At 46.6% G+C, this 288,358-nt stretch overlaps 1 protein-coding gene and 1 long non-coding RNA gene across 11 annotated transcripts; both read left to right on the forward strand.

Annotated features, from left to right (window-relative positions):
• The first annotated feature begins 84,882 nt into the window (after positions 1–84,882).
• Positions 84,883–200,247, forward strand: SLC4A11 (solute carrier family 4 member 11). Of its 10 annotated transcripts, none has more exons than XM_073586761.1 (21): positions 84,883–85,034; positions 119,736–119,804; positions 139,737–139,898; positions 144,496–144,539; positions 146,032–146,263; positions 150,130–150,211; positions 152,901–153,024; positions 153,152–153,355; positions 155,020–155,088; positions 160,863–160,947; positions 162,861–162,986; positions 166,938–167,051; positions 167,326–167,458; positions 168,461–168,534; positions 178,336–178,543; positions 178,815–178,921; positions 185,521–185,689; positions 192,214–192,387; positions 194,929–195,124; positions 195,557–195,726; positions 198,111–200,247. In XM_073586761.1, exons 1-21 carry the CDS (start codon positions 84,995–84,997, stop codon positions 198,172–198,174), a joined length of 2,646 nt encoding a protein of 881 aa, XP_073442862.1. In that variant the 5' UTR covers positions 84,883–84,994; the 3' UTR covers positions 198,175–200,247. The 10 variants fall into 10 exon arrangements, with proteins under 10 accessions (XP_073442862.1, XP_073442864.1, XP_073442868.1 ...); XM_073586763.1 differs by having other exon boundaries at positions 139,740–139,898; XM_073586767.1 differs by lacking the exon at positions 84,883–85,034 and adding an exon at positions 104,024–104,994.
• A 50,179-nt stretch (positions 200,248–250,426) lies between these two features.
• Positions 250,427–262,776, forward strand: LOC141098780 (uncharacterized). The gene is made up of 2 exons (XR_012234354.1): positions 250,427–250,594; positions 262,103–262,776. It is a non-coding gene; the product is annotated as an uncharacterized lncRNA (long non-coding RNA).
• The last annotated feature ends 25,582 nt before the right edge of the window (positions 262,777–288,358 follow it).

Raw genomic sequence — 288,358 nt, forward strand, 5'->3', positions numbered from 1 at the left:
CTAACCTGCTACATGTTCTCCCTCTATGACATCATCACCAATCTCTCACTAACCTGCTACATGTCCTCCCTCTATGACATCATCAGCATTCTCTCACTAACCTGCTACATGTCCTCTCTCTATGACATCATCACCAATCCCTCACTAACCTGCTACATGTCCTCCCTCTATGACATCATCACCAATCTCTCACTAACCTGCTACTTGTTCTCCCTCTATAACATCATCACCAATCTCTCACTAACCTGCTACATATCCTCCCTCTATGACATCATCACCAACCTCTCACTAACCTGCTACTTGTTCTCCCTCTATAACATCATCACCAATCTCTCACTAACCTGCTACATATCCTCCCTCTATGACATCATCACCAATCCCTCACTAACCTGCTACATGTCCTCCCTCTATGACATCATCACCATTCTCTCAATAACCTGCTACATGTCCTCTCTCTATGACATCATCACCAATCTCTCACTAACTTGCTACATGTCCTCCCTCTATGACATCATCACCAATCTCTCACTAACCTGCTACATGTTCTCCCTCTATGACATCATCACCAATCTCTCACTAACCTGCTACGTCCTCCCTCTATGACATCATCAGCATTCTCTCACTAACCTGCTACATGTCCTCCCTCTATGACATCATCAGCATTCTCTCACTAACCTGCTACATGTCCTCTCTCTATGACATCATCACCAATCCCTCACTAACCTGCTACATGTCCTCCCTCTATGACATCATCACCAATCTCTCACTAACCTGCTACTTGTTCTCCCTCTATAACATCATCACCAATCTCTCACTAACCTGCTACATATCCTCCCTCTATGACATCATCACCAACCTCTCACTAACCTGCTACTTGTTCTCCCTCTATAACATCATCACCAATCTCTCACTAACCTGCTACATGTCCTCCCTCTATGACATCATCACCAATCCCTCACTAACCTGCTACATGTCCTCCCTCTATGACATCATCACCATTCTCTCAATAACCTGCTACATGTCCTCCCTCTATGACATCATCACCAATCTCTCACTAACCTGCTACATGTCCTCCCTCTATGACATCATCACCAATCTCTCACTAACTTGCTACATGTCCTCCCTCTATGACATCATCACCAATCTCTCACTAACCTGCTACATGTTCTCCCTCTATGACATCATCACCAATCTCTCACTAACCTGCTACATGTCCTCCCTCTATGACATCATCAGCATTCTCTCACTAACCTGCTACATGTCCTCTCTCTATGACATCATCACCAATCCCTCACTAACCTGCTACATGTCCTCCCTCTATGACATCATCACCAATCTCTCACTAACCTGCTACTTGTTCTCCCTCTATAACATCATCACCAATCTCTCACTAACCTGCTACATATCCTCCCTCTATGACATCATCACCAACCTCTCACTAACCTGCTACTTGTTCTCCCTCTATAACATCATCACCAATCTCTCACTAACCTGCTACATATCCTCCCTCTATGACATCATCACCAATCCCTCACTAACCTGCTACATGTCCTCCCTCTATGACATCATCACCATTCTCTCAATAACCTGCTACATGTCCTCTCTCTATGACATCATCACCAATCTCTCACTAACTTGCTACATGTCCTCCCTCTATGACATCATCACCAATCTCTCACTAACCTGCTACATGTTCTCCCTCTATGACATCATCACCAATCTCTCACTAACCTGCTACGTCCTCCCTCTATGACATCATCAGCATTCTCTCACTAACCTGCTACATGTCCTCCCTCTATGACATCATCAGCATTCTCTCACTAACCTGCTACATGTCCTCTCTCTATGACATCATCACCAATCCCTCACTAACCTGCTACATGTCCTCCCTCTATGACATCATCACCAATCTCTCACTAACCTGCTACTTGTTCTCCCTCTATAACATCATCACCAATCTCTCACTAACCTGCTACATATCCTCCCTCTATGACATCATCACCAACCTCTCACTAACCTGCTACTTGTTCTCCCTCTATAACATCATCACCAATCTCTCACTAACCTGCTACATGTCCTCCCTCTATGACATCATCACCAATCCCTCACTAACCTGCTACATGTCCTCCCTCTATGACATCATCACCATTCTCTCAATAACCTGCTACATGTCCTCCCTCTATGACATCATCACCAATCTCTCACTAACCTGCTACATGTCCTCCCTCTATGACATCATCACCAATCTCTCACTAACCTGCTACATGTCCTCCCTCTATGACATCATCACCAATCTCTCACTAACTTGCTACATGTCCTCCCTCTATGACATCATCACCAATCTCTCACTAACCTGCTACATGTCCTCTCTCTATGACATCATCACCAATCCCTCACTAACCTGCTACATGTCCTCCCTCTATGACATCATCACCAATCCCTCACTAACCTGCTACATGTCCTCCCTCTATGACATCATCACCAATCTCTCACTAACCTGCTACATGTCCTCCCTCTATGACATCATCACCAATCTCTCACTAACTTGCTACATGTCCTCCCTCTATGACATCATCACCAATCTCTCACTAACCTGCTACATGTTCTCCCTCTATGACATCATCACCAATCTCTCACTAACCTGCTACATGTTCTCCCTCTATGACATCATCACCAATCTCTCACTAACCTGCTACATGTTCTCCCTCTATGACATCATCACCAATCTCTCACTAACCTGCTACATGTTCTCCCTCTATGACATCATCACCAATCTCTCACTAACCTGCTACATGTCCTCTCTCTATGACATCATCACCAATCCCTCACTAACCTGCTACATGTCCTCCCTCTATGACATCATCACCAATCCCTCACTAACCTGCTACATGTCCTCCCTCTATGACATCATCACCAATCTCTCACTAACCTGCTACTTGTTCTCCCTCTATGACATCATCACCAATCTCTCACTAACTTGCTACATGTCCTCCCTCTATGACATCATCACCAATCTCTCACTAACCTGCTACATGTTCACCCTCTATGACATCATCACCAATCTCTCACTAACCTGCTACATGTTCTCCCTCTATGACATCATCACCAATCTCTCACTAACCTGCTACGTCCTCTCTCTATGACATCATCACCAATCCCTCACTAACCTGCTACATGTCCTCCCTCTATGACATCATCACCAATCCCTCACTAACCTGCTACATATCCTCCCTCTATGACATCATCACCAATCTCTCACTAACCTGCTACTTGTTCTCCCTCTATAACATCATCACCAATCTCTCACTAACCTGCTACATATCCTCCCTCTATGACATCATCACCAATCTCTCACTAACCTGCTACATGTCCTCCCTCTATGACCATCACCAATCTCTCACTAACCTGCTACATGTCCTCCCTCTATGTCATCATCACCATTCTCTCACTAACCTGCTACATGTCCTCCATCTATGGCATAATCACCATTCTCTCACTAACCTGCTACATGTCCTCTCTCTATGACATCATCACCAATCCCTCACTAACCTGCTACATGTCCTCCCTCTATGACATCATCACCAATCCCTCACTAACCTGCTACATGTCCTCCCTCTATGACATCATCACCAATCTCTCACTAACCTGCTACATGTCCTCCCTCTATGACATCATCAGCATTCTCTCACTAACCTGCTACATGTCCTCTCTCTATGACATCATCACCAATCCCTCACTAACCTGCTAAATGTCCTCCCTCTATGACATCATCACCAATCTCTCACTAACCTGCTACTTGTTCTCCCTCTATAACATCATCACCAATCTCTCACTAACCTGCTACATATCCTCCCTCTATGACATCATCACCAACCTCTCACTAACCTGCTACTTGTTCTCCCTCTATAACATCATCACCAATCTCTCACTAACCTGCTACATATCCTCCCTCTATGACATCATCACCAATCCCTCACTAACCTGCTACATGTCCTCCCTCTATGACATCATCACCATTCTCTCAATAACCTGCTACATGTCCTCCCTCTATGACATCATCACCAATCTCTCACTAACCTGCTACATGTCCTCCCTCTATGACATCATCACCAATCTCTCACTAACCTGCTACATGTCCTCCCTCTATGACATCATCACCAATCTCTCACTAACTTGCTACATGTCCTCCCTCTATGACATCATCACCAATCTCTCACTAACCTGCTACATGTCCTCTCTCTATGACATCATCACCAATCCCTCACTAACCTGCTACATGTCCTCCCTCTATGACATCATCACCAATCCCTCACTAACCTGCTACATGTCCTCCCTCTATGACATCATCACCAATCTCTCACTAACCTGCTACTTGTTCTCCCTCTATAACATCATCACCAATCCCTCACTAACCTGCTACATATCCTCCCTCTATGACATCATCACCAACCTCTCACTAACCTGCTACTTGTTCTCCCTCTATTACATCATCACCAATCTCTCACTAACCTGCTACATATCCTCCCTCTATGACATCATCACCAATCCCTCACTAACCTGCTACATGTCCTCCCTCTATGACATCATCACCATTCTCTCAATAACCTGCTACATGTCCTCCCTCTATGACACCATCACCAATCTCTCACTAACCTGCTACATGTCCTCCCTCTATGACATCATCACCAATCTCTCACTAACCTGCTACATGTCCTCCCTCTATGACATCATCACCAATCTCTCACTAACTTGCTACATGTCCTCCCTCTATGACATCATCACCAATCTCTCACTAACCTGCTACATGTTCTCCCTCTATGACATCATCACCAATCTCTCACTAACCTGCTACATGTTCTCCCTCTATGACATCATCACCAATCTCTCACTAACCTGCTACATGTTCTCCCTCTATGACATCATCACCAATCTCTCACTAACCTGCTACATGTTCTCCCTCTATGACATCATCACCAATCTCTCACTAACCTGCTACATGTCCTCTCTCTATGACATCATCACCAATCCCTCACTAACCTGCTACATGTCCTCCCTCTATGACATCATCACCAATCCCTCACTAACCTGCTACATGTCCTCCCTCTATGACATCATCACCAATCTCTCACTAACCTGCTACTTGTTCTCCCTCTATGACATCATCACCAATCTCTCACTAACTTGCTACATGTCCTCCCTCTATGACATCATCACCAATCTCTCACTAACCTGCTACATGTTCTCCCTCTATGACATCATCACCAATCTCTCACTAACCTGCTACATGTTCACCCTCTATGACATCATCACCAATCTCTCACTAACCTGCTACATGTTCTCCCTCTATGACATCATCACCAATCTCTCACTAACCTGCTACGTCCTCTCTCTATGACATCATCACCAATCCCTCACTAACCTGCTACATGTCCTCCCTCTATGACATCATCACCAATCCCTCACTAACCTGCTACATATCCTCCCTCTATGACATCATCACCAATCTTTCACTAACCTGCTACTTGTTCTCCCTCTATAACATCATCACCAATCTCTCACTAACCTGCTACATATCCTCCCTCAATGACATCATCACCAATCTCTCACTAACCTGCTACATGTCCTCCCTCTATGACCATCACCAATCTCTCACTAACCTGCTACATGTCCTCCCTCTATGTCATCATCACCATTCTCTCACTAACCTGCTACATGTCCTCCATCTATGGCATAATCACCATTCTCTCACTAACCTGCTACATGTCCTCTCTCTATGACATCATCACCAATCCCTCACTAACCTGCTACATGTCCTCCCTCTATGACATCATCACCAATCCCTCACTAACCTGCTACATGTCCTCCCTCTATGACATCATCACCAATCTCTCACTAACCTGCTACATGTCCTCCCTCTATGACATCATCAGCATTCTCTCACTAACCTGCTACATGTCCTCTCTCTATGACATCATCACCAATCCCTCACTAACCTGCTACATGTCCTCCCTCTATGACATCATCACCAATCTCTCACTAACCTGCTACTTGTTCTCCCTCTATAACATCATCACCAATCTCTCACTAACCTGCTACATATCCTCCCTCTATGACATCATCACCAACCTCTCACTAACCTGCTACTTGTTCTCCCTCTATAACATCATCACCAATCTCTCACTAACCTGCTACATATCCTCCCTCTATGACATCATCACCAATCCCTCACTAACCTGCTACATGTCCTCCCTCTATGACATCATCACCATTCTCTCAATAACCTGCTACATGTCCTCCCTCTATGACATCATCACCAATCTCTCACTAACCTGCTACATGTCCTCCCTCTATGACATCATCACCAATCTCTCACTAACCTGCTACATGTCCTCCCTCTATGACATCATCACCAATCTCTCACTAACTTGCTACATGTCCTCCCTCTATGACATCATCACCAATCTCTCACTAACCTGCTACATGTCCTCTCTCTATGACATCATCACCAATCCCTCACTAACCTGCTACATGTCCTCCCTCTATGACATCATCACCAATCCCTCACTAACCTGCTACATGTCCTCCCTCTATGACATCATCACTAATCTCTCACTAACCTGCTACTTGTTCTCCCTCTATAACATCATCACCAATCCCTCACTAACCTGCTACATATCCTCCCTCTATGACATCATCACCAACCTCTCACTAACCTGCTACTTGTTCTCCCTCTATAACATCATCACCAATCTCTCACTAACCTGCTACATATCCTCCCTCTATGACATCATCACCAGTCCCTCACTAACCTGCTACATGTCCTCCCTCTATGACATCATCACCATTCTCTCAATAACCTGCTACATGTCCTCCCTCTATGACACCATCACCAATCTCTCACTAACCTGCTACATGTCCTCCCTCTATGACATCATCACCAATCTCTCACTAACCTGCTACATGTCCTCCCTCTATGACATCATCACCAATCTCTCACTAACTTGCTACATGTCCTCCCTCTATGACATCATCACCAATCTCTCACTAACCTGCTACATGTTCTCCCTCTATGACATCATCACCAATCTCTCACTAACCTGCTACATGTTCTCCCTCTATGACATCATCACCAATCTCTCACTAACCTGCTACATGTTCTCCCTCTATGACATCATCACCAATCTCTCACTAACCTGCTACATGTTCTCCCTCTATGACATCATCACCAATCTCTCACTAACCTGCTACATGTCCTCTCTCTATGACATCATCACCAATCCCTCACTAACCTGCTACATGTCCTCCCTCTATGACATCATCACCAATCCCTCACTAACCTGCTACATGTCCTCCCTCTATGACATCATCACCAATCTCTCACTAACCTGCTACTTGTTCTCCCTCTATGACATCATCACCAATCTCTCACTAACTTGCTACATGTCCTCCCTCTATGACATCATCACCAATCTCTCACTAACCTGCTACATGTTCTCCCTCTATGACATCATCACCAATCTCTCACTAACCTGCTACATGTTCACCCTCTATGACATCATCACCAATCTCTCACTAACCTGCTACATGTTCTCCCTCTATGACATCATCACCAATCTCTCACTAACCTGCTACGTCCTCTCTCTATGACATCATCACCAATCCCTCACTAACCTGCTACATATCCTCCCTCTATGACATCATCACCAATCTCTCACTAACCTGCTACTTGTTCTCCCTCTATAACATCATCACCAATCTCTCACTAACCTGCTACATATCCTCCCTCTATGACATCATCACCAATCTCTCACTAACCTGCTACATGTCCTCCCTCTATGACCATCACCAATCTCTCACTAACCTGCTACATGTCCTCCCTCTATGTCATCATCACCATTCTCTCACTAACCTGCTACATGTCCTCCATCTATGGCATGATCACCATTCTCTCACTAACCTGCTACATGTCCTCTCTCTATGACATCATCACCAATCCCTCACTAACCTGCTACATGTCCTCCCTCTATGACATCATCACCAATCCCTCACTAACCTGCTACATGTCCTCCCTCTATGACATCATCACCAATCTCTCACTAACCTGCTACATGTCCTCCCTCTATGACATCATCACCATTCTCTCAATAACCTGCTACATGTCCTCCCTCTATGACATCATCACCAATCTCTCACTAACCTGCTACATGTCCTCCCTCTATGACATCATCACCAATCTCTCACTAACCTGCTACATGTCCTCCCTCTATGACATCATCACCAATCTCTCACTAACTTGCTACATGTCCTCTATGACATCATCACCAATCTCTCACTAACCTGCTACATGTTCTCCCTCTATGACATCATCACCATTCTCTAACTAACCTGCTACATGTCCTCTCTCTATGACATCATCACCAATCCCTCACTAACCTGCTACATGTCTTCCCTCTATGACATCATCACCAATCCCTCACTAACCAGCTACATGTCCTCCCTCTGACATCATCACCAATCTCTCACTAACCTGCTATTTGTTCTCCCTCTATAACATCACCAATCTCTCACTAACCTGCTACATATCCTCCCTCTATGACATCATCACCAACCTCTCATTAACCTGCTACTTGTTCTCCCTCTATAACATCATCACCATTCTCTCACTAACCTGCTACATATCCTCCCTCTATGACATCATCACCAATCCCTCACTAACCTGCTACGTCCTCCCTCTATGACATCATCACCATTCTCTCAATAACCTGCTACATGTCCTCCCTCTATGACACCATCACCAATCTCTCACTAACCTGCTACATGTCCTCCCTCTATGACATCATCACCAATCTCTCACTAACCTGCTACATGTCCTCCCTCTATGACATCATCACCAATCTCTCACTAACTTGCTACATGTCCTCCCTCTATGACATCATCACCAATCTCTCACTAACCTGCTACATGTTCTCCCTCTATGACATCATCACCAATCTCTCACTAACCTGCTACATGTTCTCCCTCTATGACATCATCACCAATCTCTCACTAACCTGCTACATGTTCTCCCTCTATGACATCATCACCAATCTCTCACTAACCTGCTACTTGTTCTCCCTCTATGACATCATCACCAATCTCTCACTAACCTGCTACATGTCCTCTCTCTATGACATCATCACCAATCCCTCACTAACCTGCTACATGTCCTCCCTCTATGACATCACCAATCCCTCACTAACCTGCTACATGTCCTCCCTCTATGACATCATCACCAATCTCTCACTAACCTGCTACTTGTTCTCCCTCTATGACATCATCACCAATCTCTCACTAACTTGCTACATGTCCTCCCTCTATGACATCATCACCAATCTCTCACTAACCTGCTACATGTTCTCCCTCTATGACATCATCACCAATCTCTCACTAACCAGCTACATGTCCTCTCTCTATGACATCATCACCAATCCCTCACTAACCTGCTACATGTCCTCCCTCTATGACATCACCAATCCCTCACTAACCTGCTACATGTCCTCCCTCTATGACATCATCACCAATCTCTCACTAACCTGCTACTTGTTCTCCCTCTATGACATCATCACCAATCTCTCACTAACTTGCTACATGTCCTCCCTCTATGACATCATCACCAATCTCTCACTAACCTGCTACATGTTCTCCCTCTATGACATCACCAATCTCTCACTAACCTGCTACATGTTCTCCCTCTATGACATCATCACCAATCTCTCACTAACCTGCTACATGTCCTCTCTCTATGACATCATCACCAATCCCTCACTAACCTGCTACATGTCCTCCCTCTATGACATCATCACCAATCCCTCACTAACCTGCTACATGTCCTCCCTCTATGACATCATCACCAATCTCTCACTAACCTGCTACTTGTTCTCCCTCTATAACATCATCACCAATCTCTCACTAACCTGCTACATATCCTCCCTCTATGACATCATCACCAATCTCTCACTAACCTGCTACATGTCCTCCCTCTATGACATCATCACCATTCTCTCACTATCCTGCTACATGTCCTCCATCTACGGTATGGCATAATCACCATTCTCTCACTAACCTGCTACATGTCCTCTCTCTATGACATCATCACCAATCCCTCACTAACCTGCTACATGTCCTCCCTCTATGACATCATCACCAATCCCTCACTAACCTGCTACATGTCCTCCCTCTATGACATCATCACCAATCTCTCACTAACCTGCTACATGTCCTCCCTCTATGACATCATCACCAATCTCTCACTAACCTGCTACATGTTCTCCCTCTATGACATTATCACCAATCTCTCAATAACCTGCTACATGTCCTCCCTCTATGACATCATCACCAATCTCTCACTAACCTGCTACATGTCCTCCCTCTATGACATCATCACCATTCTCTCACTAACCTGCTACATGTCCTCCATCTATGGCATAATCACCATTCTCTCACTAACCTGCTACATATCCTCCCTCTATGACATTATTACCAATCTCTCACTAACCTGATATATGTTCTCCCTCTATGACATCATCACCAATCATTCACTAACCTGCTACTTGTTCTCCCTCTATGACATCATCACCAATCACTCACTAACCTGCTACATATCCTCCCTCTATGACATCATTACCAATCTCACTAACCTGCTACATGTTCTCCCTCTATGACATCATCACCAATCTCTCACTAACCTGCTACATTTCCTCCCTCTATGACATCATCACCAATCTCTCACTAACCTGCTACATGTCCTCTCTCAATGACATCATCACCAATCTCTCATTAACCTGCTACATGTCCTCTCTCAATGACATCATCAACAATCTCTCACTAACCTGCTACATGTCCTCTCTCAATGACATCATCACCAATCTCTCAATAACCTGCTACATGTCCTCCCTCTATGACATCATCACCAATCTCTCACTAACCTGCTACATGTCCTCTCTCAATGACATCATCACCAATCTCTCACTAACCTGCTACATGTCCTCCCTCTATGACATTATTACCAATCTCTCGCTAACCTGATATATTTTCTCCCTCTATGACATCATCACCAATCATTCACTAACCTGCTACTTGTTCTCCCTCTATGACATCATCACCAATCACTCACTAACCTGCTACATATCCTCCCTCTATGACATCATCAACAATCATTCACTAACCTGCTACATGTTCTCCCTCTATGACATCATCACCAATCATTCACTAACCTGCTATATATCCTCCCTCTATGACATCATCACCAATCTCTCACTAACCTGATACATGTTCTTTCTCTATGACATCATCACCAATCATTCACTAACCTGCTACTTGTTCTCCCTCTATGACATCATCACCAATCACTCACTAACCTGCTACATATCCTCCCTCTATGACATCATCACCAATCATTCACTAACCTGCTACATGTCCTCCCTCTATGACATCATCACCAATCTCTCACTAACCTGCTACATATCCTCCCTCTATGACATCATCACCAATCTCTCACTAACCTGATACATATCCTCCCTCTATGACATCATCACCAATCATTCACTAACCTGCTACATGTTCTCCCTCTATGACATCATCACCAATCATTCACTAACCTGCTACATGTCCTCCCTCTATGACATCATCACCAATCTCTCACTAACCTGCTACATATCCTCCCTCTATGACATCATCACCAATCTCTCACTAACCTGATACATGTTCTTTCTCTATGACATCATCACCAATCACTCACTAACCTGCTACATGTTCTCCCTCTATGACATCATCACCAATCACTCACTAACCTGCTACATGTTCTCCCTCTATGACATCATCACCAATCTCTCACTAACCTGCTACATGTTCTCCCTCTATGACATCATCACCAATCTCTCACTAACCTGCTACATATCCTCCCTCTATGACATCATCACCAATCACTTACTAACCTGCAACATGTCCTCCCTCTATGACATCATCACCAATCTCTCACTAACCTGCTACATGTTCTCCCTCTATGACATCATCACCAATCTCTCACTAACCTGCTACATGTTCTCCCTCTATGACATCATCACCAATCACTCACTAACCTGCTACATGTCCTCCCTCTATGACATCATCACCAATCACTCACTAACCTGCTACATGTTCTCCCTCTATGACATCATCACCAATCTCTCACTAACCTGATACATGTTCTTTCTCTATGACATCATCACCAATCTCTCACTAACCTGCTACATGTCCTTGTCATGATCCATGCTGGATCATGGCAGATATAAAGCACAGGTACCCTTTTTTTTCCCTAAGCTGTGCTTAGGTGGTTTTTGCCCCCGGTGCCCATTAGGATTATTGCACTGTGGTGTCGTTTGTTCTAAGTTCCCCCTGGTGGTGGTGAGCGTCATTGCACTCTGTTTCTTTAGTTTCAGTGCACATGATTAGAATGCAGGTGTGATTGCTGGCTCTGCTATAAAAGAGTCAAAGGTTTTGCAATCAGGGTTGGTGATAGTGTTCATTTCAACCATCCTTGGTGGAGGAAGGAGCTGGAGAGCAGCTCTGACAGAGCCTGGTGTGAAAGAAGTCATAGGGGATTTCCTTAGCTCTAACAGAGCTTGGTGGCAGCGATTCTGAGGAGAGCTGCATGCTGGTGGTGGACTCTGTTGCCAGGAGCAAGTGCAACAGAGTAAAGCTAAGTGGTGTTTCCCTGTTTGTGTTTTTCCTTAGTGTGTATTAGCGCAGCGGTGAGGCCAGTGCCTATGCCACCAGCTCCCTAGCAAGGGATAGGTGTAGGGTGTGCTAGGGTGACAGGTTTGTGATCGGCGCCCAGTGCGGAACCGGCATAGGGAACGCTAGGAGCATTAGGGACACTGACTCAGGGGAGTGCAGGAGGTCTCCATGTCCCCTGTCCCTATCGCAGGGCCCACCGTTGTAACTGTTTCCCTACCCCCTTGTCTTGTTGTTTTAGTTACCGGCCTGCTGGTCGTGTCACACAGGACGGGTCCACGTGAGTCCTCCCTCTATGACATCATCACTACTAGGACTCTAGTTATCATCACTTGAAGCACTCTTGGTGATTGCTTACCTTTTCTAAGCCCGTTTGGTATGTATGGATGTGGTTAGACTGGAATCTCCTGTGTTTCTGTCACATACTTAAATCTATGGTGACACATTACATTTTCCCTGGAGCTACAGTGTCTTTCTCACTTATTTATTAGGACATATGGAAAAGGCTGGTCTTCATGTGCTAATAGAGACCTCCCTCCCCACTTACCTATGACATCCATATGCCCTAATAGGGGAAAACTACACGAGTCAACCCGTTCATTGTTCCTGAAAGAAAACTTCATGCTGTTCCCTATCTGTATTGACCGTGAGGGCACTAGAGAAGATGTCCAAGTGTGAAATGGCAGCACCCAAAGTATCCACAGATCATCTTCAATGGTAAATCGAGAGGAGTAATGGAATCAGTTTCTTCTGATTATGGGCGATGTATGTTTTATCAACTGCTTCTTCCAAGGGCTCCATGGTGTGTGCAGCAGCTACACAGATGAGCATGTGAAAAAGTAATTGCCTACACATATAGCCACAGCCCTTGGGTATGGTATGCTGCAACCCAGGGATGGACATGTCACACTGCATGTATCTCAGTCATGATGCCGCTATGTCCACTCTGTTCTTTCCACCATATAGATTCTTCTCTTCCATCTCAGGACTGCTTGTGCTACCTTTATTGACAGTAATTTATTTGCTTTTCTTGAAGATTGCTCTTTTCTTGGGATTCAAACTTGTAACCTGTATCATGAGAGACAGAAACTTTGGCAGTGCGCAACAGGCTGCACTGCTAAGTATAGGAAGATTTTCTCTGCCTATACATCTAAATAGTGTTCTTCTTCTTTGCAGGCATATTGTACTGGTACATAGAGATGCATCTCAATACACCAGTACATTTCCATATACCAGTGTATTAGGGGTAGAAAGAAAGTCAAAGGTGTTTATTTTTCTATGAAATTACTAAACGTAATGTTTCTTATTTTTCTAGTAAAACTATACAAAAAAGCATACATACATGACTGACAAAATGGCACTTAAAAATACTATTCAAAATTAAAAACTATCAAGTAGTGAAGCATATAAGAATGTTGCTGTGTGTCTGCCTGTGTTATGTTTTTGTGCGTATTGCATATATGCCAGTCTGCCTATTTGTTTTATATATGTGTGTAATATGTATGTCCATGTGCAATGCAGCTATTATACATGTGTGTCTAATGTGAAATGCATGGATGGGGGGGCATACACAAGACCGGCACAAGGACTCGTCACTCTCAGTTTCTTCCTCTGCAGAAATCAGTGCACATAACGCTCTGAAATGTGGACCCCACGATACAGCGCCAGATCCGTCATATTCCGCCAAAGAGTAAATAGTGCTGCATGCAAGTGATGCAGCCACTGGTCCGATCAAAGCCTGGGACATATACAGTATCACCCCGCAGATCTGTAGACATTGCTACAGAAAAAGTCAGGTAGGAGGTGATGAGTGAATGCAGGGTTTATCTGAGAAGTCACGAACAAGTCTTGAGTCATGAGCCACCATTACGTCAACGAGCAGCAGATCCTTCTCCATAGAATGTGGTGACCAGCAGATATCAGTGACTTATCGCTCTATAGCTCAGCTTGTGGTACACACTACATGTCAGTCATGTGTTATTAATAGACTGAGGAGGTGAAGAATGACAGGAGCCGGCTGAGGCACAAGTCATGAGGCACTACCAGGAGATCTGCACCTTACAACCCATGGAATTTGATGCAAAGTATCACATCATATATGTAATGTAAACCACCACTGAATACGTTGGTCATTTTGACAAATGTGAAATGCTTTCTCCTTAACATGACAGTATCAGGTGTTAGCCTTCTAATTTCAATGAGTTTCATTGGATGCCATCGTTTGCCATCAAGGCACTGCCTCCTGGTGCCCATCATGAACGGACAGCAAATGATGCTCAAACCTTTGAGGGTCAACTCCCACTTTCACTACACTGTTGATAGTAAAGTGATCACATTTGGATCATATAAAGCTTTTTGGTGGGTAAATAATGCTTGAGGTTGTTGGCAGAGTAGAATTAAAGGTATAAAAAATTTGATGGGCACAAAATTTGATGAGGTGGCTTCCATTTCACCTCCAGTACCCAACTGAGCCAGCAACTATGAAACTTCAACAAACTCAGTCTTAGATAGGTTGTTGAAAAGCCATCAGAGGAATCCAACTTTTCTGCATTTGGGGGTTTCTATGATGACGGCCTGAGCAAAATTTTCAAAATACTTAGTGACATAGATTGCATGGACAGGCAGGGAGTTTGGTGGACAAACATTAGGTCCTCAAGGTGGTGAAGGGAACCTAGATCCTCAAGTTGGTGGAGGCCTCTTAGGTCTTTAAGGTCATGGCGGCTCCCTATTTCTTCACTTTAGTGAATGCCACTTAGGCCATCAAGGTAGTGGAGTCTCCCTAGATCCTCAAGTTAGTTGATGCCCCGTAGGTCCTCAAGATGGTGGAGGCCCCCTATTTCTTCAAGCTAGTGAAGGCCCCCTAGGCCATCAATATGGTGGCATCTCCTTAGAACCTGAATGTGATGAATGCCTCTAGGTCCTCAAGATGGTTTAGGCACCCAAAGCACACAAGGTGGTGGAGGCCACTTATGCCATCATGGTATTCAAGGCTTCCTTGGTCTTCAAGATGGTAGAGGTTCTCTCGGTTCTCCAAGTGATGAAGGTCTTGGGTCATGTACCACCTACCAAATCGCACTAGTAAATATTGATGAAATGTTAGGAGATATTTGAACCCTATGGATTCCCATAACGGTCGGCAATATGGCAGCAGATGATTCAGGGTTAAAGAGCAGTATTTCTACTGTCTCCAAATCAGGGCACTCAAAAGTGTTGGTTGTGAAGATTAAAACAAGGCGCAGAACCTTAATATGCACAGACGGTCTATGGACAACAATCGTCCCCAAGGCTATGGAGTGGTTTAAGGTTCTTTTTAATCTAGGGTAATGCTTGTAGCCCCAGAAAATGTGGCTTAGAACGTGTTCAGGGTGATAACCTTTAAGGCCAGTACTGTGTACAGATATAGGATGGGCATTAATAGTAATTTTCCCTGGAGGGCCCAAAGAATCCCAGAAAGGAGAAGTCATGGAGATGAAAATGTAAGTTTTTTTCAGAGGTTATGTGAGGGACGTATATGGTGAGTGAAGGGTAACCAGTAAAATGACTGGCCCAGGGAATGAGTGGGAGACACAGTAGACGGGCACCATACTTAAGGGCTGACTAGGGGTGCAAGCTTACTTGAGGATACAGAGAGGAGGATTGTGCAGGACTCCAGGTGGGCAGTAAGGACAAGTATTTTCTTTGACTCCTGAGTAAGCAAAGTGAAGATTCTGGAAATGTTTTTGAGTTGGGACACAAGTCCCAGCTGCTACAGAACCACTTAAGCATTTAGAGTTTCGCAGATTATTAATCTGAAGTTTCTCCTATCTTTATTGAAGCCACCATGCATTGATGCAGCTGCTGCAGAGCCTCCTTATTGGTGGGACAGGTGACAGGAGAGGGTGGTGATGGCCCCAGTTCTGTATAATCAGGGAGCTCAGGATCGAGGATCAGTATAGGACATGCAGCCATACTGGGATAACGTGAGGAGCTGCGGGTGAGACATTGTATCCCTGCAGACTTCACACAAAGCCCAGGCATGAAGTAAACAAGGTCATGAGGAAAGGCCACCGGCTGGAGATGACAGTATTGTGGCTAGGATGGGTGCACAGATACCAGGGCAGGAATGTTGTCTACACAATGCTCTATGGGGGCTTTTATTTACTACCGGATGGAAGAGTCGGAAGCTTCATGATTTACTGATACATGAACTGAAACAATGTAACACTGCGGCCAGATTCCACATAAATAGCCACAAATGTGTTATTATTCTTGGATCTACCCAAGGGCGGACAATGACAGCTTGGGGCACTGTGCAAGAAATATGTCTGGGTCCCCCTCCCTGCCCAGCATGCCGCTTATGATGAGGACAATCTGGCCATGGGACCCCATGCTCCTCAGGCTGCACCGGCGGTATGTCCGCCCCATAACCCCGGCACTTCCCGGAGCCTTTCTACAGTAACTCCCTTGGGTTATTGTCCAGTTTTGGGTGTAGGGACCCTAGACTTCCAAAGGGCCGACTCTTTGCAGACTCTGAACAAGCAGGGGGTCCCGATAAATATTTACAGAACTGTAGATGTAAGTCAGTGCTGGTGTCTTTGTATATTCGGCCGGATCCGCTCTATGTCACGGTTCCCGCTCATGACCCCATTAGGGGCTTTATTCACGATACCCGAAATATAGGATTTGTGTGTGCCCCAATGGAATCCACGATGAGAGGAAACCTTAGACTCCGTTTAACCTCTTTCCTTATATTGTGTATCACTAAAAAGATGAGCTCCGTCAGAGAGAAGGTCTGCAGGGGGTAACGGGATGTCCTGACGTTTCCCAGATGGCAGATGCTGGGAGGAATGTAGGATCTGATATATTGGAATTTAACATTTTTCTCATCCCAGAGGCGTCTGACAAGGTGTCTCCATATTGAGAATACATGTATACTCGGCTGGGCTCAGTGGGCTCGAGGATGAAACCTTTTTTGGGATGCGTCTGCCATGCTCCATACAGTTGGAAAAAGCTATCCTGATGCGTACCCCCCAACGGAGGCTGAAAAGACCCTCTTATGCCCTTTTTCAGGTGAATGTGGGTTTATAGATACATCTATTTTGTACACCTGAAGTCTTTCCTAGAGTATACACTAAACTCTGATAGGAAAATGAGGAATATGGCCGCCGTGCTCAAGGGCCGCTCCAGATAGGACATTGTTGTGAACACGTTTGACCTGGCTTCTGAGTTTGGGCTCCCTCTGGTGGTTGCAGCAGGTAATGAAGTTGGTCTAGCTGACTGATGTCAATCACCTGAAGATGATTGGAGGTCAGGTGTTACAGACAGGGAAGATTTAAGTGAGCAACCTTCCCTCAATTGTTGCTGGTGATTTCATTTCTTCCTGTACACTTTGGAAGTCTGTTTGTCCCCTGCTTGGTCCTGCATCTTTCAGATAAGTCGTTTGTCTGTTTTTGCCTTACTCTGATTTCTGCTTTGCTGTTGTGTGTTCAGCCTTGTTCCTTGCGGGGACCTGCGCTGGACCCCGTTCCATATGCTTCAGCTCATGTCAGTTTGTTCAGTATTTCTAATCCCCTGCTATATCAGTATCTTTTGTTTTGCTTTCAGTTCACACCGGAGTTCTGATCTAGTGGGGGAGAGGTCGTGTGGCCTCAGTATTTTTGCATATCAGGCGTGTTGGATTTTTCTTAGGGTTTTTTGCTTGATTGCAGACAGTATTCTTTCCTGCCCTGTTCTATCTAGACAGTTTGGGCCCCATCATTTGCTTACTCTGTTTTCTGCCTGTGTTTGGGCCTCATCTTGTCTCACCGGCAATATATGTTTGGGGGCTATCTATTCCTTTGGGGTTCTACTCCGGGGCAGTTTAGCTTTCCCCTGTCTTTCTTTAGGCTTAGTTAATTCTTTGGCTGTGCCGAGGCGTCTAGGGCATCGTAGGTACATCCCACGGCTAATTCTAGTTGTGTTGTTAGTTCAGGGGTCTGCAGTCCGCTTAGTTACCAATCTTTCTGGTTGCCTAGCCTACGCCCCGGCTATCCTCCTCGGTCAGCGAATCATAACAGGATATAGCCCGGCTATAGGACATGCAGTTTCCTGGCCTCTTCTGACTGATTTTCCCCTAGTTGTCACAATACTTGCACCCATTACCGTCCCCCATAGATCCCTTCAGTGTCCGCTCGTTCCCATTTCCTAATATCTCTGTTGTGTCTATCAATAATTCATTGTCGTTCCACAGAGCCAAGGCTGTCTGACAGCTCCAGATCCAAGGTCTCGTGGACTATGGCTGCTGTCTGGGCTCTCGGCTTCTCTACACGTCACCAGTTTATCTGATATTGGGGACTGTTTGTCCTTCCGGCATCACAGCTTTGGCTATTGTGCACTTGGCCAGCCATGAGAACAGGGTCGGGATGGAAAGGAAAGTTACGCAGAATGCTACTCTTTGTGGTTGCTGATCCGTGATCAGCTCCTATGAATACATTGTATCAGACACTTGGGAATAACGTTACTTATTTTGTACTTATTCTCAAGTCAAGTCCAGAGCTGCATTCATAATTCTCCCAGTCCCATGGACAATGAATGGAGCTGTGTCACACTGCACCATCCCACCTGGGAATTTCAGAGCCTTGTGGGGGGTCCGGGACCCCTGCAATTAGTAAGTTCTCTATTAACTTGTGTTTAGGAGCCCATATGAGAGGATTCAACTGCAGGGGGCAATGTTTATACGTATATTATTCACAGGGTCGGGGAACAGATATGTATGTATTGTAGATCTCTATGGATCTAACACTTAATTACGCCTGCGGATTCTTATAATGGAATGGGTGTAAAAACGCTGCGGAATCAGCACAAAGAATTGACATGCTGCTGAAAAAAAAATGCTGTGTTTCCGCTGGGATTTTTCGGCAGCATGTCAACAGCAATTTTTTTTCCCCATAGAATAACATTGTACTGTAAATCACTTGCGCATCTGCAGGATCCGCAAAAAATCCGCAATGTGTGCACATACCCTTAGATGGCATCTTAAATAATTATAATTGAAAAAAGAAGAGACTTTGTAATTTACTTGTTCTGAAAAATCCTCTCCGTTCTCAAGAATAGAGGGTTTTTTTAGTTTTATTGTTTATTTCAGAGGTGGTCGGTGTCCGAGGCAAAGAGCATCAATGTCCCTGCGCTCCTTCCATGCTGTGGAGGCGAAGTCTCCTACAAGCCCTGGACAGCGCACAGGTCCGGGCCGCGGATGAGCAGCGTCAGGGAGGAATCGCAAAGCTTTGTAGTAAAATCAGAAAAAGTCTGCATAGTTGTGTAATAAGTCACAGATGGGGCTGTAAGTATGTGAACCCGTGCACTTTATAGAAGACACAGATATAGCTGAAAGATCTTCACCAACATATAAAATATCATTATAACTTATGTTATTTATGGGCCTCAGAACAATAGAGACTGTGCACAGGGCGCGGGGACACACAGATAACATCTCTCTTCTCTCTTCCTGTTTTTATATTTTTGGTATGCACGATCAGCAACACTTGTGTGAGAAGCGACCACGTGCCGATCCGTAATAATCCAGAGAATCACATCATACAAAACACCCAGCGGAGTCCTCCTGCTCATACTACACTGCTCTGTCACAGCCACCTCATCCATCACCTATAGATCTATGCTCTGTCATCTATCTATCTATCTATCTATCTATCTATCTATCTATCATCTATCTATTATCTATTAGCTTGAGAAAGGCAGAGAAATCTGCCAAAACGTTGCTGCTAATGGATCAGTACAGCCACGGTTTTTCACTTTGATTTTTGGAGTCCTGCCTGCTTTTTTTCTGATTTTCTATTTTGGAGGTTTGTACATCACCTTAACAAGTTTTATTGCACCCGCCTTCTTTTGGTAGTGGAGCGTGGTCAGGAGCCTCCAACCTACCTGGATGGTGGGGTACCACACCTCAGGAGGAGGTGCAGTACCTCTGTGGCAACTGAATCCTCAGGGGCCTCCGTGCCGAATGTTCTTTAAATACAGTATCTATCTATCTATCTATCGTCTATCTGTTATCTATCCTGGGGCGTAACTACCACAGTCGCAGCAGTTTCCACTGCGACCGGACCCGGGGGGAGTCAGGGGCCCGGCAGGTCAGAGTCTCCAAACAGTCCCGATTCTCGCGGGACAGTCCCATTTTTGACCCACCCGCGTCCCAACTGGGAGTCTATTTTTCCCGCACTGCACCACGCCACCCCATGCACCTCATCCTCGCCTTCCTGCAGAGACCTACCACAGCCCCCCACAGCCTGCAATGACGTCGCTAGGCTGTTCTCTAATGTGCGCACAGGACCTGTGATGAGGTCACAGGAGGGGAGGGGTCAGGGGTCACATGATCAGGGGCCTGTGTGTGTGCAGGACTCTGCTGTGCTGATTGTCATGTGCTGGATGAGGGTAAGTTTATGTGTGGGGTCAGGAGTGGTTTACAGGGTGGATGTAGCAGAGCCGTGTGTGTACAATTTTGGATGGAGCGGAGCTGTGTGTGCACAAGGTGTACAGAGCGGAGCCGTGTGTGTACAAGGTGTACAGAGCGGAGCTGTTTGTGTACGAGTTGTACGAAGCGGAGCTGTGTGTGTATGAGGTGTACGGAGCGGAGATTTGCATGTATTTTGGCATGCGGGGCCCCATTTGAAAGTTTGCACCGGGGCCCATAACTTTGTAGTTACGCCACTGTATCTGTCTATTATCTATTCTCTATTATCTATCTATCTATCTATTATCTATCAATTATCTATCTATCTATTATCTATCTATTTATTATCTATCTATTATCTATCATTTATCTCTTATCTACTGTATCTATCTGTTATCAGTCTATCTATCTATACAGTTGTGGCCAAAAGTATTGACACCCCTGCAATTCGGTCAGATAATACACAGTTTCTTCCTGAAAACACAAATTCTTTGGTATTATTATCTTCATTTAATTAGTCTTAAATGAAAAAACACAAAGGAGAATGAAGCAAAAAGCAAAACATTGGTCATTTGACACAAAACTCCAAAAATGGGCCAGACAAAAGTATTGGCACCCTCAACCTAATACTTGGTTGCACAACCTTTAGCCAAAATAACTGTGACCAACCGCTTCCGGTAACCATCAATGAGTTTCTTACAATGCTCTGCTGGAATTTTAGACCATTCTTCTTTGGCAAACTGCTCCAGGTCCCTGATATTTGAAGGGTGCCTTCTCCAAACTGCCATTTTTAGATCTCTCCATAGCTGTTCTATGGGATTCAGGTCTGGACTCATTGCTGGCCACCTTAGAAGTCTCCAGTGCTTTCTCTCAAACCATTTTCTAGTGCTTTTTGAAGTGTGTTTTGGGTCATTGTCCTGCTGGAAGACCCATGACCTCTGAGGGAGACCCAGCTTTCTCACACTGGGCCCTATATTATGCTGCAAAATTTGTTGGTAGTCTTCAGACTTCATAATGCCATGCACACGGTCAAGCAGTCCAGTGCCAGAGGCAGCAAAGCAACCCCAAACATCAGGGAACCTCCGCCATGTTTGACTGTAGGGACCGTGATCTTTTCTTTGAATGCCTCTTTTTTTCTCCTGTAAACTCTATGTTGATGCCTTTGCCCAAAAAGCTCTACTTTTGTCTCATCTGACCAGAGAACATTCTTCCAAAACGTTTTAGGCTTTTTCAGGTAAGTTTTGGCAAACTCCAGCCTGGCTTTTTTATGTCTCGGGGTAAGAAGTGGGGTCTTCCTGGGTCTCCTGCCATACAGTCCCTTTTCATTCAGACGCCGACGGATAGTACGGGTTGACACTGTTGTACTCTCGGACTGCAGGGCAGCTTGAACTTGTTTAGATGTTAGTCGAGGTTCTTTATCCAACATCCGCACAATCTTGCGTTGAAATCTCTTGTCAATTTTTCTTTTCCGTCCACATCTAGGGAGGTTAGTCACAGTGCCATGGGCTTTAAACTTCTTGATGACACTGCGCACGGTAGACACAGGAACATTCAGGTCTTTGGAGATGGACTTGTAGCCTTGAGATTGCTCATGCTTCCTCACAATTTGGTTTCTCAAGTCCTCAGACAGTTCTTTGGTCTTCTTTCTTTTCTCCATGCTCAATGTGGTACACACAAGGACACAGGACAGAGGTTGAGTCAACTTTAATCCATGTCAACTGGCTGCAAGTGTGATTTAGTTATTGCCTGTTAGTTGCCACAGGTAAGTTACAGGTGCTGTTAATTACACAAATTAGAGAAGCATCACATGATTTTTCGAACAGTGCCAATACTTTTGTCCACCCTCTTTTTTATGTTTGGTGTGGAATTATATCCAATTTGGCTTTAGGACAATTCTTTTTCTGTTTTTTCATTTAAGACAAATTAAATGAAGATAATAATACCAAAGAATTTGTGTTTGCAATCATTTTCAGGAAGAAACTCAGTATTATCTGACAGAATTGCAGGGGTGTCAATACTTTTGGCCACAACTATATGTTATCTTTCTATTATCTATCTTGAGAAAGGCTCATGTGAGCCGAAACTTCGCCATGCCATGTGGGTCTATTTAAACCACCTTATATTTTTGAAAACAACTTGGGAGTGCGCTTGTCCATTTTTTTCTTCTATCTATCTATCTATCTATCTATCTATCTATCTATCTATCTATCTTTCTATCTATTATCTATCTATCTATCTCTCTAGCTATGACTACTGTAGCTTCCTTGCCCCTGCTCATGAAAAGTCTCCCCACAGCATTAAATTGCCACCACCATGTTTGAGAGTGGGGATGTTGTTTTCAGGGTGATGTGCAGTGTTAGTTTTCTGCCACATATAGTGTTGTGCATTTAACCCAAAAAGTTCTCCTTTGGTTTCATCTGAGCGGAGCACCTCCTTTCACATGCTCGCTAGGTCCCCTACATGGATTTTTTTTTCAAACTGCAAACAGGACTTCTTATGGCTTATGACTTTCTTCTTGCCATTCTCCAATAAAAGCCAAATTTGTGGTGTGTACGACTAATAGCTGTGCCCTGGTCAGATTCTCCCACCTGAGCAGTGGATCTCTGCAGCTCCTCCGCAGTGACCATGGGCCTTTCGGGCTGCTTCCCTAAATAGTACTCTCCTTGCTTGGAATGTCAGTTTAGGTGGACGGCCATGTTTTGGTAGGTTTGAAGTTTTGCCATACTCCAGTTTTTGGATGATGGATTGAACTGTACTCCTTGGGATGTTCAGAGCTTTTTTTTTATAACCTAACCCAGCTTCACTCTTCTACACAACTTTATCCCTGACCTGTCTGATGCATTTCTTGGTTTTTATAAAGCTGTTTGATCCCAAATATTCTCATACAACCTTCTGAGGTCTTCACAGAACAGCTGTAGGTATTTTAGAAAGAAATTACACACAGGTGGATGCATTTTACTGATTATGTGACTCCTGAAAGCGATTGGTCACTAAGGAGTTTATTTCGGGGTATCAGACTACAGGGGGCTGAATACAACTGCACCTCATAATTTTCAGTTTTATACTTTTAAAATAATTAGAAAACCCAGTATTATTTCCTTTACACTTCACAAAATACTAGCGAAGAACTTATAACTCTGCTCTTCATCTGGCTAAATGAGTCTGCTTTACCACCCTCATCACAACTCTAGCCAACAGTCCAAGATGACTCTTTGATAACTGCCACTTCCTCCTGAAGTCTAAAGGACAGACCTTACCAGTTACCACTTATTTCCTACAAAAAAAAATCGATCATATCCGTCAAGACATTTTTGCACGATTCCCTCAGAGCTTGGATCCCCTACCCTCCTGCACCTCAAGTTTACTTCTCATGTTCGAGCCTGTCACAGAAGAAAAAGTGACCAGACTCTTTGCTTCTCCTAACACTAAAACCTGCAATAGTGACCCTATTCCCTCACATCTCCTTCATTCCCTTTCCCCAACTTTCACTACCACCTAACTAAAATATTTAACCTCTCTCTTCCTTCGGGTATCTTTCCCTCTTCATTTAAACACGCCATCATAACCCCTTTACTTAAAAAGCCATTCCTGGACCAGAACTGTGCTGCTAACAACAGACTTGTCTCTAATGATGAAACTGAATGGGAGGAGACACAGATTAGATATTAGAAAAAACTTTTTGACAGTTAGAGTGATCAATGAGTGGAACAGGCTGCCACGAGAGGTGGTGAGTTCTCCTTCAATAGAAGTCTTCAAACAGAGGCTGGACATCTGTCTGGGATGATTTAGCGAATCCTGCTTTGAGCAGGGGGTTGGACCAGATGGCCCAGGAGGTCCCTTTAACTCTACCATTCTATGATTCTATGATTCTAATCTTCCTTTGTACATATGGGCAATATTAAATTTTAAAATTTCATATTTTCGTATTATTATATAGTAATTATATATATTTATACATTCGTTTCTCTATAAAACCAAAAACAAGACTGTATTTTCTGCTTTCCTCATGGTTCTGCATATTACGGCAGTCTTATCTCGGCTGAACTGTCCTCTTTGTAGAATGTGACTGGCTGTAATTTCATTTTACTTGTAAATTCAGAATATGAATGCGGTACAGTCAGGTTGCACAATCACCATCTCTATTTAGCAATTTCTTATTTTTTTCTGCAACTGCTTCCCAGTTTCAAAAATAGATTTTTCTTTTTGTTCTCTGAATACTGTAAGGAAAATGAAATGAAACTTCTATGTCTTCTGTGTCTTTCTCAGCACACAAAAATATGGGCTTCTTTTGATCTGAAAAACTAGTCTCCATCTTTAAGGCGGCGCGGGGCGGTAGCCACTGTGGGTGAGGTACTCGTCTCCTGAAGGTGGCTGGGTGTGTGGACTTGTGTAACCAATGTTGTTGGTTTGCCAGGACCAGATGTTGGACAATTCGAAGATGGCGACCACCAGTCAAAAATAAACTCTTTACTGAACGGGAACTTGAATAGATATATCAGAGCATAAACTATCACACAATGGTGACTAAAGGCTTCAAGTCCATTGGTACGGCCCCCTGAGGAAGCCCACGCGAAACACGCGTTGGGGCTGCATTGTCTGACAGCTCACAGGGATCCACATGGGTAAGAACCATTCGTGTTGCACTGTGCCACTTTATATACATATATCACATGTTCCTCTATATATACAGTATGTGGATGAACTAATGGCACTTTGCATGTATATATAATCTTATATGATGCTACACATATACAGTGGGGAAAAAAAGTATTTAGTCAGTCAGCAATAGTGCAAGTTCCACCACTTAAAAAGATGAGAGGCGTCTGTAATTTACATCATAGGTAGACCTCAACTATGGGAGACAAACTGAGAAAAAAAAATCCAGAAAATCACATTGTCTGTTTTTTTTTCATTTTATTTGCATATTATGATGGAAAATAAGTATTTGGTCAGAAACAAGCAATCAAGATTTCTGGCTCTCACAGACCTGTAACTTCTTCTTTAAGAGTCTCCTCTTTCCTCCACTCATTACCTGTAGTAATGGCACCTGTTTAAACTTGTTATCAGTATAAAAAGACACCTGTGCACACCCTCAAACAGTCTGACTCCAAACTCCACTATGGTGAAGACCAAAGAGCTGTCAAAGGACACCAGAAACAAAATTGTAGCCCTGCACCAGGCTGGGAAGACTGAATCTGCAATAGCCAACCAGCTTGGAGTGAAGAAATCAACTGTGGGAGCAATAATTAGAAAATGGAAGACATACAAGACCACTGATAATCTCCCTCGATCTGGTGCTCCACGCAAAATCCCACCCCGTGGGGTTAGAATGATCACAAGAACGGTGAGCAAAAATCCCAGAACCACGCGGGGGAACCTAGTGAATGAACTGCAGAGAGCTGGGACCAATGTAACAAGGCCTACCATAAGTAACACACTACGCCACCATGGACTCAGATCCTGCAGTGCCAGACGTGTCCCACTGCTTAAGCCTGTACATGTCCGGGCCCGTCTGAAGTTTGCTAGAGAGCATTTGGATGATCCAGAGGAGTTTTGGGAGAATGTCCTATGGTCTGATGAAGCCAAACTGGAACTGTTTGGTAGAAACACAACTTGTCGTGTTTGGAGGAAAAAGAATACTGAGTTGCATCCATCAAACACCATACCTACTGTAAAGCATGGTGGTGGAAACATCATGCTTTGGGGCTGTTTCTCTGCAAAGGGGCCAGGACGACTGATCCGGGTACATGAAAGAATGAATGGGGCCATGTATCGTGAGATTTTGAGTGCAAACCTCCTTCCATCAGCAAGGGCATTGAAGATGAAACGTGGCTGGGTCTTTCAACATGACAATGATCCAAAGCACACCGCCAGGGCAACGAAGGAGTGGCTTCGTAAGAAGCATTTCAAGGCCCTGGAGTGGCCTAGCCAGTCTCCAGATCTCAACCCTATAGAAAACCTTTGGAGGGAGTTGAAAGTCCGTGTTGCCAAGCGAAAAGCCAAAAACATCACTGCTCTAGAGGAGATCTGCATGGAGGAATGGGCCAACAAACCAACAACAGTGTGTGGCAACCTTGTGAAGACTTACAGAAAACGTTTGACCTCTGTCATTGCCAACAAAGGATATATCACAAAGTATTGAGATGAAATTTTGTTTCTGACCAAATACTTATTTTCCACCATAATATGCAAATAAAATGAAAAAAAAACAGACAATATGATTTTCTGGATTTTTTTTTCTCAGTTTGTCTCCCATAGTTGAGGTCTACCTATGATGTAAATTACAGACGCCTCTCATCTTTTTAAGTGGTGGAACTTGCACTATTGCTGACTGACTAAATACTTTTTTTTACCACTGTATATTTATTTAGGGATTGTTATAACATGAACTTTTCTAATTATGCAAATTCTCTCTTCAGAGAGGAAGAGGACTAGAACTCTAGTGCCACCTATTGGTAGTAGCAATCCTAAAAGTCAATGTCGACCCTTTAACGAGCCTTGTTACATGACTTAGGATAAAAGCCAAAGCCAGAATCTCAATTTGCAGACACTGTGTTTCGGGGTACTGCCCCTCGTCAGTGCAAAGCGTGAGATCTGCTTTGGCTGTGAGAGAGGCGTCTGACCGATATCCAAGAAGCTTTAACTCTCCTCATCTCGACATGCTTAAGCATGGAGAAATGATACTTCTTGAACATGAACTTTGAGACACAATGTCTTTAGGAATGTGACTTCCCGGTCCATATTACTCTTTACTGTTTAGCAAGGGTCCTTTACTCGACTTGTGTTTCCGCGTCTTCCCTCCCCTTAGGGAAGCTATGGTGCTAGTATGGCAAGTACTTATCTCCTCTGATGCTGACGTTGTGGAACTCCCGCCCGGGACAATCTACTCTTCTCGTGTACTCAGTCCTGTCCAGGCCTATTACCTTTAGGAGTTTTAAACTCTGGGTCTTTCTGCTAGAAGTCCTCTCCCAGGACCCATCTCCGGAAAATCACTGTTTCTCAGTCGCGTCTGCTCCTGATCTCCCTTTCTCTTCCTCTGGTCTCCTCTCACTTATGGACACTGAAGGATTTGGGACTGGGCACTTTTTGACCTTAGGTCCTTATTCTACGCACGGTTAGGCTGGTTTCACACTTGCGTTTTTTTGTGCTGCTTTTTAGCGCAAAAAAAGCATGCGTTTTTTTCCTATATTTTACATAGGGTGCGCTTATGTGCGCATACACATGCGTTTGTATGCGCATGCGTTTTTTTGTAGTGTGCGCTCGGGCGCACAAAATGCATCCTGTTGCATTTTTTGTGCGACCGACTTGCCCCCAAAAAACGATGCACACGCAATGCGTTTTTTTTACAGCAAAACCCCCATTGTACTCTATGGGTGCGCATACGTGTCACAGAAGTAGGGGAGGAGTGGTGTTTAAACAAATAATGTCAAGCATCCCAATACATATATTGGTGGTTATGTAATGTATTGTGGCAATAAGTGATCTAAAAGATCTCATAGCACTAACCACTGAGCCACCATGCTGCCTTACAGTTGTGGTAGCTTCATGCCCCCTCTACCTATCAGAAGACTGGAGGTTCCATGACTTCCATTGCTTCAAAATTCAAACCATAGATACTTATCCTATCTTTTAGCCTTTCTCCCGATTTGAAGTTTGGTGGATCCATTACCACCATCCGTTGCTTCAAAACAACTGACCATAAACTTTTACAGTCTCTACTAGACCCTCTACCTATCAGAAGATTGGGGGTCCAATTTACACCATTGGTTCAAAAGAATTGACCATAGACATTTATGGTATCTACCAAAACCTTGATCTAGCTGGACCCCTAAAACAACTGATTGTAGACTGACTATAGTCTCACCCCCATTGTGCTAATCAAAAAAGTCTAAAAAATTGAGTCAGCTGACTGAGCTTGGCTATTTCCATATCGCCTATAGACTCGCCCATAGACTTCAGGGTAGAACAGAGCGCATGCGCCATCTCCTCTCCTGACTGCAGGGTAGAGCAGAGCGCATGCGCCATCTCCTCTACTTCCTTTCCTCCACTTTCAGTCATGTTGACTCCCGACACCTTGATGTTTTCCTGACATCATTTGACTACCCCTTTAAATAAACTAGTAGATTTTTTTCCCCTAATATAATTCTACATTGGAATATGCTCGTTTAGATATTTCCACAAATCCATTACTTTTACACAATGTTTTTATTCATTTTCTGCCTCATGCACCAGAAGATGTTAAAAGCATTTTATAATTATCTTTCGTTGGTCTACAAATTTCTGATTAATTGTAAACCTTTAGACGTGTCCACGAAACATCCGGGAAAAAAAATAAATAAAATCGCACAGTGGTGCACGGTCAGGAGACTGGACAAGGGTTTCCATGGAAACACGAGAACCTTGCTTTTATTTGGTAGAATATATTGAAGAAGCCTGAATGAGCAAAAATCCTTCACATGTCAAGATGTTCTGCAAATGGCACCGAGACATCTCATCTTTTTCTATTTCTTGGGTGGCTGCGTGGGCAGTGTCGTGGTTATTTTTTTACTCAATGCTATAATATAAAAAGTCAAAGAAGTTCTTTTACCAGGTGGTATGTTTGCCAATACGAGCCAGCATAGTCTACTGAGCTACCTCTAATCATGGAACCCAGTTTTTAAGATGTGACATCAGTGAAATTCTGAAAAGTAAGGTGTAAAGTGGCACCGAGTAAGTTATTCTACAGTACAGTCATGGCCAAAAGTTTTGAGAATGACACAAATATTATATTTTCACATGATCTGCTGGCCTCTGGTTTTTATGTGTGTTTGTTGTCAGATGTTTTTATCACATACAGAAATATAATTGCAATCATATTATGAGTAGCAAAAGGTTATATTGACAGTTAGAATGAGTTAATGCAGCAAGTCAATATTTGCAGTGTTGACCCTTCTTCAGGACCTCAGCAATTCTCCCTGCCATTCTTTATTCATGGCTGTGTTTTTAGGCAAGACTGAGAGAGAGCCCATTCCCTTGGCTGAGAAGCAACCCCACACATGAATGGTTTCAGGATGCTTGACAGTTGGCATGAGACAAGACTGGTGGTAGCGCTCACCTGGTCTTCTCCGAATAAGCCGTTTTCCAGATGTCCCAAACAATCGAAAAGGGGATTCATCAGAGAAAATGACTATACCCCAGTCCTCAGCAGTCCACTCCCTGTACCTCTTGCAGAATATCAGTCTGTCCATGATGTTTTTCCTGGAGAGAAGTGGCTTCTTTGCTGCCCTCCTTGAGACCAGGCATTGCTCCAAGAGTCTCCGCCTCACAGTGCGTGCAGATGCACTCACACCTGCCTGCTGCCATTCCTGAGCAAGCTCTGCACTGCTGGTAGCCCGATCCCGCAGCTGAAACACTTTTAAGAGACGGTCCTGGCGCTTGCTGGTCTTTCTTGGGCGCCCTGGAGCCTTTTTGGCAAGAGGGGAACCTCTCTCCTTGAAGTTCTTGATGATGCGATAGATTGTTGACTGAGGTGCAATCTTTCTAGCTGCGATACTCTTCCCTGTTAGGCTATTTTTGTGCAGTGCAATGATGACTGCACGTGTTTCTTTAGAGATAACCATGGTTAACAGAAGAGAAACAATGATGCCAAGCACCAGCCTCCTTTTAAAGTGTCCAGTGGTGTCATTCTTACTTAATCATGACAGATTGATCTCCAGCCCTGTCCTCATCAACACCCACACCTGTGTTAATGGAGCAATCACTGAAACGATGTTAGCTGGTCCTTTTAAGGCAGGGCTGCAATGATGTTGAAATGTGTTTTGGGGGATAAAGTTCATCTTCTAGGCAAATATTGACTTTGCAAGTAATTGCTGTTAAGCTGATCACTCTTTATAACATTCTGGAGTATATGCAAATTGCCATTAGAAAAAATGAAGCAGTAGACTTTGTAAAAATTAATATTTGTGTCATTCTCAAAACTTTTGGCCATGACTGTATAGCTCACCCATTTATATCAGATACAACCCCACCGTATGACCCACCCATTTATATCAGATACAACCCCACTATATGACCCACCCATTATATCAGATACAACCCCACCGTATGGCCCACCCATTTATATCAGATACAACCCCACCATATGACCCACCCATTATATCAGATACAACCCCACCGTATGGCCCACCCATTTATATCAGATACAACCCCACCATATGGCCCACCAATTATATCAGATACAATCCCACCGTATGGCCCACCCATTTATATCAGATACAACCGCACCGTATGGCCACCCATTTATATCAGATACAACCCCACCGTATGGCCCACCTGTTTATATCAGATACAACCCCACTGTATGGCCCACCTGTTTATATGAGATACAAACCCACAGTATGTCCCACCCATTTATATCAGATACAACCCCATAGTATGGCCCACCCATTTACTGTATATCAGATACAACCCCACCGTATGGCCCACCCATGTATATCAGACACAAACCCACCGTATGACCCACATGTTTATATCATATACAACCTTACTATATGGCCCACCCATTTATATCAGATACAAACCCACCATATTTCCCACCCATTTATATCAGATATAACCCCACCGTCTGGCCCACCTGTTTTTATCAGATACAACCCCACCGTATGGCGCACCTATGTATATCAGATACAACCCCACAGTATGGCCCACCCATTTACTGTATATCAGATACAACCCCACCGTATGGCGCACCTATGTATATCAGATACAACCCCACAGTATGGCCCACCCATTTACTGTATATCAGATACAACCCCACTGTGTGGCCCACCTGTTTCTATCAGATACAACCCCACCGTATGGCGCACCTATGTATATCAGATACAACCCCACAGTATGGCCCACCCATTTACTGTATATCAGATACAACCCCACCGTATGGCCCACCCATGTATATCAGATACAACCCCACCGTATGGCCCACATGTTTATATCAGATACAACCTTACTTTATGGCCCACCTGTTTATATCAGATACAAACCCACAGTATGGCTCACCCATTTATATCAGATACAAACCCACAGTATGGCCCACCCATGTATATCAGATACAACCCCACCGTATGGCCCACGTGTTTATATCAGATACAACTTTACTATATGGCCCACCTGTTTATATCAGATACAAACCCACCGTATGGCCCACCCATTTATATCAGATACAACCCCACCGTATGGCCCACGTGTTTATATCAGATACAACTTTACTATATGGCCCACCTGTTTATATCAGATACAAACCCACAGTATGGCTCACCCATTTATATCAGATACAAACCCACAGTATGGCTCACCCATTTATATCAGATACAAACCCACAGTATGGCTCACCCATTTATATCAGATACAAACCCACAGTATGGCCCACCTGTTTATATCAGATACAACCCCACCATCTGGCCCACCCATTTATATCAGAAACAACCCCACAGTATGGCCCACCCATTTATATCAGCTATAACCCCAACGTATGGCCCACCCATGTATATCAGATACAACCCCACAGTATGGCCCACCTGTTTATATCAGATACAACCCCACCGTATGGCCCACCTGTTTATATCAGAAACATCCCCACTGTATGACCCACCCATTTATATCAGAGATGACCCCATAGTATGGCCCGCCTGTTTCTGTCAGACACAACCCCATTGTATCGCCCACCTGTTTCTATCAGATACAACCCCACCGAATGGCCCACCCATTTACAGTTAGGTCCATATATATTTGGCAACATTTTTCTAATTTTGGTTCTAGACATTACCACAATGAATTTTAAACAAAACAATTCAGATGCAGTTGAAGTTCAGACTTTCAGCTTTCATTTGAGGGTATCCACATTAACACTGGATGAAGGGTTTAGGAGTTTCAGCTCCTTAACATGTGCCATCCTGTTTTTAAAGGGACCAAAAGTAATTGGACAATTGACTCCAAGGCTATTTCATGGACAGGTGTGGGCAATCCCTTCGTTATGTCACTCTCAATTAAGCAGATAAAAGGCCTGGAGTTGATTTGAGGTGTGGTGCTTGCATTTGGAAGGTTTTGCTGTGAAGGAAACAGGTGTTCAAAGGAGCTCTCCATGCAGGTGAAACAAGCCATCCTTAAGCTGCAAAAACAGAAAAAACCCATCCGAGAAATTGCTACAGCATTAGGAGTGGCAAAATCTACATTTTGGTACATCCTGAGAAAGAAAGAAAGCACTGGTGAACTCATCAATGCAAAAAGACCTGGGCGCCCACGGAAGACAACAGTGGTGGATGATCGCAGAATAGTCTCCATGGTGAAGAGAAACCCCTTCACAACAGCCAACCAAGTGACCAACACTCTCCAGGAGGTAGGCGTATCAATATCCAAATCTACCATAAAGAGAAGACTGCATGAAAGTAAATACGGAGGGTTCACTGCACGGTGCAAGCCACTCATAAGCATCAAGAATCAAAAGGCTAGACTGTACTTTGCTAAAAACATCTAAAAAAGCCAGCACAGTTCTGGAAGAACATTCTTTGGACAGATGAAACCAAGATCAACCTCTACCAGAATGATGGAAAGAGAAAAGTATGGCGAAGGCGTGGTACAGCTCATGATCCAAAGCATACCACATCTGTAAAACATGGCGGAGGCAGTGTGATGGCTTGGGCATGCATGGCTACCAGTGGCACTGGGTCACTAGTGTTTATTGATGGTGTGACACAGGACAGAAGCAGCCGAATGAATTCTGAGGTATTCAGAGCCATGCTGTGTGCTCAGATCCAGCCAAATGCAGCCAAACTGATTGGTCGTCATTTCATACTACAGATGGACAATGACCCAAAACATAAAGCCAAAGCAACCCAGGAGTTTATTAAAGCAAAGAAGTGGAATATTCTTGAATGGCCAAGTCAGTCACCTGATCTCCACCCAATTGAGCATGCATTTCACTTGTTAAAGACTAAACTTCAGACAGAAAGTCCCACAAACAAACAGCAACTGAAAACCACCGCAGTGAAGGCCTGAAAACCACCGCAGTGAAGGCCTGGCAAAGCATCAAAAAGGAGGAAACACAGCGTCTGGTGATGTCCATGAGTTCAAGACTTCAGGCAGTCATTGCCAACAAAGAGTTTTCAACCAAGTACTATAAATGAACATTTTATTTACAATTATTTAATCTGTCTAATTACTTTTGGTCCTTTTAAAAACAGGGTGGCACTTGTTAAGGGGCTGAAACTCCTAAACCCTTCATCCAATTTTAATGTGGATACCCTCAAATGAAAGCTGAAAGTCTGAACTTCAACTGCATCTGAATTGTTTTGTTTAAAATTCATTGTGGTAATGTCTAGAACCAAAATTAGAAAAATGTTGTCTCTGTCCAAATATATATGGACCTAACTGTATATCAGATACAACCCCACCGTATGGCCCACCTGTTTCTATCAGATACAACCCCACTGTATGGCCCGTCTGTTTATACACCTCAACATTGAAATTACAACAAGAATGAAAAGTCATGGAATTCTAGAAATCGCAGGATGGAGACACGTTAATGATCTGCAAATTATGAGAAAGTGGAAATAAAACTTTCAAAACATCTGGATTTATTCAGTCTGGAGTCTCAGCCACATGCAGAAATCCTGGCACTTCCAGCCTTGGCTTTAAATAGTGAGGTTATTAATGGTTGTCTGAGGAAGGTTATGCCACTGAATGCACTTGTGCAAATCATCAAGATCCACTACTGGCAGCTTCTGTGTAATCACCAATCAATTATGTCCCAAATGTGCTCGATGGGAGACAAGTCCAGAGATGCTGGTGGCACGTGTAGGCCTCACAGGCTGCTCACAGTAGTATGGGCAACATGTGGCCTGGCCTTGACCAGTTGAAAAGTGGCTCCTGGGACACATTGTAGAAATGGCTGCACCACTGGTTCAACCATCAGTATAATGCTGAACTGTTAATGTACCTGGAATGAACGCTAGACAGGTCTGGCTACAATACATTATGCCCCCAACCCCATAATCCACCGGTGTGATGTTCTCTTACGAAAGACTCTTCATGGTGTTGTCCAAATGGTCTCCAGATCAATTTCTGACTATCATTGAGTCCAAGATTCATCATTAAAGAGGATAGACCTCCATCGTTCCACTCCAGATACTGAATAAATCCAGAGGTTTGGATAATTTTGTTACCTTTTTTCATCATTTGTATTCTTCATAAGTAATATGTCTCCATCCTGTTATTTCCATCGTTCAACAAATTTTCTTCTTGGAGTTGCAATTTCAGTGTTGAGGAGTGAATATATATCACCCCAACCATACGGCCCAGACATTTATAACAGATGGCTTCCTTCATCAAATCCAAACAAATAGTTATATAGACCCCAGATGGGCAGCACGATGGCTCAGTGATTAGCACTGCAGCCTTGCAGCACTGGGTCCTGGGTTTAAATCCCACCAAGGACAACATCTGCAAGGAGTCTGTATGTTCTCCCCGTGTTTGCGTGGGTTTCCTCCAGGTTCTCCGGTTTCCACCCACACGTGAAAGACATACTGATTGGGAATCTAGATTGTGAGCCCCAATAGGGACAGTGCCGATAATGTCTGTAAAGTGCTGTGGAATTAATGGCGCTGAGGCCATGATCCAGGTGAGCAGTTCTATGTGAGACGGATAGGTGGCATTGGTGCCGCAGAGTGATAAGTAGGCAAAGATGGATAAGTAGGGTGATAAGTAGATAAGATGGCTGATTATTCAGGTCTGGAACCAGGGCAAATGCAGTAGCAATGTGGACACCAACTTCCTATATATTCAGGCAGCGTCCCTCTGCCTGAGTCTCCTTGTACGGATAGAGAGTAACCTGATGCACCAAAGACCTGAAATTGCCGGCTGAAGGAGGAGGACACAACACCCGGTGCTGGAGCCAGGACAGGGATGTAACTTTAGATGATCAAAATTTCAATTTATAAATTCACAACAGAAAAAGCTACAATTTGGTTGGTTTTTGAAAAATGGAACTGTAAAACATTGAAGGATCTTTTACCAAACAATTAGCCCGAACATTGTGTCATATTAAATCCCTGACTGCTTCCAATGATTAATAGAAGAAAGGATTCTCCCGAGTTAATTGTCTCTGGTATTAACCTTTCCTTCTCTTATGGTAATGAGTCAGTTTAAGACGTGACACGGAACATTAGTCAGACGATTTATTACACACGTGCAGTGGTGAGTTCTCCCCGAGGTAATCATTGCTTTACCGAGAAGTCAATTATTGGCCATGAGGTCATTGGATGAAGTCTGTTAACGTAGGGCCAGGCTAAGAAATTCTCACGATGGAAACATCTAGAACTAATTTCAGCGACAATGCACAAAAATGCAAAAAACAACATCTTTACTCGTTATACAATCTATCAAATCAATGGAACCAAGAAAAAGCCAAGCTACGTAGTGAAACCCCAAGATGGGGAAGGTTGGCCGATACTATCATGGCTGGAGATGACAGAACAAAGTAGGATATCAATGCATAGACAAGGAGTACAGTTGTGGCCAAAAGTATTGACACCCCTGCAATTCTATCAGATAATACTCAGTTTCTTCCTGAAAATGATTGAAAACACAAATTCTTTGGTATTATTATCTTCATTTAATTTGTCTTAAATGAAAAAACACAAAGAATTGTCCTAAAGCCAAATTGGATATAATTCCACACCAAACATAAAAAAGAGGGTGGACAAAAGTATTGGCACTGTTCGAAAAATCATGTGATGCTTCTCTAATTTGTGTAATTAACAGCACCTGTAACTTACCTGTGGCACCTAACAGGTGTTGGCAATAACTAAATCACACTTGCGTCCAGTTGACATGGATTAAAGTTGACTCAACCTCTGTCCTGTGTCCTTGTGTGTACCACATTGAGCATGGAGAAAAGAAAGAAGACCAAAGAACTGCCTGAGGACTTGAGAAACCAAATTGTGAGGAAGCATGAGCAATCTCAAGGCTACAAGTCCATCTCCAAAGACCTGAATGTTCCTGTGTCTACCGTGCGCAGTGTCATCAAGAAGTTTAAAGCCCATGGCACTGTGGCTAACCTCCCTAGATGTGGACGGAAAAGAAAAATTGACAAGAGATTTCAATGCAAGATTGTGCGGATGTTGGATAAAGAACCTCGACTAACATCCAAGCAAGTTCAAGCTGCCCTGCAGTCCGAGGGTACAACAGTGTCAACCCCTACTATCCGTCGGCGTCTGAATGAAAAGGGACTGTATGGTAGGAGACCCAGGAAGACCCCACTTCTTACACCGAGACATAAAAAAGCCAGGCTGGAGTTTGCCAAAACTTAGCTGAAAAAGCCTAAAACGTTTTGGAAGAATGTTCTCTGGTCAGATGAGACAAAAGTAGAGCTTTTTGGGCAAAGGCAGCAACATAGAGTTTACAGGAGAAAAAAAGAGGCCTTCAAAGAAAAGAACACGGTCCCTACAGTCAAACATGGCAAAGGTTCCCTGATGTTTTGGGGTTGCTTTGCTGCCTCTGGCACTGGACTGCTTGACCGTGTGCATGGCGTTATGAAGTCTGAAGACTACCAACAAATTTTGCAGCATAATGTAGGGCCCAGTGTGAGAAAGCTGGGTCTCCCTCATAGGTCATGGGTCTTCCAGCAGGACAATGACCCAAAACACACTTCCAAAAGCACTAGAAAATGGTTTGACAGAAAGCACTGGAGACTTCTAAGGTGGCCAGCAATGAGTCCAGACCTGAATCCCATAGAACTCCTGTGGAGAGATCTAAAAATGGCAGTTTGGAGAAGGCACCCTTCAAATATCAGGGACCTGGAGCAGTTTGCCAAAGAAGAATGGTCTAAAATTCCAGCAGAGCATTGTAAGAAACTCATTGATGGTTACCGGAAACGGTTGGTCGCAGTTATTTTGGCTAAAGGTTGTGCAACCAAGTATTAGGCTGAGGGTGCCAATACTTTTGTCTGGCCCATTTTTGGAGTTTTGTGTGAAATGATAAATGTTTTGCTTTTTGCTTCATTCTCTTTTGTATTTTTTCATTTAAGACAAATTAAATGAAGATAATAATACCAAAGAATTTGTGTTTGCAATCATTTTCAGGAAGAAACTGAGTATTATCTGACAGAATTGCGGGGTGTCAATACTTTTGGCCACAGTTGTATAAGTTTACAATTTTTGTTCAAAGTCCTTGGGGCCCGATTGATTATTAGTGCTTGTTTTTATTGTGGCCACTTTTCTGTTTTGTCTTGTGATATTCTTTGGAATTTTTTTTTTTTAACCAAATTCTTCAAAATTGTGGACGCGGTCATACCTTTCACACACAGTTAACATTATCTTTATATTCTTTTTATGTCTTTGAGGTGCTTTGCAACTTTTTTTAGCTAAAAAAGTCGTGGAGAGGGGGTTGCGGTTGAAGTACATTTGAGCACTGTTAGCTCCGCACAAGGCAAGGCGGAATTCCCTGGAGTGGACCCTCAGGACCGTGGCACCACGGGGCCCCGGACGAGCAACCAGGTGTGGCCGACCCCTATACAGGGACCGTTAGGCGCAGGTCCAGGGGTTCGAGTGCCACGGTAGCCGGGACCAAGAGGGGCGGCTCGGAATGGATCACTGAGCTGCAGACGGGAAGAAGAACTGCGTAAGGACGGCGGGAATAGACACCGGTGGACTAAACTAGAACAGGACAGCAGGTTGAAACCCGGGTAGGCAAGGCTTGAGACAGACAGCAGGTACGGACTCGGGAAGGCAGGGCTGGAGCAGGTACGGAGACAGGACTGGAACAGGCACGGACACAGGACTGGAGCAGGTACGGACACAGGACTGGAGCAGGTACGGACACAGGACTGGAACTGGTACGGAGACAGGACTGGAGCAGGTACGGACACAGGACTGGAGCAGGTACGGACACCGGTAACAGGACTGGAGCAGGTACGGACACAGATAGCAGGACTGGAGCAGGTACGGAGGCAGGTAGGCAGGACTGGAACAGGTACGGAGACAGGTAGCAGGACTGGAGCAAGTACGGAAACAGGACTGGAGCAGGTACGGACACAGGACTGGAGCAGGTACGGACACAGGACTGGAGCAGGTACGGACACAGGTAGCAGGACTGGAGCAGGTACGGAGGCTGGTAGGCAGGACTGGAACAGGTACGGAGACAGGTAGCAGTACTGGAGCAGGCACGGACACAGGACTGGAGCTGGTACGGAGACAGGACTGGAGCAGGTACGGACACAGGACTGGAGCAGGTACGGACACAGGACTGGAGCTGGTACGGAGACAGGACTGGAGCAGGTACGGACACAGGACTGGAGCAGGTACGGACACAGGACTGGAGCAGGTACGGACACAGGAAGCAGAGCTGGAAGGAAACACTAAGGAGCCTGATGCCAGGCGAGAGCACGGAGCCTAAAGCGCTGCGTGAGAGCAACAACGGTAAGGCGCCTCCACTAAGGGAGGGCGGCCTGATATAGCTGCTGCTGTGCCCCCATTGGTCCGGCGGCGCTATCGGGGCAGGGCACTGCCGGAGACCAGATCAGATCAGATGTGGAGAGCCGGCCGTGGCCTACGGCGCATGTGCGAGGCCTGCGGTGACGTCACCAGCCGCGGGCCGGACAGAGAGGGACGCCGACGCCGGGGCTGGAGGGAGCGCGGCTGCCGAGTGAGGTGAGTATGGCCGCGCGCGCTGGGACGCCTGGCGGGGAGCGTGACTGGGGGCCCGGGGGCCGTGACAGCAAGGCCAGGGACCGTGACAAGCACAATAAGGAAGAGAGAAAAGACCAATCCATATGGAATGTGAACACCTAATAGCCAATAAAAACACAATTTTATGGAACACCAATAAGGCACACAACCGTAATAAAAATATTTCAAAACCACATAGAAAGCGCAAAATGACGACACCCCTGAATTAATAGGAGGCAATATAAACATAAAGCACAAGGAAAAAGTAGGATATACTGTCGTGTACACTCACTTAATACCGTATATAGTTTCAAGTAATAGAAACTCAATAGTACATGAGGAACCGCTGCAATAAAGGGTGTATACAACAACATGAAATCATCTGAGAAAATCAAACCTCCTGTCTCAGACATGTGTAGATGCCTATAACTCAGTTCGTACGGAAAGCTGGTAACAAATGTGACATGCCTGACATGATATAAAGTCACCCATCTAGAGGTAGACCCAAAAGCAGAGAAATAGATCACCAATTTATGGTAGTGTCTCCTGAGGGAACAAGAGAAAGGCGCCTGGTATATGTATGAGAGGAAGGTATAAGCAGAATAGGATCACCAATAAAGCAAGAAGGCTTATATAGCGGTATATACAGAGTCCCCAGCTGCTAGAAGTGAAAATCTACTGATAATGCTCCAATGACCAAGACGAAGAAAGTGCTGGTCAGTGCTTGCCCAGGCTAAAAGGGGTGTGATGATGAGCCCCACGCGTTTCGCTGCAAGCGCAGCTTCATCAGGGGCGGTCTGCTCACTGGCGTCAAAAACACCCGTACTCTGTAGATAATTGGTCACCGGTGTTTCCTGCGGCGTCCCTGTGTATTGAAGGTGATCTGGAATGAGTCACGCGATCTACATCCGTGCGGAGAGCCGGAGAATCAGTTAGTACGCAGAATAAGTTAGCGCATCACCCAGCACAATGCTGAGCGTCCATAGTCAGGGCGTGCAAAACACTACGCTTTGCAAACCTCGCCCAAGGGGGCTATCACAAAGATACTCACAGTCTGAGCTTAATGCACGTAAAGCAGCGATACTATGAACGCAAAATAATAAGACAAGGAGTAGGAACTATATGAACAATCATTTTTCACTTTCTATGTGGTTTTGCATGTTTTTATTATGGTTGTATGTCTCATTGGTGCTCAATAATATTATGTTTGTTATTGCATACTAGGTGTGCACATTCCGATGCATTGGTGCTTCTTTCTTCCTTATTGTGGTCACTTCCATGTGGCACCCTCATCGCTTTTTTTTCAATTAATGGGTCGCACCCTGTTTTTTTTTAAATGACAGAAATACATTTGAGCAACACAATTGTAAACCACAAACTCTGCCCTCAATAGCAAACACAAAAGAAAAACCCCACAGGCGATCACATATAAAACAGACTTTAAAAAAAAGTGTAAATTAAAAGAAAAATAAGGCACAAATGAAAAACTGGCGAAAAACACCAAAAACTGGACAATAAATAACAGACGAAGGTGCAACAAAGAATCGAGCGCCGGTGTCAATTAATTACCGCAGTAATCATGGCACAAACAAGGTCAAAAAGAGAAAAGTCAGGACTAAGAGCGTTCTGTTCGAAAGGTGTTGACATTGTCTTTCGTTTCCCCCACACCCACCTTCCCTACCACCCCCTTATTTTTTTATCTCTCACCATGAATCTTCTATTTAAAATGTATTATTAAAAGTCATGCTTTAATCCTATCATACAAGGCGGATGCTGGAACCCACCTTCCTTCGACAAACAAGGTTAACCAGGTCCACCACAATACCAAAGGATCCATCGGTAAGTCCAGGGGCTGACGCAATAATTGTCCCTTCTTGGAGATGATTTTGGAACCATCAGCTTGTTCCAAAGGTTTGTTTTTGTTTTAGTGATGATTTACAATGATCCCTACTAATGGACGTATCTAAGGGTGCACATTCCAAAATTTGTCACAAAGACAGTAATGTAAAAATCTGTGTTCCTTTTTCTTACTTTCTAGACATTAAATCAAATTGTTATTGCTCCATGGGGTGAGGGGTTGAGATGTGCAGGAAGTCCCCGTACCAAGCCTCTAGTCTCACTTTCACTATGTACTGCTGTCTCGCGTGAGAACTATGTGACACTTACACGACCATCACTCTCCACAAACAAGGATAAGCACACAAAGCCCAGAATGGTAAATGCAGCGACTGATAGGGTCAGCGATGTCTGAGCTAGAAAACATTATCACATATGTGAGATTTATTTACACAACTGCTGGGTCGGTTTTCCATAAAATGCACTTTTGATTACGTAACGTGAAGTGGCGCCGTCTGTTTTGGAAGAAGCTTCACCGCACATCTAACCACCTATTACAGAAGGACTTGATGCCACGGACAGTCACTCAACCTCCTTCACGCAAAGCTCTGGTCATGTACCGACACTTGAAATGTCGTCTAATGTTGGACCAAAGACCGACCGGAACTTGGGACTGGATGTTCCTTACTCCTGTTTGCATATTAAATGTTGTTTGTGCAGGGGGATCTCTATAAAAGTTCTCACCACCAATTAAAAGGCAGTCAACCTGGTCTGGAAATCCTTTGTCCAATGGTCCAATTGTGAGCAGGTTGCGGGATGCAGTGACAGGCAGAAGGCAGAGCAAGAGTTAATAACTTTACTTTAACAGGGGAATACTCCAGGCAAGGAGGTAAAGAGTGAAATGGGGAAATAAAACAGATGAATGGTAGAATGTGCGGTTCAAAGACAAAGGCTATGCAGTGTTGAAGAACAATGGATACAGTAAAGCAGTTTGTTTAAGTTAACTTAACCTGTCAGCCGTCTCTCGGGCCGTGGGTGTCGCTGAACGGGCGATGGCGCCAACAATGGCTGGCGCAAAGCTTGTCTGATGAGATCCTGTGTGTCACGATGATCCGTCTTCTGGCGGCAGCGGTCGGTCTCTGGTACCTTCCACTGAGCCCTTAGTCCATTAATTGATGCAGCCGAGATTGGGCAGGCCACATCAGTATCCGTGTCCAACGTAGCCCAGCAAATATATATTGGCAAGTCCGGGCGCAAACGTCTGTCCCGCAACCGGTCTCTTTTAGGCGGCACGTATGCTGTACTCACGAGCTCACAGCGTATGTCACCTTTTTTACTAGTCACCACTGGACACACTGCACGACCCTCTCTCCTGTCTCCGCTAGTGGTGTTGGAGGTACACGGACGCAGGCCTGTGTGGTAGCAATATTCCACACAGGACACAATCTTCTCTCCCTGCCGCATGCTGCTTGTTCCCGTCATGACTGACTGCTTCCGTGCGCGCTGTGGCTGTTGCCGCCTAGCCACACCGCCTACTGCCGCGTGCAAAGGATTGTCCGGTCCCTTATGGTTTCCCCCGGACAACAGAGGAGACAACCCCGACAGTTCCGGACCTGGCACAGAACAGGTACCCGCGGCCTTGTCTTCCTCCTTACACTCCCTCTCTCCTTTAGCCTGCTATTCCACAGGCAAGAATTCCTGCAGCAAACGTTGACACTCCTCCATCTCTTGGATGATTCGCTGCCAAATACATTGGTCTTTTTCGTATCGGTTGGGTGGTATTCCAGCTGTTGTCCATTCTGTGCGGCGTTAAGTTAGGTTGGGTAGTGGAGTCAGGTTGAGTGGTCGAGGACGGGGACGCGCCAAGATTCAATAGAGCTGCCATCTCGGGAGCTTCAGGCTCCTGTTCCTCTTCTGGGTCGACAAGTGACGGGTCGGAGAATTCTTCTTCCTCATAGTCAAAAGCTGTAGAAGGGAGTGTTTCAGGGACTATGCGCACTCTCTCTGTTTGATCTGGATCTCGCGACAAATAAGGACGCAGCATGTTTCGATGGACTACTTGAGTGGGAGCGTCTTCTTCCCCTTCTGTTGAACCTCATAGACAGGACCATCAGATCTGATCCTGCATTTCACCCGATACGGGTTTTTTTCCCACCGACGCTCCAACTTGCCTCGAGGACGTTTGTCCTGGACCAACACATGGTCCCCAGCCTTGAGAGCTATCCCTCGCAGGAGAGTCGTTTCATGGTGTTCAAGCTCCTGAAACTTGGTCTGCATGAGTCGATGGAGGGTCTGCAAACGATACCGATGTTCACGGACCCAGGTGGACACCCCCATCTGTGGGTAGTCCTCTGGATCCAATTCCAGCTCAGTGATTTCTCGCCGTTTTCGGCCAAACAGCAGGGTGTAGGGCGTGTATCCAGTTGGGCTGTGCACCCGGTTGTTGTACACCCAGACTAATTCAGCTACATACTCAGGCCAGCGAAATTTCCTGTCTTCCTTCAACGTCCTCAGCATCTGAATCAGCGTCCGATTGAAGTGCTCGCAGGCTCCATTCCCTTGTGGATGGTAGGGTGCTGTCCTGGATTTCTCAATCTGATACAGGCAATGTAGCTCTTCCATCACTCATCCTTGAAAACAAGCGCCTTGGTCAGAGTGAATTCTCTTCGGACAACCATACACTCGGATGAAGTCTCTGTCTCAGACTCGGCAGTCTGATTCCAGGTCGGAGTCACCACAGCAAATTTGGTTAAATGATCGGTCATCACCATTCAGTGTTCATATCCCATAGCCCCAGCTCATGAGAGAGGAGCACACTTTGGCCCAGAAGAGACGTTTCAGTGGCTACAGAAGTTGGTCTACCATCCTCAAATGAAAGATGCAGTAGATGAAGCTTGTTGGCAATGCAGGAACTGTGAGTTAGCGAAGCCTCCCGAACAGAAGGCCCCTATGCAAACCATCATGACTTCCGCTCCCCTAGAGGTGTTGATGATTGACTACCTGACTGTAGGCCCAGCCCACCTTGGATATGAACACTGTCTGGTAATGACCGATCACTTCACCAAATTCGCGGTGGTGACTCCAACCCAGGATCAGACTGCTGAGTCGGTGGCACAGGCCATTTGCAGAGAGTGTATGGTTGTCTGAAGAGGATTCACTCTGACCAAGGCGCTTGTTTTCAAGGATGAGTGATGGAAGAGCTACATCGCCTGTATCAGATTGAGAAATCCAGGACAGCACCCTACCATCCACAAGGGAATGAAGCCTGCAAGCATTTCAATCGGACGCTGATTCAGATGCTGAGAACGTTGGAGGAAAACAGGAAATTTCGCTGGCCTGAGTATGTAGCTGAATTAGCCTGGGTGTACAACAACCAGGTGCACAGCACAACTGGATACACGCCCTACACCCTGCTGTTTGGCCGAAAATGGCGAGAAATCACTGAGCTGGAATTGGATCCAGAGGACTACCCACAGATGGGGGTGTCCACCTGGGTCCGTGAACATCGGTATGGTTTGCAGACCCTCCATCGACTCATGCAGACCAAGTTTCAGGAGCTTGAACACCATGAAACTACTCCCCTGCGAGGGACAGCTCTTAAGGCCGGAGACCGCGTGTTGGTCCAAGACAAACGTCCTCGTGGCAAGTTGGAGTGTCGGTGGGAAAAAAACCCATATCGGGTGAAATGCAGGATCAGATCTGATGGTCCTGTCTATGAGGTTCAACCTGAGGGGGAAGAAGGCGCACCCACTAGATTAGTTCATCGGAACATGTAATGTTCTTGCTTGTCATGAGATCCCGATCAAACAGAGAGAACACAAGTTGTTCCTGAAACGCTCCCCTCCACGGCTTTCGACTATGACAAGGAAGAATTGTACGACCCGCTACCCATCGACCCAGAAGAGGAACAGGAACTTGAAGCTCCCGAATAGCTGCTCTATTGAACCTGGGTGCGTCTCCATCCTCGCCCGCTCAACCTGACTCCACTGCTCGAACTGATTTACGCCACACAGAACGGACAATAGCAGGAATACCATCCAACCGATATGAACAAGACCAATATATTTGGCAGCGAATCATCCAGGAGATGGAGGAATGTCAACGTTTACTGCAATAACTCTCGCCCGTGGAATGGTGAGCGAAAGGAGAAGGGGGATCGTGCCGCGGGTACCTGTTCTGTGCCGGGTGCGAAACTATTGGGGCTGTCTCCTCTGTTGTCCAGGGGGAAAGGGACTGGACCAATCCTTGCAGGCGGAAGCAGGGGGTATGGCTAAGCATTTACAGCCTCAGCGTGCGCGGAAACAAGCAGACATGGCGGGAACAGAGCGTGCAGCAGGGAGAAGTGAGTGCTCTTTAAGCTTTGCCCCTTTTTTGTAGTTTCAGTGCCCCTGTGCCCATATATATTTGCGTATATGCTTTTTCGTATCTTTATCCACATACTTTAGTATATACTCCTTACGCTATACAATATATATAGTTTATAGTGTATATCATCATATATTGTGTATTTATTCCTGGCTCATTTCCTTGTCTTTGCGTCTGCATTTCCTGTATTTCTCATTTTAACCTGGCAGCTTTTCACGCTGCCGGGTTCTCCTCCTCCTCCCGTCCCTGGTAAGCACCTTTGGTGGCACTCTGGACCATGATTGGTCATGCACTATGGATTTTCACTATATGCTAATCTGTTCATTTTTATCGGTCCCTGACCCCAGTAACATAGCCTGTGGGCACTACTATTGAACAGTCACATGGGTAATTGGGACATGGCCACTTCATACCGGGATTATCCTCCATCTTGGTGGGAGGAGTTGGTGATATTTTGGGCAATACTGTGCATTTTTTCTACTGACACTCTGTTACTATGAAGATTTTTTATCTGTTGTTATTCAATAATAAAATTTGATATTTTTTACATGCAATGTATCGCGTGCTCGTGTTTGTTCTCCTGTTTTTCTCAGTTCATTTTTGAGCTTGTGCGTTTGGTGTTGGAGTGGGTTGCTCTCCCCCATCTCCATTTCACCATATTATGCTATTGGGGATCTTGTTGCCACTATTCTTTAGCCCTGCATGCTATACATTTTGAACTGTTTACTCCCTTGTTAACCATCTACCTCCCTGCGTGGAGTATTCCAGTGTTAATTAAAATTGTTAACCCTTGCTCTGTCTCCTGTCCGTCACTGCATCCCGCAACCTGCTCACACCGGTAGAGAACAGGTACCCGCGGCCCGGCCTTCCTCCTTACACTATATCAACATGTTTTAGATGTTTGGGTATATAACGAAAAAACAAAAAAACAGGTCTTTCTTGTTGGGCCTGGTAGTACTAGATAATCCAAAGCATCTTCAGTCCAGTGACTTTTTCCATTTATTTAGTCTGGCAATGTTAAGGAACCTGCTCAGAAGTTCACACTACCCATAAGCCTGGAAGATAAAGTCAAACATAAAATATAGGTGATATCTTATTAATTGGTAGTGGTGGGACAGCTGGGACCTTCACCGATTAACAAAAAAGAGGCACTTTTATCCCGATAAAATGGTTCCGCAGGTAGGATGCCCACTCATACCGTAAGGGGCTGTTGGAAAAACCCAAGCTGACCGCAGGCAGTCCCATAATGAATAAATAAAGCGGCGGTCCAGCATGTGCACTTTGGGTAAAAGTTCCCCCTACGGTGGGTCTCAGTGGTTGATTTATCAATTAATCCGGTTTTCTTCCATTGTCCTCATCCATTTTTTGTGGATCTAATCCTCAACTTCAACTAAAACTCAAGTCACGGTGTTTGCTATCGGCAGTGATTTGAGTGTCAGACCAGGAGAGTGGTCTTTGGTCTTGAAAAATGGAACTTGGGCACCAGGACCCTTTTCTCGTAGGAGGTTAGCGTCAATCAGCCCCTGGAGGCATCTTTATTTTTATCTTCGCTATAGATTCATTGCCAACTGGAACCAGTATTAGAAGTTAAAAAAAGAATCACCTCCATGACTTAATTAATAGTTTGTGGTATAATCCTCGTCCCTGGAAGCCCCAGATCTAAAGCCACAATTTCATCCACACATCTTTTTTTTTTCTTTACTCGTTTTGTTTGGAAATGCCTTGAGTATTATTTCAGGAAATCCATCTATTCCTTATCAGACGGCATTTCCTCGCGACTTCATTGTCCTCTCCCTTCGTAACAATGGACTCAATTGAAAAAGTATCTTTTAAAACTCCTTACATAATGCGGCCTTGTTTCCCAGCTTTTATAGCCAGGATCTTTAAAGTGGTTTGTGTAAGAATCTTCTTGACTTTCCCAGCGAGAGGTTTTGTAAGCAATGTTTCGCTTGAATTATGAGTGAAGCAATCAGCATCTTCTACGGTTCTCAACTTATCTTTTAACATTTTATTTGATAATCGTTTTCTTGCGTTCTTATTTTTTTTTTCCTTCTTTCATTAGGCGGCTCCGGCAGCATCATTCTGTCTTGTTATTCGTGTATGTGCTCATGGATTTGGCAGGCACGGAGTATTTTGCACTCTTCGGGTTAATCAATTACTGGAAATTGCCGTTCACAGCTCCTTTTTGGTGAACATCAAGAAACTGGGCTTTTATTGCCAAAGGAATTTGCCGTCTTTTTTTTTTGCAAATTGAAAAGATAAAAAAGGACAAAATCAGATTTCTATTTTCTAATCAGTCACAAATTCATATATTGTAATTGTACTCTGTGGCCTAAAATTGCTGACCCCTGACCATCACCCATGTATGGGATTGCTTCGCATCCCATTCCATAACCAAAGGAGTTATTACAGGGTTGAGTCCCCTTTTTATCCCTATAACAGCTTCCATTTTTCTTGGAGGACGTTCCACAAGATTTCCGACGTGTCCGTGGTGGGAATTGGTGCCCTTCCAACAAAAAGAGCATTGGTAAAGTCATACATTGATAATGCTCTAAATCTGCATACCGGTTGACCACATAATGTAGGTACTGGATGTGGTTCAGGACTAATTTTAGTGCAGCCACTCTGGTTTCTCCATACCAAGCTCATCACCCCATTTTTGGGGGGCATAGTAATGCTGGAACCATCCCCAAACTGTTCCCACAAATTGACAATGATGTATAAAGTTCTTGTATTCTCTATTATTATCATTACTCTTCAGGAGCCAAAAAAAAACAGCCTCACACCATGATCCTACACTATCGGTAGGGTCCTTTGGATATCCTCCAAGCACAGATTAATCCATTAAACTCCATATAGTGATAGCTGTTTCTAGAGAACACGTTTCCTTCAAAGTCCAGTGTTGGCGGCTTTACACCACTCATTCTGACGCTTGTGCTTAGTGATATACGGCTGTATGCGGCAGATTGGCCATGAAGCTACAAGGGTGTAGTGTTTGTGCTGATTTAATAATATCAGAGGACGTCTGGACTCTGCAGTAATGGAGTCAGCAGAGCGGTGGTGACTATTATGCCCTCTGCTCCTCGGTATTTGGTGACCCTTGGCCTCCACTTCGTGGTTGAGTCAGTTTGGATTCTAGATTCAACAGATGATTTTTAGGCAGTTTTTAGCCATTTTTTTAAACGATCTACCGAGTATCGCTCCTTGGACGTTGAATTATTACCTTCTTTAATTATCTGTACTTCCTGAGAGTACACTAGAGAAGAGAGACAATGTTTGTTTTTTTCTGGAGAACCTGTCCAGTTATAATTCATTCTAAATGGTGGCGTCCATCATATTTTCCTGAGAATACCAATGAGCATTCTATTTATTGAGGCTGAAGACAAAAATGGAAGATGACAGGTATTTGATTGGTCAGTCATAGGTCACCGTGGTGTTTGCTTTATTCTTGACCATAGGTATTGGAAAGTGAAGAAAGAAGGTTTTAACTACCAAGCAATCCTGGAGGAAATTTTTGGTTTTGTTGCTCAGGTTCCCAAAGTTTATGACACTTTTAAATGATTGGATAACAGAAGGGTTTTTTACAAGAGGTTTTTGGAGGATATGTTTTATGGTTGTATATATAGTGAAAGCCATTACTTACCGTATACGTCGTGAAGGCCATTGTACGTCGTGAAGGTCATGGTACGTCGTGAAGGCCATGGTACGTCATGAAGGCCATGATACTTCGTGAAGGCCATGATACGTCATGAAGGCCATGGTACGTCGTGAAGGCCATGGTATGTCGTGAAGGCCATTGTACGTCGTGAAGGCCATGGTATGTCGTGAAGGCCATTGTACGTCGTGAAGGCCATGGTACGTCATGAAGGCCATGGTACGTCGTGAAGGCCATTGTACGTCGTGAAAGCCATGGTATGTCGTGAAGGCCATGGTACATCGTGAAGGCCATTGTACATCGTGAAGGCCATGATACGTCTTGAAGGCCATGGTATGTTGTGAAGGCCATAGTACGTCGTGAAGTCCATGGTATGTCGTGAACGCCATGGTACATCATGAATGCCATGGTATGTTGTGAAGGCCATAGTACGTCGTGAAGGCCATGGTACGTCGTGAAGGCCATGGTACGTGAGTTTTATGGTTGGGTACATCGTGAAAGCCTGATCAGTGGAGGTCTGACATAGGGGCCCGAACCCCTGACAAACTAGAAGTGGCAAAGTAATAGGAATAAGTCCTAAAATAAGGACTAAGTGCCCCTTTCATAGACTAAAATTTCACAACACAGTGGAATGTTTTTTTGGAATGTATGGCTTTCTTGGAATCGCTGCCAAGGTCCCTGGAAAAATCCCAAATTTTCACTTTTATTGCTATGGGGGGGGGGGGCGAGATAGCGGTCACCACTGGGACTTGGTTTCCGAGGGGCCCAATGCCCCGTTTCCACATAAAAGGATTCCGGTATTATTAATGGTGCACGCTAGTTAGGGGCTTGAGTACAGATTAGTCCCCAAAAAGCTGAACCTGTACAGGATGATGACTGCTCAAAGTCAAAATGGCCATCCACTATCACATCCGGTAGTCAATTACAAAACGCCCCACGCCTCTGTTTATTGCCCTCCTTTACCCCTTACACGCATGACTTGGCTTCATCTGAGGTGATTTCAGTACACGGCGCCATGTTGTTCTGCTGATTCTCCTGGGACCATCTTCTGCTGGACGTCTGTGTGAGCGACGGGTAGACATTTCCTTGGATCCCAGGTTATGCGGCTTCCGCCCCAAACCATATATACTGCTCCCTGTTGGAGCAGGAAGGCGCAGACATTACCCAGCAGTGTACATCCGGCGTGTACATCGCTCTCCACTATCACGATACGCCATGTTGTACTCACGCACATCAGGGGAACACCCGACCGGCAGGAAGGAGGCGAAGAGCCTCATCTCTTATCACTGCTGAGGTAAAATGAAAGCTGAACTCTGATTGGTTTCTGTGGTAAACAGCAGAGCTATGATTGGTTGCTGTCATAAAAAGCTGAGCGCTGATTGGCTGCCCCGGGTTAGTTTTGCTGAGCACAGATTGCTGAGGATTTCCGGCTGCAGTTACTCTGTGGTTCGCGCACTGTGTGAACAGGTCCCAAGGAGTCAGACTTCTCCTAGGTATTAAGGAGGTGTATGCGGGAGGGCGCCTCACTGACACAGACCATCCTAGGACCCCCATATAGAAGGTTAAGGCCTGATGGAAATTTCAGCCTTGACCATGGACTGTGTCCATTATAAGAATCTCTCGTTGACTAAAGGCCCTGCCTGACACGAAGACCCTCCGCGATGTGCGGACGATCGCACAACGTAATGGCCGTATACAGCGTTATATATTAACCCTCGCGTGACTCTGCACATTGCCCCCATATACAGTAACAGCCTTGCTAGCCTTCTGACCTCGCCGTCATGTGATCCTCATGGTCATATGATTGTGACATCAGGTTACAAGGAACACATATATATATTTTTTTAAGCAAAGTCAGAATATTCAACTTGCAAAATACAGCAACAAAATGGGGGAAGAAAAACACTTCTGACCTTTATAACGCTATAAACTGCTGCATTGGATCTGAGTTAAGGGGTAGTCCCATCTCCAAGATCCTATCCCCATAATTAGTAGGTGCAATAATAACAATATTAGCAAATATTTCCAATTAGAAGTGTAGTATAGTTCTTCTGATTAGCTATGTTGCTTACTACGTATGCAGGGCATTGCAGTAGCTCAGGCATCCATGGTTACGACCACTCAAAAAGTGACAGTTAGTTGTTATTGGTCGTAACTATGGATACCTAACCTACTGCAATGCTCTATACATGGGATAAACAACATGGCTTGTCAGAAGAACTATACTGCATTTCTAATTGTAGGTATTTACTAATATTATTATTATTATTACACCTGCTTCATGCTGAGATAGGATCTTGGAGCTGGGAATACCCCTCTAACACTGACGGCTGTAATAGAGGGGCTTTCGGGGAGTATGTATCCACAGGGGATACTTATCACTGCCGAGTACAGCGGGGGGCTCAGCCACGGCACCACGAGGTGAGGGAGGTAAGCACCGCGTTCAGGGTCTGGGCGGTTGAGGGTGACCTCTATGAGGGGAGGGTTGTATTTTCCATTTTCCTTGAGGCGAACGAAGGTCGCACAGATCCCACCAACAGCTAAACATTGAACCAGTTAGCCTAAAAACTTAGGGAAATGATGGAGATCGCCCACATGTGGCCATGTCTGGAGCGTTACGGCCAGCATGGAGGTCCTTGTTGGCCACTAATGGTATGAAGGCTGGGTCCTGGACTGTTAAACTGACTTTTTACCAAATGTTTTACCTAATTGATGATACTCGAGGCTAGACCACTCTGCCGTCGGTCTACGCCAGCCAAAGTCCACCGTTTACAAGACCATGATAAACCTTTTGGTACCACTTTATATGTGGTGAAATTTACTTAAAGGGAGCTTTTAAAGACTTTATACTAATATGTGTTTTTTAACTGGTGTGGATGCCGCTGTTCTCCTGAATCCGGCGATGTTTTTCTTTTGTTCCTACTCCTCTCCGTTCTTGAGGTATGGCTCCTTGTTCTTGTATGCAAATCTAGTGTTTTTAGATGAGTGGGTGTGGTCCTCAGCTCTTCTCAGTGACCACGCCCCCTTAGCTAGCAGGATTAGATTTACATACAAGGAAGAAGCGGCCTTATCTCAGGAACAGAGGTGTGCAGGAACCAAAGAAAAATATCGCCAGATTCAGGGTAACAGCGGCACTTACACCAGATAAAAAAATTACATTTTAATGACAACTGATAAGTGCCCTTTAAGGATCCTCAACAGAACTCACAATGTGCGCTAATCTCCTCTATCACATAGACAGACTCCCCCCTATAACCTGTGCCATATTCTGACATAGCAACAGGTTGGATTCCCTTTAAAGTCCTATCTTTGTGGTTTACAAATGGCACAAAATACTTTACTAACAAGTCTATTGATGTGGAGATCTATGTTTCCTATTCATGTCTTTGCTGTCCACGCAGCGACGCTGGTGATAGAGCAGTCCGATCAAGAGACCAACAGATACGGCATCCGCGTCGCCCCGATGGCTTTATCTCATTATTTTCAGCTGAAATTACTTGAAACATGCGAAAATGGAAAATATCGAAGCTAGAGGTGGTGCGAATCAATTCTCAGGATTGGGTCCATCGGACACGTCGGTAATCTGTGGCTGCTGGACGGGAGATCCATGAAGCACCCGTCACCTGCCGGCATCGCCAGCTTCTCCTCTGATTATCTGGCATTGCGCAAAATCATGCGATAACCAAAAAAACAGCTACGGGTGCTGTCAGGGAGGACAGAGGTTCTCATGTCAGTCAGCTACAGATCACTGACGTGGCCGATGGACCGGTTACTGAAAAAAACATACACCGGCAGAATAGAGAGTGCAGCTCTGGAGTATAATACAGGAGGTAACTCAGGATCAGTAATGTAATGTATGTACACAGTGACTGCACCAGCAGAATAGTGAGTGCAGCTCTGGGGTATAACACAGGATGTAACTCAGGATCTGTAATGTAATGTATGTACACAGTGACTGCACCAGCAGAATAGAGAGTGCAGCTCTGGAGTATAATACAGGAGGTAACTCAGGATCAGTAATGTAATGTATGTACACACTGACTGCACCAGCAGAATAGTGAGTGCAGCTCTGGAGTATAATACAGGATGTAACTCAGGATCAGTAATGTAATGTATGTACACAGTGACTGCACCAGCAGAATAGTGAGTGCAGCTCTGGGGTATAATACAGGAGATAACTCAGGATCAGTAATGTAATGTATGTACACAGTGACTGCACCAGCAGAATAGTGAATGCAGCTCTGGAGTATAATACAGGATGTAACTCAGGATCTGTAATGTAATGTATGTACACAGTGACTGCACCAGCAGAATAGAGAGTGCAGCTCTGGAGTATAATACAGGAGGTAACTCAGGATCAGTAATGTAATGTATGTACACAGTGACTGCACCAGCAGAATAGTGAGTGCAGCTCTGGAGTATAATACAGGATGTAACTCAGGATCAGTAATGTATGTACACAGTGATTGCACCAGCAGAATAGTGAGTGCAACTCTGGGGTATAATACAGGATGTAACTCAGGATCAGTAATGTATGTCCACAGTGACTGCACCAGCAGAATAGTGAGTGCAGCTCTGGAGTATAATGCAGGATGTAACTCAGGATTAGTAATGTAATGTATGTACACAGTGACTGCATCAGCAGAATAGTGAGTGCAGCTCTGGAGTATAATACAGGATGTAACTCAGGATCAGTAATGTAATGTATGTGCACAGTGACTGCACCAGCAGAATAGTGAGTGCAGCTCTGGAGTATAATACAGGATGTAACTCAGGATCAGTAATGTAATGTATGTACACAGTGACTGCACCAGCAGAATAGTGAGTGCAGCTCTGGAGTATAATACAGGATGTAACTCAGGATCAGTAATGTAATGTATGTACACAGTGACTGCACCAGCAGAATAGTGAGTGCAGCTCTGGGGTATAATACAGGATGTAACTCAGGAGCAGTAATGTAATGTATGTACACAGTGACTCCACCAGCAGAATAGTGAGTGCAGCTCTGGAGTATAATACAGGAGGTAACTCAGGATCAGTAATGTAATGTATGTACACAGTGACTGCACCAGCAGAATAGTGAGTGCAGCTCTGGAGTATAATACAGGATGTTACTCAGGATCAGTAATGTAATGTATGTACACAGTGACTGCACCAGCAGAATAGTGAGTGCAGCTCTGGAGTATAATACAGGATGTTACTCAGGATCAGTAATGTAATGTATGTACACAGTGACTGCACCAGCAGAATAGTGAGTGCAGCTCTGGAGTATAATACAGGATGTAACTCAGGATCAGTAATGTAATGTATGTGCACAGTGACTGCACCAGCAGAATAGTGAGTGCAGCTCTGGAGTATAATACAGGATGTAACTCAGGATCAGTAATGTAATGTATGTACACAGTGACTGCACCAGCAGAATAGTGAGTGCAGCTCTGGAGTATAATACAGGATGTAACTCAGGATCAGTAATGTAATGTATGTACACAGTGACTGCACCAGCAGAATAGTGAGTGCAGCTCTGGGGTATAATACAGGATGTAACTCAGGAGCAGTAATATAATGTATGTACACAGTGACTCCACCAGCAGAATAGTGAGTGCAGCTCTGGAGTATAATACAGGATGTTACTCAGGATCAGTAATGTAATGTATGTACACTGTGACTGCACCAGCAGAATAGTGAGTGCAGCTCTGGAGTATAATACAGGATGTAACTCAGGATCAGTAATGTAATGTACGTACACATTGACTGCACCAGCAGAATAGTGAGTGCAGCTCTGGAATATAATACAGGATGTAACTCAGGATCAGTAATGTAATGTACGTACACAGTGACTGCACCAGCAGAATAGTGAGTGCAGCTCTGGAGTATAATACAGGATGTTACTCAGGATCAGTAATGTAATGTATGTACACTGTGACTGCACCAGCAGAATAGTGAGTGCAGCTCTGGAGTATAATACAGGATGTAACTCAGGATCAGTAATGTAATGTACGTACACATTGACTGCACCAGCAGAATAGTGAGTGCAGCTCTGGAATATAATACAGGATGTAACTCAGGATCAGTAATGTAATGTACGTACACAGTGACTGCACCAGCAGAATAGTGAGTGCAGCTCTGGAGTATAATACAGGATGTAACTCAGGATCAGTAATGTAATGTATGTACACAGTGACTGCACCAGCAGAATAGTGAGTGCAGCTCTGGAGTATAATACAGGATGTAACTCAGGATCAGTAATGTAGTGTATGTACACAGTGACTGCACCAGCAGAATAGTGAGTGCAGCTCTGGAGTATAATACAGGATGTAACTCAGGATCAGTAATGTAATGTATGTACACAGTGACTGCACCAGCAGAATAGTGAGTGCAGCTCTGGGGTATAATACAGGATGTAACTCAGGATCAGTAATGTAATGTATGTACACAGTGACTGCACCAGCAGAATAGTGAGCGCAGCTCTGGAGTATAATACAGGATGTAACTCAGGATCAGTAATGTAATGTATGTACACAGTGACTGCACCAGCAGAATAGTGAGCGCAGCTCTGGAGTATAATACAGGATGTAACTCAGGATCAGTAATGTAGTGTATGTACACAGTGACTGCACCAGCAGAATAGTGAGTGCAGCTCTGGAGTATAATACAGGATGTAACTCAGGATCAGTAATGTAATGTATGTACACAGTGACTGCACCAGCAGAATAGTGAGTGCAGCTCTAGGGTATAATACAGGATGTAACTCAGGATCAGTAATGTAATGTATGTACACAGTGACTGCACCAGCAGAATAGTGAGCGCAGCTCTGGAGTGTAGTCTCTGCCTTTGGCTATGAGGGCATGCTGGGAGTTGTAGTTTTTGCACTCTTAGATACTGGATATTGCTATTCCTCTTTGCAGTCTCATTATCTGAGCTGCTGATTTGACTTTAGTATGCTGGGCATCATGTTGGGACTTGTAGTTCCACACCCCGATGACAACCGCAGGCCGCCTGTTTCATTATCAGCCAGTGGGTGACATCTGATGGGAAAATGTGTTGAAATGCAATTAGAGTGGAGGTTTTCTCCCTCCTCAGCACTTTTCCCAGAGGGGATTCAGCCCCCACAACACAGATAAATATTTAGGCCTTTTGTTTCCTCCTCTATGGGATGATCTTCGCCTCCAGGAAGAACTCGCTGCTAAAGTGTCAGGACTCGTTATATAGGAATGTGGAGCAGAATAGCAGAGAGCTTGTACTCCAGGGGTTAATGATAGACGTGCTTTATTTGCCCGCAGGCGAGATGTATGCCGGGCGAGGCTGCGCCCCCCAAAAATAGTGTAATAATAATAATAATAATCTTTATATAGCACCAACATATTCCGCAGCGCTCTACACTGCAAGTTCTCCTGAAATCCTCTGTGCTGCTGGGGACTGTTTCCATGGTGTGTGATATGTCATCTACCACTGCTAGCTTGCTGTCACCATGGGGACCCTGGTCCTGCGCGTGCCGCGCTGCGCTGGCTGTTACGATGACTTTGTACATTCCAGAAGATTCTATGTCGCGTTCACAACAGCTGATTACATTCAGTACGCCTCATCCCGGGACAGCTGCCCGCCGCTCTGGAGTGACAGTGTGTGACTGACAGCCCGGGCTGCAGTGTCAGTGTGCGCGCACACCGGCAGGCGCTCCACGGGGTCAGGAATCGCCCCGTCCTATCCTCCGCACTGCAAAATAAAGCATCAGGTTCATACACATGGAAATACCCAGAAGGTGGCCACCACCCTACACTGAACCGAGGGGGGCTGAGTGGCCGGCAAACAGTCCGAGACCCTCAGGAGCCGATAAAGCCGCCTGCATCTCCCTGTAACCGACGCACAGTTCTTTTAAGAAGGGTAGATTTCCATTTAAAAAGTGTGCGTTTCCCTTTAAGATAAGAAGATTTTCATCAAAGCAAGAGTCAATTTTCCTGTTAATTTAGTGAAAATTCTCCTTTAAGGTGAAACACATTTCTTCATTATGAGAGTGTGCATTTCTTATTATGAGAGTGTGCATTTCTCATTATGAGAGTGTGCATTTCTTATTATGAGAGTGTGCATTTCTTATTATGAGAATGTGCATTTCTTATTATGAGAGTGTGCATTTCTTATTATGAGAGTGTGCATTTCTTATTATGAGAGTGTGCATTTCTCATTATGAGAGTGTGCATTTCTTATTATGAGAGTGTGCATTTCTTATTATGAGAGTGTGCATTTCTTATTATGAGAGTGTGCATTTCTTATTATGAGAGTGTGCATTTCTAATTAAGAGAGTGTGCATTTCTTATTATGAGAATGTGCATTTCTTATTATGAGAGTGTGCATTTCTTATTATGAGAGTGTGCATTTCTTATTATGAGAGTGTGCATTTCTTATTATGAGAGTGTGCATTTCTCATTATGAGAGTGTGCATTTCTTATTATGAGAGTGTGCATTTCTTATTAAGAGAGTGTGCATTTCTTATTATGAGAGTGTGCATTTCTCATTATGAGAGTGTGCATTTCTTATTAAGAGAGTGTGCATTTCTTATTATGAGAGTGTGCATTTCTTATTATGAGAGTGTGCATTTCTTATTAAGAGAGTGTGCATTTCTTATTATGAGAGTGTGCATTTCTCATTATGAGAGTGTGCATTTCTTATTATGAGAGTGTGCATTTCTTATTATGAGAGTATGCATTTCTTATTATGAGAGTGTGCATTTCTTATTATGAGAGTGTGCATTTCTTATTATGAGAGTGTGCATTTCTCATTATGAGAGTGTGCATTTCTTATTATGAGAGTGTGCATTTCTTATTAAGAGAGTGTGCATTTCTTATTATGAGAGTGTGCATTTCTCATTATGAGAGTGTGCATTTCTTATTATGAGAGTGTGCATTTCTTATTATGAGAGTGTGCATTTCTTATTATGAGAGTGTGCATTTCTTATTAAGAGAGTGTGCATTTCTTATTATGAGAGTGTGCATTTCTTATTATGAGAGTGTGCATTTCTCATTATGAGAGTGTGCATTTCTTATTATGAGAGTGTGCATTTCTTATTATGAGAGTGTGCATTTCTTATTAAGAGAGTGTGCATTTCTTATTATGAGAGTGTGCATTTCTCATTATGAGAGTGTGCATTTCTTATTATGAGAGTGTGCATTTCTCATTATGAGAGTGTGCATTTCTTATTATGAGAGTGTGCATTTCTTATTATGAGAGTATGCATTTCTTATTATGAGAGTGTGCATTTCTTATTATGAGAGTGTGCATTTCTTATTATGAGAGTATGCATTTCTCATTATGAGAGTGTGCATTTCTTATTATGAGAGTGTGCATTTCTTATTATGAGAGTATGCATTTCTTATTATGAGAGTGTGCATTTCTTATTATGAGAGTGTGCATTTCTTATTATGAGAGTGTGCATTTCTCATTATGAGAGTGTGCATTTCTTATTATGAGAGTGTGCATTTCTTATTATGAGAGTATGCATTTCTTATTATGAGAGTGTGCATTTCTTATTATGAGAGTATGCATTTCTTATTATGAGAGTGTGCATTTCTCATTATGAGAGTGTGCATTTCTTATTATGAGAGTGTGCATTTCTCATTATGAGAGTGTGCATTTCTTATTATGAGAGTGTGCATTTCTTATTATGAGAGTATGCATTTCTCATTATGAGAGTGTGCATTTCTTATTATGAGAGTGTGCATTTCTTATTATGAGAGTATGCATTTCTTATTATGAGAGTGTGCATTTCTTATTATGAGAGTGTGCATTTCTTATTATGAGAGTGTGCATTTCTCATTATGAGAGTGTGCATTTCTTATTATGAGAGTGTGCATTTCTTATTATGAGAGTGTGCATTTCTCATTATGAGAGTGTGCATTTCTTCATTATTAGAGTGTGCATTTCTTATTATGAGAGTGTGCATTTCTCATTATGAGAGTGTGCATTTCTTATTATGAGAGTGTGCATTTCTTATTATGAGAGTGTGCATTTCTTATTATGAGAGTATGCATTTCTTATTATGAGAGTGTGCATTTCTTATTATGAGAGTGTGCATTTCTCATTATGAGAGTGTGCATTTCTTATTATGAGAGTGTGCATTTCTTATTATGAGAGTGTGCATTTCTCATTATGAGAGTGTGCATTTCTTCATTATGAGAGTGTGCATTTCTTCATTATGAGAGTGTGCATTTCTTATTATGAGAGTGTGCATTTCTTATTATGAGAGTGTGCATTTCTTATTATGAGAGTGTGCATTTCTCATTATGAGAGTGTGCATTTCTTATTATAAGAGTGTGCATTTCTTGTTATGAGAGTGCATTTCTTGTTATGAGAGTGTGCATTTCTCATTATGAGAGTGTGCATTTCTCATTAAGAGAGTGTGCATTTCTTATTATGAGAGTGTGCATTTCTTATTATGAGAGTGTGCATTTCTCATTATGAGAGTGTGCATTTCTTATTAAGAGAGTGTGCATTTCTCATTATGAGAGTGTGCATTTCTTATTAAGAGAGTGTGCATTTCTTATTATGAGAGTGTGCATTTCTTGTTATGAGAGTGTGCATTTCTCATTATGAGAGTGTGCATTTCTCATTAAGAGAGTGTGCATTTCTTATTATGAGAGTGTGCATTTCTTATTAAGAGAGTGTGCATTTCTTGTTATGAGAGTGTGCATTTCTCATTATGAGAGTGTGCATTTCTCATTATGAGAGTGTGCATTTCTTATTATGAGAGTGTGCATTTCTTATTATGAGAGTGCATTTCTTATTATGAGAGTGTGCATTTCTTATTATGAGAGTGTGCATTTCTCATTATGAGAGTGTGCATTTCTTATTATGAGAGTGTGCATTTCTTATTATGAGAGTGTGCATTTCTTATTATGAGAGTGTGCATTTCTCATTATGAGAGTGTGCATTTCTTATTATGAGAGTGTGCATTTCTTATTATGAGAGTGTGCATTTCTTATTAAGAGAGTGTGCATTTCTTATTATGAGACTGTGCATTTCTCATTATGAGAGTGTGCATTTCTTATTATGAGAGTGTGCATTTCTCATTATGAGAGTGTGCATTTCTCATTATGAGAGTGTGCATTTCTCATTAAGAGAGTGTGCATTTCTCATTATGAGAGTGTGCATTTCTCATTAAGAGAGTGTGCATTTCTCATTATGAGAGTGTGCATTTCTCATTATGAGAGTGTGCATTTCTTATTATGAGAGTGTGCATTTCTTATTATGAGAGTGTGCATTTCTCATTATGAGAGTGTGCATTTCTCATTATGAGAGTGTGCATTTCTCATTATGAGAGTGTGCATTTCTTATTATGAGAGTGCATTTCTTCATTATGAGAGTGTGCATTTCTTATTAAGAGAGTGTGCATTTCTTATTATGAGAGTGTGCATTTCTTATTAAGAGAGTGTGCATTTCTTATTATGAGAGTGTGCATTTCTTATTATGAGAGTGTGCATTTCTTATTAAGAGAGTGTGCATTTCTTATTATGAGAGTGTGCATTTCTCATTATGAGAGTGTGCATTTCTTATTATGAGAGTGTGCATTTCTCATTAAGAGAGTGTGCATTTCTTATTATGAGAGTGTGCATTTCTCATTATGAGAGTGTGCATTTCTCATTATGAGAGTGTGCATTTCTCATTATGAGAGTGTGCATTTCTTCATTATGAGAGTGTGCATTTCTTATTATGAGAGTGTGCATTTCTTATTATGAGAGTGTGCATTTCTCATTATGAGAGTGTGCATTTCTTCATTATGAGAGTGTGCATTTCTTCATTATGAGAGTGTGCATTTCTTATTATGAGAGTGTGCATTTCTTATTATGAGAGTGTGCATTTCTCATTATGAGAGTGTGCATTTCTTATTAAGAGAGTGTGCATTTCTCATTATGAGAGTGTGCATTTCTCATGAGAGTGTGCATTTCTCATTATGAGAGTGTGCATTTCTTATTATGAGAGTGTGCATTTCTTATTATGAGAGTGTGCATTTCTTATTATGAGAGTGTGCATTTCTTATTATGAGAGTGTTCATTTCTTATTATGAGAGTGCATTTCTTATTATGAGAGTGTGCATTTCTCATTATGAGAGTGTGCATTTCTTATTATGAGAGTGTGCATTTCTTATTAAGAGAGTGTGCATTTCTTATTATGAGAGTGTGCATTTCTCATTATGAGAGTGTGCATTTCTCATTATGAGAGTGTGCATTTCTCATTATGAGAGTGTGCATTTCTTCATTATGAGAGTGTGCATTTCTTATTATGAGAGTGTGCATTTCTTATTATGAGAGTGTGCATTTCTCATTATGAGAGTGTGCATTTCTTCATTATGAGAGTGTGCATTTCTTATTATGAGAGTGTGCATTTCTTATTATGAGAGTGTGCATTTCTCATTATGAGAGTGTGCATTTCTTATTAAGAGAGTGTGCATTTCTCATTATGAGAGTGTGCATTTCTCATGAGAGTGTGCATTTCTCATTATGAGAGTGTGCATTTCTTATTATGAGAGTGTGCATTTCTTATTATGAGAGTGCATTTCTTATTATGAGAGTGTGCATTTCTTATGAGAGTGTGCATTTCTTATGAGAGTATGCATTTCTTATTATGAGAGTGTGCATTTCTTATTATGAGAGTGTGCATTTCTTATTATGAGAGTGTGCATTTCTTATTATGAGAGTGTGCATTTCTTATTATGAGAGTGTGCATTTCTCATTATGAGAGTATGCATTTCTTATTATGAGAGTGTGCATTTCTTATTATGAGAGTGTGCATTTCTTATTATGAGAGTGTGCATTTCTTATTATGAGAGTGTGCATTTCTTATTATGAGAGTATGCATTTCTTATTATGAGAGTGTGCATTTCTTATTATGAGAGTGTGCATTTCTTATTATGAGAGTATGCATTTCTTATTATGAGAGTGTGCATTTCTTATTATGAGAGTGTGCATTTATTATTATGAGAGTATGCATTTCTTATTATGAGAGTGTGCATTTCTTATTATGAGAGTGTGCATTTCTCATTATGAGAGTGTGCATTTCTCATTATGAGAGTGTGCATTTCTTATTATGAGAGTGTGCATTTCTCATTAAGAGAGTGTGCATTTCTTATTATGAGAGTGTGCATTTCTCATTATGAGAGTGTGCATTTCTCATTATGAGAGTGTGCATTTCTCATTATGAGAGTGTGCATTTCTCATTATGAGAGTGTGCATTTCTTCATTATGAGAGTGTGCATTTCTTATTATGAGAGTGTGCATTTCTTATTATGAGAGTGTGCATTTCTCATTATGAGAGTGTGCATTTCTTCATTATGAGAGTGTGCATTTCTTCATTATGAGAGTGTGCATTTCTTATTATGAGAGTGTGCATTTCTTATTATGAGAGTGTGCATTTCTCATTATGAGAGTGTGCATTTCTTATTAAGAGAGTGTGCATTTCTCATTATGAGAGTGTGCATTTCTCATGAGAGTGTGCATTTCTCATTATGAGAGTGTGCATTTCTTATTATGAGAGTGTGCATTTCTTATTATGAGAGTGTGCATTTCTTATTATGAGAGTGTGCATTTCTTATTATGAGAGTGTGCATTTCTTATTATGAGAGTGCATTTCTTATTATGAGAGTGTGCATTTCTTATTATGAGAGTGTGCATTTCTCATTATGAGAGTGTGCATTTCTTATTATGAGAGTGTGCATTTCTTATTAAGAGAGTGTGCATTTCTTATTATGAGAGTGTGCATTTCTTATTATGAGAGTGTGCATTTCTCATTATGAGAGTGTGCATTTCTTATTATGAGAGTGCATTTCTTATTATGAGAGTGTGCATTTCTTATGAGAGTATGCATTTCTTATTATGAGAGTGTGCATTTCTTATTATGAGAGTGTGCATTTCTTATTATGAGAGTGTGCATTTCTTATTATGAGAGTGTGCATTTCTTATTATGAGAGTGTGCATTTCTTATTATGAGAGTGTGCATTTCTTATTATGAGAGTGCATTTCTTATTATGAGAGTGTGCATTTCTTATTATGAGAGTGTGCATTTCTTATTATGAGAGTGCATTTTTCATTATGAGAGTGTGCATTTCCTTTTATGCGAGTGTGCATTTCCTGCAAATAGCGTGTGCCTGTACTCAGTGTCGGACTGAGGTGCCAAGGGCCCACCAGTAACATTGACTTTGGGGCCCACTTTTCGCCTGCAGACAAATATTACTTGACCCTGGTTCCCAGATGTATCTATACCTCTATATAATAACAAGCTGGATAGTTTAGCTGATGAATGAGATGCTGCTTTTCTCTGTACAGAGTGACTTGTGACTAGTACTGCCCATACAGTCAGGTTGGGGCTCCATATTTGCACAGGGGCCCACCGGGGGATTACCCAGTTCCCCTATGGGCCAGTCCGAGCCTGCCTGTACTGCTCAGAGAGTGTGCATTTCCTATTACGAGAGTGTATATTTCTCACTAAGAACATGTATGCACTTCCCACTATGAGAGTGTGCATTTATCTCTGAGGCCGGCGTCACACTAGAAATACGGACGAACGCGATGCGATAAAAGCAACGCACAGCACTCGGACCAATGTTAATCTATGGGGCAGCGCCCATCATGCGTTTTGCTCTCACCTGTATTATACGTGCGGAGGAAATTGCAGCAGTCTGCGACTCACCAATGCAAGTCTATGGGTGCGAGAAAAAAACGGATTACACACGGAGCATGCGCGGTACGTGCAAGAAATACGCACCGGCGTCCTTTAGAAAAGCCGGCAATTCATGTGCAGTAAAATCTCACTAACAGGTTCGAAAAAAAAGATTTTTATTTGAAATAATAATTTTCTCCTTCAGACTTTGCTTTCGGCACAGAATGCTCCTTTGCAGCAATTCCAGCATTGCAGACCTTTGGCATTCTAGCAGTTAATTTGCGGAGGTAATCTGGAGAAATTTTCCCCCAGGCTTCCAGAAGCCCCTCCCACAAGTCGGTTTGGCTTGATGGGCACTTTTTGCGCACCATACGGTCAAGCTGCTCCCACAACAGCTCAATGGGGTTGAGATCTGGTGACTGCGCTGGCCACTCCATTACAGATAGAATACCAGCTGCCTGCTCCTTCCCTAAATAGTTCTTGCATAATTTGGGGTGTGCGTTGGGTCATTGTCCTGTTGTAGGATGAAATTGGCTCCAATCAAGCGCTGTCCACAGGGTTTGGCATGGCGGTGCAAAATGGAGTGATAGCCTTCCTTATTCAAAATCCCTTTTACCTTGTACAAATCTCCCACTTTACCAGCACCAAAGCAACCCCAGACCATCACATTACCTCCACCATGCTTGACAGATGGCGTTGCAAAATGAAATTCGGTATTTCTCTCTAGTGTGACTCCGACCTAGAGTGTTGGGTTTCCCTTGTGCAGTTCCCTGAGCTCCACTTTCTGCTTCTTTTTGTTGCTGACTGCTCAGGAGATCCCCGCAGTGATACCTAGTGAGCAGGAAGGTTTGGGATGTGATGGCCGCCCTGCCTATTGCAATAAGGATCTTTTTATTTCTGTCTTCCTGTCATTGTCACATGGTGGTGGTGGGATCTCGTGGTGGGGGGCTCGCATTCCACAGCCAAAAAAATAAAAAGTATGGTGTAGTGCGGAATTCCAGGCATTTACTCATTGTAAATGTGACAAAGTGGCAGAGTTGCAGGATACTGCCGGGGGGGGGGCGAGTGTATGAGGGGTCCCATCTACATTACATCTAGAGACCACCGCTAACAATACTGAGCTCTGAGATGTCTTCGAGGTAGAAATATTATGGGAGGATTATAGTGGAGCTAAACAATGATCAGTGGTAAAACTGTAATAAAGGCCAGATATCAGTGCATGCATAATACTAGAATGCACACAGCAGGGCCACAAAATAATACTGCGCCTATGTGACACTACCAAGTAGTACTAGAATAATAATGGCCGATAACAGCACCGCTCCGTGCATGCATAATACTAGAACGCACACAGCAGGGCCACAACTACCCAGGGTTCTGTCTGAATCACATTTGTGAAGGGTTTAGCTGGAGATCCCGCTGTAAGTGATCAGTGAAAAAAACTATAAATGTGAACTGAGATGAATGAGCGTTTGGGTGATTGGTCCACGAATCCCTTATCACAACCTGTATAAATGGTGATTTATTTTGTATAAATGGTGATTTATTTTTTTAAGCCAAGGTAAAAGATACTGTCAGCAATGCTCGGCCAAGTTTACTGGGGGCAGGGATCTGGAATGAAGTGCTCGCTGAATGATCATTCAGGAAATCATTGCCTTATGTATGAGGCCATTAGCGGGGGCTCAAAGACCACCACGTAGTAGACATCATCGGGTGTCCATGTAACAGTGCCATCACAAAGGCAAAGAGGAATCTTAGGCTGGTTGGCCGCGAGAGCTATGCTATCAGCTGCTACAGACAGATTCTTTTCTGTCTGAGCAGTGAGACTATGGGTTCTTTACTGTGCGAGCAATGAGACTATGGATTCTTTACTATACGAGCAGTGAGACTATGGATTCTTTACTGTGCGAGCAGTGAGACTATGGATTCTTTACTATACGAGCAGTGAGACTATTTATTCTTTACTGTGCGAGCAGTGAGACTATGGATTCTTTACTATACGAGCAGTGAGACTATGGATTCTTTACTATATGAGCAGTGAGACTATGGATTCTTTACTGTGCGAGCAATGAGACTATGGATTCTTTACTATGCGAGCAGTGAGACTATGGATTCTTTACTATACGAGCAGTGAGACTATGGATTCTTTACTATACGAGCAGTGAGACTATGGGTTCTCTACTGTATGAGCAGTGACACTATAACAACCCTGCTGGCACCACTGCATGGTCTCCCATCTTCCACACACCAACTTACTCACTGCTCCAGGCCATGCTGTGACTTCTGTCTGCTGCCAGCTCCATGCTCTGTGCCTCTTGTCTCCTGTCTGCTCTATGCATGTTTTATGGCTGTGTGAATAGGGGGGGCGGCGCCAGAACTCTCTGGTTTTTATGGAATCAGGGTGCAACTGTCTAATGTGTCCCTGACCAATTACGAAGAGTCCTCTAGTATTTAGGGCAGCTCCACCCAGTGGATCTTGCCTGTGCAATGTGTTAACTCAGTTAGTTTCTTGCTGCTGAGTAAGCCAGGTCCTGTCCTATGTTTCGCCTTCTCTGGAGGCTTTACTCCTAGTCTCTGTGTCTCTGTACCTTGCCTAGTATCTCTGTCTGCCCTCCAGGAGGCAGAATATCCTGGTCCCTGTGCTATTACTCCTTGCCTTTTCTTATCCTGGTCTCTGTGTCTTTGTTCTAGCCTTGTTTTGTACCTATCCTCTCTGCCCACCAGGAGGCAGTACATCCTGGTCCCTGTGTCCTTGGTCCTGTACCTTGTCTCGCACCGTTACCTTGTCTGAACTCTGTCTTACCTCTATCTGTCAGTCTCCTTGTCTGTGGTTCCTTTCCCTGCTGTGTCTATCCTTGTATCCTCCCTGTCTGCTTGTACTCCGCACTCTTGCGGATCTGCCTGTGCTCCATACTCTTGCGGTTCTGCTTTCTTCTGCTTCTGCAGAACCTCTTGCTGCTCTCTAGCTCTTGTCCGCAGCCTTGTGGTTCTCCTCCAAGTGTGAACAGGTCCAAACCTGTTCCTTCTTACTCCACTCCTTCCGGCCTGTTTCCGTACCCGCACCTCCTGTGTGAACAGGTCCAAACCTGTTCCGTCATACTCCACTCCTTCCTGTCAGTACCCGCATCTGCTCCTCCTGTGTGAACAGGTCCAAACCTGTTCCGTCATACTCCACTCCTTCCTATCAGTACCCCTACCTGCACCTCCTGTGTGAACAGGTCCCAACCTGTTCCGTCATACTCCACTCCTTCCTATCAGTACCCCTACCTGCACCTCCTGTGTGAACAGGTCCAAACCTGTTCCGTCATAATCCACTCCTTCCTGCCTGTTCCAGTACCTGCACCTGCTGTGTGAACAGGTCCAAACCTGTTCCGTCATAATCCACTCCTTCCTGCCTGTTCCAGTACCTGCACCTGCTGTGTGAACAGGCCTCTACCTGCCCCTTCAAACACTGTTCCTTCCTGCCTGTACCAGTGCCTGCACCTGCTGTGTGAACAGGTCTCTACCTGTTCCCTCATATACCACTCCTGCCTGCCCTGTGTCTAAACTGTGCCTGCCTACCCTGTGTCTAAACTGTGCCTGCCTGCCCTGTGTCTCAACCTTGCCTGCCTGCCCTGTGTCTCAACCTTGCCTGCCTGCCCTGTGTCTCAGCCTTGCCTGCCTGCCTTGTCTCAGCCTTGCCTGCCCTGTGTCTCAGCCCTGCCCGCATGCCAGTGTCTCGGTCGTGCCCGCATGCCAGTGTCTCGGCCGTGCCTGCCTGCCAGTGTCTCACCTGTATCCGTCTGCTACTCGTGCCTGTTGCCCGTACCGTCTCCCCAAGTGGGATCAGCAGCCACAGCCAAACACCACCCTGGAGTGGCACCTGGTATCACGATGACCCGTCCTGTGTGATGCGACCCGCAGGCCGGTAACTAAAACAAAAAGACGCGGCCCGTGATACTGTCCTGTGTGACACGGTCTGCAGGCCGGTAACCTAAACAACAAGACACGGGGAAAGGGGAAACAGTTACAACAGTGGGCCCTGCGATAGGGACAGGGGACGTGGAGACCTCCTGCACTCTCCTGAGTCAGTGTCCCTAACGCTCCTAACGTTCCCTATGCCGGTTCCGCTCCAGGCGCCGATCAGGAACCTGTCACCCTAGCACACCCTACACCTTTCCCTTGCTAGGGAGCTGGGTGGAGCAGGCACTGGCCCCACCGCTGTACTAATACACACTAAGGAAAAACACAAACAGGGAAACACCACTTAGCTTTACTCTGTTGCACTTGCTCCTGGCAACAGAGTCCACCACCAGAATGCAGCTCTCCTCCTGAATCGCTGCCACCAAGCTCTGTCAGAGCTACAAGGAAATCCCCTATGACTCCTTCCACACCAGGGCTAAGACAGTGCTGCAAGCAACGCTCTCCAGCTCCTTCCTCCACCAAGGATAGTTGAAATGAACACTATCACCAACACTGATTGCAACACCTGTGACTCTTTTATAGCAGAGCCAGAGCAATCACACCTGCATTATAATTATGTGCACTTAACTAAAGAAACCAGAGTGCAATGACGCTCACCACCACCGGGGGCAAACTTAGAACAAAAGACACCACAGTACAATAATCCTAATGGCCACCGGGGGCAAAAACCAAACATAAGCACAGCTTAAGAAAAAAAAAGGTTACCTGTGCTTTTTATCAGTCCTGATCCAGCATGGATCATGACACCTGGCAGCTGCCTGCTGCACAAGCCTGACCTCACCATCAGAGGCTCCAGTGAACACCAAGGCAGCTGTCTTAGTTACGCCCCTTACAGTGAAGTCTGGTTTGTGGCACAGTGGGGACACAACCCCCTGGCTCATGCCCACCAGTCAGGGCGTGAGCGTGACAGACACTATGAAACAGTTTACCACATGATGTTGTAATGGTTGATTCACTAAGCCAGCACGAGGAAGCATGGATGATTATGTTCAAAAATATAATATTACAGGTTACGGTACTGGATTCTGTGACACCGTGTTACGTTCTAGGCTGAACACGATGGACTTGAACTATGAAACTATGGTCTTCAGAGACATCTCTGACCACAGTGATCTGAGTAATTAGGGGGTAAACAACCCCCCGAGCCGACCTATGACGAATGAATCTATCACAGCTATGCTGCTCCACAGCCGTCCATACATATGAGATCAGTATCAGGACCTGCTGACTATCTTCTATCTCATCGTTCCTTTGGTGGGCTTCATAGTCAGACCACATTCTTACATCTTCAGGTTTTTCCTGAGATTTTGCAGACTGGTCTGACCACCTGACTGCCACCCGTTGGCTGCGGGTAAGAATGATCTCCAGAGTCAGCGCCCCGAGGCCCATAGACCAATTAGTGAGGATAGTGTAAATACAACATTTGACTTATGAGGGTCAAAAGGGAACGAACAGAAGACCTGAGCAACATTTTGTGGTGCCAGGAGGGCGATGGAGAAGGAGGAAGACCCAAGCTACACATCTCCTAACACTCAGCACATACTCAGAAAAAGGAACTCTTCCAAGATCTCTGAAAAAGTGAGGCTGTTGTGTGCCGCTGCCCAGCACCTGTCCCTAGAGTGTCCTCCACTATCGGCGTCCCTCCATGACTTCCATCACTGGTCTGCTGCAATCTCTTGTATTCCTCGTTGTCATCATCTTACAAATCCCAAGTGTCTTGTATCTCAGGAATGTCCCTAGGAGAAGCCCGTTATCCCGTCATGATGCCATTTATAATCTTACTCTCTCCCTAATCGTCTTCATGGCTTTTCCATCAGTGGTGCAACTGTAGGATGACCACCTAGTCCTAGATGATCAGGAGGCCCCTAATATATGACATTATGATGGGAGGCTTCAAGTTACGCCTCTTTCCCATTCTCTCTGAATGGCTTCATTAATACATGATGTGCATTACGGGAACATCTCTTGTGAGGGACAGAGATGGGCAGTGCACGGGGGGCGCCAACTGTGTCTTCCCTGCGTTATCTTCAAGACTTTATACAATTTTTTACAGATTTCTGTTTGTCGTTCATTAGCTTCCTACATGCAGATTAGGCAACTTTCTAACTAGCCTATCCAAAATGTTCTTTCTGTAAGTCCTTTATGTGACTGAGTGATCTGCAAAAACATTACAAGTGCAGAGCTTCTGGTTCTGACGGCTCTCCCTGCTCTATGACATGATGCCGGCAGATGGGACTACATCTTCGTGGTGACAGATACCAGAGATGAGAGGATCAGCACCAATCCTCCTACTTATACGTCTTTTCCCTGGGAAATTGGATTAGCGAAGAGGAATTTAACATCCCTTATTATGCTCTGCCATCTCTTTCTTTAACATTTTGATGGTCTTTTGTAGTTCAGAAAAATGGTGGCCACATTTTGCCGAGTACAGATTTTTATATATTTCGAGCAGAAATCAAATTTCATTGCTCATCCCTAAAGACACAGTGTAACCCTCTGTTATAGAGCGCTTGGTGGATTTCCTCAAGAACCTTTTTTCTCTCCTCTTTCAGAGGCCACCTGGCTCTTTTCACTTTGACATCGGTGTCACCCCCTTCCATCTTCGAATTCTTGACTTGACTCTAATGTGAGAAATATTACATACTGGCTTCCTCTGCCTCATTTTTTATCGTATTGCGTGCATAATGCAAAAAAAAAGATTGTATTTTTCACTGTTTTGCTTCTACAGCTTGCATGTGATATAACACATTACAAGCTGATTGATGACTTTCACGGTCAATCCTGACGGGGGGGCTCTTTTTTTTGCTCAGTCTCTAGTCCCTCTTGTTTAAAGTGAATCTAAGCTCAATTCTATTGAAATTGAATCTGATCAAAATTGAGGTAAGATTCACTCAGATTAAATTTAGGGAAGCCGGGAATCGAGATTGACATTGAAAAGCTTTGAGCAGCTTGCGCTGTAATGTAATACATGCAGGCTGCAGAAGCAAAACACTTAAATCTTCAATGGTGTCGTTCAAAAGCACAAAACATTGATGGAAAAATAAAAAAAAGTTATGGCTCTGGGAAGAAGGGGAGCAAAAAATGAAAACGAAAGAAAAAAAGCCCCAGGTGAAGGGGTTTATTTCCTTTGATCTGGAAAAAAAAGCTCAGAAACAGCCGGAGTTTTCAGATACACGGGCAATTCTGACTTTCTGACGAAAGCTCTGGGTTAATATTATTAAACATTGCCGCCCCGGTGTTTTCTTTAGCCTCACACACAGATTTAGGACTTCGGTAAAAGATGTCTCACACGCTGTAATGAGTGACCCGCGCCAAGCACGACCTCTCGCTTGGGAACTGTGTCATGGCCCGTGTAAATGAATAGCTGGTCGTGTCCTGTCTCTTGGGGGACGTCTCCCCCCAATAGTCAGGAGGATTACTGTCTCACAGTCTGGCACAAGAACACACAGCCGACACCTCTGGGAATCGCCATCTCTATATCAGATTACTGCATATGTCACAACCCCCTTGTATTAGAAGCTGATATTGATACATGCTTACATTTAAGGGGGCACACCTACTTTTGTTAAATTGGTGTTGATTACACACAGGTGGATTATATTTATCATCATTAGTCATTTAGGACAACATTGGATCATTCAGAGAACCACAATGAACTTCTGGAGTGAGTTTGCTGCACTGAAAGTAAAGGGGCCAAATAAAGCCTCTTTCACACTTCCGTTTTTTACAATCAGTCACAATCCGCCAGGTTTTGAAAAAAACGGATCCTCGAAATTTTCTTTTGAGGATCCGTTTTTTTCCCCCATTGACTTGCATTAATGGCGGATTGTGACGCATTGCCGTCCGTTGCATCCGTTTTTTTTGAGGATCCGCCAAAAATTGCCGTCCTTCACCATCCTCAAAGATTTCAAAACGGAGCTTGCAACGTTTTTTTCTCTGGCGGATCCTCCAGACACTGATTTAACCCGAAATTCTTTGCGGTTGCCGGACCAAAAAATCTCTCTCTGCTGCGATTCCGTTAAAATTCTTCATTTTAGCGGATTTTGACTGATGCAAGAAACTGAAATGTGAAAGAGGCCTAATAATAATATTGCACGCCCCACTTATCAGTTTTTGAATTTCCACAAAAATTTAAAATAACCAATAAATTTCATTCAACTTCACAATTGTGTCTCACTTGTTGTTGATTCTTCACCAAAAATTTATATTTGGTATTTTTGTGTTAGAAGCATGATATGTGGGAAAAGGGGGAAAAGTTCCAGCGGGCCGAATAATTTCACAAAGCACTGTATGTACAGCTGGTATAACCTGGGCATCTACTATGTATCATTATATATGTACAGCTGGTACAACCTGGGCACGTGCTGTATATAATTATTATATGTACAGCTGGTATAACCTGGGCATCTCCAGTATATAATTATTATATGTACAGCTGGTATAACCTGGGCATCGCCTGTATATAATTATTATATGTACAGCTGGTATAACCTGGGCATCTCCAGTATATAATTATTATATGTACAGCTGGTATAACCTGGGCATCGCCTGTATATAATTATATATGTACAGCTGGTATAACCTGGACATCTCCTGTACACAATTATATATGTACAGCTGGTATAGCCTGGGCACCTACTGTATATAATTATATATGTACAGCCGGTATAACCTGGGCATCTCCTGTATATAATTATATATTTACAGCCAGTATAACCTGGGCACCTCTTGTATATAATTATATATGTACGGCTGGTACAACCTGGGCACGTGCTGTATATAATTATATATGTACAGCTGGTATAACCTGGGCATCCCCTGTATATACTGCAATTATATATGTACAGCTGGTATAACCTGGGCCTCTCCTGTATATAATTATATATGTACAGCTGGTGTAACCTGGGCATCTTCTATGTATCATTATATATGTACAGCCGGTATAACCTGGGCATCTCCTGTATATAATTATTATATGTACAGCTGGTATAACCTGGGCATCTCCAGTATATAATTATTATATGTACAGCTGGTATAACCTGGGCATCGCCTGTATATAATTATATATGTACAGCTGGTATAACCTGGGCATCTCCTGTATGTAATTATATATGTACAGCTGGTATAACCTGGGCATCTCCTGTATATAATTATTATATGTACAGCTGGTATAACCTGGACATCTCCTGTACACAATTATATATGTACAGCTGGTATAGCCTGGGCACCTACTGTATATAATTATATATGTACAGCTGGTATAACCTGGGCACCTACTGTATATAATTATATATGTACAGCTGGTATAGCCTGGGCACCTACTGTATATAATTATATATGTACAGCTGGTATAACCTGGGCATCTCCTGTATATAATTATATATTTACAGCCAGTATAACCTGGGCACCTCTTGTATATAATTATATATGTACGGCTGGTACAACCTGGGCACGTGCTGTATATAATTATATATGTACAGCTGGTATAACCTGGGCATCCCCTGTATATACTGCAATTATATATGTACAGCTGGTATAACCTGGGCCTCTCCTGTATATAATCATATGTACAGCTGGTATAACCTGGGCATCTCCTGTGTATAATCATATATGTACAGCTGGTATAACCTGGGTATCTCCTGTATATAATTATATATGTACAGCTGGTATAACCTGGGCATCTCCTCTATATAATTATATATGTACAGCTGGTAGAACCTGGGCACCTACTGTATATAATTATGTATAGATGGTATAACCTGGGCAGCTACTGTGTTTAATTATGTACAGATTATATAATCTGGGTATCTCCTGTATATAATTACTGTATATGTACAGCTGATATAACCTGGGCATATATTGTATATAATTATACAGTATATGTACAGCTGCTATAACCTGGGTATCTCCTGTATATATTTATATATGTACAGCTGGTATAACCTGGGTATCTCCTGTGTATGATTATATATGTACGGCTGGTATAACCTGGGCATTTCCTGTATATAGTTATATATGTACAGCCGGTATAACCTGAACACCTACTGTATATAATTATATATGTACAGCTGGAATAACCTGGGCATCTCCTGTGTATGATTATATATGAACAGCTGGTATAACCTGGGCATCTCCTGTATATAATTATATATATACAGCCGGTATAACCTGGGCATCTCCTGTATATAATTATATATGTACAGCCGGTATAACCTGGGCATCTCCTGTATATAATTATATATGTACAGCAGGTATAACCTGGGCATCTCCTTATATAATTATATATGTACAGCTGGTAATACCTGGGCACCTACTGAATATAATTATATATGTACAGCTGGTATAACTTGGGTATCTCCTGTGTATAATTATATGTACAGCTGGTAATACCTGGGCATCTCCTGTGTATAATTATATGTACAGCTGGTATAACCTGGGCATCTCCTGTGTATAATTATATATGTACAGCTGGTATAACCTGGGCATCTCCTGTGTATAATTATATATGTACAGCTGGTATAACCTGGGCATCTCCTGTATATAATTATATATGTACAGCTGGTATAACTTGGGCACCTACTGTATATAATTATATATGTACAGCTGGTATAACCTGGGCATCTCCTGTATATAATTATATGTACAGCTGGTATAACCTGGGCACCTACTGTATATGATTATATATGTACAGCCGGTATAACCTGGGCATCTCCTGTATATAATTATATATGTACAGCTGGTATAACCTGGACACCTACTGTATATGATTATATATGTACAGCTGGTATAACCTGGGCAACTACTGTATATAATTATATATGTACAGCTGGTATAACCTGGTCATCTCCTGTATATAATTATATATGTACAGCTGGTATAACCTGGGCATCTCCTGCATATAATGATATATGTACAGCTGGTATAACCTGGGCATCTCCTGCATATAATTATATATGTACAGCTGGTATAACCTGGGCATCTCCTGCATATCATTATATATGTACAGCTGGTATAACCTGGGCATCTCCTGTATATAATTATATATGTACAGTGGGTATAACCTGGGCAACTCCTGTATATAATTATATATGTACAGCCGGTATAACCTGAGCATATCCTGTATATAATTATATATGTACAGCTGGTATAACCTGAGCATATCCTGTATATAATTATATATGTACAGCTGATCTGGGCCTTCTAGACGTGACTGGTCACTCCGGATGTTATTCAGGGGTTTTACACTACAGGGGCTGAATACATATGCACGCAGAAACTTTCAGATTTGTATTTTTGTAATGATTAGAAGACCCTGCATCGTTTCCTTTAACTTCTCACACACTGGCTACTTGGTCTTGATGTGACATAAAATCCCAACAGACATTTACCGTTGTGGGTGTAACGTGAACAATGTGAAAAAGTTCACGGGGTCTGAATACTTTTTCAAGGCACTGTATGTACAGCTGGTACAAGTTCTTCATCTGTATATAGTGATCTGGAGAATGCGAGGTGAAACGCAGCCGGAGCCGCTCTGTACACAAAGCTGCAGGTGAAAGAATGAAGGATGGAATCTGCTGAGTTATAAAAACCCATCAGCCAAGAAGAGAAGAATCCTCAGAAATTCTGTCCTGATGATGACTCATCCGAGACATCTGCTCAGCCAACCAAGGTGGAGAGATCTGTGCAGACCGTGAGGAGGCCACCGCTGTGTGTAACCTCATCAGGACACATGGAAGTCACAGAGGCACAGCCGCCAAGGCCTGACCAATTACCATTGTGGACTATTCCGACTATTCCTAACAACAACTAGCAGAATAGTGAGTGCAGCTCTGGAGTATAATACAGGATGTAACTCAGGCTCAGTAATGTAATGTATATGTACACAGTGAGTGCACCAGCAGAATAGTGAGTGCAGCTCTAGTGTATAATACAGGATGTAACTCAGGATCAGTAATGTAATGTATGTACACAGTGACTGCACCAGCAGAATAGTGAGTGCAGCTCTAGTGTATAATACAGGATGTAACTCAGGATCAGTAATGTAATGTATGTACACAGTGACTACACCAGCAGAATAGTGAGTGCAGCTCTGGGGTATAATACAGGATGTAACTCAGGATCAGTAATGTAATGTATGTACACAGTGAGTGCACCAGCAGAATAGTGAGTGCAGCTCTGGAGTATAATACAGGATGTAACTCTGGATCAGTAATGTAATGTATGTACACAGTGACTACACCAGCAGAATAGTGAGTGCAGCTCTGGAGTATAATACAGGGTGTAACTCAGGATCAGTAATGTATGTACACAGTGACTGCACCAGCAGAATAGTGAGTGCAGCTCTGGAGTATAATACAGGATGTAAATCAGGATCAGTAATGTACAGTATGTACACCGTGAGTGCACCAGCAGAATAGTGAGTGCAGCTCTGGGGTATAATACAGGATGTAAGTCAGGATCAGTAATGTAATGTATGTACACAGTGACTGCACCAGCAGAATAGTGAGTGCAGCTCTGGAGTATAATACAGGATGTAACTCTGGATCAGTAATGTAATGTATGTACACAGTGACTACACCAGCAGAATAGTGAGTGCAGCTCTGGAGTATAATACAGGGTGTAACTCAGGATCAGTAATGTAATGTATGTACACAGTGACTGCACCAGCAGAATAGTGAGTGCAGTTCTGTAGTATAATACATGATGTAACTCAGGATCAGTAATGTAATGTATGTACACAGTGACTGCACCAGCAGAATAGTGAGTGCAGCTCTGGAGTATAATACAGGATGTAAGTCAGGATCAGTAATGTAATGTATGTACACAGTGACTGCACCAGCAGAATAGTGAGTGCAGCTCTGGAGTATAATACAGGATGTAACTCTGGATCAGTAATGTAATGTATGTACACAGTGACTACACCAGCAGAATAGTGAGTGCAGCTCTGGAGTATAATACAGGGTGTAACTCAGGATCAGTAATGTAATGTATGTACACAGTGACTGCACCAGCAGAATAGTGAGTGCAGTTCTGTAGTATAATACATGATGTAACTCAGGATCAGTAATGTAATGTATGTACACAGTGACTGCACCAGCAGAATAGTGAGTGCAGCTCTGGAGTATAATACAGGATGTAAGTCAGGATCAGTAATGTAATGTATGTACACAGTGACTACACCAGCAGAATAGTGAGTGCAGCTCTGGAGTATAATAGGCCGGTTTCACATTAGCGCTTTTTCAGCGCATGCACGGCCGGGGGTAGCTCCGCCCCCGAGCCGGCTCTCTGCCCGGCGTGCCCGCCCCTTGCTTGTAGCGCCGCCTACTAGCGGACAGCGGCGCCTGCGATCGGCGCACCCTATCTTTAGCATAGGGTGCGCAGATCGTGCGCAGGCCGTGCGCTAGTTGCGCTTTGACCTGCGCTGCGCACTTTTGACGGTGCGCCGTGCGCGCCAAAATCCGAAGTTTGATTTTGGCGCGCCCGGCGCACCGTCAAAGGTGCGCAGCGCAGGTCAAAGAGCAACTAGCGCACGGCCTGCGCACCCTATGCTAAAGATAGGGTGCGCCGATGTCCGCTAGTAGGCGGCGCTACAAGCAAGGGGCGGGCACGCCGGGCAGAGAGCCGGCTCGGGGGCGGAGCTACCCCCGGCCGTGCGTGCGCTGAAAAAGCGCTAATGTGAAACCGGCCATACAGGGTGTAACTCAGGATCAGTAATGTAATGTATGTACACAGTGACTGCACCAGCAGAATAGTGAGTGCAGCTCTGGGGTATAATACAGGATGTAACTCAGGATCAGTAATGTAACGTATGTACACAGTGACTGCACCAGCAGAATAGTGAGTGCAGCTCTGGAGTATAATACAGGATGTAACTCAGGATCAGTAATGTAATGTATGTACACACACAGTGACTGCACCAGCAGAATAGTGAGTGCAGCTCTGGAGTATAATACATGATGTAACTCAGGATCAGTAATGTAATGTATGTACACAGTGACAGCACCAGCAGAATAGTGAGTGCAGCTCTGGAGTATAATACAGGATGTAAGTCAGGATCAGTAATGTAACGTATGTACACAGTGACTGCACCAGCAGAATAGTGAGTGCAGCTCTGGGGTATAATACATGATGTAACTCAGGATCAGTAATGTAATGTATGTACACAGTGACAGCACCAGCAGAATAGTGAGTGCAGCTCTGGAGTATAATACAGGATGTAAGTCAGGATCAGTAATGTATGTACACAGTGACTGCACCAGCAGAATAGTGAGTGCAGCTCTGGGGTATAATACAGGATGTAAGTCAGGATCAGTAATGTAACGTATGTACACAGTGACTGCACCAGCAGAATAGTGAGTGCAGCTCTGGAGTATAATACCAAGTTGAGTTTTAATTATAGACTCTATTTTTCAAAGTTTCCTCACATCATTAGGAAAAAATACATGGCCTAACTGTGAAAATGTCAGATAAGTTACCTAAATCTGCCCCCCCCTCCTGTATACACATAACTTGACTCCTGGTGGCAGAATTCACATCAGTTGATTGATGAGGAAATGATATGTTTGCTGTGGTGAGATGTAATGGCCTCGCGTTATCCCTGGGGGGTCCTGTAATCCCCATATTAGTGTCATGCATTATTGAAGCGGAGTCTCCCTGGAGATCAGGCGACGTCTGGGAGAATCAAACATTGGTGAAAGTGAAGAGCTGGAGCGCTGGCACAATGCACACAGGGTCCATAGTGGCGGAGATTATGGGATTTCATTGCGGTAATCCCAGATAATTCCCCTAATTGACCAGGCTTACATGTGTGGTGTGTATCACTATGTCTGGGATTACGCCATTAACTCCACAAGGGTTAAACAAACAGCAGATCCCTGGGTGGAAGCACCTGGGGTCACCAGAGAGCACAGCGACCAGCAGGGGGCACGCATGTTATTGGAGTGCCATCATAAGGGTAGCTTGCTTAGTTATGGTGGTGTAATCCGGGTTCTGGCCACAGGAACCAGATCACATGCATAGGACCCACAGCGCACACCACAGGGCCCAGACCACAGGGCCCAGAGCCCAGAACCACAGGACCACAGGGCCCAGAACCACAGGGCCCAGAACCACAGGACCACAGGGCCCAGGACCACAGGGCCCAGAACCACAGGACCACAGGGCCCAGAACCACAGGACCCAGAACCACAGGACCCAGAACCACAGGGCCCAGAACCACAGGACCACAGGGCCCAGAACCACAGGGCCCAGAACCACAGGACCACAGGGCCCAGAACCACAGGACCACAGGGCCCAGAACCACAGGACCACAGGGCCCAGAACCACAGAACCACAGGGCCCAGAACCACAGAACCACAGGGCCCAGAACCACAGGACCACAGGGCCCAGAACCACAGGACCACAGGGCCCAGGACCACAGGGCCCAGAACCACAGGGCCCAGAACCACAGGACCACAGGGCCCAGAACCACAGGGCCCAGAGCACAGGACCCAGAGCACAGGACCCAGAGCACAGCGCACACCACAGGGCACAGACCACAGGGTCCAGAGCACAGACCACAGGGCCCACAGCACAGACCACAGGGACCGCAGCACAGACCACAGGGACCGCAGCACAGACCACAGGGACCGCAGCACAGACCACAGGGACCGCAGCACAGACCACAGGGACCGCAGCACAGGGCCCAGATCACATCTATAGGGTCCACAGTGCATACCCTGGACCCACAGTGCAGACCACAGGACCAAGATCATATTTATAGAACGTCAATGATATCTAATAACCGCCAGGATGCCTGCTCCACATGGCTAATAACATACAGCCTCCGTCACACCCACTTGGCTAATATCATACCCCCTCTATGGTTTTGTTTCGGAAGTAATGACGATCCAGTGCTGCGTCCTCGGCAGGCTCAGGCCCGCGCTCCGCGCGTTTACTGTACACAGCGCATCTAGTGCACAGTTATGTTGGTACAACAGTGTGCAGAGCGGTGACAAAGTGCTGCAGTATTTGTGCGAGTGGATAAGACCGCAGCCTGGAGGCAGCATTATCACTCTCTGACTATTATAGGACCATTACTGGCACATTATCACCCAGGGAGCCGCAATAAGGGAGCTGTCAATCACTGGCGGGATGCTCTGCGGAGCAGGAGCCGCTCGCTCTGTATGTGCCGTGTGCACACGAAGGTCCGAGAACTCTGCACATTCCATCCACATTCCTTATGTCTCATCAAATTCAGTTATGTATACTATTATGGGGGCACTGTGGATGTCAGTCATTATAGGGGCACTGGGGTACATAGCACAGGACAGCTGCGGAGCAGCGCACACAGGCGGGGTGGGGGGTACACAGGACGGCCGCGGAGCAGAGCACACAGGCGGGGTGGGGGGTACACAGGGGGCTGCGGAGCAGTGCACAGGCGGGGTGGGGGTACACAGGGGGCTGCGGAGCAGCGCACACAGGCGGGGTGGGGGGTACACAGGACGGCCGCGGAGCAGAGCACACAGGCGGGGTGGGGGGTACACAGGGGGCTGCGGAGCAGCGCACACAGGCGGGGTGGGGGGTACACAGGGGGCTGCGGAGCTGCGCACACAGGCGGGGTGGGGGGTACACAGGACGGCCGCGGAGCAGAGCACACAGGCGGGGTGGGGGTACACGGAGCAGCGCACTCAGGCGGGGTGGGGATACACAGGACGGCCGCGGAGCAGCGCACACAGGCGGGGTGGGGGTACACAGGACGGCCGCGGAGCAGCGCACACAGGCGGGGTGGGGGTACACAGGACGGCCGCGGAGCAGCGCACACAGGCGGGGTGGGGGGTACACAGGGGGCCGCGGAGCAGCGCACACAGGCGGGGTGGGGGGGTACACAGGACGGCCGCGGAGCAGAGCACACAGGTGGGGTGGGGGTACACAGGACGGCTGTGGAGCAGCGCACACAGTCGGGGTGGGGGTACACAGGGGGCCGCAGAGCACACAGGCGGGGTGGGGGTACACAGGGGGCCGCAGAGCACACAGGCGGGGTGGGGGTACACAGGGGGCCGCAGAGCACACAGGCGGGGTGGGGGTACACAGGGGGCCGCGGAGCAGAGCACACAGGCGGGGTGGGGGTACACAGCACACAGGCGGGGTGGGGGTACACAGGATGGCTGCGGAGCAGTGCACACAAGCGGGGTGGGGGTACACAGGGGGCCGCGGAGCAGAGCACACAGGCGGGGTGGGGGTACACAGGGGGCCGCGAAGCAGTGCACACAGGCGGGGTGGGGGTACACAGGGGGCCGTGGAGCAGAGCACACAGGCGGGGTGGGGGTACACAGGGGGCCACGGAGCAGCGCACACAGGCGGGGTGGGGGTACACAGGGGGCCGCGGAGCAGCGCACACAGGCGGGGTGGGGGTACACAGGACGGCCGCGGAGCACACAGGCGGGGTGGGGGTACACAGGGGGCCGCGGAGCAGAGCTCACAAGCGGGGTGGGGGTACACAGGACGGCCGCGGAGCAGCGCACACAAGCGGGGTGGGGGTACACAGGACGGCTGCGGAGCAGCGCACACAGGCGGGGTGGGGGGGTACACAGGACGGCCGCGGAGCAGAGCACACAGGCGGGGTGGGGGTACACAGGGGGCCGCGGAGCAGCGCACACAGGTGGGGTGGGGTACACAGGACGGCTGCGGAGCAGCGCACACAGGCGGGGTGGGGGTACACAGGACGGCCGCGGAGCAGCGCACACAGGCGGGGTGGGGGTACACAGGGGGCCGCGGAGCAGCGCACACAGGCGGGGTGGGGGTACACAGGGGGCCGCGGAGCAGCGCACACAGGCGGGGTGGGGATACACAGGACGGCCGCGGAGCAGCGCACACAAGCGGGGTGGGGGTACACAGGACGGCCGCGGAGCAGCGCACACAAGCGGGGTGGGGGTACACAGGACGGCCGCGGAGCAGCGCACACAGGCGGGGTGGGGGGTACACAGGACGGCCGCGGAGCAGAGCACACAGGCGGGGTGGGGGGGTACACAGGACGGCCGCGGAGCAGAGCACACAGGTGGGGTGGGGGTACACAGGACGGCCGTGGAGCAGCGCACACAGTTGGGGTGGGGGTACACAGGGGGCCGCAGAGCACACAGGCGGGGTGGGGGTACACAGGGGGCCGCAGAGCACACAGGCGGGGTGGGGGTACACAGGGGGCCGCAGAGCACACAGGCGGGGTGGGGGTACACAGGATGGCTGCGGAGCAGTACACACAAGCGGGGTGGGGGTACACAGGGGGCCGCGGAGCAGAGCACACAGGCGGGGTGGGGGTACACAGGGGGCCGCGGAGCAGTGCACACAGGCGGGGTGGGGGTACACAGGGGGCCGCAGAGCACACAGGCGGGGTGGGGGGTACACAGGATGGCTGCGGAGCAGTGCACACAAGCGGGGTGGGGGTACACAGGGGGCCGCGGAGCAGAGCACACAGGCGGGGTGGGGGTACACAGGGGGCCGCGGAGCAGCGCACACAGGCGGGGTGGGGATACACAGGGGGCCGCGGAGCAGCGCACACAGGCGGGGTGGGGATACACAGGACGGCCGCGGAGCAGCGCACACAAGCGGGGTGGGGGTACACAGGACGGCCGCGGAGCAGCGCACACAGGCGGGGGTACACAGGGGGCTGCGGAGCAGCGCACACAGGCGGGGTGGGGGGTACACAGGACGGCCGCGGAGCAGAGCACACAGGCGGGGTGGGGGTACACAGGGGGCCGCGGAGCAGCGCACTCAGGCGGGGTGGGGATACACAGGACGGCCGCGGAGCAGCGCACACAGGCGGGGTGGGGGTACACAGGACGGCCGCGGAGCAGCGCACACAGGCGGGGTGGGGGTACACAGGACGGCCGCGGAGCAGCGCACACAGGCGGGGTGGGGGGTACACAGGGGGCCGCGGAGCAGCGCACACAGGCGGGGTGGGGGGGTACACAGGACGGCCGCAGAGCAGAGCACACAGGTGGGGTGGGGGTACACAGGGGGCCGCAGAGCACACAGTCGGGGTGGGGGTACACAGGGGGCCGCAGAGCACACAGTCGGGGTGGGGGTACACAGGGGGCCGCAGAGCACACAGGCGGGGTGGGGGTACACAGGGGGCCGCAGAGCACACAGGCGGGGTGGGGGTACACAGGGGGCCGCAGAGCACACAGGCGGGGTGGGGGTACACAGGGGGCCGCAGAGCACACAGGCGGGGTGGGGGTACACAGGGGGCCGCAGAGCACACAGGCGGGGTGGGGGTACACAGGGGGCCGCAGAGCACACAGGCGGGGTGGGGGTACACAGGGGGCCGCAGAGCACACAGGCGGGGTGGGGGTACACAGGGGGCCGCAGAGCACACAGGCGGGGTGGGGGTACACAGGATGGCTGCGGAGCAGTGCACACAAGCGGGGTGGGGGTACACAGGGGGCCGCGGAGCAGAGCACACAGGCGGGGTGGGGGTACACAGGGGGCCGCGAAGCAGAGCACACAGGCGGGGTGGGGGTACACAGGGGGCCGCGGAGCAGCGCACACAGGCGGGGTGGGGATACACAGGGGGCCGCGGAGCAGCGCACACAAGCGGGGTGGGGGTACACAGGACGGCCGCGGAGCAGCGCACACAGGCGGGGTGGGGGTACACAGGACGGCCGCGGAGCAGTGCACACAGGCGGGGTGGGGGTACACAGGACGGCCGCGGAGCAGCGCACACAAGCGGGGTGGGGGTACACAGGGGGCCGCGGAGCAGCGCACACAAGCGGGGTGGGGGTACACAGGACGGCCGCGGAGCAGCGCACACAGGCGGGGTGGGGGTACACAGGACGGCCGCGGAGCAGCGCACACAGGCGGGGTGGGGGTACACAGGGGGCCGCGGAGCAGCGCACACAGGCGGGGTGGGGATACACAGGGGGCCGCGGAGCAGCGCACACAAGCGGGGTGGGGGTACACAGGACGGCCGCGGAGCAGCGCACACAGGCGGGGTGGGGTACACAGGGGGCTGCGGAGCAGCGCACACAGGCGGGGTGGGGGTACACAGGGGGCCGCGGAGCAGCGCACACAGGCGGGGTGGGGATACACAGGGGGCCGCGGAGCAGCGCACACAAGCGGGGTGGGGGTACACAGGATGGCTGCGGAGCAGCGCACACAGGCGGGGTGGGGTACACAGGGGGCTGCGGAGCAGCGCACACAGGCGGGGTGGGGGTACACAGGGGGCCGCGGAGCAGCGCACACAGGCGGGGTGGGGATACACAGGGGGCCGCGGAGCAGCGCACACAAGCGGGGTGGGGGTACACAGGACGGCCGCGGAGCAGCGCACACAGGCGGGGTGGGGTACACAGGGGGCTGCGGAGCAGAGCACACAGGCGGGGTGGGGGTACACAGGGGGCCGCGGAGCAGCGCACACAAGCGGGGTGGGGGTACACAGGACGGCCGCGGAGCAGCGCACACAAGCGGGGTGGGGGTACACAGGGGGCCGCGGAGCAGAGCACACAGGCGGGGTGGGGGTACACAGGGGGCCGCGGAGCACACAGGCGGTTTCCTGGGCGGTGCGGGGCTGGTGTCCTCCTCCTCCTCCCTCACTATACCGGGGGTTGGACTTTGCTGATCCTCCTAAAAAAAAAAAAAGGAAACTTATAGTGGCAAGATGGAGCGGAGGAGGACGAGGTGATACACAGCTGAGGAGAGATGGCAACGGCCAGGAGAGTCTTCCATCTGCAGCCATGCGGTGAGTGAAAGCCGCCGGGAGGACGGAGGAGTGTGCAGAGAAATATATACAATGTGTGATATATGGTGTCCCCCACTCAGCCCCTTCTCCCCTTGCGCAGTGTGGTGTCCCCCACTCAGCCCCTTCTCCCCTTGCGCAGTGTGGTGTCCCCCACTCTGCCCCTTCTCCCTTTGAGCAGTGTGGTGTCCCCCACTGAGCCCCTTCTCTCTTTGCGCAGTGTGGTGTCCCCCACTCAGCCCCTTTTCCCCTTGCGCAGTGTGGTGTCCCCCACTCAGCCCCTTCTCCCCTTGCGCAGTGTGGTGTCCCCCACTCTGCCCCTTCTCCCTTTGAGCAGTGTGGTGTCCCCCACTGAGCCCCTTCTCTCTTTGCGCAGTGTGGTGTCCCCCACTCAGCCCCTTCTCCCCTTGCGCAGTGTGGTGTCCCCCACTCTGCCCCTTCTCCCTTTGAGCAGTGTGGTGTCCCCCACTGAGCCCCTTCTCTCTTTGCGCAGTGTGGTGTCCCCCACTGAGCCCCTTCTCTCTTTGCGCAGTGTGGTGTCCCCCACTCTGCCCCTTCTCTCTTTGCGCAGTGTGGTGACCCCCACTCTGCCCCTTCTCTCTTTGCGCAGTGTGGTGTCCCCCACTGAGCCCCTTCTCCCTTTGAGCAGTGTGGTGTCCCCCACTGAGCCCCTTCTCTCTTTGCGCAGTGTGGTGTCCCCCACTGAGCCCCTTCTCCCTTTGAGCAGTGTGGTGTCCCCCACTCTGCCCCTTCTCTCTTTGCGCAGTGTGGTGTCCCCCACTGAGCCCCTTCTCCCCTTGCGCAGTGTGGTGTCCCCCACTGAGCCCCTTCTCCCTTTGAGCAGTGTGGTGTCCCCCACTGAGCCCCTTCTCTCTTTGCGCAGTATGGTGTCCCCCACTCTGCCCCTTCTCTCTTTGCGCAGTGTGGTGTCCCCCACTCTGCCCCTTCTCTCTTTGCGCAGTGTGGTGTCCCCCACTGAGCCCCTTCTCCATTTGAGCAGTGTGGTGTCCCCCACTGAGCCCCTTCTCTCTTTGCGCAGTGTGGTGTCCCCCACTGAGCCCCTTCTCCCTTTGAGCAGTGTGGTGTCCCCCACTCTGCCCCTTCTCCCCTTGCGCAGTGTGGTGTCCCCCACTGAGCCCCTTCTCCCCTTGCGCAGTGTGGTGTCCCCCACTGAGCCCCTTCTCCCTTTGAGCAGTGTGGTGTCCCCCACTGAGCCCCTTCTCTCTTTGCGCAGTATGGTGTCCCCCACTCTGCCCCTTCTCTCTTTGCGCAGTATGGTGTCCCCCACTCTGCCCCTTCTCTCTTTGCGCAGTGTGGTGACCCCCACTCTGCCCCTTCTCTCTTTGCGCAGTGTGGTGTCCCCCACTCAGCCCATTCTCCCCTTGCGCAGTGTGGTGTCCCCCACTCAGCCCCTTCTCCCCTTGCGCAGTGTGGTGTCCCCCACTCAGCCCCTTCTCCCCTTGCGCAGTGTGGTGTCCCCCACTGAGCCCCTTCTCCCTTTGAGCAGTGTGGTGTCCCCCACTGAGCCCCTTCTCTCTTTGCGCAGTGTGGTGTCCCCCACTCTGCCCCTTCTCTCTTTGCGCAGTGTGGTGACCCCCACTCTGCCCCTTCTCTCTTTGCGCAGTGTGGTGTCCCCCACTGAGCCCCTTCTCCCTTTGAGCAGTGTGGTGTCCCCCACTGAGCCCCTTCTCTCTTTGCGCAGTGTGGTGTCCCCCACTGAGCCCCTTCTCCCTTTGAGCAGTGTGGTGTCCCCCACTCTGCCCCTTCTCTCTTTGCGCAGTGTGGTGTCCCCCACTGAGCCCCTTCTCCCCTTGCGCAGTGTGGTGTCCCCCACTGAGCCCCTTCTCCCTTTGAGCAGTGTGGTGTCCCCCACTGAGCCCCTTCTCTCTTTGCGCAGTATGGTGTCCCCCACTCTGCCCCTTCTCTCTTTGCGCAGTATGGTGTCCCCCACTCTGCCCCTTCTCTCTTTGCGCAGTGTGGTGACCCCCACTCTGCCCCTTCTCTCTTTGCGCAGTGTGGTGTCCCCCACTCAGCCCCTTCTCCCCTTGCGCCGTGTGGTGTCCCCCACTCAGCCCCTTCTCCCCTTGCGCAGTGTGGTGTCCCCCACTCTGCCCCTTCTCCCTTTGCGCAGTATGGTGTCCCCCACTCTGCCCCTTCTCTCTTTGCGCAGTGTGGTGACCCCCACTCTGCCCCTTCTCTCTTTGCGCAGTGTGGTGACCCCCACTCTGCCCCTTCTCTCTTTGCGCAGTGTGGTGTCCCCCACTCAGCCCCTTCTCCCCTTGCGCAGTGTGGTGTCCCCCACTCAGCCCCTTCTCCCCTTGCGCAGTATGGTGTCCCCCACTCTGCCCCTTCTCCCTTTGCGCAGTATGGTGTCCCCCACTCTGCCCCTTCTCTCTTTGCGCAGTGTGGTGACCCCAACTCTGCCCCTTCTCTCTTTGCGCAGTGTGGTGACCCCCACTCTGCCCCTTCTCCCCTTGCGCAGTGTGGTGTCCCCCACTCAGCCCCTTCTCCCCTTGCGCAGTGTGGTGTCCCCCACTCAGCCCCTTCTCCCCTTGCGCAGTGTGGTGTCCCCCACTCTGCCCCTTCTCCCCTTGCGCAGTGTGGTGTCCCCCACTCTGCCCCTTCTCCCCTTGCGCAGTGTGGTGTCCCCCACTCTGCCCCTTCTCTCTTTGCGCAGTGTGGTGTCCCCCACTCTGCCCCTTCTCCCTTTGCGCAGTATGGTGTCCCCCACTCTGCCCCTTCTCTCTTTGCGCTGTGTGGTGACCCCCACTCTGCCCCTTCTCTCTTTGCGCAGTGTGGTGTCCCCCACTGAGCCCCTTCTCCCTTTGAGCAGTGTGGTGTCCCCCACTGAGCCCCTTCTCTCTTTGCGCAGTATGGTGTCCCCCACTCTGCCCCTTCTCCCTTTGCGCAGTATGGTGTCCCCCACTCTGCCCCTTCTCTCTTTGCGCAGTGTGGTGACCCCCACTCTGCCCCTTCTCTCTTTGCGCAGTGTGGTGTCCCCCACTCTGCCCCTTCTCCCTTTGAGCAGTGTGGTGTCCCCCACTGAGCCCCTTCTCCCTTTGAGCAGTGTGGTGTCCCCCACTGAGCCCCTTCTCTCTTTGCGCAGTGTGGTGTCCCCCACTGAGCCCCTTCTCCCTTTGAGCAGTGTGGTGTCCCCCACTGAGCCCCTTCTCTCTTTGCGCAGTATGGTGTCCCCCACTCTGCCCCTTCTCCCTTTGCGCAGTATGGTGTCCCCCACTCTGCCCCTTCTCTCTTTGCGCTGTGTGGTGACCCCCACTCTGCCCCTTCTCTCTTTGCGCAGTGTGGTGTCCCCCACTGAGCCCCTTCTCCCTTTGAGCAGTGTGGTGTCCCCCACTGAGCCCCTTCTCTCTTTGCGCAGTATGGTGTCCCCCACTCTGCCCCTTCTCCCTTTGCGCAGTATGGTGTCCCCCACTCTGCCCCTTCTCTCTTTGCGCAGTGTGGTGACCCCCACTCTGCCCCTTCTCTCTTTGCGCAGTGTGGTGTCCCCCACTCTGCCCCTTCTCCCTTTGAGCAGTGTGGTGTCCCCCACTGAGCCCCTTCTCCCTTTGAGCAGTGTGGTGTCCCCCACTGAGCCCCTTCTCTCTTTGCGCAGTGTGGTGTCCCCCACTGAGCCCCTTCTCCCTTTGAGCAGTGTGGTGTCCCCCACTGAGCCCCTTCTCTCTTTGCGCAGTATGGTGTCCCCCACTCTGCCCCTTCTCCCTTTGCGCAGTATGGTGTCCCCCACTCTGCCCCTTCTCTCTTTGCGCAGTGTGGTGACCCCCACTCTGCCCCTTCTCTCTTTGCGCAGTGTGGTGTCCCCCACTCTGCCCCTTCTCCCTTTGAGCAGTGTGGTGTCCCCCACTGAGCCCCTTCTCCCTTTGAGCAGTGTGGTGTCCCCCACTGAGCCCCTTCTCTCTTTGCGCAGTGTGGTGTCCCCCACTGAGCCCCTTCTCTCTTTGCGCAGTGTGGTGTCCCCCACTCTGCCCCTTCTCTCTTTGTGCAGTGTGGTACAACAGGGAAATGTGCAGATGCTGGGAGTTGTAGTCTGGTAGCAGCTGGCGGGTTGGTTGCAGACACCGTCCTGTGGGTTTGGGGTCTGTGGGATTGTGATGAGACATGCTCGCTCTGCCTCATCTGTGTCTTCTTTCCAATGAAATGCAGACTATTGTTCTCTGGTATCAGCCCGGCTGGGGAGGCTCCGTACAGTGGGGTGAGTGGAATCCAGTGAAGGCTGAGTGATACCGTCAGAGTTGTCATAGGACGGAATCCCCTGACATAGAACTTACCGGAGACCCTCTATGTGAGAGGGTGACATGGGGTGGGCCGTATCTTGTGTGTGGAAGTGTTATATCCTGTTATAAACGCTGATTGGTTAGAAAAAACAAAACAAGAACACGAATGTAAACGGGTCCGTCAAGTATGCACAGGATGCGGTAGTGGTCTCATATAGTAGTATGTGGTGAAGGGTCAGAGGTCAATTCAGATATATATATATTTTTTTTTTTTACACATTATTTATAAACAAGATTTTTTTTTTTTTGTCTTAATATTTGAGCCAAATTGTTGTAAACTAAAAATTTTCAAAAAGTTGCTACAGGAAAGATGTATATCTTTGTACCGTGTTAGCCAGTAGATAGAAAAATATTCAGGATTGAGAGTCCTCAGTGGTTGATACCGTTTAATGGCTACCTGAAAAGATGGTAACACATTGTAAGCTTTCCAGACTACTCAGGTCTCTTCATCAGGCGTAGACTAATACAAAATCTGAAGTCACATATTTATACATATTCAGACCTTCTGGGGGCATCACAACACAGAACCAGACCCCAATCAGAGGGCAATAAAACTTTCACACTCCTTATCTATGAACTGTTCCAATATTTATGTTTCTCCCTCTCCCCATAATGATAGTTCTGCTTTCACTTGTCTCATCTATTGTGTTATTTCTGTGCTGTCTTGTGTATAAATATGTGATTCTTCAGATTTTGTATTAGTCTATGCCTGATGTAGAGACCTGAGTAGTCTGGAAAGCTGCAATGTGTTACCACCTTCTCAGTTGGCCATTAAAAGTTATCAACCATTGAGGGCCCAATTCCAAATATTTTTCCAAAAAGGTGCGAATCTTTTTGGAAAAACATTAAATTTTTTTTTTTTTTTTTTATAGAAAATTAAAACTACTTTTGGTCAAGTGATTTTTCTGCTCCTCCGGGGAGAAAATTTTGTTATTTTAGGTCTAGATTTTACTGCTTCTATCTAGTCAGTTGTAGCAGAACCAGTCGTATCTGACCCTGCTATTAAAAGGATGCCCGGGGGGGGGGACAGATCGGGCCCAGGGTGAAAAACAAAAACCCCACAGTACTCGTTCTACCAGAAAAGCCATCAGTGCGAGGTCCTCGTCCTCCTGCAAGGGTGTGCTAGGAGCAGCGTCTGATGACCCCAGCCAGTAAGTGCAGCCATTGGCCAAGATGGGGAGAAAAAAAATCCTTTTTTTTTTTTTTTTTTTTTTTTTTTGCTGTATAAGAAAAAACTTTCCTTTGTTTAAGTCTTAATTTTTTTTTTTTAACAAAGGAAAGTTTTTTTTCTTATAAAGCAAAAAAAAAAAAAAAAAAAATTTAAGACAATCTAATCAAAAGCAATCACATTTCTCTTTGCTTTTTAGCTACTTTAAGGGGAAAAAAGTTTTTTTTTTTTTTTACGATTTTATAGGACTGACACTTTTTGCACTTTTTTATATTATAGCATATTATATTAAAAAATATGATATATATATTATGACACTAATTTTATTTTTTACAGGGCTTTTTTGTAACTTATGTATGGTATTATAATGTAGCTAAGAAGTCACATTTTTCTTTGCACTTTAAGAGGAAAAAGTTTTTTGTTTGTCTTTTATGTCATACCGTTCTATGAATTTAATCTATTTAAAACAGACAAACTTTATTTATTTTTTTGTGCGCCTAAAATTTCCATAAATCTATAAAAGGGGGGAAGAAAAAATATTGTAGTATTTGAAGGGACACTAGTTCCATAAAATGCTATTATCTCATGTGTTGCTGAGGCCGGTGGGGTCCATATGTGTTACACGGACGGCTGTGGAGTCTTTGTACAGTGCATTGCGATATCACGGTTTTTTTTTGCATGGGACTGCAAAGATGAGGAATGTGGCAAGCATAGTGGGTTTGTAGGAAGCTCCACTATACGGCGTCTGCGGTCTGGATGTGAAATGTGTCAGTGCTGAACATTTCACGCTGTACTACCTTGTTTGCCCTGCGGGGGCGCCATGGTTAGAAACCTGTAGATCGCTCAGTGATCAGCAGCTTGTTTTCATCCCCCCTGACCCAAAGTGATTGGTCAAACTAGTCACCTTTTTGTTATGTAAATGATCGCGCTGGAGCCATTTTGTGGCCCCCGTCGATAACGTGTCCTGTCACTAATACACATCAGCATTTCTGAGGGGCAAAGTGGTCCCCTTTGGTGCAAGAAGCCCGTCTGCAACCCCTGACTCCCATCCTGCACTTGTTGCTAGGCAACAACCCATACAGATTCCTCCATATTTTGTGGTTTTATTGGAGCAGCAAATCAGATTGCTGCTCTCATTCTCCAGACGGCCTCGGAGGGATGAGAGCTGGATTCTGATTGGTTGCTATGGGTAACTGCTGTGCTGTATTGCTAATCTGGCCTATACTAGTGTTTCATGTTTGGGGGCTCCCGTTATAGCGGCATCATGTCAGGACGCAATCCTGGGTGACATTAGGCTCTTTATTACCAGTATCAGATGTTCTGGATTATAAAATGATTATGTAACAGCCTATAGATTATGGTCTGCTCAGGCCCCGGAGCCTCAGTCTATTGATCTGTGTGAGATTATGTGCTGTACTATCAGAATTTCTGGATTATAAGATTCTGGACTGCGCGCATTTATGGTATGTAGAGCTCTAATCCTGAGACAAACACTAGTGATCTCCAGTGTCCGTCACGTGTACTGATGGTAGCGGCATATTGCGGTATTAATACTACTGACAAATGGAAGGGGTAACTCCTCAGCCTGGGATAGGTTAACTCCACAGTGCCACGGCACAAACTGATCTGGTAGGGTGGGAGGTCTGTGTCTTCCCCTGTGGGTCGGGATGTCTGTGGGTCTCCCCCGTGCTCCTGGTCCTGTGGGTCGGGATGTCTGTGCGTCTCCCCCGTGCTCCTGGTCCTGTGGGTCGGGGTGGCTGTGGGTCTCCCCGTGCTCCTGGTCCTGTGGGTCGGGATGTCTGTGGGTCTCCCCCGTGCTCCTGGTCCTGTGGGTCGGGGTGGCTGTGGGTCTCCCCGTGCTCCTGGTCCTGTGGGTCGGGATGTCTGTGGGTCTCCCCCGTGCTCCTGGTCCTGTGGGTCGGGATGTCTGTGGGTCTCCCCCGTGCTCCTGGTCCTGTGGGTCGGGGTGGCTGTGGGTCTCCCCGTGCTCCTGGTCCTGTGGGTCGGGATGTCTGTGGGTCTCCCCCGTGCTCCTGGTCCTGTGGGTCGGGATGTCTGTGGGTCTCCCCCCGTGCTCCTGGTCCTGTGGGTCGGGATGTCTGTGGGTCTCCCCCGTGCTCCTGGTCCTGTGGGTCGGGATGTCTGTGGGTCTCCCCCGTGCTCCTGGTCCTGTGGGTCGGGATGTCTGTGGGTCTCCCCCGTGCTCCTGGTCCTGTGGGTCGGGATGTCTGTGGGTCTCCCCCGTGCTCCTGGTCCTGTGGGTCGGGATGTCTGTGGGTCTCCCCCGTGCTCCTGGTCCTGTGGGTCGGGATGTCTGTGTGTCTCCCCCGTGCTCCTGGTCCTGTGGGTCGGGATGTCTGTGGGTCTCCCCGGTGCTCCTGGTCCTGTGGGTCGGGATGTCTGTGGGTCTCCCCCGTGCTCCTGGTCCTGTGGGTCGGGATTTCTGTGGGTCTCCCCCGTGCTCCTGGTCCTGTGGGTCGGGATGTCTGTGGGTCTCCCCCGTGCTCCTGGTCCTGTGGGTCGGGATTTCTGTGGGTCTCCCCCGTGCTCCTGGTCCTGTGGGTCGGGATGTCTGTGGGTCTCCCCCCGTGCTCCTGGTCCTGTGGGTCGGGATGGCTGTGGGTCTCCCCCCGTGCTCTTGGACATGTTGATGAGGTGCCCCTTGGTTTTCTCGTTTGTGCTCTTATTTTGGGCTTGCAGGTGATGGTGAGTGTGACACTGGGCGCGGCGCTGGGCTTTGTGTTTGTGTTCTGCATACTTCTCGTATTTCTCCATATTATATAAGAGCTGACACATCGGGAGAGGATCTGCAGGTACATAACAGGCCATGATTACTAGCGTGCCCAAATAGGTGCCACTCATGGGTCCTCTACAGCGGTGCTACACTCAGATCCCGCAGTCCCCCACAGTTTGCACCATCCTCCCCGAAACGCTGCCCCCCCATCCCCACCCACAACGATGCCACACACAGATCCCACCGACCTCCCCAAAACAGTGCCCAACTCAGATCCCCCCCCACCCACAACGATGCCACACTCTGACCTTGCCATACTGAGATGGACGTACCACACTCAGATCCCACTACCTCTCCCTCCTCGTCTGACCGTGCCATACTGCACATGTAAAGCGGCATGCGGCGGAGGCCCGCTGTGACTTCTTGTATTAGTAATTCTAGTAAGTGCCCTGTGATCATAGGGACCAGATTTACCTTCTGGACCACACCAACCATGCGCACGGCCAGATGCGGGAGATTCCACATACTGCCATCATGACCCTCTTAAAGGAACGGCACCCTGATGTGTGCGGCACGTGTATGTATGTGTATCACCATCTGTACATGGCTGCTCGTTCTGTTCCACGCGTTTCCCAGGCTGCCACAGTTCCCAGGGGTCTGCGCCTCTCTCCATCGAGAACACTTGGTCGTCATGGTAACCAACCTTTAGATCTGAGCCGGACCCCCTTGTGTGTTGGGGTGATATTTGGCGTGTGCCCTCCGTACCTGCCTGGTAGATCTCTAGCACTGCTCTCGGGTGGAAATTACAATGCGTTACGGAAAAGGCAAACCCCCGTACGGCTGCGTCAATGAGAAAACAAATATTTACAGAAAATCTAATTTTTGATTTAATTTTTTAAATTTTTATTTTATTTATTTTTTTTAAGATAAGTAAAAAATAAGCGTACGCTTAATGCTGGAATCATACTGACTTGTAGGATCCCTTTACCATATTTACCGTACAACGACGTAAAAACAAAACCCAAATAACGGCGGAATTTTATTATCCTTTTTCCTCCATTTGTAGTAATAGTACAGTATATTTGGATTTTTTTAAAATTTGTTTTAATTTCTGTTTTTCAGAACATTTTATTTTTTAAAAATGAATGGTGTCACTCCAGAGTACAAAAAAAGCCTTCCTACATCTGTCACCAGAAAAATAACACAAAGTTGGGTCCAGTTCTCAGTTGCTCAGTGCCATGTGTCGGTGCCGGACAGGTTGCCCGTCTGGTACTTTTTGTCCTTAAGGTCTCGGTGGCGCTGATACGGTTACAGAGGGAAGAGTTATGTAATAACATCTAATTTCTAGAGCAATAAAAAAACAAAAAAAACAATGCCCATGACAGTGCAGATGTTGGTAGTGACTGATGGGCTGGTGAGAAGTGTCCGTCATGGCATGTTACACCCCGGCACGGGGCATCCTGAAGTCGCCTTGGACCCCGGCGCTGATGTGAAATTCACAGCAAGGTGACTGCATGCTTCTCCCACAGAGCCCCCATTGACTCTGCCACCTGAATTAAGAAAGGGGCCTCAGTTCCCGGGCTGGCCGCTCGCATACAAGCCGCATGCTCCCAGGACGCTGTGTTTACTCATGTGTTACGAACATATACTCTTGTCCATGACCCGGCAGCTTCTGTTTTTTTTTTTTTTTTTGAAAAGCTGGGTGACGGTCATTATGTCTGCTCGCTCTTTACTTTGCTTGCCCAGCGTCTTGAGGAATCCGCTCGCTCCTTCCCTTGCTCACCCAGTGTCCTGAGGAATCCGCTCGCTCCTTCCCTTGCTCACCCAGTGTCCTGAGGAATCCGCTCGCTCCTTCCCTTGCTCACCCAGTGTCCTGAGGAATCCGCTCGCTCCTTCCCTTGCTCGCCCAGTGTCCTGAGGAATCCGCTCGCTCCTTTCCTTGCTTGCCCAGAGTCCTGAGGAATTTGCTCTCTCCTTCCCTTGCTTGCCCAGCGTCCTGAGGAATTCGCTCTCTCCTTCCCTTGCTTGCCCAGCGTCCTGAGGAGTCCGCCTTCTCCTTCCTTTGCTTGCCCAGCGTCCTGAGGAGTCTGCTTGCTCCTTCCCTTGCTTGCCCAGATTCCTGAGTCCGCTCGCTCCTTCCTTTGCTTGCCCAACGTCCTGAGGAGTCCGCTCGCTCTTTACTTTGCTTGCCCAGCGTCCAGAGGAGTCTGCTCGCTCCTTCTCTTGCTTGCTCAGATTCCTGAGGAGTCTGATCGCTCCTTCCCTTGCTTGCCCAGATTCCTGAGGAGTTCGCTCGCTCCTTCCCTTGCTTGCTCAAATTCCTGAGGAGTCCGCTCGCTCCTTCCCTTGCTTGCCCAGAGTCCTGAGGAGTCTGCTCGCTCCTTCCCTTGCTTGCCCAGAGTCCTGAGGAGTCTGCTCGCTCCTTCCCTTGCTTGCCCAGAGTCCTGAGGAGTCTGCTCGCTCCTTCCCTTGCTTGCCCAGAGTCCTGAGGAGTCTGCTCGCTCCTTCCCTTGCTTGCCCAGAGTCCTGAGGAGTCTGCTCGCTCCTTCCCTTGCTTGCCCAGAGTCCTGAGGAGTCTGCTCGCTCCTTCCCTTGCTTGCCCAGAGTCCTGAGGAGTCTGCTCGCTCCTTCCCTTGCTTGCCCAGAGTCCTGAGGAGTCTGCTCGCTCCTTCCCTTGCTTGCCCAGAGTCCTGAGGAGTCTGCTCGCTCCTTCCCTTGCTTGCCCAGAGTCCTGAGGAGTCTGCTCGCTCCTTCCCTTGCTTGCCCAGAGTCCTGAGGAGTCTGCTCGCTCCTTCCCTTGCTTGCCCAGAGTCCTGAGGAGTCTGCTCGCTCCTTCCCTTGCTTGCCCAGAGTCCTGAGGAGTCTGCTCGCTCCTTCCCTTGCCTGCCCAGAGTCCTGAGGAGTCTGCTCGCTCCTTCCCTTGCCTGCCCAGAGTCCTGAGGAGTCTGCTCGCTCCTTCCCTTGCCTGCCCAGAGTCCTGAGGAGTCTGCTCGCTCCTTCCCTTGCCTGCCCAGAGTCCTGAGGAGTCTGCTCGCTCCTTCCCTTGCCTGCCCAGAGTCCTGAGGAGTCTGCTCGCTCCTTCCCTTGCCTGCCCAGAGTCCTGAGGAGTCTGCTCGCTCCTTCCCTTGCCTGCCCAGAGTCCTGAGGAGTCTGCTCGCTCCTTCCCTTGCCTGCCCAGAGTCCTGAGGAGTCTGCTCGCTCCTTCCCTTGCCTGCCCAGAGTCCTGAGGAGTCTGCTCGCTCCTTCCCTTGCCTGCCCAGAGTCCTGAGGAGTCTGCTCGCTCCTTCCCTTGCCTGCCCAGAGTCCTGAGGAGTCTGCTCGCTCCTTCCCTTGCCTGCCCAGAGTCCTGAGGAGTCTGCTCGCTCCTTCCCTTGCTTGCCCAGAGTCCTGAGGAGCAATTGTGTGCATGTCATGTGTTGTTGCATCCCATACTTAGAATTTAGGGGACATAGGTGGCTTTTACCTTCAGGAAAGGTGATCAATATCTGATCATTGGGGTCAGAGATGTGGCACATGCAATGATCAGCTGCTTGCAGATCCCGCCACGGCCAGAAGAGCGCAGTGTACAGCTGAACAGCCCTGCTCTCTACACCATGTAGTGGCAGTTGTCAGGTACTGCAGCTTAGCTCACTGTCACTTTAATAGGATCTGTGCTGGGAACGGAGACTTTTCTGTAGAAATTCTCCATTTGCAGAGCCTGGTCGTAGGGCACTGAAGTCTTGTATGGGGAGCGCTCGCTGTGCACTCCTCTTTACTCGCTGATGCATATTTTTATTTTCGCTTGCAGCTGTTCCACTCCAAGCGGTGGCGGATGCAGCCGCCATTTCCCCCCCTAACATCTGAACGGCTGCTGTGCCCGATATTGTAGAGAACCTCTCCTGAACTCGGCGACACAATGCTGAATATTCAAAGTGAGCTATTATAAGCGTATAATGCAGCCGTGGAGGCGGCCGTGGCGTTCTGCAGCTCGCTGCGCCCTCAGCCGTGCACTTGGCCTTTTTTCTGATCATTTGATAGCTTTTGGCATCAGCTGGTCGCGTGGCAATGTAAAACCTGCGCTTTGTTCTGCAGAAGTTGTTTCCCCCAGAGATAATAAACCAAAAGGGAAACATCTGCCATATGAGGAATGGTGAGTGTGCGAAACCTGATCAGCCAAACTCCTCTCTATAGAGAGCGATCTGTCCTGTCGGGGATCCCAGCACTGAGTATTTGTCACTGTCGCCTGCTCGGCTTCAGACATTGTAAGACCCTGACCGCCTCACTTGCCTCATTTGTATCCTCTTGCCCTACTTGCTAACCTTGTTTGTAACTTTTTTTTTTATCTATCTTCCTGGCTTGTTTGTTATATTTGCAGCCTACCTTCTTGCTCTCTTGCTAAATTTGTAAATTCTCACCTGATTTGCTTTGCACATTTGTAAACTCCTCCTTTTGGCTCACTCTCTAAATGTGTAATATCCCATTTAAAATGCAGTGCTTATAAACTCCTGTGTCGCTTTCATCATGAGTAACCTCCTTTATGACTTGCTTGTCTCATTAGTAACCTCCCGCCTGGCTCGCTTGTCACATTAGTAACTTCCCTCCTGTCTGGCTTGCTTGGTTGCTTCATTGGAAACTGCCCTCCCACTGGCTCACTTGCGTGCCACATTGGCTACCTCCCTCTCGCCTGGCTCTCTTGCTTGCAACCTCCCTCTCGCCTGGCTCGTTAGCTTGCAACCTCCCTCCCTCTCTCCTGCCTGGCTCGCTTGCTTGCAACCTCCCTCCCTCTCTCCTGCCTGGCTTGCTAGTTTGCAACCTCTCTACCACCTGGCTCGCTTGCTTGCATCCTCCCTCCCTCTCTCCCACCTGGCTCGCTTGCTTGCATCCTCCCTCCCTCTCTCCCGCCTGGCTCGCTTGCTTGCAACCTCCCTCTCTCCCGCCTGGCTTGCTTACTTGCAACCTCACTCCCTCTCTCCCACCTGGCTCGCTTGCTTCCTCCCTCCCTCCCTCTCTCCCGCCTGGCTCGCTTGCTTGCCACATAAACCATATGTCTACAAATGTCATTATTAGGGTTTAGACTGTTCCTGATAGGTTTTCCTCTCCTAGCTGTACGTCTGGCCTTGACCAGACCGCGACACTTCTTCCCTGTGCGGATTTCAAACCTATTTCTATATATTGGTATAACATGAGCGATTATTGTGCAGAGCAGAAATCTGATCTGCGTCCTCCTTCATATTTCATGATGTTCCGACGTCTCGGGGAGATGTCACTGGATCGTTCCTGCATTATTTAGCGTTATCAATAGTCACATGGAAACGGCGCTCACTCCCCCCCCCCCCCCCCCCCCCCATACTTCATCTCTCACTTTGGTATCAGGTCGGAATAATGTAGTCCGTAGCAGCGGTTCTCTAGAGGTGGGATATGCACCTCTCCCACACCTGTGACGTGTAAACAAATGTCCAAGGTGCGAGAATGAGGGGGACACAACAGAGGGGTCTTCAGCGACTTTCCTACTTCTTTTTCTTGGCATTCGGCTCGGTGTACTCAGTCACTCTTTGCACGCTCCGATGAAGAGCAAATCCGCACACCCAGGATATACACAGTCGCTCCATCCCTTGTACAGCACATGAGCAAACACGGAGAGCGCATGCATTAACCCCTTCAGGGACTCTCCCTATGTGACCTGCCAAGTTCATCTAAATCGTCAACCATATAAAATCCAGCGTATCCTGGTATCTGGTTTTGGATGAAACTTTTCTTATTTTATTCTCTAATATTGAAGTTGGGCGTTCTTCTAGCTGATTCCTCCTTTTTAGCAGTTTGTGCTGCAGAGCAGCTCTTGCTACTGAACTTGGAGATTGCAGCCATGCCTGGACATCTTGGAAACCGGAGGACAGTCTTTAGTCACCTGGACAGTGGAATTGCGGCAAAGAAAATGCCGCCGCTTAATAAGAGGTCCACCTATGGCTGCATCATCGGTCTCCAGTAGGAAGAGCAGCTCTGCAGCACAAACTGCTAAATAGAGATCCGCCATAATGTGTGCATTAGATTGTCCCATACCTGGATATGTTACTCTCTCCAATTTGTAGGGTCGTAGTTTGTGACTCTTGGGCTCAGGGTGACGTATACCCGGGAGCGTGCCGATACTGGAGGACACGGCAGCTGTCTGCTGCATCTCTGGGAGGTCCTGATGATTCTCTACAGGAAGCCGTCGTGTCTTTATTTAGCTCCTCGAGATGTTGTGGTGTAAAGTAAAGGTACACAAAGCTCGACCACTCACCGCTGTGAGCGCAAGGCCCCATCCCCTCCCCAAAGCCATCCTAACAGTTGTGTGGGTGCTAATTGCACCTCCATGGTGGACACTCTGTAGATCTGAAGGTCTCTTCAGTGAGGCTCCTCATAGCCTGTGTTCAGGCAACAAAGGTCCATTAAGACAGTCCTACGTGGACCCATGTCTGCCCTCAAAGAGCGAGTATACAGGAACGTCTGCTTAAATATGAGTCCCGGAATCTGACAGATGATGCTGGTGCCTTGGCTGCTGAAAGCACATGACGTTTGGAACCAGAGCAGGACCGCTCCATACATGGTGTAGTGGTCACTCCTGGGTACTGCAGCTGTGATCACATTCGCTTTTAATAGGAGCTGCATTACCTGAGAACAGTGTATGGAGCTGTGCTGTTTTGCTTCCAGCATCCCCTGCACCAGCTATTCTGGCTCCGAACATTAGGTACTTCCTGCAGCCCTGGCACCAGCTACTATGGTCTGGAACATTAGGAACTTCCAGAAGCCTTGGCACCAGCTTTACTGGCTCTGAACATTGGGAACTACCAGCAGCCCTGGATTTAGCTATTCTGACTGGGAACATTAGGTACTTCCAGCAGCCCCGGCACCAGCTATTCTGGTTCAGAACATTAGATAATCCCAGCAGCCCCGGCACCAGATATCCTGGTTGAGAACATTATGTACTTCCAGGAGCTCCGGCACCAGATATCCTGGTTCATAACATTATGTACTTCCAGCAGCCCCGGCACCAGCTATTCTGGCTGGGAACATTAATTACTCCCAGCAGCCCCGGCACCAAATATCCTGGTTGAGAACATTAGGTGCTTCCAGGAGCCCCGGCACCAGATGTTCTGGTTGAGAACATTAGGTGCTTCCAGGAGCCCCGGCACCAGATGTTCTGGTTGAGAACATTAGGTGCTCCCAGGAGCCCCGGCACCAGATGTTCTGGTTGAGAACATTGGCTGGTGCCGGGGCTCCTGGAAGTTCCTATTCTGGTTGAGAACATTAGGTACTTCCAGGAGCCCCGGCACCAGCTATTCTGGTTGAGAACATTGGGTACTTCCAGGAGCCCCGGCACCTAATATCCTGGTTGAGAACATTATGTACTTCCAGGAGCTCCAGCACCAGATATCCTGGTTCATAACATTATGTACTTCCAGCAGCCCCGGCACCAGCTATTCTGGTTGAGAACATTAGGTACTTCCAGGAGCCCCGGCACCAGCCATTCTGGTTGAGAACATTAGGTACTCCCAGGAGCCCCGGCACCAGCTATTCTGGTTCAGAACATTAGATATTTCCAGCAGCCCCGGCACCAGGTGTTCTGGCTGGGAACATTAAGTACTCCCAGCAGCCCCGGCACCTAATATCCTGGTTGAGAACATTATGTACTTCCAGGAGCTCCAGCACCAGATATCCTGGTTCATAACATTATGTACTTCCAGCAGCCCCGGCACCAGCTATTCTGGTTGAGAACATTAGGTACTTCCAGGAGCCCCGGCACCAGCCATTCTGGTTGAGAACATTAGGTACTTCCAGGAGCCCCGGCACCAGATGTTCTGGTTGAGAACATTAGGTACTCCCAGGAGCCCCGGCACCAGCCATTCTGGTTGAGAACATTGGCTGGTGCCGGGGCTCCTGGAAGTACCTATTCTGGTTGAGAACATTAGGTACTTCCAGGAGCCCCGGCACCAGATGTTCTGGTTGAGAACATTGGGTACTTCCAGGAGTCCCGGCACCAGCTATTCTGGTTGAGAACATTGGGTACTTCCAGGAGCCCCGGCACCAGCTATTCTGGTTGAGAACATTAGGTACTTCCAGGAGCCCCGGCACCAGCCATTCTGGTTGAGAACATTGGCTGGTGCCGGGGCTCCTGGAAGTACCTATTCTGGTTGAGAACATTAGGTACTTCCAGGAGCCCCGGCACCAGATGTTCTGGTTGAGAACATTAGGTACTTCCAGGAGCCCCGGCACCAGCCATTCTGGTTGAGAACATTGGCTGGTGCTGGGGCTCCTGGAAGTACCTATTCTGGTTGAGAACATTAGGTACTTTCAGGAGCCCCGGCACCAGATGTTCTGGTTGAGAACATTAGGTACTTCCAGGAGCCCCGGCACCAGCCATTCTGGTTGAGAACATTAGGTACTTCCAGGAGCCCCGGCACCAGATGTTCTGGTTGAGAACATTAGGTACTCCCAGGAGCCCCGGCACCAGCCATTCTGGTTGAGAACATTGGCTGGTGCCGGGGCTCCTGGAAGTACCTATTCTGGTTGAGAACATTAGGTACTTCCAGGAGCCCCGGCACCAGCTATTCTGGTTGAGAACATTGGGTACTTCCAGGAGTCCCGGCACCAGCTATTCTGGTTGAGAACATTGGGTACTTCCAGGAGCCCCGGCACCAGCTATTCTGGTTGAGAACATTAGGTACTTCCAGGAGCCCCGGCACCAGCCATTCTGGTTGAGAACATTGGCTGGTGCCGGGGCTCCTGGAAGTACCTATTCTGGTTGAGAACATTAGGTACTTCCAGGAGCCCCGGCACCAGATGTTCTGGTTGAGAACATTAGGTACTTCCAGGAGCCCCGGCACCAGCCATTCTGGTTGAGAACATTGGCTGGTGCTGGGGCTCCTGGAAGTACCTTTTCTGGTTGAGAACATTAGGTACTTTCAGGAGCCCCGGCACCAGATGTTCTGGTTGAGAACATTAGGTACTTTCAGGAGCCCCGGCACCAGATGTTCTGGTTGAGAACATTAGGTACTTCCAGGAGCCCCGGCACCAGCCATTCTGGTTGAGAACATTAGGTACTTCCAGGAGCCCCGGCACCAGCCATTCTGGTTGAGAACATTAGGTACTTCCAGGAGCCCCGGCACCAGATGTTCTGGTTGAGAACATTAGGTACTCCCAGGAGCCCCGGCACCAGCCATTCTGGTTGAGAACATTGGCTGGTGCCGGGGCTCCTGGAAGTACCTATTCTGGTTGAGAACATTAGGTACTTTCAGGAGCCCTGGCACCAGATGTTCTGGTTGAGAACATTAGGTACTTCCATGAGCCCCGGCACCAGCCATTCTGGTTGAGAACATTAGGTACTTCCAGGAGCCCCGGCACCAGCCATTCTGGTTGAGAACATTGGCTGGTGCCGGGGCTCCTGGAAGTACCTATTCTGGTTGAGAACATTAGGTGCTTCCAGGAGCCCCGGCACCAGATGTTCTGGTTGAGAACATTAGGTACTTCCAGGAGCCCCGGCACCAGCCATTCTGGTTGAGAACATTAGGTACTTCCAGGAGCCCCGGCACCAGCCATTCTGGTTGAGAACATTAGGTACTTCCAGGAGCCCCGGCACCAGCCATTCTGGTTGAGAACATTAGGTACTCCCAGGAGCCCCGGCACCAGATATCCTGGTTGAGAACATTTCAATTTTTTTTTTTTGCAAATGTTCCCTCCTGAGACCAGCCTACAGTTTTGTGTATACAGCTGCTATGCAGACCTATGTATCTCTATGGTTACAGATTATAAACAGACCCTGATCCTGCCTCCATACTATGTATGTCCTTTACTAACTGCTAATGTACTAAAATAGAGGTTTTTTTTTGTTTTTTCTTTTTCTCTGATGTCCCTTCAGCCGCTAAATCGCATGGTGTAGGGTACACGACTTAAAAGGATTGTCCAAGAGCTTAAAAAAAAAAGGGGGAAAGAGTATGGAGGAAAATGACCTAAATAAACATTTTTTGCATTGTTGTAAGGTCGGTTACATTGCGGCTTCACGTTCTACCAGCGATCGGCCCCCTGATTATCGCCTCTCCGGCAGTTGCAGCAGGCGATGGGTTAACGTCGCGGCGCTCCCGCCTCATTGGTTGGACCTGTGCATTACTGGAAATGGCCGACACACTGATGTAATTACCGCAGACATCTGTGCGACATATATACGGCACTGCCCCCGATCACCGCCCGGCGGTCGCACCACCCCCTGCGATCAGCGCCTGTTTTCCGTGGCGACCTACCTAGATTTTCGCTTTGAAAAGAAAAAATAAATGCTTGTTTTCTTCAATATTGCGGCTGTAAATGTGAACCCCCCCCCATAAAGTTAGTGAATTTCCCCCCCCCCAGTCCAGCTCAATCAGGGATTGTTACCCAGCTTTCCCAGACTCCTGAGCGGCCACTGTGCCGCAGGTTTATCACACGGCTACAGGGGAGGCTCACCGACTGTGATGCTTGTGGGGCTTAGATGTAGTCACCCAGCTTTCCCAGGATCGGATGCAGCCGAGGAACAGCTGCTTTATTATTATTTTTTTTTTTTTTGCCCAATCAAGATGATGCAAAAAATCGTCCAGAAATAGACGCTGCGGGGAAGTCTCCTTTGCATGACATCGGGGGGGGGAAGCACTTGTTTTGCATCGGGCGCCGTTCTACATGCAAAAAGCTCTGTGCACACAAATTCCTTTAGATTTAAATGGGCAGCAGAGTCGTCAGTCACACCTTTCACAGCGCCACTTTTGCTTTCAGGTTGCCTCTGGTATTGCAGCTGAGCTTCTTTTTTGAATGGATTGTGGCTGAGTTGCAATACCACCCACATCCTATAAAGTAGGGTGGCGCTGGAGAGAGGGGAAAAAAATACAGCAATGATTTTCTGCCATGTTTTTAATGCAGCAGAGCCGAGATTGGTCCTGCGGGTGAGTTTTTGCTGCAAGTCCACTGTGGGGTTTACGGCATCAGGGAAGTGGGGGAGATTTCCAAAATCTCCCATCAGACTGGCTGCATTTCAACCTGTCGGACAGTTTCCCCCCTCCGAGATGCGTCACCAGATGTGCCTGGCGGTCTCTTATCTCTCCCTCTGGGGGTGTCGTGGCCGCTCGCCGTCAGCCCCAGGGTTACAGGACACACTCGGCTCTTGCATCCTGGTGTTAGACGGCGGAGCACCGGGATCTGCTCGCCTCTCCCGGAAGGCTGTCGATCCCGTCTCATCGGACGCTGAGGCTCGGCTTGTGTTTGCCATCTCCATCCATCCAGCAGCAGCCGCTGACTGCGTCGCCCCTCCCTGCAGTCTGCGAGCCTCCGACATCCTCGTACCTTGGGGTCCGTGCCATCTGCTCGGGGTCCGTGGGCACACACGACTTGGCTTCCTGCACGCTGTGTCACTTCCATTACTCAGCTGATCCTCCTCTATTGATCAGATGCTGGAATGTGGCGCTGTCTGAATTCTTGGCTCGGAGTCCCTATTATTTCGCATCGACCTCTCCTGGCTTCTTCCTTTTCCCCCCCCCCCCGGTCGTTGGTCAGGACTGGTGGCAGCAATGGATTATCCCAGTGCACGATGATGACTCCACCTTACTTCCCCGCACACCAATAGCGTCCTATCCAGGGATGCTCTGCCTTCGATAACATCCCTACCTTCCACCCCGGCACCTCTGTGGCACCTTAAATCCTAGGCTTGTTTTTCCTTCCACCAAGTTTGTAGGAGCCGGGGGTCTACCTTTTTAGTCATTTTACTATTTTTTTTTTTTTTTTCAGCTGTCATCTAAGGTGAGTTAAGCTTTTTCTTATAAACACCATAATAATTGCATTGCACTTTTTTTGGGGGGATATATGCACCTTGCACTAAGACCTGTTGCATGGGGATGATTCATCGTGTAAAATCTCCTTACGTTTGGTCAATTCCAGCTGTGCTTTTCCAGTAAATGACTCCTTGACTTCTGGGCTGTGCAGAGATAATAGGCTGCGGATATTTTCTATGGTCATTGCACGTTTCTATGTAAACCCAATTATAACCTTCTAGAGTCTACCTTTTTTTAAGCCGTTACAGACATGTTTCTCTTATTGTGTAGCATCCCATTTTGATATTAGACCAGTGTCGTCTACAGCTTTACCCTCCTATTTTGTCACGTTATCCTTTGGTAGTTTAATATGAAATGTATGGCTATTTTGGAAATTAGGGGATAGTAATGGGGTCCAGTCTAGCCCTAAGAAGGCATTCTAGATCAAAGGGACAGGTCATATGTTAGTTGATTCTGGCTCGCATTGTAACTCTGTAATCAATGCTGTATTGCTGATTGTACAAGATTTTTTGCATAAGAAGCCATTTAGTACCGTGGACTCTGTCTGATCCCATCACTGTCCTTTTACATTTATTTTTTCTTCATTGGCAGGTTTATAGTAATATTACATTAGTTTAATTCTTCATACTTCAGCTTGTACAGTTGCTGACAGATGAGGAGATAAGGATTAATTGTACCGGTGATGATCCTGGAAGGTAGTGGTTTACACAGTGTGACAGATGTCCTGTTCACACCAGGGCGTTATGTATGTGGGGTTTCCAGAGATTGCTGGCTGCAAGTTGTGTGTGTGGGTTGTAGGGGTATCCTGTAGGATGACAGGGTTCCTCTCGATGCTTCCTGCTGTGTCTTTTAACACTTGAGGGAGACATTGTCTTCGGGAATTAGGCTGTGTTTGATATATGGCGGTGCTATTTGCAGATCATTCGGGCATATTTATTTATGTAAGTTCACACACTTTCCTATGACTAGTTTGTAATTTGCTCCTAGGATGTCCCGTTAGCGCAGATTGGAGGAGCAGATTAGTATAATTTCTTCTGGCTAGTCTCGTGTTGTCGGCGCGTTGTTTTTCTTTCATCCTCTGGAGTGATTATAAATTTCTCATTTTGAAGAAGATTCTGAAAATCAGAACCACAGATGAGAACAGCAGCAGAGGGTTTTGCACTTGCTGCATTATAGCTACTCACAACTTTTATTGAGCCTTAATGGGGTGAGCCCATCCACAAGATACCGTACGCGGTAAGTCGTGATTTCGGAGTCCTCTGGAATTGAGAGATGTTTGAGCAGTGCTCCTTGAGGACTCTGAGATAGACATAGTACAACGTAGCTTATGGAGATAAGGTCACCAGAACATCGCTCCTGGGAAAGTGCTGGGGGTCTCCGTGGTCAAACCACCAGCGATAAACACTTACTCTATGGATTAGTAATTGTCTTGGTGGCTTAACCCCTACACTCCTTAGGTTGGGTTAAACTGAGATCCTAAAACATACATTTTAGGCTTCATCTAAAGTTGGCCATATTCATAAATCCGGGTGATCCCACCGTACGCAGCTTTGGCTCGTTGCCTGTCTGCTAACTGGTAAGAGATGCTGGCAGCGAGCGAATTACATCCCCCGAAGACATAAGAAGTGAAGCGTTTACACGTTTCACATGTGTCTGGTTCTCCAGAGAAGAGATGATTCTTGTAGCCTTTGCTAACAGATGAGGGTCCTACGTAGGTTCCCCTGACTTGTTGCCCCCCAGTCCTTGTCTGTTATACGTAGAGGTCTCCCGACCTTGCCTTTGTCCTCACTTCCCAACGGGAGCTTTCTAAATGGTAAATAGGGTGGTTTCCCATGAAGACCACTTCTATTGACTATGAAGGGTGTACGTGGAGTATCTGGCCAGTCTCTTTCGTGTCTCTGTGCCTGAAACTTTTCAAAACTTTAGCAGCCGTTTCTCATTTTCTCTTGCCTTATTGCTGTACCGTGTGCCTGCTGATGTCTGGGTTATATTGGCCACACTTTTTACCCTTTTTTTGCTTCCCGGGTCATACCACCTTCTCTATAAATATCTCCCCAGACTTCACTATTGATTCCCTGTTTTTCTTGCCTATTATTGTGGCTCTTGGCTGACTTTGCTCTGGATTTCGGGTCACTCTCTAGGAGAACATTCAGAGTTCTTCACAGAGCTGCACCTCTTCTTAGTTTACCACTCGACTTCTCCTCTACGACCCAAATTCCACCTCCTTTTCTGTCTCCAATACTCCTCTCGTGGTTCACCTGTACTCTAGGATGATCTACCTTGTACCTGACTCAACCAAGTTCTTTAGCCAGCATCTTAACATGTGAAAGGGCTGCAGAAAAAATAATTGTGTGTATATATTGATCCTACTTCAAAATTTGGAAACCCAGAGCCCATATTTGGTGGGCAGGAATCTGTGTATGGCACCGTATTGCCGTCTAGGGTAAGAAGACGCAATCTTTATTGCAGACCTTTTACTCTTAGCGTATGTAAAGCCGATCTCTAAAGTTGGCCACACCTTAGATTTTGGCTGAACTCCTCCCCTATTCATATGCATGCTTGCTTCGGTTGAGCGTGCATATCTTCTTAGTGGTAATATGGGCAGTAATCTGCATTTGGACAACTCTCAGTCACTTATTTTCCTTGAAAACCAGGATTGGGCATGTTAAAATGAAGATGCCTGCTATTTCATAGTTGTCGTTGTGAGAACGTTTTACGCTTTGGATGGTTGGCCGTTCCTGCCAAAATGGCACCTTACGAGGCCCTGAAATGTGTTGTGTTCATTTTAGGCTAAAATTTTTTAAAATTCTATACCCTGCCACCTCTCCTCATCGTTGGCTCGGTCTTCCGCCGGTCTCCTAGCTTACTGTTCTGTCTGCAGTGATGCGCTTATCCGTGACCAAATCTAGGACCACTGATGGTGGAGGGTGTAATGAACCTTCAGGATTTCAAGGACTCTTCCAATATTTGTGGCATCTGAGAGCTCGCCTTAGTGAACGCCCTTCTCTGAACATTGTGGGTTTTTCGGATTTTCAATTTTCGGACAAATCCTCCATCAGATTCAGTAAAGTATTAATGCACACTGGCTCTATTACAGTGAATGAGACTAAGCTGCAATACCACACCAAGCCTGTGCACAGGGATGGCGCTTTTTTTTTTTTTTTTTTTTTGAAGAAAACAGTCATGGTCGAAAGTGTTGGCACTCTTTTAAATTGTTGCAGAAAATGTAGTATTTCTCACAGAAAATTAGTGTAATTCCCCATGTTATGTTATACACATATTTTTTCATTTGTGTGTATTGGAACAACACAAAGAAGCAAAGGCAAATTGGAGATAATTGCAAATTAATCCTCAAAAATGGGCCGGACAAAATTGTGGGTAAACAAATTTGTTTGAAGCATGTGATGCTCGTTCACACTCTCTTGTAGCAAGTAACAGGTGTGGGCAATATGAAAATCACACCTGAAACCAGATAAAAAGGGGAGACGACTCAATGTTTGCATTGTTTCTCTGGTGTGTGCCACACTAAGCATGGAGAAGAGAAAGAGAAGAGCACTGTCTGAGGACTTGTAACCTTGAGATTGTTGATATTTTGCAACAATTTTGGTTCTCATGTCCATCTCCAGAGATCTTGATGTTGCTTTTTCCATGGTGCACAAATTAATCACGAGTTTACAACCCATGGCACTATAGCTAATCTCCCTGGACATGGACAGCAGAGAAAAATTGATTAAAATTTCCAAGGAAGGATACTTCGGATAGTGGATAAGCAGTCCCAATCAAGTGCCAAAGAAATCCAAGCTGTCCTTTCTGGGAAAGCGTCTTGTGGACAGATGAGACCAAGAGCGACCTTTTTGGTAGAGCGCATCATTCTGTTTACCGAAAACGGAATGAGGCCACAAAGAAAAATACACAGTACCTACAGTCAGATATGGTGGAGGCTCAATGATGTTGTTTAGCTACCTCTGGCACTGGGTGCCTTGATTGTGTGAAAGGTTAACTGAAGGATTTTGGGACCCAATGTAAGTGCTGGGTTTGTGTCCTAGGTCATGGGTCTTCCAGCAGGGCAATGACCCCAAACATACTTCAAGAAGCCCCCAGAAATGGATGGAAACAAAGCGCTGGAAAGCTCTGGAGTGGCAACAAATCTAAATCCCATTGATCACCTGTGGAGAGATCTTACAATTGCTCTTGTGAGAAAGCGCCTTCACATATGAGGGACCTGGAGCAGTTTGTAAGGAGAGGGCTCCAAAATTCCAGATGCAAGGTGTAAGAAGCGTCATAGTTGTAGGAAGTGACTGACTGCAGTTATTTATTCCAAAGGGTGCAACCAAATGTTAAGATGAGTGTGCCAACAACTGTTCCTCCCATTTTTGGAGTTTTGTGTGAAAGTCCAATTTGCCTTTTTTTTTTTTTTTTTTTTTTTTGTGTTCCAATACACAAAGGAAAAAAAAGTGTAAATAAATGCTTTCCTGGGAGAAATACTTCATTTTCTGGATCAATTTCCAGGGTGCCAACACTTTCGGCCATGACTGTGTGCGTATAATATATACTATAGTTATCCCTATTTAACCTCTTTAATTGTAAGCTGCTGAGGACGAGGTGGTGCAGTGATCACCAGTGATAATGTGCGTGTCCCATGTAATATGGTGTGACTCCTCCGGGGTACAGAAGAGGCGCCGTCACCACTGTATATTGTAATCTGGAGATCCTGATCGGAGCGGATCCGCTGACGAGTGCGATGCAGAGCTGCTCAGAATGTTCCTCGCCGCTTCTCTTGGGTGATGAACATTTCACTTCCCGACGTTCTCCTAAACCTGCAGAATACGAGTCTGAAGAGCCGGGAACGGAGATGTATGAACTCGTTCCATCATGTGAAGGTCTCCGATCCCCGGTGCACACGGAGGCAGAACACGTCGGCTCTTGGTGATCAGTTTTTGACTCTTCACTCGTTATTAAAGGGTTTATCTGAGCGATAAAAATGTACAATTCTGTCTTTCTCTCTCGCAGTATTTTTTCATATTTCTCTCTCAAGCTTTTTTTCTATTACTGTCTCTTCTGTGCTCCTTTCTGCCTCTTGCTTTCAATCTCCTCTCTCATGGCACACTTTCCTATCACTTTGACGCTCTTTTTCGTACTCTCTCGCTTGTCTCTCTCTCTTTTTCTGGGCTCACGTTTTCCCTGTCTTACTTTCTTCACAGCTACCTTTTTTGCGTTCTCGTCTCGCCCGCCTGTGTAGCATGCGCTCCCTTGCATTTTCGCCCGCCTGTGTAGTGTGCGCCCCCTTGCGTTCTCGCCTGCCTGTGTAGAGCGCACTTCCCTTGCGTTCTCGCCTGCCTGTGTAGAGCGCACTTCCCTTGCGTTCTCGCCCGCCTGTGTAGCGCGCCCCCTTGCGTTCTCGCCCGCCTGTGTAGCGCGCCCCCTTGCGTTCTCGCCCGCCTGTGTAGCGCGCCCCCTTGCGTTCTCGCCCGCCTGTGTAGCGCGCCCCCTTGCGTTCTCGCCCGCCTGTGTAGCGCGCCCCCTTGCGTTCTCGCCCGCCTGTGTAGCGCGCCCCCTTGCGTTCTCGCCCGCCTGTGTAGCGCGCCCCCTTGCGTTCTCGCCCGCCTGTGTAGCGCGCCCCCTTGCGTTCTCGCCCGCCTGTGTAGCGCGCCCCCTTGCGTTCTCGCCCGCCTGTGTAGCGCGCCTCCTTGCGTTCTCGCCCGCCTGTGTAGCGCGCTGTCCTGTCTCGTGCACTCTGCCTTGCTCACCCTTTAATAACCATTAGTCTGCCACTGAATGACTGTTCTCGTGATGATTAGAGAGCTGCCATGTCTCCCGTCCCCTTCTGACCTTTCGTGCCATCGTACGTGATGATCCACGCTCTTCAGACCTCGTGTTGTCTGTTTTGGAATCACATTGGGGATTATAGAGGATCGATGTCCCCTCTGCGCTCCTCATACTCCACACTTCTGTCTCCGGCCACCTTGAATACCAGATTCCCTATCAAGTGTCCTGCTAAGACCTGACCCGATGGGGGTGACGCCTGGGGCGCACAAGTGCTCGGGGCCCATGGCCAAGCGGGTTGTCCTGTTTATGGCACAATAAAGATATAATTTTCTATAAATGAGGAGACAAATGATTTGTTTCTTCATTGCCGATTACATCCTTATTACGGCCAATAAATGTGTCTGGTACCATGCAGGGCACACGGGTAGAAGAGGGTGTAGGAGAAACGTTGGAAGCTCGATCTGAAATGATAACACTAGAAAATATTATGTCATGTTATACCGATTATAGCACTGCGAATCGTTTATAGAGCGCATCACTTCTGATGTTACCGGCGGTACGGTAATTATTACTAGGCTACATCCAAAAACACTCTTATGAAAAAGATGCTCCTGGTTCACTGGCATATATGTGCTGTAATAAAACTACTATAATACTGCCCCCTATGTACAAGAATATATCTGCTATAATACTGCCCCTATGTACAAGAATATAACTACTATAATACTGCTCCTATGTACAAGAATATAACTACTATAATACTGCCCCCTATGTACAAGAATATATCTGCTATAATACTGCCCCTATGTACAAGAATATAACTACTATAATACTGCTCCTATGTACAAGAATATAACTACTATAATACTGCTCCTATGTACAAGAATATAACTACTATAATACTGTCCCCTATGTACAAGAATATAACTGCTATAATATTGCTCCTATGTACAAGAATATAACTACTATAATACTGCCCCTATGTACAAGAATATAACTACTATAATACTGCTCCTATATACAAGAATATAACTACTATAATACTGCCCCTATGTACAAGAATATAACTACTATAATACTGTCCCCTACTATAATACTGCTCCTATATACAAGAATATAACTACTATAATACTGCCCCTATGTACAAGAATATAACTACTATAATACTGCTCCTATGTACAAGAATATAACTACTATAATACTGCCCCTATGTACAAGAATATAACTACTATAATACTGCTCCTATGTACAAGAATATAACTACTATAATACTGCCCCTATGTACAAGAATATAACTACTATAATACTGCCCCTATGTACAAGAATATAACTACTATAATACTGCTCCTATGTACAAGAATATAACTACTATAATACTGTCCCCTACTATAATACTGCTCCTATATACAAGAATATAACTACTATAATACTGCTCCTATGTACAAGAATATACTATAATACGTAACCGTGTATAAGCATAGAATACTGTCCGGTGTAACACCATGGACTAGTATAATACTATAGCGCTGCTTTTTCCCCCTCCTGCTGACCACACATTTCTGCTCGGCCTCCTGTGTAGGGAGGTAAGCGGCTCAGATCCTTTCACTCGCGCTGCTCTCTGTAATTACCATCAAGCTCAGAGGAAAATTAATCTCCCGGTTTAATGATTTTTTAAATAACTTTCTACCAAGGGAAGATTATATAATTTAGTCTCTTGAACTAGGAGGGAGGTATTGTACCGTCGTTATGTTTGGATAATCCACTGGGAAATCAAGTGTTATCGCGTCTGTAGCGTCTCGTAGGTGTGAGAACTGATACAATAACGGGGTGGACTTGATAATTGTCGTAAATTCTGACCATCGTGCTTATAATAGGTTTTGATATTATTGGACTCTTGACCATTTTCTGGTTCTCAGGCCGTCTCTTTCCTTTACGCTTATATTTTGCCCTGTAGACTGTAGCTTACAGCTGGGATCTGTAGACTTCTCGATGAGCCGTGTTGCCTACGTGTTAAGAATCCATCAACTTCAAGACTCCTCCAGAAAACCAAAGTGGTGGGACACTCCTCCAATAAGTGATGCTATCAAACCCACTTGATGTGCTACGAATAACACCACACGAATTGTTACCTCCCCACTGGGGACAGCCGTCACTCTGACCACTGATGTAATCACACAATGGACTTCCGATAATAGTCCTCCCAGAATAATGGCCTTCTCATTTATTCGGGTGGTGTTTTCCTTCAGGATTTTTTTTTTTTCGGTGATTTTTAGATAAACTACTCAGCGGAGAGAAATTGTGTTCACGTCTCTAATTTAGGAACTTATTTTGGCAGAGGGATTGACAAATCCTAAATAAAGTCTTGGTAGGCTCTTTGATGTCAGCTAAACTGCGGGGAGCCTGTCACCAACGTTCACTGAAGTTTGCTAATCCTACCGTGAGCTCCAAAAAAAAAAAAAGGATATTTGCGAGAGTCCTTCGTTGGGAGTCAGTGTAGTCCATTTTATTACTTTTTGTCATTAGTTTTGTTTTTTTCTTTTTCTCAAGGTTGAAAAATATTGGCAAATTTCATGAATATTGGTAGGGAAATGATTTTTTTTAACTTGCAATGGGTACTAAATAGATTTAATGGAAAAGATCAAGAACCTGGTCAATAGTCTATCACCGGTCCAGAGCCGTGAGAACATTCTCTTACGTGCCGTCATCCCTGGCACCTATTCTAGTTATTAGGCCCGGTGCGGTGAAAAGCAGAAAAGTGATTCCAGCAGGTGAGCTCGGCGTGGTGAAAAGAAGAAAAGGGATGTCGGCAGGTAAGCCCGGCGAAGAAAAAAGCAGAAAAGTCCGGTGGCTAGGGACTACTGACATGGCCCCTAGACCAGGGGTTCTGCAAATTGTTTTGTTCCCCAATCTGTAGCTCGGGAGCCACATGTGGCTCGCGGTCCCATGAATTGTGGCTCGCAACTGTCTTGCCAGCTTGGTGCATTAGCTTCAGGTCTAGCAAACAGGAATGAAGAGTACATCCCGAAATGGTGAATTTTGTGTGTAGCCCTGCACAGAAGGTCAGATCTTGAAGCACATTAACTGGTCTTAGGGGTTTAGAGATGTTTTAAGTATGGTACGCTGGAGGATGGTCCTACCTGTTAGAGGAGGTGCTCAAAGCTGGATGTGACAGTGTGTTGGGAGTCCTTGATGAGAGAATACTGAATGGGGGTATTGTGGGAACCCCTGGATCTCGGTGTACTGCTTTGGAGTGATTTCTGTGGAAAAACTTTGGTTATCATTAAACCTATAATGGGGCTTTGGTTGACACTACTTTTGAAGGGGGAGAGGAGCAGGATGTGACTTGCAACCCTCTCTCTAAGGCCTCTTTCACACTTCAGTTTTTTTTACAATCAGTCACAATCCGCCAGGTTTTGAAAAAAACGGATCCTCAATTTTCTTTTGAGGATCCGTTTTTTTCCCCCATTGACTTGCATTAATGGCGGATTGTGACGGATTGCCGTCCGTTGCATCCGTTTTTTTGAGGATCCGCCAAAAGTTGCTGTCCGTCACCATCCTCAAAGATTTCAAAACGGAGCTTGCAACGTTTTTTTCTCTGGCGGATCCTCCAGACACTCATTTAACCCGAATTTCTTTCTGGGTCTCTCCTCTCCTCTCCTCTCCTCTCCTCTCTCTCTTCTCTCTCCTGGCCAGCAGTTCCTTTATTTCCTCATTTTCAGGATCCGTCTGAAAACGGATCCTGTGCCATCCGTTCACATCAGTTGAGAACGGATCCGCTTCTCTGACTTTTTGGCGGATTTGAACTGATGCAAAAAACTGAAGTGTGAAAGAGGCCTAAGCTGATTATGGCTCTCAAGGTCAGAAAGGTTGAGGACCACTACCTTAAGGGTATTCTTTTTGGTGTGTTCCTCCTAAGGATACGTTGTGAAGTTTTCCAAAACTAGGTCTCGGCCAACGAATCTGGCCACTGTAGAATCGATATTATTGGTGGCCATAACCATTGACCTCGTGCAAGCAACATCAAGTTCAAGCTGCCATTATCCTTGAGTAAGAGTCCCCCCAGGGCAAGTGTCTCTGGATACACGTATAATGGACTTAAAAGCAACCGTCTCCCCAGAGTTAAAGGACTCCGGAGCCTTATTTCTTTCTGATTTATAAATAGATTTGTATCATAAAACGTGCGACTAATTAAAGCTGCAGGGCGGCTGACGAAATTCAGGAGGCGATACGAAATAGGCCACGAGGCGATCGGCCGGGAGCTTTCCATAAGCTGTTACTGATAATGGAGTCATCTCTGCGTGCCGTAATTCATCACGTGGCCTCCTGTCAAAATCATGAACTGAAAGTATGAGTTTGTGCTTCAGCCGAAAAGCCAAAACTTCCAAGTTGCTCGTCAACTATTGTAATCTGACAGCGGCGCCTTGGGGTTACATACAGAGGGATCCTTCTCCAGGGAATTCTACATCAAGTATTTACTGTGAAATTCTGCACGTCAATGGCTGCCGTAATTGTCTTTTATTGGATAGAACCCATGAAGAACGCGATGAGGCAAAGTCACTAATGATTGTTGAATGGCATTTATCAGTAAGGTTTTCATTAAAGGTATCCAAAGAACATCTGGCCAATTTCCAGATGGTCCTATCAGTACAGCAGACTGACTTTTAGGACTACTTTTGTTAGTATTTTTTTTTAGCCTGCAAGCAGTTTGATAAGGTTGCACTGTACCGTCATAACTCTCAAATTTGGCTAATGTTCGGATAATGAGCTCCATATTTCTGGGCACCATAACCCTAATACGGTGTTTTTCCCTTTTAAACCAAAGTTCTCCAACTTCTGACGTCTAGTTCTGACCCCCCAACCACTAAACGTATGCTATGGTCAAGTGTTAAAAGTATAGGTACCCTTGACTCCAAATGATTTGGCTGTTTTTTTTTTTTTTTGAATGATCAGACTTTGACTTCCATATTTCTGGATGATATAAGACTCTCTGTATTGTTTGCACTTTGAAATGAGTCCTCCAACTCATGGTGCCCAACTGTGATCTCATCCACTCCAAACCGATCGGTGATGTTTGCCCTTTGAAACTGGACTTCTATAAATTTTGACGTAACTGGTGTCCCAACTATGACTCGTATGGCCTGGTTAAGTGGTACCATGTAACTATCCATAACGCTCAAATGAGCTGGCTGCCTTAAGAAGGATCACACAACTGCCTCCATATTCTTTGGGCTCCATTGTTTGGCTTTATTTTATTTGATTAGTTTTGATGTTATAAGCAGTGACACAAAATGGTTTCGGTCGTACTTTTTATGAGGTGTAGAACCTGCTTACAACTTTCCGAGTGGAGAACAGTCTTGTTCTTCTGGACTTGACATGCCATTGCTTTACATGGATAATAGGTAATACTTCATGTGTTGGTGGTCAAGCAGTGGATCACCTTCTTAATTTTTTTTTTTTTTCCTTCCTTATAGATCCTTCTCAGAACACATTGTCCATACAAGACCACATGTTTTAGAAATGGTCTATCCGTCTCGTGTAAAGCAACATTTAGGGTGATGCCCCAGTTCATAGTTTGCATGCTGTACCTATGGTACACGAGTTGGCCCAGTTGGGACCTTCTGTGCGTTTGCTTATGGTTACTTGTTTTGTAAGATGGTGGTATATCTGTCTGTACCCGTGACTATGGTGGCATCGGGATGGGTGGGAGATGTTCGTATGGAGCCGGTCAGCATCTTGGTGTACATGAGTGAGTGTTCTCTGACTTGGTCTCTCGTGTTATTCGCCTGCGGGACTTCATGTGTTTCCAGCTTGGAAGCATCCAGGGAATGTGTTTGGTTTTTGTTTTTGGGGGGCACAGCCTCTGATCAGTAATCCTGGAATAAATGTCTGCTGGTGGCTTTATTACAAGCCTCGGAGCATGTGAATTTAATAAGCCTATCCCTGCACAGGGTCTGCTCTCGCAGGAATGCAGCCGGCTTCTACAAATGATTCGCCGTTTCCTCCCGTTGTTTGGACTTCATCTCCTGTCTGGAGATATTACTCTTAAGAATGACGTTCTGCTCAGAATAGATCCTTCTTTATTTTTTTGCATTGGAAAAAATAGTAAAACCTAAAAACCCCCACTTTTCCGACCCACCATCCTTAGTTCGGTAAAGTTGAATTGTTAAGTTTATTTTTTTTCCCAGCCATTTTTAATTGTGTCTCTGGGCAACATCTAATATAATGGCCACATTTCATGGGTCCCCTTTCTCTGGGCCTCGAAAAGAAAAATTAAGGGTAATTCTTTGTATTTTAGTTTTTCCCTGATTAAAATATCAGATTTGCTGAGTCAGAGAACTGGCTCCTTATCAAACCGGCCATTAGCGGGGAGTGGGATCTTCCCGGGGTTTCTGATATTTATCTCTTTCTTCCCTCGCTTTTGCTGCTGATTAGCCTTTTTTTTTTATTTTCCAGGATTAGCTTATAATATCTGTTATTCTCCTCCTGTGTCTGAGGTCTCTATGTACCTAAAGTTGGGCGTCAGAAGAAGATGTGATGTCATAACTGGAAATGGTGGGTGGTGATGTCATAGCTTTGTTTTTTTTTTTTAAATCTGTCATAGGTGATGTCATAGCTTCTTTATGAATAATTGCATGTGTGATGTCATAACTTATTGGCAGCTCGATAGGAGTTTGGCATTACCGTCAAACAAAGAGTTTTCAGTAATGCCCTAGATGGGTGGCAGAGGCGATGCCATGGCTTCCTTGTGACCAGATAATAAGAATCCATGTTACTGACCATTTGAGGTCAAGGTTTCTTAGTTATGAACTGGAAGTTTGATGTCGCGGCTCCCTAGTGGTTGGTGAGGTCGCGGCTCCCTAGTGGTTGGTGAGGTCGCGGCTCCCTAGTGGTTGGTGAGGTCGCGGCTCCCTAGTGGTTGGTGAGGTCGCGGCTCCCTAGTGGTTGGTGTGTCTGTCATAGTGAATAAATCATGAATCGATGCGTCAGTGATGTCCTAGCTGCTTATTGAGTGGAGTGGGATTTTCCCTTGTACATGTACGGTGTGGCGTCTGTGGGGTGTGCAGGTGATGTGGTGGTTTTTTTTTTTTTTTCTTTTTCTTGTAAACGCATAGTTGAGCACATCTGACCTCTGTTTAGTAGGAAGTGATGTCACCTCGGCTCATCTTTCTACTAAATTGGTGATGACAATAACAGCCGATACTATAACCTTGTCATCATAGCTTACTACTGATGTATAGAGGAGCGCGGTGACCTCATAGCTTACTACTGGTGTATAGAGGAGCGCGGTGACCTCATAGCTTACTACTGGTGTATAGAGGAGCGCGGTGACCTCATAGCTTATTACTGATGTATAGAGGAGCGCGGTGACCTCATAGCTTACTACTGATGTATAGAGGAGCGCGGTGACCTCATAGCTTACTACTGATGTATAGAGGAGCGTGGTGACCTCATAGCTTACTACTAGTGTATAGAGGAGCGCAGTGACCTCATAGCTTACTACTGGTGTATAGAGGAGCATGGTGACCTCATAGCTTACTACTGATGTATAGAGGAGCGCGGTGACCTCATAGCTTACTACTGATGTATAGAGGAGCGCGGTGACCTCATAGCTTACTACTGATGTATAGAGGAGAGCGGTGACCTCATAGCTTACTACTGATGTATAGAGGAGCGCGGTGACCTCATAGCTTACTACTGATGTATAGAGGAGCGCGGTGACCTCATAGCTTACTACTGATGTATAGAGGAGCGCGGTGACCTCATAGCTTACTACTGATGTATAGAGGAGCGCGGTGACCTCATAGCTTACTACTGATGTATAGAGGAGCGCGGTGACCTCATAGCTTATTACTGATGTATGGAGGAGCAAGGGTAATGTCGCCGCGCCTTGCTAAGCAGACTGGTTCGATTTGAAGACATCACTCGCGCTCTGCAGATAGATGTCCATAGGTGACACCATCGCAGCCCTTGGTGACTGGAGCTCGTCCCAGTTGTGTAATGACGCCGTATTACTTGATATGTTACCGTGTATTTTTGTTGACTCTCTTATCCTTTTGTCTTCTCGATTACTATGACTGTAATTACTTTTTGGCTTGGAATCCAAGGGCAGCGTCCGTTCCTTGGAACAGATTTTGTAGGAGACCATTAAGGGTTGTTTGCTTCTTTTGACTTTCCAACGAGTGGCTTCTGGTGAAGTTTTATGAAATTTTGCCCAGGATTTTTTTTTTAGATTTTTAGGACTGGTCATGGGAATGGGACATGGTCTTGTGTTAGACTTGACTGACCCCTTGTTTCACTAGTACACGGGTGTGTTTCTCCATCCCTGAACCTTGAGCTGTGGACTTAAGACAAGAACTGGCCATCAGATGGATGACCGACAGGTCATAAAACAGAGTTTTTAAAAAAAAAAAAAAAAAATCATCCCAAAAAATGAATTTGGATACGTCATTTTACCTTGTATTGGTAATTTGACGATCTTGGATGGTTCTCTAAATTCACAATCGGTGGCCCTTGTTTCATAGAGTCCTCCCTGAATGAAGAACATGGACACATGGGTAGCGTCCTGAGTCATCAACCATGAGCGTGCAAGTAACGCTGAACGTGTGTGGTGGACGTCTCTTTAGAAGACGCAATGGTCATTGACCTCTTGTATAGAGCCTCGCTGTCCATGGAGGGAGGTGGAAACCTTTTCCCCGTGCGCCTAGAAATCTAGCGCCACCTACCCTACAATCGCACGGTCAAAGGGCGTCAAATCTCATCCAGTGACCTATAGATCGCTCATTTTACCAAACTTCTGACATTGTGGAGATCTGGGTGCAGAGATCACCCACCAACCACTGGGATAAAGGGGCCTTTTTTCTCGGGAGAGTCGAGTGCCCACTGAACAAGACTGAGCCCAGAATGTGAACATTTTCTTAATTCTGCTTTTCCTTCTTTCCTCAGAGAGCCCCCCGGCAGCGATGTCCAGGAATGGATACTTCTTTGAAGAGGGCACTCAATCTTCAGTCTATGGTGAGAACATTTTTTGATATTTTTCGATTTGACTAGTACGAATACTATTCTTATAATTGTTCTGTTCCTCCGGAGCTGTGCTCTGAATTCTGCCGCCTCGGATCTGCGTAGTTCTATACGGACAGGCACACCCTCTCTTAGCATGTAGGAAAGTTGTTTCATTTGCGTCCCCCTCTCCCCTCCGGTAACTTTCTGCTAGAGATGTCTGTTCGGATGAATGGAGACGTCAGACGCAGAGGCTTTTGAAGTCTACTTCAGCAGTCTTTTCCCATTGCGCTAATTGTAAATAAATGCATTGACTTTCACCAGATCCATCAAAAGAGCGGAGATCAAAGCCCGCGACCTCCCATCTTATGAAGCGCATTAAACACTGAGAAATTAAATTTGTGCCGCCACATTACATGTGTCTGTTGTGAGTGACGTCCTCGGAGCAGTTGAGATGTCCGGGGCCTCACGTCCAGGATCAAGTGAGAGCGTCACCTGCCTCCAATATAGACATCGCTGCTCTGATCACCACCCAGCCTGTTCTGGACGTGTGGCAAATCTCAGCTCCTCACTAATCAGATGGGACGTCTGTGCCCCCTTGTCTTTAATTGCTTCCATCCTGCAACTTCAGGTTCTTAAAAGGGCTGTCCAGGACCCTGATATTGATGGTCTACAGGTCGGTGGCGTGGGTTGATACTCGGCACCATCACAGATCAGCTCCGGATGTAAATTTTGTACTTGGCCCCATGGTTGTCATTGCCTGCCCTGCAGCTCAGCTCCTATTAAAGGTAATGGTAGCTGAGCTACGGCCACTACACAGGTGTATGGAGCTGTTTTCGGAGACTTAAGGGGTGCCGAGTGTGAGATGACCACTGATCTGACTTTGCAATCCCCCCATACACATGCACACTTGTTTGGAGCAGGGGTGCTTGTGTTCTTAAGTGGTGATTGTAGAAAGCCGCTGCCAGACGCCTCTGCCGGTGGCTCATTCTCTTGTAGCACAGAAGGGATTTTAGCACCAACCCTTCTCTCTTCTTATAAACACATAAGATGGCTGGCCCGTTATGCTGAAATCAGCAGATTTGCTCCAAGGTGCATTTTTAGTATCTTGAGATATTCAAAGAGGAGCCTAAAACAAGTCTGTGTAGTATGGAGAGGCAGTGCACTGTAAAGCGGACATGTCTGTTAGTCCCTACTTTACTACATGCATTCACATAATGATCACACCATCAACAAATTGATGGTTAGACGAGCAATGCAAGGCACAAAGGGGTATGAATTTTTAGGGCGCAGTACAGTTTAGTTACACTCCTATTACTAGTGTGAGCAGCGCCAGATTAGTGACATTCATAAACAGAAGTTCTCATATGGGACCCTAATGCACTGCTCAAGAGGATACAACTTTCTATCAAGTCTGAACTTTCAGGTTGTGGGATCCCAGAACTCTTTGCGGCTGCTCTCGTTGTGGTAGAGTGAGATCTGGCACTTTGCATTAACCCAGCGCATCACTAATGATACTGTGTGGTAAGCACTCAGTAAAGAGTGCTATAGGGCTGAATAAAGGGGCAGATCCTTCACTGCAAGAGCGGCCGAGGAGAGTTGTGAGATCACGATCCTACAGCCTGAATGTTCAAGGTCGGACCCTATTGGGACCTTTCATTGCACTTCTATATATATAAAGCTGAGTGTATGTATGTATCAAGCCCTGCCCACTTGTGGCTGGAGAGCGGGGTTGCAGAAGGAAAGTGCGGGACGTGGGTGGAGAGCAGAGCTGCAAGGGAGAGAGCGGGACTCGGAGAGCGGGGCTGTGGAGGGATAGAGTGCAATGGCACGTGATGGCGGCTGGAGAGCGCGGGGCTGTAAGGCTTCTTTCACACATCAGTTTATTACAATCAGTCGCAATCCGTCAAAATTTGAAAAAAAAAAATGCGACGGATCCTTCGCAGCAGCTGTAGGGGTTAAATTAAAGGAATAAAAATTATTCCGGGCAAGCTCAGATTTAAGAAAAACGGAATCCGTCGCCGGATTCCGTCTTTTGACGAACAGCGAAGGATCCTGCGCCCATAGGCTTCCAATGCTAACGACTGACGGCGCTGGATCCGTCGCTGTCCGACTTTTCGACATAGACAAAAAACGTTACTTTGTACGTCATCTCCGGCTGACAAAGAATTTCCGACGGATCCGTCGAACGACGGAAGAAACGTGAGGCCATCCGTCGCTAATACAAGTCTGAGAAAAAACCTGATCCAGCGGCATCAGTCGCTGGATCCGTTTTTTTTTTTTCAAAAAATGACGGATTGTGACTGATGGCAAAAAGCTGATGTGTGAGAGGCCTTAAAGGGAATCTGTCACCTCATTTTCACGCTGTGTGTAAATTACAGTAGTTGGGTTCGGTCCGATGGGCAATGTTTTTTCTCCTTTCCTCCACCCCTCCTTGGCCGCTGTACGCAATATTTCAGGTAATTTTCGTAGTGCTTGTCCATATTTTGCGCATGTGCATTGCAATCTCCACTTGCGCGTGCGCAGTATGCTTTGCCCAACTACCGACAAGCATTAGTGTGCTTGCGCCGGTGACCTATGTCCCTGAACACAGAAATGGCAGCAAAATAGTTCCGGGACATAGTACTTCCGGCGCATGTGAGCTACTTTTTTCTGGCTTTGCCCACAGTTGGGCAAAGCATACTGCGCAAGTGGAGATTGCGATGCACATGTGCAAAATATGGACGAGCACTACGGAAATTACCTGAAATATTGCGTACAGCGGCCAAGGAGGGATGGAGGAAAAACACCGCCCATCAGACCGAACCCAACTAATTTACACACAGCGCGAAAATGAGGTGACAGATTCCCTTTAAAGGGAGATAGTGGGGCGGCTGAGGGAGAGAGCGGGACGGCCAGTGGAGACTGAAGCTGCGGATGGAGAGAGCGTGATGGCAATGAGACAGCGGGGCCGCAGAGGGAGACGAGGGCTGCTGAGGGGGAGAGCGAGGCTGTGGAGGGAGAATGTGGGACAGCGATTGGACATTGGGGCTGTGGAATAAGAGAGCGTGACGGTGGGTGGAGAGCTGGGCTGCGAATGGAGACGGCAGGCCTGTAGAGCAAATGCGGGGCTGCGGAGGGAGAGAGCGAGGTGGCCAGTGGAGACGGGCTGCGGAGGGAGAGAGCGAGGTGGCCAGTGGAGACGGGCTGCGGAGGGAGAGAGGGACAGTGAGTGGAGAGCGGGGCTGCGGAGGGAGAGATCAGGATGGTGAGGGGAGAGCGGGGCTGCGGAGGGAGAGATCAGGATGGCGAGTGGAGAGCGGGGCTGCGGAGGGAGAGAGCGAGGTGGCCAGTGGAGACGGGCTGCGGAGGGAGAGAGGGACAGTGAGTGGAGAGCGGGGCTGCGGAGGGAGAGATCAGGATGGTGAGGGGAGAGCGGGGCTGCGGAGGGAGAGATCAGGATGGCGAGTGGAGAGCGGGGCTGCGGAGGGAGTGTGCGAGGTGGCCAGTGGAGACGGGCTGCGGAGGGAGAGAGGGGGACGGCGAGTGGAGACGGGCTGCGGAGGGAGAGATCAGGATGGCTAGTGGAGAGCGGGGCTGCGGAGGGAGAGATCAGGATGGCGAGTGGAGAGCGGGGCTGCGGAGGGAGTGAGCGAGGTGGCCAGTGGAGACGGGCTGCGGAGGGAGAGAGGGGGACGGCGAGTGGAGACGGGCTGCGGAGGGAGAGAGGGGGACGGCGAGTGGAGAGCGGGGCTGCGGAGGGAGAGAGGGGGACGGCGAGTGGAGAGCGGGGCTGCGGAGGGAGAGATCAGGATGGCGAGTGGAGAGCGGGGCTGCGGAGGGAGAGATCAGGATGGCGAGTGGAGAGCGGGGCTGCGGAGGGAGAGATCAGGATGGCGAGTGGAGAGCGGGGCTGCGGAGGGAGAGATCAGGATGGCGAGTGGAGAGCGGGGCTGCGGAGGGAGAGATCAGGATGGCGAGTGGAGAGCGGGGCTGCGGAGGGAGAGATCAGGATGGCGAGTGGAGAGCGGGGCTGCGGAGGGAGAGATCAGGATGGCGAGTGGAGAGCGGGGCTGCGGAGGGAGAGATCAGGATGGCGAGTGGAGAGCGGGGCTGCGGAGGGAGAGATCAGGATGGCGAGTGGAGAGCGGGGCTGCGGAGGGAGAGATCAGGATGGCGAGTGGAGAGCGGGGCTGCGGAGGGAGAGATCAGGATGGCGAGTGGAGAGCGGGGCTGCGGAGGGAGTGAGCGAGGTGGCCAGTGGAGACGGGCTGCGGAGGGAGAGATGAGGATGGCGAGTGGAGAGCGGGGCTGCGGAGGGAGAGATCAGGATGCGAGTGGAGAGCGGGGCTGCGGAGGGAGAGATCAGGATGGCGAGTGGAGAGCGGGGCTGCGGAGGGAGAGATCAGGATGGCGAGTGGAGAGCGGGGCTGCGGAGGGAGATATCAGGATGGCGAGTGGAGAGCGGGGCTGCGGAGGGAGAGATCAGGATGGCGAGTGGAGAGCGGGGCTGCGGAGGGAGAGATCAGGATGGCGAGTGGAGAGCGGGGCTGCGGAGGGAGAGATCAGGATGGCGAGTGGAGAGCGGGGCTGCGGAGGGAGTGAGCGAGGTGGCCAGTGGAGACGGGCTGCGGAGGGAGAGATGAGGATGGCGAGTGGAGAACGGGGCTGCGGAGGGAGAGATCAGGATGCGAGTGGAGAGCGGGGCTGCGGAGGGAGAGATCAGGATGGCGAGTGGAGAGCGGGGCTGCGGAGGGAGAGATCAGGATGGCGAGTGGAGAGCGGGGCTGCGGAGGGAGAGATCAGGATGGCGAGTGGAGAGCGGGGCTGCGGAGGGAGAGATCAGGATGGCGAGTGGAGAGCGGGGCTGCGGAGGGAGTGAGCGAGGTGGCCAGTGGAGACGGGCTGCGGAGGGAGAGATGAGGATGGCGAGTGGAGAACGGGGCTGCGGAGGGAGAGATCAGGATGGCGAGTGGAGAGCGGGGCTGCGGAGGGAGTGAGCGAGGTGGCCATTGGAGACGGGCTGCGGAGGGAGAGATGAGGGTGGAGAGCGGGGCTGCGGAGGGAGAGAGCGGGACAGCAGTTAGTTACTATGCCCGAGCAACGCCGGGCTTTTCAGCTAGTTTGTTATAAGTCAACAATATGGGGCTGCCTGATCTTTAAATGAGGACAGTCCCAAATTGGTGATGGCTTCTCTTTTGAAGAAAATTGTCTTAAAGGGTTACAGCGGCTTAATTTTTATTTCATAAATCAATAGTACACATGAAAATAAGCAACTTTATAATATCTTGTATCAGAGACATTTGCTCCTTTCTCCAGGATTGAGCTTTCACTTTCAGTTCATGGATAGAATCTTTATTCCGTGAGGATGGCTTGTTAGTGAGGTTCTTCTGGGCAGCGGCGGGTGGCAGTGTAGAGAGGAGCTCTGCCCCAGCTCTTCCCCTCTACAAAGGAGATGACACACGCTACTGATAACTTTAGTCTGAGAGAATCTTGTGTAACATTCTGCCTTCACTGAATAAAGATTTTACCCAAAAAGTGAAAGTTCAGTTCTGGCAGAGAAAGAAGCCGATTTTTCTGATAAGATATATTACAAAGTTGCTTATTTTCATATGCACTATTGATTCCTGAAATAAAAATGATAAGGTTACTCTTTAAATTTACTCTTTAAATATATTTTTCTGGAAAATCTTTCATCTGAGATGTCTGGAGATGACCAGCCTAAATAAATATGATGCGGAGAACCCTGGTCATTTCCCTGTGATGTCGCCTTTGCTCTTCGTGGCCGTCGTGATGTCATTCCCGGTTGCCCATCCTGTGCTCCCCGGAGGATTGTGCTTACAAGGCCTCGTTATGCCTTTTGCATGATGGCTCTTTCTCCAGCTTCTGTTTCCCGTGTTCACTTTCTCCAGCGTCTCGCAGCTCGTGGAGCCTCCGGCTGTTCGCAAAGCTTTTAAGACGACAGCCTTAATTATTTATTTTTTTTCTAGATTGTTAAATGGAGCAAAGGGCATTTCCGTAATTAATTGCTGTGAAAAAGTGGATAAGCTTTGGGATGCACACACGGGTGCGGCCGGCTTGGCTCATGTCCTGCCATAGAAGAAAACTATGACTACTCCTGCCGTGTAGTACCTTCACGGTAAAGGTGGCACCGCTCCTCATAACCTCCCAGGCTAGTCTTAATTTAATGTATGCAAAGTCGTCTTTGAAGCGTCCCAGACTAATGTGTTCTCTCCATTGTGTCTGCTGGTGCTTAGAGGGATAGTAACTAGTGATGAGCGAATGTGCTCAGATGCGGTGTTGGCGCACAAGCATGCTCGGATGACACCTCATCAGAGCACGTTAGGTCATCGCTACTAGTGACTTATGTAGGATGACAACCCTCTCCATAACTCATTTTTGGTTTCATGGTGGGTCATCCTGAGAATATAGAATAGCCTCTATAGACTGCTTTTCCCAGCCACTGCTTGGCGTTTTTGGTGCCTCAAAGTGGCCTAAGACTATTTTCAAAGAGTAGATATGGTGTGAACGTCTCTCCTTCTTGATGTGCTGCCACTGGGAACCTGTGACCAAGACATCATTGTGGGAAGAGGGGAGAGAGAGGTTAATGTTATCCAGTACAAAACTCCGTATGAAGCCCTCTCCTCCTGGTGTTGGTGCACATCATGGCATCTGCCCATCTTGGAATAGCTCATCTTGGATCAACCACTGCCCTATTCACTTCCCATGCCTGGTCTTTGGGTGTTCCTTGTTTACTGTGGTTTGGATTCTGTAGGCTCTCCATAACTGGTGGGGAAAGTGTCACCTCTTAGGGGGGATGCCTCCTCCCATTTCACATTTTTATGCATATTGGGAGGCTCAAAATCTGGAAAGGAAATGTGCTCCAAGTTGGCCATCCATTGGTGGAACCATCATATTCTTTGGCACAGCGCCTAAAATGTGGTTTACCTCCGTACAGTCTCTATCCTGGGTGGCTCCTATGCACAGTAGCTAGCTTTTGACTGAATAAAAGTTTGGTCTGCACCTATCTTCCAGAATTCCTCCATACACAAGAGCTTCGGTGATCTCTAGAAGAGAGCAACTCCTCGATTTGTTTCTGAGAACAAAAGAATTAACATTGTGAAATCAAGAAGCCCCCTTACATAGTCTACTATCAACGCGTCCACCAGTATGAGGAATCTTGAGTTTTGTAGACTCGTTTTTCCATCTCAAGGAAAGATTATCTCTAAACACTAGGGCCTGTTTTCATTTGCCGATCATTATTAGATTGTGGGTAAATATGGGATTACCCATCAAGAAAACCTTGCAAGGTGAAGGAGAACGTGCAAAGTCCATGTAGATGTTGCCTCTGCTTGGACTCAAACTGTAATTCAGCCACAATGCAATAAGTCAGCGCTACAAGTCATTATGCCACCATTGATCCATTGAGTCTTTCCACATTTTCTGAATGAGGAAAGGGGTGAACCTCTGCTGGACCTATTTTCGGCAGGAGCTTTTTGAGAGCAAAATGATTGATGATTGAAGTCCAGCATTCACGATCCATCCGTTAGGGTGAAGCCTCCATACTTATAGGATAGATGACAAGTCCTCCCTAAATCACCGGAAGTATCCTCATTGAGCATGGGATGGGATGGGTGAGGTTCATGGGATGCAGTGAACCCAAACTAAGAGTGTCGACCATCTTGTTCCTCATCAACTATTAGCAAAGGGATAGACTATAACAGCCAGAACTTCGGCTTCTTTTTTTTCCTTTTTGAGTAAAACCACTTTGGCAATGAAGGTGAGAAATGTGTGACTGACTTGGGGCAATTTACGGTAAATTCAGTCCTGTCCCCAATCCTCCTTTACTATCCTGTAGCTGCAACAGGAGCCTCCCCCCACTGTCCTGTTTGGTTAAGGCAGAGGATCTAGGCGGCACTGGTTGATTTGACCAGTAGGTGGAGATGGATCGGGAGATTAACCCTCATATTCTCTGTTCTTGGCCGAGCTCCTGACTTTCTGCGCTCTCTTCTGTGCTCATGGTGCTGCGGGTGAATCATTGTGGTGGGTGATGGGTGACATGTTCTTCTGCTCCTATCAATGTTTCCTCATTTTGCTGGAGATGTGCCATCTCCATCACTTCTGAATCTCTCGCTATGTTCTTGCAGATGAAGAGCGTCAGCATTTCTGTATTTCAGCTCCGTGACCTGTCAGGGCTCACAGAAATATCACTCTGCCATCTTATTAGGCGCACAACTAAGATAAAAAAAAGTCCAACTCAAATTGCGCTGAAGCGGCAGCTCGTGGTCCTTGGCATCGCGTGTCGGGAGCGGTCTCGCTTGCCAGGCCTTGCGTTCGCATTTATATTTACAGGATAGTCACGACCAATGTGATCATTTCTCTGGTTGGGACATCATTGGAATATAAGATTTTCCAGACCATTGGAGGGTAGCCACCTGAATTAATGGTTCCTGGTCTGGAACTTATTGAATCGGTTCACAATTTATCCTCCAATGGTATTTTTAAAATATTTTAACATGTCCAATCCCTCTTTGTCCAGGAGCCAATCTTGTGTCTCATGGCGAATTATTTCTTCTCCCAAGTGTCCTTTATCGGGGGTAGTGGGCAAGATGGCGGTGGTTGACACTCCATGGTTAAAGGTGGCTGTACTTATTAGATAATTAACTGAACCATATGACTAAGACGATTGGCCATCTAGTGTGTACAGTGGTGTCCACAGTCCTCCGGTTATTGACATCTGGAGAAAGGAGGATGGGGCAGGTAGATTTCATCATGTGCCATCCTTTCTTTCCCTCTCGGGAGATGAGCTGCATTAAGATAGAGTGCTAATGTAGCATGTATGGAGACGGCAGGAATAGCTGTCGGGACAACTACCTAAGGCTGGATGGACCTTAGACTAATGGCAGCCGGACCAGCTGATATTGGGAGTCTCTGCTGGAGGTCGTCTTTGTATGGGGGTCTCCCTCGACACATGTCTGGTTTTGGACTTCTGATCGTTATGATCAAAAAAACGTTGCCACCAGAGGCTTTTTTGTGGAGCACACGGGAGCCGTCCTATGTGTGTGGGGAATCGTGCAAATTATTGGCCAAATCGTCTACCGTAAATGGGGCCACCAAGTTTTCCGTGTTTTGCGGGCGAGGTAACGTTCATCATAAGATTTGACCAAACAGACATCGGAGAAAACCATCTGATAGATGTTTTGCGCCTCTAATGGTCCTGACGAGCTGCGCCGTCCCGGAGGCGTGCTATCGGTCGTACAGCTGTTTGTGCTCTTTCTTTTCTCATTCCATAAATTCCTCAACCGCTTTCTTCTTTCTTTTTTTTTTTTCCTCTTTTTTTCCTCTTTCCTAATGCTGCGTCCAAAGCGGTCAGGAACAATGCCTCCCGCAGGTGACAGCTCCGCAACCCCAACGCCTGCCACCAGCCATGCCTGGAGAAAGTTCACACATAGTCCTGCTGTTCCGCCGTCTGGAAGAAATCTCAAGCTGCAGAATTGTTATTTAGGAAAAGCCTATGACTTGTGCACAGTGCCAGGCGGCAGCACAAGTGGGGTAAAGCCACAGACAGTTGACCTTAGAGAAGTAGAAGGTCTCTGTGGTTAGAGGCCTAGCAATAAAATTGCAACTTTCCATCCCGAATTTGGACACCAGTGATATGTTTTTAGGCACCTTGGCTGCCTGGCTTTTTGGAGACCAGTCAACGTTTAAAGACCACCTTTCGGTCCATGGAAATTCCTCCATATCTTCTTTAGCACCTTTACATTATGGCGGGTAGCCCTTTCCATTTTGGGTTACAACGTCTTCACTTCCAGGAGAAAGATTGGTCATTTCTAGAACACCGAGTCCACATCTGACATGGCCGCTGAAGAGTCAGAAAAGTGGGCTGGTTAAGCTATTGATGAACGATCAGGCAGCCACATTTACACACCTGAATGTGAAGCTCCTGGGATCGGACGCCCACAGTATAATAATTGTTGCAGTACTGCATTACTCCTGTAGTGGCCGCTATAGGGAAAATGTATAGCTGGCTGCAGCTTCCTCCGATGATCACCGAGATTAGAGGTTAAAGTAACTCGTCAAGGAGTTAATTAAAAAAGAAATAATAAAATCATGGTAATTTTTTGAGCAGAATTGCCTGTGCTTTCACGCTCTGAACCTGCAGCTGGGGATTCTAGAGAAGAGAGAGAGGATTCAAAAAGATATAAATAAACTGGAGAAGTGGGCAGCAACTAACAGAATGGTTTTTAACAGGGAAAAATGCAAAGTACTACATCTGGGCAATAAAAATGAAAAAAGCATATACAGAATGGGAGGAATAGGGCTAAGCAACAGCACATGTGAAAAAGACTTGGGTATACTAATAGATCACAGACTGAATATGAGTCAACAGTGTGATGCAGCAGCAAAAAAGGCAAATGCAATTCTAGGATGTATTAACACAGGGGTGGGTAATCTTTTTTTCTGCCAAGGGCCATTTGGATGTTTATACCATCCTTCGGGGGCCATACAAACTCCGCCCACAAACTACATCCTGACTCTGGCACTGGTTTCATGACTTAATCTTTCATTGCATGCCTTTCAATGTTCAGTAGTGAGCACTGCATGTGTGTGTGCTAGCAGCTAGAAGAAATTAATGAGATTGTGGCAATCAAAATACAGCTCCCTGACAAAGAATGCGGTCCCTGAGAATCTGCTCGGGGGCCTGATAAAAGGTCATCGAGGGCAATAAATGGCCCTGGGGCCTGAGGTTCCCATCCCCTGTATTAGCAGAAGCATACAGTCTAGATCATGTGAAGTCATTATTTCCCTCTACTCCTCTTTGGTCAGACCTCATCTGGAATATTGTGTCCAGTTTTGGGCACCACATTTTAAAAAAGACATCAACAAACTGGAGCAAGTTCAGAAAAGAGCAACCAGAATGGTGACCGGTCTGCAAACCCTGTCTTATGAGGAAAGGTTGCAGGATTTTGGATTGTTTAGTTTGCAAAAGAGAAGACTGAGAGGAGACTTAATAGCTGTCCACAAATATCTAAAGGGCTGTCACATTGTAGAAGGATCAACTTTATTCTCATTTGCACAAGGAAAGACTAGAAGCAATGGGATGAAACTGAATGGGAGGAGACACAGATTAGATATTAGAAAAAACTTTTTTGACAGTGAGGGTGATCAATGAGTGGAACAGGCTGCCACGAGAAGTGGTGAGTTCTCCTTCAATGGAAGTCTTCAAACAGAGGCTGGACAGACATCTGACTGGGATGATTTGGCGAATCCTGCTTTGAGCAGGGGGTTGGACCAGATGGCCCAGGAGGTCCCTTCCAACTCTACCATTCTGATTCCTCCTACGCTGTGACTTTTTTTTAATTCCCTGAGCACCTTCAAAGTGCTGGCGTCTGTCGAGTCTTTTCGCAACGGTTTGGGCCGTGTTTGGCCCGCTCGCTGTGTCATTTGCATTAATTACGCCGCCGCTCCTTTGATGGCCGCATTCATTAGGCAACGCTCTGTTTTGCAAATAAGGGTCTGATGGCTGAACGGGATTTACGAATCTGTCGGTAATGAATGCGCCGGGCGGATGAGGAGCGGAGTGATACCACGCTTGCCTAATGTTTTGATTATGGGGTCGTTAATGAGAGATTATGGGGATTCTGCAGCGAGACGCACGCAGCCTCAAGAAAGGCAACGACTGCAAGATTAGGGGGCTCGTGTCCGAAAATGTGACGTGATTGGATTTCAAGCACTACGGAATTATATATTCATGTTTGCCATTTACTTAAATATTCTGGCAATTTCAGACTCGGTATAGTGCCCCCCGGTGTTCGCAGTGTGTATCACATACACGTTCACCGTTATTTATACCACACCGCTAAGAAAAAAAGCCATTAATAAGAAAGTACTATTTGTTTTCAGCTATCTAAACTCCACAGTACAATTAATATTTAACTACCTCTAGGGGAAATTACTGGGAACCATATTTATTGCTGCCAGAGGGGGCAGGAGAATGCCTACCATGTTTAAAACTACCATAAAGGTTGCAGACTGAATGAGGATATGGTTACAACTACTCTAGTGAGAAGGAGACTAACTGAATCTTACACTAAATAGATTTATACACACAGCTGCCAGAAGCAGGGGGTAGACTGATTAGCAATTTTCAAGGGGGCTATGTTTAGGACTAGTAGAAAGGGAATGAACCTTTTGAATTAATGAGCTATATATACAAGGAAGAATAATAATAATAATAATAATAATAATAATAATCTTTATATAGCGCCAACATATTCCGCAGCGCTTTACAGTTTAACAGTTTCAAAACACAAGTCATAAGTAACAACGCTAACAATACAATAATTAAAGCAAAATAAGACGAAATAAGACGACCCTGCTCGTGAGAGCTTACAATCTACAATGAGGTGAGGGAGATACAGAGTACAGGTGTGTATTTACAATGGTGTATTTACAATGAAGGTCCAACCATCTTGCAGGAGTGAAGGATGGATGGAGATAGTGAATGGGCTACGCACGCACACTTACACAGAGAATGACTTTGATTAGTGAATGTGATAGGCCGCTCTGAACAGGTGTGTTTTGAGGGAGCGCCTAAAACTATGCAAATTGTGGATAGTCCTGATTTCTTGGGGTAGAGCATTCCAGAGGATAGGAGCAGCACGGGAGAAGTCTTGGAGTCGGGAGTGGGAGGTACGGATTAGTGCAGAGGTTAGTCGAAAGTCGTTTGCAGAGCGCAGCGGTCGGTTAGGCCGATAGACAGAAATGACGGAGGAGATGTAAGGGGGTGCCGCACTGTGGAGAGCTTTGTGGGTGAGAACAAGTACTTTGAATTGGATCCTATAATGAATGGGCAGCCAATGTAAGGACTGGCGAAGAGCGGACGCGTCCGAGTACCGATTACCCAGATGGACGATCCTGGCCGCTGCATTAAGTATGGACTGGAGAGGGGATAGTCGAGTGACGGGGAGGCCAATTAATAGAGCGTTGCAGTAATCCAGGCGAGAGTGGATCAATGCAACAGTGAGGGTTTTTGTTGTTTCCATAGTGAGAAAATGGCGGATTCTAGAGATGTTCTTTAGGTGTAAGCGGCAAGAGCGGGCAAGGGATTGTATATGGGATGTGAAGGAGAGATTGGAGTCAAACATAACACCCAGACAGCGCACCTGCTGCCGGGGTGTTATTGTGGTACCACCCACGGTGAGGGAAATGTCAGATTTAGGGAGGTTAGTAGACGGCGGGAGCAGAAGAAGTTCAGTTTTGGAGAGGTTGAGTTTCAGATAGAGAGCAGACATGATGTTGGAGACTGCGGACAGACAGTCACTGGCGTTCTGTAGTACAGCGGGGGTAAGGTCGGGGGAAGACGTGTATAGTTGTGTCATCAGCATAAAGATAGTACTGAAAGCCAAATCTGCTGATGGTCTGTCCAATTGGGGCCGTGTAGAGAGAGAAAAGAAGGGGGCCAAGGACTGAGCCCTGAGGTACCCCGACAGCAAGAGGAAGAGGAGATGAAGTGGAGCCAGAGAACAAAACACTGAAGGAGCGTTCAGAGAGATAGGAAGAGAACCAGGAGAGTGCAGTGTCCTTAATGCCTAGTGACTGGAGCCTAGAGAGTAGGAGATGGTGGTCAACAGTATCGAAAGCTGCAGATAGGTCAAGAAGAATGAGCAGAGAGTGGTCACCGTTACGTTTTGCTGTCAGAAGGTCATTGGTCACTTTGAGTGCAGTTTCAGTCGAATGTAGGGGGCGGAAGCCGGACTGTGAAGGGTCTAGAAGGGAGTGAGTGGAGAGGTAACGGGTAAGGCGGGAGTAAACTAGGCGTTCCAAAAGTTTAGAGATGAAGGGGAGATTGGAGACTGGTCTGTAGTTGTTTGTGCAGGATGGGTCGAGAGCAGGTTTCTTTAGTAATGGAGTAACGATGGCGTGTTTGAAGGAGGATGGGAAAATGCCCGAGGATAGGGAGAGATTAAAGATTGTAGTTAGGTGGGTTGTGACGACTGGAGAGAGAGACTGGAGGAGATGTGAGGGAATGGGGTCGGTAGTGCATGTAGTCGGACGAGAAGAAGAGGAGTCTGGAGACTTCTTCTGTGATGGGATCAAATGTGGAGAGTGAGCCAGGGGAGATGCAGGAAGGGATGGGAGTCACAGCACTTGGTGGTTGGGAGCAGATTTCTTGACGGATATTATCTATTTTTTCTGTAAAGTGGGAGGCCAGGTCATCAGCACAAATGTCTGTGATAGGGGCTTGTGCTTTTGGCCTGAGGAGGGAGTGAAAAGTGTCAAAAAGTTTCTTGGGGTTGTTGGTTAGTGAGGAGATCAGGGTGGTGAAGTAGGTCTGTTTGGCAAGGTGAAGGGCAGCGTTATAAGTTCTTAACATAAATTTGAAGTGGATGAAGTCTTCTGGTGTGCGGGTTTTTCTCCATAGGCGTTCAGCACTCCTGGAGTATCGCTGGAGAAGTTGAGTTTGCGATGTGAGCCAGGGCTATTTTACTCTGTGTTTGGAGGTTCTGAGGGTGAGGGGAGCTACTTGGTCAAGGGTGCTTCTAAGAGTGTCATTGTAGTGATGAACAGCCAGATTAGGACAGGAAAGAGAGGAGATTGGGGACAGAGATGAGTGTAGGGAATCTGAAAGTGTCTGAGGGTTAATAGCTTGTAGATTTCTGACTGTGTGGTAGGTAGGAATGAGCTGGGGTGGGCGAGGATTTGTGAGCGTGAAGGAGAGAATGTTGTGGTCAGAGAGTGGAAGCGGTGAGTTGTTTAGGTGGGAGATTGAACAGAGCCGGCAGAAGACCAGATCAAGGGTGTTACCGTCCTTATGTGTCTCAGAGGTTGAAAGCTGTGAGAGGCCTAGAGAGGTGGTTAGTGATAGAAGCTGGGATGCAGATGTGGAATTAGGGCTGTTAATGGGGATGTTGAAGTCTCCCAGGATGAGGGTTGGTAGTTCTGAGGGCATGAAGTGTGGCAGCCAGGCTGAAAAGTGGTCAAGGAAGTGGGTGGGTGAGCCTGGGCGCCGGTATATGACCGCTACCCTGAGGGAGAGGGGACGGAAGAGCCTGATGGTGTGGACCTCAAAAGAAGGGAATAAGAGTGATGTGACTGGGGGGATGACCTGGAAAGTGCATTGTGGGGACAGGAGTATGCCAACTCCACCACCAGGTCTGTTTGTGGGTCTCGGGGAGTGAGAGAATTGTAAGCCACCGTAGAAAATGGCAGCAGGAGAGACAGTGTCAGAATCCTGAATCCAGGTTTCAGTGAGGGCCAACAGATTAAGAGAGTTGTTCAGAAAGTAGTTGTGTAGGAAAGGAAGCTTGTTACAAGCAGACCGTGGATTCCAGAGGGCACAATTAAAAGATTGAGATGGGGGAGTGCAAGTAATGTTAATCAGATTATTGTGGTTTCGATATGAGGTAGGGTAAGGGTTGAGGTTGGGGGATGGTGGACCAGGGTTGGGGGAGATGTCCCCTGAAATCAGTAGGAGAAGGAAGATAAAGAGCCAATAGTTGTTGGAATTGTAAGTAGTTTTTTTCTGCGATGTGTTTGGGCAAGATGGGCTGAGGTTTCTCAGGAAGGTGAGGAGTGTGTGGGAGCTGTACATGGGAGAAGGAAGTATAGAGGGGCTGATGTGTATGAGTCGTGTTGGAGGGGGATAGGGTGATGAATGTGGATGGCAAGGGAACACAGGAGGATAAAAATAAAGCACATGGTTAAAGGGGAAGGCAAAGTGTGGGTTACCTGACTCCTGCCCTGACTAACTGCCATGTATAACTGCCGTTTTGCTGGATGCTTATCTTCTGTGATGCTTTGCTTATGGGATGCTTGCGTGCTGTACCCCACACTGCGTGCTTCCCCTTAGCAACTACTACATATATAGGCCACACTACAGGGTCAGGAGAGAGGAATGAACTAATATATACAGTTGGTGAGCATGGAGGGAAGTGGCTTGGAAATGAATTTCAAACTGCCAGAGGGAGAAGGAATCTGACTGGGAGACTTACTGGGAAGGGCACCATATTTACAGCTGCTGAAGGGGTAGAGTCTGATTCGAGAATATACACACTGCTCAAAAAAATAAAGGGAACACTTACATTCTGTTGTTTAACTCCAAGTAAATCAAACTACTGTGAAATCAAACTGTCCACTTAGGAAGCAACACTGACTGACAATCAATTTCACATGCTGTTGTGCAAATGGAATAGACAACAGATGGAAATTATTGGCAATTATCAAGACACCCTCAAAGGAGAGGTTCTGAAGGTGGGGACCACAGACCACATCTCCGTACCAATGCTTTCTGGCTGATGTTTTGGTCACTTTTGAATGTTGGTTGTGCTTTCACACTCGTGGAGACGGACTCTACAACCCACACAAGTGGCTCAGGTAGTGCAGCTCATCCAGGATGGCACATCAATGCGAGCTGAGGCAAGAAGGTAATCTTGTCTGATGAGTCTAATTTTCAGCTTTGCCCAACACCTGGTCGTCTAATGGTTAGACAGACCTGGAAAGGCGTACCAACCACAGTGTCTTGCACCCACTGTGAAATTTGGTGGGGGATCGGTGATGATCTGGGGATGCTTCAGCAATGCTGGAATTGGGCAGGTTAATCTTTGGAAAGGACGTATGAATCAAGGTTATCCTGGAAACAAAGCTGATTCCTTCTGCTCAGGCAATGCTCCCCAACTCTGAGGACTGGTGTTTCCAGCAGGACAATGTGCCATGCCACACAGCTAGGTCATCAATGTGTGGATGAAGGACCACCACATCAGATCCCTGTCATGGCCGCCCAATCTCCAGACCTGAGCCACATTGAAAACCTCTGGAATGTAATCAAGAGGAGGATGGATAGTCACAAGCCATCAAACAAAGAAGAACTGCTGACATATGTGTACCAGGAGTGGCATAAGGTCACCCAAAAGCCGTGTGAGAGACTGGAGGAAAGCAGCCAAGACGCAGGAACGCTGGGATTAACAATCATGGGGATCCCACAGAATATTGATTTCTGAACTCTTCCTGAGGTAAAACGTTAGTATTGTTTCTAAATGATTATGAACTTGTTTTCTTAGCATTATTTGAGGTCTACAAGCACTCTGCATTTTTTTTGTTCTTTTGACCATTTCTCATTTTCTGAAAATAAACAGATAATGTATTGCTTGGACATTCGGAGACATGTCAGTAGTTTATAGACTAAAAGAGCAATTTACATTTTACTCAAAAATATAAAGAGAAAAATCAGACAAACTGAACATTTTGCAGCGGCCTCTTAAATTTTTGCCAGAGCTGTATACTGTATATGTACACCACTGCCAGAGGGGGGAGGAGACTGACTGGGGAATATATTTAGAGCTGCCAGTGACTTTTAATGTTTGTGAAAATCTGTATGTGAAGAGAATCTCTTTTAAGAAGTTAGTTGAATGGTAGCGGCTTAGGATGGCCCCGCTCACTGTGTTTTTGGGCTGGTTTCGTCTGTTCCATTAGCAACGTTCGTCCAGTACGATAAGTAACCTGGAAATATCTGCAGATTTCACATTATGATGACGGGGATCTGCGGCCAGGCACACAGGGGTTAAAGACGCTGTTGGTCTCTCTGGCTGACGGCCACATCTACAAACAATATGAAGTGACGAAACAATGGACTTCAGTGCGGTTGTGTAGAAGCCGAGCGTTGCGTCACCCCAGCTCTGTAGTGTTTTGTCTGCGGTGCCTCCTCGTATATGGGCAGCACCCAGTGCACACTCATATACTCAGACGCACACGCACTAGTACCCTCCAGGGCATTTCACAATGGCCGCTGTGTTGTGCCGGTTACCAAATAGCTGTCTTGTTTCACCCTGTGTGATTTTTGGCCATTAATGCCGGAGCATGTTCCTGATTACCTACTTTATTAAATCCAGTTTCCTGCTATAAATTAACGCTCTTGATCCTGGATTCTTCTCAGCCCTGGCACAGAGAGAGTGCGAAGTTATACCTATATATTGTACAGGAAATACAACAACGTACCGTGCAACACAAGAGCATCAGAAAGTGACGGCGTAACCGGGAGAGAGGCGCATGCAATCCATATGGTCTAGTATGACGTGCAACATATAGGAAGAGAGAACCCGGTGCAGTGTCAGTGTATGGTGTGAAGCAAAGTATAGGGTGAGAGCGTACAACTTAGGGTGTGTGTGTAGTGTGGTGTCGTAAGCTGTGAGGTGTGTAGTGTGATGTCGTACGCTGTGAGGTGCGTGTAGTGTGGTGTCGTAAGCTGTGAGGTGTGTGTGTGTAGTGTGGTGTCGTAAGCTCTGAGGTGTGTGTGTGTGTGTAGTGTTTCGTACGCTGTGAGGTGTGTGTAGTGTCGTGTCATACGCTGTGAGGTATGTGTATAGTGTGATGTCGTACGCTGAGGTGTGTGTAGTGTGATGTCGTACGCTGAGGTGTGTGTAGTGTGATGTCGTACGCTGTGGGGTGTGTGTAGTGTGATGTCGTACGCTGTGGGGTGTGTGTAGTGTGATGTCGTACGCTGTGAGGTGTGTGTAGTGTGGTGTCGTACACTGTGAGGTGTGTAGTGTGATGTCGTTCGCTGTGAGGTGTGTGTAGTGTGGTGTCGTACACTGTGAGGTGTGTAGTGTGATGTCGTACGCTGTGAGGTGTGTGTAGTGTGGTGTCGTACGCTGTGACGTGTGTGTAGTGTGATGTCGTACGCTGTAGTGTGATGTCGTACGCTGTGAGGTGTGTGTAGTGTGATGTCGTACGCTGTGAGGTGTGTGTAGTGTGGTGTCGTACGCTGTGACGTGTGTGTAGTGTGGTGTCGTACGCTGTGACGTGTGTGTAGTGTGGTGTCGTACGCTGTGACGTGTGTAGTGTGGTGTCGTACGCTGTGACGTGTGTGTAGTGTGGTGTCGTACGCTGTGACGTGTGTGTAGTGTGGTGTCGTACGCTGTGACGTGTGTGTAGTGTGGTGTCGTACGCTGTGACGTGTGTGTGTAGTGTGGTGTTGTACGCTGTGACGTGTGTGTAGTGTGAGATAATAGCACCATGTGACAGAGCAGATCCTCTATTTAAAAAAGTAATAAGTAAAAAAAAGTTAATTTAAAGTGGCTTCTATAATTTACCTTTTTCTTTAGGTTTTAATTAATCTGGGAAGTTTCCGGACTTACTGATTGAATTGACCGGCCCCGATCACCATGGATTTGATCACAAGGCCACTGCCAACTTATGTTCTCATTTCCCGTGACAGTGCGTCATTAGTTGTATTTGAAGGGAGCTGGCTGACGGGCTCAATGCATTAGCACAGCCAGCCCCCTTCTGTATCAGGGTTCACAGACCTAGAGAAGGGGGCTGGCTGAGTTCTCATCACGTTTAGGCTCAGTACATTAATGGAGAAATGAATATTTGACCAGTCCCTTTTTTCTATCATGACCAGTGCATAAGCAGACATACAAGCAGTTGGCCAGCCCCCCCTGTATATCAGAGCCAGTGCACAGACAAATAAGCGCTCGACTAGCCCTGTTCTCTATCATGGCCAGTGCATAAGCAGAAAAATGAGCGCTCGGCAGACCCCGTTCTCTACCGCGTATTTCCCTTTCTGTGCACTGGCCCTGAGAGAAGGGGACTGGCAGAGTACTCGTTTCTCCTTATGGGTCGGTGCATAGACAGAATGGAGCATTCATTTCTCTGTTCACTGGACCTGAGAAGGGGGCTGGCTGAGAGCTATGCACTGGCCCTGATGGAGAGACGAGTGTTTGGCCAGCCCCCTTCTCTGTCTGGGCCAATGCAGAGACTGAAAAGAGAGCGGGCATCAGTCACTGAGGAGCTCACAAAAGAAACCCTGGAGAGGCTGCTGCTGATCTCCTGATTGAGGACAGCCCCCTTTTAGCCTATAACTTTCAAAATTTGACACGTCCTGTTTAATATTAAGCTAATTTGCGATCCCGCATGTTCCTGATGTTTCTCCTGGATTTTTCTTCTCATCGCTCTGTTTTGTGTTGTTAGCAGGATACCATAAGTGCGAAACCGATGACAATGGCGAAACCAAAGAGGAAGAAGGTGGAGGAGGAGAGGAGCTGTTCGATACTGTCCATTCCTCCATTGTGTCTGGGGAGAGTATCCGCTTTTTCGTGAATGTTAATCTAGAAGGACAGCAGAATGCTACAGGTGGGTGCTTGTCTTAGCTGCTGTGCAAAAAATGGGGGGATTGCGAAGTGTAATCCCCAAATATACTATTTTGGTGCCCAAATCAACAGGATTTGTGCCACATTATGTTCTACTGTGTGTACGTAGCAGCATATAGCACATTAGAGAACTGCAGTGAGAAGTGTATCTGTGAATCCAGCACTGTAGTGAGGTTCTAAAATGCTGCCGTATGAAGGATGTTAAACAGTACTGAGCAGTGTAGCTGTGAATTCATGATTTAACATACTAGAAATCTGCTGTATGGAGGTTATGAAACAGCTGTGTAGCTGAGAATTCAGTACTGTAGGGAGATGGGTATGTTCTAAAATGCTGTCGTATGGAAGATCTTAGACAATGGTACTGAGCAATTTAGCTGTGAATTCATAATTTGTGTCAAATAAAATATCTGCTGCATAGAGGATGCGGAACAGCAGTACTAAGCAGTGTTCTGATGAATTCATGATTTAACATGTACTAGAAATCTGCTGCATTTAGGATATGAAACGTTACTGAGCAGTGTTGCTGTGAATCCAGGGCTGGGATGAAATAAAACACATTCTAGAAGTCTATAAAGCATACTTGTTAATGTATCTGTGATTCCAGCTCTAGATTACAATAAAAGGCTCCCTCTGAGGTCTCAGACACCTGTAAGAGGTGCACAGTTCCTGCCTGTGAGCGTGCTCGGCCTGGAGTATGGATTCGTTATAAAACACGGGCTACATAGAGGAGAAAGAAGCAGAGTTCTCTAAGAGATAATACAGGGTTATTGATTTGTCCAATGTTTTCTGTGGCGGCTGTTTTCGTGCCTGGTTGTTGCCTGTTGCGGTGCCGAGGCGGTAATATTCGGCAGATACGGTGGCGTTATATAACTACAGCATTGTCCCTGCAGGCAGGCTGTAATTATCACACGGGGGCCGGCCATTATTTCCTATTATCCAGAGGGGACAGAAGTCCTGCCATTACATAAGCTCCTACTGTAGGGAGGGGGGTGCGCCTCCATAACGTCCTGGGGGAGGGGAAGCTGCGGTACCAGAGGGCGAGGGGGGCACCGAAATAAAGGTCTGCAGGTTGTACCGGATATATAGAGGTGGGAGGAATAATGGGGACGTTGGGTTCCAGAATGCAAAGAAAAGCACTTAGTGTCCCAGTGTGCCAGAGAAGAAAGCGACTTGTCAGTACTTCACTAATAATTCACAGTCTGAGAGTACAGACTATTCCTGTACAAGGGAAGTCATCAGAAATAATAAAAAAGTCATTATATCACTGATCCTGGGTTACATCCTGTATTATACTCCAGAGCTGCTCTCACTATTCTGCTGGTGCAGTCACTGTGTACATACATTACATCACTGATCCTGAGTTACATCCTGTATTATACTCCAGAGCTGCACTCACTATTCTGCTGGTGCAGTCACTGTGTACATACATTACATTACTGATCCTGTGTTACATCCTGTATTATACTCCAGAGCTGCACTCACTATTCTGCTGGTGCAGTCACTGTGTACATACATTACTGATCCTGAGTTACATCCTGTATTATACTCCAGAGCTGCACTCACTATTCTGCTGGTGCAGTCACTGTGTACATACATTACATTACTGATCCTGTGTTACATCCTGTATTATACTCCAGAGCTGCACTCACTATTCTGCTGGTGCAGTCACTGTGTACATACATTACTGATCCTGAGTGACATCCTGTATTATACTCCAGAGCTGCACTCACTATTCTGCTGGTGCAGTCACTGTGTACATACATTACATTACTGATCCTGAGTGACATCCTGTATTATACTCCAGAGCTGCACTCACTATTCTGCTGGTGCAGTCACTGTGTACATACATTACATTACTGATCCTGTGTTACATTCTGTATTATACTCCAGAGCTGCACTCACTATTCTGCTGGTGCAGTCACTGTGTACATACATTACATTACTGATCCTGTGTTACATCCTGTATTATACTCCAGAGCTGCACTCACTATTCTGCTGGTGCAGTCACTGTGTACATACATTACTGATCCTGAGTTACATCCTGTATTATACTTCAGAGCTGCACTCACTATTCTGCTGGTGCAGTCACTGTGTACATACATTACATTACTGATCCTGTGTTACATCCTGTATTATACCCCAGAGCTGCACTCACTATTCTGCTGGTGCAGTCACTGTGTACATACATTACATTACTGATGGTGAGTTACATCCTGTATTATACCCCAGAGCTGCACTCACTATTCTGCTGGTGCAGTCACTGTGTACATACATTACATTACTGATCCTGAGTTACATCCTGTATTATACTCCAGAGCTGCACTCACTATTCTGCTGGTACAGTCATGGTGTACACTAGTACATTATTGATCCTGCACGTCGGAGGTGGAGCACTGCTCTCCCCGTGGTTCCCGAGTCCCCCATTACCCTGCGCTCCTCGGCGGTGCCGTCTTGCAGGCGCATCGTGCTGGCATTTTCTCGTGTTTACCCCTGGCACTCCTCGCTGGCATAAATAATGCAGTATTTTCTCTGGAGTCGGTGGCGGTGCCAGATGGCTGCGCACACTGGCACGGAGAGCTGATAGTATGAGGCAGAGGCGGGCGACTAATCAGATCCTCGCTCCTCGTGTGCCGGGGCATGATGACGCAGCTCATTAGTCGTATATGTGAGGGACTGTGCGGGCGACGCTCCATGCTGTAGGCTGCTGATGCCAATTAGGCTTTTTAAAGGGGCAGTGATCCTAAAGTTCAGTTCGACATTACCCGCACACATGAGGCTGTGCCTGTACACTGGGTGGTAGCCCGGTGTCAAATTTTTTTCTAGTCACAGATCCGGACCAGGGCCAACAACTGACCCAACCCTCCCTGCCCTAGACCACCAGGGAATATATAGCTAACCTTTTAATTCACTCCTAGACCACCAGGGAATATACAGCTACCCTTTCACTGCACCACTAGACCACCAGGGAATATACAGCTACCCTTTCAATGCACTCCTAGACCACCAGGGAATATACAGCTACCCTTTCAATGCACTCCTAGACCACCAGGGAATATACAGCTACCTGTTGTGAGTTCATTTTCCCCTTCATTACTGAGGCCCGAGGAACTCCCTCTTCTGGTAAAGAAAGGTAGTGAGCCTGATTGTCAAACACCTGAGGCTGATGATTGTGACTGGCTGAGTGGAGTTACGGACTGGATATAATGCTGCCGACGCCCTTCTGCCCTGCGGGTGATTTCTCTGTGGGATCCTTGGAGACCAGTCTGAATTCCTGCTCCTCCAAAGCTAAGTTTGCTGCTCGGCCTTTTTGCTTTTGTGCTTTGACTTTGTTTTTGCTTTGTTTTTCTGGATTTCTGCCATTCCCTGCTGGGGTGTGCTGAATTCATTTAGCTCTGTCTTCTGAAAATACCTGAGTGCTAATTCAGTTTTTGAAGCATAGCTGCATCAGGGCCATTTTTCAGATCAGCTGGTTGGCTTATGTTTTTGATAGGGTTTTGGCAGATTGCAGACAGCAGCCTTCCTTTCCTTTCCTATCTAGGTAGTTTTGGGGCCCCGTCTTTGCTCAGTCTATCTTTCTGTCTGTGTTAGTATTTTCATCTTGCTTCACCGTCATATGTTGGGGGCTGCCTATTGCTTTGGGGTCTGCTCTGGGGCAGTTTAGATTTCCCCTTTCTTTCTTTAGGCCTATGTATTTCTCCGGCTGTGATCGAGGGGTCTAGGGCTTCGTAGGAACCCCCCACGGCTACTGCTAGTTGTGTTGATAGCTTCAGGGGTCTGCAATCTGATAGCTGCCAACTTCTCTGGTTTTCTGGACTTAGCTTGTATTTCTGCTTTTGCCTCCTACGGTGACTCAATCATAACAGAATCAGCACTCAGGTACATCCTGTATTATACTCCAGAGCTGCACTCACTATTCTGCTGGTGCAGTCACTATGTACATACATTACTGATCCTGAGTTACATCCTGTATTATACTCCAGAGCTGGACTCCCTATTCTGCTGGTGCAGTCACTGTGTACATACATTACATTACTGATCCTGAGTTACATCCTGTATTATACTCCAGAGCTGCACTCACTATTCTGCTGGTGCAGTCACTGTGAATACATTACTATCATCTTATTCTCCAGAGCTGTTGCACAGACCCTACGCAGCCCCCCCATCAGTGTGACCGCTTTCCTGTTCTGTATGATGTCCCCCCCACACCCCCATCTTACTCGATATGATGTCTCCACACAGCCCCCTCTACAGTGTGGTGTTGAACACCCCCTCGATCCCTTTCCCCCACTGCTCAGCTCTGTGCGGTGCACTGAGGCACCTCCGATGTGAGTTGGAGATTTTGCGTTATTCCCATTAGTATCCAGATTGATAGAATGCTGTCACTCTGCTTTTCTGTTGCCATCAGAGTCCCGGAGCATTGCGTCCTTGACCGGCGACCTTGCGTTGATGTGGACCTCGCAGCACTCTGTGATTTTCTGTGGGTCCTCTACGCTGGGTCTTCTCCTCTGCACAGTTTTGGTGTTTTTTGACTTTTGATGGCTGTGACTAATGTACTAAATTACCTTTTTGTTTTTCTCCAGAAGACGAGGGCAATGGCTGCGTACTCCTGCACACGTCAAGAAAAGTAAGTGAACCCATAAGTAATCCTAGCCCGCCAGTTAATACTGATCTGTCTCTGCTGGACCCACACCTTCCTGGTAGTAGTCGGGCAGGTCCAAAAGGTCCCGTTTACCTGCCGGATAAGAGCAGTGTTTTTTTGACCTCTTCTGGGCCGGTGTGTTGTGTCCCTATATATCCCATAGTGGAGGAGGAGAGGGCCCGCACAGCCCAGCAGGGCAGGAGACTCCTTCCTCCCTCTGGTGACCCTAATGAACCAGAGCCCGCGTTGTTGTCCTGTTGATGTTACGGAGCCGGAGGTTTCCGCGCCACACGCCGTCTAGAATTTGGGTTTTATGACTTCAGTTGTTTTGTTCGCTCTCGTTACCGTCCCTCGTAGACGTGATCTTCAGAATGTGGAATTCATCTTAATTAAACCCATCTCTTTGTACCAAGCAGATCGAGGCAGCACAGCCCCGCGGCTACACTCAATCCCTCGAATAAATACTGGCAACCGCCAAAAGACGCTTCTCCTTTTATTAAATTATCTGGCGGTTTAGATCTCGCGGCACTTCTCATTTATAAACAAGACTGAGACGAAACGGTGCCGGGCGCCGTCAGTCATCGGCATCAAGAAGAGAAGACCAGGCCGATCATAGATACAATCGCTAACCGGCCCTCCCCCAACATCGTTGTATATAGGGTGACCGGACATTGGTTCCTGATCAATGGATATTGGTCACATCTTCAGCTTTTTAGGACCCTATAACCAGCCCACCCTCCATTACAATCCTGGCCTAGGAGTAACCTCAACTAAACACCGCTATAAAGTTATCCTGAGAAACTTCAATTAGGATGTCTGATTTATGCCAAGAAAACGATTTCTCTTCTTGTTCCCAACAAATGGGCTTTAGGAGTTTTCAACAGGCTCATTATCATCAGAGGCAGGATTATATTAATGGATAGCTTTTTACATAAACGATAACACAGCATTTACCATTCACAACAGGCGATATCAAAGCTCACCACCTCCTCCTCCTGTAAACAGTAGATAACACAGGATTCACCATTCACAATAGGTGATGTCCAAGCTCACCTCCTCCTCCTGTACAATGACTGACACCTCTGTATACAGTAGAGAACACATGATTCATCATTCACAGTAGGTGGTCACAGCTCCTCCTCCCTTCACAATTACCTTTGCACACACTTATTAGATGCTTCAGTACAAATGAGGGCGGAGTCTGCACGTTGCTGCTAATATTAGTGTGTTTCCTGAAACTACAGGAAGTTGGAGCCTAAAAAGCCCCAGTGGTCGGTGTGAGAACTGCTGTACCGGATGGCTGGACAAGGATTGGGGATATGGGCAGGGGTTGTCTTTATGGGGCGATGGTCGCCTCCCGCTTTAGAGGTCTCCAGTGCAGATGGTGACTGGTTTCCAGTTACTTTCCTCATGGTCCCGTCACTTCTGCTCTTCAGGTGGTGATCCGTTATCTGTTCCTGTTTTTTATTTTTTCCAGTACCTCAAGTTAAAAAATTTTGAAGAAGAAGTGAGGGCTCATCGAGACCTGGACGGTTTCCTTGCCAAAGCCAGCATTATCCTGGACGAGACGGCGACCTCCCTGGATGACGTCCTGCGGGAAATGCTGCGGCACTACGTGGAGGAACCGGAGAACATCGACCCGAGCTGTAACTTTGACAAAATAATGGGTACATTATTCACAGACGCTGGCTCTCCAAGGGAAGGGAATGGTACGGAAGGGTCTCGCTATGCGGCATATAGTCTTACTGTGTTATCTCTCCCTCTTATGAATTATTTATTTTACTCCTTTATATGGCACCATTAACTCCACAGCGCTTCCACCCGGAGGAAACCCACGCAAACACGGGGCGAACATACAAACTCCTTGCAGATGTCGTCCTTGGGGGGGATCTGAACCCAGGGCCCCAGTGCTGCAAGACTGCAGTGCTAACCACTGAGCCACCATGCTGTGCTAACCACTGAGCCACCATGCTGTGCTAACCACTGAGCCACCGTGCTGTGCATTGAGTAACGTGCTGCAGCGTTTTCTGCGGGACTGGCTGGCCACATAGTGTTTATGGCACGCTTACCCCACAGATGTGAGAGAGAACGGACATGCCGAGCTACGGCGGCCCGTCCCTTTTCCAGTGCTCCAGGAGCATGCATCCGTCAGCCGCTTTCTCTCCTCCTCATGCTTGCTCGTTCATGCCGAGTGCAGGTTCCGGATGATGAACCGTGTAGGCGCCTGGGTGCTGCCGAGCAGGGTTCGTGCACACGGCAGGGTCCCTATAGGCCGCTATCACCGGCTCCGAGGCTTTTGGCCGCTGCCGATCTCCCTTTTTCACGTGGCGGTACAGTATGTAGTACACAGCCCTATGTCCTACAAGGGAGACGTTCTGATCCCATGCCTCAGGGGTGCCGGTGCCGGGCTGCCTGGGGGGTTGTATCTTTGCCCCTGACTTGCATTTCCTCTGACACATTGCACAATATGGCTGTACAATGGCCAGAGATGACAATCTGCTTCTCCTGCACGTTTTTTTTTCTCCTGGATTACAACATACAGTATTTGGAAGCCGAGCAAGATGCGGTAATAACAAACTTGCGTAAACACAGGAATTGGGCTTTAATGGCACCAGGAGGCAGCGCTCGGTGCGGCTGAGGGGCCGTAGGATCAGATGCCAATTAGCCTCTTGTTTTCTTCCTTCTTGAATATTTGTTAGGTGACTCATTGGCCCTAGAGACTCGGATCTAATTCCTTCCAGCTCCGGCTGAGGTGAAGCAGCTGCTGCATTTTGTCTGACTAGGCAATAACGTTATTGACATAGAAAAGGAAGCACGTGCCTCTGTTGTATGGCGGCCGGGGAGTGTGTGCATGTGAATCCTCCGCTGTTTGGCTGCCGGGGAGTATGAGCTTGTGTCTCCTCTGCTGTATGGCTGCTGGGGAGTATGAGCGTGTGCCTCCTCTGCTGTATGGCTGCCGGGGAGTGTGAGCGTGTGCCTCCTCTGCTGTATGGCTGCCGGGGAGTGTGAGCGTGTGCCTCATCTGCTGTATGGCTGCCGGGGAGTGTGAGCGTGTGCCTCCTCTGCTGTATGGCTGCCGGGGAGTGTGAGCGTGTGCCTCCTCTGCTGTATGGCTGCCGGGGAGTGTGAGCGTGTGCCTCCTCTGCTGTGTGGCTGCCGGGGAGTGTGAGCGTGTGCCTCCTCTGCTGTGTGGCTGCCGGGGAGTGTGAGCGTGTGCCTCCTCTGCTGTATGGCTGCCGGGGAGTGTGAGCGTGTGCCTCCTCTGCTGTATGGCTGCCGGGGAGTGTGAGCGTGTGCCTCCTCTGCTGTTTGGCTGCCGGGGAGTGTGAGCGTGTGCCTCCTCCGCTGTATGGCTGCCGGGGAGTGTGAGCGTGTGCCTCCTCTGCTGTGTGGCTGCCGGGGAGTGTGAGCGTGTGTCTTCTCTGCTGTATGGCTGCCGGGGAGTGTGAGTGTGTGGCTGCCGGGGAGTGTGAGCGTGTGTCTCCTCTGCTGTGTGGCTGCCGGGGAGTGTGAGCATGTGTCTTCTCTGCTGTATGGCTGCCGGGGAGTGTGAGCGTGTGGCTGCCGGGGAGTGTGAGCGTGTGCCTCCTCCGCTGTATGGCTGCCGGGGAGTGTGAGTGTGTGCCTCCTCTGCTGTATGGCTGCTGGGGAGTATGAGCGTGTGTCTCCTCTGCTGTATGGCTGCCGGGGAGTGTGAGCGTGTGCCTCCTCCGCTGTATGGCTGCCGGGGAGTGTGAGCGTGTGTCTCCTCTGCTGTATGGCTGCCGGGGAGTGTGAGCGTGTGTCTCCTCTGCTGTATGGCTGCCGGGGAGTGTGAGCGTGTGCCTCCTCTGCTGTATGGCTGCTGGGGAGTATGAGCGTGTGCCTCCTCTGCTGTATGGCTGCTGGGGAGTATGAGCGTGTGTCTCCTCTGCTGTATGGCTGCCGGGGAGTGTGAGCGTGTGCCTCCTCCGCTGTATGGCTGCCGGGGAGTGTGAGCGTGTGCCTCCTCTGCTGTATGGCTGCCGGGGAGTGTGAGCGTGTGCCTCCTCTGCTGTATGGCTGCCGGGGAGTGTGAGCGTGTGTCTCCTCTGCTGTATGGCTGCCGGGGAGTGTGAGTGTGTGCCTCCTCTGCTGTATGGCTGCCGGGGAGTGTGAGCGTGTGTCTCCTCTGCTGTATGGCTGCCGGGGAGTGTGAGTGTGTGCCGGCCGTGTTCTGCGGAGTACATCCCTGTGTCACAGAATCCTCACGGCTCGGCGGCGTCTTTTCTGCAGTTCTTGTCTCTCTCTACTCTCGTACTCATCTTCACCTTTTGATGCAATGTGCAGATAAATCTCAGTGTCAATAACTAATTCCATCTCGGTTCTTTCTGCTTCCGCTTTTGCTGCAGCTTTCCTTCGGGATTGGTCCTGACAATGGTTTTGTCCAACAGGTCGTTTTGTGTTTTTATAACAAGTCTGTTTTTGAAACAACAACGGCGGATTGCTTCCACAGACGTTCGGGCCTCATTAGCGTCCTCCCATTAGGTTGGATTGTAGAATACAAAGTGTCTTCTAACGCTTGAAGGACACACCGGTCCCTTTTCCTGATCGATAAGCCATGTTTTTAATCCACTGGATGAGCCTTTTTCAAGTCTGTTTCGCAACGGAACAGGAAGCTTCTTATATTCTTTGTTTTCTGAAAGCGGCACAGAGCTATGCACAAGGCAGAACCAAGCGTGGCGCTTGTGCTACTGAAGAAGTCCTACCGTGCCCGCATTCTCCACCAAATACGGCTATGTCTCATGTAGTGCTGCTAGAAGCAAATGCTGTAGAGGCGGGACCGTATGGTGCTTTTACTTAATGAATCCTGGTAGGACGTAGATGTTTGGGGCAGCACGGTGGCTCAGTGGTTAGCACGGTCTCTTTGCAGCGTTGGGGTCCTGTGTTATAATCCCACCAAGGACCACATCTAAGAGTATGCTGGTTTGCCTGGGTCTCCTCCCACACAGACAGATGATGATCTTCCCCGAACTCCCATAACCCTATAGCTCTATACTTTTTTTTTAATTTATTTATTTAACCAAAACCTTGCTTTTTTTTTTTTTGGCTTTCTTTTGTGCCCCGTGTGAGATGATTACATGGTTTCTCACCGGCGCGGCCTCGTGTCATTATCCTCTTTGTAAATTTAGATTGCAAGAATAAAAATATCGCCTGCAGCCATTGACACATTTCCAGTCCCCTTTTACTCTGCGCGTTTCACGCATCCTTATTTCAGCAGAAGTCTTGTATTTTGTGCATTTTCCAGCTTCGATATTTTGACACTTATTTATTTTTATTTTTTTTTTCCCCCTCCTACTCCTGAAGAGTTGTGGCCTGAGCGAGCGGTGGAAACGATTACATAAATCCCGTCCAAAAAACCTTACATAATAAAAGTTGTGTCCTCCGCACAATGCCACCTTCATGGCTTCCGCCCGCCATGCATCACACATAGTAATGGGACGTCCTTCGCCGTGGAGTCCTCACAGATAAGGGGGGAAATCTGGATGTTTTTTATGTATTTATTTATTTTTTTAAGTTGTTTCATTTATTTATTTTTTTTCATTCTTTCTAACAGTGCATCTGCTTTCTGACACGATTCAAGGAGTGTCGGCCACGACCATGGGCATTCAGTATCAGCAATCCTGGCTCTGTATCATGTAAGGAGACCTTTGCTTTCAGCGTGATTGTTTGCTATAATGCTAATTTCGGCGATGGGATATGATCGCCAATGCTATGCTCTGCTTGTGCTGCAAACTGTACCTCTGCCTGCCTTTGCCTTTACAAATGCAAAACAAAAAAAAAAACTGTAAAAAAGTAAGTGTCCCAGTGCATGGCAATCCACTAAAATGACATGGTAATGTGTAGTGATCGCAGCCCGTACAGTTCCAGATCCCCAGGAATAGTAGACTTCCATATATGTTTCAGCCTCCAGCTAGACAGCATAGAAGAAGGCAACGCAGCTTTAAACCCTTCACACCAAGAGAGACGGTGAAATCCGTATGATTTATTATGATTTTTTTTGTTAATCAGTTTCTTTCTGTTTTTTGTTTTTTTTTAACACTTGAGAGCCCTTTTCGAGGGGTGTTCCATAAGTTATCTTCCCCAGCGTTAGAGAGCTGCAGTCTGATGAAAGCTCTGGAACTGATAGGATGGCAAGTGCAGTACAGTGCGGCTCTACAAGGAAAGTAGGGGATTTGGAGCTTTACAAAGGAAGAAAAGTCCATGAAAGAATAATGGCTGTATGTGATGATGATGATGATGATGAGCCTGATCCCTCCTCATTCCCTAGTAAAGTTTTGGGCCAAGTAGTTTAAATTGCGTAGGAAATCAGAAGGTGAAGATGCTCCTCCTTCCTGGGCATGGCGACCTTCTTAAGCACCTTCAGAGGAAGTGTGCCCACTCTGTGTTATGCCACCAGCATAGGGTGAGGGTAGACTGGCTACTGGACGCTCACCTGTGTGGGTGGTTGTGTGCGGCACAACCTCCGTAAAGAGTAGGATTAAAGCCAAGGTTTGACTGCTGCTCCCAGTGCTGGAGAGCAAGGTAAATAGAAAAGGAGCAAGGCAGCGGTAGACCTCAGGAGCTGCCTAAATAATCCCAAGTCTTGAGGATCAAAAACAGATTTATTCATCCAACTCGTTTTGGAGTAGAGTTAAATCTATTCTGAAGCGCGTTGCATAAATAGCGTTTTATTGTCAAGACTTATAGTTTGGTAGTGCCTGGGGTTCACCGCTTGCTTGACTTTGATTTTGGAAGAAGGGTCAAAGTCTGCGTTACAGGTCACGAATTAGGCATTTCTGTTGGCGCAGTTTCCAGTATACTGTAGTTCAGGATGTCCAAAGTGGGTGCCATGAATGTTGACACCTGAGCAAAAAAAAACAAAAAAAAACATGTCACCAGAGAAATTGGATACGCTTAGAGAAAATCCAGGAGACGTCTATAATCTAATTATAGGTGATGAAACCTCGGGCCAGCACCATGATCCTGAGACTAAGCAAGGGTCCCTGCAGTGGAAGCCACACGGGGTCACCGCGTCCAGCCGTCAGCTGGAAGATAAATTATGGAACACCCCTGGTGTAATCTGGGGCAGATTTCGGATATTTTTCTGCACCTGATGTAGAGACATGATACATATGAATGGCAGACAGTCCTATACCAGGCACCGATCCGTGTCCCTTAACAAAGCCCTAGAGGCTTTACGGCGTTCACGTCAAATGGAGATGGTCTGGTCTCCACCTTTTGGACAATTTTTCCCCAGTGTTCTTTTACAGGCTCCATGTTTCCCTGCACTTTGTCCTACTCTACCACTAAATCAGCTGAGCTACAAACTCTCCTTAGACCGTCCTAGAGAGCTCACTGACAGATCCTCTTAACTCCTTCTGCAGCCAGTACCAAACCTGCACCACCCAGAGGGTAGAAAAGCCACCAAACTGTGCAGCATTTAGTAATGAAACCCAACAGGAAAAATCATTTGTAGCTCAAATGAACTTGCATTTACGTAATGAAGGAAAGTTGTCCCAGAAGGTGAATGACCAACTTTTTAAGTCTTTCTGCTAAGTTTTGGACGTTTCTGGAATCTATATTACATAGCGCAGGCTCCTGCAGACATCCCGCGCTTTCTCCGTGTGAGCGAACTGCATGAGACGCGGAATATCACCACCCCGAGTCGGTCAGAATCCCCCATGTGGATCTCCTTACAAGTTAATTGTATACGTCTGCGTGGAACAATGCTTTCATTCAGCCGTCCCTGGCGCTTTTATGTGACGTACACCCAGGCCGTGCACACACATGTACATATACACTACACAGATGCAGTGTCCACCATTGGGTGGAGTTGGGGGTCCGGGCTCTGTGCGGCCGCTCATGTTCTCCCCTCCATGTCTGTTATGGGGGACAGAAAAAGGGCAACCCCAAACTGCTCCCACAAAGCTGAAGCTACCATTGGCCTCAATGTCTTGTGCTGAAGAATTAAATTTCCCTTATCCCAAACCATAAAAAAGATCCCATATCCTTATCCTCCCCCACCATCTGAACAGGGGGCATAGTGCAGTCAGGGGGTAATGTCCTCCTTGAATCCCCAAACCCAGGCTCCTCCATCAGATGCAGATAGAAAAGTGATTTGTCACTGTACAGAACACGTCGAGTCCAGTGGTGGCGGCTTTACACCACTCCATCCGACGCTCGGCATTGTGCTTGGTGGTGTACGGCTGCATGCAGCTGCTTGGCTATGAAGCTTCTGGTGGTGGCGCAGTGTTTGTGCTGATGTTATACCAGGGGAGATCAGCTATGTGGGTATAAGTTTCATTTTCCTTTAGGCATACCGTCATTTTTTGTGCCGCCATACAGTTGCAGTATAAAAACACTTCAGAAACGACATGTTTGCATCAGCCGACTGGAGAAGCCACAGAACTGGGGGGAGAACTCTTGTGAAGTCAGATTCGTCATCCTCGTCGTGGCTCCGCCAAAAATGGTGAGTCTGAGTGCCGGACCATTGATTGCTGGATTAAAGGAGTAATCCGATATTCAGGTATAATCATGTCAGGGCAGTAATTATAATAATACTCTCATTTCCCATAATTTGCTCTCTTCCTGCTTAGAAAAGTACCAAAACCGCAACAGAAGTTGGCCGGACGTTTGCCACCATGTTCTCAGACATTGAGTTCCGACAGAAACTTCTAGAGACCAAAACGGTAGAGGAGTTTAAGGATGCGTTGGTGCACCAGCGGCACCTCCTGACCGCAGCCAACAAGCACTCTTCAGGCAAAGATGGCCATAAAGCGAGCAGCCACAAACCTCTACAGGTGAGTGCCCGGCTTCAGATCGACAACCTTCATTGCTGGCAAATGCAAAGTCACCATTGCCCCACCAAGTCTAAGCCCCAGCCTTCCAAAGCTGTTCTCCAAGCGGAGGCCTGGGGCCGGCCCCGGGAGGAGGCGTCGTTGGCCTGGGGCCGGCCCCGGGAGGAGGCGTCGTTGGCCTGGGGCCGGCCCCGGGAGGAGGCGTCGTTGGCCTGGGGCCGGCCCCGGGAGGAGGCGTCGTTGGCCTGGGGCCGGCCCCGGGAGGAGGCGTCGTTGGCCTGGGGCCGGCCCCGGGAGGAGGCGTCGTTGGCCTGGGGCCGGCCCCGGGAGGAGGCGTCGTTGGCCTGGGGCCGGCCCCGGGAGGAGGCGTCGTTGGCCTGGGGCCGGCCCCGGGAGGAGGCGTCGTTGGCCTGGGGCCGGCCCCGGGAGGAGGCGTCGTTGGCCTGGGGCCGGCCCCGGGAGGAGGCGTCGTTGGCCTGGGGCCGGCCCCGGGAGGAGGCGTCGTTGGCCTGGGGCCGGCCCCGGGAGGAGGCGTCGTTGGCCTGGGGCCGGCCCCGGGAGGAGGCGTCGTTGGCCTGGGGCCGGCCCCGGGAGGAGGCGTCGTTGGCCTGGGGCCGGCCCCGGGAGGAGGCGTCGTTGGCCTGGGGCCGGCCCCGGGAGGAGGCGTCGTTGGCCTGGGGCCGGCCCCGGGAGGAGGCGTCGTTGGCCTGGGGCCGGCCCCGGGAGGAGGCGTCGTTGGCCGGGGGCCGGCCCCGGGAGGAGGCGTCGTTGGCCGGGGGCCGGCCCCGGGAGGAGGCGTCGTTGGCCGGGGGCCGGCCCCGGGAGGAGGCGTCGTTGGCCGGGGGCCGGCCCCGGGAGGAGGCGTCGTTGGCCCGGGGCCGGCCCCGGGAGGAGGCGTCGTTGGCCCGGGGCCGGCCCCGGGAGGAGGCGTCGTTGGCCCGGGGCCGGCCCCGGGAGGAGGCGTCGTTGGCCCGGGGCCGGCCCCGGGAGGAGGCGTCGTTGGCCCGGGGCCGGCCCCGGGAGGAGGCGTCGTTGGCCCGGGGCCGGCCCCGGGAGGAGGCGTCGTTGGCCCGGGGCCGGCCCCGGGAGGAGGCGTCGTTGGCCCGGGGCCGGCCCCGGGAGGAGGCGTCGTTGGCCCGGGGCCGGCCCCGGGAGGAGGCGTCGTTGGCCCGGGGCCGGCCCCGGGAGGAGGCGTCGTTGGCCCGGGGCCGGCCCCGGGAGGAGGCGTCGTTGGCCCGGGGCCGGCCCCGGGAGGAGGCGTCGTTGGCCCGGGGCCGGCCCCGGGAGGAGGCGTCGTTGGCCCGGGGCCGGCCCCGGGAGGAGGCGTCGTTGGCCCGGGGCCGGCCCCGGGAGGAGGCGTCGTTGGCCCGGGGCCGGCCCCGGGAGGAGGCGTCGTTGGCCCGGGGCCGGCCCCGGGAGGAGGCGTCGTTGGCCCGGGGCCGGCCCCGGGAGGAGGCGTCGTTGGCCCGGGGCCGGCCCCGGGAGGAGGCGTCGTTGGCCCGGGGCCGGCCCCGGGAGGAGGCGTCGTTGGCCCGGGGCCGGCCCCGGGAGGAGGCGTCGTTGGCCGGAAAACTTCATCTTCATTGTAGATTTTCTTTATTTGTAGATTTGAGTTATTGCTGGTTCACTTGTCTTTTTCTTCCTGTCCTTTACCCCTTCTCCTAAAGGAATTGTTACTGGTTCCAAGAGTCGGGCCTTCCAGGCAGGTCTGCCACAACTCCTTCTTCTGTCTTCTGGTCTGTGTCTCAGAGCCACGAGCTGCCAGTCATTGCTAGTAGCCGGGGACCGGGTGGTCGTTTACTGCAGAGGTGGCAAATAATGTGCCCTATTTAGTGATGACAGATAAGGCAGGGGGGCATTGATTAACAGCTAGATGTGTACAATAAGATAACTACTATAATACTGCTCCTATGTACAAGAATATATCTACTATAATACTGCCCCAATGTACAAGAATATATCTACTATAATACTGCCCCAATGTACAAGAATATAGCTACTATAATACTGCCCCTTTGTACAAGAATATAACTACTATAATACTGCTCCTATGTACAAGAATATAACTACTATAATACTGCCCCTATGTACAAGAATATAATTACTCTAATACTGCCCCCTATGTCAAGAATGTAACTACTATAATACTGCTCCCTATGTACAAGAATATAACTACTATAATACTGCCCCTATGTACAAGAATATAATTACTATAATACTGCCTTAACTCTTACTGTTTCTCTTATTCATTCTCGTCTCGACTATTGTAACTCTCTTCTAATCGGTCTCCCTCTTACCAAACTCTCCCCTCTCCAATCTGTCTTGAATGCTGCAGCCAGGATCATATTCCTCACCAATCGTTACACCGATGCCTCTACCTTGTGCCAGTCATTACACTGGCTACCCATCCACTCCAGAATTCAGTATAAACTTATTACCCTCACCCACAAAGCACTCCATGGCTCAGCACCACCCTACATCTCCTCCCTTGTTTCAGTATACCACCCTACCCGCGCCCTCCGTTCTGCTGATGACCTGAGGTTAGTATCCTCAATAGTCAGAACCTCCCACTCCCGTCTCCAAGACTTTACACGTGCCGCGCCAATTCTTTGGAATGCACTTCCCAGGTCAATACGATTAGTCCCCAATCCCCACAATTTTAAGCGTGTCCTGAAAACGCATTTATTCAGACTGGCCTATCGCCTCAACACATTAACCTAACCTATCCCTGTGTGGCAGAGCCAAAAGTTTTACCATAACCAGGTTCCCAGCATCATGTTCCCACATGCTTTATGCATCCATTAGCCCTCTGTGTCTGTACTGTTACACACTTAACATTATGGCTGGTCCATACAATCAGGGCAACTGTTACCACCCACCTTTCGTGTCTACCTCTTTCCTCATAGACTGTAAGCTTGCGAGCAGGGCCCTCACTCCTCTTGGTATTTGTTATAATCTACTGTATGTGATTATTGTTATGCTGTAATGTCTATTGTCTGTACAAATCCCCTCTGAAATGTAAAGTGCTGCGGAATATGTCGGCGCTATAAAAATAAAATTTATTATTATTATTACTGCCCCCTATGTCAAGAATGTAACTACTATAATACTGCTCCTATGTACAAGAATATAACTACTATAATACTGCTCCCTATGTACAAGAATATAATTACTATAATACTGCCCCCTATGTCAAGAATGTAACTACTATAATACTGTTCCCTATGTACAAGAATATAACTACTATAATACTGCCCCCTATGTACAAGAATGTAACTACTATAATACTGCTCCCTATGTACAAGAATATAACTACTATAATACTGCCCCTATGTACAAGAATATAATTACTATAATACTAGCCCCTATGTACAAGAATGTAACTACTATAATACTGCTTCCTATGTACAAGAATATAGCTACTATAATACTGCCCCTATGTACAAGAATATAATTACTATAATACTCCCCCTATATACAAGCATATAACTACTATAATACTCCCTCCTATATACAAGCATATAACTACTATAATACTCCCCCTATATACAAGAATATAACTACTATAATACTGCTCCTATGTACAAGAATATAACTACTATAATACTGCCCCTATATACAAGAATATAACTACTATAATACTGCCCCTATATACAAGAATATAACTACTATAATACTGCCCCAATATACAAGAATATAACTGCTATAATACTGCTCGTATGTACAAGAATATAACTACTATAATACTGCTCGTATGTACAAGAATATAACTACTATAATACTGCCCCTATGTACAAGAATATAACTACTATAATACTGCCCATATATACAAGAATATAACTACTATGATACTGCTCCTTTGTACAAGAATATAACTACTATAATACTGCCCCTATGTACAAGAATATAACTACTATAATACTGCTCGTATGTACAAGAATATAACTACTATAATACTGCTCGTATGTACAAGAATATAACTACTATAATACTGCCCCTATGTACAAGAATATAACTACTATAATACTGCCCCCTATGTACAAGAATATAACTACTATAATACTGCTCCTATGTACAAGAATATAACTACTATAATACTGCCCCTATGTACAAGAATATAACTACTATAATACTGCTCGTATGTACAAGAATATAACTACTATAATACTGCCCCTATGTACAAGAATATAACTACTATAATACTGCCCATATATACAAGAATATAACTACTATGATACTGCTCCTTTGTACAAGAATATAACTACTATAATACTGCCCCTATGTACAAGAATATAACTACTATAATACTGCTCGTATGTACAAGAATATAACTACTATAATACTGCCCCTATGTACAAGAATATAACTACTATAATACTGCCCATATATACAAGAATATAACTACTATGATACTGCTCCTTTGTACAAGAATATAACTACTATAATACTGCCCCCATGTACAAGAATATAACTACTATAATACTGCTCCTATGTACAAGAATATAACTACTATAATACTGCCCCTATGTACAAGAATATAACTACTATGATACTGCCCCCTATGTACAAGAATATAACTACTATAATACTGCTCCTTTGTACAAGAATATAACTACTATAATAATGCTCCTATGTACAAGAATATAACTACTATAATACTGCTCCTATGTACAAGAATATAACTACTATAATACTGCTCCTTTGTACAAGAATATAACTACTATAATACTGCTCCCTATGTACAAGAATATAACTACTATAATACTGCTCCTATGTACAAGAATATAACTACTATAATACTGCTCCTATGTACAAGAATATAACTACTATAATACTGCCCCTATATACAAGAATATAACTACTATAATACTGCCCCAATATACAAGAATATAACTACTATAATACTGCCCCAATATACAAGAATATAACTACTATAATACTGCCCCAATATACAAGAATATAACTGCTATAATACTGCTCGTATGTACAAGAATATAACTACTATAATACTGCTCGTATGTACAAGAATATAACTACTATAATACTGCCCCTATGTACAAGAATACAACTACTATAATACTGCTCCTATGTACAAGAATATAACTACTATAATACTGCTCCTTTGTACAAGAATATAACTACTATAATACTGCTCCTATGTACAAGAATATAACTACTATAATACTGCCCCTATGTACAAGAATATAACTACTATAATACTGCCCCTATGTACAAGAATATAACTACTATAATACTGCTCCTATGTACAAGAATATAACTACTATAACACTGCCCCTATGTACAAGAATATAACTACTATAATACTGCCCCTATGTACAAGAATATAACTACTATAATACTGCTCCTATGTACAAGAATATAACTACTATAATACTGCCCCTATGTACAAGAATATAACTACTATATTACTGCCCCTGTAGATGAGAATCTGGGCTCTCCCTCTCTGCTATAAGCACTGGTCGGTCCCCGGCGCTGGCTGTGCACAGGCTATGAACGCTGCACATTGGTGTATTTCATGCTTTGGGCTGTTGCGTTTCATCCCATGTAATATAAACCTATGTTTACCTCTGCGTGTTCTGCTTCCTGACGCAGCAGCCGCTCCTTTCCTTGTTGTTCATTACCGCCATCCATGCGGCTGTCGGCATTGCTTGGACTGATGGTTGTGCGCCCCTCGCCTTGATGACATGCGGGCAGCCATGAGCGTCTCACACTGGGACTGACGCTCTGTGGACTGTTTCTCGGTTTTGTGTGATTGTGATCCTGCACTTTGCTGTTCGCTGCTTCAGTCGCAGATCCGTTGCCTCCATTGCCTTGTGTAATATGGCTTTCTCTAGGAGTTTCTGTTCACTGACAACAATCAGTGCTCGTAGTAGTACAAATTTTTTTTTATCAACAACACAAAAAATAGAGGAAAATTGCATATAATTTCACACAACCCTAAAAATGGGTTGCGCCTTTAATTGAAAAAAAACAAAAAACTGCAGTCACTTCCTATAACCATCAACAAGCTTCTTGCACCTCTCACCTGGAATTTTGCTCCACTCTTCTTGCAAACCTCACCAGGTCTCTGATATTTCACCTTCTCCCAACCGCAATTGTAAGATCTCTCCACAGGTGCTCAATAGGATTTAGATCCAGACTCATTGGTCACTTCAGAACTCTCCAGCACTTTGTTTCCATCCATTTCTGGGGCTTCTTGAAGTATGTTTGGGGGTCATTATCCTGCTGGAAGATCCACGACCTAGGAAGAAAACCCAGCTTTCTGACACTGGGCACTTACATTGGGACCCAAAATCCTTTTAGTAATCTTCAGATAACATGATGCTTTGCACACAGTCAAGGCACCCAGTACAAGAGGCAGCAAAGCTACTCCAAAACATCTTTGACCCACCACCATATTTGACTGTAGGTACTGTGTTCTTATATTTGCAGGCCTGTTGCTGTTTTCAATGAACAGTAGAATGATGCACTTAACCAAAAAAAACGCTCTCTTGGTCTCCCCTGTCCACAATACTCTTTCCCAGAAATATTTTGGCTTGCTGACATACATTTTGGCAAACTGCAGTCTGGATTTGTGTCCGGCAGCAGTGGGGTCCTCTTGGGTCTCCTACCATAGTGCTTCGTTTCATTCAAATGCCTACAGACAATTTGCGCTGACACTGAAGCATCCTGCTGTGCAGGACAGCTTGAGTTTCTTTGGACCTTGATTGGGGCTTCAAATCCACCAACTGGACCATCGATTTTTCTCTGCCGTCCACGTCCCAGGGAGTCTAGCTTTAGTGACATGGGTAGTAAACTTCTTGATTATCTTGTGCACTGTTTTAAGGAACATCAAGATCTCTGGAGATGGCCTTGAAACCTTGAGATTGTTCATGTGTTTCTTCAATTGTGGTTCTCAAGTTCTCAGATAGTTCTCTTCTCCTCTTTCTGTTCTCCATGCTTAGTGTGGCACACACAATGCAAAGATTGTCAACTTCTCCCCTTTTTATCTGGTTTCAGGTGTGATTTTCATATTGCCCACACCTGTTACTAGGTGAGTGTGAACGAGCATCACATGCTTGAAACAACAAAGTTTTTTACCCACAATTTTGTCCAGCCCATTTTTGAGTGTTGTGTGAAATTATGTCCAATTTGCTTTTTTTGTGTTGTTCCAATACGCACAAAGGAAATAAACATGTCTCTAACAAATCATGTGTTATTGCAATGATTTTCTGCGAGAAATACTTATTTTTTTGGAATAATTTAGGGGGTGCCCACACTTTCGGCTATGACTGTGCTTCCTGTTCAGCCCGTATTAAGGTGGTCCGTTTCCATCATCCGTTCCCTGTGTGATGGCATATGCCGAGACCCCCATAGATCTCAGTGACCGTGATTGGTGTTGCATAGCGTTCGTCATTCTGCCTCTGCTGTGGTGACGTCTCGTGTGAGATTTTAGGGCTTGTGGGGTCGTCACTGCCGGACCCTCATACTGTTCCCTTCTTCTCTGCAGTTAAAGGAATTCTTAAATATTGGAAAGGGAATTTTCGATGATATCGCACGCAGGCTGCCCGTCTACCACCTGGATTTCACAGACGGTAAGATTCGCTCACTTACTCTCCCAGAACCCAGGAGGTCGTACCGCGGGAGAGCAGAGAAGAGGCGTTGACCGTGAGTCATGCGGTCTGGAAAATGTCTTGTACAGCCCCCGAGTAGCGTAGTATGGCCACCATGGAGGCGCTGGGGCAGGGATCCTGGTCACCCCAACACCTCCTGGGCAATGTTACCCCCAAGTCTCGGAATTATGTTCCCTTGTATGAATACTGAGCTACATGAAATGAATATTACCGTTCAGTGATGCATCAAATTGGCTATAATGCTGCCAAATGCCCTACAATTCACAGCGCAAAGTGGCATTCAAGGAGTAAGGGTTATTGTTTATGTCCCTGGTGGTCTAGTACAGGGGGTGGGGGGGTTAATGTGAGGCTCATACAGATGTGCCTGTCTGCCTCTGAATCGCTCTGCCTGATCTCAATCTGCCTGATCTCGGAGAGGAGAGTTTAGGGAGTCAGGATCTTGGTCTCTTCATACAGCTGTAATATTAGACCTGCAGATCGTAATGACTAGTGATGAGCGAGCGTCCTCACATAAGGTGTTATCTGAGCACGCTCGCTCATCGCTAGCTTTCCCCGGCAGTAATGATATGACCCAGTTACTGCTATGAGCCGCAGCTCCTGGATGCGGCCGGCGCTGTCCGAAGCGGTAATGATTCTCCTCACCTGCCTCTTGGTGTCCTTAATCCCCCCAGGCTCTACAGACCCCTCATATGCACTCGCACAATAATACTCTAATAATCCTCCAAGCCATAACAGCGCACATTGTCCTCCGGGAGCCATTATAGAGTGGTGTGACCGAGGGCCTCTGCTGCGAGGACGCGGTGCTCCACGTCAGGTCATCCATCTCCTGCGCTCCTGCATGGCGGTGGAAACTGGATGGGGCTATTGTCAGTGAAAGGTGTCACCATATTGGGGGGATTGTATTAGATCTACTCCAAAGATATTATTTGTTATTTAAACGTATGTTATGGAGGTATCACAAGTCAAGACGTTTTCTCTCCATCTCCAGACATCGCTCTATCTTAGTCTTTCTCCCCCATACTTCTCTGTCTTTCTCTATCTCCAGTTTCTTTTTCTTTCCTTTTTAGTTCTTTGTTCTTTCAGTCTCTTTTCGCCGCCTTCTCTGTGTGTGTTCCCCCGCCGTCCCTTCTCTGTGTTCCCCCGCCGTCCCTTCTCTGTGTTCCCCCGCCGTCCCTTCTCTGTGTTCCCCCGCCGTCCCTTCTCTGTGTTCCCCCGCCGTCCCTTCTCTGTGTTCCCCCGCCGTCCCTTCTCTGTGTTCCCCCGCCGTCCCTTCTCTGTGTTCCCCCGCCGTCCCTTCTCTGTGTTCCCCCGCCGTCCCTTCTCTGTGTTCCCCCGCCGTCCCTTCTCTGTGTTCCCCCGCCATCCCTTCTCTGTGTGTTTTCCCCCGCCGCCTTTTCTCTGCCGCCTTCTCCTTTTCTGTGTTCCCCCGCCGCCTTTTCTCTGCCGCCTTCTCCTTTTCTGTGTGTTCCCCCGCCGCCTTTTCTCTGCCGTCTTCTCCTTTTCTGTGTGTTCCCCCGCCGCCTTTTCTCTGCCGCCTTCTCCTTTTCTGTGTGTTCCCCCACCGCCTTTTCTCTGCCGTCTTCTCCTTTTCTGTGTGTTCCCCCGCCGCCTTTTCTCTGCCGCCTTCTCCTTTTCTGTGTGTTTCCCTCGCCGTCTTTTCTCTGCCGCCTTCTCCTTTTCTGTATGTTTCCTTCGCCGCCTTCTGTTTCCCCCCCGCCGCCTCCTCTCGTTTTCCGCCGCCCTGTAGGTATCATTCTTTTTATACTCTTATTCTTCTGCACCTTTTATACCATTACTATACGGTATCATTATGAATCTTTTACCTCCGGTCCCAGCAGTAACTCCAGGCTTTGTTGCTCTACTTTACTCCGCAGGCATTATCGGAAAGAACAAGGCCATCGGAAAGTACACTACAACTGCGATTTTCTTGTACTTTGCTTGCCTCCTGCCTTCTATCGCCTTTGGCTCTTTGAATGATGAAAACACTCGCGGGGTGATTGGTAAGATTTTCTTTGAAGATCATTTGTTTTGCATCTATCAACTTGGAAGAGATTAACCAGGTGGGTAGCATCGGTGCTACTTACGTCTGTACTTCTGGGATGTGTGGTCGTGTAGACGGTGCCTCCTTTGTGCTGACTGTGTACACATGGAGATGCGTTGCTTGCCTGGATTCTGAATGTGGTGACTGTGATCTTCCATTGACTTGGTGATTCTGGCCGTGGTGTGCCCATCAGACAGACCGCAATATTCCTCTTTACCCCCAGTACAATGTGAGTTGTAGGACTTTTCACGTAGACAGGGCGTCTCTGAATCCAGGCGAGCTACAGATCACTGCCCTGTCTGCTCAACCACAGTTTTTGGGGTTATGGAGTACGTTTCGCAGCTGCTGCTTCCTCATGAGCTCTGGTTCCTCCATTAAGACACAAGTTTGGGCTCTCTTCCTTACTGACTGTCAAAGAATTGCATATAATGTTTAGTCTGTGTAAATTTCAATGGTGGTGTACAAGGATCAGTACCCCTAGTGCTAGAGGGTCGTTAGTAGTCATATACTGGTATCTAACGATCCGTGTCCCTATCAGGTTGATAGTAGTCATGTACTGGTGTGTGTGGCTCAGTGCCCCTAGTGGTGAAGGTCAGTAGTAGTCATGTACTGGTGTGTGTGGCTCAGTGCCCCTAGTGGTGAAGGTCAGTAGTAGTCATGTACTGGTGTGCGTGGATTAGTGCCCCTAGTGGTGGTCAATAGTAGTCATGTACTGGTGTTGGTGGATACTGGCCCCTAGTGGTGGAGGTCAGTAGTAGTCATGTACTGGTGTGCGTGGATTAGTGCCCCTAGTGGTGAAGGTCAGTAGTAGTCATGTATTGGTGTGGGTGGATACTGGCCCCTAGTGGTGAAGGTCAGTAGTAGTCATGTACTGGTGTGCGTGGATTAGTGCCCCTAGTGGTGGTCAGTAGTAGTCATGTATTGGTGTGCGTGGATACTGGCCCCTAGTGGTGGAGGTCAGTAGTAGTCATGTACTGGTGTGCGTGGATTAGTGCCCCTAGTGGTGGAGGTCAGTAGTAGTCATGTACTGGTGTGCGTGGATCAGTGCCCCTAGTGGTGGTCAGTAGTAGTCATGTACTGGTGTGTGTGGATCAGTGCCCCTAGTGGTGGAGGTCAGTAGTAGTCATGTAATAATATGCATGGATTAGTGCCACAAGTGGTAGTGGGTCAGTAGTAATGTACGGGTATATACTTAGTCATATACTGGTACATGAGGATCGGCGCCTCCTAGTGCTAGTGGGTCGGTAGTAGTCATGTACTGGTATGCATAGATCAGTGTCACTAGTGGGGGTCATTAGTAGTCATATACTTGTATATAAGGATCAGTGCCCCCTAGTGATCGTGGTCATTATTGGGAAGTGAGTGTAAATGCATTTTGAAATTTGTCCATTTCTGACGGTGTAGAGCTGAACATCTGTTTCTAAAGTCAACCAGCAGAATTTTGGATAGGTAAAGAAAAGACTTGAAATAATGGAAGACTGATAAAATTAAAATGCTTCATTATATAACAGTGTAATTGTTGATAATATTGCTGTCTTCATGAGCTCCCTATCAGCATGGCTTCTATTATGTACTTTTGTCTTTATGTACAGCCTGTTTTTTTTTTTTTTTTTTCTACCCTCCTTGAAAGAGTACATGCTTTCTCCCCTGTCCATAATATGGCCTGACTTCTCTTTTATTAATATAGGTTAGATATTTGTATCAAGAGTATTGCTGTCTTCATGGGCTCATATATCTGCACAGCTTCCATCCTGTACTTTTTTTTTTTTTTCTTTTCTCCATCCTGTGTTTTAGCCAACCTGTTTTCTCTACTCTCTGAGACTGTACATGCTTTCTCCCCTCTCTGTTCTGGAAATGTCTCTACTACTCCTCCCCACTCCCTGTTTCTGTCTTTACACAAACTCTGCAGCAGCAAAATGGTAATGATTATTTAAATAGATGTTAAACTTTACTCTCTGATTTTTCAGAGATGGAGTGAGTGATTTTGGAGATTTAGTGATTTGCAGAGAAGTTCAGACTTAATTTAATTAGTCAGGTCCAGAAATATTTGGACAGTGACCGAACCTTCATGATTTGAGCTCTGCAAGACGCTATTTTGCTATTTTGTACGTAAAATGAAACCGCTGAGATCCAATTGAAGTTGAGACTTTGAGGTTTTATTAAAGAGGTCGTGAGGTTTTATTAAAGAGGTCGTGTAAAAATTATCATGTGACACATTTAAGAATTGTAGCCATTTTCCTACAAGCCTCCTCATTTCAGGGACTCAAAAGTAATTGGACAAATTAACGTCATCCTAAATAAAGTGTTCATTTTTAATACTTTTGTCAATAATCTTTTGCAGCAATGGCGGCCTGACATCTGGAGAGGCCATGGCCGTCACTATTGCTTGTGTCCTCCGGGGTGAGGCTTTGCCACCCTTACTGCAGATGACTTCAGTTGTTGCTTGTTTGTGGCTCTTCTTTGCCTTCAGCCTGTGAAATGCGGCTCGCTGGACTGAGGTCTGGTGATGACTCGTCCATTGCAGGGCATTCCACTTCTTTGCTTTCGCAGGATGTTTTGGGTCATTGTCCATCTGTCCTGTGAAGTGGCGTCCAATCAACTTTGCTGCATGTGGTTGAATCTGTGCCGAAAGTATCACCCTTTGCACACCGGATTCATCCTGCCGCTTCTGTCTTTAGTCACATCAATAACCACTAGTGTCTCGGTGCCATTGGAAGCCATGCATGTCCGCGCTGACACAGTGCCTCCACCATGTGTTACAGAGGGTGTGCTATGCTTTGGATCAGGAGCCAGTCCAAGTCTTCTCCAGACTTTCTTCTTCCCGTAATTCTAGTACAGGTTGATCTTTGTTTTGCTTGAACTCTCGGTATTTGCTCTCGTGAAGTCTTCTCTTTATGGTAGACGTAAATCCTCAGACACCGGCCTCCTGTAGAGTGGTCTCCACTTGGCTAGATGTTGTGAAGGAGTTTTTCTTCTTTGTGGAAAGGATTCTGCTATCATCCACCACTGTTGTCTTCCTGGACAACCAGGTCTTTTTGTGTTCCCAAGCTCACCAGTGCACTTTTATTTTGCAGAATGTGCCAAAATTGTTGATTCGGCCACTTATAACTTATTTCTGATCTCTCTGATGGATTTCTTCTTTTTTATTTTTTTCGGTCTAATGATGGTCTACTTCACTTCCATTGAGAGGTCCTTTGACCACATGTTGTGGGTTCACAGCAGTAGCTTGCAAATGCCACACCTGGAAACAGTTCCAGACCTTTTACCTGCTTAACTGATGACAACATATTGTGGGTTCACAGCAATAGCTTCCAAATGCAAATGCCACACCTGGAATCAGACCCAGACTTTCTACCTGCTTAACTGATGACCACATGTTATGGGTTCACAGCAATAGCTTCCAAATGCAAATGCCTCACCTGGAATCAGCTCCGGACCTTTTACCTGCTTAAGGGATGATGGACTAATGAGGGAATAGCCCATCCTGCCCATTAAAGAGCAGCTGAGATAATTGTTCAATTACTTTTGGTCCCTTGAAAAAGACAGCTACATATGAAGGAGCAGTAATTCTTAAACCCTTCCTCGAGTTAGGATGTGATTACAGCTGAGAGTCGGCACTTTAAGCGCAGATTAATTCTAGAACTGTCCTCACTATGTTTTGGTAAACAGCTAAAATACCAAAAATTGGTCACTGTCCAAATATTTCTGGACCTAACTGTATATCATCATGGAGGACAAAAGTTGATGGGTGACCCACTTGCTAGATCTTATCTCTGTTTTATTGATGTGTTTATTTGCATATTTTTTGTTATTTTGGGCTTTTATTTTTTTGTAAATGTTTTTTTTTTTGTGTTTTACATATATATATCTTGAAATGTGTACTCAACACCATGTTCACATCTCGTTCCAGATGTGCAGAAGACTATTATTGGTCAGGGCATTGGGGGGGTGATATACGCCGTCCTCGCCGGGCAGCCTCTGGTGGTATTATTGACGACGGCACCCTTGGCTATATATATCAAAGGTAGGTGTGCGCACGCAGCTTCCGGCATTGTAGACTTCAGCACACTGTGATCATAAACTTGCCACACTGCCGCGCTCTGCAAGACCTGGAACTAACGGCATGAACGTGAATGACGGCATTGCCGGCATCCTCCACCAAAATAAGATCAAGGAAAGACGAGACCTTAGTGAACTCCTTCACCATAACCTATTTCTCAGCATTGCACCATGCCCCCCCGTGTCATGTGCTCATAGTCCGGGAGTGGAGTGTAACCCCCAGTCTCCTCTCCCCGCAGTTATCGTTGGCATCTGTGATGACTACGACCTGGACTTTAAAGCTTTCTACGCCTGGACGGGGCTGTGGAATAGCTGCTTCCTGATCCTTTACTCTCTGTTCAATTGTAGCATGCTCATGAAGCTCTTCAAGAGGTAACGGATTATTAATAATGATGATAAATAATCAGAATTATGGAATATTGTTCTTTCAATTATTGAAGCCTCCATTTTTCTAGGCCTTTATTGTGGTGGTCTATACTAGGCAGTGTGTAGGTGGGATCCAGCTCTTGTTCATTTGGATGAGACTGGGCAGTGGTAAAGGGCGCTGCTAAAAACTGTACCCATGGTGCACTATGGCAGAATAGTGAGCGCAGCTCTGGGGTATAATACAGGATGTAACTCTGCATCAGTAATGTATGTACACAGTGACTGCACCAGCAGAATAGTGAGTGCAGCTCTGGAGTATAATACAGGCTGTAACTCAGGATCAGTAATGTAATGTATGTACACAGTGACTGCACCAGCAGAATAGTGAGTGCAGCTCTGGAGTATAATACAGGCTGTAACTCAGGATCAGTAATGTAATGTATGTACAGTGCACAGTGACTGCGCCAGCAGAATAGTGAGTGCAGCTCTGGAGTATAATACAGGCTGTAACTCAGGATCAGTAATGTAATGTATGTACAGTGCACAGTGACTGCACCAGCAGAATAGTGAGCGCAGCTCTGGGGTATAATACAGGATGTAACTCTGCATCAGTAATGTATGTACACAGTGACTGCACCAGCAGAATAGTGAGTGCAGCTCATGTACACAGTAACTGCACCAGCAGAATAGTGAGTGCAGCTCTGGAGAATAATACAGGATGTAACTCTGGATCAGTAATGTAATGTCTGTACACAGTGACTGCACCAGCAGAATAGTGAGTGCAGCTCTGGAGTATAATACAGGATGTAACTCTGGATCAGTAATGTAATGTCTGTACACAGTGACTGCACCAGCAGAATAGTGAGTGCAGCTGTGGGGTATAATACAGGATGTTACTCAGGATCAGTAATGTAATGTATGTACACAGTGACTGCACCAGCAGAATAGTGAGTGCAGCTCTGGAGTATAACACAAGAGGTAATACTGGGTTTGTTCTCCCTTCCTCAGGTCGACAGAAGAGATAATCGCCCTTTTTATATCCATGACATTTGTGCTCGATGCGCTGAAGGGAATGATCAAAAGTAAGTCCTCCGTATTTATAACCTGGGTGACAGCGTGCGGGAACAATGCGGTGACTGTGCGGCTATAATAAGGCTCCACTGTATAATTGTCGGGGTGAAAACCACTTGGTGTTGTCTGATATGTTGGAGGGGCTTCGGGTCCTCTGGAAATAGCAGCCTTTTCTGACTTTTACGAGGAGTCCTGTGATCGGGGGGATTCTGATCTCCGGTCACACTAGTCAGCTGCTTAGACCCGCGAGCGGAGGAGAGCTGTGTTGTCCCCGACTGATCCCGCGCCTGTCATGAGAGAGTACATCGCGTTTCGTTCCCATTAGTTATGCACTGGAGTATAATCTGTTGCTCCCTGTTACCAGCCTCATATTCGCATAGACTTGGTACCTTCATCTGCGGCACCCCAGCTGTTGTGAAACTACAACTCCCAGCATGACAGCAGCTATCAGGTCATGCTGGGGATTGTGGTTCCACAGCATTGGATGCTGATCTGTGTCATAAATAGTAGTGTAATCTATCATTCTCTGTTATCAGCCATATATATATATATTTTTGGGGGGCATTTCTATTAACCCCTGGGTGTCCTTTCCTATGATTATTGGATGCAGATCATACGGCGACTTCACTTCTCCTGCAGTAGTAGTAGTAGCCCCAGAGGTCGGATCTTTCCACGTTAGTTAGCACATCTCGGCCCCTTGATGCTGCTTATTGGGGGGGAGCTGCAGGAAGCTGCGGACATCTGGCTGTATAAAATAGACCTCTCTCCCAGTAACACCTGCTCTGCGCCTTCCCCCAGTCCTGCTCTCACCAGTCTCCATCACATAAAGGAAAAAACACAAGGAAACGCGTCGCTTTGAGCCCATTGTCTGCCACAGATGTGGACAACTGTAGATCCTCACACCGACCACCTAGGTCACAGTCATCCTTTACTTTCACACCTTTGACCTCTGTGTAGCAAACTATCAACGCGTTTCAGTCTCTGCTTCCAAAATGTGCCGTCACCTCCAAGTGTCATCGGTTTTCATTCGCCACTCACAAAGTAGCTGTCACCTCCGAGTGTCAATGTGGCCTCCATCAAATGTTATCTGTGCCCATTACATCAAGGAAATGCTTTAGTCCATGCCGGCTGCTACTACTCGATCCCCTCATTGTCCACCTATGCCATAGTTAATCTCTGGTGTGTGTGTACTGAACTGAACCATTGTGTGTGTGCTGAACCATTATCGGTTAATTCAAGTCCCTGCTTTATATAGTGATCAACTTGTTTCCCTCCCTGTAGTAGTTTTCTCAAATTACCAACGCATTTCAATCTTTGCTAATAGTCACATTAAATCATAAAGGCACGTCTGTCCCTCCTTCCAGAACAGTGCTCAAATTATCAAACCTTTCATTACCTCTTTTTAGCGAATAGTCCTCAGCTTGCCCTAAACGCGTTTCAGCTCTTCCACCTTTTCAATGTTGGTTTCAAATTATCAGTGTATTTCTATCCATGACAAAATGTTAAATTCAGTGCGTTTTAATCCCCTTTCCAGTAGAGCGCTCATCTCAGATTATCAACGCGTTTCACTCCGCACTCCGTACACCTCGTACATACACACGGCAACTTACCTGCATCCAGCACAGTAGCATCCTGCATACACTGAGGCCCCAATCATGTGACCCCCCTGACTCCCACCCCCCCCTCCTGTGACCTCATCACAGGTCCTGTGCGCACATAACAGCCATCGCGCGCTTCCACCTGCCTCAGGGAGTGAGACATGTGGTGCACCGCGGTCCGCAGATACCTGCCTCAGGGGCTGCGTGTTTGAGACCTCTGGTCTAGATAGGACAGGAAAGATATTGTCTGCAATCACGCAAAAAACCCTAAGAAAAATGCAACACGTCTGATATGCAAAAATACTGAGGCCACATGACCTCTCCACCACTAGATCAGAATTCTGGTATGAACTGGAAGCAAAACAAAAGATACTGATGTAACAGGGGACTAGCAATACTGAACAGACTGACATAAGCTGTGGCTACACTCGTAGCTCCACACACCTCGTACACACGGGGCTCCGCTCCATACACCTCGTACACACGGGTTTCCGGTCCATACACCTCGTACACGCACGGCTCTGCTCCGTACACCTCGTGTACACACACGCACGGCTCTGCTCCGTACACCTCGTGTACACACACGCACGGCTCTGCTCCGTACACCTCGTGTACACACACGCACGGCTCTGCTCCGTACACCTCGTGTACACACACGCACGGCTCTGCTCCGTACACCTCGTGTACACGCACGGCTCTGCTCCGTACACCTCGTGTACACACACGCACGGCTCTGCTCCGTACACCTCGTGTACACACACGCACGGCTCTGCTCCGTACACCTCGTGTACACACACGCACGGCTCTGCTCCGTACACCTCGTGTACACACACGCACGGCTCTGCTCCGTACACCCACGCACGGCTCTGCTCCGTACACACACACACACACACACACACACACACACACTGCTCTGCTCCGTACACCCTCGTACACACACACACACACACACGGCTCTGCTCCGTACACCCTCGTACACACACACACACACACACGGCTCTGCTCCGTACACCTCGTACACACACACACACACACACACGGCTCTGCTCCGTACACCTCGTATACACACACACACACACACACACGGCTCTGCTCCGTACACCTCGTACACACACACACACACACACACACACACGGCTCTGCTCCGTACACATCGTACACACACACACACACACACACACACACACACACACGGCTCTGCTCCGTACACCTCGTGTACACACACACACACGGCTCTGCTCCGTACACCTCGTACACACACACACACACACACGGCTCTGCTCCGTACACCTCGTACACACACACACACGCGGCTCTGCTCCGTACACCTCGTACACACACACACGCGGCTGCGCTCTGTACACCTCGTACACACACACACGCGGCTGCGCTCTGTACACCTCGTACACACACACACACGCGGCTGCGCTCTGTACACCTCGTACACACACACACACGCGGCTGCGCTCCGTACACCTCGTACACACACACACACGCGGCTGCGCTCCGTACACCTCGTACACACACACACGCGGCTGCGCTCCGTACACCTCGTACACACACACACGCGGCTGCGCTCCGTACACCTCGTACACACACACACGCGGCTGCGCTCCGTACACCTCGTACACACACACACACGCGGCTGCGCTCCGTACACCTCGTACACACACACACACGCGGCTGCGCTCCGTACACCTCGTACACACACACACACGCGGCTGCGCTCCGTACACCTCGTACACACACGCGGCTGCGCTCCGTACACCTCGTACACACACGCGGCTGCGCTCCGTACACCTCGTACACACACGGCTGCGCTCCGTACACCTTGTACACATACACACACACACGCGGCTGCGCTCTGTACACCTCGTACACACACACACGCGGCTGCGCTCCGTACACCTCGTACACACACGCGGCTGCGCTCCGTACACCTCGTACACACACGGCTGCGCTCCGTACACCTCGTACACACACGGCTGCGCTCCGTACACCTTGTACACATACACACACACACGCGGCTGCGCTCCGTACACCTCGTACACACACACACGCGGCTGCGCTCCGTACACCTCGTACGCACACACACGCGGCTGCGCTCCGTACACACACACACACACGCGGCTGCGCTCCGTACACCTCGTACACACACACACACGCGGCTGCGCTCCGTACACCTCGTACACACACACACACACGGCTGCGCTCCGTACACCTCGTACACACACACACACGGCTGCGCTCTGTACACCTCGTACACACACACACACACGGCTGCGCTCCGTACACCTCGTACACACACACACACACGGCTGCGCTCCGTACACCTCTTACACAGACACACACATGGCTCTGCTCCGTACACCTCGTACACACACGGCTGCGCTCCGTACACCTCTTACACACACACAGACACACACACACGTTCCGTACACCTCGTGTACACACACACACGGCTGCGCTCCGTACACCTCGTACACACACACACACACACACACACGGCTGCGCTCCGTACACCTCTTACACACACACAGACACACACACACGTTCCGTACACCTCGTGTACACACACACACACACACACGGCTGCGCTCCGTACACCTCGTACACACACACACACACACGGCTGCGCTCCGTACACCTCGTACACACACACACGGCTGCGCTCCGTACACCTCGTACACACACACACGGCTGCGCTCCGTACACCTCGTACACACACACACACACACACGGCTGCGCTCCGTACACCTCGTACACACACACACACACACGGCTGCGCTCCGTACACCTCGTACACACACACACACACGGCTGCGCTCCGTACACCTCGTACACACACACACACACGGCTGCGCTCCGTACACCTCGTACACACACACACACACACACGGCTGCGCTCCGTACACCTCGTACACACACACACACACACGGCTGCGCTCCGTACACCACACACACACACACACACACACACACACACGGCTGCGCTCCGTACACCTCGTACACACACACACACTGCTGCGCTCCGTACACCACACACACACACACACTGCTGCGCTCCGTACACCACACACACACACACACACACACACACACACACACGGCTGCGCTTCGTACACACGCGTGCACACACGGCTGCGCTCTGTACCCCTCGTGTACACACACACACACACACGGCTGCGCTCCGTACACCCACACACGGCTGCGCTCCGTACACCTCGTACACACACACACACGGCTGCGCTCCGTACACCTCGTGTACACACACACGGCTGCGCTCCGTACACCTCGTACACACACACACGGCTGCGCTCCGTACACCTCGTACACACACACACGGCTGCGCTCCGTACACCTCGTACACACACACACGGCTGCGCTCCGTACACCTCGTACACACACACACGGCTGCGCTCCGTACACCTCGTACACACACACACGGCTGCGCTCCGTACACCTCGTACACACACACACGGCTGCGCTCCGTACACCTCGTACACACACACACGGCTGCGCTCCGTACACCTCGTACACACACACACGGCTGCGCTCCGTACACCTCGTACACACACACACGGCTGCGCTCCGTACACCTCGTACACACACACGGCTGCGCTCTGTACACCTCGTACACACACACACGCGGCTGCGCTCTGTACACCTCGTACACCTCGTACACACACGCGGCTGCGCTCCGTACACCTCGTACACACACGCGGCTGCGCTCCGTACACCTCGTACACACACGGCTGCGCTCCGTACACCTTGTACACATACACACACACACGCGGCTGCGCTCTGTACACCTCGTACACACACACACGCGGCTGCGCTCTGTACACCTCGTACACACACACACGCGGCTGCGCTCCGTACACCTCGTACACACACACACGCGGCTGCGCTCCGTACACCTCGTACACACACACACGCGGCTGCGCTCCGTACACCTCGTACACACACACACGCGGCTGCGCTCCGTACACCTCGTACACACACGCGGCTGCGCTCCGTACACCTCGTACACACACGCGGCTGCGCTCCGTACACCTCGTACACACACGGCTGCGCTCCGTACACCTCGTACACACACGGCTGCGCTCCGTACACCTTGTACACATACACACACACACGCGGCTGCGCTCTGTACACCTCGTACACACACACACGCGGCTGCGCTCCGTACACCTCGTACACACACACACGCGGCTGCGCTCCGTACACCTCGTACACACACACACGCGGCTGCGCTCCGTACACCTCGTACACACACACACGCGGCTGCGCTCCGTACACACACACACACACGCGGCTGCGCTCCGTACACCTCGTACACACACACACACGCGGCTGCGCTCCGTACACCTCGTACACACACACACACACGGCTGCGCTCCGTACACCTCGTACACACACACACACACGGCTGCGCTCCGTACACCTCGTACACACACACACACACGGCTGCGCTCCGTACACCTCGTACACACACACACACACACGGCTGCGCTCCGTACACCTCGTACACACACACACACACGGCTGCGCTCCGTACACCTCTTACACAGACACACACATGGCTCTGCTCCGTACACCTCGTACACACACGGCTGCGCTCCGTACACCTCTTACACACACACAGACACACACACACGTTCCGTACACCTCGTGTACACACACACACGGCTGCGCTCCGTACACCTCGTACACACACACACACACACACACACGGCTGCGCTCCGTACACCTCTTACACACACACAGACACACACACACGTTCCGTACACCTCGTGTACACACACACACACACACACGGCTGCGCTCCGTACACCTCGTACACACACACACACACACACACACACGGCTGCGCTCCGTACACCTCGTACACACACACACGGCTGCGCTCCGTACACCTCGTACACACACACACGGCTGCGCTCCGTACACCTCGTACACACACACACACACACGGCTGCGCTCCGTACACCTCGTACACACACACACACACACGGCTGCGCTCCGTACACCTCGTACACACACACACACACACGGCTGCGCTCCGTACACCTCGTACACACACACACACACACACGGCTGCGCTCCGTACACCTCGTACACACACACACACACACACACGGCTGCGCTCCGTACACCTCGTACACACACACACACACACACGGCTGCGCTCCGTACACCACACACACACACACACACACACGGCTGCGCTCCGTACACCTCGTACACACACACACACGGCTGCGCTCCGTACACCACACACACACACACACACTGCTGCGCTCCGTACACCACACACACACACACACACACACACACACACGGCTGCGCTTCGTACACACGCGTGCACACACGGCTGCGCTCTGTACCCCTCGTGTACACACCCACACACGGCTGCGCTCCGTACACCCACACACGGCTGCGCTCCGTACACCCACACACGGCTGCGCTCCGTACACCCACACACGGCTGCGCTCCGTACACCCACACACGGCTGCGCTCCGTACACCCACACACGGCTGCGCTCCGTACACCCACACACGGCTGCGCTCCGTACACCCACACACGGCTGCGCTCCGTACACCTCGTACACACACACACGGCTGCGCTCCGTACACCTCGTACACACACACACGGCTGCGCTCCGTACACCTCGTACACACACACACGGCTGCGCTCCGTACACCTCGTACACACACACACACACACGGCTGCGCTCCGTACACCTCGTACACACACACACACACACACACACGGCTGCGCTCCGTACACCTCGTACACACACACACACACACACGGCTGCGCTCCGTACACCTCGTACACACACACACACACGGCTGCGCTCCGTACACCACACACACACACACACACGGCTGCGCTCCGTACACCTCGTACACACACACACACACACGGCTGCGCTCCGTACACCACACACACACACACACACACTGCTGCGCTCCGTACACCACACACACACACACACACACACACACACACGGCTGCGCTTCGTACACACGCGTGCACACACGGCTGCGCTCTGTACCCCTCGTGTACACACACACACACGGCTGCGCTCCGTACACACACACACGGCTGCGCTCCGTACACCCACACACGGCTGCGCTCCGTACACCCACACACGGCTGCGCTCCGTACACCCACACACGGCTGCGCTCCGTACACCCACACACGGCTGCGCTCCGTACACCCACACACGGCTGCGCTCCGTACACCCACACACGGCTGCGCTCCGTACACCCACACACGGCTGCGCTCCGTACACCCACACACGGCTGCGCTCCGTACACCCACACACGGCTGCGCTCCGTACACCTCGTACACACGGCTGCGCTCCGTACACCTCGTACACACACACGGCTGCGCTCCGTACACCTCGTACACACACACGGCTGCGCTCCGTACACCTCGTACACACACACGGCTGCGCTCCGTACACCTCGTACACACACACGCGCGGCTGCGCTCCGTACACCTCGTACACACACACGCGCGGCTGCGCTCCGTACACCTCGTACACACACACGCGCGGCTGCGCTCCGTACACCTCGTACACACACACGCGCGGCTGCGCTCCGTACACCTCGTACACACACACGCGCGGCTGCGCTCCGTACACCTCGTACACACACACGCGCGGCTGCGCTCCGTACACCTCGTACACACACGCGGCTGCGCTCCGTACACCTCGTACACACACGCGGCTGCGCTCCGTACACCTCGTACACACACGCGGCTGCGCTCCGTACACCTCGTACACACACACACGCGGCTGCGCTCCGTACACCTCGTACACACACACACGCGGCTGCGCTCCGTACACCTCGTACACACACGCACGCGGCTGCGCTCCGTACACCTCGTACACACACGCACGCGGCTGCGCTCCGTACACCTCGTACACACACGCACGCGGCTGCGCTCCGTACACCTCGTACACACACGCACGCGGCTGCGCTCCGTACACCTCGTACACACACGCACGCGGCTGCGCTCTGTACACCTCGTACACACACACGGCAACTTACCTGCATCCAGCACAGCAGCATCCTGCATACACTGAGGCCCCAATCATGTGACCCCATGACTCCTCCCCCTCCTGTGACCTCATCACAGGTCCTGTGCGCACAGAACAGCCATCACGCATCCACCTGCCTCAGGGAGTGAGACATGTGGTGCACCGCGGGCCGCAGATGCCTGCCTCAGGGGCTGCGTGTTTGAGACCTCTGGTCTAGATAGGACAGGAAAGATATTGTCTGCAATCACGCAAAAAACCCTAAGAAAAATGCAACACGTCTGATATGCAAAAATACTGAGGCCACACGACCTCTCCACCACTAGATCAGAATTCTGGTATTAACTGGAAGCAAAACAAAACTGATGTAACAGGGGACTAGCAATACTGAACAGACTGACATAAGCTGTGGCATATGGAATGGGGTCCAGCACTGGTCCCAGCAGGGGACAATGCTGAACCCACACAGCAAAGCAGAAAGCAGAGAAAGACAAAAACTGGATCAAATGCAAAAAGATTCCAGCAACCAAATAACTTATCTGAACGATGCAGGACCAAGCAGGGGACAAGCGGACTTCAAAATGCACAGGAAGAAAACCAAATCACCAGCAACAGCTGAGGGAAACTTGCTCACTTAAATCCTCCCAGTCTGTAACACCTGACCTCCAATCATCCTCTTCAGGTGATTGACTTCTGTCAACCCGACCAGCTCCATTACCCACAGCAACCACCAGAGGGAGCCCAAACTCAGAAGTCAGGTCCAAAGTGTTCACAACATAAATGCATTTTAGTCCCTCCTTCCATAGCAGTGCGTATCTCAAATTATTAAAACATTTCAGTTCCTCCTTTTACCAATGGTCATTTTTAAATCCGTATCTTGTGCTCAACGCATTTTGGCTCGTCTGCCTTTCAATATGTTCTCAAATTACTAATGCTTTTCAGTTCTTCACCGAATCTTAAATTCATTGCATTTCATTCCCCTTTCAAGCAGAGTGCCCATCTCAGAAGATCAACGCCTTTAAGTCCTTTATTTCAATAGCTCTCGTCTACCGGACATTGGGTCACCATGTTTACTCTCTCCACCTCCGTTTCTTCCTTTCTTGATCTGCGGGAGCCTGAGTGATAGCCGATTCTCACGGGACTATGTTCTTCTCTTACAGTTTTCAATAAGTGTCACGAGGAGAATTCGGGCTTGCCGCTGTATCGGATCAATGGCTCCTCGTCTCCTCTGAACTTCCTGAACGCCACCCTGAACGGCACCTTAGTGTTCCAGGACACTCAGCACGGGAAGGAGTCCGCCGTCCTCAGCTTGCTGCTGATGTTCGGGACCGTGTGGCTTGGATACACATTGTACCAGTTCAAGAAGAGGTCGGTGACGAGCCTTCCAGGAGATCGTTGGGGGGGGGGGGGGTCTATTTTGTATTTCAATCAATCACCATTTTCAGTGAATGGACAAATTCTCTGCTGATGAGAAAATCTAGTACAAAGCTGCAATACCACTTCCAACCTGTGGACGCGTGGGGCGCTGTTTTCTGAATTAACCACAGCCTTTGAATCATTGCAGAAGTTCATATAGAAATGAAACGTTTATTATGTAAATGTGCGAGATGCAAGATATTGATATATGCCTGTATTACAGCCCCTACCTGCACGCCAGAGTCCGGGAACTGCTCTCCGACTGCGCGCTGCCTATATCTGTCCTGACCTTCTCCACCGTGGGGTCGTACTTCTTCCAGGATATACGCAGTAAGTTGGCCGGTCAATCCTCACTCGTGTTGACATAACAGTAGCTGGCCGTAAAGGTTAGCGGCTGAGCCCCGACCCCGCGGCAGCTGCGGATTTATGTTCTAATTAAAGGGGATTAAATATCCTTGTATGCCAATTTTTCATCATCAAATAAGCCGTTCCCCCGGGGCTTCCAAATGTTCTGTGAGCACTGTACATCCAGCAGCCGGGAAGAGGGATGTATCGTATGCCACAGTTATGTGATACGTACAAGGAAGTGTTATAGTAGTTACATTCTTGTACATAGGAGCAGTATTATAGTAGTTATATTCTTGTACATAAGGGGCAGTATTATAGTAGTTATATTCTTGTACATAAGGGGCAGTATTATAGTAGTTATATTCTTGTACATAAGGGGCAGTATTATAGTAGTTATATTCTTGTACATAGGAGCAGTATTATAGTAGTTATATTCTTGTATATAGGGAGCAGTATTATAGTAGTTATATTCTTGTACATAGGGACAGTATTATAGCAGTTATATTCTTGTACATAGGAGCAGTATTATAGTAGTTATATTCTTGTACACAGGGGCAGTATTATAGTAGTTACAGTGGGGCAAAAAAGTATTTAGTCAGTCAGCAATAGTGCAAGTTCCACCACTTAAAAAGATGAGAGGCGTCTGTAATTTACATCATAGGTAGACCTCAACTATGGGAGACAAACTGAGAAAAAAAATCCAGAAAATCACATTGTCTGTTTTTTTTTCATTTTATTTGTATATTATGGTGGAAAATAAGTATTTGGTCAGAAACAAGCAATCAAGATTTCTGGCTCTCACAGACCTGTAACTTCTTCTTTAAGAGTCTCCTCTTTCCTCCACTTTTTTGCCCCACTGTATATTCTTGTATATAGGGAGCAGTATTATAGTAGTTATATTCTTGTACATAGGGACAGTATTATAGCAGTTATATTCTTGTACATAGGGGCAGTATTACAGTACTTATATTCTTGTACATAGGAGCAGTATTATAGTAGTTATATTCTTGTACATAGGGAGCAGTATTATAGTAGTTATATTCTTGTACATAGGGGGCAGTATTATAGTAGTTATATTCTTGTACATAGGGGCAGTATTATAGTAGTTATATTCTTGTACATAGGAGCAGTATTACAGTACTTATATTCTTGTACATAGGAGCAGTATTACAGTACTTATATTCTTGTACATAGGAGCAGTATTATAGTAGTTATATTCTTGTACATAGGGAGCAGTATTATAGTAGTTATATTCTTGTACATAGGGGGCAGTATTATAGTAGTTATATTCTTGTACATAGGGGCAGTATTATAGTAGTTATATTCTTGTACATAGGAGCAGTATTACAGTACTTATATTCTTGTACATAGGAGCAGTATTACAGTACTTATATTCTTGTACATAGGAGCAGTATTATAGTAGTTATATTCTTGTACATAGGGAGCAGTATTATAGTAGTTATATTCTTGTACATAGGGGGCAGTATTATAGTAGTTATATTCTTGTACATAGGGGCAGTATTATAGTAGTTATATTCTTGTACATAGGAGCAGTATTACAGTACTTATATTCTTGTACATAGGAGCAGTATTACAGTACTTATATTCTTGTACAAAGGAGCAGTATTATAGTAGTTATATTCTTGTACATAGGGACAGTATTATAGTAGTTATGTTCTTGTACATAGAGGCAGTATTATAGTAGTTATGTTCTTGTACATAGGAGCAGTATTAGAGCAGTTATATTCTTGTACATAGGAGCAGTATTATAGTAGTTATATTCTTGTACATAGGGACAGTATTATAGTAATATTCTTGTACATAGGGACAGTATTATAGTAGTTATGTTCTTGTACATAGAGGCAGTATTATAGTAGTTATATTCTTGTACATAGGAGCAGTATTAGAGCAGTTATATTCTTGTACATAGGAGCAGTATTATAGTAGTTATATTCTTGTACATAGGGACAGTATTATAGTAATATTCTTGTACATAGGGACAGTATTATAGTAGTTATGTTCTTGTACATAGAGGCAGTATTATAGTAGTTATATTCTTGTACATAGGGGCAGTATTATAGTAGTTATATTCTTGTACATAGGAGCAGTATTATAGTAGTTATATTCTTGTACATAGGAGCAGTATTATAGTAGTTATATTCTTGTACATAGGGACAGTATTATAGTAGTTATGTTCTTGTACATAGAGGCAGTATTATAGTAGTTATATTCTTGTACATAGGAGCAGTATTAGAGCAGTTTAATACTGCTCCTATGTACAAGAATATAACTGCTCTAATACTGCTCCTATGTACAAGAATATTAGTAGTTATATTCTTGTACATAGGGACAGTATTATAGTAATATTCTTGTACATAGGGACAGTATTATAGTAGTTATGTTCTTGTACATAGAGGCAGTATTATAGTAGTTATATTCTTGTACATAGAGGCAGTATTATAGTAGTTATATTCTTGTACATAGAGGCAGTATTATAGTAGTTATATTCTTGTACATAGGAGCAGTATTAGAGCAGTTATATTCTTGTACATAGGAGCAGTATTATAGTAGTTATATTCTTGTACATAGGGACAGTATTATAGTAATATTCTTGTACATAGGGACAGTATTACAGTAGTTATGTTCTTGTACATAGAGGCAGTATTATAGTAGTTATATTCTTGTACATAGGGGCAGTATTATAGTAGTTATATTCTTGTACATAGGAGCAGTATTATAGTAGTTATAGTCTTGTACATAGGGGCAGTATTATAGTAGTCCTTTTATTAGTGCTCTGATTATTATTTTTCTCCATTCTCTGTTCATGCTTCTACTCTTTCATTTTCTGGTAATGCTGAGTAAACACCAATAAGTTACGGTCCCTTTAAAGGAATCTGTTCCCCCTGGGACGTATATGACCATTTATTAATATGGGCATACAGGTGATGGACTAGTGTAACATGTCCTACTTGTCCTCCTCAGGTTAATGGTCTTGTTACTGTGAAGTGTTTTGTCTTTATGTTAATGATTGCGGTGCTGTAAGAAATCCCTGCCCCCTGTCTTCGTTATAATACTACCCCCTCCCACCAGCGTCAGTTATGGCCCCGGAATCCTGCGCATGCGTCCTGCACTCCCTCAGAGATACATACCTCATCCTCCCTTCTATGGGCATGCATTCAGGGATCTTCTGCGCATGCGACTTCCGCTGCAGTGTGCGCCCTGATAATGTGCTCTCCCCACTTCCTCCCTGTATAGTCATCGCCATGGTTCCTAGCAATGACTGTGCCGGTAGGAAGTGGGGAGAGCATCTTATCGGCGCGCATTCCGGAGGTCACAGTGACTCGCCTGCGCAGAAGATCCCTGAATGCAGCGCTCACAGAGCGGAGGATGTAATCAGGACAGGAGGCAGGTATTTCTTACAGCACCGCACGCCCCGGAGCCTGGAAGAAATCATTAGCATAAAGACAGAATATAACATTTCTCAGTAGCAAGACCATTAATAGGAGGCAGACAGGTAGGACCAGAGTAACGTTTCTATCACCTGTATGACCATATTAATTAATGATATATATTTGGTGGGGGGGGGGGACATATTCCTTTTAAAGTGGTTTTCTGGAACTTTTTTTTTTGCTCTGGGCCCAAGATCTAACAGGTCGGTAGTTGCTTTCTACGTGCCCAATACCGATCTCTGCCAGCCCCTGACGTGGATTCAGCTAGTTCTACTGACGTCACATTGACAGAGCCGCTCTGACAGGGCGTGACTGGCAACGTCTTCCTGATTGACAGCCGGATCCCCACTGCCTAACTGCGGGAAGTTGTCTGTCAATCAGAAGGACGTGGACAGAGCAGAGTGGAAAAGCTACTTTTGACATGGTGCTGCTGAACCGCCGGCAGTGGCTGCTCTGCGCCACTAATTAAGAAAAAAAAGTCCTGGGAAAGCTCTTTCAGTCTCGTGTCATCTTGCGCAGACTCCGGATACGTAAACCCTCGTTACAGGGACCATTTTTTTACCTTGCGTGGTAAATCCATGCCGTGACTCCTGGTCGCTGGCCGGTGTGAATTCTTATCACTCGCCGCCACGGACGCACATCCGTAGAATTCCAAGCGTCCACCTTTATTTTGCAGGGTTCCATGAGAATCCTTTGACGAAAGCGATTCCTCAAATTCAAACCCCCAAAAATTTTTAGTTGTTCACACTAAATAACAGGAAGAGAAATCAATCTCTCCGCCTGCAGATGTTCGGGACGCGCGTCGTGGGCTAATGCTTTCCACATTTGGCCTCTGCCCGGCCACCTCCATACTCGGGGGTGATGGGAACGGATTCAGATCAGTTTGGCAAAAAGGAGAGACCTTTCCTCCCCAGGAAGACCCAGCTGGAAGAGCCAAGAATTCTCTCTATCCTCCGGTGATGTCAGCAGTTTGATGGAAACGAATAGATCATCGCTGCTGTCATTCACCACTCGACAAGATCGGACAAAACATTTATTTCTTTTTTTTTTTTAAAATTTTTTTTTGTATATTATTTTGTTCATTCAAGACACAGGAAACAACAGATTGTGATAGAATACTTTTATATTTTAGTCTTTTTTTTCTTTTTTTTTTGTTTCTAGTCCTTTTTAAATGCAGCCAGCAGTGTAAAGCATGGGGGACTTCACCTTTAAAAATACTTCTTTCCCTACGCAGAATGGAGGTTTTAGAAGCTTCTGGTCAAATTGGTTTTTGGTGTCATGGATCAAAGCAGGGGTTTTATGAGTGGGTTATGGGCGCTACCTTGAGCTTTTTGTATGAGTCCTGAGAAAAACTACAGATTTGATGCCCATAAAATGAGTCCTCCATCTTTAGAAGCTGCTGGAGTTCCCCAAAGTTAATTTCTACCATGTTTTGGTGGTTCCCTTGTCTGCAAAGTTTGATAACGGACTCTGGATATATTTGATAATGAGAATATCCTCCATGGAGAGTGATAGAAATTCTCTTGCCAGGTGATACCACTATATACTTTTTTTTTTAAAACTGATCGCTATTTTTCACTGGTACCTTTTGAAAAGAAGTTAGAAAAATTCTGGCGCAGTAAATAAATTATGTCCCAAGTGTCCGCTGCGCGATACCTGAATGTCTAAATGCTCTTGTCTGAGTGGTCTTTTGAGTCTTGTACGTGACGTTTCCTTCAATCCTCAGTCTGCTACAAAGTCTGACAATGCGCAGGAAAGGGGAGTGGCTGGCGCATGCTCAGGGAAGGGGAGTGGCTGGTGCACAGAAGGGGAGTGGCTGGTGCATGCTCAGGGAAGGGGAGTGGCTGGTGCATGCTCAGGGAAGGGGAGTGGCTGGTGCATGCTCAGGGAAGGGGAGTGGCTGGTGCATGCTCAGGGAAGGGGAGTAGCTGGTGCACAGAAGGGGAGTGGCTGGTGCATTCTCAGGGAAGGGGAGTTGCTGGTGCACAGAAGGGGAGTGGCTGGCGCATGCTCAGGGAAGGGGAGTGGCTGGCGCATGCTCAGGGAAGGGGAGTGGCTGGCGCATGCTCAGGGAAGGGGAGTGGCTGGCGCATGCTCAGGGAAGGGGAGTGGCTGGCGCATGCTCAGGGAAGGGGAGTGGCTGGCGCATGCGCAGGGAAGGGGAGTGGCTGGCGCATGCGCAGGGAAGGGGAGTGGCTGGCGCATGCGCAGGGAAGGGGAGTGGCTGGCGCATGTGCAGGGAAGGGGTGTGGCTGGTGCACAGAAAGGGAGTGGCTGTCGCATGCTCAAGGAAGGGAGTGGCTGGTGCACAAAAGGGGAGTGGCTGGTGCATGCTCAGGGAAGGGGAGTGGCTGGTGCATGCTCAGGGAAGGGGAGTAGCTGGTGCACAGAAGGGGAGTGGCTGGTGCATGCTCAGGGAAGGGGAGTTGCTGGTGCACAGAAGGGGAGTGGCTGGCGCATGCTCAGGGAAGGGGAGTGGCTGGCGCATGCTCAGGGAAGGGGAGTGGCTGGCGCATGCTCAGGGAAGGGGAGTGGCTGGCGCATGCTCAGGGAAGGGGAGTGGCTGGCGCATGCTCAGGGAAGGGGAGTGGCTGGTGCATGCTCAGGGAAGGGGAGTGGCTGGCGCATGCTCAGGGGAGTGGCTGGCGCATGCTCAGGGAAGGGGAGTGGCTGGTGCATGTGCAGGGAAGGGGAGTGGCTGGTGCATGTGCAGGGAAGGGGAGTGGCTGGTGCATGTGCAGGGAAGGGGAGTGGCTGGTGCATGTGCAGGGAAGGGGAGTGGCTGGCGCATGTGCAGGGAAGGGGTGTGGCTGGTGCACAGAAAGGGAGTGGCTGTCGCATGCTCAAGGAAGGGAGTGGCTGGTGCACAAAAGGGGAGTGGCTGGTGCATGTGAAGGGGAGAGCGGGTGCAGCGTAGCGTAGAGGCAGGGGTAGCATGTCTTCTTTTTGTCCAGCGCTTTTTCCGGTTCTGCCTGATACGAAAAGTCTGGAACGCCACTGGGGTGTGATAGTTTCTAATGGTAAAACCTTGGTGGCCGATTATGTAAGGCTCAAACCCCATGTAAATCCGGTTAGTGTATGACTGGTGTAAGGCATTGACGCGCGCTCAGAACTTATTTTTTCTTTCCACAGTCTCCTTGTTTAATTACGTTGAGACGGAGAATCTGTTTGTGATGGCGCCGTTCGGGTCCATGTCCATGAGGGCCATCGCCAGCTCCATGGGCTTAGGCTTCATCCTGTCCATGTTGTTCTTCATAGAGCAGAACATTGTGGCGTCTCTCACCAATGCTCCAGAGAACAGGTAAGGAAGTTATTACTTTTGTTGGCCCTGGCCGTAGACTTAAAGCAGCGGCAATGTAACTGCTATTGGTTCCCGGTTGAGCCCAATGACGCACATTTATCCCGCACTCCTTTATAGGCTTATACCATCTTCATATTATGGCTTGACCTTGTAATTGCACTTTTTGCAATTTGCAGCGTGTTCACATTTGCCTCCGTTCTTGAGATGTGAACACTTCTTTTTTTTTTTTTGTATCTAGCATGTTGCCTAGAAGACCGACCACCACTGCTGTCTATCATGTAAACACTGCTCTGAAGCTGGCTGGTATTAGGAGGTAATGGCACGCTGCGGCCATCCTGGCCGGCGCTCAGTGCAGTGCTTACAAGCTCAATAGCAAAGTGCCTGTAAACACTGCTCATGTTCTGCTTTTTTGCAGCGGTGGTCGGTCTCCAAGGAATAAACTGTAAACGAAAAATAAACCTGTAGATGTCTCAAGACTGACTGAAAATTTTAGCAAGCTGTAAATTGAAAAAGTGTGTGTTTTTTACAAATTCTATCTAGAAACGCACCCATTCATCACTATGGGAATAACCCTTTAAGTTCTGAAGCTTCTGCTCCTTCAATTTTTTTTAGATTTTGATGTTGTTTTGGTGTAAGATAAGTCGCCTCCCCCCATCGTCAGTGCAGTGATTGCCGGTCTGGACATCGTCTCCCCGTAAGGCTGAGTTCACACGTGGCGTTTTTTTCGCGTTTCCGCGGCGGTTTTAACAGCGCGATTTTGCCGCGAAAACGCGAAAAATAAGCATCCCATGCATTCCTATGGGATTCCGCAATGCTGTGCTAATGCTGCGGTCTTTACCGCGGCGGAATCGCTTCGCGGTAAAAAACGCAGCATGCTCATTAATTTGCGGAATCGCGGCGATCCCGCACCCATAGGAATGCATTGTTCCGCTTACTTCCCGCATGTGGCTGTGCACACCATGCGGAAAGTAAGCAGAACATTTGCGGATGGTACCCACGGCCCGGAGGAGAGGAGACTGTCCTCCGGGCTTTGGGTACCATATCCCTGTAAAAAATAGAATTTAAAAATAAAAAATATTGTTATTCTCACCCTCCGACGTCCCGCGCAGCCTTCCTGCTTCTCTTCACGCTCCGGTCCCAGTAGTCCTTTGCGAAAATGCCCGCGATGGCATCCGTTCTCGCGGGATCGCGAAGTCTCGCGGTAATTCGCGCGAAGTCATCGCGAATTACCGCGAGACGTCGCGATCCCGTGAGAACTGACGTCTTCGCGGGCATTTTCGCAAAGGATTACTGGGAACGGATGCGCGGGACGTCGGAGGGTAAGAATAACACCATTTTTTTTTTTTTTTTTTTTTTTTTTTTTTACATTTTATCTTTTACTACTGAGGCTGCATAGGCGGCCTCAGTAGTAAAAAGTTGGTCACACTTGTCAAACACTATGTTTGACGAGTGTGACCAACCTGTCAATCAGTTCTCCAAGCGATGCTACAGATCGCTTGGAGAACGCTAGCATTCTGCAAGCTAATTACGCTTGCAAAATGCTAGTTTTTCCGCGGGAAAATCGCGGGAATTTAAAATGCGGTTTTCCCGCGGACTGGAATTCCGGAATTCTCGCGGTAATTTCCGCCAGAGTTCCGGTACGTGTGCACTTAGCCTTATTGTATTAAGTCTGGCCGTGAACAGATGAGTCACATTACAGATCTTACTATCTCCATCAGTTTCATGTCGTAGGCTGGGGTATGTTTTTTGTTTTTCCGTATTCCATTTCTTTGGCTTTGGACTTGTCTGTTGCTGTCCCTGAAGCTCCTGTCAGACCTTTCCATGCCCCCTGTTCTTTCTGCCTCCTTCCCTGTAATTTTTATCTTTTTGTTACCTGTATGTAGCAGCTCCATCTGTGCTATTTTATAAAGTATCACATCTTGTAAACACTTTTTGTGGCCTGACAAGAGTCTTTCACTTCTTCTTGTTTGAGGGATTTTCCTCCATTCTTCCTTGGAGAATTCTTCCAGTTCTGTGAGATTCCTGGGTCATCTTCCATCCTCTGCTATTTTAAGGTCTAATCACAGATTTTCAATGATGTTCAGATCAGGGGACTGTGAGGGCCATTGTAAAACCTTCAGCTTGCACCTCTTGAGGTCGTCCATTGTGGTTGTTGATGCGTGTTTAGGATCATTCTCCATTTGTAGAGGCCGTCTTCTTCCTCTTCCTCTTTTCACATTCGGCTTTTTTACAGATGGTGTTATGTTTGCATCAAGAATTTGTTGAAATTTCATTGAAGCCATTCTTCCTTCTACCCGTGAAATGTTCCACTGGCTACAACACAAGCCCAAAGTATGATTGATTCACCCCATGCTTAATGAGTGGCGAGATGTTCCTTTCCTGAAACTCTGCGCCCTTTTTTCTCCACCTGTGATCATTGTGGCCATAGAGTTCTATTTTACCCTCATCTGTCCACAGGACTTGTTTCCAAAATGCATCAGGCTTGTTTAGATGTTCTTTTGCATACTTAAGACTATTTATGGTGAGGATGCAGGAGAGGTTTTCTTCTGAATACTCTTCCATGAAGGCCATATTTGTGCAGGAGTCTCTGAAAAGTAGAACAATGTACCACAACTCCAGAATTTGCTAAATCTTTCTGAAGGTCTTTCGCAATCAAGCGGGAGTTCTGATTTGCCTGTTTAGTAATTCTATAAGCAGCTCTCACTGAAATTTTGCTTGGTCTTCCAGACCTTATCTTGACCTCCACTATTTCTGGTAACTGCTATTTTTTAATTACATTTCGAACTGAGGAAAGAGCGACTTGAAAACACTTTGCTACCTTCTTATAGCCGCCTTCTGCTTTGTGATCTTCCACCATTTTCATTTTCAGTGTCCTAGGCAGCTGCTTAGAAAAACTCATGGCTGGGCTGCTGTTTTTTTGGCACAAGGTTAGAGGAGGCTGGGTTTTTATAAAGTTAAGAAATTTGCATCACCTGGCCTTTCCTAATGATGATGGTGAACAAGCCATAACCCTAACTCGCTAATTAAGGTCTTGAACCTTGGTCAAAGTTATCTGAACACACACATCTCCAAGGGTGCCCAAACGTTTGCATCGCCCCATTTTCCTTTTTTGTATTTTTTAAAATAGAAAAATTAGTGTTTTTTTTTTGTTTGTTTGTTTTTTAAATTATTTTTATTTTGAGCTAAAACACAAAGGAAATGGGTCATCTGTAACTTCAGGCCTCTTAGGGATCATTTCCTCTTCAACTTGCTTGTCTGTTCACAATAACGGTAATTTTGACCAGGGGTGCCCAAACTTTTACATGCAACTGTATATAAGATGTATGTACAGAGATATGGGAGTTTATTATTACTATATTAAACCTACACACGACCAAATAATACATTAAAATTGAACTCCTAAAAGAAGTAAAAGCAAAATACCTTGGAAAAAGTTAAAAAAAAAAAAAAAAAGGACGTGAAAACCACAACACACACTTAAACAGCCTAAAAAACAAACAGGACATGAAAATCATACACAGGACAAAAATCGCAAAGGACATAGACTTCACAGACAGGACAGATTGAAAAGTATAAGGATAAAAGAAAAACACAATAGACATTTAAAAAAAAAAAAGTCTTAAGACAAAAAAATAGTACATACCACGCAAAGGATGTGGACGAAAACACCACTGAAAGGAAAACAGAGTAACACTTAAGAAGAATCAATTAAAAAAATACTACACAGAGACCGTAGGAAACGTCCATCGTAGTAGTGTGCAAATATCACAAGAACATCCCCACAGGACCCCCGACAGTCACAGGAGAGAACCCACCAAAAACATGTAATTGTAGAAATGCGAGTATAAATGTAATACCACCACACACAGTAATGCCGCCGCCGCCACACACAGTAATGCCGCCGCCGCCACACACAGTAATGCCGCCGCCGCCACACACACAGTAATGCCGCCGCCGCCACACACACAGTAATGCCGCCGCCGCCACACACACAGTAATGCCGCCGCCGCCACACACACAGTAATGCCGCCGCCGCCACACACACAGTAATGCCGCCACACACACAGTAATGCCGCTGCCGCCACACACACAGTAATACCGCCGCCGCCACACACACAGTAATGCCGCCACACACAGTAATACCGACGCCGCCACACAGTAATACCGCCGCCGCCACACAGTAATACCGCCACCGCCACCACACAGTAATACTGCCGCCACACACAGTAATACCGCCGCCACCCCACACACAGTAATACCGCTGCCGCCCCACACACAGTAATGCCGCCGCCGCCACACACAGTAATACCCACGCCACCACACAGTAATACCGCCACCACACAGTAATACCGCCACCGCCACACAGTAATACCGCCGCCGCCACACAGTAATACCGCCGCCGCCACACACAGTAATGCAGCCGCCACACACACAGTAATACTGTCGCCACCACACAGTAATACCGCCGCCGCCACACACACAGTAATACCGCTGCCGCCACACACACAGTAATACCGCTGCCGCCCCACACACAGTAATACCGCCGCCGCCACACACAGTAATACCGCCACCACCACCACCACCACAAAGTAATACCGCCGACGCCACCACACAGTAATACCGCCACACAGTAATACCGCCGCCACCACACAGTAATACTGCCGCCACCACACAGTAATACTGCCGCCACACACAGTAATACCGCCACACAGTAATACCGCTGCCGCCCCACACAGTAATACCGCCGCCGCCACACACAGTAATACCCACGCCACCACACAGTAATACCGCCACCACACAGTAATACCGCCACCGCCACCACCACACAGTAATACCGCCGCCGCCACACAGTAATACTGCCGCCACACACAGTAATGCAGCCGCCGCCGCCACACACAGTAATACCTCCGCCACCACACAGTAATACTGTCGCCACCACACAGTAATACCGCCGCCGCCACACACACAGTAATACCGCTGCCGCCCCACACACAGTAATGCCGCCGCCGCCACACAGTAATACCCACGCCACCACACAGTAATACCGCCACCACCACCACCACACAGTAATACCGCCGCCGCCACACACAGTAAAACCGACGCCACCACACTAATACCGCCACCGCCACACAGTAATACCGCCGCCACCACACAGTAATACTGCCGCCACACACAGTAATACCGCCACCGCCACACAGTAATACCGCTGCCGCCCCACACACAGTAATGCCGCCGCCACACACAGTAATACCCACGCCACCACACAGTAATACCGCCGCCGCCACACACAGTAATACCCACGCCACCACACAGTAATACCGCCACCTCCACCACCACACAGTAATGCCGCCGCCGCCACACAGTAATACTGCCGCCACACAAAGTAATGCAGCCGCCGCCACCACACAGTAATACTGCCGCCACACACAGTAATACCGCCACACAGTAATACCGCTGCCGCCCCACACACAGTAATACCCACGCCACCACACAGTAATACCGCCACCACCACCACCACACAGTAATACCGCCACCTCCACCACCACACAGTAATGCCGCCGCCGCCGCCACACAGTAATACCGCCGCCGCCACACAGTAATACTGCCGCCACACAAAGTAATGCAGTCGCCGCCACCACACAGTAATACTGCCGCCACACACAGTAATACCGCCACCGCCACACAGTAATACCGCTGCCGCCCCACACACAGTAATGCCGCCGCCACACACAGTAATACCCACGCCACCACACAGTAATACCGCCGCCGCCACACACAGTAATACCCACGCCACCACACAGTAATACCGCCACCACCACCACCACACAGTAATACCGCCACCTCCACCACCACACAGTAATGCCGCCGCCGCCGCCACACAGTAATACCGCCGCCGCCACACAGTAATACTGTCGCCACACAAAGTAATGCAGCCGCCGCCACACACACAGTAATACCGCCGCCACCACACAGTAATACTGTCGCCACCACACAGTAATACCGCCGCTGCCACACACAGTAATACCGCTGCCGCCCCACACACAGTAATACCGCCGCCGCCACACACAGTAATACCCACGCCACCACACAGTAATACTGCCGCCGCCACACAGTAATACCGCCGCCACCACACAGTAATACTGCCGCCACACACAGTAATGCAGCCGCCGCCGCCACACACACAGTAATACCGCCGCCACCACACAGTAATACTGCCGCCACACACAGTAATGCAGCCGCCGCCACACACAGTAATACCGCCGCCACCACACAGTAATACTGCCGCCACACACAGTAATGCAGCCGCCGCCGCCACACACACAGTAATACCGCCGCCACACACACTGTAATACTGTCGTCACCACACAGTAATACTGCCGCCACCACACACACACACAGTAGTACAGCCGCCCCCACACACACACAGTAATACAGCCGCTCTCACACACAGTAATACTGCCACCCCCCCACACACAGTAATGTGTGGCGCAGGACAGCTCATCGTGCGGCTCTTTGGTTTTCAGGCTGGTGAAGGGGACGGCGTATCACTGGGATCTCCTCCTCATTGCCCTTATTAACATCGGACTCTCCACGTACGGATTACCCTGGATCCACGCTGCCTTCCCACACTCCCCAATGCACGTGCGAGCGCTTGCCTACGTGGAGGAGAGGGTGGAGCACGGCCACATCTACGAGACGTGAGTACCCAGTCTTCACGCCGTGCGAGCTTCTGCTCTGTGTTATCAGCCATGTGACACCAAGCATCACACAGTAATGAGCCCGGACCTCACTGCTCATCCATTTCATTATGGACGCCCAATACAAATCCAGTGACAGCAGCTAGTCCCTCCTCAGGCCGCAGTGTACATCACAACCACTAGGTGGACACATATGTCATAAACCTCTCCTGACATGTATCATAAATTTTTTTTATCATTTCACACAGTTTATTTCATGGTATTTTATTCTAAGAGGAAAGGAAAAGTAGATATCTGACCCTCTTCATTACAGGAAAGGATCAGAAGAAAGACCTTTGGGGCTCCAATATCATTTTAAAATCACCAAATGGGACACCTTTATCATTATGTTGTTCCTAGGAATAAAATACTATGATTCTTTGCAGTTGGCCGGAAATTTTTTTTTTTTTTTTTTGGGTTGATGCAGGGCACCAAACCCCCTGCAATTGATGCAATTTATATCACGCTGACTACCTGCAGCCACCACTAGGGAGCGCTCACTACATACAGATTATACAGCCACCACTAGGGGGAGCTCACTACATACAGATTATACAGTCAGCACTAGAGGGAGCTCACTACATACAGATTATACAGTCACCACTAGGGGGAGCTCACTACATACAGATTATACAGCCACCACTAGGGGGCGCTCACTACATACAGATTATACAGCCACTACTAGCGGGAGCTCATTACATACAGATTATACAGCCACCACTAGAGGGAGCTCATTACATACAGATTATACAGCCACCACTAGGGGGAGCTCACTACGTACAGATTATAGAGCCACCACTAGAGGGAGCTCACTACATACAGATTATACAGTCACCACTAGAGGGAGCTCACTACATACAGATTATACAGTCACCACTAGGGAGAGCTCACTGCATACAGATTATACAGCCACCACTAGGGGGAGCTCACTACATACAGATTATAGAGCCACCACTAGAGGGAGCTCACTACATACAGATTATACTGTCACCACTAGGGGGAGCTCACTACATACAGATTATACAGCCACCGCTAGAGGGAGCTCACTACATACAGATTATACAGCCACCACTAGCGAGACCTCACTACATACAGATTATACAGCCATCACTAGGGGGAGCTCACTAAATACAGATTATACAGCCATCACTAGGGGGAGCTCACTAAATACAGATTATACAGTCACCACTAGGGGGAGCTCACTACATACAGATTATACAGTCACCACTAGGGGGAGCTCACTACATACAGATTATACAGTCACCACTAGGGGGAGCTCACTACATACAGATTATACAGTCACCACTAGGGGGAGCTCACTACATACAGATTATACAGTCACCACTAGGGGGAGCTCACTACATACAGATTATACAGCTATCACTAGGGGGAGCTCACTACATACAGATTATACAGCCACTACTAGCGGGAGCTCATTACATACAGATTATACAGCCACCACTAGAGGGAGCTCATTACATACAGATTATACAGCCACCACTAGGGGGAGCTCACTACATACAGATTATAGAGCCACCACTAGAGGGAGCTCACTACATACAGATTATACAGTCACCACTAGAGGGAGCTCACTACATACAAATTATACAGTCACCACTAGGGAGAGCTCACTGCATACAGATTATACAGCCACCGCTAGGGGGAGCTCACTACATACAGATTATAGAGCCACCACTAGAGGGAGCTCACTACATACAGATTATACTGTCACCACTAGGGGGAGCTCACTACATACAGATTATACAGCCACCGCTAGAGGGAGCTCACTACATACAGATTATACAGCCACCACTAGCGAGACCTCACTACATACAGATTATACAGCCATCACTAGGGGGAGCTCACTAAATACAGATTATACAGTCACCACTAGGGGGAGCTCACTACATACAGATTATACAGTCACCACTAGGGGGAGCTCACTACATACAGATTATACAGCCACCACTAGGGGGAGCTCACTACATACAGATTATACAGTCACCACTAGGGGGAGCTCACTACATACAGATTATACAGCTATCACTAGGGGGAGCTTACTACATACAGATTATACAGCCACCACTAGGGGGAGCTTGCTACATACAGATTATACAGTCACCACTGAGAGCTCACTGCATAGAGATTATATATAGCCACCACTAGAAGGAGATCACTACATACAGATTATACAGCCACCACTAGGGGGAGCTCACTACATACAGATTATACAGCCACCACTAGGGGGAGCTCACTACATACAGATTATACAGCCACCACTAGAGGGAGCTCACTACATACAGATTATACAGCCACCACTAGGGGGAGCTCACTACATACAGATTATACATCTTCCATTGGGGGTAGCGTCCACCATGCCGATGGATGTTTAAAATAAAACAGAAAATGCTAAAAACACAATTAGGTGAAATGTTTTTTGCATTTTTCGGCATTGTCCAGCCGTCATCAGATGTGACCCGTTTGTCCCCGTGTGTTTCTCAGGATTGTCTGTGTGAAGGAGACGCGTCTGACGTCGCTGGTCGCCAACCTCCTGGTGGGCCTCTCCATCTTCCTGCTTCCGCTCCCGTTGCAGTGGATCCCCCAGCCCGTCCTGTACGGCCTCTTCCTGTACATCGCCCTGACCTCCATTGACGGCAGCCAGCTCTTTGAGCGGGTGGCTCTACTGTTGAAAGAGCAGGTAGGTGGATAGCGGTGTCCGGAGGGTGCGCAGGATGTGCCGCGGGTAGAGCAGCACTTAGTGCTTCCCGCGGATGTGCACCCGTTGTGCGTATCATTGACCTGCGGACAACATCAAAGACACCATTGTATGATGGCGGGACCCTCAATCTATATCACAGCGCGCGCTCTTCCTGCCTGGGTCACAGGATCCGACCTCATCCAATGGCAAACAATGGCTGAAAAGCATAAAACTGTCATAAATCATGGGCCGGCTCCATCCGTCTGTATACAGCGCAGTACAGGGGCCTATACGTACAGACATGAGACGTACGGACGCAGGGTGTATACAGGAGGTAGATATGGACAAGGCGGCACCAGCAATGCTGCTGTCTACTGGCCGCTCCTTTAGGGTCCCTGGTTTGTGTGACTGTATGTTCTTTTCCCCCCACAGACGGCGTACCCCCCGACCCACTACATCAGGAGAGTCCCCCAGAGGAAGATCCATTACTTCACTGGGCTCCAGGTCCTGCAGCTCCTCATCCTGTGCGGATTCGGCATGTCCCCGCTCACCTACATGAAGATGGTCTTCCCTCTGATTATGATATTAATGATACCGATCAGGTGAGTCCGGGTCTGAGCAAATCTAGTCAGTGGCCAGAAGAGCTGACGCTCTACAGGAGGGAGGGCCCTGCAAATAAGCTGACACTTTACAGGAGAGAGGACCCTGCCCATAAGCTGACACTCTAGAGGAGGGAGAGCCCTGCACATAAGAGCTGACACTCTACAGGAGAGAGGACCCTGCACATAAGCTGTCGCTCTACAGGAGAGAGGACCCTGCCCATAAGAGCTGACACTATACAGGAGAGAGGACCCTGCCCATAGCTGACACTCTACAGGAGAGAGGACCCTGCACATAAGCTGTCGCTCTACAGGAGAGAGGACCTTGCCCATAAGAGCTGACACTCTACAGGAGAGAGGACCCTGCCCATAAGAGCTGACACTCTACAGGAGAGAGGACCCTGCCCATAGCTGACACTCTACAGGAGGGAGAGCCCTGCACATAAGAGCTGACACTCTACAGGAGAGAGGACCCTGCCCATAAGAGCTGACACTCTACAGGAGAGAGGACCGTGCCCATAAGAGCTGACACTCTACAGGAGAGAGGACCGTGCCCATAAGAGCTGACACTCTACAGGAGAGAGGACCGTGCCCATAAGAGCTGACACTCTACAGGAGAGAGGACCGTGCCAATAAGAGCTGACACTCTACAGGAGAGAGGACCCTACACATAAGAGCTGACACTCTACAGGAGAGAGGGCCCTGTACATAAGAGCTGACACTCTACAGGAGAGAGGACCCTACACATAAGAGCTGACACTCTACAGGAGAGAGGACCCTGCACATAAGAGCTGACACTCTACAGGAGAGAGGACCCTGCCCATAAGAGCTGACACTCTACAGGAGGGGAGGGCCCTGTACATAAGAGCTGACACTCTACAGGAGAGAGGACCCTACACATAAGAGCTGACACTCTACAGGAGAGAGGACCCTGCCCATAAGAGCTGACACTCTACAGGAGAGAGGACCCTGCCCATAAGAGCTGACGCTCTACAGGAGGGGAGGACCCTGCACATAAGAGCTGACACTCTACAGGAGAGAGGACCCTGCCCATAAGAGCTGACACTCTACAGGAGAGAGGACCGTGCCCATAAGAGCTGACACTCTACAGGAGAGAGGACCGTGCCCATAAGAGCTGACACTCTACAGGAGAGAGGACCGTGCCCATAAGAGCTGACACTCTACAGGAGAGAGGACCGTGCCAATAAGAGCTGACACTCTACAGGAGGGGAGGGCCCTGTACATAAGAGCTGACACTCTACAGGAGAGAGGACCCTACACATAAGAGCTGACACTCTACAGGAGAGAGGGCCCTGTACATAAGAGCTGACACTCTACAGGAGAGAGGACCCTACACATAAGAGCTGACACTCTACAGGAGAGAGGACCCTGCACATAAGAGCTGACACTCTACAGGAGAGAGGACCCTGCCCATAAGAGCTGACACTCTACAGGAGGGGAGGGCCCTGTACATAAGAGCTGACACTCTACAGGAGAGAGGACCCTACACATAAGAGCTGACACTCTACAGGAGAGAGGACCCTGCCCATAAGAGCTGACGCTCTACAGGAGAGAGGACCCTGCCCATAAGAGCTGACGCTCTACAGGAGGGGAGGACCCTGCACATAAGAGCTGACACTCTACAGGAGAGAGGACCTTGCACATAAGAGCTGACACTCTACAGGAGAGAGGACCCTGCACATAAGAGCTGACACTCTACAGGAGAGAGGACCCTGCACATAAGAGCTGACACTCTACAGGAGAGAGGACCCTGCACATAAGAGCTGACACTCTACAGGAGAGAGGACCCTGCACATAAGAGCTGACACTCTACAGGAGAGAGGACCTTGCACATAAGAGCTGACACTCTACAGGAGAGAGGACCCTGCACACAAGAGCTGACACTCTACAGGAGAGAGGACCCTGCACACAAGAGCTGACACTCTACAGGAGGGAGGACCCTGCACATAAGAGCTGACGCTCTACAGGAGGGAGGACCCTGCACATAAGAGCTGACACTCTACAGGAGGGAGGACCCTGCACATAAGAGCTGACGCTCTACAGGAGAGAGGACCCTGCACACAAGAGCTGACGCGCTACAGGAGGGAGGTCACTGCTCATGTCCTTCTATATTCTGCTTCATGTAAAAGGAAATAATAAGTACTCCCCATAATCACCAACTCTGGATAAAAGTAAGATTGTCCACGTGTGGTCAGACGTCTCCATCGCTGAGGCATCCTAGTACTGGCGGTCCATGCATACGACTTTGCCTCTTCCTCCCGTTTCCTTCTGTGTTCTTTTCCTTTTTCTGACCATGTGGCAGAGTCCAGATCTCCTCGTAGAAGCCTTCACTTGCCGCTAAGACTCCTTCCTTTTTTTTCCCTTAGATACAACCTACTACCCAAGATCATCGAATCCAAATTCCTGGACGCCATGGACGCTGAACATTAGGACGAGCCTCAACAAATGGGTTCACGCTTTTCTTCAACGACGAAGGAATTGTAGGGGTTAATATTTTTCAGGGGAGGGGTGTTCAGACTTTATTTTCATCGTTGCAACTTTTTCTTTTTGGATTTGTACAATGACGATCGACCAAAGTATAGCCGGACGGAGACGCGGAGGTGGAGGACTGTGACCTGGAATACCCTGAAGATGTCCGGCTGTGTCGGAACCGCGCTCCGCTCTCCCCTCTGATTTTGTGTTGATTTATTTTTGAGTGTTTTTTTTTTTTTTCGTTTTTTTTAAGCATTTTCTGTGTCCAACGAACCAAATGTGTATTTTTTTTTTTTTTTTTTGAAAACTTCTCCAGGATTGTGAACGGGCCAAAAAAAAAAATCTCCATGACTATATATATCTTGCAATACTCTTTAAAGTGAATTTTTTGGCTCGGCACCACCAGCGGATTGGGGACGTGACTCCGGGAATTTGAGGTCTGAGTCGCCTTTTTTTTTTTTTCTTTTAGGTTGAGAAATAAAGGACTTTATAACTTTCGTGGCAGCGGCAATGTCTACAGAGCAACCAAAAGTATTCATTTATATATATTTTATTTTTTCTTTTTGTAGCGGTTTCTAGACCCACCCCAGAATGTAAGCTAATTTTTACATGTTTTGGACTATATATATATATATATATATATATATATATATATATATATATATATATATATATATATATATATATATATATATATATATATATATATATCTATATATCTTTTTTTTTTTTTTTTTTTTCTACATGTATTTGAAGCAAAGACCTGTGATTTGTCAAATTTGCACAACAGCGACTTGGCGTTCTGCACAAATTCACTCCAGATACCGAAATTTTTTTTTTTTTTTTCAACCCTTGGATTTTGCTGTTTTTTTTTCTTTCCATGCATACGTGCTCTGCAACGCATCGATGATGCATGTTTTATGTATAATGTTTATACATCACTAGTGGAAGGTGTCCTAGAGGTTTTGGGTTTTTTTTTTATGACCTCCTTCTGGAAGTCTGACCTTGACGACGAGCTTTTACGCTCTCTCCGGTGTAGGGTCGAAGCTGCAAAACATAGAGGCACGCGCTCTCTTGGCCAGTTCTGTTTGTCGTTCCTATAGGACCATCCATCTTTTATCATCTCATCTGAGGTCTGAATCCAAAAACTTGCTCATGAGTCTCTTCTTCCATCCTGAAGACCAAGTGTGTTATCTCCACGACTGGCGGACCCCCCCCCCGGTTCTGCTTAGACCTTGGACCATAGCATCTCGCCAAAGATACGTTGTCTGGCACCACTTACACTGAGGGTCTTCATCGCCTTTCGCAACCTTTCCCTGCCCTCGTTACTCCCATAGCAGAATCTTACAGGGGTCCCAAACGGGGGGCCGTGTTCTGCCGTATCTGCTGTGAATTTTGCCTGAGGACTCCAATGGATGGCTGTTACGTTTTACCAGAAAGGATTATTTTTGTACCTTGGCGCTTGTTGGATTGAGGTCTGTGCTGTTTTTGACGTTGGCATTTTGTTTTGTTCCTCGGTTTGTAGTGATGTTTTTATGTTTTGTTTTTTTTTCTTGATTTATATAAACCTTCCCCACCGGTTACTTAAGATGGCAATTCATGTTTTCGGGCGAAGAAACAATCCTTTCCCCTCTGACGTTGAGCATGCTGCCGATTTTTATATGGATACTAAGTATCGTGAGGAGCACAGAATCCAACGGTGGAAACTGGAAAAGGGACGTCGTGGAGACACGGTGGCTTTGGTAAACGTCGACCGTGCTGTCGTAAACGTCCGGTTTTTGCGTTTGCATCGAGAGCTCTGATGGGATCCATCTACGAGATGGCCACCGGTACCGCCCACGAGGGGCTGGGAGCTGTGCATGCTCCATGTCAGAGGGGTCCTTTATATACTATATATCCTACATAAGTGCTGCTTTCTGTCTACCGTTTGCTACCAGCGGGTGAATTTTGTAAATATTTTGAGATGTTTAGAATCAAAGAAAACAGAGCACCGAAGAAAAATTCTATTAATAAAAGATGGTTTGGAAAAGAGCGGCCTGGTGTGCTGGATTATTGGTCCGGACGTTCCTGGATGGATGGGTTTGATTTTAGGGGTTTAGCACAGTGTGCCCACAACTTTGTTTCTCCTATTGCTTCACGACCCGGTGTTGTCTTGCTAATCGCCCCCATTATAATAATAATAATAAATTTTATTTTTATAGCGCCGACATATTCCGCAGCACTTTACATTTCAGAGGGGATTTGTACAGACAATAGACATTACAGCATAACAATAATCACATACAGTAGATTATAACAAATACCAAGAGGAGTGAGGGCCCTGCTCGCAAGCTTACAGTCTATGAGGAAAGAGGTAGACACGAAAGGTGGGTGTTAACAGTTGCCCTGATTGTATGGACCAGCCATAGAATCATAGAATCATAGAATCGTAGAGTCATAATGTTAAGTGTGTAACAGTACAGACACAGAGGGCTAATGGATGCATAAAGCATGTGGGAACATGATGCTGGGAACCTGGTTATGGTAAAATTGTTGGCTCTGCCACACAGGGATAGGTTAGGTTAATGTGTTGAGGCGATAGGCCAGTCTGAATAAATGCGTTTTCAGGGCACGCTTAAAATTGTGGGGATTGGGGACTAATCGTATTGACCTGGGAAGTGCATTCCAAAGAATTGGCGCGGCACGTGTAAAGTCTTGGAGACGGGAGTGGGAGGTTCTGACTATTGAGGATACTAACCTCAGGTCATCAGCAGAACGGAGGGCGCGGGTAGGGTGGTATACTGAAACAAGGGAGGAGATGTAGGGTGGTGCTGAGCCATGGAGGGCTTTGTGGGTGAGGGTAATAAGTTTATACTGAATTCTGGAGTGGATGGGTAGCCAGTGTAATGACTGGCACAAGGTAGAGGCATCGGTGTAACGATTGGTGAGGAATATGATCCTGGCTGCAGCATTCAAGACAGATTGGAGAGGGGAGAGTTTGGTAAGAGGGAGACCGATTAGAAGAGAGTTACAATAGTCGAGACGAGAATGAATAAGAGAAACAGTAAGAGTTTTTGCAGAGTCAAAAGTAAGAAAAGGTCGAATTCTAGAAATGTTTTTGAGGTGCAGATGACAAGAGCGAGCCAGTGATCGAATGTGGGGGGCAAAGGAAAGCTCGGAATCAAGTATGACCCCAAGACAGCGGGCATGTTGCTGGGGAGTAATAGTGGAACCACAGACGGAAATGGCAATGTCGGGTGTAGGTACATTAGTAGCGGGAGGAAACACCAGGAGTTCAGTCTTTGACAGGTTCAGTTTCAGATATAGTGAGGACATGATATTAGACACAGCGTTTGGACAATCGCCGGTGTTTTCTAGAAAGGCTGGCGTGATGTCAGGAGAAGAAGCGTATAATTGGGTGTCATCAGCATAGAGATGGTACTGGAAACCAAATCTACTGATTGTTTGACCAATAGGGGCAGTGTACAAGGAGAAGAGGAGGGGGCCTAGAACCGATCCTTGAGGAACCCCAACAGTAAGGGGAAGGTGAGAGGAGGAGGAACCGGCAAAAGAAACAGTAAAGGAGCGGTCGGAGAGATAGGAGGAGAACCAGGAGAGAACGGTGTCCTTGAGGCCAATGGAATGGAGCATAGTGAGGAGGAGCTGATGATCCACAGTGTCGAATGCTGCAGAGAGATCCAAGAGAATTAGCATGGAGTAATGACCATTTGATTTAGCTGTTAGCAGATCATTAGAGACTTTAGTGAGGGCAGTTTCAGTGGAGTGTAAAGAGCGGAAACCGGATTGGAGAGGGTCGAGAACAGAGTTTTCTGAGAGATAGCGGATAAGACGGGAGTGGACCAGGCGTTCCAGGAGTTTAGAGATGAAGGGAAGATTAGAGACAGGTCTATAGTTAGCGGCACAGTTTTGGTCGAGGGATGGTTTTTTAAGTAGTGGATGTATGATGGCATGCTTAAATGAGGAGGGAAAAATACCAGAAGAGAGAGAGAGGTTAAATATTTTGGTTAGGTGAGGGGTGACAGCAGGGGAAAGGGACTGGAGGAGATGTGACTGAAATGGGTCACTGGTGCAAGTAGTTGGGCGAGAAGATGCAAGGAGCCTGCTTACTTCTTCTGTGACTGGTTCAAAATCAGAGAGTGAGTTAGATGCAGTGGGGGAGGGAGGACAGTGCATGGTATGAGGGGATTTGGAGATAATTTCCTGTCGGATCTGGTCAATTTTTTCTTTGAAGTAATTGGCCAGATCGTCAGCTCGGAGCTCAGTGGTTGGGGCCTGTACTCTTGGATTGAGTAGAGAATGAAAAGTGTCAAAGAGACGTTTCGGGTTATTGGACAGTGAGATGATGAGGGTGTTGAAATAGGTTTGTTTGGAGAGGTGAAGGGCAGTGTTGTATGTTCTAAGCATAAACTTAAAATGGATGAAATCTTCGTGTAGATTGGATTTTCTCCACAGACGTTCGGCGCACCTGGAGCACCGCTGCAGGAAACGTGTTTGCACCGTGTGCCAGGGTTGTCGCCGTCTGCGTTGTGGTGTTCTATTTATAGGGGGTGCAAATTCATCCAGGGCAGTTTGAAGTGTTTCATTGTAATGCTTCAATGCAGAATCAGGACATGAGAGGGAGGAGATAGGGGCCAATGAAGACTGCAAGTTCTTCAGAAGTTTCCGGGTGTTAATGGCCTGTGTGTTTCTATAAGTCTGGACAGTGGGGGTGACCTGAGCAGCCTGGCAGTTCTTTATAGAGAATGAAAGAAGATTGTGGTCAGAGAGCGGGAGAGGGGAGTTTGCAAAATCATCCACTGCACAAAGCCGAGAGAAGACCAAGTCGAGGGAGTTTCCGTCTTCATGCGTTGGAGAATTAGTAAGCTGCGAAAGGCCAAATGAGGAGGTTAGAGATAAAAGGTGAGTAGCAGATGGGGAGAGGGGAAGAGCAATGGGGATGTTGAAATCTCCCATGATGAGGGTAGGGGTGTCACAGGAGAGAAAATGTGGAAGCCAAGTGGCAAAATGATCCAGGAACTGATGGGAGGGGCCGGGAGGATATACCACCGCCACTCGCATGGAGAAGGGGGTGTAGAGTCTGATGGCATGGACCTCAAAAGAAGGGAAGACAAGTGAGGGTAGTTGAGGGATAACCTGAAAGGTACATTTTGGTGATAGGAGCAGACCAACGCCTCCACCAGCTCTATTGTCTGATCTTGGGGTATGAGAGAAGTGTAGCCCCCCGTATGAAAGAGCAGCAGCAGCGGTAGTATCTGACAGCTGGATCCAGGTTTCAGTAAGAGCCAGAAGGTTAAGAGAATTAGAAAGGAAGAAGTCATGAATGAAGGAGAGTTTGTTACACACTGAGCGAGAATTCCAAAGTGCACAATTAAGAGAGACAGATGGCATGCAGGGAATATTAATAAGATTAGAGGGGTTTCTGAGTGTAGCAGTGGGGGGGTTTGACTTTCTATAACATGGGGGACCAGGGTTGGGAGCAATGTCTCCTGCAACTAGGAGAAGGAGGATAGAAAGAGTGAGCAGATGGTTAAGTGATTTGTGAGAGCGTCTCTGGTGTTGAATGGTGGGACTGGCTGGATCTGTGCAATTTAACAATGTGAAAAGAGCATGAGTGCTATACATAGGAGAGGAAAGGAGCGAGGGGCCAATATGGATGGAGTGTGGAGAGTTAATGCCAGGGCGGTGGATGTGTGTGAATGCAGCAGCCAGGATACAAATTACACAAATGCATATGGTATATATTTGTTGTACTCCAAATGTACAGGGAGTAGATGTATATAAATGTCTTACGTGTCTCCTGCCCTGTCTAACTGCCATGTTATAACTGCCAGAAGTACTTTGATACATGTACTTAGATTACATGTGCATAAATGCCACCCCTGCATAAATGCTCCCCCTAGCTAGGTCTGAATATATAGGAGGTTAAGGCTAAGTTTTTTTTTGTTTTGTGGCTCTCTCTGCTCGTTAATCAATCACACTAAATTGAGACACCAGGACCCAATAAAATGTTGTGGTCAAATAAACACATGTCCAGCACTACATGGATCATAAAGCACTTTGAAAAGTTTCTTGACCTCACAACATAAGGGGACAAGCAGAGTAAGTTGAAATAACTATATACCAGATATAAGCTTGCAGAGTTGAAAACACATAGATAGCATTCAGGATTAACCGCTTGCTGACATTGAATGGAGACACAGGAGTGGATTCAGAGCAGAGATTGGAAAAGCTGGTTACCAGATATAAGCTTGCAGAGTTGAAAACACATAGATAGCATTCAGGATTAACTGCTTGCTGACATTGAATGGAGACACAGGAGTGGATTCAGAGCAGAGATTGGAAAAGCTGGTTACCAGATATAAGCTTGCAGAGTTGAAAACACATAGATAGCATTCAGGATTAACCGCTTGCTGACATTGAATGGAGACACAGGAGTGGATTCAGAGCAGAGATTGGAAAAGCTGGTTACCTGTATGAAGAGAATAGAGATGCGTGTCACATTCATCCATGTTATAACTGCCAGAAGTACTTTGATACATGTACTTCGATTACATGTGCATAAATGCCACCCCATTCCCCTATAGGTGCGTGACCTTATATATCCTTGCACGTCACACCTCCAAAACATCCTGTGTTTAACAGAAATGTGCCACAAAAAAGGTACGGTCAATTAACATATTACTAAAAACTTTGTTTTCCTAAATATTTTGGGGGATGTTCCTCAGGGGCGGGGCTTTATAGCATCCTGAATATGCTGAGAAATGTTACCATAGGCCCTCTAAAAAAAAAAAAAAGAAAAAAAAAAAAAAAGAATTTTAATATAACAGATTCTTGGTAACTACATAACTACATCAGATTGGTTGTCGATTTCTGTTTCAATCTTGGGTGTTTTAGGTTTTGACAGCTGCAGTAAGTTACCCTAACTCTAAGGAGAAACTAAAGAATTGCCACTAATTGGTATTGGCAATGTCTATTAGTCCCTCCCACCATATCCGTAAAAACAAATATATGTATATATTTAATTCTGATCTCGGCATCCTGCTGCTGGAACTCTGAACGATCTGTCTTAAGCGATTGTTACTAGAGATGAGTGAACCCGAACACCTACTGTTCGGGCACGGACTCCGAACACAAACATCAACAGGAAGTCCGTGTTATTCAGGTTTGCCCCCCCGAACACCGCGTGTTTGTCGCACTGTTATGTACATGACAGCACGGCAAACAGTACCTCTGATTGGCGGTAAAATCATTACCGCCGGTTAGACGGCAGCAGTTCCCACGCTGTCAAATGACAGCGTGTGAGCACATCTGTGATCGGAGGTATAAAGTTTACCTCCGGTCACTGGTGTATGCTGATGGGACTACTATTCTCATCAGCCTACACCTGCTACGACAGCGAGAGCAGTTGGCAGCTGATGGGAGTTTTCATTAGCCGGTGCTCTAAATAAATAAATAAATAAATTAATAAAAAAAAGTGTGTGTTCCTCTGTACTTGGTAACCAGACAGGCAACACTCACAGCTGGGGGCTTCATCACTCTGTTCTCAGCTGTCAGCTTCAGCAAGGTTGGTTATCAAGAATAGAGGGATCCCCATGCTTTTTTCTTTTTAATTAAATAAAAAAATGGTGTGGGGTCCCCCACATTTTTGACAACCAGCCTTGCTAAAGCTCACAGCTGGGGGCTGGTATTCTAAGAGGCCATGGATATTGCCCCCCCCCCCCCAGCCTAAAAATAGCAGCCCACAGCTGCCCAGAAAAGGCACATCTATTAGATGGTGGCAAGTGGGGTTCATATTTGTGGGATTGATGTCACCTTTGTATTGTCTGGTGACATCAAGCCCACGGTTTAGTATTGAAGAGGTGTCTGAGACACCTATCCATTACTAATCCTATAGTTATGGTGAATAAACACACAGCAACTATAAAGTCTTTTATTTGAAATAAAACAGTTTTTCCTTTTTTATTTAAAAATAACAAACACAGGTGAGTATAACGCCTAATTCCACCGAAGCCCTCGTCTCCTGTAATAAAATAAAAAAACAACACTGTCGATGCTGTAATTGATGGCTGGGCGATAAACCGTTTTCAACCTGGACAGGGCCAAGATGCTATGGCCCAGTTTGAGAACCACTGGGGAATGAACTGCTGCGAGCGCAGCATCAGTGACCAGCGGTGATGTCATTGAGGTTACCTCTAGTCACTGAGGCTGCGTTCCCAGCCAGGCTGAACTGCCATGACCTTAGTGAGAACACTGATAGCACAGTGCACGGTGCAGAAATGAGTTCACCAGGAAAAAGTTTCCAATTCTTTCTGCGCGGAGTGCGAAGTCATGATAAATCATTGCAAAAATGCTGCTGTTTTATGGTACATGCAAATTGGTGGAATTTGTGCTCCAATCTTCCATAGACTATAGTAAAACCATAACTGAAGATTCTACAGGACTGCTGTGAGATCTGCCTCTGGGGGGAACTACCTCTTAAGTTTAATAAAATTTCAACTTGTTGGTCGAACAGATCAATGTGTTCTTTAATCGTAAAACGACCCCATTTACAGGTGGATAATGCGTAGATTACAACCGTCCAGCGTCTTCTGTAGACCTTGCTCAAAAGTGGTACCTCAAGGGTGTGACCAAGATGGGCAGGGGTGTGTCTAGGGGAGGGGCTTAAACATCCCCAGATATGTCAGCCGCTAGGATAATGCACTTCATATTTAGTGACAGTAGAGATGGGGGTCTTAGATTCTCGTCGCCAGATCTGGCTGAGAATAATGCAATACAGGGTCACACCAAAAGATCATTTTTTTTTATTTTTTTTTTTTGGGGGGGGGGGGGTCAAGTGTTCCCCAGAATGAGAAAACAGAGCTGTTTCCCTACATAAATAGGTTTAGCTGTCGCTGTTGGAGAGGAAGATGTGAGATCCTGCATATGAGGAACCCGGTAGATCCCGGAGGAGATTGTGAAAATGAGGGTTACGTGTAACCCTCTACCACCATCTGGTGTCCACATGTTGTACTTATGCTGTAAAACAAGCACTGTTGCTTACATTCACAGATATTAGGAGGTAAGCAAAGTCCTTCAGTGTTCACGGGAGGGCGGAGGGTACGGCATCAGTCAGCAATCCACAATGGGAGGAAATTGGGGATCCTGCTCAGTTTTTCTGAATTAAAGGGGACAAGTATAAGCAATTTTGTAACTGACTGCACATTAAAAATTTTCAGTCCTTCCTGAGATTTTTCTTTACAGTTTGTTGTCATGGAAACCGACCACTGCTGCTAGACAGCAGAACATGCACAGGGTTTACAAGCTCTTTCTGTTGCTCTTGTAAGCACTGGTTTTTGAGGTTTGCCCAGATTGTTGGCGCAGCCCGTCACTGCTAAAATCCAGCCGGCTTCAGCGCCATTCTTTGTAGCTTAAAAAAACAAAACTATGGTGGTCGGTCTCCTAGGCAACAAACTATAAAGAAAAGTGTTAATATTGTAAGAATGGTTGCAAACTTGAAGAAGCAGAAAATTGTACTTGGATAATATTCAACAGGAACAGAAGAGAACGGGGAATAAACCAAGCTCTGCTGGGAGTATAGATGGGGTGTGGTACTGCCCCATAGCAGGAGCTGATTACTCCTGTTATTCAACTGGACAGGACCTCAAGTCACGGTCATACGGCTGATCCTCCTCCCAGTGCTGCCGGAAACGCTGCCCTCCCCTGCGCCGCCCGCAGAATCGAAGTAACCGGCACCATAGACCGTTTGTATGATCGTTCATCAAGGTAATGGGCGCTCCCCCTGCTGGTGGGTACGGGGATGTCTGGTGATGGAGTTAAACCATAAACAAAGTGTATTAATGGAAAAAAAAGGAATGTAGACCAGCAGAGGGCTCTTGTCAAGACCTTTTCTCTTTTTATGAGAGGTTTAAGAGGTTATTATGGCAGCAAAATTCTTAGAACAAATAATTCCTGATGTGGGTCTGTAGATGAGACCTATCTTCTCACAAAGGTCCATTTTAGCTGGAGGCCAGGCCCTGACTCCTCCCACAAATGTCCATTTTAGCTGGCCACCAGGCCCTGACTCCTCCCACAAATGTCCATTTTAGCTGGAGACCAGGCCCTGACTCCTCCCACAAATGTCCATTTTAGCTGGAGACCAGGCCCTGACTCCTCCCACAAATGTCCATTTTAGCTGGAGGTCAGGCCCTGACTCCTCCCATAAATGTCCATTTTAGCTGGAGACCAGGCCCTGACTCCTCCCATAAATGTCCATTTTAGCTGGAGACCAGGCCCTGTATTCAGTAGGAGTTCTTGGAACTCACTGAATTAACTCTCAAGCTACTAAATGATGGAAAAAAGCTGCAGTCCTGAAATTATCAATATCCGTTCCCACCTTCATCCTCTATTGTAAGCCATTGGTCTTCATTTGGTCCCCCCGCCCCCCCCCCCGACAATGTAAGAGCTGGAGCTGCAATGATTGTGTATCATATATGGGCTGCTTGCTGTGGCTGGGTTGCTGGCTGTAGTTGGGGAGTGGCTTGCTGTGGTTGGGAGCTGCTGGCTGTGGTTGGGAGCTGCTTGCTGTGGTTCTGGAGCTGCTTCCTGTGGTTCTGGAGCTGCTTCCTGTGGCTGGGGAGCTGCTTGCTGTGGTTCGAGACCTTGCTGTGGTTCGGGAGCTGCTTGCTGTAGTTAGGGAGCGGCTGGCTGTGTGATTGGGGAGTGGCTGGCTGTGTGTTTGGGGAGCTGCTTGCTGTAGTTGGGGAGCGGCTGGCTGTGTGGTTGGGGAGCTGCTTGCTGTAGTTGGGAAGCTGCTTGCTGTAGTTGGGAAGAGGCTGGCTGTGGTTGGGGAGCTGCTTGCTGTGTATTTGGGGAGCTGCTTCCTGTAGTTTGGGAGCTGCTGGCTGTGTGGTTGGGGAACTGCTTGCTGCGGTTGGGGAGCTGCTTGCTGTAGTTGGGGAGTGACTGGCTTTGTAATTGGTGAGCAGCTTCCTGTGATTCGGGAGCTGCGTCCTCTGGTTGGGAACTGCTTGCTGTGGTTCGGGAGCTGCTTGCTGTAGTTAGGGAGCAGCTGGCTGTGTGATTGGGGAGCTGCTTGCTGTATGGTTGGGGAGCGGCTGGCTGTGTGGTTGGGGAGCTGCTTGCTGTAGTTGGGGAGCGGCTGGCTGTGTGGTTGGGGAGCTGCTTGCTGAAGTTGGGGAGCGGCTCGCTGTGTGGTTGGGGAGGAGCTGCTTGCTGTGGTTGAGGAGTTGCTTGCTGTAGTTGGGGAGCGGCTTACTGTAGTGGAAGAGCGGCTGGCTGTGTGGTTGGGGAGCGGCTGGCTGTGGTTCGGGAGCTGCTTGCTGTATGGTTGGGGAGCTGCTTGCTGTAGTTGGGGAGCGGCTGACTGTGTGGTTGGGGAGCTGCTCGCTGTAGTTGGGGAGCGGCTGGCTGTGTGGTTCGGGAGCTGCTTGCTGTGTGCTTGGGGAGCTGCTTGCTGTGTGCTTGGGGAGCTGCTTGCTGTATGGTTGGGGAGCTGCTTGATGTATGGTTGGGGAGCTGCTTGCTGTAGTTGGGGAGCTGCTTGCTGTAGTTGGGGAGCTGCTTGCTGTGGTTCGTGAGCTGCTTGCTGTAGTTGGGGAGCGGCTGGCTGTGTGGTTGGGGAGCTGCTTGCTGTGGTTCGGGAGCTGCTGGCTGTGTGGTTTGGTGACTTGTGTTTGGGGAGCTGCTTCCTGTGGTTTGGGAGCTGCTTCCTGTGGTTCGGGAGCTACTTCCTGTGGTTTGGGAGCTGCTGGCTATAGTTGGGGAGCGGCTGGCTGTAGTTGGGGAGCTGCTTGCTGTAGTTGGGGAGCTGCTGGCTGTGTGATTGGGAGCTGCTTGCTGTAGTTGGGGAGCGGCTGGCTGTGTGATTGGGGAGCTGCTTGCTGTAGTTGGGGAGCGGCTGGCTGTGTGATTGGGGAGCTGCTTGCTGTAGTTGGGGAGCGGCTGGCTGTGTGGTTGGGGAGCTGCTTGCTGTAGTTGGGGAGCTGCTTGCTGTGTGGTTGGAGAGCTGCTTGCTGCAGTTGGGGAATTGGCTGGCTGTAGCTGGGGAGAGGCTGGCTGTGTGATTGGGGAGCTGCTTGCTGTGTGATTGGGGAGCTGCTTGCTGTGGTTCGGGAGCTGCTTGCTGTATGGTTGGGGAGCTGCTGGCTGTGTGATTGGGGAGCGGCTGGCTGTGTGATTGGGGAGCTGCTGGCTGTGGTTGGGGAGCGGTTGGCTGTGTGGTTGGGGAGCGGTTGGCTGTGTGGTTGGGGAGCGGCTGGCTGTGGTTGGGGAGCTGTATGGTTGGAGAGCGGCTGGCTGTGTGGTTGGGTAGCGGCTTGCTGTAGTTGGGGAGCTGCTGGCTGTGTGGTTCGGAAGCGCCTAGCTGTGTGGTTGGGAAGTGACTTGTGTTTGGGGAGCTACTGGCTGTGTGGTTCGGGAGCGGCTTGCTGTTGTTCCGGAGCTGCTTGCTGTGTGATTGGGGAGCTGCTGGCTGTGTGGCTGGGGAGCTGCTGCCTGTGGATGGAGAGCGGCTGGCTGTGTGGTTGAGAAGCGGCTTGCTGTAGTTGGGGGGCGGTTGGCGATGTGGTTGAGAAGCGGCTTGCTGTATTTGGGGAGCGGCTGGCTGTGTGGTTGGGGAGCTGCTTGCTGTATTTGGGGAGCGGCTGGCTGTGGGGTTGGGGAGCTGCTTTCTGTAGTTGGGGAGCTGCTTCCTGTGGATGGAGAGCTGCTGGCTGTGTGGTTGAGGAGCGGCTTGCTGGAGTTGGGGAGTGGCTGGCTGAGTGGTTGGGGAGCTGCTTGCTGTGTGGTTGGGAGCTGTTTTCTGTAGTTGGGGAGCTGCTGGCTGTGTGGTTGAGGAGCGGCTTGCTGTAGTAGAAGAGCGGCTGGCTGTGGGGTTGGGGAGCTGCTTTCTGTAGTTGGGGAGCTGCTTTCTGTAGTTGGGGAGCTGCTTTCTGTAGTTGGGGAGCTGCTTCCTGTGGATGGAGAGCTGCTGGCTGTGTGGTTGAGGAGCGGCTTGCTGGAGTTGTGGAGTGGCTGGCGATGTGATTGGGGAGCTGCTTGCTGTAGTTGGGGAGTGGCTGGCGATGTGATTGGGGAGTGGCTGGCGATGTGATTGGGGAGCTGCTTGCTGTAGTTGGGGAGTGACCTGGCTGTGCGGTTGAGGAGCTGCTGGCTGACACCACTTGTTACATTTCCTCCCCAGTAACATCCTGACACGTTCTACTGTACTTCTAGTGTGAATGGCAGAAAGTCTTGTTGCTTGTTGATCACTCAATGATTGATGATCGGTCCTTTCTAGGGTGTCAACAACACCGCAGGTCCAGGCTTATTCCTTGTTTCCATGCCATCAGCTCTTGTTTGGGACACTTGAAAATGCTCTATTTAATCTTTCACCTTGACACTTCTTGAGTATGGTTAGAGAAAGACCTCTGAGTAGGTCAAGACGTAACCATATTATACTCACATCCTGGATAACAATATTATAGCCACACTTTGGATACTTCTTTTGTCTGCGGTGTTACACTATTTGAGGTATTTAAAATAAAAAAATCAAGAATTTCTAAAAATCTTCAAGATTGTTTGGCAAGATTAATCCACACTTGAGTGCGACTGTTCATCTACTGACTACTACATGTGGACTTTCCACGTACAGTCAGCACCTATCTCCACAGCAAGAGTGCCCGTCCTTTCTCTTCTGCTTTCTAGGGTGTCGGCAGCCCTTGTCCGCGCCTCGTCATACATCATTACATTTGCAAAATAATAATCAGAAATATGGGAAAGATTTCTTGCTTTATGGGGCGTGATGTTCTCATTACCAAACGGATTCATAAAAGTTTTAATTACCTGATTAATAATTGACCATCGCAGTCACAGTTGGCACCGGCCGCAGCCTTCTGGATCATCGCAGCAGCTGTACGGAGTCCATGTCCTGACTCATCTCCCACAGGAGCGATATGGCGGAGCCCGGTGAAGCCATCTTTCCGCTAAGTCAAAGTGGCAGAAGCTGAAAAGACCACGTAAATTATGAAAGGGAAGATGGAGGCGAAGAGAAGCTGTAGGGAAATGTACAGCGAGATAATGAGCCTGAGCATCACTGCCATGTACTGGTGGAGAACCAGAAAGAGGACAATGAGGGGAGGCCACTAAGTCCACAAATTAGGCAGCTATCCAGACTTACAGGGAAGCTCCAATTTCCTCAGCTCCGATTTTCAAATAATTAACAAAGCACTTTGGTCAATAAATATCTCTGTTTTAAAAATGTGAAAGAAGGGGCTCATGTTCATAGAATTAATGCTACGTCTCTCCAACGTGCAAGCTCATAATTACTATAATACTGCCCCTATGTACAAGAATATAACTACTATAATACTGCCCCAATGTACAAGAATATAACTACTATAATACTGCCCTCTATGTACAAGAATATAACTACTATAATACTGCCCCAATGTACAAGAATATAACTACTATAATACTGCTCCCTATGTACAAGAATATAACTACTATAATACTGCTCCTATGTACAAGAATATAACTACTATAATACTGCTCCTATGTACAAGAATATAACTACTATAATACTGCCCCTTATGTACAAGAATATAACTACTATAATACTGCCCCTATGTACAAGAATATAACTACTATAATACTGCTCCCTATGTACAAGAATATAACCACTATAATACTGCCCCCTATGTACAAGAATATAACTACTATAATACTGCTCCCTATGTACAAGAATATAACCACTATAATACTGCCCCCTATGTACGAGAATATAACTACTATAATACTGCCCCTATGTACGAGAATATTACTACTATAATACTGCCCCTATGTACAAGAATATAACTACTATAATACTGCCCCTATGTACAAGAATATAACTACTATAATACTGCCCTCTATGTACAAGAATATAACTACTATAATACTGCCCCTATGTACGAGAATATAACTAGTATAATACTGCCCCTATGTACAAGAATATAACTACTATAATACTGCCCCCTATGTACGAGAATATAACTACTATAATACTGCCCCTATGTATGAGAATATAACTACTATAATACTGCCCCTATGTACAAGAATATAACTACTATAATACTGCCCCTATGTACAAGAAAATAACTACTATAATACTGCTCCTATGTACAAGAATATAACTACTATAATACTGCCCTCTATGTACAAGAATATAACTACTATAATACTGCCCCAATGTACAAGAATATAACTACTATAATACTGCTCCCTATGTACAAGAATATAACTACTATAATACTGCTCCTATGTACAAGAATATAACTACTATAATACTGCTCCTATGTACAAGAATATAACCACTATAATACTGCCCCCTATGTACAAGAATATAACTACTATAATACTGCTCCCTATGTACAAGAATATAACCACTATAATACTGCCCCCTATGTACGAGAATATAACTACTATAATACTGCTCCTATGTACAAGAATATAACTACTATAATACTGCTCCTATGTACAAGAATATAACTACTATAATACTGCCCCTTATGTACAAGAATATAACTACTATAATACTGCCCCTATGTACAAGAATATAACTACTATAATACTGCTCCTATGTACAAGAATATAACTACTATAATACTGCCCCTATGTACAAGAATATAACTACTATAATACTGCCCCCTATGTACAAGAATATAAATACTATAATACTGCCCCTATGTATGAGAATATAACTACTATAATACTGCCCCTATGTACAAGAATATAACTACTATAATACTGCCCCTATGTACAAGAATATAACTACTATAATACTGCCCCCTATGTACAAGAATATAACTACTATAATACTGCCCCTATGTATGAGAATATAACTAGTATAATACTGCCCCTATGTACGAGAATATAACTACTATAATACTGCCCCCTATGTACGAGAATATAACTAATATAATACTGCCCCTATGTATGAGAATATAACTACTATAATACTGCCCCTATGTACGAGTATATAACTACTATAATACTGCCCCTATGTACAAGAATATAATTACTATAATACTGCCCCTATGTACAAGAATATAACTACTATAATACTGCCCCATGTACAAGAATATAACTACTATAATACTGCCCCCTATGTACAAGAATATAACTACTATAATACTGCTCCCTATGTACAAGAATATAACCACTATAATACTGCCCCCTATGTACAAGTATATAACTACTATAATACTGCCCCTATGTACAAGAATATAACTACTATAATACTGCCCCATGTACAAGAATATAACTACTATAATACTGCCCCCTATGTACAAGAATATAACTACTATAATACTGCCCCTATGTACAAGAATATAACTACTATAATACTGCTCCTATGTACAAGAATATAACTACTATAATACAGTCCCTATGTACAAGAACATAACTACTATAATACTGCCCCCTATGTACAAGAATATAACTACTATAATACTGCCCCTATGTACAAGAATATAACTACTATAATACTGCCCCCTATGTACAAGAATATAACTACTATAATAATGCCCCATGTACAAGAATATAACTACTATAATACTGCCCCTATGTACAAGAATATAACTACTATAATACTGCCCCCTATGTACAAGAATATAACTACTATAATACTGCCCCTATGTATGAGAATATAACTACTATAATACTGCCCCTATGTACAAGAATATAACTACTATAATACTGCCCCTATGTACAAGAATATAACTACTATAATACTGCCCCCTATGTACAAGAATATAACTACTATAATACTGCCCCTATGTATGAGAATATAACTAGTATAATACTGCCCCTATGTACGAGAATATAACTACTATAATACTGCCCCCTATGTACGAGAATATAACTAATATAATACTGCCCCTATGTATGAGAATATAACTACTATAATACTGCCCCTATGTACAAGTATATAACTACTATAATACTGCCCCTATGTACAAGAATATAATTACTATAATACTGCCCCTATGTACAAGAATATAACTACTATAATACTGCCCCATGTACAAGAATATAACTACTATAATACTGCCCCCTATGTACAAGAATATAACTACTATAATACTGCTCCCTATGTACAAGAATATAACCACTATAATACTGCCCCCTATGTACAAGTATATAACTACTATAATACTGCCCCTATGTACAAGAATATAACTACTATAATACTGCCCCATGTACAAAAATATAACTACTATAATACTGCCCCCTATGTACAAGAATATAACTACTATAATACTGCCCCTATGTACAAGAATATAACTACTATAATACTGCTCCTATGTACAAGAATATAACTACTATAATACAGTCCCTATGTACAAGAACATAACTACTATAATACTGCCTCCTATGTACAAGAATATAACTAGTATAATACTGCCCCTATGTACGAGAATATAACTACTATAATACTGCCCCCTATGTACGAGAATATAACTAATATAATACTGCCCCTATGTATGAGAATATAACTACTATAATACTGCCCCTATGTACGAGTATATAACTACTATAATACTGCCCCTATGTACAAGAATATAATTACTATAATACTGCCCCTATGTACAAGAATATAACTACTATAATACTGCCCCATGTACAAGAATATAACTACTATAATACTGCCCCCTATGTACAAGAATATAACTACTATAATACTGCTCCCTATGTACAAGAATATAACCACTATAATACTGCCCCCTATGTACAAGTATATAACTACTATAATACTGCCCCTATGTACAAGAATATAACTACTATAATACTGCCCCATGTACAAGAATATAACTACTATAATACTGCCCCCTATGTACAAGAATATAACTACTATAATACTGCCCCTATGTACAAGAATATAACAACTATAATACTGCTCCTATGTACAAGAATATAACTACTATAATACAGTCCCTATGTACAAGAACATAACTACTATAATACTGCCCCCTATGTACAAGAATATAACTACTATAATACTGCCCCTATGTACAAGAATATAACTACTATAATACTGCCCCCTATGTACAAGAATATAACTACTATAATAATGCCCCATGTACAAGAATATAACTACTATAATACTGCCCCTATGTACAAGAATATAACTACTATAATACTGCCCCCTATGTACAAGAATATAACTACTATAATACTGCCCCTATGTATGAGAATATAACTACTATAATACTGCCCCTATGTACAAGAATATAACTACTATAATACTGCCCCTATGTACAAGAATATAACTACTATAATACTGCCCCCTATGTACAAGAATATAACTACTATAATACTGCCCCTATGTATGAGAATATAACTAGTATAATACTGCCCCTATGTACGAGAATATAACTACTATAATACTGCCCCCTATGTACGAGAATATAACTAATATAATACTGCCCCTATGTATGAGAATATAACTACTATAATACTGCCCCTATGTACAAGTATATAACTACTATAATACTGCCCCTATGTACAAGAATATAATTACTATAATACTGCCCCTATGTACAAGAATATAACTAATATAATACTGCCCCATGTACAAGAATATAACTACTATAATACTGCCCCCTATGTACAAGAATATAACTACTATAATACTGCTCCCTATGTACAAGAATATAACCACTATAATACTGCCCCCTATGTACAAGTATATAACTACTATAATACTGCCCCTATGTACAAGAATATAACTACTATAATACTGCCCCATGTACAAGAATATAACTACTATAATACTGCCCCCTATGTACAAGAATATAACTACTATAATACTGCCCCTATGTACAAGAATATAACTACTATAATACTGCTCCTATGTACAAGAATATAACTACTATAATACAGTCCCTATGTACAAGAACATAACTACTATAATACTGCCTCCTATGTACAAGAATATAACTACTATAATACTGCCCCTATGTACAAGAATATAACTACTATAATACTGCCCCCTATGTACAAGAATATAACTACTATAATAATGCCCCATGTACAAGAATATAACTACTATAATACTGCCTCCTATGTACAAGAATATAACTACTATAATACTGCTCCCTATGTACAAGAATATAACTACTATAATACTGCTCCTATGTACAAGAATATAACTGCTATAATACAGTCCCTATGTACAAGAACATAACTACTATAATACTGCTCCCTATGTCCAAGAAGATAACTACTATAATACTGCCGCAATGTACAAGAATATAGCTACTATAATACTGCCCCTATATACAAGAATCTAACTACTATAATACTGCCCCTATGTACAAGAATGTAACTACTATAATACTGCTCCTATGTACAAGAATATAACTACTATAATACTGCCCCTATGTATGAGAATATAACTAGTATAATACTGCCCCTATGTACGAGAATATAACTACTATAATACTGCCCCCTATGTACGAGAATATAACTACTATAATACTGTCCCTATGTATGAGAATATAACTACTATAATACTGCCCCTATGTACAAGAATATAACTACTATAATACTGCCCCTATGTACAAGAATATAATTACTATAATACTGCCCCTATGTACAAGAATATAACTACTATAATACTGCCCCATGTACAAGAATATAACTACTATAATACTGCCCCCTATGTACAAGAATATAACTACTATAATACTGCCCCTATGTACAAGAATATAACTACTATAATACTGCTCCTATGTACAAGAATATAACTACTATAATACAGTCCCTATGTACAAGAACATAACTACTATAATACTGCCCCCTATGTACAAGAATATAACTACTATAATACTGCCCCTATGTACAAGAATATAACTACTATAATACTGCCCCCTATGTACAAGAATATAACTACTATAATAATGCCCCATGTACAAGAATATAACTACTATAATACTGCCTCCTATGTACAAGAATATAACTGCTATAATACAGTCCCTATGTACAAGAACATAACTACTATAATACTGCTCCCTATGTACAAGAAGATAACTACTATAATACTGCCCCAATGTACAAGAATATAGCTACTATAATACTGCCCCTATATACAAGAATCTAACTACTATAATACTGCCCCTATGTACAAGAATGTAACTACTATAATACTGCTCCTATGTACAAGAATATAACTACTATAATACTGCCCCTATATACAAGAATATAACTACTATAATACTGCCCCTATGTACAAGAATATAACTACTATAATACTGCCCCTATATACAAGAATATAACTACTGTAATAATGCTCCCTATGTACAAGAATATAACTACTATAATACTGTTCCCTATGTGCAAGAATATAACTACTATAATACTGCTCCTGTGTACAAGAATATAACTACTATAATACTGCTCCTATGTACAAGAATATAACTACTATAACACTGCCCCTATATACAAGAATATAACTACTATAATACTGCCCCTATGTACAAGAATATAACTACTATAATACTGCCCCTATATACAAGAATATAACTACTATAATACTGCCCCTATGTACAAGAATATAACTACTATAATACTGCTCCCTATATACAAGAATATAACTACTATAATACTGCCCCTATGTACAAGAATATAACTACTATAATACTGCCCCCTATGCACAAGAATATAACTACTATAATACTGCTCCCTATATACAAGAATATAACTACTATAATACTGCTCCTATGTACAAGAATATAACTACTATAATACTGCCCCTATGTACAAGAATATAACTACTATAATACTGCTCCTATGTACAAGAATGTAACTGCTATAATACAGTCCCTATGTACAAGAACATAACTACTATAATACTGCTCCCTATGTACAAGAAGATAACTACTATAATACTGCCCCAATGTACAAGAATATAGCTACTATAATACTGCCCCTATATACAAGAATCTAACTACTATAATACTGCCCCTATGTACAAGAATGTAACTACTATAATACTGCTCCTATGTACAAGAATATAACTACTATAATACTGCCCCTATATACAAGAATATAACTACTATAATACTGCCCCTATATACAAGAATATAACTACTATAATACTGCCCCTATGTACAAGAATATAACTACTATAATACTGCCCCTATATACAAGAATATAACTACTGTAATAATGCTCCCTGTGTACAAGAATATAACTACTATAATACTGTTCCCTATGTGCAAGAATATAACTACTATAATACTGCTCCTGTGTACAAGAATATAACTACTATAATACTGCCCCTATGTACAAGAATATAACTACTATAACACTGCCCCTATATACAAGAATATAACTACTATAATACTGCCCCTATGTACAAGAATATAACTACTATAATACTGCCCCTATATACAAGAATATAACTACTATAATACTGCCCCTATGTACAAGAATATAACTACTATAATACTGCTCCCTATATACAAGAATATAACTACTATAATACTGCCCCTATGTACAAGAATATAACTACTATAATACTGCCCCCTATGCACAAGAATATAACTACTATAATACTACTCCCTATATACAAGAATATAACTACTATAATACTGCTCCTATGTACAAGAATATAACTACTATAATACTGCTCCTATGTACAAGAATATAACTACTATAATACTGCCCCCTATGTACAAGAATATAACTACTATAATACTGCCCCTATGTACAAGAATATAACTACTATAATACTGCTCCTATGTACAAGAATATAACTACTATAATACAGTCCCTATGTACAAGAACATAACTACTATAATACTGCCCCCTATGTACAAGAATATAACTACTATAATACTGCCCCTATGTACAAGAATATAACTACTATAATACTGCCCCCTATGTACAAGAATATAACTACTATAATAATGCCCCATGTACAAGAATATAACTACTATAATACTGCCTCCTATGTACAAGAATATAACTGCTATAATACAGTCCCTATGTACAAGAACATAACTACTATAATACTGCTCCCTATGTACAAGAAGATAACTACTATAATACTGCCCCAATGTACAAGAATATAGCTACTATAATACTGCCCCTATATACAAGAATCTAACTACTATAATACTGCCCCTATGTACAAGAATGTAACTACTATAATACTGCTCCTATGTACAAGAATATAACTACTATAATACTGCCCCTATATACAAGAATATAACTACTATAATACTGCCCCTATGTACAAGAATATAACTACTATAATACTGCCCCTATATACAAGAATATAACTACTGTAATAATGCTCCCTATGTACAAGAATATAACTACTATAATACTGTTCCCTATGTGCAAGAATATAACTACTATAATACTGCTCCTGTGTACAAGAATATAACTACTATAATACTGCTCCTATGTACAAGAATATAACTACTATAACACTGCCCCTATATACAAGAATATAACTACTATAATACTGCCCCTATGTACAAGAATATAACTACTATAATACTGCCCCTATATACAAGAATATAACTACTATAATACTGCCCCTATGTACAAGAATATAACTACTATAATACTGCTCCCTATATACAAGAATATAACTACTATAATACTGCCCCTATGTACAAGAATATAACTACTATAATACTGCCCCCTATGCACAAGAATATAACTACTATAATACTGCTCCCTATATACAAGAATATAACTACTATAATACTGCTCCTATGTACAAGAATATAACTACTATAATACTGCCCCTATGTACAAGAATATAACTACTATAATACTGCTCCTATGTACAAGAATATAACTGCTATAATACAGTCCCTATGTACAAGAACATAACTACTATAATACTGCTCCCTATGTACAAGAAGATAACTACTATAATACTGCCCCAATGTACAAGAATATAGCTACTATAATACTGCCCCTATATACAAGAATCTAACTACTATAATACTGCCCCTATGTACAAGAATGTAACTACTATAATACTGCTCCTATGTACAAGAATATAACTACTATAATACTGCCCCTATATACAAGAATATAACTACTATAATACTGCCCCTATATACAAGAATATAACTACTATAATACTGCCCCTATGTACAAGAATATAACTACTATAATACTGCCCCTATATACAAGAATATAACTACTGTAATAATGCTCCCTGTGTACAAGAATATAACTACTATAATACTGTTCCCTATGTGCAAGAATATAACTACTATAATACTGCTCCTGTGTACAAGAATATAACTACTATAATACTGCCCCTATGTACAAGAATATAACTACTATAACACTGCCCCTATATACAAGAATATAACTACTATAATACTGCCCCTATGTACAAGAATATAACTACTATAATACTGCCCCTATATACAAGAATATAACTACTATAATACTGCCCCTATGTACAAGAATATAACTACTATAATACTGCTCCCTATATACAAGAATATAACTACTATAATACTGCCCCTATGTACAAGAATATAACTACTATAATACTGCCCCCTATGCACAAGAATATAACTACTATAATACTACTCCCTATATACAAGAATATAACTACTATAATACTGCTCCTATGTACAAGAATATAACTACTATAATACTGCTCCTATGTACAAGAATATAACTACTATAATACTGCCCCCTATGTACAAGAATATAACTACTATAATACTGCCCCTATGTACAAGAATATAACTACTATAATACTGCTCCTATATACAAGAATATAACTACTATAATACTGCCCCTATGTACAAGAATATAACTAGTATAATACTGCCCCTATGTACAAGAATATAACTACTATAATAATGCTCCCTATATACAAGAATATAACTACTATAATACTGCTCCCTATGTACAAGAATATAACTACTATAATACTGCCCCTATGTACAAGAATATAACTACTATAATACTGCCCCTATATACAAGAATCTAACTACTATAATACTGCCCCTATGTACAAGAATGTAACTACTATAATACTGCTCCTATGTACAAGAATATAACTACTATAATACTGCCCCTATATACAAGAATATAACTACTATAATACTGCCCCTATATACAAGAATATAACTACTATAATACTGCCCCTATGTACAAGAATATAACTACTATAATACTGTCCCTATGTACAAGAATATAACTACTATAATACTGCTCCTATGTACAAGAATATAACTACTATAATACAGTCCCTATGTACAAGAACATAACTACTATAATACTGCCCCCTATGTACAAGAATATAACTACTATAATACTGCCCCTATGTACAAGAATATAACTACTATAATGCTGCTCCTATGTACAAGAATATAACTGCTATAATACAGTCCCTATGTACAAGAACATAACTACTATAATACTGCCCTTATGTACAAGAATATAACTACTATAATACTGCCCTTATATACAAGAATATAACTACTATAATACTGCCCCTATGTACAAGAATATAACTACTATAATACTGCTCCGTATATACAAGAATATAACTACTATAATACTGCCCTTATATACAAGAATATAGCTACTATTATACTGCCACTATGTACAAGAATATAACTACTATAATACTGCCCCTATAATACTGCTCCTATATACAAGAATATAACTACTATAAGGGTATGTGCACACTTTGCGGTTTCTGCTGCGTTTCCGCAGCGTTTTTGGCTCTGCAGAAACGCAGCAGATTCTGCTCCATTGTACAGTACCTTTATTTCCTATGGAAATAAAAAAAAGCTGTGCACATGCTGCGTTTTTTTCCGCGCGGTTTTGCTGCGGTTTTCAAAACGCAGCATGTCAATTGTTTGGTGCAGAAACGCTGCAGTTTTACACCTCATTATGAGGTGTAAAACCGCAGTGCAAAACCGCAGATAAACCGCAGGACTTTGTCCTGCGGATTTACCTGCGGTTTTCTCTACAAAATCCGCAGAGACAAAAAAAACTATGTGTGCACATACCCTAATACTGCCCCTATGTACAAGAATATAACTACTATAATACTGCCCATATGTACAAGAATATAACTACTATAATACTGCCCTTATATACAAGAATATAGCTACTATAATACTGCCCCTATGTACAAGAATATAACTACTGTAATACTGCCCATATGAACAAGAATATAACTACTGTAATAATGCTCCCTATATACAAGAATATAACTACTATAATACTGCTCCCTATGTACAAGAAGATAACTACTATAATACTGCTCCTATGTACAAGAATCTAACTACTATAATACTGCCCCTATGTACAAGAATGTAACTACTATAATACTGCTCCTATGTACAAGAATATAACTACTATAATACTGCCCCTATATACAAGAATATAACTACTATAATACTGCCCCTATATACAAGAATCTAACTACTATAATACTGCCCCTATGTACAAGAATATAACTACTATAATACTGCTTTCTATGTACAAGAATATAACTACTATAATACTGCCTGTATGTACAAGAATATAACTACTATAATACTGCCCCTATGTACAAGAATATAACTGCTATAATACTGCTCCTATGTACAAGAATATAGCTACTATAATACTGCCCCTATATACAAGAATCTAACTACTATAATACTGCCCCTATGTACAAGAATGTAACTAGTATAATACTGCCCCTATGTACAAGAATATAACTACTATAATAATGCTCCCTATATAAAAGAATATAACTACTATAATACTGCTCCCTATGTACAAGAATATAACTACTATAATACTGCCCCTATGTACAAGAATATAGCTACTTTAATACTGCCCCTATATACAAGAATTTAACTACTATAATACTGCACCTATGTACAAGAATGTAACTACTATAATACTGCCCCTATGTACAAGAATATAACTACTATAATACTGCTCCTTATGTACAAGAATATAACTACTATATTACTTCCCCTATGTACAAGAATATAGCTACTATAATATTGCCCCTATATACAAGAATCTAACTACTATAATACTGCCCCTATGTACAAGAATATAACTACTATAATACTGCCCCTATGTACAAGAATATAACTGCTATAATACTGCTCCTATGTACAAGAATATAACTACTATAATACTGCCCCTATGTACAAGAATATAACTACTATAATACTGCCTCCTATGTACAAGAATATAACTACTATAATACTGCCCCTATGTACAAGAATATAACTACTATAATAATGCTCCTATGTACAAGAATATAACTACTATAATACAGTCCCTATGTACAAGAACATAACTACTATAATACTGCCCCCTATGTACAAGAATATAACTACTATAATACTGCCCTTATATACAAGAATATAGCTACTATTATACTGCCACTATGTACAAGAATATAACTACTATAATGCTGCCCCTATAATACTGCTCCTATATACAAGAATATAACTACTATAAGGGTATGTGCACACTTTGCGGTTTCTGCTGCGTTTCCGCAGCGTTTTTGGCTCTGCAGAAACGCAGCAGATTCTGCTGCGTTGTACAGTACCTTTATTTCCTATGGAAATAAAAAAAAGCTGTGCACATGCTGCGTTTTTTTCCGCGCGGTTTTGCTGCGGTTTTCAATACGCAGCATGTCAATTGTTTGGTGCAGAAACGCTGCAGTTTTACACCTCATTATGAGGTGTAAAACCGCAGTGCAAAACCGCAGATAAACCGCAGGACTTTGTCCTGCGGATTTACCTGCGGTTTTCTCTACAAAATCCGCAGAGACAAAAAAACTATGTGTGCACATACCCTAATACTGCCCCTATGTACAAGAATATAACTACTATAATACTGCCCCTATGTACAAGAATATAGCTAGTATAATACTGCCCCTATATACAAGAATCTAACTACTATAATACTGCCCCTATGTACAAGAATGTAACTACTATAATACTGCTCCTATGTACAAGAATATAACTACTATAATACTGCCCCTTATGTACAAGAATATAACTACTATAATACTGCCCCTATATACAAGAATATAACTACTATAATACTGCCCCTATGTACAAGAATATAGCTAGTATAATACTGCCCCTATATACAAGAATCTAACTACTATAATACTGCCCCTATGTACAAGAATGTAACTACTATAATACTGCTCCTATGTACAAGAATATAACTACTATAATACTACCCCTATGTACAAGAATATAACTACTATAATACTGCCCATATGTACAAGAATATAACTACTATAATACTGCCCTTATAGACAAGAATATAGCTACTATAATACTGCCCCTATGTACAAGAATATAAATACTGTAATACTGCCCCTATGTACAAGAATATAACTACTGTAATAATGCTCCCTATATACAAGAATATATCTACTATAATATTGCTTCCTATGTACAAGAATATAACTACTATAATAATGCTCCCTATATACAAGAATATAACTACTATAATACTGCTCCCTATGTACAAGAAGATAACTACTATAATACTGCCCCTATGTACAAGAATATAGCTACTATAATACTGCCCCTATATACAAGAATCTAACTACTATAATACTGCCCCTATGTACAAGAATGTAACTACTATAATACTGCTCCTATGTACAAGAATATAACTACTATAATACTGCCCCTATATACAAGAATATAACTACTATAATACTGCCCCTATGTACAAGAATATAACTACTATAATACTGCCCCTATATACAAGAATATAACTACTGTAATAATGCTCCATATGTACAAGAATATAACTACTATAATACTGTTCCCTATGTGCAAGACTATAACTACTATAATAATGCTCCCTATATGCAAGAATATAACGACTATAATACTGCCCCTATGTACAAGAATATAGCTACTATAATACTGCCCCTATATACAAGAATCTAACTACTATAATACTGCCCCTATGTACAAGAATATAACTACTATAATACTGCTCCCTATATACAAGAATATAACTACTATAACACTGCCCCTATATGCAAGAATATAACTACTATAATACTGCCCCTATATACAAGAATATAACTACTATAATACTGCCCCTATGTACAAGAATATAACTACTATAATACTGCTCCCTATATACAAGAATATAACTACTATAATACTGCCCCCTATGTACAAGAATATAACTACTATAATACTGCTCCTATGTACAAGAATATAAGTACTATAATACTGCCCTCTATGTACAAGAATATAACTAGTATAATTCTGCCCCTATGTACAAGAATATAACTACTATAATAATGCTCCCTATATACAAGAATATAACTACTATAATACTGCTCCCTATGTACAAGAATATAACTACTATAATACTGCTCCTATGTACAAGAATATAACTACTATAATACTGCCCCTATGTACAAGAATATAACTACTATAATACTGCTCCTATGTACAAGAATATTGCTACTATAATACTGCCCCTATATACAAGAATATAACTACTATAATACTGCCTCCTAGCTGTGAGGTTGTGTGTCTGTGGTTCTCCTCATGTCTGGAGCAAGCCCAGGGAGGGGCCACCCTGGGCGGGGAAGCACCCCAAGCAAGGCCCTGGCTTCCAGACCTACACTGGGAGGAAACTCCCAACCTTCTCATGTGGATGGAAATCCCAGAGTTGCCTCTGGGGAAATTAAACCTCAGAATGGAAGTCCCAGCAGCATGGAGGAAGATCCTGTGTTGAAGCTCAGTACGGGAAAGAAACAAGAGAAAGCTTTGTCTGTGTGCAAGGATGTTTCTGTTAAACAGTCGGCCAGTCAAGGCAAACAGTGTCCAGAGCCTGGAAGGAAATCCCAGAAGGCATCTTCTGCTGAGACATTGAGTGCTGGAGGGCAGGTGGCTGCACAGAAGGTGAGGCAGAGTCCATCACCAGCTTCAGGTGTGCAGCTCACTCCAGGCAGACAGAGACGGACATCTCTGGAGAAGCAAACACTCCAGGAGAACCTTCAGCTGGGACATGTGGTGACCAGCATGGCGAGCTCTGGACGCACGAGATTGCAGGCTGGTGGCAGCGGTAAAAGTGTTGCGGAGGCTGGAGTCACAAAACCAGCGACATTAAAAACTAATGTGTCAACCCCTGAAGCAAGACCCCAGAAGGAGCCGCCGCGTGCCCCGGAGCTACAGCTGGCAGAGGAGATACCAGGACTGGTCAGGAGGATGGGTGAGTTGCAGCAGCAGAGGAATCTTCTGCAAATGGAAATTGACTGCATTTACAAGGTGAAGGCTGCTAATCCTGGGGATCACTCTGTATATGACCAGAGACTGAATGCACTGGGGGTAGAGCTGGCAACTGTGGTGCGGGACATAGACTGTGTGCTGGCGAGGATGGGGCCCCTGGCAGAGACATATAGGAACCAGGAGCGGTTTAGGTCCTGCGCGCAGGACTGTGCTGGTTCCCGTACAGACATTGTCCCAGGGGGGACCCGGCAGCAGGTACGGCCGGTGCTGCAGCCCGCTAGCTTCTGTTTTAAGGAGGGTCAGATACTACACCAGCAGCCGCAACTACCTGCGGCAAACCCCAAGCAGGAGCAAGAGGCTCAGATCCCAGCGGTACCACAAGTCCCAGCATGCCCAGCACAACAGCAAGACAGTGGACATGAGACTTCATCTACTGTTGGAGCCCAGGAGAGCACTAATTCTGGGGATATTGATACTGTTCATGTGGGGTTGGGGGCTGAAGGGGGTACAGAGACTGTGGTGGACATTGCGCATCCTGATGATGTTATTGAGATTGATGATGATGATAATAATGTGCAAAATGTCTGTGATTTCCCCCCTTTGGTTTCCAGCACACAAGGTGCAACAGGCCCCTCCGCTGCAGACCCTCGCCCTGTCAGTCAGCCCAGTGTGGCCCCACAGGTCCCTCCCAGTAATGTTTGGAGCCGCGGCGCTCCGTCCTTTACCTCCGGCGCCAATTACACCGGGCAGGCTTTCAAAAGGAGGAATGTGGTGCGGTTCAGGCACAGAGGTGCCAAGGAGGATCTGCCAGAGAGGAGGCTGGTGGTCAGGGAGCTTCTGTGCCGCCAGATGGGGTTTGCGCCGGTTAATATCTTGGCGGTCATCAATCTGCCAGACAGACAGGGCTATGACATCAGCTTTAAGCTCATGTCTGATCTGGACAGATTCTGGGCCAATTTCCCCAAGTTCAGGGACGCTGATGGCTGGAATAAGTTCAGCTTCATTCCAATATCTAAGCCGGATACCGCCACAGTTAACATCATCTTTTGGAATGAGGCTGTTCCCCCGCAGGACATTGTGGTGTGGCTCCGGAGGCATTGTGACCTTGTCTCCGACCTCACCAAAAACAGGGATGAGGACGGTAAATGGACCGGTGGATGGAAGGTGCTGGTGAAATTGCGCCAGCACAACAACATCACGGCTCACTTACCCAACTCCTTCTTTATCGGGAGGGAGAAGGGGGTTTGCTTCTACCCTGGGCAGCCACGAAAGTGTTTTAAGTGTGGTAAAGTGGGTCACCTGGCAAACACCTGTACCGTGGTAAAGTGCAGCCTGTGCGGGGAAGTCGGCCACTTAGCGGCAGATTGCCAGAACATCAAGTGCAACCTCTGTGGGGAGGTCGGCCACCCTCACAGGGACTGTCCTGATGCCTGGCACAATATATGCAAGCTCCTTCCTGATGAGGAGTAAGTGACAGGGACAGAGGCTCAGGAGGAGGAGGCTTTAATGTCAGGGACAGTACTGACCAGGTCAGAGGTCCACCAGGGGTCCGCTCAGGTAACATCTGAGCAGCTTTGTACAGAGGGGAGCATGGAGGTCGTCCCTCAGGTCCAGCAGCCACATGTAGCCACCACTTCAGTATCACCATCTCTAGCTGAAGAAAGTGGCTGTAATCAGGTAAAAAGGAAAAAAAAGGACAAGGCCTCCCGTAAACCTGAGGAGGAGTCTGTCACTAGCCAGGGTGGCAGGAAAAAAGTCCAGAGTTTGGCAGGTGTGATGGTCGTGTCCAATAAGTTTGATGTTTTGTCTGAGTCTGATGGGGACTTGGAGGAAGAGATAAAAAGAATAGAGACTGAGTATGACAGGGACGTAGCGGACCATCCCCCTACAAAACGGAAGCCCGTACTTGCTGACACTGAGATACAGTCTGACATGGAGACCGGTGGTAGTCAGAACATCTGTGACCCAGACTTATGATGGCGGCTTTTGCATCTCTGTTCCTCTGTTGTGGTATTGTGATGGCGGACTTCTCATTAAAAGTAACATCCAGTAATGTGAACAGCATTAAGGTGAGGAGGACGAGGCACTCTGTCTATGACCATCTCCGATACCTGGACGCAGATGTCATCTTTCTGCAGGAGACGCGGCTGACGACTCAGGGGCTCATGAGGGAGGCTGAGAGGGAATGGCGGTCTGGTCCCTCTTTTTGGTCACTGGCTGTGGAGTCGTACGCCGGGGTCGCCATTCTGTTTAACACCAGGGATGTGACAGTACATAGGATGACGGAGGTGGTTATGGGAAGGTGTCTGGTCCTGGAAGTCACTGTCCATGGGAGGCGACTCCGGCTTATTAACATCTATGGGCCACAGACGGTGACTGACAGGATACAGTTATTTAATGATGGGGGGGTACCACAGGGCTCTGTCCTGGGCCCTGTATTGTTCAACATCTTTATCAACGATTTAGATGAAGGAATTGAGGGTAAACTGATTAAATTTGCTGATGACACAAAGCTAGGAGGGATAGCTAATACTAGAGAAGAGAGAGAGAGGATTCAAAAAGATTTAAATAAACTGGAGAAGTGGGCAGCAACTAACAGAATGGTTTTTAACAGGGAGAAATGCAAAGTACTACATCTGGGCAATAAAAATGAAAAAAGCATATATAGAATGGGAGGAATAGGGCTAAGTGACAGCACATGTGAAAAAGACTTGGGTATACTAATAGATCACAGACTGAATATGAGTCAACAGTGTGATGCAGCAGCAAAAAAGGCAAATGCAATTCTAGGATGTATTAACAGAAGCATACAGTCTAGATCACGTGAAGTCATTATTTCCCTCTACTCCTCTTTGGTCAGACCTCATCTGGAATATTGTGTCCAGTTTTGGGCACCACATTTTAAAAAAGACATCAACAAACTGGAGCAAGTTCAGAAAAGAGCGACCAGAATGGTGACCGGTCTGCAAACCCTGTCTTATGAGGAAAGGTTGCAGGATTTGGGAATGTTTAGTTTGCAAAAGAGAAGACTGAGAGGAGACTTAATAGCTGTCTACAAATATCTAAAGGGCTGTCACATTGTAGAAGGATCAACTTTATTCTCATTTGCACAAGGAAAGACTAGAAGCAATGGGATGAAACTGAATGGGAAGAGACACAGATTAGATATTAGAAAAAACTTTTTGACAGTTAGAGTGATCAATGAGTGGAACAGGCTGCCACGAGAAGTGGTGAGTTCTCCTTCAATGGAAGTCTTCAAACAGAGGCTGGACAGACATCTGACTGGGATGATTTAGCGAATCCTGCTTTGAGCAGGGGGTTGGACCAGATGGCCCAGGAGGTCCCTTCCAACTCTACGATTCTATGATTCTATGATTCTATGTCAAGCCTTATCTGTTCACCTCTCTTCCAGTGATAATGGTGGGGGACTTTAATGCCATACTGACATCTGGTTACAGCTCCTCAGGTAGAACCGTGACGAGGGATGGTAGGATCTTGAATAACATAGTCCTGCAGGCCGGATTAGGTGACGTCTTTAAACGGGGAGGACGAAAGCCAAAATTAACCTATTCCTGCTCCAATAGAGGCAGTAGAATAGATCTGGCTTTTGTAAGTCCCATGGAAGTCATTGGTGCCATGAGTGAGAGAGTCGTCCCATACTCAGACCATCTTGCCCTATATTTCTGCCTAGGGGCCACTAAGCGAGCTGATGTTGGTAGGGGGTTATGGAGACTCAATTCTAGCCTCCTCCATGATGTCTCTGTCCAGAGTTGTGTCCACTCCCTTTTGCAGGGTCATCTACAGAGAGTGGACTTCTATGACAGCATGGCCGACTGGTGGGAGGACGTCAAGGATGATATCAGATACCTCTTGAAGAGACTGTCAGTTAAGAAAGGCAGGAGTAAGTATAGCCAGTACCTAAGGCTGCGCAAAGAATTGGAGTCACTGTATTCGGAGGGCGGGGGTAACCAAGAGAAGATCGACCGGCTGAAATCTGAGATAAGGCAGTATCAGTACAGCAGGTATACCTCCTTGGTTCTTGAACGGGATTATGGGGTCTTAGGGGCACCTGATCCCTTTGAGAATTGCCGGGAGCGGGTGGCCAATAAATTGGTCACAGGTCTCATTGACTCCCAGGGTGTATTGCAGGAATCTCGGGAGGGAATCCTGGGGGTTGTGAAATCTTATTATACTGACTTGTTTCAGAGGAAGGCTTTGGATAAACATAAAATAACTCAGTTCTTGGAGGCAACTCCAGCGCCTGATACTAATGATCTGGACTTTTCTCCTTTGACAGCAGAATTAACGGTGGAGGAGGTTAAGGAGGCCATTGATAAGTTACATCTGAAGAAGGCACCAGGTCCGGATGGTATAACAGCAGAATTTTATAAGAAATTCAGAGACCTCCTGGCTCCAATTCTTGTGAATGTTTACAAAAATTGTCTAGAAAATCACCTGATGCCCCCATCCATGAGAGTGTCCTCATTAATTCTGCTGTCTAAAGGTAAGGAGCCGAGCGAAATCAAGAACTGGAGGCCAATTGCCCTCTTGAATGTTGACAGGAAGATTCAGGCAAAGATCCTGTTTTCTAGGTTAGTCTGTTTGTCCCCGACACTGTTGGTAGGCTCTCAGTTTGGCACGGTAAAAGGGCGGAACATCTCTGGAGCGGTCATCTCGATACGGGAGATGTTTGAGAGATGTAAAGCTCTGCGGTGTGGGAGATATGTTGTCAGTCTGGACCAGGCTAAAGCCTTTGACAAAGTTGATCATGATTATCTGTGGGCCACTTTTTCAAAGTACGGTATTCCAGGACAATTTGTGGATTGGCTGAAGACTTTGTACAGAGAGGCGGTGAGCTTTCCTCTGATTAATGGTTGGCAGGGTGGCACTTTTGGAGTTGAGGCGGGGGTGAGACAGGGCTGCCCGCTGAGTCCACTCCTGTATGTTTTTGCCATAGACCCGTTTCTGAGGTCACTGCAGGAGTGTAACTTTTGGGGGGTGCCGGTCCCCCACTGCTTGCCTCTGAAGGTGGTTGCCTACGCGGATGATGTGACGCTGGTGATATCTAATCCTCATGAGGTGCAGATGTTGTCTGCGGCCATCAGAAGTTACTCAGAGGCCTCCGGGTCTCTGGTCAACCTTGAGAAGAGTCAAGCTCTGTGGACATTGCAATCTGACCCAGACTTTGATCTGCCGCAGTTTGTTAAGGCCTCCACCCATATTAAGATCTTAGGGGTTAAATTTGGGAGGGAAGATAATGCCAGCCTAAATTGGGAGGAGAAATTGGAGACCGGAAATGCAAAGGTTCAGCGATGGAAGAACTGGAGGCTGACTTACAGAGAAAGGGTTGCTATGTTGAAGACTTACCTGGTCCCCGTCTTCTTGTATGTCTCTGTCGTTTTTCCTTTGCCAGAATCCTTCTCAGCGAGGCTCCTCAGCCTGTTCTTCCAGCTCTTGTGGGGGAACAGGATGAACCTGATAAAGAGGGGAATAACGTACCTACGGCGGAGTGAGGGCGGGCTGGATATGTTGAATCCAAGGGTTTTCTTTAACTCCTTGTTTCTGAAAGTAAATTTTGGGAGCATGGATTCGAACAGTAGCTCCCTGTGGGCGAATAGTATCAGGTATTGGATATTGCCTTTTGCGGAATCTTGGGTGCGAGGCGGCAGTCTCAAGAGGAGATGGACAGGTGACCACCTCCCCCAGTATCTGGAATATGGTCTGAAGTGTGTCAGGAAGTGGGGACTGGAGAAGTCCTACATTGAGAGTAATACGAGGAAAGATCTGTGTGCTCATATATGTAGGACTTTCTTCCACTCTCCACTGGCCCTAAGGGATTGTGCCACCAGGACCCTTCAGGACAGTCTCCGATTCCTCAAGTTTTTTGACATTGCTTGGCTGTCGCTACATGGGAAGTTCTTTGTGAGGGGGAACTTAAAATATTTAAGTGTTTCGGATCGGAACTGTCCCCTTGGTTGTCAGCAGGAGGAAACCATGGAGCATTTTATTTGTGATTGCTGGGGAGGTAGGGAAATATGGACGGAAGTATCGACCAAGCTGAAAATCCCCAGACTGCTGTCCCTGAAATACCCTGACATTATCTATGGAGTCCCATCCACTGACAGTACCATCGACAGGGGGACAATGTACCTGATCATTACCACCATTAAGTATTACCACTGGCACATGAGAACCCGAGTGTCCCTCCACAGCGAGCCCTTCCATCCCGTCACCGCAGCCACAAAGATACTGTCCGAGCTCAGATGGATGAGAGCGATAGAGATAAAGATACGTCAGAGTAATGAGAAACTATGGAGGAATGTGTCTGTGGGATAATAACATGATCGTGTTACTAAAAGTGTTTATTTCATATTCTTCCTTCCACAGGAGTGAACTCTAAGTTACCTTTATTCCTAATGTATTAATTTAGTTCTATAATTATTGTCTGATGCATTCATGAGAATTTATGTTTTGTATTAAGGAAGAATTCTGTTTATTTTAATTGTATTTGTGGGTTTTATACAATAAAAATTGCCCCTATATACAAGAATCTAACTACTATAATACTGCCCCTATGTACAAGAATATAACTACTATAATAATGCTCCCTATATACAAGAATATAACTACTATAATACTGCCCCTATGTACAAGAATATAACTACTATAATACTGCTCCTATATACAAGAATATAACTACTATAATACTGCTCCTATGTACAAGAATATATCTACTATAATACTGCTCCTATATAAAAGAATATAACTACTATAATACTGCTCCCTATGTACAAGAATATAACTACTATAATACTGCCCCTATGTACAAGAATATAGCTACTATAATACTGCCCCTATATACAAGAATCTAACTACTATAATACTGCCCCTATGTACAAGAATATACCTACTATAATACTGCCCCTATGTACAAGAATATAACTACTATAATACTGCCCCTATGTACAAGAATATAACTACTATAATACTGCTCCTATGTACAAGAATATAACTACTATAATACTGCTCCTATATACAAGAATATAACTACTATAATACTGCTCCCTATATACAAGAATATAACTACTATAATACTGCTCCTATGTACAAGAATATAACTACTATAATACTGCTCCTATATACAAGAATATAACTACTATAATACTGCTCCTATGTACAAGAATATAACTAGTATAATACTGCCCCTATGTACAAGAATATAACTACTATAATACTGCCCCTATGTACAAGAATATAGCTACTATAATACTGCTGCTATGTACAAGAATATAACTACTATAATACTGCTCCCTATGTAGAAGAATATAACTACTATAATACTGCCCCTATGTACAAGAATATAACTACTATAATACTGCCCCTATGTACAAGAATATAACTACTATAATACTGCTCCTATATACAAGAATATAACTACTATAATATTGCCCCTATGTACAAGACTATAACTACTATAATACTGCTCCTATGTACAAGAATATAACTACTATAATACTGCCCCTATGTACAAGAATATAACTACTATAATACTGCTCCTATGTACAAGAATATAACTACTATAATACTGCCCCTATGTACAAGAATATGACTACTATAATACTGCCCCTATGTACAAGAATATAACTACTATAATACTGCCCCTATGTACAAGACTATAACTACTATAATACTGCCCCTATGTACAAGAATATAACTACTATAATACTGCTCCTATGTACAAGAATATTACTACTATAATACTGCCCCTATGTACAAGAATATAACTACTATAATACTGCCCCTATGTACAAGAATATAACTACTATAATACTGCCCCTATGTACAAGAATATAACTACTATAATACTGCTCCTATATACAAGAATATAACTACTATAATACTGCCCCTATGTACAAAAATATAACTAGTATAATACTGCCCCTATGTACAAGAATATAACTACTATAATACTGCCCCTATGTACAAGAATATAACTACTATAATACTGCCCCTATGTACAAGAATATAACTACTATAACACTGCTCCCTATGTACAAGAATATAACTACTATAATACTGCCCCTATGTACAAGAATATAACTACTATAATACTGCTCCTATGTACAAGAATATAACTACTATAGTACTGCCCCTATGTACAAGAATATAACTACTATAATACTGCTCCCTATGTACAAGAATATAACTACTATAATACTGCCCCTATGTACAAGAATACAACTACTATAATACTGCCCCTATGTACAAGAATATAACTACTATAATACTGCCCCTATGTACAAGAATATAACTACTATAATATTGCTCCTATGTACAAGAATATAACTACTGTAATACTGCCCCTATGTACAAGAATATAACTACTATAATACTGCTATGTACAAGAATATAACTACTATAATACTGCCCCTATGTACAAGAATATAACTACTATAATACTGCTCTCTATGTACAAGAATATAACTAGTATAATACTGCCCCATGTACAAAAATAACTACTATAATGATTAAGACGCACGGTTTTGCGTTGAAACGCGTTTGATTTTAATATTCTGGACTATGACTTAACTGTTTTTATGCTATTGGAAGTCATGGAATAAAAGAAAATGGATTTTATGGACTTACAGCGCTGGACTTATTTTTTCTAGGTTCTGAAAACTTGCCGCAGAACAGGATCCGTGCGCTCCAGGAGGAGGTGAGCAAACACTAAACTTTTTTGTATACTATAATACTGGTCCTATGTACAAGAACAGGGTCGGACTGGGGTGTCTGGGGCCCACCAGGGGAATGGACTCTAGGGGCCCACCCTACAGTTATATACAAATATCTGTCAGTTGTTATCCCCATTATAGTGGAGCATCGGCTGTAAAACACCGGCGGCTCCTGCACATCTACTGTGCGCCCCCATAACTGGGATGTATAATTACAGTAGCTTACATTAATGGGGTTCTTTGGGTAAAACAAATTAGCTCCGATCCATGGGCTCCACAGGATAGGTGATCACTTAGGTCCGACCATTAGAAACTGCACCGATTGGAAGAATGAGGAAGTTTTATCCCTGATAGGACACTTATCCCCATTTTAAAATGCAGTGGCAGGTAGGATATCTGACCGCAGCTCCATTCATTCTCTTTTGGGGCTTTTATAAAAAAATAAATTCAGCCACTGAGGGAATGAATGGATCAGTGATCAAGTCAGACATGCCACTCCAGTCTAATGGGGATAAAAGCTCCCCATTCTGCCGATTGGGTCCACATAGTCCGCCATACAGTATTATGGGCAACCACATGGTCCACCATACAATATAATGGGCAACCACATAGTCCGTTATACAGTATTATGGGCACCACATAGTCCGCCATACAATAATATGGGCAACCACATGGTCCACCATACAATATAATGGGCAACCACATTGTCCGCCATACAGTATTATGAGCACCCACATAGTCCGCCATACAGTATTATGGGCACCTTATAGTCTGGCATAAAGTATTATGGGCACCACATAGTCCACCATGCAGTATTATGGGCAACCACATTGTCCGCCATACAGTATTATGGGCAACCACATAGTTCTCCATACAGTATTATGAGCACCCACATAGTCCACCATACAGTATTATGGGAAACCACATAGTCCGCTATACAGTAATATGAGCACCCACATAGTCTGCCATACAGTATTATGGGCACCTCATAGTCCGCCATACAATAATAATGGGCAACCACATGGTCCACCATACAATATAATGGGCAACCACATAGTCCGTCATACAGTATTATGGGCTCTACATAGTCCTCCATACAGTATTATGAGCACCCATATAGTCCACCATACAGTATTATGGGAAACCACATAGTCCGCCATACAGTAATATGAGCACCCACATAGTCCGCCATACAGTATTATGGGCACCACATAGTCCGCCATACAGTAATATGAGCACCCACATAGTCCGCCATACAGTATTATGGGCACCACATAGTCCGCCATACAATAATATGGGCAACCACATGGTCCACCATACAATATAATGGGCAACCACATTGTCCGCCATACAGTATTATGGGAAACCACATAGTCCGCCATACAGTAATATGAGCACCCACATAGTCCGCCATACAGTATTATGGGCACCACATAGTCCGCCATACAATATGGGCAACCACATTGTCCACCATACAATATAATGGGCAACCACATTGTCCGCCATACAGTATTATGAGCACCCACATAGTCCACCATACAGTATTATGGGAAACCACATAGTCCGCCATATAGTATTTTTAGCATCCACATAGTCCGCCATACAGTATTATGGGCACCTTATAGTCCGGCATAAAGTATTATGGGCACCACATAGTCCACCATACAGTATTATGGGCAACCACATTGTCCGCCATACAGTATTATGGGCAACCACATAGTTCTCCATACAGTATTATGAGCACACACATAGTCCACCATACAGTATTATGGGAAACCACATAGTCCGCCATACAGTATTATGGGCACCACATAGTCCGCCATACAGTATTATGGGCACCTTATAGTCCGGCATAAAGTATTATGGGCACCACATAGTCCACCATACAGTATTATGGGCAACCACATTGTCCACCATACAGTATTATGGGCAACCACATAGTTCTCCATACAGTATTATGAGCACCCACATAGTCCACCATACAGTATTATGGGAAACCACATAGTCCGCCATACAGTATTATGGGCACCACATAGTCCGCCATACAGTATTATGGGAAACCACATAGTCTTCCATACAGTATTATGAGCAGCCACATAGTCCGCTGTTATGATGAGTCACCGCAGGAGGAAAAAACAAAATACCAGCTAAGTCCAGAAAAACCAGAGAGGTTGGCAGCTATCGGATTGCAGACCCCTGAACCTATCCACAACAACTAGCAGTAGCCGTGGGGGGTTCCTACGGTGCCCTAGACCCCTCGATCACAGCCGGAGAACTATATAGCCTAAAGACAGAAAGGGGAAAAACTAAACTGCCCCAGAGCAGACCCCAAAGCAATAGGCAGCCCCCAACATATAATGACGGTGAAGCAAGATGAAAACACTAACACAGAAAGAAAGATAGGTTGAGCAAATGATGGGGCCCAAGCTAACTACATAGAACTGGATAGGAAAGCTGCTGTCTGCCATCCGCAAAAACCCTATCAAAGTGAGCCAACCGACTGATAGGAAAAACAGGCCCTGAAGTCGCTAGGCTTCAAAAAGACAATATCAGCACTCAGGTATATTCTGAAGACAGAGCAAAATATCAACAGATCAGAGACAAAAATGGAATTCAGCTCACCCCCGGCCGGGGATAGCAGAACTCCCAAAAAACAAGGCAAAACAAGAACAAAACTGAAGAGTACAAAGTAGAGCAGAAAAACTTAGCTTTGAGATGCAGGAATCAGACTGGTCTCCAAGAATCCAGCAGGAAAATCACCAGCCAGGAAGACGGGCGTCGGCAGCCTTATATCCAGTCCTCAATAACAGCCACCCAGTCATCATCTAGCTGCCCAGGTGTTTGGTAATCAGTCTCACTACCTTCCTTCACTAGAGGAGGGAGTTCATCAGACCTCAATGGTGAAGGGAAAAATGAACTCACAACAGTCCGCCATACAGTATTATGGGCAACCACATAGTCCTCTATACAGTATTATGAGCACCCACATAGTCCACCATGCAGTATTATAGGAAGCCACATTGTCCGCCATGTAGTATTTTGAGCACCCACATAGTCCGCCATACAGTATTATGGGCACCTCATAGTCCGGCATAAATTATTATGGGCACCACATAGTCCACCATACAGTATTATGGGCAACCACATGGTCCACCATACAATATAATGGGCAACCACATAGTCCGTCATACAATATAATGGGCAACCACATAGTCCGCCATACAGTATTATGGGCTCTACATAGTCCGCCATACAATATTATGGGCAACCACATGGTCCACCATACAATATAATGGGCAACCACATAGTCCGTCATACAGTATTATGGGCTCTACATAGTCCGCCATACAGTATTATGGGCAACCACATAGTCCTCCATACAGTATTATGAGCACCCATATAGTCCACCATACAGTATTATGGGAAACCACATAGTCCGCCATATAGTATTTTGAGCACTCACATAGTCCGCCATACAGTATTATGGGCACCTCATAGTCCGGCATACAGTATTATGGGCAACCACATTGTCCACCATACAGATTTATGGGCAACCACATAGTTCTCCATACAGTATTATGAGCACCCACGTAGTCCACCATACAGTATTATGGGAAACCACATAGTCCGCCATACAGTAATATGAGCACCCACATAGTCCACCATACAGTATTATGGGCACCTCATAGTCCGGCATAAAGTATTATGGGCACCACATAGTCCGCCATACAGTATTATGGGCAACCACATAGTCCGCCATACAGTATTATGGGAAACCACATAGTCTTCCATACAGTATTATGAGCACCCACATAGTCCGCCATACAGTATTATGGGCACCTCATAGTCCGCCATACAGTATTATGGGCAACCACATAGTCCGCCATACAGTATTATGTGCAACCACATAGTCCGCCATACAGTATTCTGGGCACCTCATAGTCAGCCATACAGTATTATGGGCCCCATATAATGCTCCACCATACAGTATTATGAGGCACCTGCTACTTCATACAGTATTATGGGCCCTCTGCTCCTCCATGCAGCACTATGGGCCCCCTGCTCCTCCACGCAGCACATTATGGCCTCCCTGCTCATCCACGCAGCACATTATGGCCCTCCTACTCCTCATTGCAGCACATTTTGGCCCCCCTGCTCCTCCATGCAGAACATTATGGCCCCCCCGCTCCTCCATGCAGCATACTATGGCCTCCTCTGCTCTGGCACAGCTTCCAGGGAGCATGGTGACGAGAATGATATACTATTAAACTGCGTAGGCGACAACCGTGGGGTCCCCAGAAACCTATTTTTCCTCTCATTGTGGCCCCATCAGGTAGCCGGCACAGCTTCCAGGGAGGGTGGTGAGATTATATATACTATTACACACTGCGCAGGCGACCACCGTGGGGGCCTCCAGACTGGGGACCCCCACGGTGGTCGCCTACGCAGTGTAATAGTATATCTCACCACCCTCCCTGGAAGCTGTGCTGGCTACCTGATGTGGCCCCAATGAGAGGAAAAATAGGTTTCTGAGAGCCCCAGAAACCTATTTTTCCTCTCATTGGGGCCCCATCAGGGAGGGTGCAGAGACAGCAGATCAGATCATCACGCCATGCTAGCCATCATTCTCTACACAGGGCAGGCCGCAGGGCAGAAGTCAGACAGGGAACCTGGTGGAGAGCACATCAAACACAGCTGGGCCGGCACTGCAGGACAGCGGTAGTCAGGAGCCGGCAGAGCAGAGCTGCCTGACTCCCAGGAGGAGGACACTGGATGCACTGGGAAGGCCACAGGGCTACAGGAGTCAGACAGGGAGCCCGGCAGAGAGCACACACCACCACCACCACACAGCCGGGCCGGCACTGTCCAGCACTGCAGGACAGCGGTAGCCGGGAGCCGCCAGAGCTGCATGACCGAGGAGGAGGACACTGGATGCACTGAGCAGGCCGCAGGACTGCAGGAGTAAGACAGGGAGCCCGGCAGAGAGCACACAACACCACAACACAGCCAGGCCGGCACTGCAGGACAGCGGTAGTCGGGAGCCGGTCGAGCTGCATGACCAAGGAGGAGGACACTGGACGCACTGGGCAGGCTGCAGGAGTCAGACAGGGAGCCCAGCAGAGAACACACAGCACCACCACACAGCCGGGCCGGCACTGTCCGGCACTGCAGGAGAGAGGTAGTCGGGAGCCGCCAGAGCTGCATGACCGAGGAGGAGGAAACTGGACGCACTGAGCAGGCTGCAGGGCTGCATGAGTAAGACAGGGAGCCCGGCAGAGAGCACACAACACAACAACACAGCCGGGCCGGCACTGCAGGACAGCAGTAGTCGGGACCCCGTCGAGCTGCATGACCGAGGGGAAGGACACTGGACGAGGCACTGGGCAGGCCGCAGGGCTGCAGGAGTCAGACAGGGAGCCTGGCAGAGAGCACACAACACCACCACCACACAGCCAGGCCGGCACTGCAGGACAGCGGTAGTTGGGAGCCGGAAGAGCTGAATGACCGAGGAGGAGGACACTGGACGAGGCACTGGGCAGGCCGCAGGGCTGCAGGAGTCAGGGAGCCCGGCAGAGATTCCACCACTGTCCACCACTCACCACCACAAAGCCGGCAGAGAGTCCACACCACCAGGTCCAGCCAGGTCCACCACCACCACACAGCCATCAGTTGAGGACAAATTTGGACTACTGTGACTGTCTCCCCTAGTGTCCCCTGGACCCCTTCCCCTGCTATTTTATACACTCACAGGACACGTGGAGGGCGCAGGGCTGCCTGGCTGTGTAAGTTAACACACCGGAGCGGGAGCAGCAGGATGAGTGGCGTCAGCGACATCCTCTTCTGTTCTGTGTGCTGGTGCTGCTATTAGCCAGGCAGCAGCCAGCTACAGAAGAGGTAAGAGCACGGGGTGGGGTGACTCACCGCCCATCAAGAACAGTCCGCCGCCGTGCGAACCACTGCAGTAAGGTAACGCGGCAGCCAGGGTGAGACTGAGAGTGACTCATCGCACGCTCTCACCAGACATCAGGAGCCGCCACCGGAGACAGACAACCAGGGGGCCGCCGACCGCGCGGTGCGTGCAAAGGTATGTGCACGCCGCACGCGCGGTCTTAAAGGGCCCGGCCCCTAAACATTTAAAGGGGCAGGAAATTTAAAGGGCCCCCCCACCGGTACCCGGTACCGCGCCAGGCCAGACCGAGCCTGTACAAGAATATAGGGGTGGCTGAGAGCTGATGTTTTTAGTCTGGGAGGCGCCAATATCCATGGCCCCTTACTAGGCTAATAATAATAGCTGGCTGCCTAGTCTTTGCTGGTTATTAAACATAGGGGGGCCCTATGTCATTTTTTGAGGGGGTGTCCTCCATTTTAATAACCAGGAAAGGCTAAGTATACAACTGCGAGCTGATATTAATAGCCTGGGATCCTTTATAAATATTTTTTCTTTCCCAGAATATTAACATCAGCCAGCAGCCGTCTGCTTTCCCTCTGCTGATTATGAAATTTTTCGGGGGGACCCCCACACATTTTTTTTTTTTTCAATTACTTTTTCAATTGTCAACAAGAACTTTTTAGGTCGCCTGAGTTCATAGCAGCTGTTTTTGATTGCAAGTGCCATGCAGAACTCATCAATGGCTGGGAGTCCAGCACTCCAGCATTCAAAAGCCCAGCAGTGGAGCTACTTTGAGACCTGGTGGCTTGAATTCGAAGCCGTCGGGTCTCCCGGCAGCTGTGAGGCCCGGAAACATATGAAACTTTGAAAGACATGTTAAGGTTAATGAAGTTTCCAGCTGCTGGAACACCTGAAGGCTGTAAACTAAGGTTACTTTGGGTGTGTTTTACTGTACTTATAAATAGAAAAAAAAATGGAGTGGAGTCCCCTATAATTTTCATAATCAGCAGAGGGAAAGTCAACAGCTGGGGGCTGATGTTAATATTTTGGGAAAGAAACAACATTCATAAAGACTCCCAGTCTATTAATATCAGCTCACAGCTATATACTTAGTCAAGGGGTCCCCACGCCGTATTTTTGAATTATTTAAATAATTTTTTAAAATCTGGCATGGTGTCCCCCCATTTATGACAACCAGCCTAGCTAAAGCAGACAGTTGGGGGCTGGTATTCTCAGGCTGGTATGGGGCCATGGATATTGGCCCCTACAGCCTAAAAATAGCAGCGTGCAGATGCACTAATTCTGGCACTTTGCCCGGCTCTTCCCACTTGCTGTGTGGTGGTGGCAAGTTAGGTTCATATTTGTGGGGTTGATGACACCTATCCGTTATTAATCCTATGGTTATATGGTAAATAAAGACACAGCCAGAATAAAGTCCTGTATTTGAAATAAAAACAACACACTTTTCTTTATTTATTTTAAAATGACAACAATTATACTCACCCAATGCCCATTCCATTGAAACCCTCGTCTCCTGTAATAAAACAAAAATAAAAACAACCATATCCCTCACCTGTCCCATGTTCTGTCCCATGCCATAATCCATGTCTGGGGATAACACGTTTTCAACCTGGACGGTGATGCAACCATCCAGGCTGAGAACCACTGGTGATTGAGCTGCTGCGGGTGCAGCCTCAGTGACTAGCGGTGACGTCATCGAGGTTTCTGCCGGTCACTGAGACTGGGTTCCCATCAAGACCCCTGAACTGTGGTGACCTCGGTGAGATCACCACTAGCACAGTGATAAAATGTCTCACGGTGCAGAGCTGAATCTTCTATGACGTCACTGCTAGTCACTGAGGCTGCGCTCGCAGCTGCTCATTAATCAATGGTTGTCAGTCTGGACGGTCACATCTTGGCAACATCTAGATTGAAAACTGTTAATCACGAGACATGGATTACGGTGTGGGACAGAATGACAGAGAGATGAGGGATATGGTTGTTTTTTTATTTTTGTTTTAGTACAGGAGACCATGGCTTCAGTGGAATGGACGGTGACGCGAGTATGATTTAATTTAGACTCATTAAAGGAGTCTGTGTCATTCTTTCAATTAAAGGACTTTATTCTGCCTGTGTGTTTATTTACAATATAACTATAGGATTAGTAATGGATAAGTGTCTTATAGACCCCTCTCCATTACTAAGCCGTGGGCTTGATGTTACCTGACAATACAAAGGTGACATCAACCCACAAATATGAATCCCACTTGCCACCGCTACAGGACAAGTGGGAAGAGCTGGGCAAAGTGCCAGAATTGGCGTATCTAATCGATGCGCCATTTCTGGGTGGCTGCGAGTGACTATTTTTAGGCTGGGGGGCCAATATCCATGGCCCCTTACCAGCCCTCAGATGCCAGCTTTAGCTTGGCTGGTTGTCAAAAATGGGGGGACCCATGCCCTTTTTTAAATTATTTAAAGAGTTAAAAAATATGGCATTGGGACCCCACTATTCTTGATAACCAGTGTGGGGTAGTAACCACTATGTCCGCTAGGGGGCGCTGTGTGTAGGTTCCAAGGGAGAGGATGAGTGGCAGAATCCTGAAGGATGGTTGTGTATCTCAAAGGGGGTGGCTTTGAGATGGAGACATAGTTATGCGTATTGATCAGCAATGGTATTGCTGAGGTGTTATTTCAAGGTATAAGGGAGAAGTCTAGGTAACTTGGGAGTTGGGCGGGCCAGTTACCTACATACCCACCCAGGGGAGTGTCTGAAAACGCCTGTATTAAAAAGCTATGTGAGTGTGTGAAGGACCTGTGATGAGGTCATAGTCACGTGATCCGTTGGGCGTGGCTATAGACCATATAATGTGGCCAGGGTAGGTCATATGTGGTGAATGCTGGGACCTGGTTGGTCCAGTGTGGAAGGTCCTGCAGAGATGGAGCTTCCTCCCAGACAGCACGTGTGAAGTGGCTGGGAGCGATGGCGATGTGTGCCTAAGGCTGTGTGCCCACGATGCGATTTTTAAGCGTTTTTGCCGCGATTTTCGGTGCGAAAACGTTTAAAAATCTTGTACAGAACGCCCCCCATGCATTCCTATGGCATTCCGCACATGCTGTGCTAATGCTGCGCTTTTTTCCATGGCGGAATCGCATCGCGGAAAAAATCGCAGCATGCTCATTCTTTTGTGCGGAATCGCAAAGAATTGCTGCGATTCCGCACCCATAGGAATGCATGAGAACCGCTTACTTCCCGCATGTGGCTATGCCCACCACGCGGGAAGTTAAGCGTCTCATGTGCGGTTGGTACCCACGGTGTGGAGGAGAGGAGACTGTCCTCCAGGCCCTGGGTACCATACCCCTGTAAAAAAAAGAATAAAAAATCGGGGTATATTTACCTTCCGGCGTCACGCGCTGCATTCCCGGCCTAAGCGTTCCCAGTAATGCCTTGCGGCAAGGTCCTGTGATGACGTAGTCTCGCGAGATTGCTATAGTAACGCGAGACTACGTCATCACAGGTCTCGCAAGGCATCGCTGGGAACGCTGAGGCCCGGGAATGCAGCGCGGGACGTTGGAAGGTAAATATACCCCGATTTTTTATTTTTTTATCATTTTTAACATTCTATCTTTTACTATTGAAGCCGCATAGGCGGCCTCAATAGTAAAAAGCTGGTCACACTCGTCAAACACTATGTTTGACGAGTGTGACCAACCTGTCAATCACTTTCCAAGTGATGCTTCAAATCACTTGGAAAGTGCTTGAGAAAATCGCGGCAAAATAGCGGTGAAATCGCGCGGAAAAAAACGTGCGATTCCTGGGAAGGAGTGTCCGGTTTTTAGTGAGCGTTTTAGAACGCTACATGGGCCCACAGCCTGAGAGTTCCCTGGAGGGAACGGACGTGTGCGGAATGCTGCAGCCGCAGGAGGAGCCCTAACGTGGGTGAGATAATTGTGAGGCTAAGTGAGCCTGCATACTGGACATTGATAATAAGAGTGAAGCATTATAATGGACGCTATGCTGGTAATGCTATTAAGTGAACTTTCTGTTGCTGCTGTGGTTTATGAGGCGTGAATAAACTGCAAGGACTGTATGATTTGATGGAAAATCCGTGCCGGAACTGGTTTTTGTTCGCTGCAAGCGAGAATACCCTAAGTAAATGACAGCGCTACCTCACAGCAGCCTTGGTGAAGCTGAGGGTTGTAGCCTCCAGAGGTCGGTTTTTCCTGGCTGCTTATCAAAGATACAGGGAAACATCATTTAATTTTTTTTGGGGGGGATCCCCCATTTTAATAACCAGGAAAGGCTAAGTATACAGCTGTGAGATGATATTAATAGCCTAGAAACGATTATGAATATTGCTTCTTTCCCAGAATACTAACATCAGCCCCCAGCCATTGGCTTTCCATCAGCTGATTACGAAAATTACGGGGGACCCCTCTCTGGTTTGTAGCCCGCAGCTGTCTTTTTTGCCTGGCTGGTTGTCAAAAATTCAGAGGATCCCACATCAACATTTTTTTTTAATTATTTAATTATAGCACAATTGATGGGCCAATTGATGCCACTTTTCCTGGTGTCTGCCCCTAATTTTATCTGTTTTGGCAGCTTTTTGTCCCCCTTAAGGTGTTGTCTATGCATTTGGTTTTGCCTCCCATTGAAGTCAGTGGGCTTCGGGTATGTTCGTCGAACAGTGGGAAGTTTGTCGATCCAAACCGAACTGAACCTTGCGGAATTGTTGCGTTTCCGCAGAATTTTTTTCTGCGCGGAAATGCACCAAAAACACAAAGGATTACTAAAGTAAGGTTAATCAATGAGAATCCAGAATTGTTGTGCACATGAAAATTCCATCCTTATTCACAGCATTTTATTTTCCACTGCATGTCAATTCTTTTTGTGGATTTACAGCGCTTTTCACCCATGGACTTCCATTGAGTCACTCAAATCTGTAAAAAGGCTTGCGGATTTGGTGCCAAAAACGCAGCAGATTGTAAAAGGAAATGATGTCAGCAGGAGGAAGAGTGTGTGGGCGGAGAATCTAGAATAGAGCCTATCTTGGTTGAAGCACATCAATGGAGGTTGAACTTTAAAATGACATCATTTTTTTTAATAATATCTCTTTATTTAGCTAACAAATCTGCATCAAAAACGCATGAAATCTGCACAAAAAATGCCCGGCATTTCCACTGCGTTTTCTGCCAAGAGATGCAGAAATTTCTGCAAAAAAATCCGCGACGTGCGCACATAGCCTTAGTGTGCTAATGCCTTTCTATCATTGCTGGGATGCTCTGCGTGGGCTTACTACTTTATATCAAAGCTGTGATGCTCTGCATGTGTTGACCCCTTTCTATCATGGCTGCGAAGCTCTGCACGTTCTCAGCCTTTCCTATCACAGCTGCAATACCTTGCATGTGCTGACTGCTTTCTATCATAGCTGCAATGCTCTCTGGGTCCTGACCGCTCTCTATCATTCTCTATCACCACCGGCCATTCTAGGCTGAGTGTGACTGCATTCGTCAGGTGGCGGCCGCTATGCAGCTTGATCCTTGGCCGGGACCGGAATGGGAGACCAGCCCGCAATCGCAGGTCTCAGGTCATGCGTTTAGCCACCGTTCTCTATCATAGCTGCGATGCTCTGTGGGTCCTGACACCTTTCTATCATAGCTACAAAACTTTGCTAGTTCTCCCCTCTTTCTATCATAGCTGCGATGCTCTGTGAGTTCTCACCCCCTTCTATCATAGCTGCGATGCTTTGTAAGTTCTCAACCCTTTCTATCATACAGTCATGGCCAAAAGTATTGACACCCCTGCAATTCTGTCAGATAATACTCAGTTTCTTCCTGAAAATGATTGCATACACAAATTCTTTGGTATTATTATCTTCATTTAATTTGTCTTAAATGAAAAAACACAAAAGAGAATGAAGCAAAAAGCAAAACATTGATCATTTCACACAAAAATCCAAAAATGGGCCGGACAAAAGTATTGGCACCCTCAGCCTAATACTTGGTTGCACAACCTTTAGCCAAAATAACTGCGACCAACCGCTTCCGGTAACCATCAATGAGTTTCTTACAATGCTCTGCTGGAATTTTAGACCATTCTTCTTTGGCAAACTGCTCCAGGTCCCTGATATTTGAAGGGTGCCTTCTCCAAAGTGCCATTTTTAGATCTCTCCACAGGTGTTCTATGGGATTCAGGTCTGGACTCATTGCTGGCCACCTTAGAAGTATCCAGTGCTTTCTCTCAAACCATTTTCTAGTGCTTTTTGAAGTGTGTTTTGGGTCATTGTCCTGCTGGAACACCCATGACCTCTGAGGGAGACCCAGCTTTCTCACACTTGGCCCTACATTATGGTGCAAAATTTGTTGGTAGTCTCCTGTCTTCATAATGCCATGCACACGGTTAAGCAGTCCAGTGCCAGAGGCAGCAAAGCAACCCCAAAACATCAGGGAACCTCCGCCATGTTTGACTGTAGGGACCGTGTTTTTTTCTTTGAATGCCTCTTTTTTTCTCCTGTAAACTCTATGTTGATGATTTTGCCTTAAAAGCTCTACTTTTGTCTCATCTGACCAGAGAACATTCTTCCAAAATGTTTTAGGCTTTTTCAGGTAAGTTTTTGCACCCTCGGACTGCAGGGCAGCTTGAACTTGTTTGGATGTTAGTCGAGGTTCTATATCCAACATCCGCACAATTTTGCGTTGAAATCTCTTGTCAATTTTTCTTTTCCGTCCACATCTAGGGAGGTTAGCCACAGTGCCATGGACTTTAAACTTCTTGATGACACTGCGCACGGTAGACACAGGAACATTCAGGTCTTTGGAGATGGACTTGTAGCCTTGAGATTGCTCATGCTTCCTCACAATTTGGTTTCTCAAGTCCTCAGACAGTTCTTTGGTCTTCTTTCTTTTCTCCATGCTCAATGTGGTACACACAAGGACACAGGACAGAGGTTGAGTCAACTTTAATCCATGTCAACTGGCTGCAAGTGTGATTTAGTTATTGCCAACACCTGTTAGGTGCCACAGGTAAGTTACAGGTGCTGTTAATTACTCAAATTAGAGAAGCATCACATGATTTTTTGAACAGTGCCAATACTTTTGTCCACCCTCTTTTTTATGTTTGGTGTGGAATTATATCCAATTTGGCTTTAGGACAATTCTTTTTGTGTTTTTTTATTTAAGACAAATTAAATGAAGATAATAATACCAAAGAATTTGTGTTTGCAATCATTTTCAGGAAGAAACTGAGTATTATCTGACAGAATTGCAGGGGTGTCAATACTTTTGGCCATGACTGTAGCTACGATGCTCTGCGTTGGCTGAAATCTTTCTATCATAGCTGTGATACTCTGTGAGTTCTTGCCCTTTTCTATGATAGCTGCGATCCTCTTTGCGTGCTCACCCCTTTCTATCACAACTGCTATGCTCTGAGTTTTCACCCCTTTCTATCATGGCTGTGATGCTCTGCGAGTTTTTATGCCTTTCTATCACAACTGCGATGCTCTGCAAGTTCTCAAGCCTTTCTATCACAGCTGCGATGCTCTGCGAGTTCTCATGCCTTTCTATCAAGGCTGTGATGCTCTGCGAGTTCTCATTCCTTTCTATCACAGCTGTGATGCTCTGCGATTTCTCACTCCTTTCTATCACAGCTGCGATGCTCTGCGAGTTCTCATGCCTTTCTATCAAGGCTGTGATGCTCTGCGAGTTCTCATTCCTTTCTATCACAGCTGTGATGCTCTGCGAGTTCTCATTCCTTTCTATCACAGCTGCGATGCTCTGCGAGTTCTCACACCTTTCTATCACGGCTGTGATGCTCTGCGAGTTCTCACTTCTTTCTATCACAGCTGCGATGCTCTGCGAGTTCTCACGCCTTTCTATCACAACTGCGATGCTCTGAGAGTTCTCACACCTTTCTATCACAACTGCGATGCTCTGAGAGTTCTCACTTCTTTCTATCACAGCTGCGATGCTCTGCGAGTTCTCACGCCTTTCTATCACAACTGCGATGCTCTGAGAGTTCTCACTTCTTTCTATCACAGCTGCGATGCTCTGCGAGTTCTCACGCCTTTCTATCACAACTGCGATGCTCTGAGAGTTCTCACTTCTTTCTATCACAGCTGCGATGCTCTGCGAGTTCTCACGCCTTTCTATCACAACTGCGATGCTCTGAGAGTTCTCACTTCTTTCTATCACAGCTGCGATGCTCTGCGAGTTCTCACGCCTTTCTATCACAGCTGCGATGTGTCAGAGGAGTTTCAGTCTTCCAATTAGAAATCGTCCAGACCTGAATAAGTAAGATGTTTCTTTATTGGTCATGCCGGCATGTAGAGAGAATGACGACCACTCCAGGTGTGAGCAGTCCTCTGTCTGCCTCAATACAGATTCTTAGAGTTTAAGTAGAAGTGCCGAAAGGGCGTTCAAAACTACTATGTTTGCAAAAATAGTACATACAATTGGAATATGCTTAGCTATTAGCAATCCTTATCTACGTTACCAGAGAAGTAAAGGTATGACTTTTTATTTTGTACGTTAGATAAGGATAGAAAACTAAGCATTACACCCATGTATTACATCAGCTGAAAAGAGTTTCTAAGCATGGCATACATGCAATTGTGTGTGTGTATATATATATATATATATATATATTATATACATACATACATACTCACACACATACACGTGTGTGTATATATATATACACATACACGCACATAAAAGACAGGACTTTACTACAATTATTATAACATGATGCTCTGTGAGTTTTCACCCCTTTCTATCACAGCAGCAGATGCCTCTTCAGCAGATGTTGCAGTATCGATGGTGTAATAATATAACAGTATAATAGTATAGCGCTTATATATACCGCCATCCTGCTCACTTATGTTCCTGGCTGTAAATCTCTAGAGGGAGCTGTGGTTACAGAGAAGGATATTCGTGCACCATGTCTGATCCGCACAGCAGACGTCTCTCCATCTGGTGCTGTCATGTCATAATTTATTGTGCTGTATCTAAGCTGTATCTCAGCTGGTCAGTGAGCTCAGGAGCGGAGATTGCACACAGGGTCACATCACCATTGCTCCTGAATAGTCACCGTGCCTCTATTGTGAATCTAGCACTTGCTCCTTTCCATCAGGTTGTGTATTATGGCAGCATATGGCGCTATTATTTGAGCACTGTCTGGCGTTATTACATGATGTGACGTTACACCGTGTGATAACATTAATACATTACAGTGCGGCACTATTATCTGTAAGAAATGATAGTGCTCTCTATACTTCTATCATCTACAGAGCAGCCGTCGTATACACTGATATTCTCTACATCATTTACAGGGAGGCAGTACTAACTGTTCCTACATCATTTACAAGAAGAGACCGGGAGTCAGTAATGTCTGTTCCTACATCATTTACAGGGAGGCAGTACTATCTGTATCTACATCATTTATAGGAAGAGACAGGATGGCAGTACTATGTGTTCTTACATCATTTACAGGAAGAGACGGGGAGGCAGTACTATCTGTATCTACATCATTTACAGGAAGAGACGGGGAGGCAGTACTATCTGTATCTACATCATTTACAGGGAGAGACAGGTACGCAGTACTACCTGTTCATCAGTTAGAACTGCCTCCCTGTCTCTCCCTGTAACTGATATATGAACAGATAGTACTGCCTCCCTGTCTCTCCCTGTAACTGATATATGAACAGATAGTACTGCCTCCCTGTCTCTCCCTGTAAATGATGTAGATACAGATAGTACTGCCTCCCCGTCTCTCCCTGTAAATGATGTAGATACAGATAGTACTGCGTTTCTGGCTCCCTGTAACTGACGTAGGTACAAATAGCACTGTCCTTCTGTCTCGCTCAATACACGATAGTTGTTCGGATAGTACTGTCTCCTCATCTCTTAATAAATTATATAAGTACAGTTAGCACTGTTTCCCTGACTTTTTCAATACATTACTTAGGTACAGATAGTATTGCTATTCTGTCTCCTCCAGTAAATGCTGTAGGAACAGATATTGCTGCCTCCCTGTCTCTTCCTGTAACTGATGTAGATACTGATAGAGGAAGAGACAGGGAGGCAGTACTATCTGTTTCTACATGGCTATTGCAGTAATTTGCCCCACAATGCATTGCAGATACTTTGATAATCCGCCGTCATAAGGGGACGGGCTCAGTGCTGCATCCCCAACAGCAATGTTGGGATTCAGTTCTACACCTGGATGCAGCAGAACTGTGAGTGCAGCTCTGGAGGTGACTGGAGCAATGTTCTTAACTGTGGATTTTCTGTAGATTTCCAGATGAAAGGTGTTCTGCACTTCTCACTCTCCGGGACAATCGCTTCTGATCACAATCGATCCGTATTTGGGGCCATCCTGAAAATAGTAAAGTGCAGACGTTTTTGATAATTCTGTGCAGGCCGGACGGGGCGACATGGTGACAAAAGAAGGCGCGTTATATACTGTCTCCCCTTATAGAGGTCACATACATGCAACTGAGTACATGGCAGAGGCGCTGCAGCTTGTAGCACAGAGCGGTGCGGCCCACGAGGCTGGGGGGGCTTTGTGCATGAATGACTCTAATGGGCACAACGCTATAGAGAACATACATTGTGAGCTGTGAGCCGGAAGAAACGCGCCGCTCCTGTCCCCGTACACCGCATTCATGAACATAAGGCTTCTCCGGCTCATGAATAAAACATTACCCGCGGAATCGATATGTAACCATCAAAATGGGCTAATGGGAGCTGTCCGACCCTCTCCGGTGTCCGGCAGCTGGCATCAGCACCGACCGCTGCTGTTTAACCCCTTAAATGCTGCTGGCAATTTGGCTGAGTGCACCCATGATGACCGCTGTGGAAAAATGTCGGGAAAAAAAGTAAGAAAAAAAAAACAAAAAAACAAATTTTAATCTAAAAAATTATGAGGACTATGAGGAGTACAGTATACTGTATGGAAGGCGATGTGGTAAGCAATAGATGAGGTGCACTCAGCATATATGGGGGTGCCTACTGGACTGGAGAAATCCAAGTGATCAAGTAGAAGATAATCAGCCGCACTCTCAGGAGATGGGAAACGTATTTGTTTTTATTTCGACATGAAACCATCGCTCACCACACTGTTGGATATCAAAACAAGTGATAATGGATAAGACGATACACGTTGACGTTTCGACCCAATTTTGATTTTTTTTCAAACATCATTCTATCCAGTTATATTAGACATGTGAAGTAACTGCATTCTGTGTGCTGACCATAATAGTGTGGTGGAAGGGGGTGAACAGGAAGAGCGTCATCGGTCCGAGATACGCACTGGAGCCGGACCCGGAACTATCAGGGCTGTCATCACTATTGCAGGGAGGTATATAAAGTAGATATGACAGGCTCAAACCCCAACTTAGGTGCTCTGGGAAAAAACAAGACTAAAGTATAGGAGTAACCCCGGCACACTAACAACATGAAAGTAAAGTCTTCTCAACGACAGTCTTTAATTGTTGTGATTTTATTGATTGTGAAAAAAAAGGGTGGTGTTACAATCCAAAAAAGGGTGGTGTTACAATCCAACATTTCAGCTCTACATCTCGAGCTTTCATCAGGGATATGACTACAATATATACAATAAAAGAACAAAAATCAATAAATAAACTTTATAAAGTATTATAAAACCAAAAATCTAGTGATAGGTGATACATAAGGTGGGGACAGTGTCAAACATCCTTTGTGTATGTGTAGGTAGTGTTGAGAAAGGGCATTAGGGGACATGCCCTTTCTCAACACTACCTACACATTCATGCTTTTCAACTCCTTACACCTTCACTCTATTCCTCTTTTCAACCTCTCACATGTTCAGCGTATCACACCACAATACATACTCACTGGCCTCACATCATTATAGATCCATACACACCTTCACAAAGGATGTTTAAGGATGTCTAAATGAGCAGGATTAAGATAGGCGCTTTCTGGTATGGGCACGTGATGCAAGACAGCTCCTTATGTGCATGTCACACAAGAGAGGGGTGGGGTCTCTCAAATCATGCATAAGCATGAAAAAAACTGGATTAAAAACACACATGTGACATGCACAATGTGAACAAGTCTGTTGGACCATGTTCACTCCACCCTGACTGAAACACAAACAAAAAGCACAGAATGACAAATGTGCAAAAATACCTTGCAATAAGACATAACAGTAGTCAGCAAGTGCTGATAAAAGGTAATAACAAACACAGGGTATTTAGTCTATACGTTTTTTTTGCAAAAAAATGTATACCAAGCTGCCTCACCAACGTCAAGGTAACCCGTATTGAAGCAGTCCCTATCTAATGTATTTAATACCTGAACATATGAACTGTGTCTAAATGAGCAGGATTAAGATAGGCGCTTTCTGGTATGGGCACGTGATGCAAGACAGCTCCTTATGTGCATGTCACACAAGAGAGGGGTGGGGTCTCTCAAATCATGCATAAGCATGAAAAAAACTGGATTAAAAACACACATGTGACATGCACAATGTGAACAAGTCTGTTGGACCATGTTCACTCCACCCTGACTGAAACACAAACAAAAAGCACAGAATGACAAATGTGCAAAAATACCTTGCAATAAGACATAACAGTAGTCAGCAAGTGCTGATAAAAGGTAATAACAAACACAGGGTATTTAGTCTATACTTTTTTTGCAAAAAAATGTATACCAAGCTGCCTCACCAACGTCAAGGTAACCCGTATTGAAGCAGTCCCTATCTAATGTATTTAATACCTGAACATATGAACTGTGTCTAAATGAGCAGGATTAAGATAGGCGCTTTCTGGTATGGGCACGTGATGCAAGACAGCTCCTTATGTGCATGTCACACAAGAGAGGGGTGGGGTCTCTCAAATCATGCATAAGCATGAAAAAAACTGGATTAAAAACACACATGTGACATGCACAATGTGAACAAGTCTGTTGGACCATGTTCACTCCACCCTGACTGAAACACAAACAAAAAGCACAGAATGACAAATGTGCAAAAATACATTAGATAGGGACTGCTTCAATACGGGTTACCTTGACGTTGGTGAGGCAGCTTGGTATACATTTTTTTGCAAAAAAACGTATAGACTAAATACCCTGTGTTTGTTATTACCTTTTATCAGCACTTGCTGACTACTGTTATGTCTTATTGCAAGGTATTTTTGCACATTTGTCATTCTGTGCTTTTTGTTTGTGTTTCAGTCAGGGTGGAGTGAACATGGTCCAACAGACTTGTTCACATTGTGCATGTCACATGTGTGTTTTTAATCCAGTTTTTTTCATGCTTATGCATGATTTGAGAGACCCCACCCCTCTCTTGTGTGACATGCACATAAGGAGCTGTCTTGCATCACGTGCCCATACCAGAAAGCGCCTATCTTAATCCTGCTCATTTAGACACAGTTCATATGTTCAGGTATTAAATACATTAGATAGGGACTGCTTCAATACGGGTTACCTTGACGTTGGTGAGGCAGCTTGGTATACATTTTTTTGCAAAAAAACGTATAGACTAAATACCCTGTGTTTGTTATTACCTTTTATCAGCACTTGCTGACTACTGTTATGTCTTATTGCAAGGTATTTTTGCACATTTGTCATTCTGTGCTTTTTGTTTCTGTAACGGATAGTGCAGCAGATGTACTGACCTCTCCTGAACGTTGTGATTCTGTGCAAGGCTTTGTCACCCCTGCGGCCTGTACGGCGTTGTGCTCCCGTTATACCGAGTCACATTTTAGGAACCCACAGAAGGAATTATATACCCTCTCCAAAGGACTCAAGACCAACGGATCTGGATACTTCGGCACGGTCAGGAGACAGTACATCTCGTTTCTACACAGCAGAGCCAGAGACTTTGTTTACGGACTGCGACGCCGTCGGGAGCTGTTGTAATAAACTGCAGGTACTGAGGATGTCGCCACGGATCCGAGACAGACCAAGAGATAAAGGTTTATTTACAAGGATTTTTCTCTCCACGCAGGGAGGAGCAGTAGGGGGTTAAATGTGATAGTGTAAAACAGTAAAGCAGCACAATGGTACTGAAGAAAGCTATAAAACAGTTATGCAGCGCTAAAACGGTTAAACACATAAGTTATAATTATCAATCCGGGGAAAGCTTGATTGAAGGGTCTACTTCTCCCACATTGGCACCGACTACAGCGGCGCTTGCAGTCTCTAAAGTCTCTAGTCTGAATGAAGTTGGGACCTCCAGGGGTTAAAGCAAGGAGCAGGGAGACTATGCGAACCTGAGTCTCCCCTGCTCTGAGTCTCTGCAGGATGATGCTGCGCACACTATGAAGTCTCTTTACCACACTCAGGGGCTCCGGCTTGTCACTGCGGTCCCCGGGACTGCGCGCTCGTTTCACTATCTCTGCGCTGTCAGGGGGGAAGTCTCCTTTAGTCACGGAGGCTACCGAGTCTACATACTCACATACAGCGCTCTCAACGCCTCGTCCTTCAGTCTCAGTCCTTTTGAGTTCTATCTCTCTGGGAGTGCGGTGCTGCAGTCTCCTCTCTGTCCCACACGCTCTGCTCTCTGTCCTGCGTGCTCTGCTTTCGCACCCTCACCCTGCACAGCTTCCTGTTCACCACCCTTTTCCTTTCGTCACTGCCCCCCATGGTCACATGGTTCAGTCGGTCCAGGCCAGAAAGTCTCCCCCCCCCCCCCGACAACCCTGCTGTCTGGCTAGATGGTTCCGGACACGGTGCAGGAGGGTAACCCTTTTTGGGCTCTTCTTCCTCTTCACCCCCTTACACTGTTCCAACCACTCCCTAGCAAGAACTCCAATCGATAAGTCATTACCTTCACTTTTTCCCTTCTTGTTGTGTTTATTGTAGAGTTCACTATTTGCCTTCACACCTCCCTGAGCAGAGGTTTCCTCGAATTCCTATTCAGTAATTGCTTAAGTAAACTATTGTTATCCCCTTCTCTGCCTCATGCTGTTTGCTGCATCCTGCGAATCTTAACAGTGGCATTCCAGGGGCGACATAATGCAGGGCGATAAGGGGACTGGGTATAGAACGCAGTGTGTGCTGTGGTGATGTAGCGGCATTCTGCGCGCTGACCACAGTAGTGTTGCATCCGGGGGGGATGTGAGGCAGGGCGCCAAAGGGACCAGGTGTAGAGCACAATGTGCGTTGTCTGTGGTGACCTCACCACAGACATCGCACACTGCACTAATCACTTGATGCCCTTTGCACTCTGCCTTACACTCCCCCAGGATCCCACACTACTGTGGTTAGTGCACAGAACAGATTTAGGATCAGGTTCAGACCAGACAGACCAAGAATAGGTTCAGGTTGTAAGAGACTGGATGAGGTGGGAACAGGGACCTGGCAAAGCACTTAGCAGTTTGAAGACTAACTAAACACTGATGTTGCTCAGGCACCTCCCTACAGGGGAGGGTGCCTTAAATACCTGACGTCTCCCAGCTATAGTCTGGGGATATTTCTGGAGTGCACGCGCTGCCCCCTTGAAAAGCAGGGAGCACGGGCCCTAAGCGTGTTGCTGGGAGGTCTGTGCAACGCGCACAGGCCCTGGGAGCAGGATGCCACGACAGGGGCCAGAACAGAGCAGCCGTGGCAGTGAGTATATCGGCGTCCCTGTGGGAAGAGGGAAGTGGATCATGCAGGGTCACCGGCGTTACAAGTGTGGAATATACTGTCTAGAAAGCAATGAAGGGTGTGTAGTATACTGTATGGGAAGCTATATGGGGTCCATTGTAATATTTGGAGGAATATGTGGGGGGCCATTGTAATATTTGGAGGATTATGTGAGGGTCATTATAATATTTGGAAGGCTATGTGGGGGTCATTATAATAATTGGAGGGTTATGTGGGGGTCATTATAATATATAGAGGGTTAGGTGGGGCCATTATAATTGCAGTTTTATGTGGAGGCCTTTATTCCGTATGCAAGCAGTCATACAGTGTGAAGGTGTGTGTGTGTGTTGCATCATTTTGTGTCAGGGCTGTGTGGGACCATTATATTGTTTGGAGGGATGGTTCAGGCCATTATACAGAGTGAAGCGGTGTGGACCCATTATACTATATGGAGGGCTATGTGGGGGTCACAGTTGAGGGATCACACTGTGTTGGGGTCATCATACTTTGCTGTGGGGGATAATAGGATCATCATACTCTGAATGTGGAGGGTACTGTGGAAGAATTCACTGGGGGGGTATCATGCAGTATTTGGAGGGTACTTTTGTTGGCTTCATACTTTATAGGTGCAATGAAAGGGGAATCCCCAGGGCTTCAGCAGGAGGAAAATTACTTTGTAAAGGTTGCAAAGTTCTAAAATATATGCTCTTCTGTGACCTTGCCAACAATTTTTTTAAGGGAAGTGGCCAATTAGAACTTCTGCTATGGGGCCCCATGATTTCTTTGGACACCCTTGTCAAGAACTTATATGTGCCACATACAGTATGTGCGCTTCATACTTTCTAATTACCTGCAGTCTCCACCAGGGGGAAGACGCTCCATAATGTGTCATTTCCTCATAGATTAGAGCAGGGCGCTAGCTCCTTTTGGTTATGTGTTCTTCTGTAATGTCTTTATTGTAAGTACAAATCCCCTCTAAAATGTAAGTGCTGTGAAACATATTGGTGGTAAAAAATATTATTATTACTAAGGTCAGTGAATCCCAGTATGCATTGAGCTCTGTACAATTCTGCTCAAAAGTTTACACACCCCAGCAGAGTTTTTGCTTTCTTGGCTTTTTTCAGAGAATATGAATGATAACACCTAAACCTTTTCTCCACTCATGGTTAGTGGTTGGGTGAAGCCATTTATTGTCAAACTACTGTGTTTTCACTTTTCAAATCATAATGACAACCTGAAACATCCAAATGACCCTGATCAAAAGTTTACATACCCCATATATTAACCCCTTTCCTACATTAGACGTACTATTCCATCCATGTGACCTGGGACCTAAGTCCCAAGGACGGAATAGTACGTCTAGCCCGATCAGCGGCGCTCTCGGAGGGAGCGCCGCTGATCGCGGCCAGGTGTCAGCTGATTAACCCAGCTGACACCGCACTATGTGTCAGGGGCAGTCACGGACCGCCCCCCGACACATTAACCCCCGGCACACTGCGATCAAACATGATCGCAGTGTACCGGCGGCACAAGAGAGAAGTGTACAGGGAGGGTGCTGCGCTGCTCCAGGGGCTCCTTCCCTGCAGGTCCCCGGATCCAATATAGCGGCGGGGGCCTGCAGGGAGCATGAGGAAGCCTGTGCATCGCCTGTGACAGATCGCTGATCTGTCACAGCGATCTGTGATGTGACAGATCAGCGATCTGTCACATGACATTGATGTCCCTCCTGGGATAATGTAATAAAGTTAAAAAAAAAAAAAAAGTGTAAAAATAATTTATAAAAAATCGCTAAATAAATTTAAAAATTTTTTATTCCCTAATTCATTTTTTAAAAAAAAAAAAATAAAAAAAAAAAATAAAGGTGCACATATTTGGTATCACCGCGTCCGTAACGACCCGCCCTATAAAACTGTCCCATTAGTTAACGCCTTTAGCGAACCCCTTAAAGATAAAAAACAAAGCACAAAATAATGCTTTATTATCATACCACCGAACAAAAAGAGCAATAACGCGCGATCAAAAAGACGCATATAAATATCCATGGTACCGCTGAAAACGTCATCTTGTCCCGCAAAAAATGAGCCGCCACACAGCATCATCAGCGAAAAAATAAGTTATAGCTTGCAGAATAAAGCGATGCAAAAATAATTATTTTTTATATAAAATTGTTTTCATTACATAAAAAGAGACCTAAATGAGGTATCGCTGTAACACCCAAAGAATAATAACGCTTCATCAATTTTACCGCACGCGGAACGGTGTAAGCGCACCCCCCTAAAAGAAATTCATGAAACGCTGGTTTTTGTTCATTTTGCGTCCCAAAAATCAGAATAAAAAGCAATAAAAAAAGTCACGTGCCCGAACATGGTACCAATAAAAACGTCAACTCGTCCCGCAAAAAATAAGACCTCACATGACTCGGTGGGTCAAAATACGGAAAAATTATAGCTCTCAATATGTGGCGATGCAAAACTATTTTTACAATAAAAAGCGTTTTTTAGCGTGCGACAGCTGCCAAACATAAAAACCGCCATAAATAGTAAATCAAACCCCCCGTTATCACCCCCTTAGTTAGGGAAAAATAATAAAATAAAAAAAATGTATTTATTTCCATTTTCCCATTAGGGTTAGGGGTGTGTTGAGGTTAGGGTTGGAGTTAGAATTGGGGGGTTTCCACTGTTTTGGTACATCAGGGGCTTTCCAAACGCGACACGGCATCTGATCTCCATTCCAGCCAAAAAAGTCAAATGGTGCTGCTTCCCTTCCGAGCTCTGCCATGCGCCCCCCAAATAGTGGTTTACCCCCACACATAAAATTATACAGGATGGTGTTGCAATGGGGGTTCTAACGAAGAAACAGGCTGATTTTTTGGAAGTTACTAATCCGATCTTACCAATACTACATGGTCTACCGAAAATTCACAAAAATGAGAAATTTCCATCGATGAGACCCATTGTTTCTGGAATCTGTTCCATTAATGAACATTTGGGAGAGTGGTTGGACTCTTTGCTGCAACCCCTAGTGCGTGTGATTCCAGGTTTCATTAAGGATACCAAAGATGTTTTAGATATTTTGACACAGAAAAAATGGTTACATGAATATTCTTGGGTGAGCTGTGATGTTACAGCTCTCTATACGAGTAGACCACAAAAATTGCTCTGCAGGCTTTAGAATTTCATCTTGTGAAATACAGTAATTATTCTTTGGATTTGATTAATTTTATGTTACAGGTCACTTTTTATCTTTTGACTCACAATTTTTTTTCTTTTGATCATCAATATTATTTACAATGTAAAGGCGTGGCGATGGGTGCCAAATTTTCACCAACTCTGACTAATATTGTTATGGCATTTTGGGAACACATTTTTTTGTATTCAGCATCCAATATTTTTGCCCCCCACATTGTCTGGTATGGTAGATACATTGATGACACCCTGATCATATGGAGGGGTGATGTCTCTGCCATACCAGACTTTGTGGAGTATATTAATTCCAATGATTATAATTTGAAAATTACATTTATATGTAACAAATATGAAATTTCCTTTTTGGATCTATTCTTGCAGGGTATTCCGGGTCAATTGATATCCACTTGTACTTATTCAAAACCGATGGCAGGCAATACTATCCTGCATGCCAATAGTGGTCATCCCAAACACACAGTGAAATCAGTTCCTGTCGGTGAGCTTATAAGAATAAAAAGGAATTGTAACAATGGTTTACAGCAGGAATTGTTTAAATCCTGTAACAAATTGAGTGACAGAAATTATCCTAATTGGATGTTGAATAGGGCTTTGAATTTAGTGAGGGATGATGGTTCCTTAGATAATAGGAAAGATAAAAAAAAAATCACCATGTCTAATAGTCCCTTTGTATGTTTTCAATATAGTTCCCAATTTAATGAAATCAAAGGAATCATAAATAAATTTTTACCATTGCTACATGAAGATCCTATATTGGCATCAGTCTTAGAAAATGGTTGCAATGTGGTAGCACGCAGAGCCCCCACTTTAGGAAACATTTTATCTCCTAGTTTGTTTTCATCACGAAAAAATATTGGTACGTGCTTAGATAATAAGGGAAATTATAAATGTGGAGGGAATAATTGTAGGACTTGCAAACACATGGTGAAATCTAAAATTTTTTATAATAATGATAATTCCAAATTATATAGAATAAATAGTTTTATTAACTGTAATTCGGATTTTGTGGTATATAAAATTGATCGCACTTTGTGCAATAAATCCTATGTAGGATGCACATCTAGGAAATTGAAGACTAGGGTAGTTGAACATTTGTATGATATAACTAATGTGTCAGATGGGGTTCGCAATGTTTCACCAGCTGCCAAGCATTTTATTAATTTCCATTCTCGCAATGTCGTTTCTTTTCAGGTAACAGGCATCGAAAAAAAATCAGGAAATCTTCTAGAGGTGGTGATACCAGAAGGACACTGCTCACCCGGGAGGCTTTCTGGACTTTTAATTTGGGAACCAGATTTCCTGTTGGATTAAATAAAAAGAACAAAATCATGTTCCACTATTGAATTTTCAAAGTATTTCTCATTTGAATAATGTTTTTTATATTTGCATGTTCTTCACCATATGTTTTCTTGTTGAATCATGTGGATTTTATATCATTTCGCTAATTGATATATGTAATATCGCCAAGAGAACCTTTTGGTCACATGATTTTTTTATTTAACGAAATCGTTCGAATTTTGATAAAATTGTGACATTTTACATCAACAAATATTTTTTTATATTTATGTGGACATATCTCAAATGATTTTTCTATATAAATTCGATGTAATTCTTATGATCTCGTTATTTGGTGAATTGCATTTCTTAGAGCAGGACCTTCTGATCATGTGACATGTATTAGTTAGATGATTGGTTCCTGTCTCTTTTTATACTCGTGTGTGTGTGTGTGATCTTGATATGCCAGCTTTGATAAAGATCGCATGTAGCGATCGAAACGCGTCGCTTTATCGCTCCTGTGTGAGCTGATGCAGTCCTGGAGCTGATCTGTCTATTGTCCATGCTGGAATAAATTTTGGAAATTTGAATTTCGCTTGGAGCTGGATTTTTTCTCTTTTTCTTCATGGAAATTGACCACTACAGGATGGTGTTCCGCGCTCCTATTGAGTCGGTGAGCTGGCTTTATACCTTTATTACATAGCTCACATACATCTGTCCCTTTGCACCCAGACTGGTCCACGTATTAGTCCACCCTCCTACATACTTCTTTCTTTTGATCATTATTGTCCTCGACAATCCCGTACCTGTTCCTTTTTTTTGGTGTATCCCCTTTTTTCATTTTCTGTTTGTCTTGTATAACAGGTTGCCGAGCAGAGCCTGGAACAATTCAGCTTTATACAGGATGCTGGGAAGAGCCTAGAGCACTTAAGCTCTGAGTAGCTGAAGGCTACCTGCAGGCGCTTGCACCTATATGACAATTCCCACACTTTTCCTGGGGGTAGGATGTCCCAGACACACATTGGGCTCAACGGGAGGTCTCCCCCTCTTTGTCTTAACCACTGGCGTTGTGTAAAGAGTAATCTGGACTCCTCAAAGGAAATTCTCCCCCCTCTTTACTCTTTTTCACAACCCCACTACTTGGGGTAAGGCAACCCGGACTCCTCAATGGGAAGCCTCCCCTTCTGTATCTTTTAGGGTATTACACCTTTGCAATCTGTACCTTTTGATTTAGGGGTGGAACAACTGAGGCTACGGTGGAGCCTACCAGGCTTGTTTCCCCCTTCTCCCACTTTGGGTATTTCCCACCAAGGACACAATATGTGGACTGAACACCCATTTACAAATTTTCAGAGACATCTTTGCAAACATCTTTAACTTTGTTCAACACTTGCAACATTTGAACCTTATTATTATGTTTCATCATTTCTAACATTTAAACATTTCTTTATTTTCAACAGTAATGCTCTCCCTTCCTTTGTGGGGAGCACAGCATATATCCACGCTTCCAGAGCCATGCTTTCTTTCTTATCCCAAGGGGACGTGGAACAGTCCCCATGCTGTACAACCATGCACAGTAGTCCCGCAATTTGGGACAATTCAACGATACTCCGGACTGTCTGTTGCTGACCGACTGTGGCCACTGGCCGAAGGGAACTCTGCCGCCGCAGAGCCCCTGGGATGATTGCCAGTCCCAAGGTCACGGGTGTCCTCAGTGCCCGATACCTGAGAGTCCACCTCCCCCCTGAGAGGGCCATGTTCCTCCGGGTGGACGATGACTGCCACAGCATAGTAGCTGTAGGGGGCAGTACTTCTTGTAGAAGGACACCCAGTCCCCCATCTGCAGGGCCCTCCTGTGATTTATGGAGGCCACATTGAGTTAGATTTTGTGGCCAGTCTCTGATTCTTTGATGAACCCATAGCCCCATTCAATGTTGGTGTACACGAGTCGCCCGTGGCTACGGGGAGCGGACATGGCGGTTTCCCCCTTCTCATGAAGGAGCGCCCAGATCTTCAGCTCCTTGGTCTTCGTTTGGGCGATTATGTTCGCCTGGTGCCGATGACGGGGGAAGCTGGGCGGGGAGGCTGGGGGTTGATAATGGGGACCTTGGGCCTAGTGCTCATACGGGGTGGGGAGGCGGGGGCTGCTTGCTGTGCCGCTGGCTGGGGCAGGGACACGCTCACCTTCCCCGATGCCGCGGCTTCCTTCAGGCTACTCCGCAGTTCCTCCAAGAACTGGTGCATCCGAGCGACCGGAGTTTCCGAGGTGTCACCAGCCTTCTCCTGCTGGATGGGCTCCACGGTCCTGCCGCTGCTTCCGGTCCCGCTGTCTGGAGTGCGCTGAGGTTCTTCATCCCACCATCCGGCAGGAACAGCCTCCAGGCACGATGGTTTCGCAGGGAGCATGAGCGGCAACGTCTCCAGTTGCTGCACCGGCACGGCCTGGGCTGCGGGCGAGCACACCTCCATCCTCTCTTCAGGCTCTAGCTCCGCAGGTCCGGTCATCAGGGGCTCCGGCTTGCCCCATGGCACTTCGGTTTGGGTAAGTGCCCGGGACACCGGCAGGGACTCCCAGGCGCAGGTAATCCGACAGGCCTCTATCTCCCGTCGCCAAAGCCACTCCATTCGTCCAAGGCCACGGCAGCTGCAGTGTTGCATCGTGTCTGATGTTTCGGAGCTTAATGGCGCCAGGCAGCCGCACCCAGCTTGTCCAGCAGTGTCACGCCCGTTCCAGGGTGGGGCTCTCGCCGACCTCTCCACCCATTTCCCAGCATTCAGAGGGAAAGGGCACTTGTCACTTGACACATACCGCTCCTCCCAGGGGCGGACCCGGCTTGGTTGACACAGGCAGTCCATTTTGGCATGAAAATCCCCCCCTCTGATGGCTGCCATCTTGTTACTTTGCAAAGTCACTATCGGGTTCTTTTTCTTCGGTCAAATCTGAGAGTTTTTAGGCACAGTCCCAAATATCAGATTACGCCAGAAAAATCTTCAACCCGCTCCCAGCGGATCCTTTCAATCTTCCACACAGCACTTTTCTTTTCTTTGTCTTCCGGTGCTGTCTCACCTCCTGTCTTGGGCAGCAATGATCCTGCCGACTACACCACTTGTAGGAACTAGAGATGAACGACTTTGCCTTTTTTAGGGTCGAGTCGGGTTTCATGAAACCCGACTTTCTCAAAAGTCGGATGAAACGAAATCAGCCGACTATAGGGAAAAGTCGGAGGCCGACTGAAACACGAAACCCAATGCAAGTCAATGGGGAAGCAAAGTCGACAGGGAGTGGAGGACAGTAAACACACCTACAGTGCCCATTTCAATGCCAAAAACCTCAATTCTTAATTTACTTCATAATAATAGTTACACATTGAAAACAAGGGGTTATTTGGCTAAAGTTGTGGGGGGGTAGGGCTGGCTCCAGGTTTTCGTGTACCCTGGGCCAAAGAGTGTCAGTGCGCCCCTTTAACACATACCACAACTCACGATGCTCCGATACGGCACAGAAATATAGGTATAGTACAATGACAAATACTTCACTGCTTACATGACATGACTGATCTATTTTAAATTGTACAATAGCTCGAAAAAAGGACAGTATATTACTCCATACAGTGTTATGGCCACCACATTGTGCACCATACAGAATAATGAGGCCCATATATTTCTCCATACAGAATAATTGGCCACATATAATGTTCCATACAGTATATGATGAGCTCCACATAATGCTACAGTACATGATGGTCCCCATGGATGACGCTCCAGTGTCTTATGGGCCAAAATAATGCTCCACATATAATGGGCTCCATTTCTAATGCTCCAGTGTACAATGGGCCCCGTAAATGCTGCTCCAGTGTCTGATGTTCCCCATCTGGAATGCTCCAGTATATGATGGACCTCACAGATGATGCTCCAGTGTCTTATGGGCCCTAATAATGCTCCATATATAATGGGCCCCATTTCTAATGCTCCAGTGTATCATGTGCCCCATGGATGCTGCTCCAGTGTCTGATCTGCCCCATCTGGAATGCTCCAGTATATGATGGACCTCACAGATGATGCTCCAGTGTCTTATGGGCCCTAATAATGCTCCATATATAATGGGCCCCATTTCTAATGCTCCAGTGTATCATGTGCCCCATGGATGCTGCTCCAGTGTCTGATCTGCCCCATTTGGAATGCTCCAGTATATGATGGGCCTCATGGATGATGCTCCAGTGTATGATGTCCAGTATATGTTGGGCCCCATTTTTAATTAACCCAGGCATGGCATGTGAAAAGAGCTCCGTGGAGTAATCTGAAGTGTGTGCTGCCGCATCCTTCACTTTTGGTTTCAGCAATGTAAACCAAAAACAGTTCCTGATGCTCTGGCTTTAAAAGCAGTCTACCTACTCCCTGAAAACGGAGCCTTACAGGCCTTCCAGAACCACACCATGATGCAGGCTCAACGCCTCCTGCCTTAGCTGCTATTGTGTTTTTGGCACTACCAGCAGATGCACCACCACCACCATCAGTACCAGGTGGCCCCCCCACACCCACATCCGCGTCCTCTTCCCCCATACTTCCTCATGTTTTAGAAAATTAACCCAAAATACCAGCAGATATATGGTACTGTATCAGAAGGGCACAGCTCTATACAGTCTAGAGATAACAGTAAATCTCCGTATATTTTTCATGAGTCATACACAGACGCTCACAGGCTCAGTATGGATTACTCAATAAAATAAAAAGGTGAAAAAGGGTACAGCATCACCAGACACAAGGTATATATAGTATAGTGTAAACATTCTGAATCTCCGTATACATTTCTGGAGGCAGACTCATACGCTCTCAGGCCCAGTATGGATTACACAAGAATATGAAAAGCTGTAAATGGATAATGTAACACAAGCGTTCTGCTGTATACAGTGTTGGGCAAATTTGAAATCTCGGTATATATTTCTGGAGTCACCCTCAGACGCTCACTCAGTCTGGGTTTGACCATAATAAAAAATATTGTAAAAAAGGTACTGGATAACAAGATAGCAAGGGGTACAATTGAAATCTCCGTATACATAGTCCCGTAGTCAGTCTCAGACGCTTACTCAGTATGGATTTGACCGTAATACTAAATGTCGAACAAAAGTACTGTATAACAAGATACAAGCTGTATCGAGTATAGGTTAAAAATTGGTATCTCCGATTCACCATCTATATAGAAGGCGGAAACCACACACGCTCACTCACTATGGATGATACAGTACCTTTGTTCAAAATTTTGTATTACGGTATCAGCACATACCAGGTGTCTCCAGTCTAGGGGTAATTGTAAATTTCCGTCTATACTTCCGGAGTCAGACACAGACACTCACAGGCCCAGTATGTATTACACCAGAATTTAACAAGTAGAAAAAGGGAAAGGTAGTCGAAGCATACAACAGTATACAATGTTGTGGTACTTTTAAATCTTCGTATATATTTCAATCTCAGTAAGCCAGTCCAGACTCTCCACTACTGGAAACTACATGATTACAAGTACAGACGGAAAGTCGAGTGTTAGCAGAAATTTGGGAATTTCTCATCGCGGAAAACCTCCCGGTAGATGTTGCAGAGGCGATGCAGACCCTCAATTACTGTGTCTGTGGAGAAAACGAAAACGGTTCTTTGTGAAGAAAGGATTGCTTTATCACAGTAGCGTGGATCACATCACTGTTACTCGTCTCCATCAAATTATGATCACAGGGAGAGATGTACACATGGTCCTCACTGCCTATCATGATGTGTCTGGTCATTTTGGAGTGCAAAAGACAGAAGCCACAGGCCGTAGGCGATTCTATTGGATTGGCATGAGAGGAGACATTGAAAAATGGCGGCAGGAATGTCACACATCTGTGACTATCACAACTGTGAAAGGTGATCATAAACCACCACTGCATCCACTTGTAAGTTGACGTCCATTTCAAATGGTAGCCATTGATCATCTGAAGGTAGAGGCCAGCAGGACAGGCCATAGCTACATCTTATCCAGCATCGATCAATACACCAAATTTCTAGTGGCCGTCCCTGTGAAGGATTTAACTGCCCAGACTACACAGCGGTGGAGCAGGGAGAGGTAAGTATTGCAACTTGCAAGTGCTGTGGCCATGACCAAGCAGGGGGGGCACACTCGTGGGCGTCGGTACTGGCACAGGTCCCCTCATAGTACGCTGGTGTGTCTGACGGTGAGTGGGCCCCCCCCGTCAGAGACACTGTATTGTACTATGAAGGGCCTTGTGCCAGTGCCGTTGGCCATCTGTGGGCCCATCCACCTGTTCAGAGCAACGGCACTTGTCCGGGTGTGCCAGGTGTTGACCCCAGCCGTTGGGGGAGGGGTGGGCAGCCCAGTTATGGAGGTTTAAAAAAATGGCATATGTTGATGTGTTGGCTGGACATTCAGCTGCTGCAAAGGGCGGAATTGGGCAAGTCCGAGGAAGAGGAGGACAAAAGCGAGGCAGTTTTCTGGCAACCTATGTGTCATCAGTGGAAGGTGGGACAAAATCCTTGGAAACCCATGCATGGTTCACTTTAATGAAGGTTAGATCATCAACATTTTGGGTCGACAGACGGGTCCTTTTTTCTGTCAGGATTGATCCAGCAGCACTGAAGACTCTTTCCGATAGCACACTTGCAGCTGGGTAAGCTAGCTCCTGTAAGGCATATTGGGCCAATTCAGGCCAGGCGTCCAGTCTAGAGGCCCAGTAGTCAAAGGGGAGTGACCTGTGAGGGAGAAAATCGATATGGGAGAAGTAGTTTGTAACCATAGTTGACAACTGCTGTCTCCTGTCACTTTTAATCGATGCTGTATTAGCAGTCGTGTGAGCGGGACTTGAGAAATCATTCCACAACATGGTCATTAAACCCGTCTCCAACGCCACTTCGGCTGTGTGCACCACGAACACCTCTTCCATTGTGCCCACTACGGCTCGTGGGAGAAGCAGCACCGCTGCTGTGTGCTGGGAAAGCCTCAAACAAATGGTTTACCAGAGTTGCTTGTTTGTTAGCCAATATTATCTCTAGTTTCTCTTGTGGCATGATGTTGTGTAATTTGCCTTTGTAGCGTGGATCAAGGATGCTGGCCAGCCAGTAGTCATCATCCCTCATCATTTTGGCAATGTGGGGGTCCCTTTTTAGGATCCGCAAGGCATAATCGCACATGTGGGCCAATGTTCCAGGTGACAATGCTGCACTGCCAGTGGTGGGTGGAGGAGCACTTTCTGGCAAATCCACATCTCTACAGTCACGCACAAACACTGTACCTGAACTTGGAACGCCAACTTTTTCTCTTGGCCCCTGAGAAGCATCCTCCTGCCAAAAATAATCACCCCCCTCATCCTCCTCCTCTTCCTCCACCTCGTCCAGGACAGTTCTCTGATCAGACAATGGATGACTGTCATCAAGGCTTTCCTCCTCCTCCTCCTCCTTCGCTGCAGACGCCTGATCCTTAATGTGCGTCAAACTTTGCATGAGCAGACGCATAAGTGGGATGCTCATGCTTATGATGGCGTCGTCTGCGCTTACCAGCCGTGTGCATTCCTCAAAACACTGAAGGACTTTACAGAGGTCTTTCAGCTTTGACCACTGCACACCCGACAATTCCATGTCTTCCCTCAAACTGCCTGCCCGTGTATCCTCCCACAAATGCATTACAGCCTGCCTCTGTTCGCACAGCCTCTCAACCATGTGCAGGGTGGAGTTCCACCTTGTTGCAACATCTATGATTAGGCGGTGCTTGGGGAGGTGGAGCAATTGCTGCAGCTTCTGCATTCGAGTGGCGTGGACATTTGAGCGACGGATGTGCGAGCACAGTTTTCACACCTTATGGAGCAGGGATGTTAACTCTGGATAATTATTAAGGAAGCACTGCACCACCAGGTTCAAAATGTGAGCCAGGCAAGGTATGTGTGTGAGTTTTGCACAAGCTATGGCTGCCACAAAATTACGGCCGTTATCACTGACTACCTTGCCTGCCTCAAGATGTAGACTGCCCAGCCATGACTCAGTTTGTCGCTGCAAGTAGTCGGCCAGTACCTCCGTGGTGTGTCTGTTGTCGCCCAAAGACATCATCTTTAACACAGCCTGCTGACGCTTACCACTAGCTGTTCGATAATGGGACACCTCGCGTTCAACACTGCCAGCTGTGGATGGAGTGCCCGTGCGACTGCGCTCTGTGGATGAGCTTTCGCTGATGGAGGAGGAGGATTGAAAGCCTACAGCCAACTGTTTCCTATACCATGGGCTAGGCAGCACTGTTCCACCGCCGCTGTCCCCAGTGGAGCCTGCATCCACCACATTAACCCAGTGTGCAGTGATGGACACGTAACGGCCCTGGCCATGCCTACTGGTCCATGCATCTGTTGTGAGGTGCACCTTTCCACACACTGACTGTTTTAGTGCATGGACAATGCGGTCTTTCACATGCCGGTGGAGGGCAGGGATGGCTTTTCGAGAAAAGAAGTGCCGACTTGGTAGGTCATAGCGTGGGACAGCGTAGGCTATGAGGTCGCAGAAAGCTTCGCTTTCAACCAAACGGTAGGGCATAATCTCTAATGAGATTAGTTTGGCAATGTAGGCATTCAAACACAGTGTACGCGGATGAGAGGATGTTTACTTTCTTGTCCTACTCAGAGTGTCTGGTAGGATTAGCTGGACTGGAGAGCTGCATATGAGGGAAGTAGCGGTGGACCGGACGGAGTGAGAGGGGGTTGGTGATGGTATTGGTGGTGATGGCCTAGATTCAGTGTTGTGTTGCAAAACCATTGTGATTCCCTGAGTGCTTTGGCCTTGCGACGACACCTCACATTTAGTGCTGGTGGTGTGCTTAACGGTGGCGGTGGTCTTGCAGTGGGGGAAGCGATGGAGTGTTGCTGGCTACCTTCAGTCGGAGCAGGTGCATATGTGCTACCTGAGGTTTTGTAGTCCGTCCACGCTTGCAAGTGCATGTTGATTAAATGTCTAAGCATGCAACTGGTATTCAAATTTCTGAGTTGTTTACCTTGGCTAAAGGTCCTTCCGCACTTCTTACAGGTAACCTTTGCCTCATCAGTAGGATTTTGGACAAAGAAGTGCCACACTGCACTCTTCCTACTATGGTATACATTTTCTGGCCTTGCACGCTGTGCTAAGTTGACTGTCTGGCCAAGCTGTCCTGCAACTTTTAGTTTTTGTTCCACGTTTTTGGACAGCTGCGGGCCTGGCAGATAACCGCTGCTGCGATGTCAGTACCTGCTGCGGATCCTTCTCCTTATCTGAACTATTGCCAGCGCCACCCTCCTCCCCCAATGGATGCCAATCTGGGTCAAGAATTGGGTCATCCATCACCTCCTCTTCAAAGTCATCTGCACCTTCCTCTTTACCTTCCTCTGTCACCGTGTAAGGTGGTATGGTATGCGGGAAGGGGCACCTGGGTTTCATCAGGGTCAGATTCTGGCTCAATAGACTGCGAGGGCAATGTAGTGCTCTGGGTCGATGTACCAGCAGAATCATCTAGCAGTGACTGTGCATCAGTGCACTCCATGTCAGATTCATCTTGGACTGGGGAATTCAGGATTTGACTGGATAGCCCAGACATGCTATGTGAAAAGAGCTCCATAGAGTAATCTGAAGTGTGGGCTGCCGCATCCTTAACTTTTGGTGGGGGTGAAGGACACAAGGAAAGGTGTTTTTCCTGACCAGAACCCTGCACTGATGACTCCGTGCTTGCAGGTTTCGAATGTTCAGAAGAGGAGGCAATAGAGCTGGTGGCTGTTTCGGCAATGTACGCCAAAACCTGTTCCTGATGCTCCGGCTTTAAAAGCGGTTTTCCTACTCCAAGAAAAGACAACCTTACAGGCCTTCTTGGGCCAGACGATGACGCAGGCTCAACACCTCCTGCCTTAGCTGCTATTGTGCTTTTGCCAGAACCAGCCGATGCACCACCACCATCAGTACCAGCTGCGCCCCCCTGCCCACGTCCGCGGCCTCTTCCACCATACTTCCTCATGTTTGGGAAAATGTACCAAAAATACCAGCAGAGAGATGGTACTGTATGAGGTGCGTCCAGCTGTGTAAGGTGTATTTAAAAAAATTAAATCTACGTATATATTTTGTTAGTCACAGACGCTCTCACAGTATATATTGGACCGTAATCCAACAAGCAGGTATACGGAACTCTATCAGAAGTGTACAGCTGTATACGTTTTTTGTGTAACTAACAACCTCCGTATATGTATTTACGGAGTGTCACACACACACACGCTGACTCTGTATAGATGTGACTGTAATGCGAACGGCAGATATACAATACTGTTTGAGAATCGGACAGCTCTATACGGTGTGTGTATGGAAAATTGTCAATCTCCGTCTATTTGTATAGGGACTGACACACGCTGTCTGTCTAGTTTTAACCATAATCAAACAGCAGATATACGAAACTGTTTGAAAAGCGGACAGCACTCTAAGGTGTAGGTCTGGAAAAACGGAAAAACTCCTCGGCTTTTTTTTCCAGAGTCACACACAGTTAGCTTCTATTTGACGGTGATACAAGGCGGGACACGGTAGTGTATGAGGAGCGTACACCGCTATACGGTGTTTGCATGGAAAATTGTCAATCTCTGTCTATTTGTGTAGGGACTGACACACGCTGTCTGTCTACCTTTGACCGTGATCAAACAGCAGATATACAAAACTGTTTGAAAAGCGGACAGCACTCTAAGGTTTAGGTCTGGAAAAACTCCTCTGCTTTTTTTCCAGAGTCACACACAGCTTCTATTTGTCCGTGATACAAGGCGGTACATGGTAGTGTGTGAGGAGCGTACACCGCTATACGGTGTCTGTATGGAAAATTGTCAATCTCCGTCTATTTGTATAGGGACTGACACACGCTGTCTCTGTCTAGTTTTGACCGTACTCAAACAGCAGAAATGCGAAACTGTTTGAAAAACGGACAGCTCTCTAAGGTGTAGGTCTGGAAAAATGGAAAAACTCCTCGGCTTGTTCTTCCAGAGTCACATCCAGATAGCTTCTATTTGTCCGTGATACCATACGGTGTGTGAAAAAATGAACGCTCAGTAACTCACCAGGACAAAATAATAAAAGTTGGAGTGCTTTGAAAAAAGCAGTTTGAACTGCAGTGTGCACACAGCAATGCAGCTAGCCTTAAAAGGCAGACTAATCAACACCAGCGCTGCTGCACACAACAAAAATCCTCCTTTCACTGCACACTAACTGTACAGTGAAAAGCGCTATCAGCAGAAGCAGTTTTTTTTCCTTCTTCCCTGTGGGTCACCCTCCTCCGTTCCAGGGCTGTGGGGTACTCGGTACCGGGCCGGTGTCAGGGGGAAAGTATCACGGCAGCTGTGACCCGGTCTGTGGCCCTGGGCGCCCAATATCAATGGTGGTTTGTAATATAGTTTATGGAATAGTTTGTGACGCCACCTGTGGTGTTTGGCAAGCAAGATGTTAAGCCAACGCTGCGTGCAGGTCCCCTGGGGCTGATGGTGTGTTGCAGCATAGATGGTAGAGCTCCCCACAGGTGAAGCTGTAACCCCAGGGCAGCGTGTAGGCGCAGGTAGTGTAAAGGATGATACCCAGATATAGCGGTGCTGACAGTGTTGGCGCACAATGACTGGAAGACACCAGGGCTTGTAGTTCCAAAGCTTTACTCACTGTTTGTGGTGCACACTGGTGCCTGCCTCCATGCCGTGTCCTCCGGGGCAGAGACTCAATCAACCTCCCGGGCAAGTCAGGCTTCTCCTCTCCAACACTCCGCCAACATGTACCTGTCCTGATTGACTCCGCTATTGCGCCTATTAGTGTGAAGAGCTCCAGTACCGTGGTTACTCTGAAGTTCCTCCTGTCAGATTTTACTAACAACTCTACTTGTATGACAGACAGCTGAAGCCTGATCAGGGACCTCCTGGATCCCGGCTCTCTATCCGTGTTGCTGTTGTGTCCCAAGTCTTGGATGGGAGTAATGCATTTACAGCCAACTACTCCACCGGTGTCTGCTGCAGAACCATAAGTGTCCATACAACCTCGGGGACCGGGCCCTGGCCTTGCGCTGAGAACATATAGGCAGGGTTCCTCTTCCAACCCACAACTCCTCTCTGTTCTCCTACTCCTTCGTTCCGCGCTGTTCCTTCTCTCTCTTATGGAAGCTTAGGTTGCAGTTCTAGGTCTTTCTCCTTCTGTTCCTTTCCCGTGCCAGCTGGCTCAGGTCACTGAGGCAGCTGCAGCACGCCTTCCTCCATCCCTTCTTCCAGGGATCCCCACTCCTCCCGAGTGGCTTCCTTCCTCTCTGACCCTCTGTCAGACTGAACTGAACTGAACTCCAATTCTAAACCTTCCCACTCTTTTATATCTAACTCCACCCACCTCATCTCGTGTTACGAAGCAAGGACCCACGAAAGGTGTTCTGCTATCCTCTAAGCATGGAGCCGCAATCTGGTCCATTGCTGAACTATCCTGTGTGTGGGTGCAGGTGTTGGAGTGTGGAAAGGAGTTCCCAATTTACCTAGTTGGTGGGGCACTACACCTTAGGAGAAGGTGCAGTACCTCTGTGGCGACTGAGCCTCAGGGGCGCCACACCTGCCTAACACTCTCCCTATTCAGAATCAGCAGCAGCAGCACCTCTCCCTATTGTAAGATCGACAGAAGATAGCGGTCGGCGGTCACAGCCTTTTATACCCACTGTGACGCCACACAAAGCCAGCCAATCACTTCAATGCCCTTCTCTAAGATGGTGGTGTCCGCTGCCCATGTCATCGCGTTGCCCACATTGTGCGTCCTCCATCATTGGCTGAGAAAAGGCGCTGGAATCATTATTTGAAACGTGACTTTGGCGCTCTGATCGGCGACCTCATGGCCGACCTCACGCTATGGTCGGGTTTCGATCGGCGAAACCCGACTTTAGCTAAAGTCGGCTATTTTTGAATTTGACCAACCCGTTTCGCTCAACTCTAGTAGGAACATGTGCCGACTGGGGGGTGGTCCCTTCTGTACACTCCGCACCTCTGCGATGGCCGAAGTGTGTTCCCAAAGACTGAAGACCGGAGATGTTGAAACAGTTTCTTTTATTAGGTTCCTTTTCCAGCACCAGACAGCTCCTGCACACCTGTCTGGGTACCCGTATAAACATCTCCTCTTTCCTTCTTCTGCTTCAACGGTGCAATGTCGTTTCAGACTCTGTCACTGTGGCTGCCTTAGGCCCATGGCCACAGCGATCACCTACTCGACCCATCCACCCGCTACCACACCTACTTCGCTTCACTGCCCAGCTATCCAACAGTTCGATACCCCAGGCTCTCTGTCCCTTCTGCTGTCTTCTGAGGCCACCCCCCTTTCTTTGTTCTCTCTTTCTTTCCTTCTTCTCTGTCTCTCTCCTCTGTCTCTTCCTGAGCTCTTCTTCCCTCTGTCTCCTCCTGACCTCTTCTCCCTAGGTCCCGAAACCTCCCCCTTTTATCCCTTCAGCCTGGAAATCCCCTTCCCCTGTTCCACTAGCTCTGCCCACCCTGACTTGGCTTTACCTAGCATTAGCTGTTGTTAAAGGGAATCTGTCACCCTTTTTTTCGGCTTGCAGCTGCCGGCATAAACATCGGGGGCTTATCTACAGCATTCTGCAATGCTGTAGATAAGCCTCCGATGTAACCTGAAAGAAAAGAAAAACACGTTATATTATACTCACCGGGGTGGGCGGTCCGGTCAGGTGGGCGTTGCGGTCCGGTCCGACGCCTCTCTTCTCCCATCCTGTAATGGCTGCGGCTCAAGCGCACTGCTCTGCCCTGTTGAGGGCAGAGCAGAGTTCTGCAGTGCGCAGGCGTCAGGAGAGGTCCGGCGCCTGCGTACTGCAGAATTCTACTCTGCCCTCAACAGGGCAGAGCAGTGTGCTTGCACCGCAGCCATTACAGGATGGAAGAAGAGGACGTCATCGCATGAAGAAGGGAGGCGTCGGACCGTACCGGACCGCCCACCCCAGTGAGTATAATATAACATGTTTTTCTTCTGTAGACTGCTGTAGATAAGCCCCTGATGTCTATGTTGGCAGCCGCAAGCCGAAAAAAAGGGTGACAGATTCCCTTTAAGACCTTTCCTTTCTCTGTACTATGTCTCCCCCTAGTGGCCAAGCTCTGTACTCTACTGTCTCTAGCTAATTCCTTTTCCGTCCTACACGTACACATATATATGTTACAGCAAAACATGTTACATGGCTCATATACATCTGTCCCTTTACACCCAGACTGGTCCATGTATTAGTCCACCCTCCTACACATGCGCTGTACTCTCTGGCTTGCAGCGTATGTCACCTTGTTTTCTGGTCACCACCGGACACACTGCTCTTCTTTCTCTCCAGTCTCCGCTAGTGGGCCTGCGCGGTAGCAGTACTCCAGGGATGTCACACTCTTCTCTCCCTGCCGCTGCTGCGTGTTCCCGCCAAGACTGACTGCTTCCACGCGCCCTGTGGCTGCTGCAGCTTAGCCACCCCCCTTACTTCTGGGTGCAAAGGTTTGTCCGGTCCCTTATGCTTTCCCCCGGACAACAGAGGAGACGGCCCCGACAGTTCCAGACCCAGCATAGAACAGGTACCCGCGGTCCGGTCTTCCTCCTTATATAAGTGCAGTGCAGTTCACTCATGTTTTGGCTGCAGGACTCCGCTGCCTGAACGATCCCTTGAACAAAGAACAGCGGCACATTCAATAGGGGACACCCGGTTCATTTTAGCAAGTTGGTCTTTACTGAACATTTCAAGTACAGCCATCTTTAACACCCAATATCAGGCACAGCACCCTCTGTCACTTTCTTCCTCCACATAGAACATCTCACACCTACTCTCCCTTTCAGCATGGATTATCCCTACGCTTGATTCTTCTGTCAGCCCCAGGGTTTCCCAATCCGCCTCCACAGTTTGACTCACGCCGTGCTCTAGCCGACTGCACCTTGAACTAGTCCTAGTAAGCAATTGTCACCAACGAACTCTCCTCACTAACAGACTAAACCAGGAAGTGGTTGCCTTTTACTGGTCCTAACCCTTCCCATTTTGGGATGGACCAATTACCAACTGTCTCCTTTTTCTGTCTGCCCGAGCAGTTGGTTGCTGGGCAGACTTCATCTTTCACCTATTTAACTGCTGTCACTACCTTCTAACAGTATGCACTGGACTTCCTATGTCTAATGTGCCCCCAATAACACATACGCTTGGTACAAACACTGTTTAGAGCGGGAGAGGCATCTGACAGCCCGTCACACCTTTACATACTTCCATGGTTTTAATGTGGATTTTTTCACCCCTTTCAAAGAAGCGTTGTCACAAGGTCAGAACTGACTATAGGGGGCACAAATAGTATACACCTGTAACTTGCATTACTCTAGACGGTAAAGGTTTCCTTCGCAGTGCCGCCAGACCTTAACTGCCATGTGGTAAATCTGAGAAGCGAGTTCCCACAGTAAATTTGCAGAGTTGTTGAACAGTTTTTGACCTCCTCGCGGACCCGTGTTCTTGTTTTATCTGTCAAACACCATTTGTCCTGAGCTTCCCCCAAATGGAAAGCAGAGGTATCATTGTCAGAGGCGCTCCACAGATTTGTATCACGGGAAGAACGGCAATTTTCCAAGTCTTTACAAACCAAGGCAAAAAGAAAAACCTTGAATTATTCATGGAGCTGGAGCAGGCAGATGGGCTGCGAGGGAGATGTAAGTCCAGTGTCCATCCTGAGAGAAGCTCTCACGTGCGTTAGCACCGCCGTGTAGGAAGACGTCAGAACCGAGCTCCTCATCGAGCACGAAGAACAGGAATATTTTGACATTCTGTGGAAATATTTCAACTTCTACCTTTCTTCTTTTCAGAAATAGCCTCTCAATATTTACCTTCAACTTTTTTTTTCAGAGATTTTTGGCAGCTAAGTAAATTGTGGTCTTCAGGAATCCCCGGAAAATAGCAACGTGGTAAAAGGGGGTATTTGAGGTTTACAAAAACATGGCTGGTTCCTTCTAATAAACAGCGCTATTCCCTGTTTACAGGTGGCAAGTGGTATTGCAGCTCAGTCTCATTCATTTCAATACAACCTGTGGTCAGCAGCGGAGATGTTTTTAGAATTCGAGCAAGGACCATGTGAACCTGACCCGACAGTGTGCAGTGAAAATTTCTAATGGGCGATGGTCCCTTATGATTGGTGGAATTCCTATTCAATCACTTGCCATTAAAGGAAAATTCCTTTAACATAATTGGGTTTTAAAGCTGCAAGGTCACAGTAATTTTGCTTTCATCCTTTATAACGTTCTTATCCTGCAGTTGTATTGCATGGCGTACACCATTGTGCGGTATTGCTTTTGAGTGTATGTGGCTACTATTTGTAGAACAGAATTACACAAATCCTCAAAAAAAAAAAATAGAACCTATTCCACAGATATCAATGATAAAATCCCATCGATGTGACCAAAAATCATGTCGAAATTTCGAAACATCATTAGACCCGATGCATTTGAAGAATGTGAGATTCGAGTAGCGCAAATCAAAAATGCCCACCACCGTTGAACCCAATGTGGTTCGTCACATTTCCTCCGGGCTCAGAAGGGACGACTTCCACATAATGTCTATTATGTGACATGACATCACATGGTGTAGCTCAGGCAATCGGGAGGAACTATCAGAGTCTGTTTAAAAGCTGAGGCAGGGAATGCAGCTGCCATTTAGGGTGAATTTGGACAGTGAGAGGACGGCACAGCTCACACCTTAGCATTAGAGATAGATGTAGCCATAAAACATTGCACCATTACAGCAGTGAAGAAGATAAGTGTAGACGTCTGCAAATAATAAAAATAAAAGAGAGTGAGAGAGGAGAGCCGGTAGTGACCGTGCTAGTGATTGATCACAGTGATATACTATAGCTGGCAGTTCCATTGTAAATGTTTTTGTTTTCATCCTTCTTGCAGAAACAAGCTGCAAGGGAACACAATATTTCTTAAATATAAAAACAATCTCTACTCCGTGTGTCAGAGAAAGTGTGCGTGCTACAAGCGACTTTATATTGAGTTTTTTTTGTTATCGGGAACCATTGTGTTAAAAAAAAAAATACTAATTTTTTTTCAAACAAATCCAAACATTGATCTGCAATTTTCTACCTATTAAAGTGTGCGCACCACAAACTACTGCTCTTTTGTGCATCCATTTTAGTAGTCAAAATTTGACATCTGACCATGGAAAAGTAATACTGCGGCCTGTTCTGGCTGCTGTTTATTGGACAAGTTGCTAGCATTTCTTAATCAGTTCTTTTAGGGAAATTGAGGTTGAAAACTTAATTATTGTATAATAAGTATAATAAAAATCTATGGTAAAATTTAAAAAATGATCATGGATGGGAAATGCAAAAGAAAAAAATCCCATACCATAATATCTGGCAATAACAATGACTACAGCAATAGCACCACCACCACTGGCCCCGGCCGTCCTGGCTGTAGTAATATCAAATACAGGTCACAATAGTCCTTTTTTGGATCCGGAGCTGTACTAGTGGAGAAAAAGCAAAGGCCGTTATGGAATATGATGCACAGTCATAGCAGAGTGATGTTACCTCTGACAGTGACACCAACAGTTGAGTCAATGTTTTGCACAGTCCACCTCCTCCCCCATAACAGTTAATCTTTTACATTGCAGACATTTTCTATCTTTTCTGCCTTTCAGTCCACTAAGTCACATCACTCAGTTGATTCAAGGAAGAGATGGGCAGTCAGCCTTTATTACTCTAATGAGATGAGACCGGAGGAGAAGGAGTACCCACTTCAAACACTGAGCTGTCTTGCAGACTCGTTAGCCATTGTGTTAGGGTCACTGGCAGTGCAGCTGAGATGGTAGTGACATGGCAGGGTACAAGGAGCTCAGGACATTTTCCACAATGAGACAAGTGTCAGATGAGTCTGGGATGATTGTGTGGTGGACAGGACCTGCGAATTAGAAGATTCAGCCTAAAGATCTTCTAGAGGAAAATCTGTTTCTCGTGTGCTCAGCTTGGGAGCAGGAGATGCTGCAATTGCCTGTTGGTGAAAGAAGTCCAATAGTGACTGAAAGCTCTGGTCAAGGTCAACAGTAGTGGCGAGTCTTATGTGTAGGAATCTCGAGTGTGGGAATTTTCCTTCATTGGTGAAAGAAAAATCTTTGGCTGATTGTAAGCTCTGCAGCAGGAAAATATGCTGTGGATGTGCAGGCTCATTAGTTAATATGGCTCTCGGTGTGCACATCACATGCTCATGTGAGTAAAGTAAACAGGCCAGCAATATCAGCAAGACTCATGCTGTCCTCTTACCTGTTCCAGTGTAACTCATGCCATACCGCTTAGTATATGCCACTGCCTTTTCAGAAATCATGGTGTTCACTCAGCTTTGCTAGAAAATTCACAGCTGCCTTTATTTCTGAAAAGAGTGACGCCACTTTCCTCTTACATGTAAAATAAGTGTTGCTCCTTGAAGGGGTAATCACAGTTTACTGTATTGTTGGAGACTTGTGATGTAATATATGATCTGGCCAGGAGAGGGCAGCAGCAAGGGGTTGGAGATGGAGCATGGTGGTTTTTGTTGGTTGGTGGGTGGTTGGGAGCATTAGAAGGAGAGTCCAGGTGGAATCGAAGCTGATCCTTGGAGAAAGTCTGGATAGGGCGGTGCAACTCTGGATCAGTTGCTGGTGACTCTGGGAAGTGTTGTTTGGCTTACCATGAGCTGACTTGGTGAGGACAAACAAGTACACAGCATCTTGGTCTAGGCTTTATCTCTAAGAACTTGGGGAAGCCGTGCATTGGAGAGATCGGCATTCCCTAAGGGCTTCAAGACTGCATTCCAAGTCGGCGTTTCTAATTATTCGGGAGTCAGACCAGCAAGGACCCTTCTACTTCAGTTTCAGGATGTACCGGTCCGTCTTACTTCTGAATACATATGCGCATATATAAATAGCCTTGTAGAGTTCCAACTAGTTAGGTAAAAAAAAAGGCTTCTTCTGTAAAAGACACTTCAAAAAGTGCACTGAGTAGGCGTTTACTAAAATAATACTGTTTTATTGATTTATGCATAGGAAGAGTTAATCGCTTTGTATTTCACATATTCTTTTATTCTGTGTTATTGAGCGTAACTGATGTCATTGTACTTGCTACTTATACACTGTTTTCCTACCATCCTTTTCTCTGTTCTATAAACTGGTTAGTAAATATTCATATTATATTATCTAATCTTTGTGGGTATCTGCTGTCTCTTGCTTTACCCCTCGTCCTATGGCCGTTCCTTGTCCACGTTTCATTCCCTACACTTGTCTTTGAGAACTGCACTATTGACACGTGAAGCTGCAAATGTGGACAGGGACAGAACATGTCTTCCACGGTCCCCTGGGAGGTAGAGATGCACCATCACAACCATCACAACCAGGACTGGTGGTTAAGCCACCACAGTAGGGCAGAAGATCTGATTCCAACACCGTAAAGTGCTTGTCCACACTCTCTTACACATCCTACGCATCCTCCTCAATGAACGTGAACAAACCCACACCTTAAAGCAATGGGCAGAACTCTGTGTCCTCAGTGTTCTCATTCTTGTGAAATCAAAGGAAATCTGTCAACGGGATTTCATGCACAAACTATTTTTATGGGCAAGTAACACTTTCAAAGACAGGTCCAGAAAAACCTTTACATGGCCAGTCTGTTCTTCCAGTACTGAGAAATCCACGTTTTAATAAATATGCAAATGAGGCTGTAAATCTAAAGCCACTGTCACTCCAGCTCTATTTCCCGCCCAGTGGAGCCTCCTCCTGCTTCACTGACAGTCTCTAGGCTCAGTGATTTCAAGCAAAGAAGCTGTCAGTCAAGCCGGAGGAGGCAGCGCTGGGCAGGGAACAGAGCTAGAGTGACCGAGGTCTCAGATCTACAGCCTCATATGCATATAAATTCAAAAGATGATTTATCAGTAATACGGACTGGCCATGTAAAGGTATGGCTGGACGTACTCCTTCCATGACACAGGTCTTAAATGTAATTACCGTATTTTTCAGACCATAAGACACACTTTTTTCCCCCAAAATTTTTTTGGGAAAGTGGGGGGTGCATCTTATGGTCGCAATATACTCACACTGGTGTGGGTGCGGCGTGGCTCTGTGGTGTGGTGGTGGTGGCGGGCTATGCTCCTGTAGGGAGGAGGTCCCCCACAGAGTGTCCGGGCCGGAACCAAAGGGACCCCCATCTAGGTTCCTAAGGGAACTGTACCGGGGGAACGGAGGAGGAGAGTGGACTGCTGGGAGTGACAGGACAGCAAGGGGAGGGGCGAGTATAAAAGGGACAGGGAGCACGCAGTTGGCGGAATGGCAGACACGAAGCAAGAGACTGTGGGAGTTTGAGAGGGCCAGAGTGACAGACGGTGACCAGAGAGGAGACCAGCGGCAGAGAGGAGATTTACAGTGGCCTGAGGAGAGGAAGCACCGAACTTACCGACAAGAGACTGCCTGTCATGTCGGACGCTGTTCACACCACAGCGTCCGGCAGGCAGAGGTAGTTCCACCTCCAGCCACTATAGCCTCAGTGGCGCCGGCTTGATCTTCAGGCTCTCGGGGGTTAATCCTGCTGGAGACCAGGTTGGAAGGTTAGTCACGCCCACGGTCTTTAAATAGTCATACTGGCATATGGGCGTCGCCGATTATAGCTTGTGTTTCATACCAAGTGGTTCCGGTCTGGAGTGGAGGTGTTGCAGAGAGAGATTCGTGTCTGGTGGCGTATGATCCGTCGTTATCCTTTCTCCTTCCCATATTTGTGTTTAGTTGTGCCCTGTTCACATTACTGTATATTCCTGTGTGTGTGCGGCGCAGTGCAGTTTAAGTTCTCCCTGTCTGTCTTATTTGTGTGGGGGCTTTGGTGTTGTGACTCCTCACTGGGTGGAGGGTGGAGGGTTAAGTGCAGGGCTGAGCAGGAGATAAGGAAAGGTAGGAGGCTCAGGCATTTGCACCTTCAGCAAAAACCCTGGGTTGAGGGTCAGACAGGGTTTCCCCTAGTTATAGGGACACCACAGGGGCCCCGGGTATTTCAGCCTTAGTTGAAATAAGCCCCCGTGACATTATAATCGGCCCACATTTTTTCAGGAGTCCATGGATCCATTAGATTCCATAACCCGCCAGTTGGCGGCGCTGTCCTTACAGGTCTCCGAGTTGAAAGGGGCAGTTCAGCAGCAGGGCCTGGTAGTAGCAAAGGTGCAAACGGCATCTGCAGGTATCGGTGCAGAGCCGAAGTTTCCGCTGCCAGAACGATTTTCAGGCGATCGCAGCAAATTTGTCGTATTTCGGGAGGCCTGCAAGTTATACTTCCGCATGCGGCCAATCTCCTCAGGTAATGAGGCCCAGCGAGTAGGGCTGGTGTTGTCATTACTGAGTGGTGACCCCCAAGCATGGGCATTTTCCTTACCAGCTGACTCTGCTACATTTCATTCGGTCGATAATGTTTTTTCTGCCCTCGGGCTCATTTACGATGACCCTGACCGACTGGCTCTAGCGGAATCTAAAATCCGAGCCCTCCGCCAGGGGGAGCGCTTGGCAGAGGACTATTGTTCGGAATTTCGCCGCTGGGCTGTAGACACACAGTGGAATGACCCAGCACTGCGGAGCCAGTTTATTCATGGGGTATCAGGGAGGGTGAAACAAGCCCTCCTGATGTATGAGACTCCGGCATCATTGGAGTCTGCCATGAGTTTGGTGATACGTATTGATCGCCGTTTTCGTCAGGGGGCACAGGAGACGCTACCTCTGGGGGAAAGCAGAGGTGCAGGTGTGGTTGAAGTAGATGAGTCCCCTGAACCTATGCAGATTGCTGGCGTGGCACAGGTTCAACCTCGCGCTCCGGGATTCCGGAAGTCCGGAGCATGTTTCTACTGTGGTAAAGGAGGTCATTATGTTAACGTTTGCCCGGTACTACCTAAGAGGGTCACACCGGCGGAAAACTGTTAAGCTCAGAGGGTATGGAGGAGGCCCAACTGAGCGTATGCATATCCTCCATGATGGTATCTCAATGTATGCTCCCTGCCAAGGTTATTATCGCGGGCAGAGAGCTACCTATATCAGTGTTTGTGGATAGCGGTTCCGCCACCAATCTCATAGATGAGGAGTTTGCACACACCGCCGGGTTTAAGATCGAAAAACTTCCTCACCCCATACAGGTGGTGACCATTAATGCTGTCCCCCTCCCTCAAGGGGAGATTACTGAGTTTGTGGCAGAGGTGAAACTCCACATTGGGGTCCTACATTCTGAGTCAGTTACATGTAGGGTCCTCCGTAATCTCCCAGCTCAAATGGTCCTGGGTTTTCCATGGCTGTCCAGGCACAACCCGGTAATTGATTGGAAAACTCAGGACATAGTACAATGGAGTGGTTTCTGCCAAGACAATTGCTTGGCCACATGTGTGTCCGCCGTGACGCCCAGCCTGCCGGAGGCTTTGCAGGATTTTGTGGATGTTTTCTCTGAGAAGGGTTGCTCAGAACTGCCTCCGCATAGAGCCTATGACTGTGCAATTAGGTTAAAACCCGGGGCCAAATTACCTAAGGCCAGGATGTTTAATATTTCTGGTCCTGAGAGACAAGCTCTGAAAGACTACATCGCGGAGAGTCTGAGCAAAGGACACATCCGACCTTCGTCCTCGCCTGTAGCCGCGGGGTTTTTCTTCATTAAGAAGAAAGATGGGGGGTTACGCCCGTGTCTGGATTTCCGAGAGTTAAACCAGATTACTATCCGTGATCCCTACCCAATGCCGTTGATCCCGGATTTGTTCAACCAGGTAGCGGGGGCAAAATGGTTTTCCAAGCTGGACCTCAGGGGTGCGTATAACCTCATAAGGGTCCGTCAGGGGGATGAGTGGAAGACGGCGTTTAACACTCCTGAGGGTCATTTTGAGAGTCTGGTTATGCCGTTTGGGTTGACCACCGCGCCTGCCGTTTTCCAACATTTTATTAATGATGTATTTGCTCATGTCCTGGGGAGATTTTTGATTGTATACCTGGATGATATCCTCATTTATTCTAGCGATCGGGACACTCATTTGGAGCATGTTAGGCAGGTGTTACAGTTGCTCCGGTAGAACCAGCTCTATGCTAAGCTGGAAAAATGTTTATTTTTTGTCCAGGAGTTACCCTTTTTGGGATATATTGTGTCCGCAGCCGGTTTTAAAATGGACACCGCTAAGGTGCAAGCGGTGCTGCAATGGGAGAGGCCGGAGAGTCTGAAAGCACTTGGGTTTGCGAATTATTATAGGAAATTTATAAAACACTTTTCGACTGTCGCCAAACCGCTCTCGGACATGACAAAAAAGGGTGCCGATCTGGCGAACTGGCCTGAGGTGGCTATACGTGCATTTGAGCGTCTGAAGAATAGTTTTGCTTCAGCCCCCATTCTGTTGCAACCAGACGTGTCTAAACCTTTTGTGGTAGAGGTTGATGCGTCGGAGGTGGGAGTGGGGGCAGTACTGTCTCAAGGCTCGTCCTTGAGCGAGATGCATCCATGCGCCTACTTCTCCAAGAAGCTGTCGCCGGCCGAACGGAATTATGATATCGGCAACAGGGAGTTGTTGGCCATCAAACTGGCTTTTGAGGAATGGCGACACTTCTTGGAGGGGGCGGCTCACCAGGTCACAGTTATCACCGACCATAAGAATCTGCTCTATCTGGAGTCGGCCAAGCGTCTGTCTCCTAGGCAGGCTCGCTGGGCATTGTTTTTTACTCGTTTCAATTTTCTTGTGACGTACCGTCCCGGGGCTAAAAACACCAAGGCGGATGCTTTGTCTAGGTGTTTTCCGGGGGGGAGAACCTCGGAAAGAGCCGGTACCCATCCTCCAGAAAGGGGTAGTGGTCTCGGCTCTCACGACGGAGGTAGAGGCGGAGATTGCCGAGGCCCAAGAGGAGGTACCACCAGGTCTTCCCGCCAACAAATCATTTGTACCCCTGCATCTTCGGCTTAAGGTGTTGAAGGAACACCACGATTCGGTACTGGCTGGTTATCCAGGGGTGAAGGGCACCTTAGAGCTGGTATCACGTAGTTTCTGGTGGCCCAAAATCTGGCAGGACGTGGTCTCGTACGTGGCAGCTTGCATCACGTGCGCTAGGGCTAAGTCACCCCGAACCCGTCCTGCTGGCACGCTACAGCCTCTGGGGGTACCCAATAGGCCATGGACAGAAATCTCACTGACTTGCCAGCCTCGGCAGGGAACACGGTCATCCTGGTGGTGGTTGACCGTTTTTCAAAGATGGCGCATTTTGTGGCGTTGTCTTCTTTGCCCAATGCTAAGACGTCGGCTCAGGTATTTGTGAAGGAGGTGGTCAGACTCCACGGAGTACCGTCTGACATAGTATCTGATAGGGGTACGCAATTTGTGGCGAGGTTTTGGAAAGCTTTTTGCTCAAGGTTGGGGATCAAGTTGTCACATTCATCGGCGTTTCATCCACAGTCTAATGGACAAACTGAGCGCATGAACCAAAATCTAGAACAGTATTTACGATGCTTTGTGTCCGACAACCAGGAGGAGTGGTCTACTTTCCTTCCTCTGGCCGAATTCGCGTTAAATAATCACCGCCAAGTCATCAGGAGAGTCTCCATTCTTTTGTGTGTACGGTCAACATCCTCAGTTTTGTACCTTACGTCAGGGTGACTCCGGGGGTGTCCCGGAGGAGGATCAGCTAGGAGCCCAATTGTCATCAGTCTGGAGGCGGGTGAAACAGCGTTTGTTGAGCATGAGTGCCAGGTACAAACGGGTGGCTGACAGTAGACGCGTGCCAGGTCCCGACCTGTGTGTAGGTGAATGGGTGTGGTTAGCTACGAAGAACATAAAACTCAAAATTCCATCTTTAAAACTGGGTCCAAGGTTTATTGGGCCTTTTAGGATTTCTGCCATCATTAACCCAGTGGCGTATCGGTTGGAACTTCCTGCGGTGTACAAAATACATAACGTTTTTCACAGGGCTTTATTGAAAAAGGTGGTAGGCTTGGTGGACACGACGCCGATGCCACCTCCAGTCATGGTGGATGGCGATTTAGAGTTCGAGGTCGCCAAGGTAGTGGACTCTCGAGTAGTACGCCGTACTCTTCAGTATTTGGTGCACTGGCGGGGGTATGGTCCGGAGGAGAGGTCTTGGGTTCCAGCCTCAGACATACATGCGGATCGGCTGGTCAGTTCTTTTCACCGTCGTCATCCGGACAAGCCGGGTCCTATGAGTCTTGAGGGCCCTGGGGTCCCTCGTAGAAGACGGGGTACTGTCATGTCGGACGCTGTTCACACCACAGCGTCCGGCAGGCAGAGGTAGTTCCACCTCCAGCCACTATAGCCTCAGTGGCGCCGGCTTGATCTTCAGGCTCTCGGGGGTTAATCCTGCTGGAGACCAGGTTGGAAGGTTAGTCACGCCCACGGTCTTTAAGTAGTCATGCTGGCCTATGGGCGTCGCCGATTATAGCTTGTGTTTTCATACCAAGTGGTTCCGGTCTGGAGTGGAGGTGTTCAAGAGAGAGAGATTCATATCTGGTGTCGTATGATCCGTCGTTATCCTTTCTCCTTCCCATATTTGTGTTTAGTTGTGCCCTGTTCACATTACTGTATATTCCTGTGAGTGTGCGGTGCAGTTTAAGTTCTCCCTGTCTGTCTTATTTGTGTGGGGGCTTTGGTGGTGTGTCTCCTCACTGGGTGGAGGGTGGAGGGTTAAGTGCAGGGCTGAGCAGGAGATAAGGAAAGGTTGGAGGCTCAGGCATTTGCACCTTCAGCAAAAACCCTGGGTTGAGGGTCAGACAGGGTTTTCCCTAGTTATAGGGACATCACAGGGGCCCGGGAATTACAGCCTTAGTTGAACTAAGCCCCCGTGACACTGCCGCTTCACTCCAATCCGGGGTCACCACCTGCCCGCGGTCGTCCGCAGCCATTGCCGCTGTGCTCCAGCCCGTTGCGGCCCTGCTTCAGCCCGCGGCTGCGGCCTGTTCATCGCCCGCAGCTGCCATCACCCCGCTGCAGTCAGCAGTTGGGGCCTACTCCTTGCCTACGGGGAAACTCTTTGCTCAGGCCCAGGCCATGCACGTGACCTGCCAACCGCCACTCCTGGTAACTGCGGCACAACCCTGCTTGGAGACTGGAGTCTGAACTCGCTAACTAGCGGAACCCCGCTGTTTCTACAGGGGGTTACCTCATCAAAGGACTCCCTCAGGG

This window comes from Dendrobates tinctorius, unplaced genomic scaffold, assembly GCF_039654945.1.
Source record: "Dendrobates tinctorius isolate UK_male_01 unplaced genomic scaffold, ASM3965494v1 ptg000095l, whole genome shotgun sequence".
Lineage (NCBI taxonomy): Eukaryota > Metazoa > Chordata > Amphibia > Anura > Dendrobatidae > Dendrobates > Dendrobates tinctorius.

What these genes read in the sequence shown, in the direction of transcription:
- SLC4A11 (XM_073586758.1), top strand. Translation starts at nt 117,293, where the DNA reads ATGTACCTAAAGTTGGGCGTCAGAAGAAGATGTGATGTCATAACTGGA. An exon ending in AAACACTCGCGGGGTGATTG is followed by an intron (nt 162,987 to 166,937) that starts GTAAGATTTTCT and finishes ATCTCGTTCCAG; the next exon opens with ATGTGCAGAAGACTATTATT. An exon ending in TTGTACCAGTTCAAGAAGAG is followed by an intron (nt 178,544 to 178,814) that starts GTCGGTGACGAG and finishes CCTGTATTACAG; the next exon opens with CCCCTACCTGCACGCCAGAG.